The 288358-nt window shown below is 39.0% G+C and overlaps 1 protein-coding gene across 2 annotated transcripts; it reads left to right on the top strand.

The window, feature by feature from the left end:
• The first annotated feature begins 52530 nt into the window (after positions 1-52530).
• PARP8 (poly(ADP-ribose) polymerase family member 8) lies at positions 52531-242359 on the top strand. Of its 2 annotated transcripts, XM_083355534.1 has the most exons (26): positions 52531-53301; positions 54183-54237; positions 144287-144324; positions 148242-148331; positions 151829-151899; positions 158097-158174; positions 167102-167196; positions 172040-172100; positions 173432-173522; positions 188174-188240; positions 189339-189464; positions 193922-194486; positions 197523-197576; positions 197679-197774; positions 215202-215294; positions 223176-223301; positions 225231-225296; positions 228708-228775; positions 231278-231326; positions 233442-233554; positions 233755-233827; positions 234828-234897; positions 236280-236356; positions 238147-238216; positions 240379-240463; positions 242112-242359. In XM_083355534.1, the coding sequence occupies exons 1-26, from the start codon at positions 53211-53213 to the stop codon at positions 242212-242214; spliced, it is 2571 nt and encodes an 856-aa protein (XP_083211660.1). In that variant the 5' UTR covers positions 52531-53210; the 3' UTR covers positions 242215-242359. The 2 variants fall into 2 exon arrangements, with proteins under 2 accessions (XP_083211660.1, XP_083211661.1); XM_083355535.1 differs by lacking the exon at positions 223176-223301.
• The last annotated feature ends 45999 nt before the right edge of the window (positions 242360-288358 follow it).

Here is a 288358-nt window from a genome sequence, read left to right as displayed (position 1 = left end):
ACAGGACTTTCTTTCCTTACAGCTACTGTTTTGTGTCTTTGCCAGTCAATCTCCCTGGTCACTTCACTTTAAAGTAAATTGCTTTGGCCATGTGAGGGAAAGAAGCTGGAGTTGCTGTCTGCAGCTGCACCCAGGCAGAAGAGATCACCATCCTCAAGGATGGGCTAAGCTCAGGCTTTCTTTCAAAGAGCCATAGAGGTTTACAGCCACAGAAACTAGAAACCTGAGAGAGTAAACTGTAAAAGGTGTGTGTGGGGAGGGGAAATGAAAGAACGAATGAGCTCATTCATTCAATTATTCATCCCACCCCCACCCCTTTACTCAAAGCGATGACCCTGGCAAGTTCCAAGCATCCTGCTAATTGAGCCACACATCTTTAGGAAGATGCCAATTCCATAGGAAGCTTCACCACATCCAGGTCTTTAGCCTACAAAGGTGTGAGTGTGTAGAACAGAGGTGAGGAACCTTGGCCCTTTTATGAATTGTGGACTTCAACTCCCAGAATTCCTGAGCCAGCCATGCTCACTTGTAAAAGGGCCAAGGTTCCCCACCCCTGGTGTAGAAGAAGGAGATAAGAAGACAACATGAAGAGGAGGAGATGATATCTGGGAATGTATAACTTACAGGCAAACAATAGAGCTATCAGTCAATTGCCAGGACCACAAGTTAAGGTAAGCAGCCCATTGTGATGTTTTTCCTGCCTGGATCTCGACTTAGAGCTTGGCCTGGCTTGAGCAACTCCACTACCAACACAAGAAGTTTTGGAGGCAGACAAAGATTATAGGCTACTTTACAGACTCTGAGACTTTTGTTTAAGTACTGAGTATTAAAGGTGCATTTACATACATCAACTTGTAAAGCCTAAAAGGTGGAGTTAACCAGAGCAACAGCCTATTGTTTGGGGAAGGTGTGTGCCACAATAAAGCACACTCTTCCCATCCAAAAACATGAAGCCTCCTGACTACTGCACGGTACAAGAAAGGAGCAAAAGAATAGAATCCTCCCTCTATTATAAATAGGGCTTGCAGCTTCACATTTGGCAGCTGCTGGCATTCTTTGTAATAGCTTCCTTAATTTGTTTAATAATCACACTTATCAGAGAACTGCAGCCTTCAAATATTGTCTGTAAGGTTTGTAGTGTTCACATAGGCTGGGAGAAACCTGACACTAAATGTGATTAAGTAAAAATGTAAATGAAATTAAAATACACAGTGTTAATGTTATTTCCCATGTATTTAATGGGGCTATGCAATTGGCATCACCACAAAGCAGCTGCCTTTCTTCTCATGAATACCTGACTGACTTCTGAACTGCTAAACTACAGTCTTGGAAAAAGATTTAGCTGCTTCAAGTTATGGCAGACCAGCAGTAAGTTTATGCTTCTGTTCTTGCTAAAATACTTTTGGAGATTGAATCAAAAGCATTGCAAAGCCCTAATATTTAATAATTTTTGACGGGTCTCTATGACCCATCCAGAATCCTCCAGGTTTGGGGACAGATTAATACAGCTTGCCTTCAGATGTTGTGGGTGCTTCATCACTCGAGGTTTTAGAAGAGACTGGACAGCCACTTGTCTGGAATGGTATAGGACTGTGGTGGCGAACCTATGGCATGCATGCCACAGGTGGCATGCAGAGCCCTCTCTGTGAGCACACTAGCCATTGCCCCAGTCCTAGCTGTTCAGCTGAGTTTTATAAAACCTTTTCACTTTACGCCTCACTGCGGTGTGCAAAAAAAAGGTTAATCAATCAATTTCAACTTTTCACTGGGGAAAAAAAAGATCTCGCAAAGTTGGAATGGATTGATTGAACTTTTTAGTCCCACCCAGTCTGCCGTTACCACTGCAGCCACACCCACCCAATGGGCCACGTCCACCCATTTGGTCACACCCACCCAATTGGCCACATCCACCCGGCACCCGAAGATACATAAGTGGGTTTTGGGTTGCAGTTTGAGCACTCGGTCTCCAAAAGGTTCGCCATCACTGGTATAGGAACTCCTGCTTGAGCAGAAGGCTGGACTAGAAGACCTCCAAGATCCCTTCCAGCTCTATTCTGATTATTACATGTACCTACAGACCCACCCTCTCATTCAGTTCCTCTTGCAACTGATGTCAAACATTATTCTTACTTCCAAGATGGAAAACTCTTCCATCCAATTCCAGAACAGCAACCTCCTTGTAATGGCACAGGAACAGCAGAACAAATCAATTTCCTTCTTGTCAGTTGGCAATACGACCGCAAAGCCACATTCAATATGCATACAGACATATATCCTTTTTGGCTATTAATTATTAAAGATGGGCTATACAACTCTCTGGATACTCTGATTGAAGAAAAGACCTTTAGTTATTTTTTTTTGCAGGCTAGTAATCACGTTATGTTATTAATCCTGTTATTATAAATCCGAAAAGCACCTCTCTCTGTTGTTTTTTTAGCACAACTTTCTAAATTAAACAACTCTTTTTAGGGACCAAAGAAGGGCCACATATTCACTACATATAAGAAACCATCTTGTACATTTATTTATAATAATTTAGAATTTTGTAAGCTTTCTCTTTTTATGTAATGTGCCCAATCTGATCAGATATTACTATTAATAGCATATAATACCTAGAGATACAGATATTAATTTTATCATTATTAAATACTTGAATGTTATACCTAATGTGGGAAATTTGACATATTATGTTCTCTAAGATAAAACAGTGGCCGTATAATTGTGTATGCTGTATATCAGAGCGAGCAATGTATAGTCCTCCCCCACAACAAAACTTGTGAGGTTAGGATGGGGCGCAGAAGACAGCCGGATCATGCTACTGAAGTTCAAAATAAATCCCTTTCTTTCCAAACTTATGGAGAAAAAGAAACAAAATAGAAAGTGAGATTTCATTATTCTTTAACCCCAAGCAATAAAACTGTTGACTGCCCATGGTAGCCTTTGGATCTCAAAAAAGAAGGATCCTTTAAATATAACACGTGTATTTGTGCTAGATCTAAAACTTCTTTCTTGCTTTGAATCTGTATCATATACCCTTCTGATCTGAACTTGTAGGTTGCAACAAAAATGTTTTTGTTTATAAGGTCACTGCTTAATTCCTGTCCTTTTTCCCGTTTCCATGTTTCGGGACCCACCAAAATTACAACCCTGCATATGGTAATGCTGCTGCTGCTGGGGTTCCATAAATCTGCAGAATAATGCATTGGATAGTGAATCATTTTATTTCAGTTAATTCTCTGCTCTTCTGATAACTGTAGATTCCACAGGAGGTTTTTGCGCTCTCAGTATCATGAAGTAGATGGGTATTTGAACAGATGCTTTAGAATCCCCACTCCCATCCCTTTTGCATATGTATTGGAGGTGATAAAAATTTGTCTGGAAAGGTCAGATTCTTAAACTGGCAGCCAGTGTATCAAACAGCACTGGAAATCAAGTAGGTTCTCAGGCATTGTCTTTATGCTAACTGCGTAGCATTTCTGATTCAGCTCATGAAAACAACATTTCCCCTGTTATGTTGGAGTACAGAGGTTCATATCTCTAGTCTACAGAATCATCATTCTACAAGGAAAGGCAGAGAGTGATTCACCAATCTGCATTCTGAATTATTTTTATATAATTAGATGAAGCTGCTACACATAAAGACAATTTGTCTCTTTAGAGCAACATTGTTTGCCCTAAAAGCAGTAGCTTATACAGTCAGGTATTTTCCCATATTTTATTTATTTATTTATTTATTTAGTTATATTTATATACCGCCCTATTCCCTGAGGACTCAGGGCGGTTTACAGGGAATTAAAAATCCAAAATACAAAAATTAAGAACAAATTAAAAAGTATTAAATTAACCCTGTAGTCAGTTAAAAAGAACCCCAAATTAAAAATTCTTCCTCAGTCTGGGCCCAAGAGCTGAAAAAGCCAGGTCTTCAGGCCCCGGCGGAATGATCGGAGGTCGGGGGCAGTCCTCAGCTCCACCGGCAGCTGGTTCCAGAGGGCAGGCGCTCCCACTGAGAAGGCCCTATCCCTGGGTGTCACCCGCCGGCAATCTCTCACCGGCGGAACCCTGAGCAGACCCTCCCTGTGGGAGCGCACTGGGCGAAGGGCGTTTGATGCCGGCAGCAGGTGTTCCCTCAAATATCCCGGACCCAGGCCATGTAGGGCTTTATAGGTGATAACCAGCACCTTGAATTTCACCCGGAGGGCAACCGGAAGCCAATGCAGCTCGCGGAGTAGAGGTGTTACATGGGAGTATCGGGAAACCCCCATTACAACTCGCGCGGCCGCATTCTGCACCAGTTGAAGCCTCCGAGTGGTCTTCAAGGGCAGCCCCATGTAGAGAGCATTACAGTAGTCCAAACGGGAGGTCACAAGCGCATGAGTGACTGTGCGTAGGGTGTCTCGGTCCAGATAGGGACGCAACTGGTGCACCAGGCGAACCTGTGCAAAAGCCCCCCTGGTCACGGCTCCTATGTGATCTTCAAAATTGAGCCGTGAATCCAGGAGGACGCCCAAGTTGCGAGCCCTATCAACGGGGGGTAACACCTCACCCCCCATCATTAGAGGTGGAATAACATGGTTAACCCGAGACGCCGATATGCACAGCCACTCGGTCTTGGCGGGATTGAGACGAAGCCTGTTTCTCCCCATCCAGACCCTCACCGCCTCCAGGCACCGGGACATCACGGAGAGGGCATCACTGGGTTGGTTCGGGGTGGAAAGAAAAAGTTGGGTATCATCAGCATACTGGTGATACCCCACCCCAAAACCACGAATGATCTCGCCCAGCGGCTTCATGTAGATGTTGAACAGGAGAGGTGAGAGAACCGACCCCTGAGGAACTCCACAAATGAGAGACCTCGGGGCGGATCTCTGCCCTCCTGTCAACACCGACTGCGAGCGGCCCCGGAGGTAGGAGGAGAACCACCGTAGAACGGTGCCTCCCACTCCCAACCCCCTGAGACGCCGCAGCAGGATACCATGGTCGATGGTATCAAAAGCCGCTGAGAGATCTAATAGGACCAGGACAGAGGAGCAACCCCTGTCCCTAGCCCTCCAGAGATCATTCACCAGTGCGACCAATGCCGTCTCCGTGCTGTGTCCGGGCCTGAAGCCCGATTGGTACGGGTCCAGATAATCAGTTTCCTCCAGGAACAGAGGGAGCTGATGCGCCACCACACTCTCAACAACCTTCGCCAGAAAGCGAAGGTTGGAGACTGGACGATAGTTTTTTAAAACAGCCGGGTCCAAAGCAGGCTTCTTGAGGAGGGGTCTCACCACCGCCTCCTTCAGGGCGGCAGGGAAGACACCCTCCTTCAAAGAAGCAGTTATTACTGCATGGAACCAGCCTCGTGTTCCCTCCCGAGCCGCATAAGCTAGCCAGGAGGGGCACGGATCCAACAAACAGGTGGTGGAGCTCAGTCTCCCCATGATCCTGTCCACATCATCAGGGGAAACAGGGTTGAACTCAGTCCAGATAACATGCTCAAGACCGCCTGATTCCTCCACATCAGACTCTGCCCAGTCAGAGTCCAGGCCGGTCCGGATCCGAGCGATTTTGTCCGCCAGATGATAACTAAACTCCTCGGCTCGTCCCTGGTTAAGGAGGGAGCGAGTCACCCTAAACAGGGCGGCCGGGCGATTATCTGCGGATGCGACAAGGGCGGCAAAGTAGTTAGACTTCGCCGTCCTTATCGCCGCAAGATAAGACCTTATAAAGGTTCTTAACTGCAATCGGTCGGATTCGGATCGGCTGGATCTCCAACCGCTCTCTAGACCTCGTCTCCGACGCTTCATCTCCCGGAGCTCCACAGAGAACCATGGGGCCCAACGGGATCTGCGCCGAGTCAGAGGTTGCATGGGTACAACGCAGTCGAGTGCCCTGGTGGCAGCCGTTTCCCAGGCCTCCACCAGAGCATCGACTGGGCTGTGGGTAAGGGTGATAGGTATCGGCCCAAGTGCCCTCTGGAACCGGTCCGGGTCCATTAGGCGCCTGGGGCGGAACCACCTGGTCGGTTCCGCCGCCCAGCGGCGGGGGATGGCATGACGGAAAACCAGCCTCAGGAGGTAATGATCTGACCATGACAGAGGGGTGATGGATGGAGAACCCCCTCCCAGATCATCCAACCACTGTCTAGACAGGAACACCAGGTCGAGAGTATGATCCCCCTCGTGAGTAGGGCCCTCAATAACCTGGGTCAGGCCCATGGCTGTCATGGAAGCCATGAACTCCCGAGCTAACTCCGACGACCCCCCCAGTGATGGGAGGTTGAAGTCACCCAGGACTATAAGCCTGGGGAACTCCACCGCCAACCCTGAGAGGGTGTCGAGCAGCTTAGGCAGGGCTGTTGCCACACAGCTGGGTGCCAGGTATGTGAGCAACAAGCCCAACTGAACCTGAGGACCACATCTCAAGAGGAGGGATTCACTCCCGGCCATCTGGACAATGGTGGCCTCCCGAGGACACAAGGTCTCCCGAATAACCACTGCCACCCCACCACCCCTGCCCTGAGCCCGTGGCTGGTGCAGCACCCGGAAACCTGGCGGGCATAACTCGGTGAGAGGCACCCCTCCCTCCGAACCCAACCAAGTTTCCGTGATGCACGCCAGATCCGCATATTCCTCCTCGATCAGATCCCGGATGAGGGGAGCTTTATTAACTACGGATCTAGCGTTAAAATAGACCAACCTGAGCTCAGGGGCCTGATCACCCTCATCCCCGGGTAAGAGGGTGCTAACCGGAGGGTCGGAGCGCGCCACCGCTCGGAGATAGCGGGGGCGCGATCCCAGATGTTGATATGGCCCTCCGCGCAAACACCTGCTGCCATTCCCTATCGCCGTGGGGATTTGAAGCCCCACCCCCACATTCCCAGAACCAGCAGCCACCTCCCCAGACCCCGTCCCGTCAGGACCTCTAACAGGACCCGACTGAGTGCCAGTTAAAGATTCCCTCCCTACCCCCCCCACCCTCCCCCTCCCTAACTTCTTAAAATAACCGGCTAAAAATTTTATCAGGGGCCTCTTAGCATGTCTTAACTCGAGGCCCCTATCTAAGCCCAGCCACCTCTCGGAATCCCAAAGCTTGGGATCGTCATTAAGGGGAGTATGGAAACAGGCGACAGGTCGCGCCCATGAGGCAGGAACTGCCCTAAGGGCATACAAGTCCGCTCCGGAATAATGATAAATCATACTGCGCTGGGATAGTCTTTTAGGGCAGATGTTATGAAAATGTCCAAGGATCGCTCAGTGATGGTGTATAGATGGTAAAAAGTCCAGTAGGCATATCTCCTAATCTGCAAAGCCATCTCAGCTCTCACCTGAGATGGAAATCCAAGGGACTGATTGTTCATTTGTCTATCTATGTTGCTCTATCAATATTATTATTAGTGGATGATCACTTGACTATGAGCCAGCAGTGTGCAGCAGCAGCCAAAAAAGCTAATGTGATCCTGGTTTGTATAAACAAAGGCATAGACTAACGATCATGCGAAGTATTAGTGCCGCTTTATAAAAACCCTAGTAAGACCACACCTGGAATACTGCAGCCAATTTTGGTCACAATATCACAAAAAAAATGTTGAGGGCTTGGAAAAAATTCAGAGAAGAGCAACTAAGATGATTGAAGGCCTGGAGACTAAAACACATGAGGAAGAGCTGTGGGACTTGGGTTTGGCTAGTTTAAATAAAAGAAGAAATAGGGGAGACATGATAGCAGTATTCCAGTATCTGAGGGGCTGCCTCAAGGAAGAAGGGGTCACTTTGTTCGCCAGAGCACCAGAGGGAAGGATGAGAAACAATGGTTGGAAACTGATCAAAGAGAGAAGCAACCTGGTATTAAGGAGAAACTTCCTGACAGTGAGGACAATCAATCAGTGGAACAGCTTGCCTTGAGAAATTGTGGACGCTCCATCACTGGAGATTTTTAAGAAGAGACTAGACCAGCGGTAGACAACCTTGGCTCTTTTATGACTCATGGATTTCAATTCCCAGAATTCCTGAGCCAGCATGGTTGTCTACCTCTGGACTAGACAATCATCTGTCTGAGATGGTATAGGTTCTCCTGCTTAAGCAGGGGGCTGGACTGGAAGATCTCCCTTCCAGATTCTATTCTATTCTATTCTATTCTATTCTATTCTATTCTATTCTATTCTATTCTATTCTATTCTATTCTATTCTATTCTATTCTATTCTATTCTATTCTATTCTATTCTACTCTATTCTATTCTATTCTATTCTATTCAAGTCCCTGGATCATTGTTGTTGTTAGCTGCAAAGTCATGTCCGACCCATCGTGACCCTATGGACAACATTCCTCCAGGCCTTCCTGTCCTCTACCATCTTCTGGAGTCCATTTAAGCTTACGCCTACTGCTTCTGTGACTCCATCCAGCCACCTCATTCTCTGTCATCCCCTTCTTCTATTGCCCTCAATCTTTCCCAGTATTAGGCTCTTCTCCAGTGAGTCCTTCCTTCTCATTAGGTGGCCAAAGTATTTGAGTTTCAGGATCTGGCCTTCTAAAGAGCAGTCAGGGTTGATCTCCTCTAGGACTGACCGGTTTGATCGCCTTGCAGTCCAAGGGATTCGCAGGAGTCTTCTCCAGCACCATAGTTCAAAGGCTTCAATTCTTTGGTGCTCAGCCTTTTTTATGGTCCAAATTTCACTGCCATACATTGCAACTGGGAAGACCATAGCCTTGACTATACGCACTTTTGTTGACAGGGTGATATATCTGCTTTTTAGTGTGCTGTCTAGATTTGCCATCCAGAGGAGCAAGCGTCTTTTAATTTCTTGGCTACAGTCGCCATCTGCAGTGAGCTTGGAGCCCAGGAAAATAAAATCTGTCACTACCTCCATTTCTTCCCCATCTATTTGCCAGGAATTGAGAGGGCCGGATGCCATGATCTTGGTTTTCTTAATGTTGAGTTTCAACCCAAGTTTTGCACTCTCCTTCTTCACCTGCAACAAGAGGCTCTTCAGTTCTTCTTCACTTTCTGCCATTAGAGTGGTATCATCTGCATATCTTAGGTTGTTGATATTTCTTCCGGCAATCTTAATTCCAGTTTTTGATTCATCTAGCCCTGTCTTTCTCATGATGTGCTCTGCATATAAGTTAAATAGGCAAGGCGACAGTATACAGCCTTGCCAGACTCCTTTCCCAATTTTGAACCAATCAGTGGTTCCGTGTCCAGTTCTCACTGTTGCTTCTTGGCCCGCATATAGGTTTCTCAAGAGAGAAATAAGATGGTCTGGTACTCCCATCTCTTTAAGAACTTGCCACAGTTTGTTATGATCCACACAATCAAAGGCTTTAGCATAGTCAATGAAGCAGAAGTACATATTTTTCTGGAACTCTCTAGCCTTCTCCATGATCCAGCGTGTGTTAGCAATTTGATCTCTAGTTCCTCTGCCTCTTCGAAATCCTGCCTGTACTTCTGGTAGTTCTCGATCCACATACTGCTGGAGTCTAGCTTGTAGGATTTTAAGCATAACTTTACTAGCATGAGAAATGAGTGCAATGGTGGATATGAGACAATAATAGGCAAGATGATCTTTATCCTTTCCCTTTCCCTTCCACCTATTTCTTCCCTCTAATTTCCTTGGCAACAGGTTGCTATGGGAGAATAGATCACTCTTTACAAAACTCTGAATTGTTATTTTACAGAGTTAGAAAAGTAAGTCAAAGGTAACCTGAGATTCTAAAATAGGGGTGGATATTACTAAACCTCAACTCCCAATATTTCTCATAATTGGCAGTGCTAACTGGATTTGCACAGTGTTGTAAGTTGTCCATACCTGTGCTAAGACCTATTTTTAGTGTATAAAGGCTTTTGCATCCATTACTTTGGAAAAACTCAAGTGACCTGCAATAACCCAAAACTGAGACAACAGAGGAAAGACAGGAATTAAAAACATGAACAACTTTTATTCTGGCATAAATCTCTGTCAATTTGAAAATGGTTGGAAGGCCTTTCACTAAATCTGTATCTGTGAAAAGCAGTATTTGTAACAAAACAGCCCTTGTCAAGATGATGCAGAGAATAAATCCAGCATGAAATAAAGCCATCTAAGCATGACATTGTGTTACAGCAAGATCTAAAATGTTGCTTTCTCTTCTATTGACATTCATGCTGTACATAAGTATAAAATGAATATGTAACACATACCTGTAGTGCTATGAGAGCAGTAAGGAAGGGCCAGTGATGGAACAAGTTTTATAAATGGATGTGACAATCAGGAGCCAAAAAGGAGACAAGTCATAAAAAAGGCTCAGACCCACATTTGAAAAAGGATGTTGCCTTTGGTAGTGCTAAAAGTCTTGAGTCAAGATGTGAAAGTTAGAATGCTTGATTGCAGGAGGATGCAGTCATTATAACTGGTTCCAAACATTACTTAGAATGAGGGCTATCATCCACCTGATTAAAAGGTTGAAATCAGAGAAGTATGCAAAGAAGTTGTAACAATAGGGGAGTTCAGATGCCGTCTCATGAGGCAGATCTGCACTTTCTGCCACGCAAATGTACACCTCCCAAATGTACACATTCAATTCAAAACTGTCCTTTAGAGCAGATGGTTCCCAGTGCTTATTCCATTTTAATAACAGCTCCAAATTACAATTAGCTGCAGTGTCTCCTCTCCTCCAGTATTTGGTTGCTACCCAAAATATAGCCATTTAATCCTGGGTTGCTGGTTGGGTATGATTTGGTTCCCTTGCTTTCCCCAACTCTTGCTTCCGGAACTGGGAAGATTTTTTTTCCTTTACTTTTTAAAAACATCTTTAAGGTGCACTGTAGAAACCTTGCTACTTTGTTTCTATGAAGTTCTTCCTTCAAAGAAAGAAAGCTGTAGATAAAATTTCCATGCATTTACACAGGAGCATACACAGGGCTTTTTTTCTCATAGAACGCTCAGAACGGAGTTCCGGCACCTTTTTTGGATGGAACCTTGTAGGGTAAGCAAGGCGGGTTGTATGACATGTGTGAGTTCCGGCACCTTTTTCTTTTACAAAAAAAGCACTGAGCATACAAATGAAAATATAAGCTGTCCCCATTTGCTTTCATTATTGCAGCATTAGACATGCAACCTTATAAGGAGAAAAAGGAAGAAGAAAAATAACATCTGTGTAAATTTCAATAATGTGTGAGAAGTGTGTGTGTGTGTGTACATTAGTGTGTGCATCTGTGCATTTGTGTGTTGTGTGCATTTATGTGCGTGTGTGTGTGTGATGCATGCACGCATCAAGGCATAAGTGTGCAAACATTGGGGAAAGCAAAGAAAAAGGCTGCAGGCTTATGAGAAAAGAGCAATTCCTAAAACAAAAAGATAGGCAAAGCTTTGTCTATGCCAGCTGGCTGAGGAATTCTGGGAGTTGAAGTCCACAAGTCTTAAAAGTTGCCGAGTTTGAAGACTATGCAGAGACCTGCTGGTGAAGCTGGCTTTCCTTGCACATAGAAAAAGGGGAAGGAGCAGGGAACCAGTGTTGTTGTTGTTGTTGTTTTGTAAAAGAAAAAGGTGCTGGAACTCACACATGTCATACAACCTGCCTTGCCTACCCTACAAGGTTCCATCCAAAAAAGGTGCCGGAACTCCATTCTGAGCATTCTATGACAAAAAAAGACTTGCAGGGAACCATCAGTCAGACTTTGTGGTCCTAGTCAAGAAGGAGCACCAGCCTGGTCCTTTTGCCAATCCATTTCAATCTGGATTGGAATTTTTGAAGCTAGTTTAAGAAAGAGGCAGGGCTTTGAGCATGGTGTGAAATTGTCCACAGACAGGATACATTCATGTCCGAGTCATGAGGAAGAAACTCTACATAATGAAAATGTGCCTAAGAGCAGCTAGAAATCAATCAGAAGGGAAGCAGTCTTAAATTTAATTTAAGACTGGGCTGGCGGTTGAGTTCCCCAGACTTATGGTTCTGAGGGACTTCAACCTGCCGTCCCTGGGAGGTTCGTCGGGGTTGGCTCGGGAGTTCATGTCCTCCATGACGGCCATGGACCTGACCCAAGTAATTCAGGGCCCGACTCATGAGGGGGGGGTCACACACTCAATCTTATCTTTCTATCTGGACAGTGGCTTGATGATCTGGGAGGGGGATCTCCAGTTATTACACCCTTGTCATGGACCGATCATCACCTCCTGTGGCTGGCCTTCCGTTTCACTACCCCCCATCGCTGGGTTGTGGAACCGACCAGGTGGTTCCGCCCCAGGCACCTAATGGATCCTGAACGGTTCCAGGTGGCGCTTGGACCTGTGCCTGCCATCTTCGCTCACAGCCCGGTCGATGCCTTAGTGGATCTGCGGCCCCTGTCCCGGTGCAGATCCCAGCTGGCTCCATGGTTTTCCATGGAACTCCAGGAGATAAAGCGTCGGAGATGGAGCCTAGAGAGCTGTTGGAGATCCAGCCAGTCTGAATCTGACCAATTGAGGTTAAGAACTTTTACGAGGTCTTATCTTGCAGCGATGGAGGCAGCAAAGTCCAACTACTTTGCTGCCCTCATCGCGTCCGCAGATAATTGCCTGGCTGCCCTGTTTAGGGTGACTCGCTCCCTCCTTAATCAGGAGGTGAGGGAGGAGCCCTTGCAGGGTCGTGCCGAGGAGTTTAGTCAACATTTGGCAGACAAAATCGCTCAGATTTGGGCCGGTCTGGACTCCGACTGGGTGGAGTCTGATGGGGGGGGGAAGACAAGCAGTCTTGGGAACGTTATCTAGGAAGAATTCGACCCTGTGACTCCAGAAGAGGTAGACAGGATCATGGGGAGGCTAAGTTCCACCACATGTTTATTGGACCCGTGCCCCTCCTGGCTGGTATATGCAGCTCGGGAGGGGACATGAGGCTGGCTCCAGGCAGTAATTACTGCTTCTTTGAGAGAGGGTAGCTTCCCTGCTGCCTTAAAGGAGGCGGTGGTGAGGCCCCTCCTCAAGAAGCCTGCCCTGGACCAGGCTATTTTGAACAACTATCATCCGGTCTCCAACCTTCGCTTTCTAGCAAAGGTTGTTGAGAGTGTGGTGGCACATCAGTTCCCTCTGTTCCTGGAGGAAACTGATTATCTGGACCCCTACCAATCGGGTTTTAGGCCCAGGTACAGCACAGAGACAGCATTGGTCGTGCTGGTGAATGATCTCTGGCGGGCTCGGGACAGGGGTGTTCCTCTGTTCTAGCCCTATTAGACCTCTCAGCGGCTTTTGATACCATTGACCATGGTATCTTACTGCGGCGCCTCAGGGGGTTGGGAGTGGGTGGCACTGTTTTACAGTGGTTCTCCTCCTACCTCCTGGGTCGTTCGCAGTCGGTGTTGGCAGAGGGGCAGAGGTCGGCCTCAAGACCTCTCGTTTGTGGAGTCCCTCAGGGGTCGGTCCTCTTGCCCCGCCTGTTCAACATCTGTATGAAGCTGCTTGGTGAGATCATTCATGGTTTTGGGGTGGGGTATCTTCAGTATGCTGATGATACCCAACTTTTTATTTCCACCCCAAATCAACCCAGTGATGCCCTCGATGTGATGTCCCGGTGCCTGGAGGCGGTGAGGGTCTGGATGGGGAAGAACAGGCTTTGTCTTAATCCCAACAAGACCGAGTGGCTATACATAGCGGCATCTCGGGTTACCCAGTTTATTCCATCTTTAACTATGGGGGGTGAGGTGTTACCCCCCGTAGATAGGGCTCGCAACTTGGATGTCCTCCTTGAATCATAGCTCAGCTTAGAAGATCATATAGGAGCTGTGACCAGGGGGGCTTTTGCCCAGGTTCGCCTGGTGCACCAGTTGCGGCCCTATTTGGACCGAGATGCCCTACGTACAGTCACTCATGTGCTCGTGACCTCTCGGATTGACTACTGCAATGCTCTCTACATGGGGCTGCCCTTGAGGACCACTCGGAGGCTCCAACTGGTGCAGAATGCGGCCGCGCGAGTGGTGATGGGGGTCTCCCGATACTCCCATATAACACCTCTGCTCTACGAGCTGCATTGGCTTCCAGTTGCCCTCTGGGCGAGATTCAAGGTGCTGGTGATTACCTATAAAGCCCTAAATGGCATGGGTCCGGATTATTTATAGGAGCACCTTTTGCCGACATTAACTTCCCATCGTCCTGTGCGCTCCCACAGAGAGGGCCTCCTCAGGGTGCCGTCGGCCAGGGAATGCCGACTGGCGGCCCCCAGGGGGAGAGCATTTTCTGTGGACGCGCCTGCCCTCTGGAACCAGCTCCCTGTTGAGCTCCGGATGGCTCCCGACCTTCGTTCCTTTCACTGCGACCTGAAAACTTGGTTATTTGAGCTTGCCAGCCTGGACTGAGGGATTGGAATTTTAAAATTTTAGAATGTGATTTATTTGTTGGGGCTAATTTAATTTAATTTATTTTTAACTTTGTATATTGTGTTTTAACTGCCCTGTACACCACCCCGAGTCCTTCGGGAGAAGGGCGGTATATAAATCCAATAAAATAAATAAATAAATAAATAAATGAAAATAAATTCAAATGATTGAATTAAATGTTGTGGAATCAATAGCACATTTTACATACATCCAGGTAGAATGATCCAATATATTCAGGTTTTACTGTGGCATGAGACATGATGCCCTTTGTGCTACATTGGTTGTTTTCTTTCTGATGTTTCATTCCCAGCTAAGTAATATTTTCCATGCATTACTAGTTGGACAGTGAAACAATCTGCAAGAAAACCACCAAGTTTAAAGAGTACCAAAGACTCCACAGTCCAAATAGCTACAAATATTCTCTTCTATTGGTAGACTGATGAGAAATAAGGCAACTGATGAAATATAGAACTGTCTGGAAAAGTGAAGATCTTCAGATCTTTCCATAGTGCCTAATTGACTCTCAATAAAATTATATTCCATAATACAAGAAATGGGAAACAAAGTCAAGGAATTGCCCAAAATATCTGTTTAGTAGTGTCCAGGAAGGTGTAAATAGCCTTCCTTAAGGACATGGAAATCACGTCCTAATACGGAGAACAAAAGCTTTGATAGAAAAAGCATAAGCTTATGATAAGAAATCTGCAATAAGAACTTTATATTTAAAAGCAGAAAACTGGGAAGATTGTCTAGACCACTGGTCAGAAAAATGAAAGAGATGCTCAAAAAAGATGAGATAGCAAATAGATGAAATGAATGATGTGCATCTCCTTTTTCTACAGACAGTGCAGGACAGATATTTGACATTTTGAGGGAGGGAAGTGGAGCAGCAAACTCTTCAAGAGATGATAGTATAGAATATTTGGGGTGACTTAAGTTGCATCAAATCCCTGGGTCCTGGTAGCATTCTACTGACAGTTCTTTAATTCAATTTCAAACATGAAATTGCTGACCTCCTACAGAACTATGTAGCTTGTCCTTCAAAACAGGCTTAGTGCCAGAGAACCAGAAAGTAATCAATGTGACACCACATTTTTAAAACAAAAAAATCCCACCCTTTTATTTATTAAATTGAATAGGACAACAATAGAAAAAAAGGAAAAATGGGTAAAACAAAGACAGCTATTCTTCTTCTTCCTGTTACTACACACAAACACACACACACACACACACACACACAATATATACATGTAACAATAAAGGATGCCTAATCACCTGAACTTTGAATCAAGGTCATAAGTCCCTCTTTTCAGGTCCATCGTAACTTTGAATGGTTGCTAAGTTACTGGTCATAAATCGAGGATTATCTGTAATACACAACTATGTATCTACTTATATAGTAAGTCCAGTTAGAGGGGCTTTCTTTCAGGGAAGTATTTATACTTGCAGTTGGTAATGTAGTACCTTTCAGATGACTACAGCTACTATTATTTACATCCTTTTTGCCACAATGGCTGGTTTTCTTGGATGACAAAACAGATGTCTCTTGGAATCGCAATGTCAAGTTAGTGCCGGGCAACAAAATTTGAATTGAGTAGAAGTGAAACTGTAAAATGTTTCTTCTTTCTTTTCCCTCTTTTGTAGATAATTCTTAACACTTTTTTTTCTCCTTGCATTTTCCCATTGTCTAGAAAGAGATGTCTTCTCCTTTCCCTGAAGCAGCAAAATATCTTGAGTAGACTTGGCAAAATTGTTGATCTTGCCATCTTTTGACTTTTTCCTCTCCTTGGTCATATCTTGCCATACCAGCTCACTGGTCCTGCTTCTCTTACTCATAGGAATAATTAAGCACTTTGCTAGAGTATCTTAACAATTATTGAAAGAAACAATATACCTAACTTCTCTTAAAAATAACACTTGTTTTCTTGACAAAATCCATCACTTCAATAAAATAAGAGATGGCTAAATTCTATTTTCTTTTTACTCCAGAAGAAGAAGGAGGAAGAGGAAGATGGGGGAGAGGCAGGGGGTCATGAGATTAGTTCCCAGGTTACCTTTTAAGATTTCCAGAATTAACAGACTAATTTTTGAACTTTCTTTGACAATTTTAGCTTTGCTTCATGACATTTCAATGGAGTATTGACAGGAGATGTAAGGAAATCATATCCTGGGAGTTCGAAATGTAATAGTACAATAGTTATTTAGGTAAGATAACAGCTGCATCTAAAATTCTGCTCACTGCCTCTTTTTAAGCTTCACTAAAAATTGCTGAAGTGGTTCTATTGTCAGCAGTTTGCCTCAAATTTTTATGTATGTAATTTATCATTGGTTTGTTTCTCTTTTAGGTTTGGCAATGATTGTTAAAATATTCTTTCCCTAGCAGTAACAATCATTTGAAATTCACTTATATTTTTAACACTATGGCTAGCAGAATAAATATGGAGTGATGGTGGAGTTAATATAAACTAGGACATCTGGTATTCCAGATGCCATTTATAAAATGAAGTTGCATTCAATGTAGCAGTGTGAAACTGCCCTTGTTATCTATTATGCTTGCTCTACACAGAAGAGCTGTCAGCCTTTTCAAGGAGAACAGGTGAGTGTGTTTTTCCCCCCCAAAACAGAGTGAAACAATTAAACTGAAGCAATCTATAAAGATGCTCTATTTAATCAACATGCTAGTTCATCTGCCAACTTCCACACTCCCCCTCAACCAACAAGATTCCAGTCAGAGCAGATGAGACTATATTAAACCAGTAGTGCTAAGAAAGTAATGTGGTGAAAGATGCATATTTTTTTTTAAAAAATGATTCTTTGTCCTTGAATTTCATTAAATATTTTGTTATTAATTTAGTCATAATTGATTATGTCCCATCAAGTCTAGCTATCTATCTGAAACAAAGAGGTGCAATCTCTGGAGAGGTTGAAGACCATATAGATTCTTGGAATATTACTTTAGAGAATTGTACTCTCCTAGGAGGGCATGTCCAGAACCAAAATGTTTCTTGCCCAGATGGGAAAACATAAATTAGTATGAGTTAATTTTATCTTTTGGTGTGGTACATTAAAAATGAAAAATTAGTGGCAACTTTGGAAGACCCCTTCAGGCTGTGTCTGACTTGTTTGATTTAAAACATACTTTGTGCAAGATGGGATAAATTTTGTTCTCAAAGGAGCTATGAATACTAGTGTGAGCAAGTTTGAAGTTGAGATCTTTGAAATGAAAGGGGTACTTCAGTCATGAACTTATAAGAGCATGTATTTATCTAGTTATTTATTTACTGTACATAGCCAGGCTCCAGAAACTGCTCTCAGTAATTTATATAACAACAAAATATAAAAAGCATAAAATTAGAAAAAGAAACAAGGAAAAACACACAATTGCATGCAGAAGTTTAAGTAGCCCTAGTCAGATTTTATATTTCATTGAATTCTTAAGTAGAAACTGGCAGAACCTCCATATGATAAAAATTAGACACGACATACTTCACTATACTGTCACATTTACTATTCATGTGCAGTTCTTAACTCCTTTTAAATGCTTCCTATAGCCAGGAATATTCCTGCTATTGCTTCTGGATTTTTAGCCTTCACTCTGCTTTGAACTCTTTTAGTTTGAGCATATTCTTGTGTCTCCTTGCCTTAACTGCATGCTTTAAATCTCTCCATGGTTTTTCAATATGATTTAAGTTTGATAGCTGTGAAGGTCATTTCCAAATCTTCATCCTTCTATTCTGTAAAATGTCTGATCTGAAGAGGTAGAGTCAATAAAGCTGAAAAAAGATTAGATATTTATGAATTATATCAGGTGAGTGATGATTAAACAGGGCTAGGGTATCTCACTCCATATAGGGTTATAAGTATTATATCAATCATATCTGGGTAAAGATATTTTGGCTAACACCTGCATGCCAAGTAGTAGCCTTAAGTCCAGGAGGAATTCCCCACGGAGACACACTCATACACACTACATATTGCTCTTTTCAGAGGGAGGTGACTTTGTCTAGCATTATCACAAAGCTGAAGAGCAATCACAATGTTCTTTGGATTTAACTACACCTTATTTTGTCCCATCCAGATTTCAGAAACCTATAACAATCAGTTCAAAAATTCTGTGATATCTTCAGCCCAGTCCAGAGTGGAAATATACATCTGATAACCATTAGCATATTGATAGTACCTATCAGGATTTTGAGAAAGGACAGATTAGAAAATAGACACCATAAGAAGTACTAGTACTTTATTTAACTGATGTAGGCTATAATAAGAAAATCTTGAAAGCTTGGCAACCTTTCTCCTTTTCTTCTTTTTATACCAAAGAGAATGAAGTCAGGGCAGCTTTCCTGTTTTCCTGGGCTGAGCTCATGATTTGTTAATTGGTCTCTATATATCTTATCTGAGGTGAGTTCTGGGCTTTTTCCATTATCTCATTTGAAATGGATCTCTCAGTGCTTCAGATGGAGGTTAACCAGAAAGAAGGAAGAACCAACCCCTGTAGAACTTCACAAGATTCTGTTAATTAGCCCTACAATAAAGTAGAATTAGATCTCATCTGGTCATGTTTCTTACCTGGTGTACTTGAAAGGGTAACATCAATCTTGAAGTCTGAAAGAACAAATCTCTGTCTACTTTACATCTAAGAACATTGGGGGTGTCCCTTCTGAGGTCTCTGCCCATTATGAAGCTGTGGGCTTTGCTCTCTCTTATCTGACTGTTCCCTAGGCAGGCAGCATCTCTCTCTCTCTCTCTCTCTCTCTCTCTCTCTCTCTCTCTCTCTCTCTCTCTCTCTCTCTCTCTCTCTCTCTCTCTCTCTCTCTCCATCTCCCAATGTCATTCCCACATACCATTACAGGAATCTACAATGCCAGTCTTAGGGTAAATACAGAATCTTGAAAACTGCAAAAGGAATTTCCAGCCCTGGTTTATAGTAAGTTCATGATGAAAGAATTACCTTAATAATTTGACATGCTTTCTTACACCTAAGCAGTCCTGCAATTTATAAGAAAAACTACTAAAAGATTCATCTAGCTCTTACTTTTTAATGTTTACTTTGCTTTCCATTACTTTCTGAGCCTCTTAACCATCTTGCACACCCTGGAGTTAAAGTTTGAAAGAACCAAAACCTACGAGGGCAAATTTCAGAGAGGCCCCGATTACCAACCAAGTTTTGATAATGGCTGCCAGATCTCATGGGTCATCTACAGCAGATTATCAGCTCTTATTGCAAAAGAACCTGGCATTCATCACTGATGGCTTGAAGTCAGAGTAACTAACAATCCAATCATCTAGACTCAGAATGGGACACTTCAGTTGGAAGAGGGAACCAGCTCTAAACTGCAAGTCTCCCTTCCCATTTAATGGTTTAACATCCGTATAGTTCTTATGAGCTGTCACAGTGAGAATGTATCACTCCCTTCTCCCTCCACACACTTGTCTTTAATCTTCCTACACCATGAATAGAGATAGGAGATTTGATCCACAATCTTCCTTTTAATCAATCATTCTACAACCTTTCCCTCTCTCAGCCAACCCAGATAAGAAGCTGGTATCTAGTGAATTAATGTTACCAGCCTCTATTCTAATTTTTTGCTTTCTTTTCTAAACCACTTTCCTTCTAGAAATTGCTCTCTAACTGGCTGGGATTCCTAGGGACTTCTCATGGGATCCGTGGTGTCCTGAAACCATCTATCCATCTCAGCAGTTCATACTCTAGTGTACTGACATCAGCTTTATTTCCTCTTTCAGTGGTCACATTAATGGCAGCACCTTCTTACAGCTCTTTGGAGACTAGTGGGAATATTATCAAACCCCACCATTGTCTTAGCCACTTAGCTTCTGATGCCATTTATTCCTTTCCCAGTCAGTGCTGTGTTTTGAAAGTTTGGAACTTAATTTAATTCCTTAGTTCTTCCTCTTTTTTGCATTCACTTTTAATGTTCTCTATCTATTTCTTCCTTCTGTTTCTGTCCTTTGAATATTTCCTTCTCTAGGGAGCTGACTTCCCTCAATCATCATCATCAACTGATTCTTCAGCAAAGTTTGGAGCAGATCAGCCAAATTCTGACATGGCTTGCAGCTCTGTGAGTGGTGGTTGGCTTTGATAGGCCAGAACAGCTCAGTCTTTACAGCAGCTTTCCATCCTTTAAATATGGAAAATTCTACGTAATGTTCCCAGATCCATCACAAAGTCATCACTTACCATCATCTATTACATTTACAGTCTTTGATGAGTGTTTAACCCCATGAGGGCAACATGATTTTTCTCTCAAAACAAGGAGGCAATTTGATTTTCTTTCTCAAAGAGTTTTGTATTTCCTGGAAGTCAGTGTTACAGCCAGTCCATGCTAGTCTTCCTTAGATGCCACATTAAGTACCAGCATACAACTCTATTGATTAAGCAGCTCTATTCCTTATCCTCCTTCTGGAAAATGATACTAAAAGCAACAAGGTCTATAGATGTTTACAAAGGATTGTTAAAATGATCAACATTCTCTCACATATATAACATAGTCACATAAAATTTAATGTACACCTAACATTTTACCTTTTATTTTAACCACTGACAGAACAATTTTGGACTGTGGGCTCCAAAATACGCTTTTTTGTTGATTATAGAAGAATTTTCTATGGTCACTGAAGAGGGGTTGGCAAAGAGGTTGCTATGAAGGGAGGTAATTGTTATGTATTGGGCTCAAGGGTAATACAACGTGGGGTGCTGGAGTAGCTAACGGCTCTCCAGCAACCCAGACTACAAGTCTCCAGTGCTGCTATTGGCTGTCCCTAGGCGGCAATGGTTGCTTCAAACCTATTGGCTGCCACCTAGGGACTAGACTATATATTGCGGCTAGTTACAGCCCAGTTCTCAGTTCAGATCTTGCAAGCAATAAACCATGAGTTTTCCTGAACTCACTTGCCTCGTCTTCATTCCTGCACCAAAGAACCCGCTACACAACAGTAATAAAACAGCAGAGATTTTGCATCTACTTGGGGCAGATTGCAGAGAGGGAGAAGAGAATCTGAAGGCTCAAGAGGAACATCTAAACTCTGCTAAGCATGAGAAATTGCCAGTTAAGTTGTTGCAGAAGTTTTTGATTACATCTATTGGGAACCTAATAATAACTATATGCTTAGCAATGGGCACACACTGACACTGTAGCAGAAACATTATTTTTGCAGGCAGGAAATTAATCTTAGCCTGGTACATCAAATTGAGCTATATGTAATTTGCTGCATTCTCTTTCCTTCTGAAGGTTGAGGGGGGGAGAATTTGTTTACCTGCTTCAACTGATTGCTTTCTTATGTCCAACTCAATTCCAGATGACTTCATGGATGTGTCCACTTTGTTTTCTCTGAAAATATGGAAACAGGCTCTCCCATCTAAGTACTAAGTAGGATTAGCTTTGCTTAGCTTCTGAGGCTTACTAAGGTTAGCTAAGCTGCCATTGTCTTTTACTACACTCAGAATATTAAACTACATCTATAGTCTTTTCTTAACATCAAGCTTTTTAGATATTCTAGATTTGATCAACTGGGTTAAGACTGATTTTAATGAATACGGGAACATTATTATATCTTATTATATCAGTGCTATTAAACCAGTTGTATACAAGGTTTTCACCCAGTATCCCATTCTGAGGAGTGGTAGGTTGGGCAAAAACAAAAGAAAAAAAAGAGTTGTATTTAGTTTAATTAGAGCCTTATTTAATTAGAGTGTTGTAGGTTTCAGTGTCTTGTGTCAGAGAAGGTTTGAGGAAAATTATGCTTTGAAGCCAAACTATGATCAACATAGTGTCCTTTCTCTAAACAGCAAAGTAGAAATATTTGGTGATTCACTTTTCTGGACAGCTGGTGTTTTGCAAATGGGCAACAAATTTCTAATGTGTAGCAGAATGCCCAAGGAAGATCAGGCATTGGGTGAAGCCCCTTATAAAGTCAGATTCTGTGCAAGAATTAATGTGATTATTCCGTCTACATTTCCATTTTTTGTTATGTCAGAAATTACAGTTTGGGTATAACTTTTAACAGAGATCTGAGAGTTTCATCAAAGACTTTTGAGAATTTACATATGAGTTTAAGGACTCAGGTTACATTCCTGTGGTATAAAGTAATAACCATTCTTTACTTAAGTTGCTGGCAATACTTTTTGCTCTACAAATAAAGATTTCTTTACTCTCATTTGTGTTGTGCAGGGTAATTGATCCTAAAGGCAAAACAACTGCTCAAATGAGGTTACTAACTTAACAAAAATTGCTACAAAATGTAACTCTCCTGATTAAGTGTAATCTAGAAGACTCATAATTAATTTAACACAAAAAAATACAAGAGTTTAGTAGTCATAAACACCAGCAACCTCATCTATATTTAAAGAACTGTATATTCTAATGGATATTTATGGGTGTCTTGATTATCTTTAGCTTGGTTAATTTGCTGTAGGAATGCTATAGATTGTTCAGCAGAGTATTGATTAGCATACAAACAGGAAAATATATGGCCTGAATATTCAGTTTCCTGTAAGCTTTGGTTAGTACTTAAAAAACAGTAGTATAGTTGCTTATGGTTCATGCATTCCAATCTGTTTGTAGCTCGGAGAGGGCCATTAAATATTTGATAATTTTCTTACAGCTTCACACATCTTATTTTAGTGGCAGCCTGTACCAGAATACATACTGTTGGGATCAAGGATAGGATGTTCTCAAAAATGATTTTTCCACATAGATGTAATCCAAGTAATATCCAATATGACAGTGAGAACAATCAACCGGTGGAACAGTTTGCTTTCAGATGGTGTGGGAGTTTCATCACTGGAAGCTTTCAAGAAGAGACTGGACTGCCAACTATCACAAATGGTGTAGGCAGTGATGGGATTCAAATATGCAAACAACCAGTTCTCTGTGTGGATGCTGCTTCTGGAAGTCTGTTCTGGGCCTGGGCAACAAAAAAAGTAGCTACTGGTTCTGCCAAACTGGTGCAAACCAGCTGAATCCCACCACTGGTATAGGGTCTCCTGCTTGGGTGGGGAATTGGACTAGATGACCTACAAGGTTTTTTCCAACTCTGTTATGTTATTTACATGGCTTGGAGCCAGAGGAAAATATAACTTAATTCTTCCCATAAGAGGAAGTAAAACAAAGACAAAATGTTCTCTCTTCTTTTTATAAGTCTAGCTGATGGCAAACTTTGCGCCTAATTAACTCTTTGGCATTTGACTTTCCCAGACTTCAATTGTCTTTGCCCACAATCTAGACTGGCAGGTTAAATTTGATTGATAAATCAGAATTAGGTTTCCCTGGAACGTTTTTGTGTCTGAATCTTTTGGGATAAGATATACTTCAATACCTACAACTACATTTACGTTTGATTTAAAATACATAAGTTTTTATCTCATCCCATCCAGTTCTTTGTCCTTTCCCACCTACTTTAGTTATGAAAATATTGTGCATACCTTCACAGAAAGTCTCATTTTTTTCACTTCTCCTATAATTAAGATTATATCACAACCACAATATATGCTACTTGGTTGTAACTATTTGTTTCTACATTTTATACCTCTTGTTTATTTGCTTCCTTTTTAATAAAGGGGTGCTTGAACATATTCTTCAGCAGAAAGTTGTGGAGTGGGTATATATACAGTTACATATACAATATATACATTTCTAGGTAAAGGTAAAGGTAAAGGTTCCCCCACACATGTGTGCTAGTCGTTTCCAACTCTAGGGACCGGTGCTCATCTCTGTTTCAAAGCCAAAGGACATCTCCGTGGTCATGTGGCTGGCATGACTAGATGCCAAAGGTGCACGGAACGCTGTTACCTTCCCACCATAGTGGTCCCTATTTTTCTACTTGCATTTTTATGTGCTTTCGAACTGCTAGGTTGGCAGAAGCTGGAACGAGTAACAGGCGCTCACTCTGTTATGCGGCACTCGGGATTCGACCTGCCAAACTGCCAACCTTCTGATCGACAAGCTCAGCATCCTAAGCCACTGAGCCACTGCATTTCTAATCATAACTAAATGCCTAAATCATATATTCTATCATCTGTCTATTTCTATTTCTATTTCTCTGTCTGTCTGTCTGTCTGTCTGTCTGTCTGTCTGTCTGTCTACTCAAATATCTAATACTCCATTCTCCATTTTTTGCCCCATAACAACTACATGACTTAATCTTAGCAGAAAGATGCTGACTTTTCTTTAAGACTAGAAAGTAAATTTTGGATATGTTCAATGAACCAAAAATACCTTAATATGATTTCCCATCATTTTCCCATTCTCAAGAGATTTCACTTTTCTTTCAAGTAGCTAAAAACTATAGCAGAGAATAATGATTAAAATATTTGATACACAGCAGAAGCTAACAGTTTAAACCAGTTATTACTTTGTCAATTGTCATTATTAAACTATTTCTGTATTTTTAAGAACCTCTTATAGGATATGTCCTCTGCAATCATAAATAAGATTTATCTTACTTAGGTTTTGGTGAATTTTAACATGCATCAAAACTGCAGTTGAGTACTTTGAACTCAGTTTTTACATAAAATTGTGTCTTAACATCTTTTCTGAAAGCAGAGACCACTTGGAATTGACAACTGACAATTGAGTTATGTCAGATGAAAAAGCGCTGTTAGGCTTCCAACCAAAATTTGAATCACACAGCCTAAGAATGATTTGCTATTGATGACCTGTCTTTCTTTTCTGGACTGAATTTTAATTTATTCTTCCTGTCTTATGTGACAAACTGCATAATGTGCAAATGTAGACATAAAATACTTAAATATACAGCAGAAACTCACACTTGATGATTTACATATCCTGTGCAGAAGTTGATTTTTTTTCTTATTTGCACAGACCTTGTAAACAGAAAGCCACACTACTGCTCTTATTTTTCTTGAAAACCACAGCTCCAAAGTGTTTAAAACCATATATGGTTTAAGAACTACTCATAAAAGCACTGCCTTTCATTTAATGAACCTTGATAAATATAGAGGCCTTCTTCAAAAGCACATTTCTAGGCATTTCTGTCATTTCATTACATTTCCTTTTTGCATCTCTCTCTAGATATTACATCACATCTAATATGATCATTGATCATGATTAGTATGGTTTAAGATGATTGATAACTTGAATTCCTTGTGCTTTAATGTAATGCAATGTTTGTTACTTACAACTGATATAATTTAACTAAATAATGAGGCTAGGCACATAGGTTTGCAAATAAATGAATGCAATTATTTATATATATACATACACACACACACACACACACACACACACACACACACACACACATATATATATATATATATATATATATATATATAGAGAGAGAGAGAGAGAGAGAGAGAGCGCTATGTTTTTGAAGTACACTCTGTGTTTGCCACTAGAACATAATATAACACATTAGAACGTGTCATTTATATAAAATTGAAAAATGGTGAACATCCACAGCACAATTCATAAAGAAACTCCGCTTGATTTGTTTTGCTAAAGATAGTACAAACTCAGGACACTTTCAGTATTTCAGTATTTTTCTTCCATAAAAAGATTTTATCTATGACTGTGAGGCTTTATTCCCCCCCCCCTTTTATGATTTGCATCTGTCAAAAACTAAAGAAATAGCAAGGAAAATCTTCAGCATGAACGTTGCTGCAGAGACAAAATTAAGGTATGCTTTCTCAGTGGAAATCATGCAGCAAGAAAATGTGAATGGGTGGAAATAAAGCTAGAATTGGTTCCTGAAAGAAATCACAGCTTTATTAAGTACAATTCCACCCAGACAAGCAAACACAGAGAATTTGACCACTTGATAGATGAACAAAAGAGTCCCAGATTCATCTATTGGAAAAGCTGGTTATTAAGAAAGCTGTCATGACACAAGTTGTAGCCTGTACACAGCGAGAGGGAGGAGTGAAGAGCAAAGGAGCTGACTTAGCCTTTCTGTGCTTCTCATTACTGCCATCAAGTGACTGTCTTTTGTTTTCCAAACTGCCTTGACTAAATCATCCATTATTCTCAGTCATTCTGTCATCTTCTTTGAACTTCCATAAAGTCCCAGTCAACTAACTGTATGGAGAGAATGGAAAAGCAATTACATGGGTGGTGGAAATCAGGATGTCAGATTTAGTTGTTACTAAAGGTTGAACACAAAGAACAATGTCAACGACATAAAGAATAATGAAGGCCATACTGGTCCATAGCATAATTAACCTGACACTGATCACTGTCTGAAGCATGTGTTCTACAGCCACTGCCTTGAAGGTGACTTTCAGTGGCAGGCCTGGTGACTAGCTTACTGTTTTGATTTTTTTGCTTTCCCCAGATTTATGCAACATCCTGACTGATAAAGAATATTTTTCTGTCATTTTGTTTGGTCATTAAAGTGATTATTCTGTTAGATATGTTGGCCCAAATAAAGTTAATTAATAACATTTATAGAGGTAATATATTTTAGTACAGTATAGGTGGTAACCATAATAGCATCTAAGGTTCAAAGTCAACAAGATAAATTTTTTATTTTATTTTATTTTAATTCCATTTATATCCCACCCTTCTCCGAAGACTCAGGGAGGCTTACAAGCTTAGCAGTAGCCTTCATTCTATGTATATGCCTGCTTATTAGGGCTTTCACACACACCCAAGCGGCATTATTACAAAGTCAGCTTAATTGCCCCCAACAATCTGGGTCCTCATTTTACCTACCTCGGAAGGATGGAAGGCTGAGTCAACCTTGAGCCTGGTGGGACGCGAACCTGCACTAATTGCAGGCAGCTGGTGTTACTTAAGCTGGTGTTACTGCTGGTGTTACTGCTCCACCAAGCATTAGCCCACTGCTCCACTAAATGAATTCATCTAGTGCTTGACTATATTATTTTACTTTCCCTTTCCTACTTGACTCAAGATTGAGTAATTTTTACACCTAATCTGTTGGCAGTGCAGTTTCCAGCTGTTTTGCTTTTAGCTCAGTTTCTTTTGTTGATGGTCACAGTCTCCATCCTAACATCATCTTCTTCTGATTTCTTAAATTCTGCTTCACCCACCTCAGCTTTTCCAAGATCTTCATAGTCAGAATGAAGTAGCGGTTTTCTCTAGAAAACTCTTCAAAAGGGCAGCCCAGTGGCGTAGCGTGGGGGGTGCAGGGGGGGCCGGCCGCACCGGGCGCAACATCTGGGGGGGCGTGCTCGCACTGAGCTGCTCAGGGAGCCCCAAGGGCTGCACAGAGTTGGCTTGGCTCGGCTCTCGAGCTGCTCTTTCTTGCAAAGCGAAATGAGTCCGGCAGGTGAGATGGGCGGCCACATAAACTGAATAAAATAAATAGAAGCGGCCAACTCTCCGCCCAGGCTCAGGCCAACCGCAAGCGCCCCGCAGGCGCCCTGGCAGGTTTGGCCGAGCGAAGACGGACCCGCTGGCCGGCCGGCCTAGCTTCGTGTGCATGCGTGGCTTTATTTAGCAGGGCTCACGTGCGAGCTTGAATGCAGCGGCTCTTGCAGGTCGGAGCCCCGCCCAGCCGCCCTCGAGAGGGACCCGGAAGCATCCCGCATGCGCGCGACTCTTCTTGGAAAGTCTACGCCGCTGCGGGGCGCGTCTTTTCAGCAGAGCCGTGACGTCACTGCCCGCCCGCCCCTCTATTTCCGCTTCCGGTTGCCTTGCCCCGGGTGCTGACAACCCACGCTACGCCACTGGGGCAGCCTTTGCACTTATACCATTCTTTTGCGACTAATCATAGTCACTAATAAATTACCAATATATCAGATTAGATCACGGGTGTCAAACTTGCCACATCACGTGATGTGTCGCGATATACCGTGACTCTTTTTGCATTGCCGGCAATGGGGTGGGTGCGGCTTTGATATGATGAAACCGGCCCATGGGCCAGCTGTTTGACACCCCTGGGTTAGATTATTTGACTTTCCCTGAACATTCTTCTACATTCTCTTTCTCTCTCCCTCTGATAGATAGATAGATAGATAGATAGATAGATAGATAGATAGATAGATAGATAGATATTGTGCCTTTGATTCATTGTTGACTCCTGGAAACTGTGGAATAAGCCATGTGTGTGTGTGTGTGTGTGTGTGTGTGTGTGTGTGTGTGTGTATACACATATACATTTATATATATATTATATATATATATATATATATATATATATATATATATATATATATATATATACATACATACATACATACATATACATATACACACACATACACATACACACACACATATATATATATACATACATATCTATATATACCTATATCTATATATACATATATCTATATCTATATCTATCTATATATCTATATATGTATATGTATATAATCAGCTCCCTGATGTGTATACGCTCACCAGGGGAGCGACCATGAATAAAAAAACAACTTCCGATCCTCCAAGCTGGTGAAGAAATGCGGGACATTTAGAAACACTATGGTCATTTGAAGTCAATAGACCGGTGACCTGTTCATTGAGCAGGGTGCAAAAGCAGCGGGCTATATAGGTAAACTCACAGATCTCCTATTCTTGCTCTGAAGACCTCAGCATTTTGGCTGACAAAAGCTAAGTGTTTTGCATATTAAACAGGTTATTTTTCTATCCTGGTGCTCGATTCTTTTCTTTCTAACATATATCTATATATACATATATCTATATCTATATATACATATACACACACATACACACATACACATACAAATTTCAGAAGAGATTTGCCATTGTCTTTTTCCTAGGATGAGAGTGTGAAAATGATCCAAGGTCACCCAGATGACTTCCTGCCTAAGGCACAGTTAGAACACATCACTCTCATGGTTTCTGGTACAGTGCCTTAATCATTACATCAAAGTGGCTCTCTAGTTGTATCTGTAGTGATCTGGCAGGACCCCACCTGCTAGATACCTTGCTTTTTACCCAGGCACTTGGATCAAATGAAGACACCTGGAATTGGTTGGCAAGTATCCCAAGAGGATGACTGAAGAATCGGACTTTTATTTTTACATTTTTAGGGTTTTATGGTTTCTGGTTTTATTGTTACTGGGTTTTATTGTTGTGAGCTACCCAGAATTCTGTTTAAGATGGGAGGCCATTCAAATCTTTTAAACAAATAAATTTGTACTTTAGTGTACTGTACTTGTATTTTAATCACAACCTGAAAAATAGATTTATGGAATAGATTTATGTTTAAATCTATTCCTAAATCCCAAAACTAAACTCCACATTTGGAAATAAACCTACATCATAACTATATGCTTTAAAAATACTTAGAGTTAATTAAGTTTTATTCTTGGGTATTTGGAAAGTATTTAAATAATTATTTCAAATATAAGACTGTCCTGTTTTCAGATTTTCTTCCACTAAGGTTTATTGATTATAAAAACTAAACTGAGGTGACTGATCTATGCTTAAATTTATTTATTTATATTTCACATTTCTAGACCACTCTTCTCCCTCAACTTGTGATATTTGCTAGAATATCACACCCACAGTTTCCAGACACCATAATATTGGGAAATATACATTTATCTCTGACTTTGGGAAAATTACATTCCTTAGCATCCTTTACATTTGGTAAGCTGCAATGGCAGTTTTCAAGTATTGGGAAAGAGAAGTGAGGAGATAGCCTGCCTTTGGAACAAGTAGAAGGAAGAGAATTCTTTCTCTTTGACAGAAACAGTATACTTGTTATAAAAGAAGGCACCTATATTCAAGGAAAGACTTCCCATAGAGAGCTTTGGGTCAGTTTTGTAAATTGTCAGCCTAATCGAAATGAAACTATAATTCTTTTCCTGAAGTAATAATAGCTTTCTTGTCTTGAGGAAATCTTCTGGAAGACTTGTAAGATAATTTCAGCTCTTGAAAGAAAAATAAAAGAACATATGAAAAGCACTGCTTAATTGAATCCAGTTTTATCTTTTTATGGCCTTTTGCTCCCCACATTCACTACGCAGAGGTTGCCCACTAGAGGTGAAATAAATGAAATAAATAAATATTTCAAGTGAGGCACCCCCTTACAATAGTTCTTTCTGAAAAGACCTTTCTCCAGGTAATCCCATTTATATATAAAAACAATTAGCAAAACAATTAGCAAAAATTAAAAGTCACTAGAAATGTGGGTTTAGCTCTGAAGTGATTTCTAATTTGCTCCTTAGATATAAAACTTTATAACTTTGTCTTTCACTGGCAAAACTGCAGTTGGTTTCCTCAAGAAACTGACTTCTACTTCAAGTGCTTGAAGAACGAAAAAAAGCAAAGAATAAAAAGATCAAGAAAGGGCTCCCTGTGAATATCCAAACACAAAGTCCAAACGATGTATCTCCGAACATTTTCACGGAAATTAACATAAGCTGAAATACAGGACTTTGTTCAAGGAATGAATAATAGTAATGCTCACACATTAAAGATCACACAGACTGATTATAAACAATGACATAATGCAATTGCCAAAATAATTCACTGGAACATCTGTAAAAATTACCATGTACCAGTAATTAAAGATTGGTGGGAACATATTGTCGAAAAAATGAGCATATTGTGAGGTTTTTGAATACAAGTTGATAAAGTCTCATAACATGTTGTTGTTGTTAGTTGCGAAGTCGTGTCCGACCCATCATGACCCTATGGACAATGTTCCTCCAGGCCTTCCTGTCCTCTACCATCTTCTGGAGTCCATTTAAGCTCACGCCTACTGCTTCAGTGACTCCATCCAGCCACCTCATTCTCTGTCGTCCCCTTCTTCTATTGCCCTCAATCTTTCCCAACATTAGGCTCTTCTCCAGTGAGTCCTTCCTTCTCATTAGGTGGCCAAAGTATTTGAGTTTTAGCTTCAGGATCTGGCCTTCTAAAGAGAAGTCAGGGTTGATCTCCTCTAGGACTGACTGGTTTGATCGCCTTGCAGTCCAAGGGACTCGCAGGAGTCTTCTCCAGCACCATAGTTCAAAGGCTTCAATTCTTTGGCGCTCAGCCTTTCTTATGGTCCAGCTTTCACTGCCATACATTGCAACTGGGAAGACCATAGCCTTGACTATACGCACTTTTGTTGACAGGGTGATGTCTCTGCTTTTTAGTGTGCTGTCTAGATTTGCCATGGCTTTCCTCCCCAGGAGCAAGCGTCTTTTAATTTCTTGGCTACAGTCTCCATCTGCAGTGATCTTGGAGCCCAGGAAAATAAAATCTGTCACTACCTCCATTTCTTCCCCATCTATTTGCCAGGAGGTGAGAGGGCCAGATGCCATGATCTTGGTTTTCTTAATGTTTAGTTTCAAGCCAACTTTTGCACTCTCCTTCTTCACTTGCAACAAGAGGCTCTTTAGTTCCTCTTCACTTTCTGCCATTAGAGTGGTATCATCTGCATATCTTAGGTTGTTGATGCAACATAACATACCTGATATGTAAAGAAACTTAACAATTGTTGATAAGAGCAAAAAAAAAATCTGGATAGGGGATGTAGCAGTACCTGGAGACAGAAGAACAGAAGACAAAGAACTGGAGAAAAACCGCAAAATGCAAAACCTGCAAATAGAAGTAGAATGAATGAGGCAAAAGAAAGCAAACATTTATTTATTTATTTATTTATTTATTTATTTATTTATTTATTTATTTATTTATTTATTTATTTATTAGTTGAATTTATATACCGCCCTATTCCCGAAGGACTCAGGGTGGTTCACAGGGCAAGTTAAAAACAATACAAAAGAGAGAATAAAATAAAATTACATTAATACAGCCCACAATTAAGATAACATTAAAAATTAAAAATTAAAATTAATGTAATTTAATTTAATTTAATTAATATAATTTAAAATCCCTCAGTCCAGGCCAGACAATTCAAACAACCAGGTTTTTAAGTCCCAGCGAAACGAGCGAAGGTACCAATAGTAATAGGCCCCTTGGGTGCAGTTTGAAATAGCAGCATTGAACACCATCAAAACACTAACAAAATCACTAGTAGTCAGTTGGAAAAGGCAGTTTTATTTGGAACAGCTTATATCCTGCAATGATACCTTTATTATTATTAAGCAACAACATCTGTCTATTCCAGGTCTTTGGGAATGAATTGATGGCTGGACAAAATGCCAAATTCAGTTTAAACAACTGGATCATTATGTAATCAACCATAATACTAAATGTTATTTGAATTTCTGTGTGTCAAAGTTATGGAGGAGCTCCTAAATAGAAAGGAATGACAATTGCATTCTGAAAGGCTGATCAGAATTTTCATTAATTGTGGAAAGTTCTCTGTAAAAATGCTTGAGACCAATCCTGCAACAAATAAGTCACTGCTCAGATTCAAACCCAAGCTTTGACAGATGCATCTGCTGACAAGGTTTTCATGGACTGAAAGCTATTTGCCACTCTGTGAATAATGTCAATATCTGTAGAAAATAAAACGTGGGAAAGTTATGAATGTTCTTAAAGTCTCTAACTTATGAAACCATGCTGTTGGGTTGCCTTGGACACAGAACACAAATAAATCCTTCATAATGTTTATGAGTGTAAAATACTTCGTTAAAGCCTGAATGGTCTCTTTTCCTTTCTTTCTTTAATTGTGCATTTTCAATAGCAATAAAAAGCATCCCCATTTCTTCATCTTTGGAAGCATTGCTTACTAAACTTTCCAGCGTTATGTTTTCCGAACAACAAGAAACGAAGACCAGTCTTGAAGGCTATATCTGCATCCAATGTACACCTGACTTCTGCTATTTATATAGTGCAACTATTTACTGGCTGTTTTCTAGTCCAACAGAAAATACGGTAAGTATGGAGTAAAAATGTAGTCAGTCGTGATAAATACCTTACATTATATTCACCTATCCATGTTATTCCAAAATAGAAAATGAACAATCAAAATAAAATAAGCCATAATGTAAAACTTCAGTTTAAAAACACAGCCATGTCTTTTAAAATTCTTAGCAAAATATCCATTTGGATGCCAAGAGTAGAAGCGGGTATCTGATAGTGGAAGCGGCTAGGTTGACTTCCTTTACTAGGTAGTTGGAAAACCTGGAAATACCCACAAAGGTGAGTCTTACTCAAATCTTTGAAGAATATACTCTGGTGAAAGAAGGATTGTTCCCCAAATATTTTAACAGCTGAGCAGACGTATATCAATAAATGTAGTTTTTTTTAACAGTCTGAAAGCTGGTGTGATGTTTAAAGTGTTGGGCTTAGCCCAGAGGTCCCCAACCTTTTGGAAACCAGGGACTGGTTCTGTAGAGAAAGGTTTTCCTGCAGACTGGAGGGTGTGTGGTTTTGTGTGGATGGGGCTTTGCTTGTTTGTGCAGACCGGTTGCTGGCATGCCACAGATCAGTACTGGTCTGCTGACCCGGTGTTGGGGACCCCTGTTCTATCCCACTGTTAGCTATGGAAACTATTGGATGAATATGTACCAGTCATCTTTCTCAACACAAACTTTCTCACTAAGTTGCTATTGTTGTGGAGACAGGAAAGAAGGTAGTGCAATGTAAATTGCCTTGGAGGAAAAGTGAATATAAAGAAAAATTGCTGGAATTGTGTATAGAAAAAAACAACATAACTCACTGAGGTCTGAAATAGATCAATAATCCAGTGACATTCTGCAGAGTGTAAGGAAGACTATCTTGATGGAAATATGCAAGAATTGTTACCTTAGGCAAAGAGAATTTCTTTTTAAGTTCAGTATGTAAAGTATGAATTTCTAACTAAAGCGAAGAAGTCATCACAGCACATAACAAACCATGATCTTTCTAGTTTAAAATTTGAAATATTTCATATATCTTGATTTGCAGCTGCTCCCTTTCTTTGGGTAGAAAATATTCTGCAAAAGTACAGTACATGCAAAACATCTCATTTTGAAATATTAAAGCAGACAAATCTATTTTTTCCAGACTCCTACAGCTGCTTCTGGCTATCTCTACATATATCATGGGAGCTGTCTGGGAAAAGACACCATAGGTTTAACAATTCAAAAAAATGGCTCTTCCTTTGTGATTCCAAAGCTTGCTTTCAAGGGATTTGCATACCCTTAAAATACTTTTTTTTTATTTTAATTCCATTTATATCCCGCCCTTCTCTGAAGACTCAGGGCGGCTTACAAGCTTAGCAGTAGCCTTCATTCTATGTATATGCCTGCTTATTAGGGCTTTCACACACACCCCCAAGCAGCATTATTACAAAGTCAGCTTAATTGCCACAAACAATCTGGGTCCTCAAACAGAGCAATGAATAACAACAGTCTTCAGCAACATTTAATTCTACAGGTTTGCCCTCTAATAATCTGACAAACCTTAAAATATATGTAATCTAATTCTGCAGACTCTCATCCAAGTAAAAGTTAAGCTACATCCTTACTACTTTAATTATTTATATATTTTTAAGTGCTTAGTCTTTGCTCCCCTGTGCTTCACATTAGCAATACATGATGAATATGGACTAGTCTAATGAAAAAGCACTGAGGCAATTGTACTCAGTGGTGAATAAAACATAGGAGGTGATTAGAAAAAGTGAATAGCATAATCAACAAATGTTCCCCTGAATTCTAAAACAAGTATTTCATGATATATTTTATTTGCAATTTCTAAAGCAACCACTTAGGCAAATAGTAATTGATTTTGCAGGTGTGAGAGTAAAAGGCTGCTTGAATTTTAAAGATTAACACTGAACTATTTACACAATACACTGGTGGCATCAGTGTGGATCTAAGGCACCAACCATTGAAAGCGAATCCCAAGCCATCTCCATTCATTCCAAATGAAAACAAGACTGACATGTTACTTCCCTTGTATCTGACATGGTAAAGGATTTGGGGTATATATCTGTCTCTGTTTGTGTGTATGTGTGTTTGTGTGTGTGTATACACATATATTTCTTTTTACAACCCTGTAATCTCTTGCTTGGAGGTGTTGGAAGAAAAGTCTTCATCATGGTTCCTCCAAGCGGAGAATAAACATGGCAACTGCTATGGGAAGAAGGTTGTAGTTTATTGCAGAGGAAAACCAGACAGAAAGATGGATCCAACAGAAAAAAGAGGCTGACCACATGTGGGTAGTGAGTTTTTATACCCCCTGGACTCTATTGTCTGGAGTTATTTCCTGTTTCAAGCTTTGTATTTCCTTTGTCACATATTCTGTCCTGAGTCTAGGTGTGCCCCTCTAGGATTCTTTCTGGTTGTATGTCCCAGCCTACCTCCCTGGGGCCAGGGTATGTAGATTTTAGATGTCTGAAGTCTTCTTAGCTTCAACCTACCTGAATGGTTTACATCTGCATTTCTATAGAGTTGGTTTCTGCTTGGGGGAGGGAGACTTGGGGCTATTAAGAAAAACTGGGCATGCTTTTCTGCCTCTTTAACTTCTTTTTAGGAAATGTATTTTCCTGCCCTTTTAATATTTCCTTCTCTGGGGAGCTGACTTCCCACAGAGGTGAGGTTGGGTGAGTCAGTGGAGCTGGGCATTTACTAAGCCATGGTAGTGCAGTGGTTAGATTGCAATTCTGCAGGGTAATTCACTGCTCAATCCAGTTCAATTTTCACCGGCTCAAGGTTGACTCAGCCTTCCATACTTCCGAGGTTGGTTAAATGAGGACCCAGATTGTTGGGGGGCAATATTCTGACTCTGTAAACTGCTTAGAGAGGGCTATAACACACTGTGAAGCGATATATAAGTCTAGGTGCTATTGCTATTGGCTGGATGCCCTTCCTGATTATCTATGTGGAATTTGCAGCAGGATATTTTATCTGCAGATAGAAACATTTGTTGCTGCCTGGGATTCAACTCTCAACCTTCTGAATGGAGGCGAGTGTCTACACCCTAGGCCAGGGGTCTGTGTCCTTGACAACTTTAAGACTCCTGGACTTCAGCTCCCAGAATTCCTCAGTCAGCAATGCTGGCTGAGGAATTCTGGGAGCTGAAGTCTACGAGTCTTAAAGTTGTCAAGGTTGCAAACCCCTGGCTTAGGCCATCATAGCACTCCTGGCAAAGAATAGAATAGTATGATCAATAACGAGACATTTCAGGAAAGGATACAGAGACAAAAATATGGAAAATGTCAAAAATTAAAAGTGGCACTTGAAGATGATTTTTTATGATTTATTTTAAATCTTATCTTTATTTTTTTTATAAACAACCCAAAATGGATGTCGTAAATTTATTTGGATTTATTCCAAAGTAGTACATGCAAAATGTCTTCGTGCTGCCTTTGTCCATTCAGTTACAATAATAAATTCTGAAGTTCAGGAGCAAACCATGAGTTTCTTTCCCCAAACTGAAAGAAATTCCCCCCAAAATGCTTACAGTTGTATTGATCCATCTTATTCTTTCTCTTATCTATTTCTCCCCTCCTTGCCCTTGTAAAGTATATTGAGGAGAGAGTCTAATTTTTTTTTATCCCATTTATATCCCGCCCTTCTCCGAAGACTCAGGGGGGCTTACAATCTAAGAAGCACAAACCAATGTGCTTAGCAATAGCATTCATTCTATGTATATGCCTGCTTATTAGGGCTTTCGGGGGGCCCCCAAGTGGCATTATTACAAAGTCAGCTTATTGCCCCCAACAATCTGGGTCCTCATTACACAACTCTCCATCAGGGAGAAAGAACAAGAGTAAACATTTTCATTTAGAATTAACTTTTTTTATTTCTTTTTACATTTTTGTGCATCATCTGCTGTTAGTTGATAGTATGGGTATCTTCTCCCATTTTTTTCCTTTTCCACTTTCTTCTTCTTTTTCTTTCATAATAAACTCACACAAATAGCAATCTATAATTCTGACACCAAATATTTGCAATCTGTCATACCTTACAATCCTTTCTAGGCCAGATCATAGGGTTCAAGTGCTTGTCCTTGATAACAAGGCATCTTCCCGATACGTGAAGTTGATTTTTTGTGTGTGTATGTGCACACGCGCATGCGTACAATTAAATTAACAATTCCTGGCAACTGCCTGGACAAATCCCTACACATTTCTTGGCAATCCTTCAGAAGTGGTCTTCTTTTTCTTCCTAGGGTTGAGAGAGAATGACTGGCTCAAGATCACTCCGATGGCTTTGTGTAAGGTGGGACTAAAACTTGCAGTTTTCTAAGCTGGTACCTGCAAGACACAACTACTTTTACAGACTGAGCTTGCACAAAACACAGAGATAAAATGTGATTGGGTAAATATTTGTGGCTCAGTCTATTGTGTGTAGAGGAAGTACGAGTGAAGCAGGAAGAAAATCTGGAAGAGAATGAGGAGTAGGAAGAAGAAGAAGAAGAAGAAGAAGAAGAAGAAGAAGAAGAAGAAGAAGAAGAAGAAGAAGAAGAAGAAGAAGAAGATCATCAAAAATTATGCCACATGTTTCAGCTACAAGGTCTTCAGTTCAAAGTTACTGTAGATATAGATAATTGCATTTTATCTTTCCTAGGGTTTTAGTCCTATTCTTTTTATTCAGTCTATCCATTCAGCTTCATTACTCATCATTCAGAGAGGCATCAGCATGGCAGTTTTCTTCAAGTGAATAGGTCTTAATTGCCCATTCAAGACCAAGCCATCTCAAATTGCTTTGCATTACAATAAGGCTAGCCTTGCTGGAAAAATTCTTCTTTTTCCAAAACTAGAGTGAGGATTTTCACTCTAAGATCAGGAAGTCAGGAAAACTTTGGTGGAGTAAATGATGACCCAGCAACATGAACAATACCCAGCATTTTGTCCTTAGCATCATTGCAACACTGATAAGCCAAATCTAACCACGGTATTATGGATGAAATGAACTTTCTTAAAATTATTTGAAGAGATGTCTAACAATGGGTTTGATCCTAGATAACAGCATTTATTTATTTATTTATTTATTTATTTATTACATATTTCTTAATCATAAATTAAAAAATAAGCTCTAGTCTTAATTAAAAGAATCTTGCATTGAATGGTTATGGCTCCATTGATGCCTGTGATATTGGCATACTGGGCCATTCTAAGTTGTTAGTTGCGAAGTCCTGTCCGACCAATTGTTACTGCACTTTAAAAGGACTAGGAGAAGGTGGAGCAGATTCAAAGAAAAACAAGTGGGATGATAATATGTTTTAAAAAAATCAAATCCTATGAAGTATGATGAAAATTGCTCGGCCTGTTTAACTTGCAAAAGGGAAGACTTGGGAGAGAGATGATTGTGTTCCATGAACATCTGAAAGGCAATCATGTGCAATCCCGAGTAATCCAGGGATAGGACTGGTTCACTAAAAACCAAATCAAAAATGAGCAGCAAAATGACTTTTAAAATATAAATATAAAATATTTTACATAAAATATTTTATAGTTTATATTAAAATATAAAAAAAGGCTACATACTAGGAGGATTTGCCAGACAACAAGAACTATTGAACAATACAAAAATCGTGGATCATTCTTCACTGGAAGCTTTCAAAAGGGGACTAGATTTGTTGGTAGGGACTCAATGGGTTTCTAACCTACTGGACTAGGCAGTTAATTTTCAGCAACAGTTCTCTGTTGCCATTGCATGCATCAACTTTCAGGAATAAATAGAACTGTTCTTTGGCTAAAAGCAGAAACACAGCTTTTAAAAGGAACCATAGAATGCTATTTGTACTATATAAATAAGAACCTTTGTGGGAAGGCATTGACCAATTCACATACAGTTCCACTCTTTGGTATGATTATATGGGCTGTTATGTTTCATTCCTGACAATATATATATATATATATATATATATATATATATATATATATATATATATATATATATATATATATATACATATATACATATATACAGTATATATATATATACAGTATATATATATATATATATATATATATATATATATATATATATATATATATATATATATATATATATATATATATATATTAATCCCAATAATAATTCAATAATTTTGAATCTTCTGATATACTTCTGTTTATTGTTCTCTTGGTGAAAAAACAGTGTAAAATAAATTTTAAAAACCACTGACTTGGGATTTTCTGAGAAAAATTGAGAAGGTTTAGTAGAAAATATTTTGATTCCAAGCTCTCAGATTCTGAAAGATTCTACACGTAAACAAACTTTTAAGTAATAAAGCACAGTTTTTCAAATAATTTTGAGACAAGTGTGTTTTTTGTAAAAGAGATAAGATAATAAATCACTTCATCATCAGGTTAGCGAATCCATTATTTATGGGCCTTGGGAGTGCTATACGTGCAATCTCCCAGGATCCTTCTTTATCCTTTCTAATAATCTGAATTTTTCAAAGCCCCAAATCACTTCATCTGACATTACACCCTATATAGCAAAACAGAAAGAGAATTCAACAAAACAGTGAGTTATTACATCAGGTGCCATACGAACACCATAAATCAAAATAGCAAAAAAAAAGGTTCATTAGGTAAACACAGCAGGGAAAGAAGAGTTTAAGTGGGAATAATTATATAGCCATATCTACTGAGTCATTGGTGCACAGCCATACCTTGGTAGGGTGATAAATTGATCAAAATTAATCTATGTTCTGCAGATAAAGATACAGAGAATCAATCACTGTTTATTTTTAGGGGTAAAATGGAATTATTTAAGCACTTGAAAAAGTTAATGACATCAGAAAATATTGACTAGACATCCTGCATAGCTTCTAATCAGTTCTTTGTTCTCCACCTCTTCATTTTACCCTGTAGTGATTTACCATCTTGCCTGGTGAAAAAGTAAATGAATTGCTTTTGTAGAGTTGGTTGAATGAACACATTGCCTTAACATGTTTTTGGCTGTTTACAATAGCTTCTTTGAGTGACCAAGCCAATGTTTTATGTGAATATTTAGATCTATGGATTGTTTGTAAAAAAAAAAAAACCTTATACTTTAATTATTGTTCTTGTCATTTTTTGAATCAATTTACGATGAGTGTTCCTTTAAAAAAACTCCTTCCATCAACCTTAAACATCATGATGAAAGCTGATGTTGATGAAAGCTGTAGCAGAATCATTAACTGTCACGTCATAATTAAAAGGGTAAAAAAAGTTTTAATTTGCATGACCTTTTCTAGATATTATGATAGATCACCAGACTAATGTAAGTGAATTATTCCAGCCCACGAACTATTTTAGTGGTAACCAACTGCTCCTTCATTGTGTCAGTTGTTGATGGCCAAGAAGAGAACTCTACCTTGATATGTTAAGTTTGACATCTTTTGGTCACCCAGTTAACCATAGGGATTTTGGAAAAAACAAGCCTTTTTAAAAATATCTCAGGATAAAAGCTATAGCAGGATTAGGCTATTTTTTTGTCCCAGTCTTATTTCAAATTTTCTGAACTTCTGGGAATACACCCACAAAATAGTATGGTTGCTACTGACCAGAAAGTGATCTAATCTTCAGGAATGCTGTCTACTGTACTCTCCTGGTTGGGTACATAAGAGCCCCAAAGCATTTTGACAAATAAGTGACTGTGTTTGTACATCACGTGAATCACGTGAAGTACTAATACCACTTTACAATGCCTTGGTAAGGCCACACCTGGAATACTGCATCCAGTTTTGGTCACCACAATGTAAAAAAGATGTCGAGACTCTAGAAAGGGTACAGAGAAGGGCAACAAAGATGATTAGGGGACTGGAGGCTAAAACATATAGGGAACAGTTGCTGGAATTGGGTATGTGTAGTTTAATGAAGAGAAGAGTGAGGGGTGACATGATAGCAGTGTTCCAATATCTCAGGGGCTGCCACAAAGAAGAGGGAGTCAAGCTATTCTTCAAAGCACCTGAAAGCAGGACAAGAAGCAACGGATGGAAACTAATCAAGGAGAGAAACAACCTAGAACTAAGGAGAAACTTCCTGACAGTTAGAACAATTAACCAGTGGAACAACCTGCCTCCAGAAGTGGTGAATGCTCCAACACTGGAAGTTTTTAAGAGGAGACTGGACAGCCATTTGCCTGAAATGGTATAGGGTTTCCTGCCTGAGCAGTGGGTTGGACTAGATGACCTCCAAGGTCCCTTCCAACTTACTTATTATTTATCACACTTAATTTAGTTATATTAACCTGTTTTACACAACATACTGCACTGTGCTAACATGCAACTTACATCCTTACTGCCACCAGCTGCTTTAGTTGAATTTTCAATGTCCTATGCATATATTCATTAGTAGCAGCCCAATTTGGATGACTGGAATATGACTCTCTTATGCCAGTGTTTATAGCACTACTATAATTTATATGATCTTTCTTAAACTTGCAGTCCAAGAACTTTGGTAATTATACATTCACTGGAGTATCCTAAAAGAGTTTTGACCCTTTTTTTTCCTGTTACATCCAACATAGTCACACCTTATGCTTCCTTCCTACTTTCCTAGATCTCCACAACTTCCTTTCAGCTTCCCTACTAAATTTTATCAGCCACTGGGAGCAGTGGCGTAGCGTGGGGGGTGCAGGGGGGGCCGGCCGCACCGGGCGCAACATCTGGGGGGGCGCTCACACTGAGCTGCTCAGGGAGCCCCAAGGGCTGCACAGAGTTGGCTTGGCGTGACAGCAACACCATATTAACACTAAAAGCACGCGCGCTGCCCAGCGTGCAATCGTATCTGTAACAGCCATTTTGTTCTCTTCCCCCTCTTCCAAACAATAACGAAACCACGCTAATACTACATTGTGTTAATAACAGGAATTACACCCCGCCCCTTTGTCCCGAGAGACACGTGGTCTTGATTGTGGCTTGCAGTAGACTCGCGGCGGGGGGCTGCAGCACACCTCATCGTTTACCAGCCCTCGGAACTGTTTGGCGGAGTGTCCAGCGCTGCTCGCCGTTTGTAATAAACGGGTCTTCAAACTTGGCCCTTTTATGACTTGTGGACTTCAGCTCCCAGAATTCCTCAGCCAGGCTGAGAGGAGCTGAAGTCCACAAGTCATAAAAGGGCCAAGCTTGAAGACCCCTGGTAATAATAAAGAATGAGGCCCGCAGACGGCGAGAAGGCTGAAAAGGGCGTCGCTCCTGGGTGTATCTTCTGCTCGGAATTGCGTCTCCCGAAGGCAAACTTAAATCTTCCTTGAGCTGGTTTTCGCTGCGCGCGGGCGCGCGCAAAAGAGAGACAGAGAAAAAAAGAGATCTCCGAAGGGAACCGGGGAGGGGGAGGGGCGGCCTGGCGGAATGCGCCTTGTTCTAATTGTGGAATATAGGGCAAGGCTTCCGTTCCGCCCCCGCCCCGCCCCGCCCCCCCCCCCAGCCTGAGCCTGCCTTGCGTGGCTGGTGGCTCTCCTGCGGTAATTGCAGCAGAATCCCAAGCAGACATTTCTTCCTCTAGGGCAGCGTTTCCCAACCTTAGGAACTTGAAGATGCGTGGACTTCAACTCCCAGAATTCCCCAGCCGGCTGGCTGGGGAATTCTGGGAGTTGAAGTCCACGCATCTTCAAGTTCCTAAGGTTGGGAAACACTGCTCTAGGGAATGTGGCGGAGTTTTCTAACCTCGCGGGGAAGGGGTAAATCGGACCTCCTTTGTCTGCTTGGTGTGTTAGGACCAGTGGCGTAGCGTGGATAAGCAGCGTCTGGGCAGAAAATAGGTTGGGCGCCGCAGCAAGTATGAATTCCTGGGGTTCAGCCTAAGCAGGCAAAGCTGCAGGGTGGGTTAGTTGGCTTTTCCGGCTTTGGAATAACCTTGGGAAGCTGAGGCATTGTAAGTTGGAAGTCATTGTTTGTCGCCTAACATGTTGGGTCAACCCCACGCCACATGCTAAGCCATAAACCGTGGTTGGTATCCAGGGTTTAGGACAAGATGGAGAAAACTAGCCAATTGTGGGATCATAAATCTTGATGAAGCCCATCATCGCTCCATGTGATGTATGCACTCAATCTACAAACGTAGTCCAAGCCTATTCACATCTGTTGTAAGGTCATTCTCTCGTGGGGTTTATCCTGACATCCACTAAGAGTGGAACAAACATGCCCCATTAACCATTTTCAACGCCATGTCCTCTCTTTGTCTCATCCTAAATCACAGCTGAGGCACCTTAAAGTTGCCTTGTTTCAGTTTTAAACTAGCATTTTCCCTCTTCTCCAGAGACCCTTTTTTGCCTTGAACCTAACTCAGGGGTAGGCAACCTTGGCTCTTTTATGACTCATGGACTTCAACTCCCAGAATTCCTGAGCTAGTGGAAGAGACTCGAGTGCTAAAATCCACAGGTTAGGGGGCGCAAATTACTTGCCTTGCCCCGGGTGCTGACAACCCATGCTACACCACTGACTGGGAGACTCCGAATTAGTAATACTTTTACTAAAACCTAAGCTGGGGTCAAAGACATCTTGGCTTGAAGCCAAGCATAGAGCAAGTATGGAGAGCTGTCTACATATGCAGTTATGCAGTAATAAAAACATTCTTGTGAATGCCAGACTGCTTAGTTGGATCAGATCACGGTCCTGTGCTAGATGAATTTATCTCCAGCCAGATGCCTAGGCAAAGTCCCAAACCAACCACAGCAAGAATAGCTGCATTTTCCTGACATTAGCACTTAGGAGTACAAAATTAGGACTGGCTGGGAAGCATTAGGTGAAAAAAATGTTATTCAAAATGCCTGGCTGTCACCTACGAGTTCTTTCAATTAATGCATTTCATTTCTTTCCACAATACCTAGACAACATTTCATATTTTATGCTTATTCCTAATTAAAATTCTTTGGACACCACTTCTCCATATTAGAATTTCCCTCAAATATTTTTGCAATACTATAGATCAGGGATAGGGAACCTTGGCTCTTTTATGACTTGTGGACTTCAATACCCAGAATTCCTGAACCAGCCATGTTGAAGTCCACAAGCCATAAAAGAGCCAAGGTTCCCTACCCCTGCTATAGATACTGGTGTTTGTATTTTAAAAGCCTAAGGTTTGCTTGGTGTTGGTGGTGACTGGTTAAAAAAAACCAAACAAAAGGAGAGGAGAGGGGCGGGGCGGGGGGGGGCAGGGAGAAGGACAACAGTGAGAGAGAGAGAGAGAGAGAGAGAGAGAGAGAGAGAGAGAGAGAGAGAGAGAGAGAGAGAGAAATTGGAAGAAAGATAGAGAATTCAATGAAAATATCAATAGAATATATAGCAATGGAAAAGGTGGCCAATTCCATGTTTGGAAATCTATATGAATTTTAAAAATTGCCAATTCCTTCATGCTGTTTTACTAATTTATGGTAAGATTACTCATTTATCATTAATTTAAAGAATATCAGATAAAGTTCTGATCAACTACACCTGAAAAGTATGTACATTTGTAAAAGTTGTAAAAAGGGGCAATCAAATGGTCAAAAAGTTCCTTGATGAAGCTCTTTTTAGCTTAAAGCAAAGGGGAAGATAAAAGCAATCATAGAAAGTGATAGCAAATTATGCGTAGGATCAATGAATTCACAGATTTTAGAGTTGAATGAGAACTTTAGCAATTAACATTGATTTTTGACCAAGTTTTTGAGTCATGGAAGTGTTTTTCAGGCCCTAGATAAGTTATCTTGAAAAGGGGAAAGGAAAAAAGAAAGAAAAGAAAGGACAATTAAAATGTTGTAGCCTAGAGCAATTCACCCACCAACAACCACAAAAGCAAGATGGTGCTGGGAAATGACAAAATGTGTGTCATAATGTAATCATGCAAATGCTGCAACTTAAATACTGCAATTGCATCTAACCTTGTGACATAAATACTACTGCAGCATTTACATGGGGTGTTGCCACATGTACAGCATCATTTGGACGTCATTGCAATTTACTGCTGCTGAACTTCCCAGTGAGAAAACTGGTGTTTGGTATCCTTTGGCTTGGAATAAAAGCAGGTGAGGGAAGACATGTGAAGATATAGAGTATGTAAACTCCTGCTTGTGCAGAAAATCTGCCTCTTATTTTCTCTTGCTCTCCCATAGATAAAATTTCAGCTGCTGAAGTTAAGGTTGTATTAGGTTTCTATCCATGGCCTGCACTGTTGTGACATGTGTTTTTTGATGTCTGTTACCAATTCCCATGGTATTTTAAAATGATTTGGCTCTCAGAGATGCTAGAGTTGATGCCATATGAAAGCCAGAACCCTTCTTACCTCCCGATTTATAGACAGCATTGCTTAAATATCACAAGCTGGGGAACAACTGTGGAAGAGGGGCATCACCATCCTGTCCACGTATTAAATGCACGATAAACTATTGTATGACATGGAAGGTTGATCTAGAACGGCATCAGGAATCAGCATCAGGAATTGGAAAGGAATTAAGGCAGAACAGTGTTTGTAAAACGAAAACTTTGCTATATAATATTACTAGAGTGTAGTATTGTAAAAGTAATTGAATAGTAATAGAGTATTGTAATTGTTATACAAATATGTGTAGTAAAATCGAAATAGTAATATAGGATAGGGACAATAGAAATCACATAGACATTTGATTGTACATCTTGTACATTTCATATTTTACTCCATTTAAAATAAAACATTTTCCCAACCCTATTTCTAGGGAGATATATATATATTAAAAAAAACATCTATCAGGGACTTTTGGGTGACTGTTTAGATTGGGTCAATCTAATTGGTATAATTTTAAAAAGATCCCATGACGGTGTATGATATTATTGCTGTGCTATTAATTGTACTTTTTTATACTTTTGTATTTTAAACGTAATTTTAGTAATTTAACATGTGGAGTACTTCAATTATTGCATGGACTATAAACAAACAAAATGTTTATATGAAATAGCAAAATAATTCATTAGTGCAAAGAAAAAAAAGTGTCCCTAGTGTTTTTATTAAACTTGTCTCTCATTTTTATTTCTACATTTTCCCCTTTTTGTTTCTCTAAGATCCAGCCATATCTATGCATTTGCTTATGTTCCTGGCAACACTGTTATGTACTGGAGAAACTGAAAGTTTACATTATAACCAGCTTCTTAGTTTTCTGAAGTACTATGATATTTTATTTGGTATAAACCAGGGGTGTCCAACGTTGGCAACTTTAGGACATGGCTAGCTGAGGAATGCTGGGAGTTGAAGTCCACAAGTCTTAAAAGTTGCCAAGATTGGACACACCTGGTATAAACTTTGGTAGTCTGAGTTTCTTTCCTCTGGGATTCTCAGCTATCATTCTCTATATATGGATTTAACAGGGAAAAGTAGGAGAGGAGAACAGTTAAATATCCATCGATGCTCTGCCTGAAATATTGTAGTTGAAATGATTGGAAAAATAATCTTACTAGATGTATTAGAAACAAAACAATAAAATAGATTTACATTTGTAGAGGGATAGGAAATTTATTTTTAATCAGACCCAGTCTATTTTAAAAAAAAAAATAGAATTGAACTTTCTAAAAATGCAACTAAGCATGTTAGACTTTACTTTCAGTTCCTTTGTTCTAGAGGGTTACATCAGGTCTACTATATTAATAATTAACAACCACAGATGAGTAAATTGTCTGTACAGTAGTCCTCCACTTACAACGGTAATTGGAACTGCCAAATACAGTGGTAAATTGTGAGAGTCGTAAAGCAGGTCATCACATGACCAGTCAGATTTTATCTTTTTTTGTAGTAGTCATTAAGTGAAGCAGTCATTGTTTGCTCTGGGGCATTTTTGCTAGAAACTGGAAGTAAATGCTGGTTTTCAGTAAAAAAAATTGTCAGTCACATAATGATGACACATTACTGGGCAGTTTACAAACATTAATACAATGTATTCATACATTTCTAATCCTCTATATTCCGTTTGCCACTGAGTGACTTTTTGACTAGAAATGAACATTCTAATTATATTATTATATTAATTTAATTTCTATACCGCCCTTCTCCCGAAGGACTTAGGGCGGTGAACAGGGCAATACATAAAAACAAGATACAAAAATTAAAAATTATTAAAAAGTAATTAAACAGTGCCCATAATAAATTAATACAGATTAACAGTTAAAATCCATTTATAAAATCCAACCCCATCCCATCAGGCCAGGCCAGCTTGTTCAAAGAGATGGGTTTTAAGATCGTGCCGGAAGGAGCGGAGATCGGGCGCCATCCGGAGCTCGACCGGAAGATGGTTCCAAAGATCCGGTGCACCCACAGAGAACGCCCTCCCCCTGGGGGCCACCAGTCGGCATTCTTTGACCGGTGGCACCCTGAGGAGGCCCTCTCTGTGGGAGCGTACTGGGTGGAGGGAAGTTGACGCCGGCCGCAGGTGCTCCCCAAGGTATTCCGGACCCATGCCATGTAGGGACTCCTATTTTATAGACAGAGCCAGTGTAGCATGGTGGTAGATGCACTGAACACGAATCTGACATACACAGCACCAAGGTTTCATTCAGAATTCACTGGTGAGCTTCAGATGTTTACTCTTTTAGCCCAGATAGCATCAGAAACTTATGGCAGAAAAATTGAGGGGAAACCTCCCTAAGTCAGTTACACTGACTTCTCAGAGGAAAGGTAAAATAAATGCTCTAAAACATGGGTGTCAAACCCAATCATGTCACGTGCCGTATTGTAATGTATTTCAACATTTTTTGCTTTTGCGGTGCTGGGATGGGCGTGGCCTGCGCATGACACATCCGGCCGCCAGTTTGAAACCCCTGCTCTACATTAAAAAACAAAAACAAAATGCTTGTAGAAATTGAATTTGAGCTGACCTGCCTGAAAGGGGAAAAATAGTTGGGAGATTCTAGGCAGTATATTTAGCCCAGCTAAGAAATGGAAAATGTGTCAGGTCACAACTGAAAACAAATCATTTAGAGTTCTGCAAAACTTGAATTTACTTCCTTAACTTGCACTTTGCTGGCCCAACGTTATTTTCATCTTTTCTGAGTATATTGTTCTTCCTCTTGTATTGTTTTACTTGCTGTGGGCCTCAGATTTCACTCTTTATACCTCTTTTGTATTAGTTTTGTATTTTTAAACACTATAGTGTGTTCAAAAATTATATATCAGTTACAAGTTGGAAAAAAAGAAACTTTCTTCCTGTTTCTCCTTGACTCTTAAAACTTTCTCACATGGTATCAATAGCCAGTAAGGTTTGCTGGACTTTCAGTTGTAGGTGAATGTCAGACATGTAAAGTTTAAAACACATCCATTCTTAAGCACTTTTATTATATAGAGAACATTTAATTCAGCGTTCTCCAACATTTCAGACTTGGTGGACCAGTGGAGATAGCGGTGGTGGTGGTGGGGGAAAAAGGGTATGGTTTCATGTGTACACATGAGCTGCTTTCACAAATGCAGCTGTGTGCGTGCATGCACACACACGGTTGTGCTGGCCCACTACTTCCATGGCCTGGTTCCGAATGGGCTGCAGCCCAGCACCAGGCCACAGACTGGGTGTTGGGGACCCCTGCTTTAGTTGATAAAATGTCATAATAAAAATACAACTACCACTGTTTTTTTGTGCATTTGTTTTATTACAGGTATTTCTATACTGGTCAGTTCAGCCTAAGTCTGGATAGCAAAGAATAAAAACTTCAATGGAAAGCTATGTAATTAAACAATAAATCATAGAAAGTCCCCAAATCTAACTAATTACCTAGCCATGAATGCCCAATAGATGATTATTCTCTGCCTTGCAGGGTGCCAAGTGCACATCTAGGGGTGCAGAGGAGTATAGAGATAAACCTTGCAGAAGGAATGCAAGGAAGAAAATTAAGCTGAGGGTCCTCCTAAACTTGCAGTTCCTGTTAGAACCACAGGTATAAACCATGGGGAGGGGATGCCAATTCAGCAACAAAATAATTCAGTTCTGGGAGAGAAGATGTGAGAAGGAAACTCAAATCTGCAGATTCTGTTTGGTGTAAGAGGAGAAGAGAATACCGAGGCAAGCTTCCAAGGGTTGTTTTTTAAAATAAAATAAAATAAAATAAAAAAACACCTGTTACTGTATTTTATAACCATAGAGTTTCATTCATCCTTATGTTGTCTGTGCTACTTAAAAGAGCTGACAGAAGGCCATAACCAAGAAGATCAGGCCATTCAACATCTCCAGTGCAAGCACACATAGGCCGGCCAGATCCACCTGGACAGAACAGTTCCCAAGGTACAAACAGACAAATAGGTCTTTATAAATCAAAAACAGAACTGTAAATTTTACTTGGAAACTTCCTGAAAAGCAATTGCAGTTTGAGTATCACTTGAGCAAAACAATTCGAGTATCACCTGCTAAACACCTAGCCATTGCATTTTGTCCTAATTGCGGTTTTTTTAATCATTTTCAAAGACAGACCATGTAGATCTCATTACAATAATTTAATCTCCTGGTGAAAGAGAATGAGTCACTGTTGCTAAGGCAACAGATAGGCCCACAATTGGCATCTCCTCCCCATGGTTCCCACCTGTGGTTCTAGCAGAAACTGCAAGTTCTGGAGGACCCTCAAGTTCCGGAGGACCCTCATGTTGCAGGCTTGTTCCTTCAGAGGGACAGTGACCCCTTCAAAACCAACATTGGTATAATTTTGAAGCCAGAAGGGCAAATAATAACTCTAGCTGGAATTTGGTCAGGGTGTGTTTTAACTCATGTTGTCAGGCTTAGTACAAGGATGATACAAACAAAGTTCCTGCCAAAGGTTAGTTCTTTATTTGCTTACAAAATATAGACAGAATCTTGCCAGGTTAAAACTGTGCTACCCTCAACTAGATACTCTGGGAAATTCTAGAGAGTGATGATCCTAAATCCCTTCCTCTTCTCATGATTCAGCTCCAGATCCTGCTGTCTCTTGTCTCACCCCTCTCCTTGGGATATGCTTCCTCTTTCCTGGGAACCTGCTGAGTTACAGCAGTCCATCATATCACCTCCCTCTTACTAGACACATTCCATCACAAATCCAGACTCTCACAGCCTCCAGACATTTGACAAGAACTTGCATAGCATCTCCAGTTTAGCCTAGGGTGGTAACACACAATTAATTCATCATGCTAAACTGACTGATAACGTCTTCCCACTTGGTATGTTTTAGCTTTTCCTGCACTGTGTGCATGTTGGTAATTGCAACAACAGCAATGCACAACTTATCTTTCCTTTTTCAGCCTAGAGTAATGTACTTAACGTACACAATGCAAATTACATAATAAGCAAGGTTGTAAAACAACAACTGGCCTAACCCAATGAGCTTCCTGGTTGAGCAGGAATTTGAAGCCTACTTTTCTTAGTCATAACCTAACATTCTTCCTTTTCTCTCCTCACATACATGCATAAAATTTTCTGATGAAAACCCATTCTGATTAGAATGTTTTTTTATGGTCCTATCTTTTCCTAGTAAACTTCCTAAGAACGAGGACAATTAACTAGTGAAATAACTCACCTTCAGAAGTTGTAGGTCAGACATGTCAAACACGCAACATCACGTGACATCGCGCAATGTATCGGGATGGTTTTGCCATTGCCGGCAATGCAGTGGGCGTGGCTTCCAGATGACAAGTCCGGCCCATGGGCTGGCAGTTTGACACCCCTATTATAGGTGCTTCATCACAGGAGGTTTTAAAGAAAATACTGGACAGCTTGTCTGAAATGGTATAGGGCAGGGGTCTTCAAACTTGGCCCTTTTATGACTTGTGGACTTCAACTCCCAGAATTCCTCAGCCAGGCACGCTGGCTGAGGAATTCTGGGAGTTGAAGTCCACAAGTCATAAAAGGGCCAAGTTTGAAGACCCCTGGTATAGGGTCTCCTACTTGAGCAGGAGGTTGGAGTAGAAGACCTCCAAGGTCCTTTCCAACTCTATTCTGATTTAAATAGTTAAATTTAGCAAGCCCCCCCCCCGAATTGGACCTAGAGGCAGAGTCCCACCTGCAGGTTCATAGTTTGCCAACTAGAAATCCAGAAATGAACATAACCCTGTATGAAAAATACATTGGGGAAAAAGGAAATGCAAATAGAAGAAATGTGTACTAAGATGTATAAAGTTTTGTGTGAATTGTTTCAAATCGTAAACTGATGCAAACATCAGAAGACAAGTTAAAGTAGAAAAATGAGAAATTGAGGAAACCAAAGCTGCTTCATTTGTGCATTCATAGTGATAGTCTGAAACAGATGTAACTTCAGCTGCCAACCATAGGTTTGCTACATTAACCCTGCAACATATGGAAACATAACACATTTGCCACCTGAGTTGGTTTAGCTGTTTGTAGAATTAGCAGAGCAATTAGTGACTCAGAGTGATGATTCTTACATGCAAACATGATGGGTGGGTGCATTTTATGGTCTTGAACTAGGGCTGGGAAGACCAAGGTTCAAATCCATGACTTCCGACCAGTCACTCTCAGTCCAACTTTCACAGCCATAGGGAAAAATCAGAGGAGTTCAAGGTGTGTTACCTTGAACAGCTGAAAGAAAGGCAGGTTACAAGGGGAATAAAGTAAATATACCAAAGGCAACACACACGGTAATCCTTCTATCTAAAATCCTATTAGTCACCGCAGAGGGCATTCACTCATTGGGTTTACTTGGCTGAGGCGCCCATTGTTATTTTAATTCTAAGATTCTGCTTACCTTGTGGTGTTTTGCAAATCTGTTTGCAGCATTCCCCTAAATTCCTTTCCCCTACACTATTAGTTTTCCACGTGGAGTTATTAAGATGTAAATGTTATCCTACCGAGATTCATTTGTAGCTTTATGTATTATACCGAAACACTCTCCATTTTATTAAAAGGTAATCCGATTTCTTTTGCTCATCAATCCTGCAAAGAAGGATTTTAGCCTTACGACAACCCTGCAGAGGTTGGACAGGCTGGGACCAAGGTAAGCCGAATGTTTTCCCGGCGGAGCTAAACTGCCCGCCTTCTCCTCACTCTCTGGCCTACAATTTGTCCCTAAGCAATCACGTTAACCTAACCTCTACGACTCGGTCGCTCTCAGCGACACCCACCGACGGCCGGCGTGCCAAGTCTACACGCAGAAGCAAGGGAAGAGGGCCAGCGTTGCCGCGAAGCGCCCGTCCACAACGTGGGGTAGCCGGCGGGAGGCAGAGGGCGCGCGGGGGCCGTGCGTGTGCGGCGCTTCCCCTGCAGCAGCTCGCGCCTCCAGTCCCCACGCAGGCCTAACCTCTCAGCCCGAAAGGGGCGCCAGCAGGGCAAGACCCGGCGCGTCTTTGGAAGGGGACTCGAGAATCCCTCCGCCCTTCGCGCCAGAGGCCACGCAGCCTTTAAGCCGTGACCCTTCGGGAGAAGCCGTGGACGGAGAAGCCGAAGGCTCCGCGAAGCAAGAGGGAAGCGCCGCCCGGGCGTCCGCCTCCAGCTCCGCTCCTCAGCCCTGAGCGGAAAGCAACAGTACGCGTAGCAGGCGGAGTGTCTGGGCTGGGAGCGGCGGCGGCGGCGGCTAGGGGAGGGGTTTGCGGCTTGGCGTCGCTGCAGAAGTGTCGGCCTCTCGGGGAGCTGCCCCTGTATCCGTGTGTGTGTGTGTGTGTGTCTGTGTGTGTGTGCGTGTGTGTTTGTGTGCGTGAGCGCGCGCGGCGGAGTGACTTGCTCGCTCGCTCGCTTTCTCTTTCTGCCGGGAGCTGCCGCTGTTGTGATACGCCGCCGCCGCCTCCTCTTCTCCTTTCTCCCCCCGTCACTCCAGCAGCCCAGCGGTGGCGGAGGGGGAGCAGGAGAGCCAAGAGTCGCTGGGCTCCATCTCAATCTCCGGGGTGCTCCCCTTCCCAAGCCAGCTAGCCAGCCAGCCAGCCCGCCAGCCAGCCAGCCAGCCAAGCCACTGCCGGCGCCGAAAGCACCCCGAACCCCTTCTCGGATCTACTGCCAAGCCCGAAGGGAAACTGTCAGCCACATCTGGGCGAGCATAATCTGGGCATGCAACGCCGATTTTTCCCGGATTCCGCGCGCACCCAGGAAGGAAAGCTTCTCCCCTTTCCTTGTTAAGCCCTCGGTCTTCCTGGAAGGGTTCCATTTTTGAACCGCTTTTTCACCGAAAAGGAAGCAAGGAAACGAGCTAGAGGGAGACAGCGGAGGAATCCCAAGGCGGTTTTTTCTTTTCTTTTCTTTTCTTTTTTTTTAATTTATTCCTTCCCCCCAGGGATTCAGTTCATGGGGATGTGTTCAAGGCAAGAGAGGATTCAGAAGGATATTGACATAGTGATCCAAAAGTGCAAGGCGGAAAAGGACTGCCTGTTTGCAGGTGAGTTTCCCAGCTTGGGTCTTTTTTCTTCCCATCCCGACTCAGTTGCTTTCGGACGGTTTTTCTCCACGGAGGGCAGTGGCTGGAGTTGGCTCCAAACGTGTTGATGGGAGGAGGGCGACCGAACTCATTTGGAGAGAATCCTTTGGCGTCTTCTTCTTGGGTCTTCTCAAAGCATGTGACGACCCCCCCCCCCCACTCATCATAGATAAAGTAGCTATTGTGGCACTTAATTTGGGGACAGTTGGATGCTTGCTCATTGATTTCCTAGTTAGATTGGATTTTGGTTTACCTGTAAAAAATAAGCCAGCATCCATCCCAGCCTTCTTTTTCATGCACCTACTTTCCCTCCATGTTTTTAAGCCATTGCCTGAACAATAAATTGGGGTCCATCCATCATATTTTTCATGCGTGGGAAGGTGATGATCAAAAGTATATCTTCCAGGGACATTTGTATACCATATCACTATCTTTATTACCTTTTATCTCCCTCCCTCCCTCCCTCTCTCGCTCCTTATTTCAAATCTTCAATATTTCAGGTTGTTACTGTCCTCGGATAATTTCTGATAATGTTCGATTTGCCTTGAGCAGTTTGCCTAGTTACTGCCTGTTGCCTCCACTGATAATGGAAATCTTTGTTGTTGCCATAGCACTGGAGCACTTGTTGCAGGGAGGGGTAGACTGGGGTGGTCCTCCTCCTCCTATATTATGATGATAATGGTTGCTATTTTTATTTCCAGCTTGAATTAATCTCTGATGCTATATGTGTGTACAGTACTGGGGAGAGAGCTGAGAGTGCTGGGAGGTCAACAGACTAGGCAAGACAGATGTGGCAAACAAGCAAGATTGACCCATAGCAATACATCTCTTTTGTATTTCAGATTTCAGATACGCAGATTCCACTTTTACCTTCACCTACATTGGAGGATCCAAAAGGTATGAATTCCCTTTAAAACAGATGGATTTCTTTTCACTGGCTGGTAATACAAAAGCTGTTAGTAAGCTGCTTGTGTGGAATAAGTTGAGACCTGTGCTCTCACTGTCCCTCCCTTGGAAGGTAGCCTATGTTTTGAAAAAGTGATGCCTTGGGGCGTTTTTTTCCAAAGATATATTGACCTGGAACAGGTGTTCTATAGGGTGATTATTAGTCATCAGAGATTCATTGATTCTTCACTTCCTCCTCTTTGTCTCCTTCCAGTCTGCAGACTTTAGGCATTATGTTTGATGTGTGCAAATGGTAAATGGTAGAGGAACAAGGGACATGAAAAAAAAAATTCCTATAGGCTAGGTGTGATACAAAGCAGAAGCAGGAAAGACAATATTTGAATGTTACCAGTCATGGAATTTGATATCTATGTCAACAGTACAGCACAGTGGAAAAAGGAAATTGCAATATATGAACTTGTTTGTTTATTCTTCTTCTTCAATAAAGCAACTGTTTGGCATTAAAAATAGAATCAGCAAAGTTTATAGCACATATACAGGAACCAAACACCAAAACAATGAAATTTCATAGTTGTTTTTTTTAAAAAAAATGGAAATGTTTTTGGAACTTTGCCCCATCATACAAATATTCATATGAGTTTATTCATTTTATAGTTGTTTTAAATGGCAATTTTAGAATTTTCTTTATTTAAATGGTTGTTCAAGTTTATGTTACTTTAAATTAATTACATGAAATATCAAGAGCAGTTTTGGAAATTAGTTTAGTATATTAGAGTCCCTACAGTCTGTATCCATTGTGTTGAATGTGACAGGTAGGGTCCTGGTAGGTTTAAGAGAAATATTCTAGAATAAGATTTTTGCAACCAAATAGCTGTCCTCAGCTGTTTTTCCAGCAAAAATATTCACAGGTCTTTTATCTTTTACAGTTGGGACAAGAGCAGAGGAAAGTATTTATTGTGACAGTGGTCTGGCTGGAAAAAAGTTTATGGTGTCTTTTGATATATACTACCTCTTTGTTAAAATTTGCAGCTCTTCTCCTATAACATAGTTACATTTAAGCAATCAAAGGTATATTATCTGTATATCTTGCCATCTCATTGAGGGAATTCTTTATTGAATCAGCAGCTTAGAATTGACCAGACAGTACCAGTAGATGAGTTTTGACTTGCTGATTATTTAAGACAATGGGTATTTCCCCCCCCCCCCCCAAATGCATCAACTTCAAAATTTGACTTCCTATCTGTTTCATTTATTTTGTAGGTGACATGGGAACAGCTGGGCTTCTATTAAGAACGTGTTTATGGAGCCATTGCATGAAGTATACTTAGCAATACTGGTGTAACTAATATTGCTTTTCTCTTTAACAGTTCAGTCACTGAGCTGTTGAACTCCTGGTAATTGAGGAGTTATCAGTTCACTGCATGGGGTAGCCTGACAGAAGATATTTCTGCAATTTTCCTAGAGGCTATCTTATCTTTCAGATAAGTGATGATAACTCTTGTAGCATTGGCATGGCTGATGCAAATGAGTTTCCAATATTTGTCCAAGGCCAGCACTCCTGTGTTTTCTCTTTGGCTAGGCTTTAAAAGTGCTTTAGAACAAAATAAAACATTAAATAATTTGCTTATAAAACTTGTATCTACATAGGCTTTTGTTCGAAGATTTCTTGGTATGCTATGCGTTTCATACTGCAAGGTAGTTCAAGTTGGACCTCAAGAGATCGCTTGACGGCTGCACCAAGAAATGAGAAATTGAGAAGACATAAAACATGAGATCTGTTTAGCTGCACTAGTCAAGAGGGATTGAAAATTACCCAGTTTCTCCTATTGAGCTTTAAGGAAGGCAATAAGCTTGAATTTTCTATATTATATACCTTCTATAGAAGGTATAGAATAGGTGTACCTTCTATACCTAATTTTCTATTATTGTAGGTAAACCCATCATCTCATTTTCCATAAGTGCTTGATTAATTTGGTTTATTGCTTTTGTGTATAAGATATTGAATGCTCTTTACTGTACCCATGAATATACCTGTGGTTGTGTGTATACACACACACACATCCTCAAACAGCAAAATAAAAATATCCAAAAAATTGTAGAGGAACTGCAGTGGGCAGCCTAATCAAAGCCATACAAAGCCGTACAAATTGGTAGAAAAACAATACTAAAGGCTCATCTGAATCAAATTTAACAAGAGAGGCACCTTAAGTCTCTTTTGGAATGAAAGTTTCACACTCTGGGGATACAAGGTTTTCTTTGTCCATGAATCATTATTTAAATAATGCTCTTTATTTCAGAGTTTCTCTCAGCAGCCTTATCTCCAGCTTTTCCTTTTTTGAAGTATAGCGGTTTGAACACAGAAAAATACAGTACTATATAAGAAATTGCTTTAGACATACCTGTTTGTCCATCTAGTTTATTCCTGACTGCTATTGAAATTGACTTCAGTTTTCCAGTCAGAATAATAGTTGTTATCAACTAGATAGGTAATGTCAGAGGACTCTTTTCCCTTTATTTCCTGCTACATGTTTGTTTAAACTTTAAATGCCGAATTTTGAATGCAAGGTGGCTGATTTACCACTGACATCTCGTTCTTTGGGCCAGTTATTGACCTGACTTCCATTAACATTTCCTTCAAAAAACATCTATGTTGTATGTCAAGAAGGAGCATCAGCACAGGTCTTGTTCATTTAGCTTTGCTGTAATATTGTCTTCCTCAGAAAATGGAACAATTCTTGAGTTAAATCAAATCCAGATACATAGTGGAGGCCCAAACCTCAATTAACTCTCTTCAATATGGATGGGTGTTTAAAAGCCCAAATCAAATTTTGACTGTAGCTAGTCAGTATGGACGTGGTATAAGACTTAAAATTTGCAAACTTAAGGTCTGGATTAGAAGATGTCTATTGAGGGCTTTTTTTCTCATAGAGCGCTCAGAACGGAGTTCCGGCACCTTTTTTGGATGGAACCTTGTAGGGTAGGCAAGGCGGGTTGTATGACGTGTGTGAGTTCCGGCACCTTTTTCTTTTACAAAAAAAGCACTGTGTCTATTCATTATGTTATGTCCGTATATGTAGCTGTGTCTGAGCTATGAGCTATATTTGGTGTTTGGGTAACACACTGATAGCCACATTTTAAAAACTGTTAGAGAAAAAAACAAGACACTTTTTGTTTTCCTTTCTTTTCACTTGCATTTATTTAAATAATCACTTGTTTGATTATTTTCTCCTTCAGCAACAGAAATAATACCATTTAATAACTTCACATGTTTTAGTGAAAGTTGGGAGACAGCAGATAGCCCAGTGTGATTTTGGGTTGTTAAGTATGCCTCTTGTATATTCATTTAGTAAATAAAACTGAAACATTAATTCAAACATGTTGCTGGCTCATGCCTTCATTCAGTATCAGAAAGGAGTAAGTAGTGAGTTAATATGCTTAATTCAGGTGAAGGACTATATATTAGCCTGTGTGTGTATATCCATAGATGAATGAAAATGCAATACAGGATTAAAAAGTGTTTATTCAGTGCAAAATAAATTAGCTTTGGTGTTAAAAAGCTCCCTTTGGAAGTTTGATGTAGTAGCTAAGGTATTGTAGCTCTAAACAAAAAAACCCAACAGAACCAATTTTAAGCCACACTTACAGCTAAATATTTTAAGTAGAGAAGTTAATTAATTTGCTTTCTCATCATTCATGCAAAGATGCTTCATAGAAATTCTCAAGACTAAGACTTAATGACCTTTTAATACTATATGATTATTAAAATCAAAAGTTTTCAAAAATTTCAATGGATCTATAGAATCTTCAGAATTTGGTTAGCTTTTTAGTGTTCTTTTTTTTACATATACAGAGTAATAGAATAACAAACAGTGTTGGAAGGGACCTTGGAGGTATTCTAGTCTAACCCCCTCTCAAGCAGGAAACCTTATACCATTTCAAGGGAAATGTTGGTTCTTAGCTATGATAGTTAGAAATCAGAATTTCATTCCTTGCATCTTTAATTTGCAGTGACACTTGTCTATCAAATCAAAGAATCTTCAGTGTTGGTTCACATAGATAAATATGATAATTTAATGTTTATATGTGCACTTTTGGAGAATTTATAGTACTCCGTCTTTATCTGTATATCTGTCTACCTACCTTGATTAATTTTTAGTTTTGTAAAATAGTTTAACCTCATGGTGGAGATAGGAAACTAAACCCAAGAGGTTCTAACTTGACTATGAGTATGTAATTAATTCTTGACTCTAATGAGACTTGAGCGGAGAACTTTTTTGCTTACATTCTTAGTCAATCACTATATTGCAATTGCATCACTTCTGTAATTTGCTCCCATGTGAGCAGTTTCCTAAGATGCGTTTGCATGGAGAATGATAATGTATGAACTGAATAAGTGCTGAGAATGCTGACAGTGGTTTATGATTGTAAAAACAGCATACCAGTAAGTTCTACAAGTCTCTTACTAATATATTAGTAGGTTAAGAGTTCAGTAGACCATACCAGGGCTGAAACGTAGATGGGGGAGTGACAAAAATTGTTTGGTTCAGGTAGACAATGACTCAGAGTGGTTCACAATGAAAAGAGTTTATTCAATACACATAAGTCAACTAACAACTGTCAAATGTTACAAGCTTTTATAGTAGAACTGTTTGAACTGTAACCAATCATCAATCGCTATTTTCCCACTTCTTTGCAACTTTAACCAATGGTTGCACTAGAATCTCCCGCTTCAAGAACCTACTTTTTGCAACCTGTTATTTACAAGTTTGCAACTATTTACAGACACAACACCCCTTACCCCCCAGTTGTTGTTATTTATTGACATAGTCTTTTAAGTATTTGGGTGGCCTATAGACCCTTGAAGGATATCTATTGCTTTGGACACCTAAGTCATTTCTATCAGATTGTCTGCTTGGCTGGCTTACACTGGTGGACCTGGACTCTTGACTAATTGGCTCAGATGCTTCTCTGCTAACACGTTGTGGTTGTTGTTGTGTTTGATGTTCCGCTATTGCTGGCCTGCTCACAGGGGGCAGCTCCCAGTCAAATTGACTGTGTTGTTGTTGGTTAGTTGTGGACGGACTGGTTTGCATTTCTGCTTCCCCACTAACAGGCAGGTTGTTATCAATAAGCCCTGATGCAATGTTCCCCCCTTGTATACTTTGATCCCCATCAGCTGGCATGCAACCAATAGTTCTCTTCCTTAGCTGATCTATATGTCTTTTGCTAACCCTATTCCCTTCCCCCTCAATAGTGTAAGACAAAGGTCCCAATATCTCAGTGACCACCCCTGGGACCCATTTGTCCCCTTGTGCATAATTCCTGGCCCAGACCAGGTCCCCAACTTTGAATGATCTGTTTGGAATGTCCGGTTCCGCACTTGGTGGTAGTCTGTCAGGATGTAACCTGTCCAGTTTGGTGGTTAATCTTTTTCCCCACCTCATTTCTGCTGGGCTTTTCCCGGTAGCCGTGCACGGGGTCGTATGTTGGGTCAGCAAGAATTCTGCCAGTCTATGATGCCAATCGCCACGGATGATTCTCTTTAATGCATCTTTAGTGGTCCTCACGTTCCGTTCAGCCAAGCCGTTGGTGGACGGGTGGAAGGGTGCTGATGTCGTGTGTTTAATCAAGTTGGCCTTGAGGAAATCCTGGAATTCAACAGAGGTGAATTGGGGCCCATTATCTGACACAATTACATCAGGTAACCCGTGAGTGGCAAAGAGGCCCCTTAAAACTTGTATTGTTTTACCAGAAGTCATTGAACTGACAGGTACTACCTCTAGCCATCTAGAGAAACTGTCCACTACTACTAGAAAGGTTAACCCTTGGAAAGGTCCAGCAAAATCAATATGAATCCTGGACCAAGGATTCCTGGCTAACTCCCACTTATGAGTACGTGTGGTCTAGAACGTTGACACAAATAGCAATTAGAAACACATTCTTCAATGTCCTTGTCAAGTCCTGGCCACCATAAGTGACTCCTAGCCAATGCCTTCATACGTACTATTCCAGGGTGACCCTCGTGTAGTTCTAATAAAATTGTAGGTCTGTGGATTTCAGGAATGACAACACGGTTTCCCCACAGAACGCATCCCAAATGGGATGACAGTTCATCCTTTCTTCTAAAATATGGAATGTACTTGGCATCCGGGTTAGTATTTGGCCACCCACCAAGGACCCAGGCCATAATTCTTTTTAGGATATGGTCATTATTTGTTGCTACAGCTATATCTTTAGCGGTTAAGGGGCAATCAGGAATGTCCTGTAAAGACATTATTTGTCCCACAGGGGCAGGGTCTTCCTCAGTGTTATTTAATGGCAGTCTACTAAGGGCGTCTGCATGTCCCATTTCCTTTCCCGGTCTGTGTTGGAGGGAGAATGAATATGCTGAGAGGAAAATTGACCACCTCAGCATTCTGGGCGACATTATTTGGGGTGTCTGTTTATCGGTAGTAAACAGTCCCAATAATGGTTTATGGTCAGTGAGTATGGTAAAGTTCCTACCATAAAGGTAATCGTGGAACTTTTTTACTCCTGCCACGATTGCTAATGCTTCCCTATCAATCTGTGCATAATTCCGCTCTGCTTTAGTAAGCGTCCTGGAATAATATGCGATTGGCTTTTGAACACCATGACTGTCCAAGTGGCTGATAACAGCCCCCACACCATAAGGTGAAGCATCGCAAGCTAAATAAATTGGTTTATTTTCAATAAAATGGGTTACTGTTGATTGGCTAGAAAGAATGTCTTTTAATGTTTGGAAACTAACTCGTATGTTTGTTAAGCCACTGCCACGGGGTTTTTTTATCTAAAAGTCTATGAAGAGGTTCTGCTATGGCAGCTTTGTGTGGCACAAATGTGTGGTAAAAATTAACTAAGCCAAGGAAGGCTTGTAATTCTGCCTTGTTCCTTGGTTCTGGTGCCAATTTAATTGCTTTGATTTTATCAGGGGTAGGATGAATTCCATTTTTGTCTATCCTAAATCCTAGAAATTCAGTGGACTTAACCCCAATGCAACATTTTTCCTTTTTTAATTTCAGTCCAGCCCTCCTAAACCTTTCCAATACCTGTTCCAGACGCTCTGCTAATATTTCTTCATTTCTTCCAGCTATCAGGACATCATCAAAATAAGGGCATACACCAGGTATGCCCTTTAAGGTCCTCTCCATCACTTCTTGAAAGATGCCTGGAGCTGCTGCAATACCAAATTGCAGTCTGTGGACTCGGAACGCCCCCTTGTGGGTAACTATCGTTTGAGCTTCTGCAGCCTCTTCAGAAACAGTTAATTGCAAGTACGCCTGCGCCAAGTCTAACTTGGCAAATATGGCGCCGTCCTGTATTGTGGCGAGGACCTGCTTCACCGTCGGGACCGGGTAAGCGTGTTTTTTCATTCCCAGGTTCAGGGTGGCTTTGTAGTCAGCGCAGATCCTCACATCCCCGTTAGGTTTAAGGGGTGTGACGATCGGCGTTTCCCACAAACCACCCTCGACTGGTTCTAAGACGCCTTGGCCTACAAGCTTATCGAGCTCGGCCTCGATTTTTTGCTTCAGGGCGAAAGGCACCCTTCGGGCCTTAAGCCTGATGGGTTTAACCGACGGGTCTAAATTAAATTTAATTGGGGGACCTTTGTATTTACCTAAAGACCCATCGAATACGTCTGTGAATTCATTGCAGACTGATTCGAGGGTCTTATTTTTACTAACTGTATTTATTCCCCCTATCCAAATGCCCAGGGCAGGGAACCAGTTAAGGCCTATTAGGCTAGTCCTATGGCCTTCAGTAACTATTAAATCTAAGGCTCCCTTAAACCCCTTAAATTTAACGCTAAGGGTAATTTTTCCCTTTATTTTTATTGGGGTTTTTTGGAAGTCGGTTAATTGGATTTTGGTTGAACTAAGTGGAATTTTTCTGCCACTTATCTGTTCAATCCTATCCAAGGTTTCACTAGATATTATGGACACTGAGGCCCCTGAATCTATTTCCATTTTGCAAGGAACCCCTTGCAATTGGACTATGATTTTTAATTTTCCTTCCGGAAAATTATTAATCTTTCCCTTCCTACTATGATTAACTCGCGCCACCTCCCCACGGTTCAGAAATTTAGCCCACAGTCTAGGGGTCTCTTTGCCACTATAGTAAGGGGTTACCTTACCTTCGGGCCAAACGTCGACTTCATGTAGGCGATTGTCGCGTGCACGACCCCTGCAGATGGCTTGGATGTGGCCGGTCTTCCCACACGATCTACATCTGGTGGTACGAAATCTGCAAGTTGCGCGGGGATGGTTGCCCCCGCAGCTACCACATCGGTTGTCGTTGTTGCGCGGTCTCGTTGCGGTGTCTTTCCATTGTCGTTGGGTTGCTGTTACTTGTCGTTGTGGTGTTGCGGTTTGGAATCGGCGGTTCGGTTCAGGCCTGTCGCTACGGGATGGTTTTGGCGGCATTTTTCCAAACCGTCTGGTGACTTCGGCGATGTCATCTTCCCATTGCTGGTCCACCTCCCCGCAGTCCACAAGGCCTTCTTGATTGATTTCGGCAGATGCAGCCATGCTACTACGGGGGGGGGGGTCGCGGTACCCGGTGGATTCATACGTTAATAGTTCATCCAGTACTTCTTGCAAATCGCCGGTGGGCTTGGCGATTATTCTATTTTGTAGATGCTCGTCTCGCAAGCCCAGTACCACTCGGTCCCGAATTCTGATTTCCAAGTTGTCATACTTGCATCGTACTGCAGCTTCTCTGACTGCAGCAACGAATTTTTGAATCGATTCGCCCGGCCTCTGGTTTCTTTTTTCGAAAATACGACGCCAAAAGAGTTCGGATCTCCTTGGCGTGAAATGTACTTTTAGTTTAGCTAACAGATCGGCGTACGGAACACTTGAGACCGGCTGTGGTTGACAAAGTCCTACAGCGATCCAATATACTGGTGTGCCGCAAATTGTCAGTAACGCTGCCGCCTTTTTTCGGTCATCCGTCATCCCGTTAACAAGCAGGAATCCTTCGACCTGTCCTACATATTCTTCCCAGTCCTCTGGGAAGCTTGGGTCGAATTCTTTTAAGGACCCGATTTGCGCCATTCGGAGAATTGTTGATTCCGCCGCGGCCGCTTGTGGTTGCCTGTGACTTCTTTTCAAATTTGCCGCCTTTGCGCAGCTGTTCTGCTGAACCTTCTCTGGTCTGCCGTCTATCCCACCTTCGTCGCCAGTTGTTTGGTTCAGGTAGACAATGACTCAGAGTGGTTCACAATGAAAAGAGTTTATTCAATACACATAAGTCAACTGACAACTGTCAAATGTTACAAGCTTTTATAGTAGAACTGTTTGAACTGTAACCAATCATCAATCGCTATTTTCCCGCTTCTTTGCAACTTTAACCAATGGTTGCACCAGAATCTCCCGCTTCAAGAACCTACTTTTTGCAACCTGCTATTTACAAGTTTGCAACTATTTACAGACGCAACAAAAATCACCATAAAAGAAAACAGTGGGAAACACTTTTGTATGGCTGCTGATAAAACTATGTGGCTGTCTCCATGAAGTTATCAGAAGTCAGGCTTGTCTTTTGTTAAAAAACGAAAAAAAGATATTTATAAAAGACTTAAAACCTTATATGGTTTTGTTGAAAGAAGAAAAAAATAGAACGGATGATTTATGGATTGGGATATTAAAAAGGATCAAAGAGAAAGAGGAAAGAATAAGATGGCAATAACTTGATAGAAAGAAGATGCATGCTTATCTTTTGGAGGGAAGGTCAGCATGTGTGCATAACCATCCAGTGATATTAAGAGTCATGGTTCATTCTACTGCATAGAATTAGGATTTTGTTATCATTCTTATGGTGTATCATTCCAGGAAAAAGAAAGGAATTATTTGAAAAATATGCATTTTTATTATTGCAGGGGTAAGAGGTTGAATTGTTGGTGTGACAGAGCAAAACTACAAGCATTGCTTTGCTTAGGTGCAGGGTTTTTTAACCTCAGCAGCTTTAAGTGGACTTCAGCTCCAAGAATTCCTCAGCTAGGGTTTGATGTCTAGACATCTTAAAGTTGCTGGGATTGAGAATCACTGGCCAATCAAATTAACACAAAAGTATAGGGAAGCTTTTTGGTCTTCTCAAAGTCTATTATATCAATAGACTTATATACCGCTTCAGAGTGCTTTACAGCCCTCTCTAAGCAGTTTACAGAGTCAGCATATTGCCCCCAGCAATCTAGGTCAGTGGTGGCGAACTTATGGCACGAGTTCCAGAGGCAGCACTCATAGCCCGCTCTGTTGGCATGTGTGCTGCCACCACCACCAGCAGGTCCATCAGGCCTCCACCGCTGCCCGGACAGGAGCCCCGCCCAGCACAAAGGAGGCGAAGCGGCCAACTAGCAAGCTCAAGTAGAGATGGTAGAGCAGAGGTCAGCAACCATTGTCGATTGGTGGACTGGAAGAAAAGGGAGGGGGAAGCATTTTACATGTGTGTGCGCATGCATGAGGCCGCAAGGATGCATGTGCTGCAAATGGGGCGGGGCTAGTGCCTGTGTGATACTCACTAGCTCTGCCCCGTTCTTGCGTGGTGCAGCGCCTTGCAGCACAGTGGCCCATTTTTGTGCCCCTGGTTTTTGCGTGCCAGAGGTGGCTCTGCGCCCTGCCCCCCGAGGCCACCATAATGCTGATGCACCCCTGGCACTTTGCAATAAATAAGTGGGTTTTGGGTTGTGGTTTGGGCACTCGGTCTCTAAAAGGTTCGCCATCACTGATCTAGGTTCTCATTTTACTGACCTGGGAAGGATGGAAGGCTAAGCCAACCTTTAGCTGGTGAGAATCGAACTGCTGGTAGTCAGCTGAATTAGCCTCCAATACTGCATTCTAACCACTGCACCACCACAGTTCTTACTATAACACTTTCTGAAATGTTATAAAACCAGAAAACCATAGAGAAAATTGACCTGAGAAATAGGATGGAAATTTGTAGTCTTTAGGAAGTATTAGGATTTGGGGAGCCCCACCAATTGTCATCTAGTCTCCAGTTTGGTATATAGTAGTGGTTAAAGCACTAGGCTATAAGCCATGAGTTCTAGTCCTGTTTTAGGCGTCAAGACAGCTGGGTGACTTTAGGCCAGTCAGTTTGTTTTGGCCCTAGGAAGAAGACTGGGCCAAATCATATCTAATAATTTTGCCTAGAAACATGACAGAGACTTGTACAGGCAGTCACCAGAGTCAATACTGACTTGAAGGCAGGCATGCATGTACACAATCACTAGTTTCCAGATAACCTTCTTAGAGTTAATCCAGACTTCTAACTTATTTTTCCCCCAATGTTAAAGTCTTTTTCTAGTCTTGCATTTGCCCCTCCAGGTTACATTAGAATGCAGTATGCTGTTAACAGTCCAGGTGGTCACTTTGTTTTTCTTTAATTATTTTGATGTTGGGATTCCTCAAAAGTGATTTGAATGTTAATGCCTATCAACCTCAGATAGTATGGACCATTGTGAGGGATTCTGGAGAAGCTGAAAGCCAAAATCAAACAGAAGGAACATTCCCTGACCTCAACCCCTCCCCCCTTTTAAAAAAAGTTACTATATTTTCAAAGTCTTTTTCCTAAGAGCTCCTCTTTTAGGTACATGAGGGGAGTTTAGAAGAAATCACTGTTTTGGAGGCCATCGTGAGATAGGAAAAGGAGTTACTTCCTTCTATGCAGGTTGGAATATAAATTGGCCTAGAGGTTAATACAACTGCCTAGTATGCCAGCTGCCTAGGTTTGAATCCCACAAAGCGTATGGCTAGCTGATGTGAGCAAAGGAAGCTCAAAATAGCTATCCTAGCCTCCCATTTAATTCTTTGTCAGCAAAAAGAATTTTGAATATATATAATATGTTTGTGTGTGTATACACACACAATCTACATTTATTTCTGACTATGTATTTCCAGTCAAAAATAAATGTAGATACTCTCTTTTCTCTTATCAGAGGTCAATTTATCCACCTCCTCAAATCCCATCATGTTCACCAACCATTTCCCCCATTGTGAATAGTGCCAGATCTCTCCATCTTTGTGCATACAATAATCTCACTACAGTTATCAAATACAAAAACAAATTGATATAACTTTGTTTTCAAGTCTTTGCCCAGCTATCCCAAAAGAAAAATCTCTTGTTCCAATTGTATATTAATCTTGAAAATCCTCTGAATCAGTGTATAAATTTGAATCTAGAATGTTCTAGGTTTTTTTACACATCCACCAACTTCATGTTCACATTTCCAAAATAAATTTGCCTTTATTTATTTTAGACAATTTGTCTTGTCACATATATCCACAGTGCTGTACATCATTTTATAAAAAATATTTTTAAGGTTATAAAAAAGTATAGATTTAAATTCTTTCAGCCACTGATTTTTCCATTGTTCCAACTGTATATTATAAGCCAAAAATTTTAAGTCCACTTTATCATGCATTCTATGACTTGTTCTTCATCCATTTCAAATTTCAATAAAAGTTTATACATTTTAGCCATTGCATGTTCATCGTTTGTACATAATTCTGTTTCAAGCTCAGCCTCATAATGTTCAGAACCATAAATTCTTTTGTCTACTTTAAATCTTTCTAATAACTGTAAATAAGTGAATAAATAAATAAGCTTACAGTATATTCCTCTGCCACCAATTTTTCTCTTGATTTTATTTTCTATTTCCCTTGATCAAATTCTGGTATTTCAAAATAAGTTAGCCAGTTCAGTTTTCATTTCTGACTATTTTCCAAGAGGCAATCTTGTCAGGTGTGTGAAGGGGAACTATGGGGGAAAAAAGCTGAAATTATGTAGATTCTATTCCTACATGTAAGAAAAAGTTTGTGAACTTTGTTTTACTTTCACCTTTAGATCATCACCTTCCCCTGAAGGCAAACCTGGTGGAAGGACCTGCTTTTCTTCTCTTTAGTAGCTGTAACACCTGCCAGGTCTTTGGAAAAACAAAAAACAAAAAGAAACTCTTGAAAATTAGTTAGGTTTTTTATGTCAAAAGGACGTTTGAGCCAATTAACAAATGATGTTTTTGCTATTTTAGATGATGTTGACTCTGTAAAGATATGTATCTCATGTTGCCAAAACAAACAGGCTGGGCTTTCTGGTGTGTGACTTTGATATGAATTCTTGGTTTGCAGTTAACTTTGGTTAGATTCATAGAAAGCAAGATGCTCAGCCTGACTAAATTTCTGTTCTCATCACAATTGATAGGAAAGTGGATTAATTCCTATTTACTGTCTTTTAGGTAGAAATCCATAACGTATCTGAAAAACAAAGGGCCAAAAAAACAAGGAGGTCAAGCTGCTGCATATAGATTTAAAAATATACGGTCTGGTGTCAAATGGATAAAAAGGATTTTTTCCCCCACAAGAACTTAATGGTATTTGCATTACCAGCACTTTTTTGAATCTCAGGAACAGTCACAAGAACATCTTTCATTGTGCACTGCAATTTGGTGAAAGCAGCATAGGCTTGGGGTTCTTCTGGAACCAGTTGCACCCTTACCTACAGCAGGAGGACTTGGCAGTTGTAACTCATGCTCTTGTCATCACCCTTTTGGATTACTGTAATGAACTCTAATTGGGGTTGCCATTAAGGAATTTTCATAAATTGCAGTTGGTTCAAGAAGCAGCAGCCCACGTACTTTTGGTCTCATCTGGGCTCACATAATACTGGTTTTACAGAATCTGCATTACATGTAGTCCTCGACATACAGCCATTCAATTTAGCAAAAAAAAAAAAAGATTTAGAACTCATCCTCACACTTACAACCAGCAGCATAACATGGTCATGTGATCAAAATTCTGGCTCTTGAAAACCAACATGTATTTATGACAGCTGCCAGTTTCCAGCAAACAAAGTCAATAGGGGAAGCCAAATTTGCATAACAATTTCATGATTCACTTACCCCCTGCAGTGATTTGCTTAACAATCATGGCAAAAAACAGTTGTAAAATTGGGTGTAACTCATTTAACAGCTGCCTTGCTTAGCATCAGAAATTCTGGTCCCGATTGTGGTTGTAAGTTGAAGACCACCTGTAGTTGTCAATTAGTTTCCAGCTCCAGTTTAAGATGTTAGTTGGGACCTATTAGAGTCTTCATAGCTTGGCACCAGGATACCTTCAGAACCATATTTGGCTTCAGCCTGATTGATTAGCTATATCAAGGGAGAATCCATTGCAAGTCCCACATTTTCAGGAAGTTGAGGGTCTGAGGCAAAAAGGCACTGCTTTCCCATTGCAGAATTGACGTGGTGGAACAGCCTTCCAAGTGAAGAGATGGCTTGTTCCTCCTCTTCACTTTGGTCTTTTTTCAGACAACCTTCCTTGATTGTATTTATTGTTAGTATATTTTATTTTCTAGGTGTTTTTGCTTTCTGTTGTATCTGTTGGCCCTTCCAAGAATAATGTCTATGTGTATGTATATTCTGCATGCGTTCCAGATAGATAGATAGATAGATAGATAGATAGATAGATAGATAGATAGATAGATAGATAGATAGATGTATTTTTATTTTTTGCGGGTTTTGTTTTCTATTGTACTTTTTTTCTGGGTGAGTCTTTAAGAAACACGTTGAAGCTAATTCTGCATACAAACAATTCTTGAAGCCTCTCACAGAAAAAAAAATACAGTAGAAAGCAAACCCTTAAGAAACCAAAAAATACAAGTCTCTCTTTCTCTGTCTACATGGTTGCATGTATAATAATGGACTTTTGAAATCCTAATATTCTGATCACATTCTAGTCAATAATATGACAAAATGCATACATTACGGGCACCAACTCCTATGTTCAATGTAGGGCAGTGTTTCTCAACCTTGGCAACTTTAAGAAATGTTGACTGCATCTCCCAGAATTCTGGCTAGGAAATTCTGGTAATTGAAGTCGACATATCTTAAAAGTGGCCAAGATTGAGAAACACTGTCCTAGGACACTTGCAGTTAAAAATGTAATCATGTATCAGGTGCTGGATAAGGTTTCTGCATTAGATTTTGCTGGTCAGAGTAGAAAATATTGGGAGAGGCAGAGAGCAGTCCAACCTGCAGATAATCATGCTCTATCTCTGTCAAGAGAGATATTTTCCTCTCTGGGAAGAAGAAATAGAGAAAAAGAGAATGGTTTAGCTTTTTCCATTTTTGGCTTTGCCATCATCCCAGTTGCTTTGATCCCATTCACTGTTATTGTAAGTTTAACATTACCCTGAAGAGAGTGCAAATTTTGAAAGAATTTTAATTCTTTTAATCCTGAATTATTTGGCCGGAATTTGCTTATGGAGTAATATATTCTGAAAAAATTTCAACCACAATTCAACCAAGAATTATACTTCTGAGGTTTCCCTGTTAGACCTCTTATAGTGAAATTTTGGCATCAGATCTCGGAATGCTCATTTCTTCTCAAATGATATTGAGTATAATGTTCTGAAAATTGTGGGACAATTACCTTTTGGCAGGATATCCATAGCAGAGTTTTCATTTTAGGTACTTAAATGCTCCAAAATCACAGGCAGTATAGTGGTTAAGGCACCTTTTGGGCACCAGGGAGCGTTTCTGTGGAGAGAGGTTTTTCCGTGGACTGGAGGGGGTATGGTTTCATGTGCTGCCTACATCCTGCAAATGGGGTTTCACTTGGCCCGGTTTCTGGCATGCCACGGACCACTGCCGGTCCATGGATTGGGAATTGAGGAAACCCTGGATTAAGGTGCTGGCCTAGAAACTAGAAGAATGTGAATTCTAGTCCTGCTTTAGGCATGCAAAAAGGGCTGTGTGACTTTGAGCTAGTCACATTCTTTCAGCCCACCCCACCCCACAGGTTGTTGTGGGGAAAATAGGAGAAAGAAGGTGTTTGGTATTAGATGTGTTTGCCACCTTGAGTATGAAAAAAGCAATAGAAAAAATTGGGATAAAGATATGAAAAAATAAATACAAAGTAGGGAAAATGAAAAATGTAATAAGTAGCTCAAGTGTGTGAATTGCATAGATTATATCATAAATAATACATGTGCTGTGAGGTTTGAAGGATCATTTTGAGTTGAGCTCATTGATCACTTTCATATTTTCCTTCTTGAAAATTATCTTTATATTTCTCAGAATTATTGGAACTCTTTGATTGCACTGCACTCTTTGTGGTTTAAGAAAACTAATTAAGAATGTACGGGTTAGGAATAACTATGGGTAAGTTGGGCACTAAACATGGAATAGATAGTATATAGGCATTTGAACCATTTTAATTAATTTAACCTTAGAAAATTGAGAGACATTTTTAAATAATGAGAAATGATACTGTTTATCTTCATTTTTTTACCTTTTTACCTCAGATATAAAAAGGGCATTAGAATATTAATAAGTACACACACACACACACACACACACACACATTACTATAAATTATTTTAAAATATGCTAGCTGTTCTTTTATGTACATCTGATTGTTCCAAAGTATGGTAGAGTACAAAGAATGCTGATATGGCACTTTTTTCCCAAGCTGCTACTTTATTCTTTAGAATCCCCAGATATTTGACTTGGTTTATATAAAACACAGACTTAGCTCTCTTTCTTTAAAGAAAAATGATCAAGCTTTCCTTTCACTTAACAAATTGATTTTTTTTTATCACTATATTGAAGTTTTTCCTTTGGTAGTATAAAATGTCCAAAGCACAACTTCAAAAATAATTCTATTGTTATTATCTATTACTATAATTGTGTACTGTATGTTGCTGTGTGAGTATACAGTGTTTTCCCCAAAATAAGAGTTTTATATATATTTTTGCCTCCAAAAGAGGCAGTAGGTCTTATTTTCGGGGGATGTCTTTTTCCCCCCCACACCTGCTTTATCTCGCGGCAGTGGCATCAACAGCCCCGTCCAGCAGGAGGCCATGTGGCCTGCCACGCTGTACCGCCACCATGAGGCAAGGCAGGTGGAGGAGGGGGTGGAGCTACCCCAAGTGCCCTATAAGCACTCAAGCACTTTTCACCTGAATGGAGATCTGATGGAGACTAGAAGCTCCATCTGCTTGCAAATGGGACACTTTGAAACAGAGTGATGAGCTCCATCTCCAAGCGCCCTGTTCGCAAGCAGATGGAGCTTTCAGTCTCCATTAGATCTCCGTTCAGGGGAAAAGTATTTGGGCACCTATGGCGCACTTGGAAACTGAACGAATCACTTGGTTTCCAAGCACCTCATAGGCACCAAACACTTCCCCCTGCCTCTGCCTCCACACGCAGACTTACCTGCTCTGCGCCAAGGGGCTGGCAGGCTGCAGCTGCTGCTGGACACTGTCATTTCCCATGCACTCACTGCCACTTGTGCTGGCCACCCCACACCCCTGGGCTTATTTTTGGGGTAGGGCTTATATTAGGCCCACCCCAAAAAAAATCAGGCTAGGGCTTATTTTGGGGGTTGGTCTTGTTTTCGGGGAAACACAGTTGTTGGCACTGTAATTCTTACCTATGTAGTTAGGCACAGTGATATACCGTTTGATGCAGAATTGTATTGTATTCTGAGTAATTTCTTAATAGGGAACTTGATCATGCTAGAGACTGTTTAGGTTGTAGGTGTCTGAACTGTATTTCTCCCTTCCTCAGAAACAGCATCGCACCTGCCCTTTTAATTACTTTTCTGGGAAAAGAAGTCTAGTACAAGTAGTTTTCTACTTACAACCACAGTAGGAACAAGAATTTTCATTGCTAAACAAAGGGTTTAAAATGAATTGCACTCAATTTTATGTCCCATTTTGCTATGATTGTTAAGCAAATAATTGCTTTTAGTGACTCATTCAGTCATTAATTGAATCCAGCTTCCCCCACTGACTTGTTGGAAGCTAGTTGGGAAGAGCCCACATGACCCAAATCCACTGTAGTTGTCATAAATACATGCTGGTTTGATCATGTGGTACAATGGCTTTAAGTGCTAAAATCATTGTAAGTCATTTTTTCAATGCTCATGTTACTTCAAATAGTCATTAAATGAATGGTTGTAAGTTGAGGACTACCTGCAAAGCAGCATCATAATTTTTGTGTGTGTGTTCCAGTAATCTGGACATAATCCTATCTAAACAACAATGAAAAGTCCTGTTTAAACTGGGTATCTTTCTCTTGTGGCTGTAAATCAGAACTTAGAGACTGTCTTCTTCTTCTTCTTCTTCTTCTTCTTCTTCTTCTTCTTCTTCTTCTTCTTCTTCTTCTTCTTCTTCTTCTTCTTCTTCTTCTTCTTCTCTTCCTCCTCCTCCTCCTCCTCCTCCGCTTCTGCTTTGTCAGCAATTTTTTTTGTAGTGTTCTCTACACAAGAAGAATGATAAGAACAGTGGAAGTTTCAAACATGCTTGGAAAGCTGGATATCAGTCTGTATCAGATTTTTTTCCTTAACTATCTCTCATGCTCTGAAGAGAGAGCATACAGGACACATTTGATTATAAGTCTTATTAGACTTTTATTAATTGTGGAGAATTCTGGGAGTTGAAGTCACATCTTAAAGTTACCAAGTTTGAGAAACATTGCCTTAGAATGTCAAATCTTTCAATACTTTCTGATCTGATACTAACTACTTTTAGCAAAATGGTGTTTGTGTTTTTCATGGTAAGCCTCAACCCACAGTGTAGGAACCTGCTTTTAGCAGTGGTTGCTTCTTGTGACTCTCAGTAACATGCTGCAAAATAATTTGCCCTGAAACCAACGTACTATGAGTTCTCTTCATCTCCACTATATGATCGGGTGAACAGGCAGTGTTATGAATACACTTGAACTTTTATCAGGACCCTGGACAGATCAATAACATCCATAGTCTCTTGGATGTCTTGGAGCAAGATTTTTTTGCCACAGCAACTTCAGCATAAGTGGATTCTCATCTGCTAATTTTCTTGTCATCGGTGAGATACTGAGAGAATTTTTAAGGATCATCCATTACAACAGCTTAATTGAATTTGCCATGTGATCTTACGTGCAGCAGATCAAGTGCACTGGAACAGAGAAACCTATCGCCTGTGCTGTGGTTACCATGGTAAATTAAATATTTTCAGAGGCCTCATTAGTCAGGAGAGCTTGTATACATTTTGCAGTATGTATAATAAATATACATGACATCAGGTTGTGTTATTGTGGGAAGAAAAAAAGTGTTTCAGTTCTTCAGGAAAAGGTGGATTGCCATTTCCTTATGGGTGATATGCACGTCATCAACAATAACAAATTGGTGTGGCTAGGAAGAAGGAAATTAAGTATTATCTGGGAAAAATACTTGGGCTTGATTCAAATACAAGACAGTTTTCATCTTTGCTGAACATCATGTAAAGAACTGAGTTCATCTTCATCATCAGAAATACATATATGTGCCTCTAAATAAGATCCAGGTCTTCTATTCCCTTTGCAAAAATTTGGAAACACATCATGGGGCTATGTGTCATTTACCTTTCAGCTCTTTATTTTTGTTAAGCATATCTGGAATGGATTTTTTTCTAAACTTTCGAGAGAACCAGACATTGTCACAATTGTTTGTGTTTTAGTAAAGTGAATGCTGAATTATTATGTTTTTGTGTGACACTGCCCATAAAAATATACAATGTTATAGTGGAAGGAAATCTAAATAAATCAAATACATATGCAGAGCGGAAAACAAGGCTGCATGAATCAGGAAGGATAACCTGTTGCTTTATTTTAGGAGTTTGCACAAAAATGTCTCAAATTTCATTCCAGGCTTCTCCAAGAAAAAGACCCAAGAAACATGGCTCACAGAAAAGTGGCCATTTAAGACTGAGCTTCTCATGTTCATATTCAGTAGTAGAGTCCAGCAGCCTTCCACAAACAAGTTTTTGTTTGGCACTGTATACTCCATTCATTTTAGACTTCAGTCCAGAAGTGATATGGCTGTGACCTAAATCCTAACCACAACTGGTAAGTTGGAGGGAGCTGCCATATCTTTTGTATACTCAGTTAAGTTGAAATGGCTTCTTCTATCTTTTTTTTTTAACTTGGAATTTAAAGGAAGTCTTCAGTGGGGCTTTTTTCCATAACAACAACCAAAAGAGTCTACTATTTGGTCAATAGCCAGCAAGAGACCAGTTGGTGGAGTATCTACTTCTGGTCACTGTTCCCATTGCATTCCAGATACTCATCAAGTATTTATCAAATATTGATACATTGAAATGGTGAAAGAAAGAATAAGAAACACACACACACAGAGAGAGAGATGCAAATTACAGAAATGGAGTTTAACTGCCTATATGATAAATGCTCATAATCAATTCTTATTTATAGCTTACAGTATAATACAAGTATGCAAAAAGTATTCTAGAGTCTCAACATCTCTTCTTGGCTGTTATCCTAGAAACTGAGGTACTAACTAAAGCAGTTACAAGAGCAAGACTTGTTTCAAAATGAAATTAAACAAATAAAACATTCAGGAAACTATAAAAGACCAAACGTGCATTTGTGAGGTGTTAGCATAATGTAATACAAATGATTTAAGCAAACTGAAAAAGAGCAAATGGAAAGAAAGTCAAGTTTTATCTGGAAAATGCAAGTATTTGCACACTGTACTCTTCATAGTTCTAGTGCTACTGCAAGGCTAATGTGTCATCTCTCTAGAATTTTCTTTCCTCCGTGACAACCCCACCCCCACCCCTGAATCAGCACATTTGCTAAATCCATTAAACTCAACTCCTGTGTTGTAACAGCCTTAAAATCAATTTGCCAGCTCTGATAATCTGTTACCTTAAAAAATGTTCTTTGGTTGAAGAAATTGGTTTTTGCCAATTAAATCTATACATACTTGCATAAAAGTAAACGAATAATTCAAGTTGAAGTCTACACATCTTAAAGTTGCTAAATTTGAGAAACACTGCTTTAGAAAATTATGTAGAAGAAAGTAGAAGAGTAAAATAGAAATTTCCCTCTGAAAGAGTTGCCTATCATGCAGTTTTTTAAAATATAAATACTATGACAAAATAATTTTCATAAAACCATTGCCATTTCCTCAATGACATAAAAACTACTGTCCATATTAGTAGGGGATGTCTTTCAGTTGATTTCCCAAAAGCTTTTAAATGAGTAAATAGATTCATTGATTAAATACTATAGACCTGGTAATAATATGGTCATTAAAAATAATTTGGTAGTAAATACATACAGCTTACTTAACATCAGCTCATTTTACCTTTAGTATGATGATATTGAATATCAGATCTGCTCAGAGCAGAAAAGCATCAATTCCAGTTGGAGTTAAAAAGGACAGGCTAGAATAGCTGGATAATTGAATTGATTCAGGGTAAGGAAGCTTCTCATGTTAATTTATTTTATTTAATTAAACAGTATAAAAATAAAAAAAACATAAGAAAGTCAAATGAGTTATTTTGTTATATCTGAATATTTGCATATAAGGCTTTACACAAGTTTCAATAAAGCCTGAGCATCCATTTCTTCTAGACTTGACTAGTAACTAGAAATAAGGAAAAAAAAATCAGAAACTTTTTGGGTGGAACATTATAAGAGTTAATATACATTTAATATACATTAGAATGGAAATTAAACAATCAAAAGGTCAAGAGAAGAAATTGTTACGTTTTGGTCTTAAACACCCCCCCCCCCCGAAATACACAGGTGAAGTGTTGGAGACTCACAGGATTGCTCCACAACTCAAGTCCTCAGGGAAAGGGCGGTATATAAATGTAATAAAATAAATAAATAAGTCTGAGCATAAATATATTGCAAGAACAAGCTTTTCATTTGAAATTTCCTTCATGTGTATTTTTAGTTACCCATTTCAAACCACTTTTGGAAATTTTGTTTAGTGAGTCTGCCCATCTGAAATAGAAAACTACTGTTTGAGAGGTTTTTTTAAAAAAAAATGCCAATGTTTTGTTTAGAAATCACATATTAAATTACCATTGGAATCTGGAACCTCATTCTTGCTTAAATTGAAATTATCAGTTTTTTGCTTAGCTACTCTAACGTGCAAGGTTGTTTTGTACCTCCCTTATTTGTGTTTTGGCATTATGTCACCTGTTAGTTATAGATGTAAAAAGGAAAGACTGAAAAGGAATAAAATTTGCTGCACATTTTTTTAGAACCTGCAATAGAAAAAAAGTATACCAAAAATACAGGTTTCCTGATTAAGGAAAAGAATTTCATGGATACTGTAAAATTGGAAGTATAATTTAGGCATGGATGTGGAGATAAAATTTCAGATAAGAAAATGGGGCTAAATATCATGGGGGAACTTGCAATGCCTCAGTTATTGTTGCACCCTATCACAAATTCCACTCTATCTGTAATGTATTGCTAGGTCCATCTTATCTCTTATTTGGACAAGGAGGGAAAGTGAACAGCTCATAAAATGGTGCCCACTGTTTCAAAAAGATATGAATAGTACAAAAGTATGCATTTTTGAATCCCACTCAGTTTCATTCTGTAACATGCATAAGATCTGGAAGCAAAAACTGAAGTTAAAATGCGTCAAAATGTCAACTGGACAATAGTCTCCATTATTTTCTATGCAGATTGCTTCATTACTATGAATATTACCAATTTCTAAAATGAGAGAGTACAAATATGTACATTTATACTTTATTACTGTCAATCCTATTTTTCCATTAAGAGATTTAAGATAATTTAGGAAAATAGTTCACCACCTACCGTTTTATTTCCTCAAAGAAGTTACAAAGCTAAATTCGCTGAGAAGGAGTGATTGTTTTATTATTTTTAAGGCAATCTATTTTATATAGAAGGCATTTATTTGAATTGAATATTTTTGATAAAAATTCATAGGTAATAAAGAATAAGCAAACTAACTTTCTCAAGTGGGACAGCAAAGTCAATTTTGAATGGAAGCATCTATTCATGATATACTTGTTAAAGAACAAGCCTCAATTAGCTCTGGGAACTTGGGAGGGCTGAACAATCTTTCAAGAAAGATGAAAGGCAGGGGAAAAAGAACGAGAAAAAGGCTTGAAAAGTTAGGTAGAAGCAATTTTTCCCCAAAAATGTTGACCACTTTGCTGCAGGATACATGTCTGCCTTATTTTGTAGTTTGGGCAGAAATCTAGCTCTCATCTTTGGTGGGATAAAACAGAAATGTCAATGCAATGTCAAAATTTAAATTTAGTAGTGCAATCTAGGGATATCTGAGAGGACAAAGTTTGGGCAATGTGTTTTGTTTACACAATTATCAAGAATTGCCTGATTAAGTTTAACCTATTGACTGTTCTTTTTAAGGGATGTGGTGGCTCAGTGGGTTAGGACACTGAGCTTGTCGATCAGATGGTCGACAGTTTGGCGGGTTGAATCCCGAGTGCCGCACAACAGAGTGAGTGCCTGTTACTCATCCCAGCTTCTGCCAACCTAGCAGTTCAAAAGCACGTAAAAATGCAAGTAGAAAAATAGGGACCACTATGGTGGGAAGATAACAGCGTTCCGTGCACCTTTGGCATCTAGTCATGCTGGCCACATGACCATGGAGTTGTCCTCGGACAAGTGCTGGCTCTTCGGCTTTGAAACAGATGAGCACCGGCCCCTAGACTTGGAAACGACTAGCACACATGTGCGGAGGAACCTTTACCTTTACCTATTGACTATTCTTAGTTTTATTTTGGAAATAAATGGATCAAGATTATTAACTGAGATTTTTGGATGATGATTTTTGTAGTTTTATGTGAAAGGTCTGCCAGGAAACTTTTGCTTGAATGTGAACTGATTGTAGCCCATGGGTTTTTTTCTAATAATAATTTTGTAAAGTTCATCTGGTCAAAAGCTTGTCTCTGAAAATTCAGACAATATATGGAGATTTATTATAACTAATTTTGTAGGCTAAATAGTTGGTATTTTGCTGTTATTTTTACAATGGCAATAACATTCCCCCTGAAGAAATAAGAATGCATCTTGGAAATTCTCTCGTGGAAGTCCAGGTCTTCTTAGTTACCAAGTTCATTTTAACAGACTTGGATGATTTGCCCACTGCATCCCTCAACAGAGGAAGCAGATCTTGTATAATCATAATTTTCAGATTATATCCCGGCAGAACTTGTATAGAGTTCTCTATAGAAGGCTAATTTTAAAGATGATTTAGAAGTTTAGCTGGTGCAAATTCCAGCCTCTCTCCACTTGCAGAGGAGATATATGGAGTTACAGTAGTTGCTAGCATATTATTAAGCCTAAATTAAAATGCTGGTAATAAATGCTGGTGTTTCACTGTGTTGAAACAGTTGGGACCATATGAACACCTGCTTTTGTGTGAATCTGCCTAGATCCTAAACTTAGTTTGGTAAACCTGGCAGAGAGAGGGCTTGGGAACTATGGCTTATTTGTGGTGTTTATGTCCTTGGTGATAATTATGCTGACTGGAAATTTTTGATAATTGTCATTCCAAGCCATTAAAGGAGCATCAATTTGGAAACAGCTGTATCCAACATTTTGATAAGATTATCAGTAACTAGGATCAGATATCTGAGTGTGTGTGATGCCTTCAAAAGAAACTTTGAAAAGAGCTTTAAAAGAGATGAACAGGAAATGAAGCATGGATTTCCTGTCCACTTAAACTCTTCTCTGATAGCTTCAGCTAGGGCAATACTTTATCTTCATTATCTTGTGTCAATGGCACTTTGTTATTACAATGTACATTTTGAAATGTGAATTAAAAACAAACAAACCAAGCAAATTATTTTGACCTAGTAGAAACTAAACCAATTCCTGTGAAATGTCTAGTGTGTTATTTTTGCAAGACTGACCTAATTATTTGCTTCTGAATAAGGATGTTTTCTCTGCAGTTTTATTTGGACTGCATTGAAGGCAAAATGGAGCTAATATAGGAAATACTTGCATGGAAGCCTGAAAACCCTCTGCTAGAAAAAAAAATGATAAAATCAATGGACAGTAATAATGCGGTTTGCAGTAGCTCTGTTTGGCATTATGTTTGTATATTCAGTCCGATATGGGAGAAACAATGAGCATTGTTCACCTTGTTGCGGTAAGTGAAAAGATTGTTACCATGCTTTTAGCACACTTGGTTTGCAGCAAGGAATCTAAATGTGTATGTACAATTTCTTCTGTGTAAGCTGGATTCAGAGTGGAGGTAGACAGCTAATATGAAAGCAATTATAGGTAGAGTTGGCTTCCCAGTAAAAATATCCATAGCAGAGCACCACACTGTTCCTATTGGTATAAACATACAAAGGCAACACTTTTTTCTTCCTATTTGGAAGGGAAGTTTGGAAGGGAAGTTCTACATCAGTTCTTCATCAGTTCTTCCCACCTCTTCCCCAGTTTTAAAAGTGCCCAATTCAGAGAGAGAGAAATCCTGTTTTGGGGAAGTCCCCAAATAAGAATTCCAGAACTGAGCCAAAGTGGGAAGCGTTGAATCTTCATCATCCCTTTTTCAACATCTCAGTCTTGAAGAAAATTTAGGTTTTTTGCTTTGTACTTCAAATCAGTGTGTTTTTTTTAACATTGGCAACTTTAAGATTATAGGGTTCAAGTCCCAGAATTTGCCAGCCAGTCAGATCTCTGAGATTGGGAAACAATGAACTTTTACTTTCCTATTAAAAATAAGTAATTTTCTATAAAAATGTGGGGAGACCACCAAGAAGTAGGTGTTGTTGTTAGTTGCGAAGTCGTGTCCGACCTATCGCGACCCTATGGACAATGTTCCTCCAGGCCTTCCTGTCCTCTACCATCCTCTGGAGTCCATTTAAGCTCACACCCACTGCCTCAGTGACTCCATCCAGCCACCTCATCCTCTGTCGTCCCCTTCCTCTAGTGCCCTCAATCTTTCCCAGCATTAGGCTCTTCTCCAGTGAGTCCTTCCTTCTCATTAGGTGGCCAAAGTATTTGAGTTTTAGCTTCAGGATCTGGCCTTCTAAAGAGCAGTCAGGGTTGATCTCCTCTAGGACTGACCGGTTTGATCGCCTTGCAGTCCAAGGGACTCTCAGGAGTCTTCTCCAGCACCAGAGTTCAAAGGCTTCAATTCTTTGGCGCTCAGCCTTTCTTATGGTCCAACTTTCACTGCCATACATTGCAACTGGGAAGACCATAGCCTTGACTATGTGCACTTTTGTTGACAGGGTGATGTCTCTGCTTTTTAGAAGAAGTAGGTAGACATTAACATTTTGATTTTTTTTCTTTGACTTTATTCCAGGAAAATATTTCTGTAAAAAAGGATTAAAAGAGAAACAGAAATTATTAGTCTCAGTACATTAATGTTATGTGGCTCTTTGGTTGCAGATATTTTGTTGTTGGTTGACTCAGATAACTTAAGGAATAGTTAAGGTATCCAGGATCATTGAGTTTTGTGGCAATGGAAAGATATTTGGCTTCCTCTTTCAGTTCTCATCTTTGTTCCTGCTTTCTGTCACATTGGTACTACGTGTGTGTTCATTTCAGTTGTTGTTGTTATTATTATTATTATTATTATTATTATTATTATTATTATTAAATTTTTATACCGCCCTTCTCCTGAAGGACTCAGGGTGGTGTACAGGGCAATAAATATCAGAATATAAATACAAAAGTTAAAAAAAGAGGTTAAAAAGAATTAAATAATTATGCCCAATATAATACAATAATTAAAACTATGTTAAAATTATCAATGTTATCAATGTCTTTATTCATCCATGAAAGTACAATGTTAATTGAAATTGCTTTTGTACCATATCACAAGAAGCAAACTCAGTCTTGACAATACTGTAAGCCTAATGAAAGGGAAATTATTCTTTGGTCTGAAATTCTGCTGTTTTATTATATGAGGTTGTAGAGATGTGATAGATTTATTCTGTTACAATGGAATGGTGTATTTGACTCCCTCTCAAAGCTCAGATAATTTTTCCCAGTGGTATAACCAATATGGCTCCTGTTCTTTTTTTTTTATAATTGCTGTATTTTGAGACAGGTTCTTATTTTTGAGTGCTTTCACAAAAACGAGAGACCTGTAATTTATCTAAGGAAACAGATTCCCTTTCATGCATTCTTAGCAACTTTCTTCTATTTCAAAGGACAGAGCTAGTGGAGACACTTGTGAGAATTATATTTTCCTTTTAATAAAATTTTCTGTCTCAGCGCTTAAGGAATAGGATATCATAAAATTATTTTTCAGGAAATCAATTAGGTAAATGATTAAAAGAAAGTCAAATCATCCACTTGTATTTATTTGTTGCTTAGTAAGTTACTTAGTAAGTTAGTCAGACCCATAGCAGGTACTGATTAATTTCTGTAAATGGATTCATGGTTCAAAATGAGTCTTAGAATTGGAAGAAGAATTTTTGTAGAAAATTTTATTTCATTTATCAAAATTTAAATTGCTGCCTATATTGCAAAACATGACTGGGCAACATACAAATATAATGGTAGTTTAAAAAAATATATAAAGCACTGAATCATAAATTAAAAAGTAAACATTAAATCCCACTATTGTGGGAGAAAAACAGTCACTTGACATCATGCAGATATCTTGCATACTCACCGTGAGATCCTCAAGGTTGATGGAAAAAGTGGTTTTTAAGGGCTTTCTGGAAGGCAAGCAGGGATGGAGGTCAAACTCGCCTCAGGGGAATGATTTTCCAGCGAGTGGGAGCCACAGCAGAAACGTACACTGTCTGGGTCCCAGCAGATAGAAGTCCTTATGCAAAAGATATGACTGGTTCTTTTGGCTATAGTTTGAAACAGAAGAGACGTCTGTTTTTATAAAATTTAATTTTGTTGAATAGAGCTTTATAAATAAAAATAAATAAAAAGTATCCTTATGATACATAGAAAGATTATCTCAGTCAAGGAGATACCTGAGAAGGACATTGACATAAATGCATAAATGCATTAAGCTTATAGCATATCTTGTTAAAGAGTTTGTTCTAAAATAAATGTCATCCATTCAAATGAGAGAATGTTGGTGAAACTTTTAAGGGGTGGTTGGTAATGAAAAACAAAAATACCAATACTTCAGGGATTGTTAAACTGGAAAATTCTTGTACTCTGTAGCCTAAGGGAAAATATTTCTTATATTAATCTGAAGTGTTATGGAATGGAGCCGAGTTAATGAAGCTCAGTTTAGCTGAAACAGCTTCAAGAGAGTTGACTGTGTAATATATTCAAAACTGCAGGATTATGTATTCACCTTGATGGATTTTTTTTTTCACCTTATCAGATCTGTTACATGGGAGAAATGGTTTTGCTTTTGTTAGTTATATTTCAAGTTGCTCATATAATATATTCAAAGCCATTGAAAGTAACATTTTGGTAAAATTTCTCTGCATTCTTGTCTAAATTTTTTAGGGGGTTAGGAAGGCGGGAGGGTTCTTTTGGTTGTTTGGACAAGGGGGGCAGTCCAACAACCTTTGTTCAGGCCAATGCCGATGTAGATCGCAGGGGGGAGGAGCGGGGGTCGGTTGCCTCCGGGGCTTCAGGGTTGGTCATGGGGTTACCTATTCCCACGACATCAGGGAATGGCAGCAGATGTAGGAGCAGAGGGCCGTATCGATCTCAGGGAAGGCCTCTCCGCTACTTACAAGCGGTGGGGCACTCCGACCCTCTGGCTCGGCCCCAAGGTCCCGGGAGTGAGGGTGTGCAGCCTCCTGAGCTCCGGCTGGTGTACTTGAATGCCAGGTCTGTCGCTAATAAGGCTCCTCTCGTCCACGACTTGGTCGAGGGTGAGCAGGCGGACCTGGCTTGCATCACGGAGACTTGGTTGGGCCCAGAGGGCGGGATTCCTCTGGTTGACCTTTGCCCACCAGGTTTCTGGGTGCTACACCGGCCTCGGGCTCAGGGTAGGGATGGGGGTGTGGCTGTTGTTATGAGGGAGACCTTGTGTCCGCGGGAGGCCACCGTTCCCCAGATAGTCGGGTGTGAGTCTCTCTTTCTGAGATGCGGCCCTGGTGCGCAGTTGGGCTTGCTGCTGGTGTACCTTTCACCTAGTCACGCAGCAGCAGCCCTGCCTGAGCTGCTCGATGTCCTCTCTGGGCTGGTGATTGAGTTCCCGAAACTTATAGTTTTGGGGGACTTCAATCTACCATCGCTGGGAGGATCATCTGAGTTGGCTCGGGAGTTCATGGCTTCCATGACGGCCATGGACCTGACGCAAGTAATTTTGGGACCGACTCATGAGGGAGGCCACACCCTTGACTTAGTTTTCTTATCTGGACGGTGGTTAGATGATCTTAGTGGGGGCTCTCCAATTATTATGCCCCTGTCATGGACCGATCATCATCTCCTGCGGCTGGTCTTCCATTTTGCCACCCCCCGCCGTGGGTGTTTGGAACCAATTAAATGGTACCGCCCCAGATGCTTAATGGATCCCCAGAGGTTCCAGGCAGCGCTGGGGTCCCCACCTGCCTCCCTTACTCACAGCTCGGCAGATGCCTTAGTGGAAGCCTGGGAAAGGACGGCCACTGAGGCTCTTGACCGAGTTGTACCCCTGCGGCCCCTGACCCAGTGCAGATCCCGTCGAGCTCCATGGTTCTCTGCGGAGCTCCGGGAGATGAAGTGTTGGAGACAGGGCCTAGAGAGCGGTTGGAGATCCAGCCGATCCGAATCCGACCGATTGTGACTAAGAGCCCACATTAGGTCTTATCTCGCTGCGATAAGGGAGGCGAGGTCTAACCACTTTGCCACCCTTATCGCGTCCGCAGATAATCGCCCGGCCACCCTGTTTAGGGTGACTCGCTCCCTCCTAAATCAGGAGGTGAGGGAGGATCCCTTGCAGGGTCGTGCCGAGGAGTTTAACCAGCATCTGTCGGACAAAATCGCTCGGATTCGGACCGGTCTGGACTCTGACTGGGCAGAGTCTGGCGATCAGGACACGGGCAGTCTTGTTGATACTACCTGGGATGAGTTTGATTCTGTGACTCTGGAGGAAGTGGACAGGATCATGGGGAGGCTGAGCACCACCACATGTTTATTGGACCCGTGCCCTTCCTGGCTGGTTTATGCAGCCCGGGAGAGGACACGCAGCTTGTTCCAGGCAGTTATATCGGCTTCTTTGAACGAGGGTAGCTTCCCCGCCGTCTTGAAAGAGGCAGTGGTGAGGCCCCTCCTCAAGAAGCCTGCCTTGGACCCAGCTGTATTGAATAACTTCTGTCCTGTCTCCAACCTTTGCTTTCTTGCGAAGGTTGTTGAGAGTGTGGTGGCACATCAGCTCCCTCTGGTCCTGGATGAAGCGGATTATCTAGACCCGTACCAATCGGGTTTCAGGCCCGGGCACAGCACGGAGACGGCATTGGTCGCGCTGGTGAATGATCTCTGGAGGGCTCGGGACAGGGGACATTCCTCTGTTCTAGTCCTATTAGACCTCTCAGCGGCTTTCGATACCATCGACCATGGTATCTTGCTGCGGCGTCTCATGGGATTGGGAGTGGGAGGCACGGTCTTACAGTGGTTCTCCTCCTATCTCCAGGGACGTTCGCAGTCGGTGTTGGCAGGAGGGCAGAGGTCGACCGCGAGGTCTCTCGTTTGTGGAGTTCCTCAGGGGTCGGTCCTCTCGCCTCTCCTGTTCAACTTCTACATGAAACCGCTGGGTGAGATCATTCGTGGTTTTGGAGTTGGGTATCATCAGTATGCTGATGATACCCAACTTTTCCTTTTGACCCCAAACCACCCCAGTGATGCCCTCAACGTGATGTCCCGTTGCCTGGAGGCGGTTCGGGTCTGGATGGGGAGGAACAGACTTCAACTCAACCCCGACAAGACTGAGTGGCTTTGCATACCTTCATCCCGGGTTTATTCGGACATTCCACCTCTTGCTATGGGGGGTGAACTATTACCCCCCCGTAGATAGGGCTCGCAACTTGGGAGTCCTCCTAGATTCACGGCTCACCTTGGAAGACCATATAGGAGCTGTGACTAGGGGGGCTTTCGCCCAGGTTCGCCTGGTGCGCCAGTTGCGGCCCTATCTAAGCCTGGATGATTTATGCACGGTCACTCATGCGCTCGTGGCCTCTCGTCTGGACTACTGCAACGCTCTCTACATGGGGCTGCCCTTGAGGACCACCCGGAAGCTCCAACTGGTACAGAATGCAGCCGCGAGAGTTGTGTTGGGAGTCTCCCGATACTCCCACGTTACACCTTTGCTCCGTGAGCTGCATTGGTTACCAGTTGCCTTCCGGGTGAGATTCAATGTACTGGTAATGGTGTTCAAAGCTCTCCATGGCATGGGGCCGGAGTACCTCAGGGAACATCTGCTGCCGGCATCAAGCTCCCTGCGCCCTGTGCGTTCCCACAGAGAGGGCCTCCTCAGGGTGCCACCGATCAGAGAATGTCGATTGGTGGCCCCCAGGGGGAGATCCTTCTCTGTGTGTGCTCCGGATCTGTGGAATCAGTTACCGGTAGAGCTCCGGATGGCGCCCGATCTTCGCTCCTTTCGTCGCGATCTCAAGACGTTTTTGTTTGTACAAGCCGGCCTAGCCTGATGGGGATTGGTGGGGTTTTTAATTTTTTGTATTCTTAATTTTATCTTTGGGGTTTTATAATTGAATAGTAAATGTTTTAAATTTGGGCAATTATTTAATTTCTTTTTAATGTTTGTATTTTGTATTCTACTTTTGCCCTGTGAACCGCCCTGAGTCCTCAGGGAGAAGGGCGGTATAGAAATATTATTAAATTAAATTAAATTAAATTAGATGGGACTTCAGAGTACTTGCCTGTATATGTAACATATCAAAGTAGAGGTAAATCATGTTGGGGAGACATTGAAACCTAATAATACTGTATGTACATACAAGTCCAGTTCTAGCATGAGAGTTGAAGATAAGGGTGGCACTTTGTCAAGAAATATTGCAGTTTCAAAAATCAGAAGTTAATATTTTTTGGTTGGATTGCAAATTTCACAGGGGCTCAAAGTAGTTCAAAGTAACATTGTCATTTAACTTGTATCCTCTATTCCAACTTAAAACTATGTAATAAATTAAGGTAAATAGCTTATTAGCCTATTTTTATTACTGTTCACCTTGGGACATCATGCAGATTTATGTACTTTATTTAACTCAGCTTGAATAAGATTTTGACCATTGCTTCTGAAACCTTAATTGTCTACTGTTCTCCAAATACTTTCCCTATCATACTGCTTGTTTGTTTGTTCCTAGTGAAGAGTGATTTATGATACTGCCAAAGGAAGAATTGTGAGAAATTAGGTTGCCTGAAGGGGTGCAAAATATGATAGACTTTGCAGTCATTAAGCTACAAGGTCTGTATTGTCAAAGCTGATGGCAGCAGATGAAGCTCAATGAAAAATTCATTAAGAAAAAAGACTTATGGCTAAAGCCATCCAAATCATAAAAATAAGCAAAACTGAAAATACTATTTATTTCCATTTGATATGCTTAGGACTCTGAAATGTACTGTATTTTGTAATATTAAGTATCATACTGCCTAACATTAGGAATTCCCATTTTGGATTCAAATGCGGTTCTAAGTCAAGGGCTACCTGAATTATTTCATGTAAGTTGGGAGCAAATGGCCATCCTTCAACCGACTAGAGGGGGATTTGAGACTTGAACATGTGTTTTCTTTGTCTTTGTCAATCAGTTGTCTGTCATCACTATCAAACTCATTCTGTATTTAAATTGTACAGTCTCTCTGGACAGGTACACTTCTTATTATAGAAGCTGAGCTTCGAGCTCTGGAAATCTAAGGAACAGATTATCAGGTGGGATGAAATCACAAATACAACAGGATTGTTTCGAATTTTGTATTTGTTGGATAGACAAATTGACATTAAGTAGAATGCAAAACTAAATGAGGTCTGGATTAGCTGCCGCATATGGTTCTAAACTCTAAACGTGACATTTTGACATCATTGTTCTGCCATCCTTCTCTAAATATTTGAATTTGAAGTTTTTCATGTCATTCTTACCTCTTTTGAATACTAAAAAGTTTGAGAATTTGTTGACAGAGGAACTCTTTTCACCTTTTGCGTTTGTCAGTATTCAGCATGTAGTCACACAGGTTAATTGCAAGGCGTAACCCTGGCTGTAGTTTTGCAAAACATTATTATTATGCCCATATTGGTAATAGGGAATTGAGATTAAAAGATAATGATGAGATTTGAACCAGCTGCTTGCAAATTCACAATTCTAGTTTCTCATCTTTTCTGTAACCCTATGCACAGTTCTAAACATGTTTCTCCAGCATTAAAAAGCAAAACCTTGTTTTGGGACAGGAAGAATGAGATATTGAAGCCAATAAAACTTATATGGAGAAGGCATACTGTTTCAGCATTAACCAACTGAGTGAGTTAAAAATAGCAAATAATTTACTTATTTATGCAAAATAAGGTAACAGTGTATGTGCTCGTGTCCCATGTCTTCATACCTTGCTTTGGTTCAAAATGGGAAAATGCCAAGAATGATTTGTGAGACATTTTAATATTTTATTTCTGTGTTGGCTTGATATGTTAGACAACCCCAACATTTCAGATCCATTTACTGCATTTCTAATTTTCTTATTTGATTAATGGATTTCACATAGTTCTAGGGTTACAATACCACTGACAACGATCAGCTATTGCCATAGCAACAACTGTACCAACTAGAAAACATCAAGCTTATTACAGCTGGTAGCAATTACAATGCACTTGTGATTAATTACCCAGGACACAAATCAGAAAAAAGTAAGCACTGCTTAGATCCCGATGATATCAGTAAAAGATTTAAGCACCGTCTTAACAATGCAACCTTGTATTTTTTGCAAACAGATCCCGCTCTGTTCAGTGGACTTAAAATTGTGAAATTCTGTGTTTATATAGTTGAAATACAGTCCAATAATTTGTGAATAAACATGCATAAAATTATGCTGTAAAACTTGTCTATTGAAAAAGCTTTCTGTAGGCAGTCTGAAAATAATTTTGCATTTTCCTTAGCTTTTCAGAAGATTTCAGAGTATATATAATCCCTTTCTTCTACAGAATACTTAACAATTTTTGACATTCTTGGACAGTCAAAATGCAAGAAGAAAAAGAGAATGAAAAATAGAAAGTGTGGAAAAGATAGAAAAATAGAAAAGGAAAAATAAGAATACGGTAAAGAAAAAGAAAAGAAATATATACAGAAATAACTTTTCTCTTTATAACAACATGCACAAACAATTTTAGTAATTTATTACTTTCTCTTAAAATATAACAAATGATCTCCTCTTCCCATAACTTGACTCTTATCTATAAATAATTCTTAAAATTGCAGCAAAAGTCCATTAAGGGTTACCAGAGATATCGTGATGTATTTTAACTTTAATCAAATAAACCAAGTATATTCTTTCCTTTTACTTTTAATAATCATGATTTTTATTCCTTCAAATACTATCTTAGAACTGGATTTCTTTACATTTTTATCTTTATCTTATCTTACAAATTCTTTTAAAACTTTATCGACTCTTTTCTAAATCCAATATATGAAGATTATCCAGGCCACAACTTGGTTTGTTATTTTTATATCCATTGAAATTATTAATACTGGTTTCATTATATATCTAATCAGAAAAGCATCTTTTTCCATTTCATTCTTGTAGCCTATCATTTGTAAAACACTTTCAAATCAGTCTCAGTTTTCTTTAGTAAAACTTGTTCTTTTCTGTAATGTCTTTTAACCACAACCTATTTATAATGACAGTCTTAATTTTAATTTTTGTTTTGTTTATAACTATTGCATTTTTGTATCAGTTTTATATATTTGAAATGGTCAAATATATAAAGTATGTCTAGAGTACAGGTGGGCAATTTCATGATTTCTCTTTTTTCTGGAGAAATTTTGCCAGGTAGAATTCACTATCTGTGCTATCTATGCTTTTTGGAGTTATCCAGTTTACAAAGAATCCCCTCCATAAATTCTAGAGTCTCTATTTTCAAGGTATTGGCAATAAATTATTTATTTTATATAACTTAATGTCTTGCAAATACGAGTCCAGATATAACTAAAATGATTGCAAAATTCTTTTATATTGCTATTAAAAACCCAGTAATTTTGATGAAACTAGGTAAAGGTAAAGGTTCTCCCGCACATGCGTGCTATTCGTTTCCGACTCTAGGGGCCGGTGCTCATCTCTGTTTCAAAGCCGAAGAGCCAGCGCTTGTCTGATGACGTCTCTGATGTCATGTGGCCGGCATGACTAGATGCCAAAGGCGCACGGAACGCTGTTACCTTCCCACCGTAGTGGTCCCTATTTTTCTACTTGCATTTTTACATGCTTTCGAACTGCTAGGTTGGCAGAAGCTGGGACGAGTAACAGGCGCTCACTTTGTTACACGGCACTCGGAATTCGACCCGCCAAACTGCCGACCTTCTGATCGACAAGCTCAGCATCCTAACCCACTGAGCCACTGCGTCCCTTGATGAAACTACACTATGTTAATTTCATGTATTGGAAATAAGATACTCCAGTTATTGTATCTGTTGGTTTATTCAAGATCAATTCATTCATTCATTCACTCACTCACTCATTCATTCTATTTATTTTTTACATTGGTTATATTCTGTATTTCCTCTAAGAAGCTCAAGGTGATGTACATGACCCATCTTCAATTTTATCCTCAGAATAACCTTGTGAGAAAGGGAATATGACAACTGATCCAACCAATCCAGTAAACTTCATAAGTAAATGAGAATCATACCCCAGCTATTTTAAAAAACCCTTTGTAAGCAACTAATTGGGGAATTGGGCAAGAGCTTGCAGGCAGTTAGGGTCAGGTAGTAAAAAGAGGGAAAGGAAAACATGTAGCGTTAACCTTTCTAAACTATTGGCCTTCACTGGCATCAGCCTTACCCATTGACCAGCACAAATTTCCTTAGAATACTTCTTTTGGGATAATGTACTTGATTTTTTTTAAAAAAAACACAAATGTGTTTCAGCCCTTGTTTTATCAGATTAAAGCTTTGGAAAAGTTCCAGTGTGGGAAAGCCACTTGCAATCAGTACAAATTATGTTGGAGTAGATAAAGCAATTGCACTCTGGAAAACATAAATGTGTATACATCACTTTCTGTGAAATGGGTGGCCATATAAATTTGATAAACAAACAAACATTCCTTGCTCATACCCATATACTATGCTGAAGATAATTATGTCAGAACTATTTTAAAAACAGTTTGTGTACAGGTTCAAGAACCAAGATGACATGTGAAGTAATTTCTTCATTGTTGGTCATCTGCAGACATAATCTTGCCCAGAGTAAAGCAATTTATCTGCATAACTAATAGATATACTCTGTGAACTGCTATGTGGAGGCCATATTACCTCTCTTCCTGCCTACCATTTCACATCCTGCTGTTTCTTTGCCCTGTGAGAGGCAGTCCTCCGTCCTGAGATTCCAGTCTATATTTCACCACAATACTGTTGAAGGTATTTGTTATTGAACCAGGCCTCTGTTATTGTTGCTGTTTCTTTCTCTCCTGTCCTCCCTCCTTTTCCTGTGACAATCCTGGTAGAAATTCCCAGTATTACATTTTAGGATACACAGACATACATTCATGAATAATTCTGTCCTTTTGCCCCTTGTTCTTCCATGTAAATATTTAGGAGTATATCTGCAAAATGTGTTTGGCAAAAATAGGATTTAGACGTGCTGAAAGTCTCATTCATAATGTCCCTGCCTGCTTCAGAGATTTTCATGGTAAACTAGAAAAATCTGAAAGGCATGCACTGCCTGAAATCAGAATGATAAGAATAGACCTGCTGGGAGGTTGGATCATGCCTAGATGATACCTTTGGGGACTATTGCATTGTAAAAAACCAGCTAGGCAATTTTGATAATTCCCAGGGCTCTAAGCTATTTCCATCTAAGGATATGTGTACCTAAATATATAAAATGTATTTAAATTTATTTTAATTATTATTTGACATAGTCAATAGGGATACATGAGCCACATTTCAGCTGAGTTCTGGGAGAAAATTAATGCATCGCTTCTGAGATTTATTTGCTTTTTAATTTAAACAAGTTTAATATATCAGAGAAGATGATTTGAATTTAACAGGCATAAATCTGTAGCATAAGTCATACCTTCTTTCTCTGGGTTTGAATATTTGGCTAATCAGAATGTCCTTGTGCAAGGACAAAAATCTCAGAACATCAGCCACATTTTATAAATTTGAAGATGATACATTCAAATAATTTTTATAAGCATGGAATTTCTACTTCCTACAATAACCTCTTGACTGTGATGCTTGCAATCTGCTGAATTAACTGAATGGGAGAATTCAGTTATTTTGATCAAGAATTCAGTATTTTGATCAAGAAATTCTTCTTATTCTTTCTTTGTACTTTATTGGCCAAGTGTGATTGGACACACAAGGACGTTGTCTCTGGTGCATAAGCTCTCAGCGTACATACAAGCAATAAGTGATAAATCATGATCATAATCATAAAATACAATAATCATAAATCATAAGATACAACACTCAGTAATAATGCTTCAATAATCAGTGAAAATGACTGTTTCTTAAGAGAGTGACATATGAAATGATATAATCATGTGCTAACATGGTTTCCCTTTAGATAAGAAATCCATACACTAATTTTGGTTTCAGAGATTTATTGGGCTTTTATAGCTGTCTGTGGTCTTTTGAAATATATACCAACACTCTAGAAATTAACAGGAGAATAATGGAACTCAATATTCCATGCCATTATAGTCATAAAGAGATTGATGCTACAAGGCTAGGAGATTTTCTTCAATTATAAAGTGGTCTGAAGAATTCAGGGACGCGGTGGCTCAGTAGGTTAGGACGCTGAGCTTGTCAATCAGAAGGTCAGCAGTTTGGCGGGTTGAATCCCGAGTGCTGCGTAACAGAGTGAGCACCTGTTACTCGTCCCAGCTTCTGCCAACCTAGCAGTTAGAAAGTACGGTACGTAAAAATGCAAGTAGAAAAATAGGGACCACTACAGTGGGAAGGTAACAGTGTTCCATGTGCCTTTGGCATCTAGTCATGCCGGCCACATGACAACAGAGACGTCGTCAGACAAGCGCTGGCTCTTCGGCTTTGAAACAGAGATGAGCACCGGCCCCTAGAGTTGGAAACGAATAGCACGCATGTGCGGGGGAACCTTTATCTTTACCTTTACCTGAAGAATTCATTTCTCTTTCTGTATTTGAGCAAGATTTTTCTTGTTTGAAGGGAAATTTAGACATGTGGATTGCATGTATTAGTATAATTTCTCTCTTACTCCTATTGCTAAGTGAGTGGACTTAAAACTTAAATAACTTAAAATGAATAATATACCCTATGGCAGGGGTCAGCAACCTGAAACAGTGAAAGAGCCACTCGGAACCGGTTCCCTCACAAAAGGAAAAACTGGGAGCCGCAAAAAATGTGTGCGCATGTGCGTACATGCACACATGCGCAGAACAGGGTTTGATTGAAGAGTGGAGCCAAGGCGAGATATGCACCTACCCTGCATATTTGAATTGATTGGTTGAAATTTTTTAGTCCCGCCTTTTTTTTTTTTTTGGACTGCACATGGCAGAGGACTGGGAGCCGCGGGAGACGGCTGAAAGAGCCGCATGCGGCTCCGGAGCCGTGGGTTGCAGACCTGTGCCCTATGGGATGGTGTCTGTGGGTACAATTTTGCATAGGTTGTTCTTCTTATTCCACTTTGCAACTCTTATGGAATCCAGCTGCTGATTTTCCAGTAGCCAAGAAACCTATCTTTAAGAAGATCATAGCAGAGAAAAGAAGGAGGAATGGCACAATCTTTCCCATGAAGTCAACTCAATTTTGTTCCTTTGCCTCAATATTTTTGCGATACTATTTCTACTGCTGCTAGCAATAGCCACTGGTAGATCATTCGTCCTGGATTTAATTGCCTGAATACTTTTGAAACCAGGAATTCTGTAGATACCATGTCATGTTATAAAGCTCACTATACCTCTGTGTTTTCTGCATTAAAACAATTTTTTTCCATTTTGCTGGACAAATCATTTAAAAATATAGGGGATTAAAAGTCACATTAACTTCATGAGCAATGACATCTTTTAAAGGATTGTGGAAAAACCTGAAAATGTTGAGCTGCTTGAATGAAGACAACAGAAGTGCTTTGATGACATGCAATCCAGAGCTGAATCAGGTTTGAAGCAGGCATAGTTAGATTGTGCATTTAGAAAGTGTTGTTTGCTTATTTAGTGTGTCTTCCTTTTATGGGACAAGGTGAGTGAGAAAGTGTATCATACTAAGGTTTGGTTGTAGAAAGCGTTCACATTCCTTTAACTACAAATAGTGTGAAATTTAAGTACAATCTAGGAAATTTGTAGACCATAGACTTATCAGTCTGTTTTAGTTGGCTAGGTGAATTACTTTTATGAGCAAATGACTATTATTACCTATAAGGCAACCTATTCAATAGGCTACAGTAAAAAAATACATTGTAAAAACAATAAAACAACCATCTGCAATCAGATTCATCTGCCTGCTTCTTCTTGATGGTTATTTAGCAACCCTTTAAACTCCAGAAACCTGGACATTGCTGCACTTTTGGATTTATTTTCCCTAATATTCCCAAATTGTTGAGGGATTTGGAGATTTTGAGGTTTGACATTTTTTGTAACTGCTCAACTAAGAGATTTTGATACATTTTTTAATCAGAACTCTTTGTTCATCCAACATGGGATTCTCCTTCAAGTACAGGTAGTCCTTGACTTACAACCTCGATAACCAATATGTTTGTTAAGTGAGTCAAGGCGACCATTGTAAATATATGCCTGCTACCATGGAATTTGATCATGTGTCTACAAGGATACTGCAAATGTCATAATTTTGAGGACCATTCCTAAGTCACATTTTTCAGTGCCTTCATAACTGAATGGTTGTTAAATGTTTAGGAGTATTTTGGAGTCATGATCTCATTTTGCTTAAATTCTAATTTTCAGGAAGGTACTTGCAGCGAGAGTAGTTAATGACAGCACCGATTATGATTTGGAAAACAGTTTTTTAATGCATAGAAATAACCCGCTAAAGCCTCTTGACAAGGAATTCAGAGTTTCTTTGTTTTGACCCTTGGAGGTTAATAAGATAGAAGGAAACAGCAAATCAGATTTAACTTCATTTCCATTTACTCTCATCTGATTGGAATATTATTGACAATTTTCTGCCTTGTCTCATAATATTTGTGCAAATTTTCTTTTATTATTAAGATTTTATGTAGTGTTCTTCTTCCTACTTCCCTGGTCTGAAAATTATATTCATTATTTCATTAACAGCAGCAAATTAAGTAAAACAAAAGCCAGTAACTCCCCCCTTCAGCTTAGCATGCTGTGTTAATGTTTCCTATATTCACACAAGCTTTAGGAGGTTAGGTATTTAGTTAAGATCACTTTCCTTAACAGATTATTCATTTAAACAGGTATATCTGCTATGGTAACTTAATTCAACTTTCACCTCTACCTTTGAACTGTATGACTGTCAGTAATTGAGGATTGCTGACATCTAATGCCAAGATTGTCCAGGTAGTGACTATTAAACTGTGCTCCATGGACAATGGTCCACTGCATCCTTTCTGTATATTATACCAATCAAGTGAGCAAAGCCTGCCTCAACTTTTGCCCTCCCTGCCTTCATCACCCATCAGTTTTTCCCCCCAAGTGTGTATGTGGTCAGTGTTGAAAACTGGCTTACTGAAGCATACATACAAGTAGTATTGTAAGTAGCAATATTAGTACTAATATTCAGAAAATTGACAGTCGTGAACTGGTTTCAAATGCACATAATAAAAAGTGATCTTTCATATTATAACTAGTCAGCTGCCTTCAAACACCATCCATATAAATGCAAAGAAACTTAATATCCACTCAGTTCCTTGGGAGGGAACATGATTCTATTCCTGGGTCCATTACCCCAGTTGTGAGGTCCTTTAGTCCGACCAAGGGTCCTCAATCCACTGTTTGTGATAGCCAACTTGTGCTATGGAAGCTGTTGCTAGATAAAAGTTTCTCTACTACACATGTGGTAGTTCCATTTTTTTTCTTTGATAATAAGCTAAGAGTCCATGACAGTTTTTCACAACCCTTCTTCAAACACTTTACCATTGGGCACAGCACATAAAGATTGGTGTTGCATTCACAGCAGGTACAGAAATGAAGTGCCTTGTAGATTTCTTGAAACCCTAGCCAAACATTTGGATTTTATGGGGTATCCTCTACAATTTACAAATATAAAGAACCTCAACCCTATTAGTAACATCACCATGTCTTCAGAAAAAGGGAGACCATGACTTACAACAGTTCATTTAGCGACCGTTCAAAGTTGCAATGCCACTGAAAAAAGGGACTTGTAACTGGTCTTCACAGTTATGATTGTTGCTGCATTCCCATGGTCATGTGATCAAAATTCAGGTGTTTGCAACTGATTCATATTTATGACAGTTGCAGTGTCTGGGATCATGTGTTCACCCTTTGCAACCTCCTGACAAGCAAAGTCAATGGGCAAGCCAGATTCACATAACAGCCATGTTACTAACTTTTAACAACTGCAGTGATTAACAACTGTGACAAGAAATGTTGTGAAATGGGGCAAAACTTGCTTAACAAATGTCTCACTTAACAACAGAAATTTTGGGCTCAACGGTGGTTGTAAGTTGAGGACTACCTGTATTAACTATGGAGTATTTGGTGCTTCCTGAGGTTGGTTGCTCACTTGCAGACATTTTGTTACCAGAGTTGGACATCTGTGTAGATAGTTATCAGACACAGTTATTAGACTAAGGATACCATGAAGACTAACATTTCAATTGCTTCACTGTCAGGTTTATTCAATCAACTAATTTGACCAGACACTATTATTACTATTTTTTTTAGTAAAGGACTATTGTAACTGTTGTGATATTCTGAGGGAGATATATTTCTAATCTTAAACTGTATCAAAATTAATACAACATATTGAAATCAAAAGATTTTCATAATATCATTGCTACTGTATTGTAATACACTACAATTAAATATTTAAAAGATGTCCAGATTTACTGGATAGCAGCTTTCTGATCAGTGACCATGATATTTTTTTTGATTTGCCTGAATAGCTGTTCTTCTCAAAATAAGATTATGACATTTTTTTTAAAAAAAATATCTTACTCCTTTCTGAGACAAATATGAATATTTATTTGAAGTTAATTCTATTATCATCTTGACATCTTAGAATAAGTAGAAGAGTAAATTAAACTAGCCTATTTCTTTATAAAGTGAAGGGAGGAAGCAGAGTTGAGTTTTGAAGATTTTTCTCAGTAAAATGATGGCATATAAGTCGCGTTTATAGACGTGTTGAAATATGGCAACTTATTATTTTTGAAGGATAGAGTAAAATACATTTGTGTTCCCTCCTCAATTCATTATTGCATATACCAATTCGCATTTTGTGTTGTATGAATTTAGAATGCTGGCAAATATATTACCTTTCATAAAATGAAAGGAATAGTGTTACAATATACAGTATACAACCTGAAATTTAGATTGTGCTGCCTGCTCCTTTAATAATACTACTTTATTCATAATATATTATGTTCCACATGCACTGACATTCTCATTACTGAAATTCAAATGCAGAAAGACATTTTTATATTACCTGCTAAGCTGTACATAAAAGTGTATGTAAAAATTTGAAATCTTGAAATTATATTTAAAAAATACTTATGCCCTTGTAATGTTCAGATGTGAACAGGGACTTTTAAGAAATGCTTTATAATGTTGTCCTGATCTGCTGTTTCTTCATTCTAAGGATGCTACTTAAGATTTTCCATATTATAAAGTTCAGATTTTGAAACAATATTTTAACAGTCCTAATTTGTATCTTTGTAGTGATACTATCATCATCTCATTTTTTTTGTCTCTGTGTTATGTGTGTATTACTTTATACATACTTATTAATGCTCATTTCCTCTATTATTGTTGTAGTGGTCAGCATGGTTTTAAATTAATTCAATGAAGACCTACAGGGATATTTAGACTTCTTTTGCTAAATCTCATAATATTAAAGCTTATATTAACTCAGGAGAGTCCCAACTAATGGGAACAGTTTAATTAAAATTATTCATTTTCTAGTTATTTAATCAGTTACTTCACTAGATTTTAAGAATACAATGGAGTCCTTGCATTTCCCAAGGAGCTACAGAGGAGTGCAACCCAATCAAAGCCAAAGATGAAGTCTCAATCCAGGCAATTGTCTATGGTCAGGGAAGATGATGCTTGGTGAATAGTTATATTCCTTGGAAAACAAAGACCCCTCACAGACCAGAATCTTTTCTTTCTCAGTACTGAAATTTTGCTTACTTTTCTATGCACTTTTCCACCACGCTCTCGACCTTTATTTGTTCTTCAGCCTAAAAACAGAAAACTATCTACCTTATTCCTTTACTGTTATTATTTGTAAGTTCACTATGCTGGTTAATTGAACAGCATAGTCTATATGTATATATGTATGTATATATGTACTCTACAAATTGCTCTACAAATTAAATTAATATGGGGACAGTATACATTCTCTAATTTTGGATCATTCTGTGCCTCCAAATTCAAGTTCCACAGTACCTTCTGATTTAATGTGAAAGTTCTTTAGAAAAATAATCATAATTAATAATAATTCTGCATAATCATTACCCTTTATATGTTCCACCTTGTGGCACCCCAAACCCACTTGTAGCAAATGAAGCATCATTATTGCTATCTTCAATAGCTATCTTATGTTAACTTTATGATCTCATGTCCCTTTGCCTTTTCTGAAACCTCATTTCTTTTTCCATGTATAGCTCAATAAAATTGTAAGCAATAAATGCAATGCTTTGGTCATTTGCATTATCATCCTTTCCAATATAGATATATGCACTGATCTTTCCACGCAGTCTTGTTCTATATTTGATGACCTAGAAGTGTTAGTTCTTTAATTGTTCTTCTCCTGCATCACTTCAGTGACTATTATATCAAGATCTGGTGCTGGCTTAATTGTTATACCTAACTTTCTAGTGGAGTCTATTCCTGAATGTTGGTTCTCTCTGCAAATGGTTCCATCAGCCTGAAATCCCATTTGTAAAAAAAGTGATATTTCTGTTTTCCATTCATTATAATAGCCTCTATTAGGTTAGGTTAGGTTAATCTTGCGTTTTCCTATCTCATTTCCCTATGAGATTTCTGATCTTCGTAAAAACATCTATTTTTAAATTCTTGTTATGTTCATCCATTTGAAATATGTTTTCTTGTCCTTTCTTGCATCATGTTGAAAGTCAGCATTCAATTTTCCAATGTTGCCTAAGGCTTTCATTGTCCATTTTTCTTCATGTCCGCCTTCTTTCATGTTGAAAGTCAGCATTCAATTTTCCTATGTCATTCTTGTTGCCCAAGGCTTTCATCCTCCATCTTTCCCTAGCTATCATGATAGCTTTTTTGAAAACCATTTGAAACTATTCCTTATTTAAATTTTGTACCCTCTGGAGGATATTAAAGACAGGACCTCAAAATTGTAGAACTTATCCTTAAAAGGTTCTCTTTTAAGAGTGACACTCTTGGTCTAATCTTTCAAAGAACAATCAAAAGAAGAATGCTTGGTCATGGATACAGTGGAAGTTGCATGGATATTTTTAAAAGAAAATTTGATAATACATTTCAGAGTACACATGCTTACTGGTTCATATGATTATTCATATTACGGTACTTGATTTCCTTGGATTCTGCTTATTTCTCCAAAATTTTATAAGCTTTCATTCAAATCACATTCTGTTCCTTTTGGATTTGAAACAAACAAAGGAGAACCATGTAAAATCCATCTGCCCATTCAAATTTCATTTAGTTCCATCTGTACTGATATTTGTTCTATGCCATCAGTTGTTTTGGGAAGATTCATGCTGTAGGTTTAGTTTCTGCTGTAGAAGTCACATTATTAGAAATCTCATAATACTACTACAGATATGCTACAATTCTCATATACAATTTGGGGAAAAATTAAGAAGTAGCAAGTATGCAAGTTATTTGATACAAACATGTTTAAACCTAAAGTGAATACTTATTTCATATCCTGATGTAAGCCTAGAAAGAATATATAAGATAAGAAGAATGCTTATGAATTCTCCAATACCTCCATATTTAATTTTGTAGCTATTTGATATGGCCTCTACAGTTTTTGAAGAAGAATTTCAATACCATTTCCATTGCTGCCTTCAGCCAGAAGTGAAGCTAAGTGGAAAAAATGTGTGCAAAGACAGTTTTAGAAAAGAACAAGGACAAAGTAAATGACATTGACAACTAGAGGAAGCATCTGGGGTGAGGGTTAATTCTTTGGATAGGTCAGAAGGAGCTTAAATGACTTGTGAGGAGTTGAGCAAAGAATAGGCTGTCTGAGTGGAGTGATTTATTTGCAGAAAAGGAAAGAACTCTTTAGAAGTCAATCATACCTTAGTAACATCTGTTACCAAGCGTTTGCAAAGAATGAAAGGCAATACTTTGGAATATTGCTTTGCTTCTTTCTGCTTCCATTCTGAAGTTCTATTGAGATATAAACATTCACCTTAAAATGTAGCTTCATCTATTAAACAAAATGCTTATTATCCTGTCCCTAGCCTAGCATATTCAGTGACCAGTGTAGAATATACCACAATAAAATTTGCCAGAATTAGCCTCCAAACGTTTTTAAATTTAAATTTATCTTTTTTCTCAGACATAACTCATAAATTGTTAGAAGTAAGCAGTAGAGTAAAAGATAAAGATTATATTTCACAGATGGACAACTGCATTAATTGAGTGGTGTAATTCGATCATGAATTTAGGGAACTCAAAAACATATGATACAAATGCAGTCACTTATGTTTAAGATCTGTGAATCATTCTGAGGATGTTGTTTATTTCTGGTGCACAATAAAATGTCATTGTATTGTATCAGCATGGACATCTGGGCCTCTCAACAGTGAATAGCATCATTTGATCATTTTCTGCTGCACATCTTTAAAACTCAATTTGGTTATGCAAATGTTGATATAATTTTCATTGCTCTCTGGTGTGTGGTGGAAATATACACAGTAACATTGCTAGATTTTAGAAGTAGCCTAACAACATCTTTTCAAACTTCTTGAAAATGTGATTTCAGATAATTTCTTCTAATTTTTGACAACCATAAACTACCATGGCTTTCCTCCTACATTGCTGTATCTGCCATTGCTATGGGTTTACAGTAAACCAACATTTCACTGCTGGGATGTCTTCTAGGAGCTAAATATAAACTGAAAACCAAATCTGGAACTACCTATAACTCTGGTCAAACACAAGAAATTGCAGTTTTGTATGTAGATGCTTGAACAGAACCAGTGCAAAAGAATGATGTGTGGAGTCTGCTAAATCAATTTTCACGTCTTACCCACCCCAGCCTTTCATATGGAAATAAAGGGAATATCTGTCTTCTTGAAAAATGCATGACACTTTTCAATATGAAAATACAATATTGGCCAGATTTGGAATTACTGCTTTGTTTGTAATAATCTTTTCCCTCTTCTATGTACCATATCCACATTGGGCTCCAGGAGGGAGGATAAATAAAGAGCAGCACAAGAAATAAGGGTGGGTAAGGCTACATAAGGGATGCGGTGGCTTAGTAGGTTAGGATGCTGAGCTTGTCAATCAGAAGGTCAGCAGTTTGGCGGGTTGAATCCCAAGTGCCGCGTAACAGAGTGAGCGCCTGTTACTCGTCCCAGCTTCTGCCAACCTAGCAGTTCGAAAGCACATAAAAATACAAGTAGAAAAATAGGGACCACTACTGTGGGAAGGTAACAGCGTTCTGTGCGCCTTTGGCATCTAGTCATGCCGGCCACATGACCACGTAGATGTCCTCGGACAGGCCTTGGCTCTTCGGCTTTGAAACGGAGATGAGCACCGGCCCCTAGAGTTGGAAACGACTAGCATGCATGTGCGGGGGAAGCTTTACCTTTACCTTTTTAAGGCTACATAAAAAGTGGACAACCTAGCATAATATATGCAAAACTCCCTGGTTATTTTACATTGAACAAAATATTTGGTACTAGGTAGCTATTATCTTTGAAGTCATTATGATAATGTTGCAATACAAAAAAATTTTTTTGATGAAGTTTCCAAGGAATCCAGGATTCTCTGGCCTACACTGTACTTACTGTCACTCTCCTAGAGGTAGATTACATGGTAGACTTTTCCAAATGTCAAAAAAGAGTGTTTAATTTTCTTTAGACAGCCTCCTTTGATTAATTGAATCACATTGATACATAAATCACTGCAGGAATTGGCTCCAGCTTTTTTATTTCTGTCCTACTGCAACTCTTGCAGTCAGTAGCGAATTCTAACAGGACAACCTGATTAAATCTTGGCAGCAGCTCAAAGCACTTTTATTTCAGGTAAAGAAATTAAAATCCGAACTTATTAAGAACTAGACTTGCAAATTTGAATTTGTTCTCATTCTTGGCTGATCAAACAGACTATCAGTCTATTGTCACTCCCATGATTGGCAATTAGTGAATATTAATTATGTGATTGAAAGAAGGAGTGGGAGGAACTGGCAGGTCTTATCCCATTGAACACTGTTAGAAAGCAAGGAAGAGATCACCAGCTCTGAGGCTTTGCAGACTCCTTCCTTGATCTCAAGAAAGATACTGTCACTTAGCATTTAGAAGAGTTCTAAAGTGCAAATAGATCACTGGGAGGTGAACTGATTGGAACCTAATGAACTAGGCTTATGAGCATAATCTCTGCCCACCCAGAAAAAGAATTATTAGATATATTCTGTGCTTATTATATATTGACAATCTAAGAATGAGGAAACAACTAGTACAGCAATAGGGTGCAGAACATCTCTGTCCATTCCTAATAGCATTCACTGTCTCTCGTCTAAATAAATGGTTAGTGGCTGAAATCTAGCAATTTATTGCACCTTCTTTGTTGCAGGCCTGGAAAATTGGACAGGTGCCAATCTATCTTCTTAGCTTTATTAACATTTTTGAACGTTAGAAAGTATTTCCCCCTTCCCTGATTAGTGTTCTGTCATTCATGTTGCCTTTTAGAGTTTTTGAATGCAATGCCATTATTTTCCTGGTTATACATATAGTTGGCAGAGTTGCCCAAATGCACTGTTTTGTCACAGTGATTGTTGTCGTCATGCTTCAGTTTAACAATCTGTGTTTCAGAAATTTTTTACATGGCTGTGTCTCTGAACTGATATTGCAAAGAAAAGAAGCTTTTGTCTAGCAATAATAGCCTGAGTAGAGATGCTGAAAACACTGGGAAAATTAGCTCAGCAGAGAAGACCTTGTCATTATTGCTTGACTGAGGTTTCAAATTATCTCAGACTCAGATCCTTACGCTTGACCATGAATATTAAACCAGTCTTTTGTAGTTCATTGTCATACAGAATGGAAGATGGATAAAATTTTTCAGTTGCATATTATGGAGATCCTTTTTTTTCCCCAAAACGAAAAGTAGCAGACAATGCATAGAATGTAATATTTTTGAAAGTCTGAATGGAAGGAGGTCACTATTAAGTCCAGTATATTGATTAATATATTTTAAGAATATTAACTGGAAATTTTGATAGTTAAGAGTCTTGGTGCCTGACTTCTGCAACTGGGCAAAAAAGAGGAAAGATGTTAAAGTATTTCACTAACATTTGTTTTGACTATGAGAACTTGAAATTCTGTCACTAGATTCAGTGCAAAGGCTCAGAAATTGGGGATATTGCGACTAATAAAATCCTTCCAGATCTATTGGTCTGCTACTTCCATATTCCTCAGCAGGTACAGTTGGCATGGGACTTCTTGACATTTGAACTACTGCAGAATTAGGAGTTGAACATTTACAGGATTATGTGTCATGAATACAGAAGTCAGGTGGGGGTCCTTTATTGGATCAGCTTTACTAGCTGTTGAGATTTCTCTCTTGGTTACCTTTAGTGTCCTGAATGACTTTTTGGATTATTTGAAGGATAATTCCCTTCCATCTGAATCTGGCCATCATTAGCGATCGGAATGCATCACCAAGGTTCCTCGGTCATATGGACCTCCAATTTCTTAGGTGTTGCCTCTTGAAAAGGTGCTACCAATGATACTTTTTATTGAAGTATCATTGCAAAGAGAAGGGGGCAGTTGCATGTAATGTGAAGAATAAAAATAATTCCAATTATTTTCAAATAATCAAATAAGATTATTTTTGCAACAATACCAGTCAGTATTTTGAGTTGTGGCAACTAATATGCTTTTTAAAGACCAATTGACCCTCATTCTGAAAAAAAGGATACACAACTCTGTTGCAAGATAAGATGATGGGGTTTCTCTTGTTTATTAAATTATATTCAGAGGCGTTGTTGATGGCAGTGCACAAGTAAAAAAGGTACCTGTCCTGACATAGATTACCTTCCTCTTTCTCTTTGTTTTGTTAATATTTTTATAGTTGATGTTGCTTCATTTTTTAAAAAGAATATTGGCTAATGCTTTACTATTTGTGTATTTATATTGCATAGACATTTGTGGGGGTGCTTGGACGAATGATGAAATATGTGTTGTGACACAGTTTCTGCCTAATTGGAAGGGCATAAGTATGATATAGTTTTTAGTTTACTAAATATGCTTTTGTTCTTTTTGTTTTATATTTCATAAGCTGCTTTTAGTGGCTTATTTTGAAACAAAAGGTTGGCCTAGGTTTTTCTTAAATATATTTACAGCTACAATAAATTAATAATTTCCCATCTTTCTAGCATAATGTCTAAAATAACTATTATATGTAAGCAGTTGCATTATTGATGGTAATATTGATAGTAACTTACTTGAAAGTAACTTGGGGAACTAGAGCTTTCCAAATGTTGCTGAACTACATTTCCCAACCATTGACACTGCTGCTGAGAGTTGTAATTCAGCAGCATCCCTGAAGAGAGAAACTGCTATAGTGACATGATAGCAGTGTTCCAATACTTAAGAAGAGTATAATGAAATTTCTTGACAGAACAATTAATCAGTGAAGTGACTTGCCTTCAGAAGTTTACGTTTACGTTTACGTTTTATTTAATTTGTATACCGCCCTTCTCCCTAGGGACTCAGGGCGGTTCACAGGGCATATAAATAACAATACAATACAATATAAAAGTTAAAAAAAAGATTAAATCAGTACCCAGTTAAAAACAATAATACTATTCTAAAACAACAATTTAAAACCCAACTCCCCCGTCAGGCCAGACCAGCTAATTCAAATAAATGGGTCTTCAGGCCACGACGGAAAGTTCGGAGGTCTGATGCCATCCGGAGCTCCACCGGCAGTTGGTTCCACAAAGCCGGGGCACCCACAGAGAAGGCTCTCCCCCTGTGGGCCGCCAGTCGGCATTCCCTGACCGGAGGCACCCTGAGGAGGCCCTCTCTGTGGGAACGCACAGGGCGGAGGGGAGTTGACGCCGGCAGCAGGTGGTCCCCGAGGTAACCCGGACCCATGCCATGTAGGGACTTAAAGATCATAACCAAGACCTTGAACCTCACCCGAAAGACAACTGGTAACCAATGCAGCTCGCGGAGCAAAGGTGTAACATGGGAGTACCGGGAAACTCCCAAGACAACTCTCGCGGCCGCATTCTGTACCAGTTGGAGCCTCCGCGTGGTCTTCAAGGGAAGCCCCATGTAGAGAGCATTACAGTAGTCAAGGTGAGAGGTCACGAGCGCATGAGTGACCGTGCACAGGGCATCCCGGTCCAGATAGGGCCGCAACTGGCACACCAGGCGAACCTGGGCGAAAGCCCCCCTAGTCACGGCCACCACATGATCTTCCAGGGTAAGCCGTGAATCTAGGAGGACTCCCAAGTTGCGAGCCCTATCCACGGGGGGTAACAGCTCACCCCCCACAGAAAGAGATGGAACATTTTGAATGTCCCGGGATGCCGGAATGCACAGCCACTCAGTCTTGTCAGGGTTGAGTTGAAGTCTGTTCCTCCCCATTCAGACCCGAACCGCCTCCAGGCAACGGGACATCACAGCGAGGGCATCACTGGGGTGGTTTGGGGTTGAAAAGAAAAGTTGGGTATCATCGGCATATTGATGATACCCAACTCCAAAACCACGAATGATCTCACCCAGCGGTTTCATATAGATGTTGAACAGGAGAGGCGAGAGAACCGACCCCTGAGGAACTCCACAAACGAGAGACCTAGGGGCCGATCTCTGCCCCCCTGCCAACACCGACTGCGAGCGTCCCAGGAGATAGGAGGAGAACCACCGAAGAACTGTGCCTCCCACTCCCAATCCCCTGAGACGCCGCAGCAAGATACCATGGTCGATGGTATCGAAAGCCGCCGAGAGGTCTAATAGGACTAGGACAGAGGAATATCCCCTGTCCCGAGCCCTCCAGAGATCATTCACCAGAGCGACCAATGCCGTCTCCGTGCTGTACCCGGGCCTGAAACCCGATTGGTAGGGGTCCAAATAATCCGCTTCATCCAGGACCAGAGGGAGCTGATGAGCCACCACACTCTCAACAACCTTCGCAAGAAAGCGAAGGTTGGAGACTGGACGAAAGTTGTTCAATACAGCTGGGTCCAAGGCAGGCTTCTTGAGGAGAGGTCTCACCACCGCCTCCTTCAAGATGGTGGGGAAATAACCCTCACTCAAAGAAGCAGATATAACCGCCTGGAGCCAGCCTCGTGTCCTCTCCCTAGCTGCATAAACCAGCCAGGAAGGGCACGGGTCCAACAAACATGTGGAGGAGCTCAGCCTCCCCATAATCCTGTCCACTTCATCAGGGGTCACAGAATCAAACTCTTCCCAGGTAACATTGACAAGACCGCTCGTGTCCTGATCGCCAGACTCTGCCCAGTTGGAGTCCAAACCGGTCCGAATCCGAGCGATTTTATCCGACAGATGTTGACTAAATTCCTCGGCACGACCCTGCAAGGGATCCTCCCTCACCTCCTGATTAAGAAGTGAGCGAGTCACCCTAAACAGGGCGGCCGGGCGATTATCTGTGGACGCGAAGAGGGTAGAGAAGTAGTTACACCTCGCCACCCTCATCGCTGCGAGATAAGACCTAATATAGGTTCTTAACCGCAACCGGTCGGGTTCAGATCGGCTCGACCTCCAACAGCTCTCTAGGCCCCGTTTCCGACGCTTCATCTCCCGGAGCTCCGCGGAAAACCATGGAGCTCGCTGGGATCTGCGCCGGGTCAGGGGCCGCAAGGGTACAACCCGGTCAAGTGCCTCAGTGGCTGCCCTTTCCCAGGCTTCCACTAAGGCATCCGCCGAGCTGTGAGCAATGGAGGCAGGTGGGGACCCCAGCGCCGCTTGGAATCTATCAGGATCCATTAAGCGTCTGGGGCGGTACCATCTGATTGGCTCCGTATCCTCACGGCGGGGGGTGGCAAAATGGAAGACCATCTGCAGGAGATGATGATCGGTCCATGACAGGGGCATAATAAATGGAGAGCCCCCACCAAGATCATCCAACCACCGTCTAGATAAAAAAATCAGGTCAAGGGTGTGACCTCCCTCATGAGTTGGTTCAGAAATTACTTGCGTCAGGTCCATGGCCGTCATGGAAGCCATGAACTCCCGAGCTAGCTCAGATGAGCCTCCCAGGGATGGTAGATTGAAGTCTCCCAAAACTATAAGTTTGGGAAACTCAACCACCAACCCTGAGAGGATATCGAGCAGCTCGGGCAGGGCTGCCGCTGTACGACTAGGCGAAATGTACACCAGCAGCAAGCCCAACTGCGCCCCAGAACCAAATCTCACAAAGAGAGACTCACACCCGACTATCTGAGAAACGGTGGTCTCCCGCGGACATAAGGTCTCCCTAATAGTAACCGCCACTCCCCCACCCCTACCTTGAGCTCGTGGCCGGTGTAGCACCCAGAAGCCTGGTGGGCAGAGGTCAACCAAAGGGACCCCACCCTCTGGGCCCAACCAGGTCTCCGTGATGCAGGCCAGGTCCGCATGCTCACCCTCAACTAAATCCCTAACGAGGGGAGCTTTGTTGACCACGGACCTGGCATTCAGATACACCAGCCGGAGCTCAGGAGGCTGCACATCCTCGCTCCCGGGACCTCGGGGAAGAAGCAGAGGGTCGGAGCGCCTCACCGCTTGCAAGTAGCGGAGATGGCCCTCCCGGTAGCGATACGGCCCCCTGTCTATCCGCCTGCTGCCATTCCCCGTCGTGGGAATTGGTAATCCCACGACCCGCTCGTGAGCTCCGGAGACAGCGACACCCCGTTCTCCCGCCGCGCGGTCGGACCCAAGTCTGGCCTGAGCCATGGTTGATTGGCCACCCCCCAAAGCCAGACAACCCTTATCACCCACCCCTCTCCCTAACCCTATAAAAAATTTAGATAAAAAATGATCAGAGGCCTTCTATTAACTTTATATTGACGGCCCCTGCCCCTGCCCAGCCATCTCTCAGGGTCCCAAAACTCGGGCCCGTCATCGAGGTTAAAAGTGTTTAAGGAGGCGGGTCGCACCCAGGAGAGGGGGGCTCCCCTGAGGGCATACAAGTCTGTGCTAGTATATTTTCGCATAAGTCTAGCAAGTCCAGGAAAGGCGTCCCATTAGTTGTATCCTTGGGAGGATCGAAGCATAAAGACAGATATCTAGGTCCCCACCCAACTTCACTGCCACTCAGTTGGGTGCCCCCAGAGACAGGCCACCCCCCGCCCTCTCACGACGGGTTGCAACTCTGTTCCTGGAGGTGGACCAGATATCCTCTGGGTAGGCAACCCCATAGAGCTCCCACCTCCATGGGGCCACAGATGGAAAAAGTCAAGCCACTCTCCCACCGTGGCCGATACCCAGGTATGTCCAAAATACTGTAGGTTTTTTTTTTAAAAAAGATAAGCAACCACTTTGCTGAAATAATATAGGGTCTCCTGCGTGAGCAGAAGGTTGGGCTAGAAGACCTCTAAAGTCTTATTCTGTTATGGTTTCCTACTCATATAAGAATGGAATTGTATGTATGTGTATAATGTATCTACTATATGTGGTGACACCACGTCAATTACTTTTATGTAAATGATATACAACATAAGGTGGAAAGTATTCATAGACCATTATTTTGAATTATTTATGAAAAAAATTATTCTGCATTTCACAATAAGAAGAGTACGGTATATTGCAGTATTAATGTAGTGATACATACTCTAATGAAACAGTGTGAATTGCTCAGTTACATTATTTGTTTTCTTCTCTGCAGTTCAGCCTCAATTTTTCCAGGCAGCCTGGGTATTTGTCCAATGAGTAAATATTCCTTTTTCATTTTTCTTGCTACTTTAAACCTCAAAATATTCAAGCAAATTCCCCACAAGTATCCATTAATGTGGTGGCTTATTGCTTGTTTGTTATATCCTTTCATGCCTGAGCATTTGCAGTTGGCTTCACATATTCAGTTACATGTTTGTGATTTGTTGATACATGGCATCTGTGGACAATTTTATTGATGGGATCATGCATAATTTAATTTGAGGGTTTAGAAAAAGTGAACAAATAGGTGACACAAAGTAAGTTGTATTAAATCATATTAATTGATAAGTTATATAAATGGAGCATGGTTTTCTTTTCCATCCCCTGAATTTTGAAGTCGAGCTTAGCAGTCATATTCAAGACTATGGGCCCCAAATATTGCAGGTGTCAAGTCCTACATTCAACCTGGGAACCTCAGTTTGTCCACTTCTGATTGACGGCCTAGCATGCCATTCAGCTAAACAGACCATATCTCAATATGAAGTATGAAATAGGTCATTCCTTTCTTACTAATGTTGAAAAGGCACCCACCAGCATACTGAGTGCTTGCTCAGGTACAAAATCTAATTTTTCCCACTCCCACACACTTTTGTAAACCTGTTGGGAGTCTTCTAAACCCCACTTGGAACACATTTTAAAGAAGTTGAAACCATAAAGAAAGTATTAGGGAGCCAAGCCACTTTAAATTTAAGAGTCATTTGTTTCTAAGCAAATATGCTTAAAATTAAAAACAATTTTTTTGTTTGTTCTTATTAGACACCAGTTGAAAGGAACTTTCCATTTTCTTTTTTATTGCTTGTTTATGCTGAAAGTTTCAACTACTCTTTCAACTCAGAGGCATTCAAGCCTTCTTTCATTAAGAGAAACATGGTACCAAAGAAACACATGGGATGCAGGAAAGAGGAATGCCAAGGACTACTCTTTGGTTTGAGGAATAGGATAGTTGCATCACTACACTAAGTAAATTCAGCTTTCAACCAAAGTTCTGGCTACTGTGAAAAGATAAGGTTGAAAGACATGAGAATAATTCTTGAGTACCATCAATATTTCCATTCCAAATCAGTATCTGATTTGATCCCAAGAGTCTGGTCCTACTTTTGAAGAAACAATTGGAAATGTGTAAATAATACATATTGCTATATTCAAAGCTCAATACAATTAAGATAAAAAAAATAAGATAAATCAATGCCCAGTCTACCCACTAGCAGCCTATTAGAAAAAGGGCCCTAAATTATGGGCAAGGGATGACTCAGTATTTACCTTTAGTTCATTATTCTTTGAATGTCCCCAGAAAGTCAAATTTCCAACTTTGGAATTTTCATTTCAGTATCCTATAATTCATCACAAATGATATCCATCATTATGACATTCCAAAATAGTATAGCAGTTGACTAAAATGTATTATTTATATTAAACACTCCCCAAATATCTCCAGAATTGCTGGTGTCATTTTAATATTGTGGGGAAGCAATAATCTGTCCTTGAATAATCTTTTCTGCTTGATCAAAGGAATGAGTAGCTTTCCAGAAAGAAAGTACTTATCAGGTGAAGAAATTTAAGTTCGCCAACTTGTCCCTGGTGCCCAAAAGTTTGGAAACCTGTGAAGTATGGTATCCCACCCCCATCTCCCCCCCACACACATTCCTTGCTCATGTCCAATATTCTCTTCATCTTGCTAATTTTTACCTATGTTACATGTTCTCAAGATCCTTTGGAACTTTGATACTGTGATATAATTGTTTTGCCATCTTTCTGCAAATTGAGCAATCATGTTTTATAATGGCAAATCCAAATAATTATAAATATATTAAATAATGCAAGGCCTAGAATTGAGCCCCCTTCACCTACTCAGATTAGCATTACCTATTAGTTTGGCTTCAAGTATATTGGTACCTTGGTACTTGATTGCTTCAAAATTCATTGAATTTGGTACTCGATGCATTGCCCTGGTACTCGTTGTTTGTTTGCTATTCAATGTGCTACCATAGGAAAAGGGGGACATACATGGACAATGGACAGAAACTCCTTTATTCTGGAAAGACCAAATATTTAGCTCCTTCCCCCTCTGTAGATAACAATGCTTCACCTCTATATTTCTGTTTCAGAAAATACAGTATGGATTCTGCCTAAGAAAAGTCCTACTTCAAATTCATTCCATTTTGTGGTACTCAGAACTAGACAAATATTCTAGATGATGCCTGACTAAATGGGGGGAGGGGGTACTCTTGCAATCTAGCCACTTTCTGATGCAATAACTAAAACTGAATGAATAAATCAAGAGTTCTTAATCTTTAATATGGAGCTGAAGATGATAAGGTTGGAATGACAGCTATTGCAACCATAAAAATGTTATGTTGGTAGATGGTCTGATATTGACATGATGAATTGCTTCTAATCTAGACTTGTTCAATTGATTTTCAAATGACCTCCAGGGATGTGTAAAAAAAGCCACTATAGTAGCCCTGATGGTGGCCTGTGGGTACCTCTGTCTTCTCCCTCTGTTCCCCCTCCTTCTTTGCAAGCTTGAATTGCCTAAACTGCATAAAATAGCTGGCATAAACTTAGCTTCTTTCTAAACTGTAGATTGTAAGCAAAACTTCTCAACTGCTCTTATAGCTACCTCTTAGCCACTCTGTAACCACCTTAGGTTTGCTGACATTTTAGGATTTTCAGTCAATACCAGTCTGTCTGCCCTAAACTGCTGCAAACACGTTAGTCTTTCAGTTTTTGCAAGTAGGAGAAAAAATTGTTACCAGCTGGTGGCTGACTAGCAATTTTGGAAGAGTTAGTGTGGATGCTTCTTCATCTGAATCTCACAAACATTTTGCCCACATTGCTGGTGACTGGTTTTGACCTGTCCTCCTGTCTGATCTGCAATCTCTTTTTCTCCTCTCCCATACAACTACATCTCTTTCCTCCACCCCCAGCCCACTAACCATAACCCTCCTTAGGCTGGGGCAGGGAAGAAGGGCTGTCCACTGTATGTCTCTTCTTCCACAGAAACCAAAGTAGGCTACCTCTTTTATTCTCCCCACAAATAAGGTAATAATATTTCATTGTATAGATACATCAATTCAATTTTACCTTACCTCTAACTTCAAAGTTTTTTTGAAGACATCTGGCTGTCTGCAGGGTCAAACAGGTTGGTGGGCTAGCTAGATCCGTGGAGAGATTTAGGAGGAGTCTGTTGTTCTTATGTTTGTATCATATCAGACCCAATGTGAGATGAAAGCAACCATTGTTATCAAAAGCATTGTATACAGAGGGTCCTTGCCCCTCACAAAATACCGTATTTTCCGGCGTATAAGACGACTGGGCGTATAAGACGACCCCCTACATTTCCTGTTAAATTATAGGGTTTGGGCTATACTCGCCGTATAAGGCTACCCCTCTTCCAACGCACACTAAATAAAAATTAAAAAACATCAGATTTGATTTTAATATGGTAATTTTAATTCAAATGCTTATGACATGCAGGTGCTTAGTAGGAAAACTGTCACTTATAAACATAAGGCTGTTTGTCATCAAACATGTAAACATAAAACAGTGCAAGTGGATTAAATAATAATAATAATAATAATAATAATAATAATAATAATAATAATAATAATAATAATAAGAAATAGAAGAAGAAGAAGAAGAAGAAGAAGAAGAAGAAGAAGAAGAAGAAGAAGAAGAAGAAGAAGAAGAAGAAGAAGAAGAAGAAGAAGAAGTTGGAGGGGACCTTGGAGGTCATCTAGTCCACCCCCTGCTAAGGCAGGAAACCCTATAAACCCTGTAAAAAATCACAGGCTGCAGCTTCTTCTCCAATTGGTCCCGCTTTCCCTGCGCAGACTAAATGGGAGATCCGCTCCAGGTTTTCCAGCCAGCCCTGTCCCTAAAGTTTCAGCACCCGGCGTATAAGACGACCCCTGAGTTTTGAGAAGATTTTCATGGGTTAAAAAGTAGTCTTATATGCCAGAAAATACAGTACATCATTCTCTGCAAAGGATATATTGTTAGGAAACAGGAAGCCTCATATTCTACTTCAAGCAAGCTTGTGTACAGTGACCCTGTGAACATCTAGTTGGCAGTACGTGGGTTACTGTGTTGGCTTGAAGTAGCAATTCATGCCTCAACAAGCAAATTTGCCTCTGAGCTGCAACAAGAACATTTTGTTTCTCTCTCTTTTTAATTGCTATATACTAGAGTCTAATAAGGGTTCCCTTTGTAATCTGGCTTTCTGAGATAATGCATCCGCAGTATGTATTTACATTTCTGCATAGTACCAGCATTTCTGAAGTGGTAATTAGCAAGCTGTCATAATTTTTCATGACTGGTCAGACCCAGAGATTACCAAAGGTATAATATTTATTTAATAAATAAGTGGGGATATTTTAGTTTTGTACTGATAAATTCTTGGAAGTATAGCTACTGGTGGATAAAAACTGCACCTATGAGCTTGTTTGTTTGTATTCGTATTCTCTTCATTGTCCTCAGTGTTAATATGTTTAAGTGAATTTTGGATGATATGTACATTGAAGATATATATGTTGGAAATTTGACACAGTTTGATGTGGAAAAGGTTGTCACACTTCAAGTTTGTTTTACTCGCTTACACAAACATCTCATTTTATTACAGAAGATCATATATTTTTAGTTACTTTGTTCATCTGGCAGTTTTGTCACCATTAAAGGTAGACAAAGCTTTCTTCTTCTTTTGCATCAAGTGTTATATTTGTGGTTATAAAAACTTTTGGAATTTGCCCAACTATAAGTAAGTGCAGGAATAGGTGATAGATAAAGTAAATGAGGTTGCTAGGGGATTCGTGCACTCCTAAAAACTGCAAAAAAGTCACCTATGATCTTAAGTGTTGGATTTTCAGGTCTCCCAGGGAATTAAAAACTTGGAATCTTTATTATAAAAAAGTATATTTTTATTCCAATGAATTTGGTCTTTTCCCATTTTCTCTACATATGCAGATAAAATATTATACAGTACTTCAGATTTTTACAATGTACCTATTTTTTTTTCTAGTTTGATTCATGTGGCATTTGTATTTTGGGTGAACATAATGTTTAAAGTTATTATTGGAGTTGGAGCATTGGTTTTAATTTCCTTCAGTTTATTTGCATGTTTAGTTCTGTGCTGCTGATATATGCACCTGCATTTATAACTTAGTAAATAAAGCCAACAAATACATATAGCAGTCTTGCTGTGAACATCATTATAACTGTATCAGGGTTATGTAGATTTTTTTCTCTGCAATATTTTACTGATACAGCTTTCTTTGGATTCTTACAAACAATTTTGTTGAGTTTCAAAAGAAAAATAAAATACAAAATAACACAAACGTAAAAATTTAGACAGGATAAAAAGGGGGAAATTTAAAAGGTGACAAATGATATAAAACAAATATATAAAAAGAGTAATTTCCAGTACAGATACCAATGTACTGTACATCATAAGAACTTCTTACTCTAAATTTAAGTAAATACATAAAAATCTATACTGAACTGTCATTTTATATTTAAATCAATATATAAAAGACTGTAATTAAATAAAAATAAAACATACACATTACAATAGTAACACTTCACAGTATTTCAATATTTCATGATCAGAGCAAATCTGATCATGCAATCCCAAAATCAAATTTTCATTTTTAACTTTCTCTAAACCTTCTGTTTGATAAAAAGACAGCGCTGAAAAGAATCTAAATATTGCAGTGTGCCCAGGCTTGGCTCTTCTCTCCTTTCCTCTCCTGTTCTGGGTTTCTCTCTCAAAAAGTGCTCCATAAGTAGTCGAATTGCACACCTGTATTAGTAAAGCAGGAGCCCTACTTGGGTGTATCTTATGCATCCTGTCAAAACAAGATGGATGACTTTTAGTCACCTTCTCCACTGATGGGAACCTGCAGTTCATGTATAGTTCATATGTCTCCAGGAGACAAGTTGTACTTGTTGTGCTTTGAATCTGGGAGACAGTTTTACCTATATAGCAAAATAATTGAAGCTTCCTTCTCTGTTGACAGCTTAATGTTTTATGGTTATGGAACAAATCAATCCAGAATTCTCACTCAAGACACAAATGACCAGGCTCAGATTATCTATCATATTTGGAAGCATTATGTGAGGACCTAGCTTTCTAGAGAAGTCAGTAATACTGGGAAAAGTGAAAATAGGAAGAAAAAGAGGATGACCATCAGCAAGATGGGTGGGTCCAGTGGAAGATATGAAGGATCCAGTTGAGAGATTCCATTAAGTGGAATGGCACTGATCCCAAGGAATAGCTGAATTTCACATTAATGTTTAAAAGTATGTCTTTTTAACTGGTGTTGGGCTTCCATAAATGCCATTGTAGAGGTGTTAAAGTCACAGTGGCATCTGCAGATGCGAGGGTGATGATCCCTGCCATGTGATTTTGGTAGATTTTTGGAACATTCATTTAGTGAATACAAAACAAAACAAAAATGTTGTATTCTATTGCAGAGAAAAAAAATTAAAGACATTCAGGTGCAACCCATTGCTTGCTGCTCTGGTTTTCTAACAGTTTCAGGAATACCTGCAATTTGAAGTGGACCAGTTTATAACTAGCAGTTCAGGAAGAATTTTGCAATAATATTCTGAGGGCTGACTTAAAGTGGCCAAAGTTTATTAAGAGATAAGAATATTTCTAAGGAATTGGAATAGGGGTAAAGAGATGGAGAGGAAGAATAAAGTACCGCCTTGCAAATACATCTTTCCCTAGGGCTGTTATGCAGCATACCAGGTTTGACAAAATCAGCCATTGAAAATCTGCAGTTTACCTTTGCTGAGTATTTGCAACATGAAAAAATAAAATCCATATCATATTGGGTGCAAAGTTGCATAGATTTTCTAATAAATCAACATGTTTTTTTACCCCCATCATCATGTAGACTGGTTTATGATTTGCAAGTCATCAATGGATGTTTTGATGGCTGCAAATAGGCAGAAACTTTTGGGTGACCTCACCTGAACTTATTCTGAGGTTGCAAAAATGTCTTCAGTTATAATGTTGCCTCATTGTGCAAGCAGGATTGTGCAAGCAGGATGAATTCATCATTTATTAAATGTTTGTCTGTGTTTGTGAACAATAACGGATAATTATAAATTGGAATTCATTTATGTAGTAGTAGCAATAGCACTTACAGCTTTACAGCCCTCTCTAAGCGGTTTACAGAGTCAGCATATTGCCCCCAATAATTTGGGTCCTCAGTTTACCGACCTGGAAAGGATGGAAAGCTGAGTCAACCTTGAGCCATTGTGAATCGAACCCCTGCAGAATTAACCTGTATTCTATCCATTGCGCCACCACAGCTCCTATAGTTATATGAAGTTGTAGAACAGATCTGGAGGAGAGCCAATTGTACCTTAAGATACAACATTTATTACAACCAGGGTCACATGAGACATCTTTCATTGGACTTTTATAATTTCAGATTCCAGATTGGATCAGTAATCTTAAGAAAAGATAATAAGTAGAAGGAAAATAGCTTTTTTGAATACCCAGAAAGTTAGTACAGTTTGGAGCAGATGTTGCTGAGCTATATTGCAATAATCTAATATGGTTAGGAAGGCAATTTCTACTACTCAGGTAGGGATAGTTTTTATAAGGTTTTTATAAGATCACTTATTGAAGGAGTTATTGTGGTGCTGGGGATTTAAACATTCTGTGTTCTGCCCATGGACTGAAGAGGTATAGACAGCATAGTGAAGACTGAGATAGATCTCTTTTCCCTTGGGGACTGTATAAATGTCCGTTTGTCATTAGAAAATTTCAATATTTTATTTTTACAACTCTTTGAACAAAGTTTTGTGTGTGACTTCCTTCTCTACCCTCCCTTCCCTTCCCTGGGGGAATAACTAAATTGTACAGCTGACACAGAGGAGTATAGCTATTATATACTTTTTATGGCAATGCCAAATTTTTAATTCATAGAGGTCAAGAGTATTTCTTTCAGGATAATAATTCAGCCCTCTCTAGCTCTTTAGGAGCTTTGCACAATGATTAATGTGCCCACAATCCTTTCAGATGTAAGTGAACTCTCCTAGTCCTCCAGTCTTTTGTTTTATCTATTGCATGATAGAAGGGCAAAGCAATTTAGGCAAATTGTTACCCTCCCTCCCCTCACTGTCACATTATTTCTGTAAAAAGGTTGTCATAAATCCTCAAAGTTGATTATTTTTGTCTTAATATCTCAGCAGTAAAGGCAATGCTGAGTCCAAACCATAATAATGTTTGCAAATATCTGTGCTGTCTTATTCATAAGTGAGACTATTTGTAGTTATGATGTTTCTGAAAACTAGTATTGTAGATACCTGATACCCAATTCAACTTCCTGGTAGTCTGAGCTTTCTTTAAAAAAGAAAGTGGAAGATTCTAAATTTTACTAGATGGGACTACAGGTAGTTCTCAACTTATGACGACAATGGAGCCCAAAATTTATGTTGCTAAGTGAGAAATTCGTTAAGGGAGTTTTATCCCATTTTATGACTTTTCTTGTTTGTTAAGTGAATCATTTCAGTTGTTAAATTAGTAACACGGTTGTTAAGTGAATCGGTTTGTCGGAAGGTCACAAAAGGGGATCACATTATCCTGGGACACTGCAGTTGTCATAAATATAAATCATTTGTCAAGCATCCAAATGTAAATCACGTGGCCATGGGGATGCTGCAACGATCATAAATGTGAAAAATGGTCATAAGTCACTTTTTTCAGTGCCATTGTAGCTTTGAACAGTCACTAAACGAACTGTTGTAAGTTGAGGACTACCTCTATTAGACACTACAGAGATAGGTGGGTAAGATTTCCAGTATTTAAATGTACAGGTAACTTAATTTATTTAACTTAGAACTAATCATTTATCATTAAAAAACTGATAGTGCAAAAAACAAAATAATGCATGAAAATATTGTATCATAGAGTTGAATGAGATTTTAATAGACATCTCTTCATCACTGTAGTTGAAGGCAGGGATTTTCAACCTTTGCACTGATTGTACCACTTTTAGGATATGGCAACATCCGAGCACCACCAGTTGCCTAGCAAGGTGTCAAAAACTTGATGACCAAAAAAAGAAGAAAAAAAAGAAAAAAGAGATGAAGTACAGGTAGTCCTCAACTTACAACAGTTCGCTTAATGACTGTTTGAAGTTACAATGGCACTGAAAAAAGTGCCCCCAAAGCCATAGCCGAGCAAGACGCCTGCCGGCCCAGCGGCGCTCTTCCTCCTGTCCGAGGTTTTCATTGGCATGAGCATTTCTGTGGAGGATTGGCAGCGGGGGTGGGGTGGGTGGGTGTTTGGTTTTTATTCCCCCCATCTGCTGGGTGGTTGCAGCAGGTTTTGGTTACTTCACATGACCCTGGGGCACTGTGACCGTCATAAATATGAATCAGTTGCCAAGCATCTAAATGTAAATCACAAGACCCTGGAGATGCTGCAACATTCCAGCTGATCAGCGCTTCTTCTGGGCTCAGCAGAAGCGCCAGGATCAGCACCGAGCTCTAGCTGGTGCCTGGCGCTGATCCTGGCTCTTCCACTGAGCCCTGACAGCCCTGCAGCTCCAGCCATTTCTCGCTCAGGCTTGTGCGGTGCTGCCACCGGTTCAGCTCATTCCCCTCCCCCCGCTACCACTTTTCTAGGATGGTTGTGTACCACCTGCCAGGTGCCAACGTACCACAGGTGGTAACCGCACCACTGGTTGAAAAGCCCTGGTTAAGGGTATGCTTTATTACAAAATTTCTTATATGTAATTCTTCACTGTTTGTTTAGGCCATTTTAATGATAGAGAGTCCCCAGTTTTGAGTTAAATCAAGCATCATGAAAAACTGTTTGCTAAATTTTTGTATAATTTGAACAGAATGGTCCCAGACCTATTGCCACAGAAACTACTGGAAAGGAAGCTACATCATCTGTGTGATATCAGCTGTGTTTTGATCCTTCAAAAAGTTTTACAGGCTAGTCCTATCCAGTTTTTCATCTTTAGTACTTCATAAACTTTTTTCATTCTCCTCTAGGCATAGGCAAACACATGCATTTGTATAAATTGGTCTGAGTTTGCAGTGTTGTGCCTTAATCCTTTTATCTGTATTCAAGATACATTACATGTGTTTCTTATCTGTCTGAATGTTTACCCTTCCATCCCCCTAATCTTCTGTATAATACCTAAATGCTGTTCTTTTCCTTCAAATGACTCTTCTCTATCTTTATCAGTTTACTATAGACTTAATACTGCCTCCCAGAGTAACTGAGTTATGCCATCTTTTATGTTTTTCAAAACTCCTATGGCATGCTATACAATAATTTTCTAATTATTATAGTTTTTTGAATTTCAGTCTTCCCCAATTTACCTTCCTCCTGTAATGTTGAACTACAGCTTTCAAAATTTTTACCAAACGTGGGTTCTTAAAAGATGTAGTCCTAGCATATCTGGAAGATATCAACTGGTAAAAAGTAACCTAACTCATTCTACATCTCAGCATAACCACAGGGTCACTTCCTTCCTCTTTCTGTATGTTGAATTTTTAGATCTGTCTTTCTTCACTCTACATGTGATTGGTACAATATAAATAAAAAGAACAACTCAACCATAGGTATGATAGTGAACTTCACTTTTAACATTTGTTTAAAGAACCAAGCTTTTTAATGTTATTTCAAATCAAATGGCTATGATTTTTAGGTGTCATAGACAGTTCTGTATAGTAATAGTGTGTAACAATGTTAGATAGTAGTATCAAACTTACGAATACTATCTTGGATTTTTAAATTGACATTCTTGTTAAAAAGTTGAAGTACATTACCTTTTGTCACGCATAGGATACTGTACAAAATGTATACTTTGCTATATATTTAAATTATGTTAGTGTTTTGTGTTCAGAAGTTGCAGGTGCATAATTTAGTAGAAAGTACAACAGGATTTTTGGAGACATTAGAAAATGTTTCTGTGATTCTAAATTGCTTTGCAAAGTGTTGCTGATGTGAATAAATTGTATTGCCTTTCTACATTTGCATTTTTGCTGGTGCAGACATTTTGGTACATCCAAATAAATATTTAGATTGTGTACAGACTATTAATTTCAATTGTTTACCAATTGCTGGATAAGAAAGTGTTGGTGTTTTCCTCTCTTTTGCATGTCAAAACAACAATCAGTATCTTTAATGTCCTCTTTATTTATACACATACTGCTTTTGAATGAGGACCTACTTAAATTGCTGATCAGGTCCACAGTTGCTCAGTTTAAATATTGTCAAACTTCTTCATGTTTCCCAATCATCCACTAGATTTCCGTCAACATTTATAAACTTATAATTTATTATAGTGACTCAGATATTGAAAAACATCCTGAAGAAAGGAGTGGCAAACCACTTCCTTATTGTTGCTAGGCTCTCTGCCCAGACATGTTTATTAAGACATCAAAAGTCAAGCTAACTAGAGTATTTACTTTTCACCTTAATCAAACAATGGTCCCGTTAATATAGGAAGGCATTCTTGTTTACCTTAATTTCTACCTGTTAGTTTGAAAGTACAGGCAAGAATAGTAGTCCTGTTTTAAAATGTAGGATGCTGCCAAAAGAGGATTCTTCCTCTTTTAATGTTAATGTTAATTCAGGGAAATATTTAGTGGTATCCATTCAGGAAGGACCTTTTCCTAGGGCAGGGCAGAGCACACTTAATGGGTCCTGCGGTACCTGAAGATTTTGCGGTACAGTGAAATTTGATATACAACTGAATTCCAGGAGAAAGATATGGGGCTATAATTTGTGAAAATAATATGGAAATATATCTGCAATTTAATTTTGTGAAGTAATATATAGTAGTTCCCTTCATAAGGTCAAAAGCAGTCCTGCTCAATTCATCAAGCAATTCTACATTTTCTGGAAATCTCCTTTGGCACTTTTATATGTCCAGAAGCCACTTATAGCAATTCTAGTAGTTCATTTAGCAATACAAGAAAATGTTTCTGCACATACATTGTAAAAGCCGTTTTTATGCTAAGTACTGGAGAAGGCCTTGCAATGTGAAACTTTATAGTGAATTTGCTGTACTCTTTAAAAGGTGGGAGGAAGACATATCTCAGGAACATGAAATTTTCATACTCCCATCCATAAGCATTCCGATTCTCTACCCCACCCCACCCCCAAATTTAATCCCAGGCCTTCAGAAAAACAGAAGGCTATCAATGGTCTGGCTCAGAGGAAACCAAGTTGCAACACTCATGCTGATTTTTTTTTATCACAAGCCAGACTTCAGGTTATGAGATGTAGGTTTTTTAAAAATTTATAAAAGAAAGGAGAAAAAAAGAACCTTTCTTATAGTGAATTAGGAGATTAGCTTGCTCTTCTAGCTGGAATGGGTGCAGAAAGGACCATATAATTGGGAATCTTGCTTTTGGGGGGCTGATCATACAAAGGGTTCTTTTTTACATTTAGATCAGTAGAACAACCTGCCTCCAGAAGCGGTGAATGCTCCAACACTGGAAGTTTTTAAGAGACTGGACAGCCATTTGTCTGAAATGGTATAGAGTTTCCTGCCTGGGGTTGGACTAGATGACCTCCAAGGTCCCTTCCAACTTTTATGATGATGATGATACTTCCCCATTCAACAGAGGAAGAAGGTCAGGAGCCATTCGGAGCTCAACCGGTAATTGATTCCAAAGGGCTGGCGCGCCCACAGAGAATGCTCTCTCCCTGGGGGCTACCAGCCGGCACTCTCTGACCGGCGGCACTCTGAGGAGGCCCTCTCTGTGGGAGCGCACGAGGCGATGGGAAGTTGACGCCGGCAGCAGGTGCTCCCGTAAGTAATCCGGACCCATGCCTATGTGGCCTTTGAAGGATGTACAGAAGTGAGAGTTAACCTTTTTGGGCTCAGAGTGTCAAAACTTTAGAAAATGCCTAGCTTGACTATGCTGGTATCTTACACCTGCCACCCTGAACAAACAAAAAAAAAGAAACATTTCTCTATCTCTCCCACCCCAATCTAGGCCATCCTGAACAGTGGCACTTGGCAGTGCCAAGACTGGGCTCAACTCCAGTTCCTGGTTACTTGTGTTTGACACAACTCCTTCTTTCCTTGTTTTGTGTATTTTTTCTTTTCTTTTGTACAGTATAGCAACATTGTTATGCTGAAAAGTGGGAGTTAGCCCATAATAACCCAAAAAGATTTCCATGGCTTGGGTTGGACTTAAAACCTGATTCTCTAAGGTTCTAGAAGTTTAACAAAGTAGTCATGTTTGTCCTGTACACAACAGATCAATGGATATTAATTTTATGAAGTGATTCTGAACTTTTTATGGATTAGCAACTGTTTATAGTCTGTCTGATTAACTTCAATCACATTCAGTGAAGCACTGAGCTATCACAGTATATGTTAACCATAATAAATATTGAGAGCATGAAGCATAATTGAGAATATGTGGACTATTGCATTTGATGTAGAAAAAGTATTTGATGAATATGTAAGTAAATAATGAATCATACTTTAAGTTGAAAAAAGTATCAATCCTTCTGAAATCTAGCTGTTTGGATTCTGGCTAAGCAATCATTATGTATTTGAGTAGAAAATGTCACTATCAGATTTTTTTTAAGAAAGCAAAATACTTTTTTTGTCTTTTGTAGCCATAAGATTGCACGGAAAAGGTGTATTTCTCACCTTAATTTTCCCTGTGCAAACACTGAGTACTATTTTACTGTTTCATTTTACCCTGGGCAGCAATTCCAGGCACTTTATTTCTATCTCTCCTGAGTTTAATGATACTATTGGATGATGAGAGGTTAGTGACCTTTTGAAAGCAGAGTGCCAAAGAGGGAGCTTTGATTTTTCTCCAGTCAGAATGAAAAGCCAACCCTGAGATAATCCCAAATGTTAACTGGACAAGAAAAAAATTATCGAGCAATTCAATAATGTTTTGGAAAGTTTTAACTCCAAAATCACCCCATTGTTGTAATCTTTAAAGTGTCACTTCAGTTTTAATAGTGTTTTTCCAATAGGTTATCATACCCAGGGCTTTTTTTTGTCATAGAACGCTCAGAACGGAGTTCCGGCACCTTTTTTGGATGGAACCTTGTAGGGTAGGGCAAGACGGGTTGTATGACATGTGTGAGTTCCGGCACCTTTTTCTTTTACAAAAAAAGCACTGATCATACCCAATGTACAGTATTATAAAGCAGCAGCAGCTGTATTCCTCTTTTCTTCAGTGTTGGTTAAGCAGGGTAGATAATCCAATGCTCAAAGGCCCAATTCAGCCCCTATTTTATTCTCTAGAATTCATCCACCTGCAGTTATTCATCAGAAATCTGCCTTACTAGAAGTGGGAAACAAATGAAACCTACTATCTATTATTTAAATTTTAAAATAAACTGCAGTAATTTAAACTAAGCAATCCAAGGTTCTAAAGTAGGAACCCTTCTCCAGGAAAAAAAATATCACAATTCTTTGATCCCAATATTCTTTTATTTTTCCTAGATCTGCTTGTGAATTCCCCTTGTATTGATGCTGGATCGATTACTGAAAACCATTGAACCATTCTTTCACTTTCTTTATTAACTCCATGGATAGCAATAAAATACCTTTGTATGTAACATATGCCTCTCCTATGTATATATGGGATTTGAGACATAGTTTTGGATCCTGTATTTTGCTTCTTAACTTTTTAATCCTTGACACTGTTGTCAGATATTTGCCACCTCAAAGAAATGTTCCTGGATTTGGATATACTAAAGAGGTGTGGTTTTCTCAAATGCAAAAAAAGGTAGTTGCTTTCACATTTAGCCCCATCCAGAATCTTCCTTAGATAAGTAACAAACATCTGGGTAAAAAATTCGTTCCCAGCCTTCAGAATAATGACTTACAGTTATCCTCCTTTTATCCCATTACCCATATGCCAATCAACAAATGCTAAGCTATAAAATTTTCATTGATATAAATTTGTTATGTCAAGTTCCTATCAGACATGCTAGATTGAAAAAGAAACAGTTACAATTGTTTTGGGAATACATCTTATCAGAACAAAACTTGAGGCTGAATGCCAACAAATACTCAGTGCTTTTCTATCATCCCCCCATGTAGCCCTGTTTCGTGTTGTGCAATTAGGATGACTAAAAAGAATCAATACAGCATTTCTGGGACAGATTCTGCATGTTTTCCAGTGCAAACTTGACATTAGCTGTCCAAACTATTGACACTTGTATAAAGAACCATTTCCTGTAAGTACGGGTAGCATCACCATTAGAATTGGAGGCTTTAGACCTCTATATTACCCCCCCCCACACACACACACTCCCTTCCTCTCAAAAGTTGCCCACCCAGTCAGCAAGTAGCCAGAGATGTTAGCAGAATATTGTTTTGTTTTTTTTAAAGTGAAGATTGAACCACAATGTGTGATGGAACCTACACCTATTTTTCATGTGCATTAAAATGGGTCTGGCTTCAGTTGCTCTCTTACAGCCACCCTCTTGCCCAATTTTTAAGCCATACACGGAGAACAGACTGGGAAATGAGGCTGGAGGTTCGTTCTCTGAGCTTGTGGGTTGGTTTCTGAAGGTTTCGTTAGGTAACGTCTTCAACAGAGTTTAGGGGATATCAGTGTTGGCGTTCTCCTCATAAGGGCTTCATGTGATCAGTAGGTCTTGTGATGGGAAAGTCACATCAGCCAAGGGTCTTGTGATGGGTCTGGGAAATTATGAAAATGATTGGGAGCAAAGAATATATGTGGAAAACTTTGGGGGAAAGCCCCAGTTCTCCAGTGAGCAAAATGCTTAGTCATTTGATGCTGATTGTGTTATGGATACGTGTGACCTTAATGGAAATGCAGCTGGGAAACCAATTTAAAAGCTGCATTCCTTCAAGTGAACTGCTACAATGGCAATGCTGTTATTTGATCCAGCAAATGGATTGTTTATGGTGTAGGTGTGTATGTATTTGTATAAGTGTGTAATGATATTTATACAGAGTTCTGATAGCTAGATCCCTGTTTAAAACCAATATCATGAAATACCTTCTCCCATTAATTCCACACATATGCATATTTACACATATCCAACTCAGATTTCTGGCCAAGCTTCATTTCAGGTTCACAAAGGTTTGAGTAGAAAGCATCAACCAAAATTGGGTATTTTTTTCTTTCAAGTGGAAGTAGAAAGGTAAAGAAAAAAGAAACAGAAAGCTCCAAACACTGAAAATCCATATATTTTATGACCAAGTAAAACACATGTATTCTCAAGTATAATGCAGTCTTAGCTGTATCACTGCTCAGAAGCCAAAATGCCGGATGCTACTTTAGGACTAGAGGGGGATAGGCAGAAATTCTACTAGAACAATCAATGCAGCAAAGGAATCTCTTAGCCAGCCAGGGTCATTTTTCAAAAAGAAAATGCAGGTTTCCCTGCTGAGAAAATGAAAACGCTCAACAATAGTAATAGCACTTAGACTTATATACTGGGTTTCCAGTGCTTTACAGCCCTCTCTAAGTGGTTTATAGAGGCAGCATATTGCCTCCCAACAATCTGGGTCCTCATTTTACTGACCACAGAAGAATGGAAAGCAGAGTCAACTTTGAGCCTGGCAGTGGGCAGAGGTTAGCACACAATATTGCATTCTAACTATTGTGCCACCACAGCTCAATCAAAGAACATGGTTTTAGGACTCCTGTTTTGTTTAACTTTTTCTAATATTTCTTTGTCCAAAATGAGATTGATACATGAGACAACAAATAACCTCCACTGGTTTATGTCATTGTTTATTTCCCTTTATTTCTGAACTATAATTTTTCACTAGACTGTTTGGTCCATCTAAGGCAAGAATTAAAGTTTTATTTGTATGGGGGGAAAGCTTGAAAAATCAGATTTGGAGCTTATGTTTCTGTGGTTTCTTGTCTTTATTTCTTTACTTAGAAATAAAATTTAGTTTTTATTTAGAATATTTTATGTATCCTTTTTAGGGAAGAATAGTTGACAAACAATAACACCAAGAACAACAAATTGCAACTCAACCTCTAGCAATAAAAGGAGTGTAAATATTACAGAACCAGAACAACAACTAATCAACAGGAATGAATGATCATGCAAATGATCATTATACATTGTAGGATAAAGGTTGAAATTTTTCCACCTGGTTTTTATCATTTTAAAGAATGATGGAATTGTTAGTTTGTTCATGCAGGCTTCTTGTGTCCTTAACATCTACATAATGAGCAAAAGCTAAATAAATAAACTTTGGTACTGAGATATAGTGATTACAGAAAGAATGGGATTTTTAAAAAAACAAAAAAACAAAAACCCAGGTGCCATAAATCAAGTGCTGTACTCCTTTTGAAAGCTTGGTAATATGGCTTTTTGTAGTATAGGGATGGTAACAGTAATTGGTGGGCAGGATCTGAGCTGGTATTGAATAGAGTCAGCTTTAAATGTGACTATAATTATTTGCCATCACAATTGACTGTTAGCAATCACCCAGATATTCTGCAGATGTGTCCCTAACCTGATTCTTCAGGTCTTCCAATATACAGTATATTGGGTGGGTATGATATTCTCTGGTGTTTTCTCCAACATCAGAGTTGATAAGCATCAATAGTCTTTCTAACCTGCTTCTTCAAAGTCCAAGTTTTGCTTTTGTAATCTGAAAGTGAGAATGTAGTTACCACTATTATGGGATAAAAATATGTGAATTCCACTTCTTAAATGAAATAAAATAGAATTGGAGAGCATCCCATGAATAAGCAAGCATCTTAATTTATGTTTTTAATCATTTCTTGAGTCTGAGGTGTGGTAATCAAGAACAGTGTATAATGGATAGAGAGTTATAGGTTAAGCTACACTCTACTACTTTCAATCTCAGAAAACCTAAGCTATATAATCTATTTATTACCTGTATATCTTACAGAGCTAAAAGCTTGTAAACCTGGAAGGTCTTTACCCTAGCTCTTTGTACTTCAGAAGGAAACTGTAGAAAGATCCTCTTCCCAGAATGTGCTGATGCAATACTATGTAAATTAAAACTATTGAGTATGTCTTCTTTGAGTTCTTCCTGAAGAGACACTGCAATAGTCATGTTCTCTAAATAATTTACCAAACAACCAGGCCATAGGGACTATAGGTGATCCTTATCTAATGATAATTGGAACCAGAAACTTAATTGTTAAGCAACATGGTCATGGGTTTGTTTGTTTTTTAAATCATATGACCATGCCGCTTAGTAATGACAGTTCCAGCAGTCCCAATTGTTGTCATTAAAGCAAGGATCTCAATGTGACCACAATCTCCCACTTGCTGCAACTTCCCCATTGACTTTGCTTATAAGAAGCCAGCAGGGGAGATCATAAATGCTGTGATGGCCTTAAGTGTGAGGTCCAGTTGTACCTCTCACTCATTGAATGCCATCATAAATTCAAGCAATTGTTGAATGAATGGTCATTAACTGAGAACCACCTGTAATTTTTCTTCTCCTGCCACTCACTCTCTATATCTACCAGCATCCATACCATATAATGGTGCTAGGTTCTGAGCAGCAGCATGCAAAATCTTCTGGTTACTGACTGCCAGCAAGAGCCAATGAGGTTTAACCCAATTCATGCCTGTTACACTCTTATTATTAACCTCCATTTATTTAACTTTTCAATTTTTATTGCTGTAGCTGGTTCTTTTAATTTTTTAGATTGACACAGTACAAATCTCAGTTTTATAGCAGTCTGATGGCCTTTACTTCTCCATATTTTAGCTTTATAGCTTTATAGTCCTTAACATCTTTCAGGCACAGGCTGTTTTTATGTTATAGTTGTTCATTTCATTGCCTTTTTTTTACTTTCTGTTGGTCAAATATTGAAATAAAGATATATTGCAAATGGTACTGGATGAGAAGGATCTACTTTCCCCACTTCTCCCCTTTGTTTTGCCCCAATTGATTAGAAAGTAAAAGATCCTTGAAACAACATGTATGACAAGATTGAAGAATATAATCATTTAGATTATCGCATATGGGCCTCCATCACCATCCCTGAAGCTTTTGAAGTCTTTTAAGAAAAAGTATGCTACCAAAACCTGGCATTATTGTCAGTTCCCTCCCTTCCATCCAGGACAAAGCATATAAGTGTTGCCCGAGCAGGGTCCACAAGATTGTCTGGGACACTACACATCCTCTTCATGACCTGTTTTCCTTGTTACCTTCTGGGAGGAGGAGGCTTCGTGGTATCCAAAGCAGAACATCCAGAGTCAGTCACTGCTTTGTTCCATACAGTATTAACCTTGCGAACTCTAAAGCTTCCTCCTTCCCTTATGTATTCAAGATGGACAGTGGTTAATATTTATATGTTAATATATATAGGTGTAGGTTTATACATATGTTTTATATATAGCATGTTTAAATGTGTATTGTGTATGTTTACACTTAGAAAGCAAACAACTACATTTGGTTTTTAATGTGTGCCATTGTGCCCACAGTAAAAAATGACAATAAAGGTGTTTCTCAATCTCTCTCTCCCTCTCTCTCTCTCTCTCTCTCCTCTCTCCTCTCTCCCCTCTCCCCTCTCTCTCTCATCTTTAAAAAATATAAAACAAATAGCCATCTCTAAAAGGTTATTAATATGCTTATATTGAGGCGATCAAATTCTGTAAAGGGTGAATTTATGCTTTTGTCACTGCATAACCCCCATTTTTTTTTGCAATGTTCAAAGGCTAAAAATTTTCTTTGAAAACTGTTTACCTCCTGCTGTATTCCTGCTCCCTTAGCTCTTATGTATAAAGCACGAAAGACCAGGACCATGTTCCAATTACACTGATTTATCATTTCTCATGCTTATACACAGGAATATACACAACTAACAGTTAGCACTATTTTGGTGCTAGATAAGGGTCAATGGACTCAAAAGCGTTTGGACCTAGTCCATTTGTGGCTATGCAGTGATTCTAGGCTCATTCCTTCTTTGACTCTGCCTCCAGGTTCTGCCACTCATCCTCCTATATCTGCCAAGTATTATTAATAATATTATCAGTGCCCCAGTGATTATCTGTTTCTGAGGTATTGCTGAAAGGTCTGCTTTCATTCTCCTTTTAAGATTTTTGATCCGGAAGAATTAAGTTGGCACTTTTTGTCTCTTAATTTCCTGCTATGTTTCCAAAAGAAACATCCTAAGAATTAGTGATGGGGATCATCCTGGTTCATGGACTCTTACTTGTGCTGAGTTGGTTCACTAATTATACTGAAGAGCAATTTTCATTTGTAGTTTTAATGTGATTGAACGATGCCACTTCTACCTTTTCTCTTGAGAAGACTTATTTTCCATCCCGATTGCTCCCATCAGATCTATTATCCTTATCTTTAATATATCCTTTGGGACATCTGGTAAATATGCTTAGTCTTTCCTGATATTCATATCAAGGTTGGCAAATTTGTTCATCACTTAATCTCACATAACAAATAGACCATAAGCCAAACAGCTGTAATTGATTTGCTTATTTCATTAGCAAGTTTTATACCAGGAGATGCCAAAGTATCAGGTGTACATATAGTTATTGTAAAATGCTTACTCTTAGGAAGAATAGGGAAATAATTATCACTTGCTTCCCCCTCCACCTTTAATTATTGTATGCATGCCAAATGAAGTAGGGAGCAGGATTCTTGAACTGTACTCTTCAGATTGTGGTAACAAGTCTGAATTTTGAATGTTCCTTTAACAATAAATTAGTAATAGGCAGGGCTTTTTTTCTCATAGAACGCCCAGAACAGAGTTCTGGCACCTTTTTTGGATGGTACCTTGTAGGGTAGGCAAGGTGGGTTGTATGACATGTGTGAGTTCCGGCACCTTTTTCTTTTACAAAAAAAGCACTGGTAATAGGAGATAACAGCAATTGATATGTACACAGACATATACATCTCCCTGTTTCATACATATATAATCTATGAATTTATCTTACACAGGTAGATTTTATATGGGGAAGCATTTGAAATTAGTTCATGTATGTTATGTAATTATTTATTTCCCTCCTTTATTATTTTGATAAATAACTCAAAACAGTGAACATACCTAATATTTTTCCTTCTCTTAATTTTCCCCCACAACAACAACCTTGTGAGGTGGGTTGGGCTGAGAAAGAGTGACTGGCTCAAACTCGACCAACCCACTTTCACGTCTAAGCAGGAGTAGAGCTCAAACACTCCTGGTTTCTAGCCTGGTGCTTTAACCACTACACCAAACCGTCTCTCTCTGAACACCTATATATAATTATACCTAGAATATGGGCACATATCAATACCCAGTTTGCAAGAGAAAGAATTATACAATTTTATGTAGAAATTTATGTAAAATGATTTTAACAAAGACCATCAAACAAAATGATCAGCTAAGGCAATATTTGCAGCCCAGTTCTCTCCAGAGTTGTTGGACTATAATCTCCATCACTCCCACAGGCATGCCCATTTTGGACAAAGCATTTTTCTCTGCAAAAGGAAGTAAGCTTGAAATAAATATTCTCAAAGTAACTCCCTAAGATTGGGTGGAATGATTTCAGTTTAAACCTATCAATCCACATGGGGTCAAATTTCAGGGTGAATACAAAATAGTGTAGCAGAACTGCTCTAAAGAACACTAACTGTGTAGCACGCACTCCCCCCACCCTCTCCAAGCCACGGAATGACAATGCCTTGATACCACATATGCACACCACATTTTCAGAGGGCAAAAAGAGAAAAGTTAGATTTCTATTATTGTGAGCATCTCTGTTTTCATCTCAGCATAGTCAACCACTGCCCACAGGACCCATATTTGTCTTCTAGATTTATTTCCTTCTACACCTAATTATTTCTCTCCTTCTCTGATGTTCCCATTGTCCATCCTATAGTCTGATAAACATTTCCCTTTCTTCTTTCTGAATCTTGTGTCAATGTCTTTGTCACATTGTGTTTGTTAGTGGGGTATCTGGAATTTCCTACAAACTTTTTAGACAATATATTTCTTTATTCTTGGACCTGGATTGTCTTTATAATTTTGTTGTTGTTGTTAGCTGTGAAGTTGTGTCCGACCCATTGTGATCCTCAGGACAATGTTCCTCCAGGCCTTCCTGTCCTCTACCATCTTCTGGAGTCCATTTAAAGCTCATGTCTACTGCTTCAGTGACTCCATCCAGCCACCTCATTCTCTGTCGTCCCATTCTTCTCTTGCCCTCAATCTTTCCCAGCATTAGGCTCTTCTCCAGTGGCAGTGAGTCCTTCCTTCTCATTAGGTGGCCAAAGTATTTGAGTTTTAGCTTCAGGATCTGGCCTTCTAAAGAGCAGTCAGGGTTGATCTCCTCTAGAACTGACTGGTTTGATCACCTTGTAGTCCAAGGGACTCGCAGGAGTCTTCTCCAGCACCATAGTTCAAAGGCCTCAATTCTTTGGCGCTCAGCCTTTATTAAGGTCCAATTTTCACAGCCATACTTTGCAACTGGGAAGACCATAGCCTTGACTATACGCACTTTTGTTGACAGGGTGATGTCTCTGCTTTTTAGTGTGCTGTCTAGATTTGCCATGGCTTTCCTCCCGAGGAGCAAGCGTCTTTTAATTTCTTGGCTACAGTCCCCATCTGCAGTGATCTTGGAGCCCAGGAAAATAAAATCTGTCACTACCTCCATTTCTTCCCCATCTATTTGCCAGGAATTGAGAGGGCCAGATGCCATGATCTTGGTTTTCTTAATGTTAAGTTTCTTAATGTTAAGATAATTTAGCTAACAATATAAGGCAGAGTTCCAGTTTAAATACTGCTGCTGGGCCTTTTGATTGTAGCATAAAAATAATGCCACTCCTATTTCTTCCTGAAGTGAAAAACTTGGAGACTTTGTGCTGCAGCCAGAATCTTTAAATAGAGACTTCAAAAGTAGTTTGCCATTGCCTGCTCCTTAGGGATGAGGGAGAGTAACTGGTCCAAGGTCACCCAGCTGGCTTTGTGTTTGAGATAGTAGAACTCACGGTCTCCTAATTTCTAGCTCAATGCGTTAACCACTACACCAAACAGGCTTTCTTATTTCACTTCCCTTTATATATTTTTGTTGGTGGATAGTAAAAGTTTCTTCTTCTTCTAGTGAGGCTAATGGGCTGGACTGATTCAGGGTGAAGCAGGCGGTCCTGTAGGTGGTATTCAGGTACCAACAAAAGGACTTTATAAGTCAAGATCAGAACTTTAAATCTGCAACCAGAAGCTAATTAATAGCCACTGCAGGAACCACACTATAAATGTAATAGGTTCCCAACAATAGGAACTAGTTAGCGCACAGGCACTAACTGCAGCTTTCAAGTCATTTTTAAAGGCAGTTTACATAAAGGGCATTGCAGAAGAGTAAATTGAGTGGTAATATAAGTATCTGTTATTGTAGTAAAAGCCTCCTGCTCCAGGTAAGGCTGCAGCTGGTGCACCAGCTGAAGTTGGACAACTGCTGGTCTAGTTAGAGTTTTTGCCAGCTGAACCAGCAACAGTTGTTGACTCCAAACCCAAACTTGAACACAACTATAGAACCAAGTTTGTTAACCTGAGGTTTAGAAAAAATATTTTTCTATAAATAAAGTTCATCTCTCGACTTGTACAACTTATTTATAGTTTGTCATAATAAGAGAATAGTATCATTTGGAACAATAGCTCTATCCTGTCACTACAGGAAGTTATTTTATCCAATGACCTCCATTATGCCATTTATGTCCACCCTAATCTGCATTAGTCTAATGCAGAAGTACTCCTTCCTTTCTTCCCCGAGTGATTTTTTTTCTTGCCTTAGAGTGGTAGGCTTGAAATTATTATGCAGGAAATTATGTACAACAGTATTACAATATTATCCCTTTTGACACGAGCAACACTATGCAGAGTGCCATATAGGAGTGAGAAATACTAAGCAAAAGAAAATAAAACTATAATTTAACTTCTCACCTTTTTTTACTTTTCCAACAATCTAACCCTGGCTTTTTCAGTCTACCATGTTCTTCTCAACTCACTTCCCATTTTTGTCCTAGGATTTGATCCTCATTCTTGATAGATGCCCAAACCACACTAGCATAACTTATTTTGTGCTGGATACCCACTTTTGTCTTCTATCCATATATTTTCAGTGCTTATACATTCTTGATTCAAATACTTCTAACTTTATCATATACATGTCTTTAATAACACATTTCTGCTGCATTCAAATTTTATCTTGGGTACCCAGCTCTCATTTTCATATAACAAAGCGGCAGAAACAAGTTCTTGTGTGTAGGACTTTTGCTTCTTTTGACTAATGTTTGTTTATTCCTAATAATGTATTATTGTGTATCTATCAACATTTTTATGTGAAGCTTGAGTTCCTTAATATTTAGTAAATTAATTTTTATATCCCTACTTTGCTGCATGACACAATCTGCATTTCCCAAATTTTACTAATATCTGCCTCATTTATTTTTTTCAGTTAGAATTCTGCCAAACATCCTCCCAGGCACACATACAGGTGAAACTCAAAAAATTAGAATATTGTGCAAAAGTTCATTTATTTCAGTAATGCAACTTAAAAGGGGAAACTAATATATGAGATAGACTCATTACATGCAAAGCAAGATAGTTCAAGCCATGATTTGTCATAATTGTGATGATTATGGCTTACAGTTCATGAAAACCCCAAATCCACAATCTCAGAAAATTAGAATATTACATGCAATCAATAAAACAAGGTGTGTACATAGAACAATATCGGACCTCTGAAAAGTATAAGCATGCATATGTACTCAGTACTTGCCTTGGGTCCCTTTTGCAACAATTACTTCCTCAATGCAGCGTGGCATGGAAGCTATCAGCCTGTGGCACTGCTGAGGTGTTATGGAAGACCAGGATGCTTCAATAGTGGCCTTCAGCTCTTCTGCATTGTTCAGTCTCATGTCTCTTATCTTTCTCTTGGCAATGCCCCATAGATTCTCTATGGGGTTCAGGTCAGGTGAGTTTGCTGGCCAATCAAGCACAGTAATCCCACGGTCACTGAACCAGGTTTTGGTGCTTTGGGCAGTGTGGGCAGGTGCCAAGTCCTGCTGGAAAATGAAGTCAGCATCCCCATAAAGCTCGTCTGCAGAAGGAAGCATGAAGTGCTCCAAAATCTCCTGGTAGACGTCTGCGTTGACCCAGGACTTAATGAAGCACAGTGGACCAACACCAGCAGATGACATGGCTCCCCAAATCAACACAGACTGTGGAAACTTCACACCGGACTTCAAGCATCTTGCAGTGTGTGGCTCTCCATTCTTCCTCCAGACTCTGGGTCCTTGGTTTCCAAATGAGATGCAAAAGTTGCTCTCATCAGAAAAGAGGACTTTGGACCACTGAGCAAACAGACCAGATCTGTTTTTCTTTAGCCCAGGTAAGACACTTCTGACGTTGTTTGTTGTTCAGGAGCGGCTTGACAAGAGGAATATGACATTTGAAGCCCATGTCCAGGATCCGTCTGTGTGTGGTGGCTCTTAATGCACTGACTCCAGCCTCAGTCCACTCCTTGTGAAAGTCCCCAACACTTTTGAATGGCCTTTTCCTGACAATCCTCTCCAGGCTGTGGTCATCCCTGCTGCTTGTGCACCTCTTTCTTCCACACTTTCCCCTTCCACATAACTTTCTATTAATGTGCTTTGATACAGCACTTTGGGAACATCCAACTTCTTTTACAATTATCTTTTGAGGCTTTCCCTCCTTATGGAGGGTGTCAGTGATGGTTTTCTGCACAATTGTCAGGTCAGCAGTCTTCCCCATGATTGTGATTCCTACTGAACCAGACTGAGAGACCATTTAAAGGCTCAGGAACCCTTTGCAGTTGTTATGGCTTAATTAGCTGATTAGAGTGGGACACTTTGAGCCTAGAATATTGCACCTTTTCACAATATTCTAATTTTCTGAGATTGTGGATTTGGGGTTTTCATGAGCTCTATGTCATAATCATCACAATTATGACAAATCACAGCTTGAACTATCTTGCTTTGCATGTAATGAGTCTATCTCATATATTACTTTCCCCTTTTAAGTTGCATTACTGAAATAAATGAACTTTTGCACAATATTCTAATTTTTTGAGTTTCACCTGTACTAGACTGTGATTTTGCTTTCTTTGGTTTTGCTTTTATTCTTATTAACTTTCTCATTATATAAGGAAACAGTGATATTTCAATCATCAGTCTTCACACATGCATTGAAAAAAAAATGCAGACACTCTACAACAGGGTTGTCAAACTGGCAGCCCGCAGGCTGGATGCGTCACGTGCAGGCCATGCCCACCCCAGCAAAAAACATTGTGATACATCACGATATGTCGCATGACGTGATCAAATTTGACACCTGTGCTTAACAAGCAAGCCATACCCACATTATATTATTTTACAGTTACTCCAGCTACACAAGTAGTCTGACCTTTTATCAACAACACACCTGTATTTATTGCTTTTTAAACCAACATATGGATAGTCTTTGTTTAGTGACCACATTTAGCACTGACAACTCATTTGTTAAATGAAACAATCACTAAGTGAATCTATTTCTGTGTTTATAATTTTACTTGATCTTTTCTTTGCTTTACAGATCTGCAAAGGTAATAATGCAAAGATGGTTGCAAAATTACTTTTTTCATCCCGTTTGTAATTGCAAATGATCACTAAGAGAATTACTAAAAAAGGACTACCTGTTCTGTTGTTTATATCCTACCAGATACAGCAAGAATTATATTCATCATAATTACACAATGCTCAAAATATATGAAAGGAATAATATAGTACTAAATATCTGATCATATTCAATATGTATGTGCATAAGCATATAGGTTCTGGTTATTTCTGCATGTGCAAAATGTTTTCTGAATAATAGAACTGTAAAGTCTCTATATGTTCATACTAGCATTTTTAAGCCCTTCTGGGTACATTTTCATAGAAACCCTCATTAGCACTGCTCATTAGTGTGAAGAAGATCCTGCATAATTGTCCTTGTGCTTTTGTGTATTAAGTTTTAATGGATCAAAGTTTGGGCAAACTAGGGCAATTCCATTTTCAAAAGATCCAACTGGTTTTCTTGTCCATGGCATTTTGAAAGCCTATCTTTAGAACCAAGTGCTAAATAATTCTGAGATTCTTAAGTTGCTTCCTTTTGTACAGTGTTGTTTGTATTGTACAATTCTGTGCCGCAGTTGCGGAATTCATATGCTCCTGCTGCAGATTGACCTATTTATGCTTTAACTGTTAGCTGTGATTATATATATATATATATATATATATATATATATATATATATATATATATATATATATATGTGTGTGTGTGTGTGTGTGTGTGTGTGTGTGTGTGTGTGTGTGTGCGCGTGTGCAGGGGTAAGATACATGACCTTCCAAGAGAATTAGTTTAATATGCCTCTCAAAGGCTCTAACGGTGGTTGTGTCACAGCTTTAGGAAGTTAATCATTCCAGAGTGGTGATCCTCAGACTGAGTTTATTCAAGTGTATAAAAATTATTAAAGAGACATATCAGGATTCTTTTCACACTAGCCCCACCCATGCTTAGTATGAGAAATTCTTTGATTCTGGCTCTATAGTGTAGTGAATTGGGCTCTCAAATGATTTATCTCAGATTGGCAACCACATATAGTCCTAACATCAATATATGAAGAAAATGGATATATTGGGCCCAACAATATTGACCTTGTGAAATAAAATGTAGAAAAAAATTTGGGAGACAGAAGACAGTGGCCTTATAAAAGAAATTAGAATCCGAAGGAGGGGAGAAAGAAAAAGTGTGTCAGAAGGGACACTTCCTAGTTTTCAGGAGAGTAAAAGTAAGGGATGGAAAAAGATACTTTCACACTTGCAAAACTGTTAGCTCTTCAAGATAATCCAGAATAGAAGTAGGAAAAATGAATGCTAGTCCTACCTCTCTTGTAAGGTTATATTAACAGAATCTTGCAAGTATTTAAGTATATACATTTAAAGATGATTACCAATCATTTTTATGTTGTAGCAGTAGTCCAACATGGGTAAATCCATAACTACCTGGGCTGGCTGCTTGCTGAACTAATGAAGCTTATGAACTTCCAAGCTGATCTCTACGTAGAATACATTGCAGTAATCCAGAGGCAAATTGACAGGACATGAGTGATCTCTTATTGGAGAAATACTTGCAGCTGGATCACAAAATGTAATTGCACAAACACTCCTCTGGCCACAATCTCTGTTCGATAGGAGCCGCAGCTCCACATTGTTAAAGTTGAAATATTTTCAGAAACAATTGGCTTTCAAGTCCACACTGAGATTGTCAGAGCCTCACATCAGCCATGTATTAGGTCTGTGTTAAGTATATATGAGCTAGCAGGAGATCTCAGTTTTAATTCTTCGCTTTTCTACAAAAGACTAATACTTTGGAGAACTGATGTCTGTCAGGGTAGACTTCTGAACTAAGATAACAAATGATCTAAGTAGGAAACTGCTTTCTATTTTCCAATGATGCCACTATGGTTGTTCCCTTTCTTCTTCCCCCTCCCCTTCTGTTTTAATGTCTTTTTTTTAGTATTGGCATTTAGTAGTGGCAGCCTTTTAGATTCAAAGGGGAAAAGTTGCAACAAATCCTTAGGAGAGCACTCCCATAACAAGGGTCTGCAATTCTTTAAAACAGCAGTGTGTTTTCCTCAGATTACATAGTTCCATGTGATCCTGGGAAAGTATGCATTTAGTTTAAGGAGTTGCAACAGCTGCTGTATGAATATTACAAAGTACCTTTTCCCTTTAAAGACACAGGATTGCATAAACTATATTAAAGTTGGTTACACAGTCATCCAGATGTTTAGACTGGATTTGGCATTTTTACCCAGCAGTCTAGTCATTCCCAAAACCTGGGTTAGGCAGATGATGTTGTTTGATTGTGTTAAGGTATTATTGCATAATGTTCCAAGTAAAGCTACCTTTTTGAAATTGACTGATGGTGATTTTGTCAATGCTGATGCTTTTCAAGTGGTGCTCTAGTTGTTTTGGGATTGCATGCAAGGCTTCTAATACTATTGGCATTACCTTTACTCTCTTTTGCCACAGTCATTCTATTACTATTTCTAAGTCTTTGTATTTTGTGATTTATCTCCAGTTCTTTCTCTTCTCTTTTTTGCTGTCTCCAGGCACTGCCACATCCATTTATCCAGACTTTTTTTTTGTCCTTCTTATTGACAGTTGTTAAGTTTGTAGTGTTGTGTGGCAGGTTCCTGTCTGTTTGAATTCTAAAGTCCTAGAGCACTTTAGCATCTTCATTTTTTATTACTTACTTTGTGTTCTCACCAGTTCTTGCTTGCAAGTAAATGGTATTTCTTGCAGAAATTCCAATGCACCATTGCTGCTCTTTTGTCATGACATCATTTGTAGATAGCTACTGCAAGAAGCTTGCACAGACTAATTAAGTGGTCCACTAGTTAGGACTGCCTTCAGTTTCTTTGCACAGAAAGCATTTGCAGTCTGTTGCTGTGTTCTAACTTCAGTGCATCTTCTTAAGTGTCCTTCAAATATTTTTTCTTCTTTAACTGTTTGGTACACTTGCAGCATTCCATGCCCAACTATTTGTCTTGGTAAGTAGACTCTATCAACATTGCTGTGTGGATAAAGGGCATGATTCATTGTCATTGTTTTTCTGGTTTTCCTATTCAGGACTTTTAGTTCTGTTTAAGTCCAGTCCATTATTCCAGCTGCATATTCAATGACTGGAATTGCCCAGGTGTTAGTTGCCAGTGTATTCCTTCCATTTAGTTTGGACTTTTAGTTCTTTACTCACATAATGTATACACTTCTAAGCTTGGAAGTTGTCAGCTTGAAGGATATTGAGGGATTTGTAGTGATTTTCTCCCATCTAGACTGTTGATGTTATTTCCACAGGGCACCTTGATTCATTCAATTTTCAGTCTTTTTCCTCTGTTCATGCTAAGGGTGATGTGTTTGACCAATACAAATTCCATTGCAATATTTTGCTTTTATATATGGACAGTGTTAAGCATGGATTATATTTCATATGGTGTTTTTCCACATAGCTTCAGAGTCCATGAAAAGGAGGTACAGAAGCCTGGCAGATGTTTTTGATGTTTGATAACAATGACCTAAGCCGTTCAGGATTGTTGACAGAGGACTCTGCAATGACAAATAGTAGTGGTGATAATGAGTCTTCTGGAAAGATTCCTCTTTTGATATTAATCTCTCCCAGTTTACTACCATTAACCAGCAACTCTGTCTTCCATTGTGCCATTGAGCTTTGCACAAAGCTCCTGATGTTTCTACTAACTCCTGTTGTTTCTGGGCACTTGATTATCCAATCATATGACCAGAGTTGATACTCAACAAAGTGAATTCACAGCTACCAGTTATTTAGCCCATATTTGCCTTTGAGCTCTTCCCAAGAACCTAGGATGTTTTAAGGTCTTGTACTATATGTATGGATCCAAGCAGTGTGGCCTTTTGTAATTGACAATTGGAAATTTTGCCAATGCACAGATTGCAATGCACAGAATGTCCAATATTTTTTTAGTATGACACCAAGTGTGCCAGTAAACACTGGGACCACTACGTCTGATTTATGCCATAATCTTTCAATTTTGATTTTCAGATTTTCTGGTATTGTATCTCAATTAGTCATACTTTCTTCTGTTCAATCATATATACTTTTATCAGTCTGTATTTGGAAATCCCACCATATTTTAACCTACTCATTTTTCAATTATATATTCCTACCACTTTTTTTTATTACAGTTCTAGCACAGGATAATTTTTACAGATGTTAAGTGAATCATTTTGGAGGCTATGTTATGTCATTTGTAAACCAGTTTGCACAAACTAAACATATGATCTGTTTCTTCTGCTTCTTTTTACAATCTGTATTTTGAATCATTTGATTTTTTTTCCCCCCAGTTCTGGCTTTGATTGCATTAATTCAAATAGTTTGCTCTTGAGCCGCAAAACCAAGCTTTCATTTTCTTTGTTCCATTGTAAGCCATTGCCAGGTTTTATCTTTATCTATTTTGTCCTGGATCTTTTGTAGAAATTGACCATGTAATGCTTTTCCTTGTCAGCATTTTGTTCATGTTTTTATTTCATCATTTCAATATTCATGCTTCGTTTCCAATACATTCAGTAAGTCCAATTTTGCGTCAGTGCTTCTTCTTAGCTGACTTTGACATAAACATACAAGGCACGATTTCCTTCTTTTGACAGTTTGACTTGAAGTAAACCTCTGCTTCCATTTCTGTGGGGCAGGTATCAATATCACTACTGGGATGTAATGTCTAGTGAATAGCCATCAGCTTTCTTCTTTTTTGGTCCAAATTGTCCAGTTGAACTTGACTCTTGTATCAGCAGTGTGTCTTGTCACAGGAATAGTCCAGGCGCTGGTGACTTCAGTGGCATTTCCACCATTCTATTTTGTCTTTCTTATTTATTTCTAGAACTTTCTTCTTGTTAATTGTATTGTGGTTATACTGTAACACACAGTATAAATACAGCTAAGAGAAAAGCAAGTTACAAATGACACTTAAATATTTTACTGATGAAGTATATATTTAGGTTTAGAGCCATCCAACCATATCTGACCTGCCACTAACTTCTGAATGATTTTTTTTGAAGATCACTTGCAGGGTAGGATATCCTTTTCTACCACTGTAGCCAACTCTTTCAAGTGCATTCATAAGGCTTTTTGATTTAATTCAAGATACAAATATCCTGAACATGTGGCTTAGGAATATGGTGTAATATGTACATTAGGATGGTAAAAGAAAATCTACTATGAGAGAGTTTTGAAATGGAAACTTTGCAAAGCCATAGGTGATAGTATTGCAAAGTCTTGCCACCACTTTGTTTGCATAGCAAGCTAATTCAAGCATCAATTTACAAATGATATTTTCTACTTAGCTCATTTGTGGTCAAGTCACATGGATGAGCTAGCTGTGAGAATTATTCTTGCTGAAAAAAATGCAAATATTTATTGCCTTTGATTCAGCACTCAAGCATCCCTCAGAAATCTGTAAGAAAGATGAAGACGTGCAATCTTCAGTCCATGACTGATTGCTCATATATTTTATACCATCTTTCTTCAGTTCATCATTCAATCAGTCAAGCCAAAGTATTTCTTCCGAATAGCATAATATGCTATATTTTCCACTCTGTGCCATCTCAAAATAAGGACTTAATCAACTCTTTGTACTAGAGCTGTGACGTCAGATTTGCGAGACCTCATGCTGTTGATATGCTTTCACTATGAAGTAAGTTGAACTATAAATAAACTGTACGGTATCTCAGGAGACATTCTACTGACTCAACCAGTAACTGTAGATAATACTAGTTACAAAGATTTTTTTTTATGATTAGGAAAATTTCCATACAGCAAATGTTTACTGATGCTGATTTCTTTATCAAGGAAAGAAATACAAGTAGCCCTCAACTTACATCAGTTCATTTAATGAATATTCAGTTACAATAGCCCTGAAAAAAGTAACTCATGACCATTTTTCACACTTATGACTGCTGCAGCATCCCCATGGTCATGTGATCAAAATCCAGACACTTAGCAACCAACTCATATTTATGATGGTTGCAGTGTCCCGCGGTCATGTGGTTCTCACCTTTTGCTAATTTCTGATGTAAAATGTTGTAAAATGGGGCAAAGTTCACTTAACAAATGTCTCACTTTGCAACAGAGTTTTGGGGCTCAATTGTGGTCATAAGTCGAGGACTACCTGTAGAATCATCCCATATAAAGCCTGATCATCTAGTCTGGCTCTTTGCACTAAATTGGAATCCTTTGCAAGCAACATAGCTTATCTGTTTAGCTGATGTCCAAGTCAAAAGTGTCTAAAAGTATTTTGAAAATTGTTTCAAGCATTATTCACATAGGGCAGAATAAGCACTGAATTACTTTCTAGAAAATGAAGGGATTTCCCAAAATTATATCTGAATGAATTGGTTAGATGGACTGATGGAAAATAAAACGACCAGTGCTTTCTAGTCCTGATGGCTTTATATTACTTTTAATATTTGAGGCAATATGACTTTCGCTGGACAACCCAGCCAGAAAGATGCTTATGTTCTGCTTTGATGCTTCTGTATTTCATTATTGAATCAGAATATTATTAATAGAATAAGAAGAAAAACCCATCCTTTTTAAAAGTGATTAATGCATGTAAGTTTCATTTTTGTAAGCATAGGTGAGATTAAGGTACTGAAATAGCAAAGATAACTTGATGAGAAGGGGAACACAAATGCACTTTCTTGATACTTAACATAGAGAATTCTGAGGGATTTCTATAAGCAGACACAGTGTTCCAATTAAGCAATTAAAAGTTTGAACAACAGCAAAAACAGGAAACAGTGGCACCCAGCAGCTGTATAAGTACCCATGCAGAAAGAGTCAGCAGTTTTAAGCCAAACACAGTGGGTATCATCAGTTTTACAGTCCATATAATTTGTATTATTTAGAAAAGCTGTTGCAAATTTTAGCAGATTTTTGCAATTCTTGATTTAACATAGTAAGTATCTTTGAAAATTCTCCCTGAGCAAAATACATTTTAATAAATCAGGAATATCTATTTTTAACTACTGTTACTAATGAATTCTTCTGGAGTGTCAACTAGGGAGTAAATGTTTTTTTTTTACATAAGCTATTTGCAATGCACCTCTTTTCACTGTTACACTCTTGAAACTAAGACCTATGAATGGAGATCAGGAGAACTAGATTGTCTATTTGCTCTTGAGAAAAGAGGATGAATGTGAGATATAGTCTTCTTACCTAAAGTTATGTCACATTAAAGAGAGCCAGGCCCTATTTCTACCATCTTAGAGTGCAGAAGGAGAATTTTTAAGAAACAGGAAAGCAAATGCTAGTTAAATCTATGGGAAAATGGCCTAACTGTAAGAATACTTTGATAGCATACTACAGTAATTACCTAGCAAATTGATGGGCTCCCTTTCACTAACTATCTTCAAACAAAAGCTGGATAAACATTGGCTGTGAAGGCTTTAAATGGGATTCCTGCAGGAGTGTAATGACCTCAATGGCCTTTTCCAACTTTTTAATAAGGCTGCACTGAACATACTGATTTAGATCAAGACTATGTAGTCTGTGAACTCTGTGGTCATTTTGACAAAATTTGGCTACCAAATAATCAGTTTTCAAAACCACCATTTAAAAATAAATTATAAGTGGCAATGGAACCAAGTGTTCTGGTAAGTAAATAACCTCCATTCCCATCCATATAAGTCCCATCCCCTCGCACCTGATTTGTGGTTATTGTTTGAGTGCAGGGAAGAAGGGTTATGGTTATCAGTGGATAGTGGTTTGCATCCCAGAGGCCTCCCACTTCCATTACCACCTTAGCCTCACTAAATACAAAAAGAAGCTGGAAGAAAGTAGAATTGGCCCTTCAGGAACACTGTTGTCCAACCTTCTTTTAAATCATAAAGGTATTTGGAACAGCTACAACCTTCTAGTTGTCTTAAAGAAGTCTGGAAGTATCTATTTATACATTCAGAAATTTGATTGTGCTGGGTGAAACAGGAATAGATTGATAGGCCCTGCTTATTTCTTTATGCATCTTCATTTTCTTCTCTTTGATAGCTTAAAAAGAAAAAAAAGAGTAGTTTTTTTCTAGGATTTGGGCCTAGCTTGGCCACTGGCTGGTTCTCTTAAGGATGGGTATCAGTGTAGTCACATTGACTGCTAACCTGAACACTTATAGGCACCATAAAGAGTACTTTGCCACAGACAGGAGAGTATTGTTACCCATGGGCAGGGGGAACAGCGTAATATTAGTTTCCCAAATCAACCTACACATAAGAATTCTTAATGGAAAGTTCATTTATGGCATTGAGAAAGTTAAGGAATGAAAGCCTGATAAATATAGACACAAAAGTATACAGTTTATACTTTTGCAAATACTAATAGTCCTTGACTTAACTACCATAATTAAGCCTGGAATTTTGGTTGTTAAGTCATGATAGTCATAAATCCAGGTACTGATGTGACTGCACCAGATTTTATTACAGTTTTTTATGGTGGTCATTAAGTGAATCACATGCTTATAAAATCCTGAATGGATTTTTTTGTGTGTGTGCAAACTAGCAAAAAACATCACAGATCATGGTCCCCAGACTGTAGGCTGTTGCAGCCAATCGTAAATATGAGCCAGTTGGCAAATGTCTGAAATGTGATCATGTGACCATGAGGACATAACATCTGGATGAGTGGTAAAGCACCCTTTCCAAGACTGTTGTAACTGGTCCAAAGTTGAGGAGGTTCTTTGTTTTTTCTCTAATCCTGAAATGATTAGAGAAGGCTAAGATCATAGACAAACTCTTTTTACATAAAGAACTGGTGTGAATCTTTTTTTTTTAAAAAAAGTGATCCCATGAACATTTCAAAATAGCTACTTCATTTGGTCAAAATAATAATAATAATAATACCCTGAAGGTGCTAGGCAACTGATATTAGAACAAATTATTCTCGCATAAAATAGATTGCAGTCTTTCTACCAAAGTCTGCAATAGGCAAACCCCATCTTCTAAATTGCAGCAGTGTAACCCTAAAGGACTTCTTAAAAATAAGCTTAGAGAAAATTTGGTAAGTGATGTGTACATTGCAGATGTATTATGTTTTCATTTCAGAATAGAAATCGGGACAGATAATGGGAAGCAATGCTAAAGAAATTAGACATTTGAGCAGTGTTCATTCTCATTTTTCCCGTTTCTCTCCAAAATGCAATTTTTTTAATTGCAGAAGCATATCTTTGAGGAGGAGGAGAAATCTGGAAAAGCTTTCCTGCTATGCTGGGTTATTTATTTTTTTGTACTAGACCCTTTGAAATCTGGTAAAGTAACTGCTTTGTTGGATTGTCAAAAATCTATAAATAAATGTGGGCAGTGCAATTATTCTTCTGCTTCTCTTATGTTATTCTTTATCCTTTTCTTCTTTTTAACAGCATATCCTATTCGGTGCACGTGTCTGAGGATTACCCAGGTAAAGTGTGACTTTCTATGCTGCTGACAGTAAAAGACTTTTCATGTTCCATTACTGTGCCCTAGGATCACCTTCATGATAATCACATTTCATTAGCCACCTCATTTGCACCCTTTATTTTCTCTTTTTCAGCCTTCCTTTTTTTTTAAGTAGGGCGAGAATGTAAGAATTCAGTGCATCTGGGAAAGAATGTGGTTTGCCTGTTGTGTTTTTTTTTAAAAAAGCTTTTATATAAATAGCTGATGGGAATCAGGATTTTATATGTATATATAAAACCACACAGAGGCGAAAGGGGGAAGGTGGAAAACCAAACCCAAAAGATGTTTTTGGCTTTCAGCTTTTGCTGATGGTATAATGTGCTAACTGTAACTAAAGCATGTGGTCTTTGAAGAAAAGGGAATTTCTTGTCTTCATGGATTGTTAAAACTAAAACTGCCTTGTAATTTCTTAGTCGTTTTCTTGCCTTTCAAAAGAGGCATCTGTTTTTCTGCCTTCTATCTCAGAGTGATCCCTTAACCCCCATTTGCTTTTGTTTTTGAGATTCCTTCCTTGCCGGAGATGGTAAAACATGCTCTTCCTTGCAACACTTTTTGTTGTTGTTGTTGTTGGAGACGTTTCCCTCACTCTGTCCCATGTTTTCTGGGCTGAAATAGCTCAGTGGGAGAAATTTCCTTGAAATAATTTTCCTTGAGATTGAATGGGTGAATGGGTTATCCAGGGGAGTCTAGGACAACTCCCCACAGCCAACTCGTCATGGGACAATTGATCACAGCCAACTCCCCATGGTACAACTTGGCGTGTGACAGAAGTTACATACTATTGAAGAAATGATGGAAGTAAAGAAAGGATGCAAAAGAAGGGATGAAATGTGAATGACAGAAACTAACATAATTTAGTTATTTTTAAAGAATTAAACAATCCTATTCTGTCTCCAAGGAAAAATAAAGGACTTAATGTAGTTGAGGACTTAACCTGGGCTTCGGTAAAAAAAACACAAGAACATCAGATTCTTCCCATCAGAATATTATTCAAAGTCTTTTTGGAGAGAGAGGGGGGGGAGAGAAATGTATGTAGCAATTTCCATCTAATTGAATGAGAATGGGTGGGGAAACAATGCAGGAGAATTGTTCTGCCCAGCACTATCTGAAGGTTCATGGGCCAAAGGCTTGACATCAAGAAAGGAAGCCTTTGCATGTCAAGTCTTTTGTGCAGATCCCTCCCTCCATGGATACATATGTGTTTGTGTTATTGTCACTAGGATATTAGCCCTAAATATATCAGTTTCATCATAATCAGCTCTCTCTTCCATACTGATTGGAAAACACCTCTAAAGTTAGAGGAGATAGGCCCACCTGGAGATAGGATAATTGTAACCAGTAATTAAATATAGCCATCCCTGGTTTCGTTTCTACTTTTACCATAAAAATTTCAAAATACAAGAAAGCATTTCTAATACTGCATGGAACCTAGAATCTCCTCTTAAAAATGTGGCCTAGTTCTACTAGATGAAAATCAACAACAGGATCTAATTTATAGGCTGCTGTAATTGCTAATGGTTATTGTGTTGCGCTGCTTTTCTTTTTCTTTTCAATCTTCTTACTGAAAGAGGAAACTATAAACCCTTCAAAGTCCTTCTGTATTAGAGCAGCATATACACACCAGCAAAACAACTTCATATCCAAACAAACAAGCACATAACTTGGCGAGTATATGGGAATTTTTCTACATGAAAAATCTGTAATTACAATCTTTGGTTCATAAAAATCATGAGATCAGAGAAGGTGGTGGGCATTATGAACACAGTATATAGTATACATTGACTTGCTGCCAGATGACTGAAATATTTATTTTTCATCCTTCCTCCCTTTAGGAAAGAGAAAGTTCAGATTGTTTAAGTAGTTTACCAAATTGTTGAAGTGATGATTAAATAACAGTGGGACTAACAGGTTATTGTGTTTGGTTTTCTTTTGATGGGTACAGGAAAAAGTATAGTTAAATAGAGATTAAATGTCAGATATTATGGCACCAAGAACAGATCTGTGGTAATGTGAGCCTTCCTACATACAACATCCTCTGCCAAATGATTCTCCTGTTCAATCTAGTCCCTCAATAAATATTTAGTCAAAAGCTAACTGATCGTATTAAACAGGTCAATAGATGAATAATTCTTCCCAAAATGACATCTTTACTAGAGTAGGGGTACTGATTTATCAAGAATAGGCTTTAGAAAACATGTGAAACAGAGAAAGATGAGGTATTTAGAGTTATCCCAAGTATCCCAAATCAGCTGAAAATTATACCTAGGAAGAATAAATGAGTGAACAACAAGCAAATGCATTAAATTAATAGGCACCAAATTTGGATTTTCTTAATGCTGCAGATGGGCAAATGATAACCAATAATTTTGTGATGGACAGCTCTATAAATCATTCAAATAAGCATACAGCTAAAATAACCATACCCTCAGAGCACATACCATCTATATCAGGGGTGTCAAACTGCTGGCCTGTGGGCCGGAGCATCACGGAGAAACCGTGCCCATCCCATTTTCGGCAATGGAAAAAAGTTCTGATACGTCGTGCGACGTCATGTGACATCACGAGTTTGACATGCCTGATCTATATCATTATCACTGCAAGTAAAAATAGGGGGACACACATGTGTTTCTATACATGTATGTAAAATGCACATGTGTTGTATATTGTCCTGTGAATATAGTCAGGGTAGATTGCAAAATGATGGTGCTCTCTGCCTCTGCTAAAAACTGAGGCACAGTGATTCCATATCACTGTTTGATGAGAGTGAGTTCTGCAGAATGGTGGTCACTTTGCTTTACCCCCATTGAAGGGATTTCTGGCAAAGCTTGCATGGAAATGGCCTTTCAGTCATTTCCTTTCAGTCTTCCAACACACTGCAGGCATATTCTAGAATTCTTATTGCATCTCTTGCCTGAATATATGCTTGATAAAGAAGCCAATGTTCAAAACAAAATTTAAAAAGCTTTCCAATACACAGTGCAAGGATTCAATACAATATACAACACAATGAATCCTTTAGGAGACATTATAGTTTAAGGAGTATGTTCCAATGAGTAACAGCATGAAGTAATGGCTAGCCAATGAATAGTCTGTGTGAGCTTACTGAATTACAAAGAAGAGTTCAGTACTTCTCAAATTTGAGAACTTTAAGATGTGTGTACTTCAATTCCCAGAATTCCCCAGCCAGCATTCTGAGAATTGAAGTACACCCATATTAAAAGTTGCCAAGTTTGAGACACTGAGCTATAACAAAGCCTACTCAGCTTTCTACCTCCCACAATGTAGCCCTGATTGATTGGTCCCTGGTTGGGGTGGAAGTGGATACAACTTTCTTCTTTAACAACCAGGTTCAAATGACTAATAATGGCCACTTGCCCACCACTGGTCATGACCTCATGGAGATGAGATAAAGTTAAAAAAGGTAATCAGCATCTATCTATCTATCTATCTATCTATCTATCTATCTATCTATCTATCTATCTATCTATCTATCTATCCAGCCTGCTGAAGGGTTAAGCAAATTAATGGTTGCCAACTGAAAGAGAAATAGGCTAGGAAAAAGCATGTTCAGGTTTCTAAATGGGACTGAAAATCAATGAGCAGTTAAAAAAATAGTTTAAGGCCTTGACTAAATGGGTTATGGATTACAGCCTAGACCCATAAAACAGACTATTGAGTACATTTTTATCATTAATTCATCAGAGGCAAGGCAACACTTGCCCTTTTGACTCTGGCTTATTAATGCTGTGCCTCGGTCTGGTCTCCATGAAACCTGTGAATATTGATATTTTTTTGTTGCTTGCATTTTGCATCTTGTCACTCCAAGATTTAGAGGCTTCTGTGTAAGTTAAATATAGTGTTTTCTTTGTCTTATTGCAGATAACACCTATGTGTCCAGCTCAGATAATGATGAAGATGTACTAGTTACAACAGAGCCAATTCCAGTAATTTTCCACCGAATTTCCACAGGTGATATCTTATATCATCTAATTTATTACACTGGGCAGAATGTGGCATGTTTCTCCTACACCTGGCCTACACCCGACTTTACCAGCAGACGTTTCTAAAGCCAAGGAAATTATGTTCAATATTTCTTAAGGCCAATCAAGGCAGAAGAGATAACACCTAATGCCACAGTAAAAATGAATTGTTAAACTACAAAACTATCAACAATCTTTTATTTCCCTTGCATATCAGCTCTCAGTCAATGCTAAGAGACCTCAGAGTTGTAATCTTAATAGATCTGGAGGACACCAGCCTGGGGAAAGCATGTTAACTATTCTTTGTGCCCATTGTTTTGTATGATTTACAAAAAGACTAAATTTATGTATTCCTATGCTGTAGCAAGGCACATGCTAGCTATTGGCAGAGGTGGCTTAGAAAAAGTTTAAGAATAAATAGAAGAACTGGAAACAGTGAGTTATTACTCCCCCCTAGATAGGGCTCGCAACTTGAAAGTCCTCCTAGATTCACAGCTTTCTTTAGAAGACCATATAGCAAATGTGACTAGGGGGGCCTTCGCCCAGGTTCGCCTGGTGCGCCAGTTGCGGCCCTATCTAGACCAGGAGGCCTTGTGCATGGTCACTCATGCGCTCGTGATCTCTCGTTTGGACTACTGCAACGCTCTCTACATGGGGCTGCCCATGAGGACCACTCGGAGGCTCCAACTGGTACAGAATGCAGCCGCGAGAGTTGTGTTGGGAGTTTCCTGATATTCCCATGTTACACCCTTGCTCCGTGAGCTGCATTGGCTCCCAGTTGTCTTCCATGTGAGATTCAAGGTGCTGGTAATGACCTACAAAGCCCTTCATGGCATGGGTCCAGAATACCTCAGGGAGCACCTGCGGCCGGCATCAACTTCCCTCCGCCCAGTGCGCTCCCACAGAGAGGGCCTCCTCAGGGTGCCACCAGTCAAAGAATGTTGACTGGTGGCCCCCAGGGGGAGGGCATTCTCTGTGGGCGCACCGGATTTATGGAACCATCTTTCGGTTGAGCTCCGGATGGCACCCAACCTTCGCTCCTTCCGGTGCAATCTAAAGACCTACCTGTTTGAACAAGCCGGCCTGGCCTGATGGGTGATGGGTTTGGGTTTTATTGCTTTTTATGTATTTTAACTTATTGTTATAGTTTTTGGGCATCTTGTTTAATCTCTTTTAATTTTTGTATTCTTGTCTTTTTACATGTATTGCCCTGTTCACCGCCCTGAGTCCTTCGGGAGAAGGGCGGTATACAAATAAAATTATTATTATTATTATTATTATTATTATTATTATTATTATTATTATTATTATTATTATTATTATTATTATTATCTCACATTCTGCTAAATTCTTAGAACATTTTATGATCTGCATGGAATGGACTACCTGAAAAGATGACTAATATATTGATGGCTAAAATCACTTATCTTAAATTTTTACAGGCAACGACATTAAGTATGTTACCAAACATGGTTGGATTGAGGATGGAAATGTGGGCTAATTTTTCATCCTCAATCTGACCATGTTTGGTAACATATTTAATGATGTAGCCTGTAAAAATTTAAAATATGTAACTTTAGCCATCAAAATATTAGTGATCTATCTACTTTGCCAGGATGTAGGCATAGCTTTTCACTTTTTTTCTTTTCTAAGGTTGCCTAACTTAGCACTTAGGTTTTTTTGTTGTTGTTGTTGGGGTGTTGTTTTTGTTGTTCCCCCCTTCCCTTTTAAAGTACCACTGTTATTTGGTAATTTCCAAGGGGTGGCTCTATGGGCTGTAATCAGAGGCAGCAGCAATATGCAGTAGAAGCAGAGACCTCAGAGGCTCTGAAGGTTTCCCCAGAGACTATAGCTGGACACTCTTTTTGTCTTTTCACATCTTCCTTTTAGCTTGTGGAGGAATGAGGGGTCAAGAAGAGGCACATCATACCCAAGCTGAAAAGTCCAGATGATTATTATATGAGCTAGAGTTGTTTTTTCCTTCTTCTGCTGCTAAGAACCTGGACTTTTTCTGAGGAAGGTGGATGGGTGCAGAAGCTCAAACTGGAGTGGGAAAGAAGGAGAGGAGGGGGACACCTTCATAGGATGTAGGACTGCCGCAGTGGGGAAAACAAATGATGGCATGATTCTCCTCATTTTCTCTGCCCTCAACTAAGCCATACTTATGTCCCTGCCTCCTCCCTCCAAAAATATAGCAAATTTAATAATGTAAGTCACTAAAACATAAAAACTTGACTGGATTGTTGAGGAGTACCTTTTTTGGTTATCCATATATAAGCATATATTTAGACTTGATCTTCCTCTTTCAAGTTAATGGCTTCAGAGAAATGCAGCATGCTTATAATAGAGCAGTGCTTTGATCACTTACTTACAGATGCTAAATGATGCTAGGTAAAGGTTCCCCCGCACATGCGTGCTAGTCGTTTCCAACTCTAGGGGCTCATCTCCATTTCAAAGCCGAAGAGCCAGAGCTTGTCTGAGGACTTCTCCCTGGTCATGTGGCTGGCATGACTAGACGCCAAAGGCACACGGAACGCTGTTACCTTCCCACTGTAGTGGTCCCTATTTTTCTACTTGCATTTTTACGTGCTTTCGAACTGCTAGGTTGGCAGAAGCTGGGACGAGTAACAGGCGCTCACTCTGTTACGCGGCACTCGGGATTCGACCTGCCAAACTGCCGACCTTCTGATCGACAAGCTCAGCGTTCTAACCAACTTATTTCAGACAACTCAGTCTATCCCCAGTAAACATAGACTGTGCTCTTTATACATACAAGCTTATTTATTTTATTTGGACTTCTTATCAAGGATAATCTAGCATTATGCTAGAAAACAAGAGTTGATGAGTTCAAGACCAGCTTTGGCATGAAAGCCAGCTGGGTGACTTTACGTCATTCACTTTGTCTCAGCCCAGCTCATCTTACAAGGTTATTGTGGGGAAAATAGGAGGAGGAAGGTGTGTTCAATATGTTCTCTGCCTTGAGATATTTGTAAAAATAATGGGATACAAGTAAATAAATAACCAGTATTTTGCTCATAAATAAAAGGTCATGTTGCATTTCTTTAATTTAACTCTTACGTGAATGGGAGATAAAATATGCATCTCAGATGAGATTGCAACTTTTCTTAGAAGTATTATTTTTTTAATAGCACTGTTAAGCAGAAACTGGTGGGCAAACAAAAGGAGAGATTTGCAAAAATACAAGATGAAAATTTTTGTTAGGACAGCTGACATGCACTTCTAATGAAAATGCTTCTGAAAACGTTATCTAGCTAGATCATTGGAACCTTCTTTGTTGTTACATTTTGAATACGCTGTCACACAGATCATCATTAGACCCAATATGTATCTAATGTCCCAAATCTCTGACAGCTCCAGGGCAAGAATGTAAGGCTGCTCATGAATAACAACTATCTAATAACAAGTATATGTTTAAAAAATGTTTTAAGCTGCCAATTTTAATCAGTTTTTCATCCTTTTCTTTAGAATTGCGAAAAACCAATGATGTCAACTGTTGTTTATTTATAAAGTCAAAGTTACAAAGAGAAAATGGAGAGGTACAGTATATTCTTAAAAAAATGATAACACTTGTTTCCAAGTGCCAGGCCAAAAAAGAAAATAACTCTGGGGAAATGTTCTTCCAAGATACAGGTGGTCCTCAATTTACGATCAGTCACTTAGTGACCATTTAAAGTTCTGGCAAACCCCCACCCACAAAAGATACTTCCTTAAAGGAACTTAGATCTGCTTCCAAAGCTCCAGTGTCTGCCCCCTCCATGCCCCCGTAGTCACATGACCACAACCATCCTGCATTTAGGACTGTTTGCATCATGCCACGGTCATGTGACCACAATTTACAATGTTTTTTTTGCTGAAAACTGTCAGTTAAATCTGATTTTTGATAACCCCCCAATTGCAAACAATGGGTTTGTTTATAAAGCATGTATTCATTTAATGACGATGGTGAATTGCTTAATGACTGCCACAAAATAAAGGTAGTAAAATCAGTTTGGTCACATGAGTGATCCACTTTATGACAATCATGACTTAAGGCAAGCTCTATTACCTTCATCAGTCAGGGACTATATGTATGTCCTACTTTAATCATATTAAAGCTACTTCCATGATGTGAACAGTCTACTTTTATGCTCATTGGAATCTGTATGTGCCCTAATACATATGACTAAGAAATCCTGGTAGTGTCATTTGTAGTAAGCTACAATGATCCCATAATTCCAGTATGAGTTTTTTATGTAATGATGGACAGACATCTCCTACATAAGTCACATCATTTGCATGATGATGTGATGCCACATAAGTCATCATTTAACTCTTTCTAAGTATGTCCATACTTCTAATGATTTAAGTTGCCAATCATTCCCTTGCAATCTAAGTAATTCCTTGTAGGAAACCATATCCATACTCACTCCCATAGATACGCCCTCTATCGCGTGTCCAGGAATTCCCCAAATCGGTATTTTATAATTTAACTTATAATAATACTTTTTCCAGACATGCAATAAAGCACTTCTAAGAATGTGGGATTTAAAAGCCCTGTCCACCTTCTTATTGTAAAGCAAATATGCATGCCATCCATATACCAAATCCCATCCCTCAAGATGAAGTATTCTCTTGTTGGTTAAATTAAGCCAATCACTAATCCAGGTCAAGGCAACCGCATCATAGTACAATTTCAAATTCGGCGCCTTGAGTCCCCCTCTTTCCCTGGCATCTTGTAAAATCTTAAATTTAACTCTTGGTTTTTTCCCCGCCCAGATAAATTTGTTAATACCCTTCTGCCATTGATCAAGGTTGGCATCCTTTTTCAATATAGGTATCATTTGAAACAAAAAGAGAAACTTTGGTAGAACATTCATTTTAACAACTGCAATTCTTCCCAGTAATGATAATTGTAATTTTTTCCAATTATTTAAGTCCCTTTGTACCTTCAACCATAGTGTTTCATAATAATTCTTATACAATTTTACATTTGAGGCCGCAATATATACTCCTAAATATTTAACCTTCTTCACTATTTCAAAACCTGTTAATTTAGATAACATATCCCTTTCACTCATAGATAAGTTCTTGGATAATATCTTAGTCTTATTACTATTCACCTTAAACCCAGAAACCTTTCCATACTGAGTTATAATTTCCATCAAGTCTATAACCGACTGTAACGGTTGGGATACTGTCACAACCAAGTCATCAGCAAAAGCTCTCAGTCTATAATCATTCTGTTTTATTTTGATTCCCTTTATCATAGAGGACTCTCGAATTTTAATTAATAAAATCTCTAGTGTTAGAACAAACAATAATGGTGATAGGGGGCAACCCTGTCTTGTACCTTTTTCAATTTTGAAAGTCTCTGTTAATCCCCCATTAACTATAATTTGTGCAGTTTGTTGTATATATATAGCTTTAATAGCATGTAGAAAACCTTCTCCAAAATTCATCTCCTCAACAACTCTTAATAAAAATTGCCAATTCAATTGGTCAAAGGCTTTCTCTGCATCCAAAAATATCAATGCTGCAGAGACTTGGTTGTTCTTATCCAAATATTCAAGCAAGTTAACAATTTGTCTTACATTATATTTCATATACCTCCCAGATATAAATCCCGATTGATCACTATGAATCATTTGTTTCAAAACTTGCATTAATCTACTAGCCAATACTTTAGCAAAAATCTTGTAATCTGTATTTAAAAGCGATATAGGTCTATAATTTTTAGGTTGAGTAAGGTCTTGATCCTCCTTTGGAATCAACGATACAAACTTAAATCATTAGAGGAGTTAAGACAAGAAAATATAAGTTACTCTTGGTTTCAATATACCCAATTGAAAGCTAGGTGGAAGTTAGATCAAAAGGTTGGCATCACAATTACAGATCAAAATTTAGTAAAACAAATTAGAGATTTAAATTGTGCACATATAAAGAGGATATATAATGCTTTAATTGAATTGGATTCGGAAACGGAATTGGTTAAAGACTGTATGATAAAGTGGGCACAAAATATTCAGGAACCAATCTTGTTGGACACCTGGGAGATAATTTGGGTCAGAAATGTTAAATTTACTCAGGCTCAAAACTTAAGAGAAAATTTTTATAAAATGTTTTATAGATGGCATCTGGATCCCAAGAAGTTGTCCAACATGTATCCTAATTTACAGTCTAAATGTTGGAGATGTGGTAGTTCAGAAGCTACCTATTTTCACATGTGGTGGACTTGTAAAAACATAAAAGCTTTTTGGATCAAAATTTGGTGGAACATTCAAAAGATTTTTAAGAGAAAGATAAAGTTTTCTCCGCAATTATTTTTATTGGGTATTGTTGTAGATTGTGATGTTAAAGAAACTAATTTGATGTTGAATATGATAACAGCAGCACGGTTCCTGGTGGGACAATATTGGAAGAAGGATAGTTTGCCCACTATAGAAGAATGGGTGTTTAAAGTTTCAAATCTTGCAGAAATGTCTAAGATTTCTGCTTATTTGAAAGATCATTCACAGGAAAGATATATTTCAGTTTGGAGGAGATAGATAAATTATATTCAGAACAAATATGGGACTAAAAAGTTCCATTTAGCTTATGAGTAGATTTTAGTGGGATATTGTTATTGGTACTTTGTTTGTAGTTGTTAAAGGGGAGTTAAAGCACATTATGAATTTGGTTAATTGTATATTATGCATATTTTTTATTTAGAATATGATTATTGTAACTATAATCCTGTATTTAGCTCTGGGAAGTGGGGGGGAAGTGGGTGGGTTTGGGGTGGGAGGGATTTGGGGATATATTGTAAAATTTTGTTTTTGAAAAACTCTTTAATAAAAAAAAAGTATGTCCACACTTGACAGTTTTGTTGTAAGTAAGGCTGCATGATCCAAAAATAGATGAAAATGGTGTTACGAAATCACTGAAATTGTACATCAAAGACCTAGACTCAAGTAGGTGCCTGTAAAAGATCTGTCAGCTAGAGACAAGTTCATATTTCTTGTTCCCTATCAACTGGTAATGAAAGGCATCTGTGATCTTGAGTGAAAAAAAAGTCCTTGTGACCAACAGTCGTTTTTTGCTTAAATCTTTCTGCACAAATTCATAAATTTATTTCTGATAGTGGTGGCCATCACCAACCTCTGCCAACAAATTTCATTGCCTTACGTATTATTTGGTAAGATGTAACAGTCATTTTATCTGGAAGTATCTAAAACATGTTAATTAGTAATATTTCAATAGAAATGAATAGAAACATATTTTCCTTCCAAGATTTTACCATTAAGTATGCAAAATATGTTACTTGGCTATTTTAATTTTATAAGTTTTAATTTATTAAAATTAAGCCATCTTTTCTGGTGGAAAAAAAGCCTTCAAAAGATAAAAACTCTGCAAATAGGGCCTCCTCAGTGTGCCTCCGATCAAAGAATGTCGATTGGTGGCCCCCAGGGGGAGAGCGTTCTCTGTGGGTGCGCCAGACCTATGGAACCGCTTGCCGGTTGAGCTCCGGATAGCCCCCGACCTTCGCTCCTTCTGGCGTGATCTAAAAACGTATCTATTTGAGCAATCTGACCTGGTCTGATGGGTTAGGGTTGGGGTTTTAATACGTCTTAATTATTGTTTTAACCTTGGACATTTATTTAATAGCTTTTAACTTTTGTATCCTGTTTTGTATTTATTGCCCTGTGCACCGCCCTGAGTCCTTCGGGAGAAGGGCAGTATAAAAATATAATAATAATAAAAAAATAATAATATGAAGATTAGAGTTAATAAAAATACACATGTAACAAGAAAACAAACTTTTCATGCCTAAAATATTTTAAGAATCCAAAATGTTGCAGTCACAATCATTAACAATTCTATAAAAAGCACAACTCAGCAGAAGGCCATGGAAAATAAATGAGCCTTAAAGCTTTTCTTCCTGTGGTTACAGTCATTGTATTTTATTCTTACCGAAGAATTTCAGAAGAAATGAGACTGCTCATATTTTTGCAATTCAATCTTTTTATACCTGTCTCATGTTAGTTGTGTTAGTTGTGTTAGTTGTGGACACCAGCCAATAAGCACTCCCTTTACATATTCAGTAATGGAAGGAACATTGTAGACCCAGAAAATGTTCTTTCTAATTTAATAGCTAGTAGTATAAAGAATGTTTTCCTAAAACCTTTGAATAGGTTGCTAATGTTCCTTTCTGGAAAAAGAAGTGTGCAAACAGGATAATTAAATTTAAATTTAATTAAAGGCAAATATAGTTAAAATCAAGGGTGTTTACCTTGATGAAACTTCTACAAGGAAACAACCAAGCTTGGAGTACAGTAAGGACTCCACAGTTCAACCCTGACCTACAGATTTTTTTTCATCTATCTTGGTAAAAAAATTACTTGGGAGCCTTTAGTCTTTGTGTAGCAGGCTGATCACAGTATTCAAGAAAGTTGGCAGAGTCTGGACAAATATTAAATTAATTCAAATTGAATTGTATGACTTTATATATTTAATGATCTTATGCTTCTTAACATTAAAATGTACAATTTGGGAACAACTTTTGAAAGGGATCCAGGAACTACAGCAAAATGTTTTATATGACTGTGTTCCTTAGTACATTCAGACAATTCCTGCAAGTCAAACTCTTTAGTTTGTAAGAAGTATTAGTTTATTCTGGATTTCATAGCCATTCATTTTAGTCTTTGGATCCAAACTACCCTATCAAGTCATGGCTATGAAGATATTTGATTTTATTCAACATAAATGTTTCTCCTTAGTTCTCCTACATTAAAATACAATTTGTGTTGTTGTGGAGTGGTAATCCAGACAAGTTTTTGATAGGACATACTGCTTAATCTCAACTGCTTAACAGGTGGGATCATTTAAACAAGGGGTGGGTAATCCACAGGACATATACTGTATAGCTGCAAGCACCACTCAAATTATCCTAAGATTGCTTCGTTAAAAGTGGCAAATGACCAATTTTGGCAGCATAACTGGTCCAAATGAATGTGTTGGCCTTACAGTATCTATTATTACTTTTATAAAGTGCAGCCCCTCAATTCTGTACCTGATAAGCTTCTTATTCAATGACATCATCTCATAACCGAGCCACTGCTCAATTGTTCTTGCATTAAACAGTTTACAACTCCTGATCTAAACAGTTCAAAGAATTGACACATAAGTAACAACAGGTAAAGCAGCCCTCCAGGTAAAGCAGATAAGAAACACAAGCAGATGAGGCAATTCTGCTTTGATGTAGGACTACATTAAAAGAATCTTGCAAGTCATCTCCTTTTACAGCCTGATTAAATAGGGTGGGTCCTTCTTATGTTTTTTTTTCTGTGACCATTGAGCAACTGCAGACTCTTCCCCTTCTTGTCTGTTTGATCCCTAGGAAGTATCTTCTTCCCCTCATTCCTCAAAGACATTCCTACATACTATCACACATTGTCATCTGAATGGCTGGATTATTGCTGATCAAGTATAGCTCATGAACAAACTTTGATTAGAGTTATGTACCTCTGTCTTTGTTTTTGATTCTGTCTCTACCTACCTCTTAGATTATAGAATGTGAAAATTACTAGAAAAATGGAAGTAATTTATAGATAGAGCAGCTGCCATGCAATTCTGGAAGAAAATATGATTGATTTAAGGGCTACAGCTATAGTGCTGCATACTTTGAATTTTATTTTATTTTTTTGAATCTGGAGTATTGTGTAGATCTTTTCAAACAGAAAAATCCTCTGAGTTCTTCTTTTTTTTCTCTAATCAGGAATCAAGACACAGTAATGTGGTTGAAGAAGATTCAGAAGGAGACAATGATTCAGAAGAGTTTTACTATGGAGGGCAGGTAAACGGGTCATCAGTCACCCAGATGGAATTTAAATACAATATCAAATCTATACATTATAAGATAGATAGTCTTCATATCCTACTCTGCAGTTCTCTTTTTTTCCTCTTACTATTACACAATAACAGATAATCTTTCCAATGAAGGTGGACTCTAACTTCCATAATAGCTCACGTTATTCTGCCACTTCAGAACTGTTAGATTTGTAGTCCAAATGAATGTACATTGCTTATTCTTGCTTTAGGAAAATACATTTATATTAGAAAGTGTTTCTGAAAACAGCTAGCAATTTAGTAGAATTTCCAGCTGTTAGAAATTGTCTTCAAATACTAAAAGCAACAGTAGTTCTGTGGCCATAAGAAAAATTCCCAGAATCTGCTATATGGTAAAGATGAACTTAAGAGGGAATCCAAACTGGATTTCAATTATCATTTAAAATTAATTGCATCACTGCCATACTCAGATTGTCATTGTTCATGACTAATGAGGCTTATGCAGTTTGTGCAAAAACCTGTAGTCTTGGTTTTGTTCTGAACTAGCTTCTTAATTCCTATTTATATTTTTATTCTGTATTACAGAATTGCACTTTTGTGTTTGTTTGCTTATAGTGGTGAAAGAAAATCTATTTCCAACCAAAGATTTTATACTACAACTTCAGCCAGCTACCATCCCAGACGCTTGCTGGTCCTCATGTTGCTTTCTAAAGGGTAGAGCAGACATGTCAAACTTGACGTCGTGCAACATATTGGAACTTTCCCCCCATTGCCGGCAATGGGGTGGGCGTGGTTTTCTTGTGACGCATCCAGCCTACAGGCTGGCAGTTTGACACCCCTGGGGTAGAGTGTTGATAATGTGAATTGGATTACTGTTGTGATATTTACACTTTTGAGTGCTTTTGATTTTTACTGTTAAAATATGTGCATGTTAGGAATGTGATCAAAAATTAGGGAAGCCTACTTTCCATTTAAATAACATTTATTAATCAAAAATCAGCCAAAGGTGATTTTGAAGGTGATGTGAATCTTAAAATGTCAATATACATTTCTAATAATTCATATATTGACCATCACATTTCAGCTTAGGAACAAATTCCAAAACTTTTTGTAGATGTTAACAAGTGGCATACAAAGAACCACAGGATGACAAAATAATATTCAGAGAAGCATTATTCAGAGTCTCTTGTTCCATGATTGTAGGGATCTGGACATCATTAGGAGTACCCCCCCTACAAATTCCTGAATATATTTATTTTATTTTGTAGAAGAAAATCTGTTGTGTCTTGTACTTTGCACGTACATGTTTGTAAAGATACTTTTCAGTAGAGGCATCAGATAGTGAAGGCTTTGTCCATTTCAAGAGATTCAACATACCCCAAATCTTCAGAAGTCAATTGAAACAATATTTTTATAGATTTTTTTTCTTAGTAGGCTGCTGTTTGAGCCTACCTTTCTGCTATTTCTAAGAATTTCCTTTGGGGCTACTTACTTTTTGGAAAGTTGTGGTATACATAGTTTATTAATGAACTTACCCACCAAGGTTATTCAATGCTTAAAAAATAAGATTAAAAGAACAAAACAATTGCCAAAAGAAAGAAGGGAAATTAAATGTATGCTTATCTCCAACAATGCTTGAGGAATTTTTTATGAATTAATTGGGTTTAATTCTATCAGGATTGTATGTAAACGGAATATAATAAAATAAAAACATACATAATTGTCCTTTGGGCTCCTCAGCTTTCCCAAAATTTTGATGTCATGTGTGCATTTTATAGGCATGTAACTTAGAAGTGTCTATTTTAAAACAGTGTCTATCATAGAAATCATACCCCATTATATTATTAAATATTATAATATTATTAACAGACACTTACAGGATAGTAATATTTATTTATGTGGAAGTTAATTCCATTAAATTCAGTGAGATTCTTGATTAGACAGATACTTGCCTGCATATTCATGGTATTCTTTTTCAGGGTGAGCAATGTTATATAAAACTCAGAAAAACCATATGGAGTAATGAGCAAAATAAATTAAATATAAGAGATAAAAGGAAAGGAAATCTGATTAAATCTAGTTTATACCAACATCATTCATTATAGCACTCCTTATACCTTTCTATCCTTGAAAATCATCCTAAGATTTTCCTTATCCTTAAATTGCTCTCAGTACCACAACTTAATGAAACCACAATTTTCTTAGTCTTCTTATGTTATTTTCATGCCATTCAGTGTTTTAAAACCTGATCATAATTCATTTTGCCTATGTGACCAAACCACCTCAGAGTACTTCTTTCAAACTGATCACTTATTTTTGTATTCAATCCACCTTCATTTATCATCCTATTCATTCTTGACCCTACCTCTCCTCGCTCTCTCTCTCTCTCTCTCTCTCTCTCACACACACACACACACACACACACACTTCTTAAATAACCACTTCCTGCTGCATTTAAATTTCTCCTGGCACACCAAATTTCACTTCCATTTAATAAAGTACATTCTTACACATAGCTATCATTCTTCACAAGACAGTCTAGTAGCCTATTCTATTATCTATTTTCTCACCTTTGTAAATATTTTTTTACAACACATAAAACTTACCTACTTGATCTCATTTTCCTCCCATAACATTCACTCCATTTTCACTTGCAATCACAACTACCTTGCTATTTGATATATTCATTTTTAGATCCATATTGCTCATAGTGTCATGTAGTCTTAACACTCAGTACAAAACGTTCATATTTTCATGCAGCAACATGTCATGATTTGTATATAAAAGTACATGCTCAACCAACCAAAACTACAAGTCCCCAACCAACATATGTCCAACATCATTGTAAACATTCCTTGCACATTTACCCGATAATAAATGACTAAAGGGAGATCAGACAAAGAAATCAATCAGAAATCAATAGAATATAGCTTCAAGGGAACTTGGAGGTCTTCTAGTCCAGCCCTTTGTTCAAGCAGGAGACCCTATATCATAATCATATCATAATAGTAAAGTTGGAAGGGATCTTGGAGGTCATCTAGTCCAACCCCCTGCTCAGGCAGGAAACCCTATACCATTTCAAACAAATGGCTGTCCAGTCTCTTCTTAAAAACGTCCAGTGTTGGAGCATTCACAGCGTCTCAGGAAGTTTCTCCTTAGTTCTAGGTTGCTTCTTTCCTTGATTAGTTTCCATTCGTTGCTTCTTGTCCTGCCTTCGGGTGCTTTGGAGAATAGCTTGACTTCCTTTTCTTTGTGGCAGCCCCTGAGATATTGGAACACTGCTATCATGTCACCTCTAGTCCTTCTCTTCATTAAACTACACATACCCAATTCCAGCAACCGTTCCTTATATGTTTTAGCCTCCAGTCCCCTAATCATCTTTATTGCTCTTCTCTGTACTCTTTTCAGAGTCTCAACATCTTCTTTACATCGTGGTGACCAAAACTGGATGCAGTATTCCAAGTGTGGCCTTACCAAGGCATTGTAAAGTGGTATTAATACTTCACGTGATCTTGATTCTATCCCTCTGTTAATGCAGCCTAGCACTGTATTGGCTTTTTTGGCAGCTGCAGCACACTGCTGGCTCATATTTAAGTGATTGTCTACGAGGACAACTATTCAGTCTCTTCTTAAAAACCTCCAGTGATGAAGCACCCACAATTTCTGTTGGCAAACTATTCTACTGGTCCTCACTGTTAGGACGTTTCTCCTTAATTCCAGGTTGCTTCTTTCCTTGATTAGTTTCCATCTATTGTTTCTTGTCTTGCCCTCTGGTGCTTTGGAAAATAGGTTGACCCCCTCCTCCTTGTGGCAGCCTCTTAAATACTGGAATACTACTATCATGCCTCCCCTAGTTCTTAGTTTCTCTAGACTAGCCAATCCTAAATCCTGTAGCTGTTTTTCATATGTTTTAGTCTCCAGGCCTTTAGTCATCTTAGTTAATAGCTTTGGTTTATTTTATGTTCTGTGTGAAACATTTGCTAAGCATTTAATTTGTAAACACACACCCTCTATTGTTCTTATTGAATTCAGCATTGAACTTTCAATTCTTTATTCACACCAAGCATTCAATACTCCAAGGCGTTTACCATGCATTTTTTTCCCTATTCAGCAAATGTTCAGTATATTTTTTCATAGTCATACATTTTCTCCGTGACCCACTAAAATGCAAAAATGCAAAAGTTTTGTCTGCATCTCACAATATGAAGCCTGATCATGTTTCCAATATTCTGCTATCACTATTTTACTCTTGTGCCCTGTCACTCAGAATTCTGCCAAAATAACTTTCCAGGCCCACTTTTCAAATTAATTCCTGTAATATAATTTTTATCATCATTTATACCTTTATAACTGCTATAGTATTGCATCCTGTGAAATGAATAGAATTGTCAGAATAGAAGGGACCTTGGAAGGTCTTCTAGTCCAGCCCCCTGCTCAAGCAGGACAACCTATACCATTTCAGGCAAGAAGTCTCTTCTTAAAAACCTCAAGTGATTTCTGAAGGCAAGCTATTCCACTGGTTAATTGTCCTCATTGTTAGGAAGTTTCCCCTTAATTCTAGGTTGCTTCTCTCTTTGATCAGTTTCCAACCATTGTTTCTTGTCCTGCCCTCTGGTGCTTTGGAGAATAATTTGACCTACTCTTCTTTGTGGCAGCCCCTCAAATACTAGAATACTGCTATTATGTCACGCCTATTTCTTTTCTTTAGACTAGCCAAATCCAGGTCCTGCAGCCGTTCTTCGTATGTTTTAGTTTCATGCCTTTGATCATCTTAGTTACTTTTCTCTGATTTTATTTCAAAGTCTCAACATCTTTTTTTGTAGTATGATGACCAAAATTGGTTGCAGTATTCCAGATGTGGTCTCACTAGCATTTTATAAAGCGGTACTAATACTTGGCGTGATCTTGATTCTATGCTTCTGTTTATACAACCCAGGATTGTATTAGCTTTTTTGGCTGCTGCTGCACACTGCTGGCTCATAGTCAAGTGATCATCCACTAGGACTCCAAGGTTCCTCTCACAGTTACTGTTTTTGAGTCAGGTCTCACCTAATCTGTACTTAAACTTCTGATTTTTCCTGCCTAAATGTAAAACTTTTGCTTTTCTTCACATTAAAATTCATTTTGTTGGATAGGGCCCATTGTTCAAGTTCTTTTTGGATTCTGAGCTTGTCTTCTGGGGTGTTGGCTATTTCTGCCAGTTTAGTGTAATCTGTAAAAATGTATTGACCAATGGACATAAATAATCATCAATTTAAATGTATACTAAAAATTATAATTAATGCAGAAATGGCTTTGAATGGATCTAAGAACAAAGCCAAATAAAAGTGATAAGGAATAGAAATAGATGGATCCATTAATCTTTCTCACTAAATAAGTGTTGTGCTTTTAGTTAATGGAACTGGATAATCAGAGATGAATGGTTGCGATCAGTTCAAAGATTAGAAGGTAGAGATGGTGAGAAAGAAAACAGCTTTGAGCTTTGATAGTTTTGTTTCTTCTGCTAGACACCTGTACAGCTTTACAGAGAAAAATGCTTTGTTCTTCACAAACGAGAACCAGAAATCTATATCACGTCTCAATTTAATGGCTCATTACTTTTAAGTACAATCTTTTCAGCCATATCTTTTATCTTTCTGAGTACTTCACTTTTCATTGTGATAATGTTTCTGGAAATGAAAGCAAAACTGCATTTGCCCAGACCCCCCCCCCCAAAAAAATGTTAACATTATTGTTGTGCCTCTCTTTAGATCTACCTAAGAATACATGTAGGAATCCATCATTCAAAGTTGCTGCTACTGTATTCCCTATGTCTCCGTACACATGGAGAGAGACTGTATTTGTTTCTTTTTTTGCATTTGCCACCATTGAACTGGTCCTGCTGTACTTTTACACAATTGAATTGTTATGTCAGAAAGTCTCTGACATGGCTTTCATATGAAACCATGCATTTTTCTTCATGTTTTGAATGCTCAACTGGGCATTCTTAAATGCAACAGATCTTTTCTTTCAGTTCCACACTACAGAGATGTGCAGTAGGTAAGGTGTGGAATTAGAACCAGGGAGACCCAGATTCAGTTTCATTTTAGCCATAGCAATCTATTAGATGTCTTTGGGACTGTCAGAATCCATTCATATCACATTCATAAATGTATGTTTAAAACATTATCCCCCCCCCATTTGGATTCTGCCATCTCCCGAGGAAGGAGGAGCATATGTGGATTCAGCCTGCCTTAGGTTATTTCAAAGACCAAGGAAACCTTTTGAACTGGGGGGATCAAAAGGGAGGGTTAGAGAAGAAGGCATCTGGCTTGTGTTTTCTTTTAATTCTGGAGAGGAAGAAGGCAATAACCATAAAGATTCAAAGTTCCTTTTTTTCCCCACGAAAGGGATGACACGAAGCAGAAGGATGAGGGCTGACCAAATGGGGTTGAGGGAAGCGGGGTTGAACCGGGTACCCTTTATAAAATTTCAATTTGTAAAACAATACTAAGTCCTGTCTTGTATTCCCACAACCAAGCATGTCCTAGTAAAGATTCCTTTTGGACTAGAAATGACTCCAAGAGTTTTTGTCTTCCTAAGACGTGGTTTGGGGTGGGTCCTGACAGGGACAGTTTTCCCTAAGGTGCTTTTCCATAAGGCAACTGGAGATTTTTAGTTTTTTTTTTTCCTTTGAAAATGTTTCACTTCTCATCCAAGAAGCTTCAGCTGACAATGTTTGGGACAACCATAACCAAGAATCTCCATAGACACTTTGGGCTAATTGTTTTTTCTCAGCCCCACCTACTCTCATGGTTATTACTGTTGCGGAGGGCAGAGGTAACGTGCAGGTTGTTAGATATAGCATCTTGAACCCCTGGAGAGGCAAGATATAAAGATTAGAAACACTCAACAGAAACAAGGATTCAAGCATGCATACGGAGGAAAATATATTAAAAGCTGGTAATGTATCCTTCTGTGTAGGTGTCCTTGGGAATCAAAATTCAGTGTGAATAAAACCAGATACACTATACTTATAGAGAAATCTTTTACTTGGACAGATGCATTCTATTGAGTTCCATGGCCGACAGTAAATCAAGTCGCTTTGTAAAATAGGATACTGCAGAGTTGTTGACAGCTGTCAGTTGTTCACAACTGTTTAATTCTTCAAATAACTTGCTAGTCCCCCCCCCCCCCATTGCAGTCTGGAGTTTTGCAATTTACCATTCAACTGTATAGATCTTTCATTATACCTAGTGCTTCAACAAAGCCTAAAGGAATGTGCAAATGAATCTAAAAGGTAAACATTCAGACTCCAATAAAATCAATGCACATTTTTAATGTTGCTATAGAGCAGGGGTGTCAAACTCAATTTCATGGAGGGCCGCATCAGCATTGCGGTTGCCCTCAGGGGGCCGGGTGGGTGTGGCCTGGGTGGGCGTGGCCTACTGGGTGGGCGTGGCTAGAGTGCATATGGCCTACTGGGTGGGCGTGGCCAGCTCTACATCGTTCGCATCAAGGGTGCCTATGGGGTCCTGGGCAGGAGTGGGACAGATCTGAGGGTCTCTGGCAGAAGGAGGGTCTCTGGGCCAGGGCCAAGGCAGCGGGGGCCGTTCCCTCACTGTTTACAGGATGGCTTCGCGGGCCACATGAAAGCACTTCGGGGGCCGGATCCGGCCCCCGGGCCTTGTGTTTGACATGTCTGCTATAGAGTAAGTGCGAAGAAATGGTCTCTAGCTAAGGAAAAAGTGCACCAGCACAGTGATAATGCTTAATTCTATCATTAGATAACAACTTCAGCATTTGATAGTCTTTGCCTTCAGTCAGAACTATTTATACCATATAAGTCTCCTACTCAGATGCCAATAGCTTGGTATTTAAAGAAATCTTATTCAAGGTTTTCTTGGCATACATTCATCCTGAACATCAACTATAAGATGAAATCATGAATGGTAATTTGGCACTGGCTAACAGCATATTTATGAAATAAATTTATTAGGTATAAGTAATATTACACAAAGTAGAAGTATGAACGACTGCCTGGGATATTGTTGATGTATGACAGTTAGTTGTAGATTATGCAATTATGCAATTTGTTAACACTAAGCATTTTCTAAATATAAGTTTTATTAAGAATTTTGATGCTAATAGTAAAAATTAATACAAACTAAACTTAAGAGACAAAAAGAGAAAAAAAGAAAAAGTGCAGAAAAAAGAAAAAGAGAATATAATAAAGAAATGCATAAAGAAGTGATTCTTCACAAGTATAAACAAATTTAGTAACATAGATGTAGTAATTTAATAAATACAAATTAAAAGAAACTGGAATCCATGTGGTATACTGTGCTGTAACTGAACAACAAATTATATCAATGTTATGCATTCTCAGTACTAATCTTTTCTGTTCTGGCCTTTTAATGAAGAAATACAATAATTTTTGAAACATTTATATAACATCTCCATGTAGGATTATTTTTTTTAACAATGAGTACTTAAATGCTATCTTGGTTTATACCTATTACATGAAGATAGTCAAAGATTAGATGTCCTTGTTTGTTATGAGAACTAAATGCAATTACCATGTTGACAGATTGCATAAGTCTGAATAACAATTTTGCCAGGAGCAGCAATAGTAAAGATATGTTTTTTTATACTCTTCCTGCTGAGTGCTGATGGAAACAGAATTAACATTTTGGCTTCATCTACTAAGAAATCCAGTGGGGGTTTCTCAGGGCAGGACTTAAATTCTAAGACACCATATAGCAAAAATGAGTTCTCAATGGGAAAAGCACATTCAGCAGAATTAGGTGTCTTCCCTTTTTACCAGGAGGCAATTTTATGTTTGGACAAGGCCCTGAAAAGGAAAGTGAGACATTGGGGAAGAAAAACCTCCCTTTGGTACTCAATTTGTGATACCTTAAAAGAAAATCTTTCTTACTCCCCATTCCTCTGCAGGTTAGTTATGATGGAGAACTTCACAAACACCCACAGCTGGAAGCTGACTTGGCAGCAGTAAGAGAAATCTATGGGCCAAATGCAGTATCTCTCAGGTTGGTGTGTCTATTTCTCTATTCAATTACCTATCCATTGAATTACCCACATTCCTATCAGGGGTGTCCAAATTGGTTTGTTCAAATTGATTCAAAAGAATTCCCAATTTTTTTCTGACTCAGAAATCTGAATCAATTCTGTCTGAGTCTCCAAACCTGATTCAATTTGAGCTAGTTTAAATCATTAATATATTGATACATGCATTGTGTTGTCCCAATAAATCACAATACATTCAAGTATGATTAGTTTGACTAATGAGTCCACTCAAACCCTTGGTTTCCTTTATTAAATGACTTCATCCTTTCAATTAGTTCAGATGTTAAGTGTTAGCTCTTTTTCATTTTTTTCTTTCAATATTAAGAATATCTATGTAAGAAAGGAAAAGTATGGATAAACACTTATATTTTGACAAAAAAAGAGAAAGTATGTCATCATAAATCTGATAAAAACTAAAGAATGAACATACAAATCTAGCTATGAGATGGACAGCCATTTGCATTAAACAAGTAAAAAAGAAAAATGTAATTATAATTAAATAGCAATGTAATTCTCTTTTCTTCGTAAGGAAAATTCTAACTAGGTGATGTAGATGTTATCTTAAAACACATTGCAAAGCCCTGATTTTCTTTTAAGTTACACTGAAATTGAACCAGGCAGTCATTCAAACAGAATGTTTTCTATTTGGCCATTCTAATGGAAAATAGTCAAATCAATATAGGCAGAACTGGTTGCAGGCCTGGAGAAATTCTGGGCAAAAGTCAGAACTTTTCTAAAATCCATTTAAATGTCCCACAATGCCTCAAACTGTTTGTGCATCAAAGCATTATGGGAAGCAGTTATAGTAACAAGATTTAGATATTCATTGCTGCTTAGAACATTGGTATTTTTCTTCATTTTTTTTAAAAAAATAGGTGATTAAATTTGAAAGTAACTACACAAAAGTCCTAATTGCTGGCTCTAGGCTTCTATGATAAATCTTTTTTTCAGAGGCATACCTTGGATTATTTACTGGAATAATGAGATTATTTAAAGAGCAAAAGTTGAATTAGGTGATGAGTGTTATAAACGCTTTTAATTCTTATTTTTAACAATTAAACATACTTAAAACGTTCTTTTTAACTTCACTGCCAACTTAGGTGAGTCAGTTCATTATTTCTAAACATATTAATCGCAGTTAAATTATTTTCTTAAAGCCACAATCCTAAATAGATTTAGATAGAAAGGGAAATTGTGTTCCTGTAAGTGATGCTGACTAACATTTCATGAAATTGGCAGTACTTCCTGAACCTATTAGAGGCTGTAGTTCAACTGTCATGAATGTAAAGTTTAACAGTGATTTTTTTTCCTCCCTGTAATATGCATCCCTAGGATTGTACCTTCAGTTCCAATTCCTGCCTAACATCTTCAGCATACTGTCATAGGCTGATATATTACTGGCTTTCTTCCTTTAACCAAGTGTTATTTCATATGATTGCAGCAACTGGTAACTCTTATGTATAGACTGGCCCAGAATCTTGATAGTACAGTACATTCATTTATTCATGAACTGAATTGCATACTTGTATTCCACAGGAATCAATCAAAATAAATCATTGCCAGGGAAAAAGTGGTCATTGTAATTGCCAAAACTCCCTTGAATAATGACCATCCGACTTTTTGCACTTGCTTTATGTGGCATTTAATCTTTATGGATCAGTTTATAGTTTATGGACCAGTCTTCACTAGGATTCTAGGTATAATGTTATTGCAGATTACAGCCTTGTCTTTCTCTTAATTTGAATGCTTTGTCAGTTTTTGAATATAACCTTCTGGGGCTATTTCATTTGCACTCTCTACAGTTATCCAGACCCACAGTGAAGCAAAAGATACTTTAACATTCATTTGTTTCATTTGCTCAGTGACATGTAAATTGAATTGCGAGTGTACATTCCAGTTCCTTTGACAATATGTACAGGGAAAAATATTTTCCTTAAATGCTGTTTGAATTAAGTGGAAATTCATTGAGTATGCAGAATGTTGGAGATTAAAGTCCAAGGAGGAAATGAATAAGATAATCATTTAATTGCATATCCGGATAACAGCTATGGTTGAAAAGCTCTACATAGCTTCATAATAAGCTCCCTTTGGGTTTGCAGTTATGAAAGTAAATTTAACTATCATCTATCTATCTATCTATCTATCTATCTATCTATCTATCTATCTATCATCTATTCATTAGAAAGATGGCTGCTTCTGGCTTGGAACAAATAAATGAGGAAGCATTACTTTCTTTTTTAAAAAAAGAAAAACCCTCTCTTGTGTGCAAACTGTTGAGTGTGTTTTAACTTCCTTGGTGGACAAAAAAATGCTCCCTTGAATACTGATTGATTTTTACTCTCAGCTTTATGGCTAGTCTCCAACTTCCATAACCTAGTCTGGCAACTGGGACATCACTGTAAATTAAACCAGGGTCACCTTCATAGGAGTCCTCATTCCCACTTTCCATTCCAACTCATCAATCAATAACATGCAGTGCTTTTTCAACTGCCATAACATAGCCCCATAACATAATATATTTATATTTTGACAAGAGATGGGCAAGGAACTGCTTTTTCTTGGGGCTTATCAGACTCTCTGCACTACTGGGCTTTTTTATTATTACAAGAAATAAATGAGAAGCTGAAATGTTGCAAAATAAAAGGCCAGTTTCTAGCCACATCTGTATTTACAAGAATGAGTCTGGACTCTACATGGCCTATACACGTCTTTTTTGACAGCCAGTGATTGATTTGGAAGCATGTTTAGAAAACCAAAGTAATCTGGAGTAATAAAACAAAATTCTGGGGAGGAGAAGATAGTCTATACTCTCTGCTTAATCAGTTTTGGTTCACGAGTGTTTTACAACTAGGGCAGATATTTGGGAATAGGCGAGCCATTTTTTTATTGGAAATTTTTTTGGATATTCCTAAATTAAGAAGATTCAAAATTAATGCTGTGCCAAAAACTGCCCTGCAACTACTCAAAATTTTATGAAGGAGGTGTTTTTCTACCTTATTTGGGGGGAGTTTGAGAATTTCTTTTGAATATTCCCTATCTATCAACATATCATAATTTCCCTTCACACACACACACACACACACACACACACACACACACACACACACACAGAGTCAGAATCAGAGTCTGCTTATGGTGTCTTCTCTTGGCTATGAGTGAACAAGAGGAAACCAGGAACGCTGCAGCTTGCCAGAGGGATCATTGCACAAAGATGAACTGGATACTTACACACACACACACACACACACACACACACACAAACACACACACACACACACACATACACGGACAAACTTTGGCCTTCTATTTATAATAAGTGCAAGAAGACCATCCATGAAATTTTTATCAACGTTCCTTCTTTAAATGAAATTTCAAAAGCATTGTCTTTTTCATAAGATGTAGATGGAAAAGGAATGTGTTTGCTGCACATTGTTATTCTAAATGAATTTAGCAATTTAAGAAGTTTGCAGCCTAGTTAAGAGAAAGCCTGTGCTTTCTCTTACATATAAAAGAAAGGTATTATAGCAATTGTCGAATACTGGACAGTGTCCATGGGAGAATATAGGTAAAGGTTCCCTCGCACGTGTGTGCTAGTCGTTTCCGACTCTAGGGGCTGGTGCTCATCTCCGTTTCAAAGCCGAAGAGCCAGTGCTTGTCCGAGGACGTCTCCGTGGTCATGTGGCCGGCATGACTAGACGCCAAAGGCGCACAGAACGCTGTTACCTTCCCACCGTAGTGGTCCCTATTTTTCTACTTGCATTTTTACGTGCTTTCGAACTGCTAGGTTGGCAGGAGCTGGGACGAGTAACAGGCGCTCACTCTGTTACGCAGCACTCAGGATTCGACCCACCAAACTGCCGACCTGATCGACAAGCTCAGCGTCCTAACCCACTGAGCCACTGTGTCTCTTATGGGAGAACAACTTTATAGAAAATCATAGATAAAATTGTTGTCAGGGAAGTTAGAAAACCTAATCTTTCTTTCTTTTGACAGAATAACAAAACTGTTGGTTCCACCCAGATTCATTTTAGAGGATAAATTCTTTGCCATCATTAAGCATGCATTAGAACCAAAATATTTTTATTCTTTTTTTCTGTAAGATTTCTCATAATTTCTGAAGTACAGTTTTCTTATATATGAAAAGTCTGTGGGAATACAACGTTGGTTCTTCAAATGAGCTTAAACAATATTTATAATTGATGACCTTGAAAAAGTAATTACATTTGCTTGATATCTATTAACCTTTCATTACCAAACTAGATAACATCATAACTGCACTAATGATGTCACCTAGTTTGATAATGAAATGTCTGTAGGAAAACAACTAAGCTTACAGAGCACCAAGGACCCTACAGTTCACCCTGAACTACAAATATTCTCTTATATCATTTTATTATTAAGCAAATATTGAATTCAATGAAATCACATTTCCATATACTATACATTCACTATAATTTTTTCAAAGCTTCTTTATTGGGAGAGAAGCTTGACTGTGCTATTTGCTTATTTATTCTTTGTGTACTTTAGGGTCGACTGTTTGTTTATCTAGTCAAATCCTGTCTATTTTCACTAGCATGCACTCTTCAAGGTTTTGCTAAACTGAATAGGGAATCTGTAGCATACTTAACATTCATTCTATCACTAAAAAAATATTTATCCTAATCTATTGGCAAATCAAAATTCTTTCACTATTATAAGAGCAGTTTCTTCTGCTCAAACTGCTCTTCAGATAGCCAATTAGCTTGGGAAGGATGATTAAAAGTATCAAGATTTAGATATAATGTAAGTTTTTTTTTTTCCTTTCAGGGAATATGGAGCCATTGATGATGTAGATATTGATCTGCATATTGATGTTAGCTTTCTTGATGTAAGTAAACTAATAACAAGGCTTATAATGAAGGTTGATAAGCAACTGTCTCTGTCTTTCAGCAGGATATGAAGTCAACTGTTTACAGGCAGTTACCCCTTTTTTAACTTCATAATTTTTTCTTGCATTGGGAAGAATGTCTTTCTGTTTTCAGTGGAAATATTTGCAGACTGATTTCCAAAGGTAAATTCCTATAAAAGCAATATGCCCTAGATTTCTTTGGAAACACATTTGTGAGATCTGCCTCAACTAAGCCCAATGCGACACACCTTGAATTACGATCAGCTAATTTCATTGGATAAAAACATTTTCCCAGTTGTGCCTGAAAAAGAAAGCATCTCTGAAGGTTTGTAAAAGTTCTGTACAAAAACAGGATAGTTGTGTTCTTGAGAATAAAAGATTACATGGAGAATGTATGTAATAAAGAATAATAGTTCTGCATTATCCTTATTAAGAAGGTGTAGTAGAGAATTGATTTTAAAAATACTACTTTATGAAAACGTGGATTGCAAAATAGATTGGATTTATACTGATTTACACATTCCTGATGAAAGTTATTTTATCTATTATCACCTGCTTATACCTCAGATGACCAATCTCTAGTGCAGCTCCTGAGCCCATATTTTGTGGCCCTCAGACCCACCTCTGAAGGTGATGAGTAAAAATCTGTGATAGGATCCTGTACTGTCAACATAGCCAGGTGGAAATTATACACAAAGTGTATCAAAGCCTTCAGATAGACTAAACATAACATTTTTTTAAAAAAAAATCTTTTCTCAGAGGAAAATGGAATCCCTGCCAACAAGTGTGGTTGTATCTTTCTCCTATTTACCTGCCAAGCATTAAGTTACCTGTTCAAGAAGGTTGCACACTGTCACTTTTCAGTGATTTCTAATGTCACAAGCATGGTTTTTTTTCAATCCAATTTGGGGATGCCTAAAAAAAGAACTTGGAACCTATTACATACAAAGGATGTATGTACCAATGAATATATGTACAGATGGTGTAAAAGATGGTGGTTGAATTTTGGTTTCATTTCTGGAAGCTTAGAAAACCAAATCTTCCAGAACAAAGTTTATATGTTATTATGACCATGCAAATTTGGCATTTCTTTCCACTTGCAGAGCTAATTCTTGTTCAAGTCCCAATTTAGTTCTACTACTGACCTTTTGTATATTAGATAACAGCTGATATCAAACATGGCTTAGCCAATCAGTTTAGAAAGGAACTTAGGTGAACACTTTCATTTCCTTTGCCAACTGCCAAAAAAACTATGTCCAGTGTAAATTTGCTGATAATGGCTAACAGGTTCTGTTGTGCTCTTCATTCAGGAAGAGATTGCAGTGGCCTGGGATGTAATCCGCACAGAGCCTATAATTGTGCGTTTGCACTGTTCACTCACACAATACTTAAATGGACCTGGTAAGTTACATTTGTCTTTCTCCTGTATAATATCTTCATAAGGACATCTATGTATTTAGAATGATCTTTCATAGGTGGTACATAATTCTTCTCTTTGAAAACCAAACAGGTTGGGTTGTTAACGATAAGAATAGATTGTTAATAAAGAAAACTGGGAACTTCATTATTTTGTGTGGTCTTCTAGTTAAATTTCAATAGTCGTCTCTTTGTTATTTGAAGTCCCTTGTAGAGAAGGAAGTCTGGAGCTGGCTTGTTAGTGAAAGAAAACAAACAGAGGACTCTACAAAGATGTAGAAAACCTGCTATAGTTTATTCTCCCGAGAGCCTTAAGAATTCAGTGTTGGGATTGAAAACAAGACAGACTCTTTGGAGTGTCAGCAGTCCTAACCAAGAACTCAAAAATAAACTCACTTTTTTTAAAAAAAAGAAAGAAAGCAAAGCAGAAGAAAATGTGTCAGGCTGCAGCAGTTTGAGGCTTGTTATCCTCCTTTTATGCCAACAGACTTAACGGGCATTCAGACTTTGGCATAAAGGCATTTCTCTTCCTTGGGAGTCTCTGGTCCAGGGCTTCTCAACCAGGATTCCATAGATCCATCCTGGGTTTCTGTGAGAGGTCACTAATAGTTCCCTGGAAGAAGATGATTTATTTTTAAAAAGTAGAAGCCAAACAAAACCCCTCCAGCTTCCAACACTGGGATGGCCCGCCAAAATGTGCATGAGCTAAGGAGTGAGACAAGAGGGAAGGAGGGTTGAGTAGCAGGTGGTGAGAGACCACAATGCAAGAGAGACACCACCAGGGCCTCCATGCTGGAGCTCTCCTTAACAGTGTATGCCTACCTTTCTGCAGGCGCAGCAGCTTAGGCGCTTCATTTATATTATGAGCACAGGAAATACGGGGCTTGCCAGCTTGGGCACCAGTGGTGGCTGGAGCCACCACAAAGGCCAGGGAGCAGGGTGTAAGGAGTGAGGGAAAGGAAAAAGTTATTCTTTACTTTTACTTTAAGAACTCTGTTAATGCCTATATATGAGCCTACACATGAAATTAATATAATGATGTATAATTCTTCCCCTGGAGATGAAGCACGCCTCCACTGTCCTGGACTTCTGAAAAGAAGTTAAAACATGGCTCTGCAGCTTTGAGGGGGGAGCCCAGAGGAGCATGCAGCCAAGGGGCTGTTTAGTCCCCTGAAAGCCCTCCCCTCATCTTTTAACTAATTTTAATAGTATTCAATCTCTCTTGCCTCCTCCTAAATTTTCAACATTTATAGGTACTGTTTCAAATTTTAACATTTTTTATACCGCTCTTTTAGAGAGATAGGCCAGTCATAAATGTGAAAAATAAGTAAATAATTTTGTAATTCCTGGCCTATATTTGAGCCTGAAGCTACAGGGGTTCCTTGAGGCCTAAAAAATATTTCAGTAGTTCCTCCAGCCTCAAAAACCCATCTGGCTCCTTCCTCTTAACGCTTTCCAATATGAGGAACCAGTTCTATTTTGTGCCCGCGAAATGAGCTGGATCTCAGCCAGACAGCATAGAAATGTAGGCGAGTCTGTTTATACAGGCCTTGATAGCTATAATTCCAGCTGGTGCTTCCTCCACAGGCTTCTCCTTGTTGTGGTGGTTGTTGTTTTCCGGTATCTGCTGTTTCTTCTACCTTTTTCTCCAACCCACACACATGCCCTTTTTACAGAGCAGCCTTTGCACTTACTGTAGCTATCCATGAATCTGCAGGGACTTAGACTCAGGAGTTGAAGCTTACTTACAGGAAGCTGGCATTTTCCCTTCATCACACTCTCTTCCTATAAAATAATGAGACAAACAATTTCTAACTTCTGACCCTCCAGAAGGCCTTTTCTATTTTAATTTGTCTTCTTGGGAATGGTTGAATCACGCAGGGGACTTTTAAGAACTTAGCGTATATTCTAACACTGCTGTTGGTTGCATATATATCTCAGAATAACAGAGTTGGAAGGGACATTGCCCCCTGTTTGGCTTTCTGCCTGACAAGAGTGGTTAATAAAAGCTTAAAAGCTCCACTGGTGTTTGTTTGTTTTGCTTCAAACATTACAAGCTAGCGTGTTTTTCTAAGGCCAGTGGAGCCACAAATTGTGGACAATAGCATGTTCCCCATTCGCAGTAAGAATTCTAAATTGATATTCCAAATTTTAGAATTTTCGTCTCCCAGAGTCACCCAGGCTGAGATGGGTGGCTAGAGAAATGAACTAAATAAGAATCAGGAAAGGGTTTTCTTCATTATTGTCCCTCAAGATGGTCTAACAGCTCTAGGGATCCTGGGAATATTATTTATTTTTTTAATTCCATTTATATCCCGCCCTTCTCCGAAGACTCAGGGCGGCTTACAAGCTTAGCAGTAGCCTTCATTCTATGTATATGCCAGCTTATTAGGGCTTTCACACACACACACCCCAAGCGGCATTATTACAAAGTCAGCTTAATTGCCCCCAACAATCTGGGTCCTCATTTTACCTACCTCGGAAGGATGGAAGGCTGAGTCAACCTTGAGCCTGGTGGGATGCGAACCTGCACTAATTGCAGGCAGCTGGTGTTACTTAAGGAGGCATTAGCCCACTGCTCCACCAAGGCTCTTATTTGAATGTTTTTGTGTAATGCTATCACATAGAAAATAAGTAGGTCCTGGAGCTGAAGAGCTTTTGGAAAAACGTTAATGCATTTATTTGCCTTGATGATATCAGCTGTCTAAATTATTGTTTCTTTGTTTAAAAAAAACTTTCAGCTTTTCTCTTTTTTGAGCATTACAAGTCCTTGACTTACAACCACAATTGACCCCAAAATTTCTGTTGCTAAACAACACAGTTGTTAAATGAGTTTTGCCTCATTTTATCACCTTTCTTGCCACAGTTTTTAAGTGAATCACTCTAGTTGCTAAGTTAGAAAAACAGTTGTTAAATTAATCTGGCTTCCCCATTGACTTTCTTTATCAGAAGGTCGCAAAAGGTGATCATGTGACCCGGGGACATTGCAATTGTCATAAATATGAATCAGTTTCCAAGTGTCTGAATTTTGATCACATGGCCATGGAGATGCTGCAGTGGTCGTAAGTGTGAAAAACAGCCATAAGTCCCTTTTTTCAGTGCCATAAGTTTGAATGGTTACTAAACCAACGGTTGTAAGTAGAGGACTATCTTATTTGATGCAGGAGTGCCTTCCTGATCTTTACAGTTTTGCTTGCTTTTACAGTGAATATTGGTATGAATGTATAGCCAGTACACAAATATTTTATTGATATCCCTCCATTCCAATAAGAGCTTAAGGAGATTTCCATAGGTTCTCTCCATATATTAACCCCACAATGATAGCCTGTGAAATAGGTTGGCTAAGAGAGAAAGTGGTCCAGGAGTCACATAAATCAAACCTATGTCTCTCTCCCACCCATGTCCTTTTCTTTAAACTTTACACCATCCTAGAAGAGAAGATGAAAAAATAATAATCAGGGTGCTGATGTGAATGCAAGCTGTACTTTCCATTATACATAACTTTAGCTTGTTGTTAAATAGCGGGTTCTTTAGCGCAGGAATGAAGACGAGGTAGCTGAGTACAGGGAAACTCATATTTTATTTCGTGCAGAATCTGTACTGAGCAAATGGCTGCAACTAGCCCCAATATATAGTCTAGCCCCTAGGCGGCAGCCAATAGGTTTGAAACAACCATTGCCACCTAGGGATAGCCAATTGTAGCTCTGGAGACTTGTAGTCTGGGTTGCTGGAGAGCCGTTAGCTGCTCCAGCAACCCATGTGGTATTACTTTGAGCCCAGTACATAACACCCCTCCCCTCTTAGATCAAACAATATTAACATAAGTTAGTCTCAATGCAATTATCAAGAGCCATACACTAAAATAAAAGTAATAGAACAAAAAAAAAACCATGTAGGTTACAACGTGATTAAACAATATCTGAATGAATAGGCTTCATGGATAGCATACTTACACAGTTAAAACATAGCACTAGTTTCTGTAGTATAGTGGCATACAGCAATACACAATATTAGAGTTCTTTATTTTACAACATAGTCAGCAAGATATGAAGGAGGCTTGTGTGCCCTAGGGGAATGACTCGGAGTCCCAATGACTTTGTAGTCTACCAGCTTACCCAGTGGGCTGGGTAGACTTGTGTCCCTTTGTGCTCCTAAGTCAAGGGGATTAGATGCTCTCTGGCTGGCCTGTCCTTGTTGGTCCACCTGAGTCAGACTGATCAACAGAGTAGGCGCAGCAGTTGCTGAAGTTCAGATTAGATGCTCTCTGGCTGACCTCTCCAGATTTGCCCACCCCAGAGTCAGACTGATCAGCCGAGTAGGCGCAGCGGTTACTGAAGTTCGGATGGCTTGCTCCATCAGGGGATCCATGTTGCATTCCAGGACTCCCCACTTCTCCCTCTGGTTCCACCTCAGTTATGAAGGAAAAGTCCTGAGAGTCCATGTGAGGACTGGCTTGGCTGCAAGTTTGAGGCCCTTGGGAAGGACCTAGGATACAGTCCTCAATTAGTGGCTGTTCTGGAAACCATTTCCTGAGCTGATCAATGTGTCGTCTGACAACTCACCCTCCCTCCAACCCTACTTCATAAGACAGGGGTCTGGATGCCTTGGTAATTTGAGCAGGAACCCACAGATTCCCATGACCATAGTTCCTGGCCCAAACCCAATCGCCCATTTGCAGCCCCCTTGGGGGTTTTGGTTGAGAGGCTTCTGCTGCCACTCTGTCTGAATGCAACCTGTCCAGTTTAGTGATCAAACGCCTCCCCCAACATAGTTCTGCAGGTGTTGTGGCCCCGACCCCCGAGCCTGGCCTACCTGAGGAAGAGGACTCTGAGGATGATGGGGAGGAACTGGCAAGGCCTCCCTCTCCAGGACCCTCCCCTCTGGCAAGGCCTCCTTCTCCGGGGCCTTCCTCTCTGGCAAGGCCTCCTTCTCCGGGGCCCTCCTCTCTGGCAAGGCCTCCTTCTCCGGGGCCCTCCTCTCTGGCAAGACCTCCATCTCTATCTGAAGGCCAACAGGAGCAGCCCTGCAGTAGCCAGGCTGGGACGGAGCTTGAGCAGCTGCAGCAGATACAGTCTAGCGAAGATGACTCATGTCTAGACCCCCCCCGAGAAAGACGCAGGGCCAAGTGTTTACAGCAGTGTAGGAAGAATAGGAGGGCCAGGGATTAGCTGAGTCATTGAGCCACACCCCACTGGGTACAAAAGGGGGTGTGGCTGCTCTCAGAACTTTGTGACAAACAATAGTTTAAACAACTTCTGGTGACATCTTCGGAACTCTGCTTCTTGTTTGAAACCCTGGTCTGAATTCTTGGCAACGCTTCTGTACATCTGCTGCTGAACTCTTTGTTTGGACATTATCTCATTCCAGTGGACACTTGAGGTAACGAGCCTATTTTGCTGCCAAGGCCTTATCTGAAGGCAATTAACTACAGCCTGTAGAATTAACTCTTGCTAGTCGTGCCTGCTTGTCTGTTTGTTTGTACTCCGGAGGGGGGAACAGAACAGCAGGACTTTTGCCTATAGCAGTGCAGGGCGTAGAATGCTGGCAGAGTAGAAAATCTGCCAATCTGTGATGCCAGTCACCTGTGACAATGCACTTGAGTGATTCCTTCATTGTCCTCACCATGCGTTCAGCTTGACCATTAGAAGATGGATGAAAAGGTGCAGACATTGCATGTCTGATGAGATTAGCTCTAAGGAAGGCCTGAAATTCAGCAGCAGTGAATTGGGCCCCATTGTCTCAAACTAAGACATCTGGCAACCCATGTGTGGCAAAGAGTTTTCTCAGCACCTGGATGGTCCTAGCAGTAGTCATGTTAGGAACTGGAATTACTTCCAGCCATTTGGAGTGGCTATCCACTACTATAAGGAAGAGCTGTCCCTGAAAGGGCCCAGCGTAGTCTATGTGAATCCTAGACCATGGAGTGTGCATTTCCTCCCACCTGTGAATTGGAGCCTGTGGCATTTCAGGCCTAGACTGCTGGCATGTATAACAACCATGGACTTGTGCCTCAATGTCCTTATCAAGACCAGGCCACCAAAGGTAGCTTCTAGCTAACGCTTTCATTCTGACAATGCCTGGATGGCCTTCATGTAATGACTGTAAGACCCTGTCCCTTAGGGAAGTGGGACTCTATTTCCCCATAAAATGCACCCCTTGTGGGCAGATAACTCATGCCTTCTGACAAAATATTTTTGAAATTCAGAACCTGGGATTTTATCCAACCAGCCCATGTATACCCATGACAATACTCTACTAAGTATTTTATCTGTTGCAGTTTCAGCAGCAATGTCCCCCTGCATGGAGGAGAAATTCAGTTATGTCCTGTATGGACAGAATTCTAGCAGCTGGAGTGGATCTGGTTCCATTAGTGGCAGTGGTAGTCTGCTGAGGCCATCAGCATGGCCCATTTCTTTGCCCGGTTTGTGAATCATTTTAAAAGTGTATGCAGATAGAAAAATAGACCATCTCAGCATTCTTGGAGAAAGTATGTGGGGGTTTTTTTTGTCTGTTGTGAAAAGTCCCAACAGGGGTTTGTGATCTGTAAAGACCGTGAAGTCCCTGCCATGTAAATACTCATGGAATTTTTTTATTCCAGCAACGATTGCTAGGGCCTCTTTGTCAATCTCAGCATAGTTGCGCTCAGCAGAGGACAATGTCCTTGAGTAAAATGCTATAGGAACCTGTGTTCCATTTTTTTCTATGTGGCTTAAAACTGTCCCCACCCCATAGGGAGATGCATCACATGCAAGACATACTGGTTTAGACTCTTTGTAGTGAGTTACAGTGGACTTTTCTGACAATAGTGCTTTTAATTCCTAGAAACTTTTGTCATGTAAGTTAGTCCATTTCCATGGAGCTTTCTTATCTAGAAGCCTGTGGAGGGGCCCTGCTAGTGTGGCCTTATGAGGTAGAAATGTGTGGTAGAATTTTAGGAGGCCCAAGAATGCCTGTAGCTCTCCTTTGGATTTGGGCCTAGGGGCCATTTTAATGGCCTTCACTTTAGAATCAGCAGGGTGAATGCCATTAGCATCAATTCGGAAACCCAGGAATTATGTTGAAGAAACCCCAATACTACACTTGCTTTTTTTTAATTTGAGCCCTACTTTGCGAAGCCTCTGCAAAACATCCCTGAGCCTACTGGCTAACACTTCTGGGGATTCCCCTGCAATGAGAACATCATCAAAATAAGGGCAGACGCCCTGAATACCCTTAAGTATATGCTCCATGATTCCCTGGAAAATGCCTGGTGCAACACTGACTCCAAACTGTAAGCGTTTAACTTTGAAAGCCCCCCTGTGAGTCACAATTGTCTGAGCTGCCACTGTGGCCTCATCAACTGGCAAATGCTGATAGGCCTGTGCTAAATCAAGTTTAGCAAATATAGTACCCCCTTGCAAGGAGGCTAAAATGTGGTTGACCACTGGGACTGGGTAAGCGTGTTGCTTGAGGGCTTTATTTAGAGTGCATTTATAGTCAGCACAAATGTGAATTTCCCCATTGGCTTTAAATAGAGTGATGATAGGAGTTTCCCACTACCCACCATCAACAGGCTGTAATACGCCCTGTTCTGCAAGCTTATCAATTTCTGAATCAATTTTATGTTTTAAGGCAAAGGGGACCCTACAAGGCTTAACCATGATTGGAACTACGTTGGGATCTAGCTTAAATGAGATAGGCGGGCCTGTGTATGTTCCTAGGGTTGAATAAAAAACATCTGCATAGTCCTCGCATACTGATGCGAGATCTGCAGTTTGTGTCCAGTTTATACCAGTAATCTGAATACCTAAGGCATCAAACCAATGAAGTCCAATGAGACTCGTTCTCTGGCCCCCTACTACTATTACATCCAGGTGCCACAAAAACCCTTTAAATTTTACCATCAAAGTGGCTTCTCCCTTAACTTTACCGTAAGCATTTTGAAAATCAGTTAGGATTATATCTGAAGGTCTTAGTTTGGTCCAAATATTACTGTGCCTACACACAAAGTTAAAAGTATCTTGAGACATAATTGAGACTGCAGAGCCAGAGTCCAATTCCATCTTACATGAAACTCCTTGTAGCAATACCATGAGCTTAAGTTTGGGTTTGAGGGGGCGTTGAGCCCCGGTGTGGCACACACCTCTATGGCTTCTGAAAAACCCCACACTAACTGGACCCTGGGCCCCAGTACCTCTAGTTGGTTCTTCCGACTGGTGTTTGGGTGGCCGGTCCCTCTGTCGGGCTCTGCAAACCACTGCAATGTGGCCTGTACTTCCACAAGCTCTGCACGTGGCTGATCAGAATCTGCAATTGGTGCGAAAATGGTTGCCCCCGCACCCCTTACATCTCGGTAAGAGAAGTGCCTTGTAACTGTCCTCTTGCTGCTGGCTGTTGCAGTGTTGCACGTTGGGTTGCTTCTGGAGTCTGTTGATTTCAGGTTCTTCTTCCTCGGAAGATTCCTTGGTGTGTTTGGCATCCTCAAGGTGGACCGTTTCTACAAACTTTGTCGTTTTGGTGTGCTGTACTGTTTGAACTGTGCCCCTGGTGGCTTTGTCGGCCATCACTTCATCTTGTGCTTCAGAAAACGTTAAGTTTGGTCTAGCAAAGAGTCTCTGCTGAAGCGTTTGGTCCCGTAGGCCGCTGATGAGCCGGTCTCATAGTCGCTCTTCTAAATTTGAAAATTTACAAAGGCATGTAGCCTGCCTCAGGCCTGCTATGAATTCCGAAGCCAATTCACCCGGTTGCTGCACACTTTGGTCGAACTTGAACCACCAAGCCATTTCAGGCATCTTGGGCTGGAAATGTCCGTTTAGCCTCTTTTTGAGGTGTACGTAGGAGACCGCTTCAATCGGTGTTGGCGCAAAAAGGTTCTCGGCCAAATCAAAGGTTGCTGGGCCACATGCACAGAGTAGAGTTGCGTCCTTCAGCCCTTCTTCTGTGATCTGATTTGCCCTAAAGTAGTTCTCTACTTGGGACAAATAGGATGTCCATTCTTCTGGGTGCTTAACATTGAATTCTCAAAGTTTCCCAACCTTCGGCATTCTTTCTTCGCTGGTTTCTGCGTTTCTTTCTGAATCCTGCTTTCTAGGCTCAGGGAATGAGTCCACTGAACATGAGGTCGCTAGCATAGCTTGCTAGCCGACCTTGAGAGAGGGGGGGGGAGAAAATGCCTTTTCCCTCCGGTGTGCACTGCCTTCCCCTCGTAGACTTCAACTCTTTTTTAGTGAAGCAGGATCCCAACTTCGTCGCCAGTGTTAAATAGCGGGTTCTTTGGCGCAGGAATGAAGAAGAGGTAGCTGAGTACAGGGAAACTCTTATTTTGTGTAGAATCTGTCTGAGCAAATGGCTGCAACTAGCCCCAATATATAGTCTAGCCCCTAGGTGGCAGCCAATAGGTTTGAAACAACCATTGCCACCTAAGGATAGCCAATTGTAGTGCTGGAGACTTGTAGTCTTGTTGCTGGAGAGCCGTTAGCTGCTCCAGCAACCCACGTGGTATTACTTTGAGCCCAGTACATAACACTTGTGATGTCCAATATTTCTTACAAATCAGTAATACAATGATGTTGAAATATAGTGGGTACCTAAAAGTAAAATATTCTTTGAGCTCAATCGTAAGGAGCGTTGGAAGAGGAAGCTAGACAAAAACAGAATAGTGAAAATTATTGAAAGGGAAATATTGAAAGTGCAGTAAAAGTTACTGGATAACACTGGATGCAATTGGAAATGAAGACAATATAACATAGGGATTTTTGCGGGCTTGGTATATTGGATGGCAGAAGAAGAGAAGAGAAGAGAAGAGAAGAGAAGAGAAGAGAAGAGAAGAGAAGAGAAGAGAAGAGAAGAGAGAAAAGAGGAGAAGATTGAGATCTAGGCCATGTGAAGTGTGGAAAATGCTTGAAGCCATGGACTTGATGGGTGATGGTGTCAGGTGTTCCTGAGAGAAGATGTTGTTCAGAGTTTGGGCAACATGAGAAGCAGCCTGAGTTAGCAGCAGGGCCTGGGCCATCTAGCTTAGATGAAGGCTTTCCAGGAACCAGCAACAGAGGTTTGCAAGAGATTTGCAGCAGTCAGAGAACATTAGAGATTTGCAAAAATGGACAGGGTGGCTTTATGCCAGATGGTATCAGGTCTTAGAATATCTTTGGCAGCAGGTTATACCCAAGAGATTTAGGTTTCCCAGTTTGTCTGAGCCCTGCTGCTGCCACCATTAGATATATCTGTCGGCACACGTGCTATTTTAGAGGCTAGAGATTTTGAAATTGGGAGCTGGGCAAACTGCTACATGGGAACATTAACATACAAGGCTAAAGAGTTTGTTTGATGCTTGGTCCATTGGTACAGTTCCAAGTTTCAAATGTAAATTGCTTTGTTTGTTTACTCTGATTTTTGGCCTTCTTATTGTAAGAGGGAAATGTATACCATTCAGAGTCCTTTTGGATTTTAGTGGCCTATAAATCAAAGTAAGTAAATAAACTAAGTAACTAAGTTCTGGAGATTTCAAGGCATGCACACATAGTTTTCCCAACAAAACATGGCTGCCTTTTTCCAAGACATATTCAGTTTCTCAGTCTAATCTGATATTCTCTGGTAGTCCATCTAAGTAAGATCTTTATAGACCTTCACTGAACTTGGAAGTTAATAAAGATTGACCCTGGTTAGTGCTTGGATGAAAATTCTATTGCAGTGAACTAGATCTGAAAACTAAAACAAGAATAAACTGTCCCTGAAGACAGCAACAGCAAATGGATGCTGTCAAGAAAACTACATGGATACAGTAATTAGAGAAGTCAAGCTTTTTCCAAGGATGTCTATTAGTGTATTGCCATGAGTCAGTTTGGAAATTGGTGATATAGATTTGACTAATCATTTTCATTTTTACTAAATAATTCACTTATGATGGTATATATTAAATTACTGCAAGTTAATGTATAACATTAGATCATCTGAGGCTGCAAGTAATTTGTGCAATTAGTACAGTATGATTACTTGAGGCAGAAATTAGGGTTAATCACTAGATATTCCAGCAAAAATTACTGTGTTCTTTGATACTGCTCCTTAACAACAACAAAACTTCAAAAAGGCTGCATATTATCATCTAGTATTTTCTTCTTATATGATTATTCCAGTTGCTGTTGTGGTGATTTGGATTGTAGCCAAGCAATTAAGAATGCAAATAATGCTTGTATACAAATATATTTATAAATATTAATACTGCAAGGGGGAAAAAGAATAGAGAAAGTTATAGTTCTCTATTAATAGCAACACATGACATTAGAGATTCAGTAAACTGGGTCCAATTAAGGAACACTTTAAATATTTGCTGAGATAAAAGTCATTATAAGCCTTTTATAGGGGACTGTTCTTCACTCAGTTTTACATTTTGATAGGCTATTATTTTAATTTTAATAAACCAAATTTCAGTATCATAATTGGTTCTGTCACTTGATAAAATGATTCCTTCTGCTTTTAATAATTGTCATGCTTTAAAATTTTCTAAACCAGCTGTTGTAATTTACAGTAGCTAATTATACTAATACAAGTATTTTGAAATGTAACCCTGAAGGTTGTTTTTGTTTACATCAAGTGCTGCTTCAATGCTGAGCTTCTCTAAAAGTATCTAGCTATGATTTCCAAACAAAACCCCCTTGTATTAAAGACATCAGCTGTGTTATTTTGATAAATCCAACCTGTCTCTTGTTTTCATAATTTGGTGACTTTTTTTCAAGGGATAAGAGTTCATTGTATTCACCATGGGCATGCATGTAGTTATATAAGATATATATGCCATCATTATATAACATTACTGCACAAAGATAGAAATTTGAAAAATACAATACTAGCCTTAAAAGTATTCAATGAGAGGTCTTCCATAACACCAGCTCTTTTAACCTTTTTCCTTTTAGAAACTTTATACTTTTCTAAAACTTTATACTTTCCTAAGTCTCTTTTCAGCCCATTTTTTTAATTTTCCCTAGCAGTATTAATCATCACTACCAAAGGAAGACTCTTTTTTTTCCCTTAAAAACAAACCAGGGGCTCTTTTTTTTCTTACAGGCACACACCATAAATAGGGAATGAAATACTCATAAATGGGTAGCAAAATGTTCCTGCTTCAGATGGCCTGTTTTAAAAATTATGCATTGCCTTTATGCATTGTTATCTCTCTTTCTGTATTCTCTGTTCTCTTTGCATTCATTTCTCCAACAGCTACATTAACTTTTCAGGCAATGTCCCTGCAAGTCAAACTCATTTATTGCCAAGTAAGGCTTGAATAAAATTCTACAAGGTCCATTGTCAGATATATCGGCTAGGCAGAAAAAGTGCAAACCTGCCAACTACTAAAAATGGCAGTCACCACATGTACCACCTTCCTGGTTTTTTTATTCAGTGAAAGAACATGAAATTGTTCCATTGTATAGAACCTGCATAATTTACATAACTAGCAGATGTTTTCATTTACCCCATAACTGTGGATTTTGGATTTTATCCAGTAACAAGGTTGAAATACAAAATTGTAAGATGTATAGATTATCCAGTCTGAGTTGGTCACCAGGCCTAGTGGTTTAGTCTTCTGAATGATGCATTCTGGTGAGAGGAGAGGTTCCCTGAGGGTGGGCTCCAGCATGAACCCAAAAGCTCAGAAGATTAAACCTCTGGTCCCGACGACTGACCCAGATTGGTTCCTACAACACTGTCCTAGGATACGTACATTTGCCCTCATTTGTACAAATCATTCCTGCCTAACTTGCCTTCACTGAATAGGCTGATTCACCTATCAAGCTGCTTTCTTTTTCTCAGTTGGTATTATATCATTTTTATCTCCAAGGGAATAAATACCCCTACCTCTCTTCCAAGCCCTATGATTCCCTGAAAACATGAAATAGTTTCTATCTTACAGAAATGTTCAGAGGATGGCAAGAAAAACGCAAAAAGGCCTAACCATTTCTTTCCTTCTCCACATCTTGCCAGGTCCAAAAAGCAAATTCCCTGTCCCCAGTTCCATGTTGGTAAAAAAGGAATTGTCTTGAAAAGGACTTTGGAGAAATACAAGCAGAAGTCTGCTTTATTCTGTATCAAACAAGATGCAGAATAAATAAGGGTTTTGTCCAAGTATGACGAGAATGGTATAATCAGCAAGACAAATAAAACTGTTTAGTGAAAAGAGGATCTGATACCAGTGAGAGAAGACAACAGCCAGTAAGGTGAATTGACAAATGAGCAGATTGGACAGTCCCATATTGAAGTTCAGGTTAAAACATTACTGAAAAGCTTCTGTGCTTAATAGTGTTAGCAGCCATTAAAATCAGATAGAGGTAACAAGTTCTTCTACGTCATCATTTCTGCCTCTATTGAGCAAGACTTCCATAATTGGCTTCTGACAAGCAAAAACAAGAGGAAAAGTTGGATTTGCTTAATGGTTATGCAAAAAAAAAAAAAGAATGTAAAATTTGGCACAGCTTACTTCATGATTGTGTCACTTAACGACAGAAGTACTGGCAGTTGTACTCCAGTTGTAAAGAGAGCATTACGTGTAGAGCAATTTCTAACAGGAGAACCATGGACCAGATTGGCTTCTGGTCCATGTCGGATAAATGTATCAGGACATTTCTATGGGCCATTCTTTCTTGTCCTTTGAACATATAAGCTTGCCCTACCAAGATGGGAATCTGAACCTGGGTTAATGACATAATTAAGGAATTCAGTATTGTGATACGACCAGTAATTCTCCTCCACAATAATGTAGTCAGATTTGAGGATATTGTGGACCACAAATTTCCTATTCATCTGAATTCCAGTTATGACTACAGTTTCAAACTACAACAATTTGCTTGGTTTGAATTGGACATATCATTGCAAATTATTCTCATCACTTGTTCTTAAGCTTATCCTACTTATAGAAACAGTGGTAAGAAGAGGAGGTATTGTTTTGTGAGCACTAAGATTGTGGGAATTGTAGTTTTCTCATGTAATTGAAATAGGTATGAAATTCAGCACCTGTCTGAATGGAGTCCAATTAAGCAACTCTATTCCAAATCAGTTCCAGAGTTTATTCATAGCCATCTAGAAGTATTGTGTTTATCACTGGAAAACATTGCTAGCATGGATGCTACAGATCTTTTTTATCCATTGTTACGACAGTTCAAAGTGTTTTTTCCAATACATGATTTACCTTAATTGTAACGAGTACTTCATTCTGCTCATATAACAGCAGTGGGATAAGTTTAGAGGGCTTTAGGGTTTTTTTTGTTTTTTCAACAGCTTCTGGGAGCAATGAGGGAATGTCTCTAATGATATAGCAATATCATCAGAAGGGGAAGTAGAAAGGTTTTCAGTATTTGGAGATGGCTCAGCAGGAGTTTAGAGTGGAAAAAGAATGTTTTGCCTTGCAGAGACTTAATTTATACTTCCTCTTTTCTCTCTTTCTCCCCCCCCCCCCAAAAGAGCAAAGAGTGCCACTGAAAATATATAATTTTTCTCCCAAAGTTAAAACTATAATTGTGGAGTGTTCTGGGTATCTTTGAATGAGAAATGAAGCACTTTATGTTTCTTAGAGCCATGGATTGCCCAACTGTACCATACAATACAATTAATAATGACTTTTAAACAATATGTTTGCCCCTGTTTTTTCAACAATATCTTTTATTCTACAGTGCCCACCATTGATGTATTTCAGATCTCTACAAAGGAAAGATTTGGACTGGGGCATCAGCTAAAGAAGTAAGTTTTCCCAAAGAGAGACATAAATGTGTTATGCATAAGTATTTGTTTCTCGTTGTGAGGTATTGTTTTTGGCTCCAGTATTTTATAGTGAATGCACTTTGAATTATTAACAACTCTAGCAATGTTTCTGATGACCCCAAAATGCATCAAAATTTACCATTTCATTTTATAATGTATGTAAAAACGTTAACATTTTTTTGCAGTTTCCTCACTTAAACAATAATTATATTTGAATATTACAATGCCTTGCATGACTGTAACAAATTGGAATAATTTGCTTTTTTATTTTCTCAGAATTTATGAATGAATATTTAAGGTCAATCTTATATATAAATGTTTTGGACATGAACAAACCCAAAAGCTAAATCAGCAATTCCTGAATTGCACAGTTGTATTTTTTAGAGTTGGTCTCTTGAAAAATTCAAGAAGCCAAGACTTTTAGGCCACTTTGAGATAAATTTATGAATTTTATGCTTTTGACAGAAAAAGAAAATCTGATGAATCCTGCCTTATTTATATATCTAAAACAGGAACCCTGTTGCTTTTTGGAATGGAGATTTCAGATATTGTAACTGGGAGGATTTGAATAGAAATTTCTAGGGAATATCAGTATACTGATATTCTGCAGAATAGATGAGAAAGTGAAAAATCCATTCCTTATCATTTGTAAGAATGCTACCCATAGATTGTATTTAACAGCATGGAGGGTAAATTAAGGGTGATTAAATGGACTAAAATGCATGTTGCATCTTCCTTTCTGTATTTTTTTTTTCAACTGCTGAGAGTTGCAGACAGTTTTGAGCATATAGTGCATGTGTTAAAAGACATTCTGATATACTAGATGTTTATACTTGCTTCTATTATAAAAGCTAAAGATAGCGGTTACTAGGAAAGTATGAGTGAGAGCATTTCAGTTCAATCAACCAAATCCAGTTTGAAACAGAACATAGATTTCCAGGACTTGCGTTGTCATTTTAGACTTAAATTTTCATTCTGGGTAAAGTATGCATGCACTAGATTGATTGATTGATTGATTGATTGATTGTTCTGCACTGCCAGACTTCCCAGAGTAGTTGTTTGTTTCATATTTTGCAGAATTATGCAAACGTTTGTTACACAGCAATGGAAAAATGGCAAAGAAAAATCAAACAGTACGCACAACAAAAAATTCTCAGAAAAGAAAGTGAAATCTCCCCTGCACATCTTTTCTACATTGCGCAGGTAGGAGGAAGTGATAAAATACATACCTTATTGCTTTGATAAAAAAAAGAGAGAGAGAGAGTTTTGCTATAGGTTTTTGGTCAAATCTTGTCACATACTTTCAGCACAGGCTTCATGACTAACTTTTTTTCCCCAACAAATGTGGAATTTAAAAAAATGGCCATGGGTCCTGCTAGTAATTAATTTTTTGTTTTTGTTTTTGTTTTGCTCCCAAGGCATCCCTGGTGAAGAAAAGGAATATAGTCCAGTTAGTCTATTGAATTTCTTGGGGGGAAAAAAAACCATAACAGGAGTGATTGGTAGTTGTGTTCATTTCTGAACAGTTTTGATGATTGCCAAAAGGTCTTTTCTTTATATATGATAAAGGCAATGCCAGTCTCTTTACAAAATAGAGGTTCATTCCTTGATGTATTCTGAAATTGCTATATGAAAATGTGACAGTTTATGTCCGTATGATCAACCTGGAAAGTGCCTCCAGAACGAAGAAGACTAGTATATTTGGGGTGGATGGGAAATGAGAAGCACTTCCATTTACTCTTCTCTGATTTGGTGAATATTTCTTTGGCCTCTAATACTGCTAAATATTAGCAGTATTAGAAAAATATGCCTGACGTAATCTCACCCATGCATCCCAAATCGGAGTGGTCCTCTCATCTATTGATAGGTTGGCATAATTTGGAGGGGATCCCATTCTTCTTGGTATTTTGCCACTTCCTAGTGGCAGATCATTCATATCCAAAAGCTGAATTGATGCCACATAGAGAATAATCATTTGTCCATTCCTTTTTCACTCTGAGGAGGTTGCAGGGTTTTTTTATATCTATCAGCCATCTCCTACCCATAAACCTGCCAACCAAAGAAATGGATTTGTAGCTGATTTCATTTGGATTCTAACTCTTTGATTTTAAGTATACATGTACAGGAGTTCCCTATGCTATTAGAAATTCTAGGCCAATTAAAATAGCCTTTAGTATTCATTACATTCACAGATCTCAAAAGGTATGCAACTTTCTGTGTCCAAAATATCTCAGTAGTTCCCTTTATTTTAAATATGTGTTCGTTTATGTCTGTGTGTCCCTGAATAGTTCACACTATCTAGAGATGTGACACATCAACTAAGGAGAAACATAGGTTTTATCAGTTTATTTTTCATGGAATAAGTTCTGCAGATCCACATCATGCAATTTCCTTTTCTGGCCTTCAACCCGCTGCCTTGCAGAGATCTATTAGTAGCACAATAAATATAGTAGACACTTCAAAAAATACACTTGTAATTTTTCAGTTACATCTTGTAAGATCTCACTGCTAGGGAGGTTGCTGATCTGCTTCGTTTCTTGATGGAGAAAATTCACAGAACCATGAAATAACTATTAAGCTGTGTTCCTGACATAGATTATTTGCATAATTGGTGAAGTACCTTGTCTTTGCTCTTTTGTTTGTTCTATTTAACAAATTATCATTTTAAAAAAAGACAGCTGTGTAATTTAATTGTTTAATGAACGGAATACCATCCAACTGAAATGCTGTTTTCAATTAATCAGGCAACCTATTCTTTTTTTTTAAAAAAAGATTTTTTTTATAAAAAAAGATAAACATTACTGCAGATAGAAAGTGTTCTTTTTAGAAGTTGCATCACTTCTGTTTTACAGAATTGAGAAAATTCTTTTCTGAGATCCTGCCTGCTACAAAGTAAATGTGTTTTTAGAACTACTATATTATCCATATGCTAATTTATAAGCATTTTTCCACTCATAAATTGATAGTCAGACAATGGTAATGTTATTTGGAATCCTCAGTGACTCTTCTTCCCACAACAGAATCACTAAAATGGTCAAATTAACCTATCAGTGGTTCTACAACACACAGACATACTGATGCAGTTTAAAAAGGCTTACTACTTTGAGACTATAGAGCCCTACATACTTTCTCTAGGACTTTGATTTCCTATGAGTCTTTGTGTTACCAAATTATTGACAAAAAATCACACTATCATTAGCTTCTTCTCTGCTGGCTAGAAAAGCAGCCACTGCAGTCAATCACTATTTGAGAGATATGTTCAGTGGTAGCAATCCCTGACAGCAAGAATGTGTCAATCTCCCAACTGCAATATATAACCCATAAAAGTAGAGTTTCATAGTCTTATAGAGCCAATGTTTCAATAGCAATTTTAGAAAACAGGCATTGAACAAAATAATCAATATAACTTAAAAAAAGAGATTTGAGCAGATAGAACTTTTTTTCTGTTGTTTGTTCTACTATCATTGATTTAAAAAAGAGATGAGTTATTGGTTTGACTTAGGAGGACTACATCATTTCTATTATTTAATAAATTAGTTTAAGTAATAAATTGTAGTTGGAGACTTGGCAAGTACTCACTATCAAATATTTGAGAGCTAATTTGGTGTAGTGGTTAAGGTACTAAACTAGAAACTGGGAGACCATGAATTCTAATCATACCTTTGGTTTGAAGTCAACTGAGTGACTTCGGGCCAGTTACTGTCTTCTCAGCTCAAGGAATAAGGTAATGACAAACCACTTCCAAAAATCTTGCCAAGAAAACTGCAGGGAATATTCCAGGTGGCCGTTGAAAGTTAACACTGACTTGAAGACTCATACACATGTGTATGCACACACGCGTGCACACAAAGACACACACAAATATTTAAACAATTGCAAGTTATATACCGTATTTTTCGGACCATAAGTGGGGGGGGGGAAACGAGGGTGAGTCTAATGGTCCAAAGGTGATCTGTATGGCCAGCCCCAACCTCCGCAAGTGGAAAGCAAGGGAGATTGCCAGGAGCACGAATCGGCATGTGCTGAGAAACGCCGATCTCGCGCTCCTGCAATCTCCCTCACTCTGTTTCAGCTTGCTTTCTGCAAGAGAAAGCCAGGTCGCAGGGCCGCCTCCGCGGGTACTGCTCTAACGCGGAGAGGGAGAGGCCAGTCCCCAAGTATCATTGATAGATCTTCTCCAACTTCCCTCCGGTGCTTCATGAAGAGTTAAGTGGGCGTCAGGTTTCTTGGTAAAAATGGATTTGGAAGGAAGGAAGGAAAGAAATGACAATGGGAAGGAGGGAAGGAGGAAAGAACAAAGAGGGAGGGAAGGAAGAAAGGAAGGAAAGAAGGAAGGAACAATGGGAGAGGGAGGGAGGGAGAGAAATAGAGAGGGAGAGAGAGAAATAGAGAGAGAGAGAGGGAGAGAGAGAGAAGGAGAAAGAAAGGGAGGGAGGGAGGGAGAGAAAGGGAGAGAGAGAGAAGGAGAAAGAAAGGGAGGGAAATAGAGGGAGAGGGAGAAAGAGGGAGAAATAGAGGGAAAGAGAAAAATAGGGAGAGGGAGAGAAAGGGAGAGAGAGAAAGAGGGAGAGAGAGGAGAGAGAAAGAAAGAGGGAGGGGGAGAGAGGGAGAGAAAGAGAAGGAGAGAGAGAAATTAAATTAGTAACATGATTGTTAAGTGAATCTGGTTTCCCCACTAACTTTGCTTGTCAGAAGGTTGCAAAAGGTGATCCCATGACCCTGGAAAAGTGTGACCATCATAAATATGAATCGATTGCCAAGCATCCAAATGTAAATCACATGACCCTGGGGATGCTGCAACGGTCATAAGTGTGAAAAATGGTCATAAGTCACTTTTTTCAGTGCCGTTGTAACTTTGAGCAGTCACTAAGTGAATCGTAAGTCGAGGACTACCTGTACTTTATCATTTTTTTCCTTTTTTTGGGGGGGTCAAGTTTTTGACACCTTGCTGGGCGACTGGTGGTACTCGGACATTGCCTTGTCCTAAAAGTGGTACAATGGATGAAAAGGTTGAAAAGCCCTGTTTTAGTATACCGATACTATTTGGTTCAGAATATTTTTTTTCTTGTTTTCCTGCTCTAAAAACTGGGTGCGTCTTATGGTCAGGTGCGTCTTATGGTCTGAAAAATATGGTAGTTAGTCTGCTGCCTGGCTTTCTTCAGTTTGGCACCTATTATATTTTCGGGACTGCCAACTTATTTGCTGTTCATAGAATGATTTTAATTGATTTCATTGTCATTGCAACCAATCATAAGCCAATTGGAAGACCTTCCATCTACTTTACATGCAGCAAGTTACAACCTCAATCTCTTCAAATAATTCAAGAAAGACTCCTATCTTAAATTTGGGAGAATATTTTCCCTTCAGTGCAAGAAACTGAATGAATTACAGGTTCTGATGTTCCTACATTTGTATTCTTGCCAAATCTGATAACAGAAAGTTCCATGCATTTGTCAAAAATAAAGGATGTGTGGGTGTATATGTGTGCATTGCTGTTTCTGTTATACCACACATATATTGAAAACCAGCAAAACATTTACTGGTTATATGGAAGATCTACAATTTGAAGCTGAAGAAAAACTTGTTCATGTTGATGTGTCTCATACTAATCTAGGGTCTACATGTACTCTAATTAATTCTTCTCTCTGATTGTCTTTAAGGTCGCCGAGTTATCCTCCACCAGGCTGTGGAAAAAACAAATCAAAACTGAAACCTGAACAAGATGGTATCTCAAAAACCCACAAGTTATTGAGGAGGACTTGTTCTAGCACAGTTAAAGCTGAGGACTCGTGTGTGGCAAAATCTCACAGAACCTTTGGTCGCTCGCTGTCCAGCGATCCTAGGGCTGAACATGCAATGACCATTAAGTCACACAAAATGTTGAACCACTCTTGCTCTGCAACCATTAAGCAGGATGAAGGCATCACGTTAAAGTCCCACAAACTGCTAAATAGACCGTGCTCTGGGGATATGCGATGTGAGCACAACAGTACTTTGAAGCCCCACAAACTTTTAAGCAGGTCTTATTCCAGTAATCTTAGGATGGATGAATTAGATGGGTTGAAGAACCACAAGTTACTCAGCAAGAGTTATTCCAGTGCCCCCAAATCATCTAAAATGGAACTTTTCAAAGAACCCACAATAACAGAGGGCAGGAGACTCTCTCTTACCTCAGGGCTTATTGGTATCCTAACACCATCCACATCTTCGCCATCGCCATCTGCTGTGCGTAAACTGTTTTCTTCTGTGAGCTTTTTTCCTTCCCACATACTTTTAGAATGGTTAAATGAACAGGCATCTTAGGAAGCCAGAATATCTTTGTTTATAAATTTGGAACCACATTAAAAAAAGTTGAAACTTTAGGGGGAAAAAATATTCCTTCTACATATCCAAACTTGGTACACATTGCAAGCCTTAAGCATCACTGTGCAATTCAGTATGATGGCCCAGTTACCTTTGTCAATGAATGACCTGAGATTTTATGGCTGGTTTATGAGTTTTGTGCACATTTTATATTAATTTTATTTGAAATTATTTGAATATTATTTTCAGAATTGGCAGGTAACTTGATCTGAATTACCAGTTCTTGATCTATACTGCTAAATGTTGCTGAATTAAACTATAATTCTTAGGAAATATTGGCTAAGAAGCAAATGCTAGAGGGTTTAGAGGAGATAAAATGAAAGGATATGCTACTATACAGGTTAGACATTTATTGCTTTACTGTGTATCAATTCTGGATGGATGGATTTTTTTCAGCAAGTTGTGTTTGTATGCTGTGGGTGGGTGCACATGTCTGTATCTAATGTCTGTAAGTTATGATTGTCGTACACTAATTCATACATCCAGAAGATTTTTGGCATTTTCTCATTATAGCGATATTTAATGGAGTTATTATAACCAATCTTCCTTCAGACATTACATTGTTTCATACACAATGTACTCTAGGAAGTAGCTCTCACAGATATACTAAATAATGCCACAAGGTATAATGGGAAATTCTTAGTACTAAGAATAGAATGGTCCACCTTCTTTCCTACAGTAAAAGCAGAAATGATTACTGAATAACCTGTATCATGTCTTACACTAAACAATCCAATTTTATTTTCTCATGCTATGAACTATTATGTCTTTGTGGCAGTTAGTATGTACAGGATATAATATGTGAATGGAAACACACACACACACACACGTGTGTGTGTGTGTGTGTGTGTGTGTGTGGATGATATTAGCATACATAAAGCAATATAATCCCTATCTGTAACAATTGAGGAAAAAGATGGCCTGCAGTTTCCAGCACTGCCAGACAGCATAACCTTGGTCATATTGACTGGGATTCATAGTCCCAGTGCTTCTGGAGCAATGCTTCTCAACCATGGCAACTTTAAGACATCTGGACTTCAACTCCCAGGATTCTGGGAACTGAAATCAAGACCTCTTAAAGTTGCTAAGGTTGAGAAATAATGCTCCGCAGGAGAGAAAGTGATTTAGCCTGGAGGGAACTTCAGTAGTGTGCATTCAAGTATGATGGAAGGATCTCTCTAGAGGTACACTATTGCTGGGTGATCCATACTAGAATTACTACTAATTACTCCTAAGATGCTGATGCATCGTGAATAGTTGTCTTTGCATCACTACTATAATCTTTGCAGCTTCTAACCAACTGTGACCCAAGAATATATATGTATTGTTTATTATTCCATGAAGTCAGAATAATAATGTAAGGGCAAGCTTGAGATAGTTCATTAGTTTGAAGAGCTGAAATAAGAGAATACCACAAGAAAGTGTTCCACTTCCTAATAGGAATTTTCTTATCCCATAATGTTTTCCATAAACTATTTTGTGGTTCCCCACCCTACTCCCAAGTGATTGTATAGACCATGTTCAGGTGATTGGGATACACCTCCTGATATTTCATCTTTTCTGCATTTGAAAATATTGATATTTCCTTCTTTTTCTCAGCTTTGGCTACTTATATGTCGACACTCCCTAACTGAGTTATTGTAGGGAGCAATGATGCATATCGATAGTATTTTTAAAAAGGTTTCTATAGTATGTATTTATTTATATTTATAAATCCAAGTTATTATTTTTCTTACACGAGAAGGTTTTTCAGCAAACCCTCCACTTTCAAGGAAGAAAACATTTTTTTGGACAAACAGTTAAGGAAGACACACAAAAATATATAGTCTTCTTTCTCTTCCACCTGCTGCTTCTTTTTTGTCTGAGACCTCTACTGCTCACAGCTCACACAGAGCTATGCAAAACTACTCCGGAGCTTTTACTTCCAGAATTAATCCACAGATCAAAGCTAAGGGTGCTTCTGTCCTTTGGGAGCAGAGGAACAGGCTTCATAAAGTTTCCTAGTCTCATTTGATAAAGTCTCTTTCAGAAGTCTTTGGAAATCTGTTTCAGACAAATAAATGAATATAACTTGTGCAAGATTTTGAACTTCCTTGCGCACTAGGGCTGACTTTGGTTTCAGGCTTTCTGGATCTGGACTCACCTCTGCTGAAGAAATAAGCTTCTTTGGGCCAAGGTGACACTTTGTTAAGCAAATCTTAGACAAAATCAAATTTGTGCTTTAACTTCCTAAGTTAATTGAATTACATGCAGTTAATAGAATTACTTTTCAAATATTTAACTTTATACCCCTTCCATCATGTTAAAATTAGAAATAAAGAACTAAAGGATTTTTTTTTCAGCCATAGGTAACCAACCTGACATTTCAGGTTGTGTTCTTCCAGTATAAAAAAAAAGAAAGAAGGAGGGAGGGAGGGAGGGAGGAAGGAAGGAACTTATTACATATTAGAACACTAGTTCTTGTCACCAAATATGGTCTGGATCGGAGGAACAAACTCCAAACTCTCAATAATTAACAGTGATGGTAATGGAATGGGATCTTATGTATTCAAAGCATGTGCCTAACCAGTATTGGTCTTAAGTTTCTCTTGGGGTTTTATTATTGATGTATATTGAAATAGCATTTTGAAAAGGACAGATTGTTTTCACTTTTTTTGCCCCTTGGAAATGAATTATTTTCAACTTTTTCCCCTAGTGCATTGATAAATGAATGCACTGGGCACAGAACTACTTAGAAAGATCCAACTAAATTCCAGAGAAATAGCAAATGGTTCTGGATGCCCTCTGGGAACTGAATACTGTTTGCATGGTTATATTATAAGTAATACTAAATTATATCAAGGCTTATACATATTCAAACTTACAGCATGATGTTACTTTTTCTTTGTTTTTAAACAGCCAAATTATGGTGCAAAATCTGTTCCTATAAGAGACCACGGCTTTCTTGTGCAGGTAGGTGAGAATGCCTGATGAGTTTCCCAAACTTGGAGGAGGCTGAGCTGCTTATTAATTATTTTAAGCAGATTGTATTATTCTCTTTTCTGTTGTTCTCAGACAATTGAGTTTGCTGAGCAGAGGATACCTGTACTAAATGAATATTGTGTAGTTTGTGATGAACCACATGTATTCCAGAACGGACCCATGCTCAGGGTAAGCTCAATAAACTTCACAATAAACTATGTAATATGGTTTGATATGGGTGCTTGTGCTTCTTTAAGAAATTTGCAGGGGAGGATAGAGTAGAATTATAATTCACATCATCTGCCACAGATTTAAAGATTGATTTATCAAGCTTGTCATGTTCTTCATTTGGATTCTGTGATTCTTAATTTGAGGCAATGGAGATAATGCATATTTGAAACTGAAATAAAATTATGGTTTGAACAGATAAGATCAGTTCTTTTGTACCAGTGTAATATTAGATACAGGAGCATAGGACAGTGAAGTAAGCAGATACACATGCCCCTACGTGCAGGCTATAGTCTTTTTTATTGTGGATTTGATGGAATAAGCCTGGAACTTTTATGTGTGAGATTAATGGTCACTTCTAATTCTCAACTAGTTGGTTCATTCTATTGTGGTAGTAATTCATTATAAGTTGAGAATCTAGGTTGATAGTTTAGCAACTTTGCAGATCAGTGTGTGTGGGGACAGACAGAATTAAGCATGGTTCTATTCAGTTAATACTTGGATTGAAGACCCAATGGACAGTTCACATCATTCCCAGGATCTTCTCATAGTAGTGCGGATAAGAGAGCCTATGCATATTAGGTGGCTGTTTTGTATGATGGACTGTTTGGCATTTGTCTTAGTCCATCCTTTAAGGTGACTGCTTCACTGAATCTCAGTATATGGCCCATCTTCCTGAAACGTAGTTTCATGCGCATACACCATAGGTAGACAGCCTTGGATCAGCCTTGATAAATGCTGCAAAGTTCCCCCTTCTCAAATTGTATCTTTGGTGCATGTTATGAAGAAGAAGAATGATGCATTTCTATGTGCATTTGAAAAAAACTGAGAGGACAAAAAGTCCTGCCCATTGGTTCACGTCCTTGAAGAATATTAAGTGATGAGAAGGAAAAAATAATGATGGACAGGGCTAGCTACATTATGTCAGAATTCTCACATGTAGTCAGTGAATACATTATGAATGAATGTCTCAAAATCTTATATTAGTAGCATAATATTAATATTACAATATTTCAGCACTAACGCTTTGTTGAAAATGTATTCTGCCATTTTTCTTCTTTCACTTAAATGGGGGAAAATGCTTTCAAGTTTTCTTCCAGAGGAAAAGAAAGATTTGGTGAAATCATAAGGCATCATAAGGTCTTCTTAAATACCCTGCCACAAATCTGACTTCTATTCCAAAGAAAAGCTATCTAGACTTACAACAGTTGGGTTCTCAACTTTCTCTTGCCATTTTCCATCTCTGTTCAAGCATACCTTTCTGAGCTATAGTCATTTCATTTCTGCCTATTGGGAATAGTTTTTTGAGTGAAACCTGAGGGAGACCAGAGCCTCATTTCAGCTTCTTAGCACATCACAGAAAGAGTGAGCTAGCTGTTGCCTTCTCTTACGATAAATAGCTTCAAAAGAATCTCAGAATAACAATGAAGGCGATTAGGAATTGAAGAACTGAGAGTTTACAGCTGGACCTAAGCAAGGAAACAAACAAACAAACAAGGATTATTGGGGGGAATAGTGTTCTTATTCCCACCTCTTACATTATTGGAAATAATGGAAATAATAGGACAGTTTTTCTGTAATACATGGTGTAATTTGGAATCCAGCATTGATGCCTTGCATAATTTCATTGAAGTGTAGGGTTGCAAGATTCCCCTCTCTATTCTGCACAAAGTAAAATAACCCTTAAAGGAGAATATCTGTAACTCAGGGTTGAAATCGGGGTTCAAATTCTCTTATGTTTGTAGGATTACTTTACATGGGGTCCTTGGTGCTCTCTAAGTTTATTTTTTTTTTTGCAGATGTTTCATTACCAAAACTAGGTAACATCATCAGTGCAATGATGATGTCTAATTTGGGCAATGAAACGTCTGCAAGAAAACTACCAAGCTTAGAGAGCACCAAGGATCCCTCGTAAAATAATCCTACAAGCATAAGAGAATTTGAAGATTAGACCTTAATTGTAAATACTTGACTATTTGCAATAAATCTATATTAAATAAAAATGAATCCATTTATTATTTTCCACTGTCCTTATGGATTAAACAAATGCATACCCTTAATTCCCATCTGCTGAATTGCTGTATCCCAAAGAGAAGCTTGGCAAGATTTGGCTTCTGGATGCTTGTGGGACCAACCATATCAATGATGATGATAATGATAATAGACATATGATTTGATGATCAAGTAGCTAGAAATAACAGGAGTCAGTAGAAACATGAACAGTTTTGTGCAAAGATCAATGGCACAATGGAAAATGGTGTTCCTGGTGAATGGTGATAGACTAGGAGAGGTTGATATAAAGAAAGGAATCTTTCAGGGAGACTCATTATCACCACTACTGTTTATTATTGCACTAAGTCCTTTGACAACCATACTGAACAAGTCAGGCCATGACTATCAAACATCAAAAACATTGCCAGGCAATCCCACTTCCTTTATATGGGTGTTCTGAAGCTATTTGGGAAATATAATTGCTGGTCAACACTGTCCATAAATGCAGCCAAGATATTGCAATGGAATTTGGACTGGACAAATGTGCCACCCTTATTAACGGGAAAAGTAGTGAAAACTGAAGGAAACAAAATGCCCTAAGGAAATAATAATATCAAGAGTTTTGATGAAAAAGATCTATAGAAATCCCTAGGCCTCCTTCTAGCTGACATCAAGCCCACTGAAGTCAAGAAGGAAATTAGAAGTGAATGTATTCTGAGAGTAAAGAAGATCTAAAAGTCCAAATTCAGTGGAGGCTATGCCATCAAGCCAATTAATACTTGAGCAATTCCAGTCATTAGATACACAACTGGAGTAGTAGACTAGGCTCAAGCAGAATTAAAAGCTGTGGATATGTAGACTAGAAAAATAATGACAATGAATCTTGCCTTTCATTGATGAAAAAATGTTGACAGACTTCTTAACAAAGAGCACAGGTTAGTGTGGAATTTTGCAAGTACACCAGACAATTGAAGAAAAGAAAAGGTCATTGGAAGAGTACCTGAAGGAATTGAATAATTGTACAGTACTACTATTGAAACTAGTATATCTTTTAACATCAAATACAACAAACATCTATCTATTCCAAGTCCTTGGGAAGGGCTTGAGAGCTAGATAAAAATGTCAAATCCAGTCTAAACATCTGACTCACCATGCAGTGAATCATAATAATATTCAGATTGTACAAGTAGATCACACAGACTGATTATAAACAATGATATAAGACAGCTGCCCAAATGATTTACTGGAACATCTGTAAAGATTATCAAGTGCTAGCAATGAAAAAAAAAATAGTGGGAACATAATAGAAATTGTTCTAGTTTAGCATTAAACTCTCTAAGTAAAATAATTATAATTTGGGTATGCAAAGTAATTATTTCTAAACATACCTAATAGAATTATAATAAAATGATATATTTAGTGAAATAAAAACTTTTACCAGTCCAAGTTCAAAATCTTTGTATCTGAATTTCATGGCCAGTATACAAGTAGTTCATGATTTATGACCATAATCGGACTGGAGTTTCTGTTGTAAGTCATTATGATGGTAAATTGAGTTCGATGTGATTTTATGACAATTTTTATGGTGGTTGTTCCAAGAGAATCACAACAGTCATTAAGTAAATCCAGTTTTCCCAGTAGTCTTTTTTTTTTGCCTTTTTTACTGGAAATTTGGAAAAAGAAATCAGTAGAAAGAGTCACAAATCGTGATCACAAGATGCAGCAACTGGTTGTAAATGCAAGCCAATTTACAAGTGCCAGAATTGCAGTCACATAATTACGGGAATGGAGCAACAATCATAAGTGCAAGTACAGGCCATAAGTCATTTTTTTCTGTTATAACTTTGAACCATTGTTAAACTAACAGTCATAAGTCAGGGACTACCAGTATGAGGAAGATTATCCCCAATATATAATTTCTCACCTTGCGATTACAGTTCTTCCTTAGTAAGATTGCTCACTCTTTATTCTTTAACTTTAGGGTAGAGATATACCATCATTGAAAATGAGAGAGAATAGAATAGAATAGAATAGAATAGAATAGAATAGAATAGAATAGAATAGAATAGAATAGAATAGAATAGAATAGAATAGAATAGAATAGAATAGAATAGAATAGAATAACAAGAGTTGGAAGGGACCTCAGAGAACTTCTAGTGCAGGGATGTCAAACTCAATTTCATTGTGGGCCGCATCAGCATTGTGGTTGCCCTCAAGGGGCCGGGTGAGTGTGACCTGGGTGGGTGTGGCCTACTGGGTGGGCGTGGCTAGAGTGCGTATGGCCTACTGGGTGGGCATGGCCAGCTCTACATCGTTCGCATCAAGAGTGCCTATGGGGGCCTGGGCAGGAGTGGGACAGATCTGAGGGTCTCTGGCAGAAGGAGGGTCTCTGGGCCAGGGCCAAGGCAGTGGGGGCCGTTCCCTCACTGTTTCCAGGATGGCTTCGCGGGCCACATGAAACCACTTCGCAGGCCAGATCCGGCCCCCGGGCCTTGTGTTTAACATGTCTGTTCTAGTGTAATCCCCTGCTCAGGCAGGAAACCCTATAACATTTCAGACCAATGATTGTCCAATCTCTTCTTAAAAACTTCCATGGTTGGTCCATTCACAACTCCTGGAGGCAAGTTATTCCACTGATTAATTGTGCTGTCAGGAAACTTCTTAGTTCTAGATGGCTCCTCTCCTTGTTTATTTTAGACAGTTTAGAGACAGTTTGTTTTTTGAATTGGAACCACATTGTCAATGCTTCCAATATAGACAGCTATTATAAAATTCTTCTTTCCTCTGTTTAAATAGTGACTGTTGCTCTTCTTAATTTAAAAAATAGTGTTTCACAAACTCCAATCTGGTACTGGAGAGTCTATACATGGATGCCAGGCAGCTAAACTCAGTCCCTCCCTCTCATTTTCTAATTGCTGGGCTTGAGAAAAAATAGGGTTAAGTTGAGGGCTGATAAAAGAAAATTGCCCCAATTCAAGGTTCCTGAGGGTAGAAATAACTTGTGATAATGAATGGCAAGTTGTGGGTAGAATATGGAGTGGAGCCAGGGTTAGGGTCTATGCTGGGGACAGCTGATGAAAATGTTTCTTTAGCTTGTTCAGACTGATCCTAGGAAGCCAACTGTAATAAATCATCTTATTCTCTTAAATAAATCTTATTCTCCAACTAATTATATGACATCTGCACTACATTGACCAGTTGGACATTTTTTAAATTTATATTTTTTGTATGGTTTGGACTAGAAGACTTTTGTATTTATTTATTTATTTATTTATGGGAAATGTTGTGGTCTCAGAGATTGGTTTTAGCAACATTTCCATGGAGGAACAACTAGGGGGAAGAGGTTAAGAGACTCCATTGCAGCAGTGGCTGACTGCAAGATAGATTTATCTGTTTCAAGCTTGTTTTAAGATCAATTGTCATTCCTTGGGGAGAAGTGTCAAAACAACTGAGATAAATCTTCCTCAGCTTCCAAAAACTCATTTGAAGCCTGTATCTTTTCTTTAATTGCATAAGATATTTTTTCCCTGTATTCTTCCTATTCTGACCTTGAAGTTGAAGAAGTTCTCCCTTTTTACAGATAGTGGCTAGTTATGTTTAGGAGCTCTAGAGCTTGTAGCATCCTCCGTGGCTTGGCTGTCCTCCCAGAAATTAGCAAGGACTGGATGCAGCTGTTGTTAAATTACACATATTGGCAGAATGTAAAGCCTCCTTAGAAAGTTAGCATTATCCTTTTAGATAGATGGCTGCTAGGAAGCTGGGAGATTTCTTTAAGCTCATTAGAGTATACTTGCAAAACAAAGAAGCTTTTTCAGAGAATTTTTGTACAGTCTGTACATTTTATGGCTTAGAGGTAGTTTTGGAAACATATGAATCGCTATTTAGTTCCATAACCGATTGGGAAATGTAGTTTTCCATTGAAGACTTTTAATACATCTCTTTTTTTATTGGCACTCAGAAATTGATCAAATGTTAGCAACCAATTCTTAACAACCAAATCCAAGTCTCCCATTTAAATTACTCCTAATATAAATGGCATCCTCTCTTGCCTATTAGATCCTCACCTTCAGAGACAGGGCAATCATCCCAGTCTAATGATGGATAATAATTATTAACCAAGGTTACAAGGAGAGAAGGAAAAGGAGGGAGAGACTTTCATGTAGCATGCTTAAAACTGGAATTAGTCTTTTATCTTTGGTTGCCTAAAAGTCATTGCAACCTTATATTGTTTGGAATTTTCTCTCTGTTGCATCCCAGACTTGCTTTTTCCTTTTTGATCTTTTCATCTTATTTCTTACTCCTGCTTTAAATTTTTATCATCTTCTGTTAGCAATTGAAATTGTGTACAAAACTCTACTATATCCTCAGATTTTAAATCTACTTGATTAAAACTAAGATTTGCCCGAGTCCCTCTCTATTCCATCTCTTAATCTTTGGAATGAAGAAAAAAAATGAAAGAAGTCAAAAAGCAGTTTCATAATTTCCCTTCCCATTTCTCTTTCAAAATCTCTGCCATGTATCTGCTTTTCCTTAATTAGGAACGTGCGTATACATTTTCCTTCATGGGCAGAGATGAAGACGAAACAAGAAATTTTGAAATCAGAATCCAACCCAATGAGTTAATTGCCCCTTTCCCGTGTTTCTGTTATGTCAGTTCACTTTTTTTAAGAAAAAGAGAGATGAAAAGAAAGAATGGGTGCAAGTAGTTAATATTTAATCCAACTTCGTTCAAAATAAACAAGTGCTTGGTAATGTGAAGTCTGGAATTATGACATGCTAAATAGGAATTGGGGAAAAAAGAGGAAGAGACATTTAGGTGTTGTGTTCCTTAACTTGTAGCCTTTTTGTGGCTCTTTTGGAGGTGAAGCTAGGCAATTGAGTTGTGTTCCTTCTCTTTTAGTTATGGATATTCTCAATACATAAAGCTATGTTTACGTAATAAATCATACTGTGGTCAGTTATGAGTCAACACTATCCTGATTCACACAACCTGTTTAGATAACAGTTGTGGAATGTAGTCCAGACTTCCAGGAGGCAGGGAGTGCATTCTACAGAATCAAAAGGCCGCAAAATTTGTGTGGGAAGAAGAGAGTCAAAACAGCCCATCCTAGGAGTACTCAGAGTATATTTTTAATGGTTTAAGTAGTCTGCTTTAATTTGGCATGATTTCTGCCTGTAAGTGAGGAACAATGAAAGAAACTGCTTAGAAGAACCTCATCATGTCCTTCTTGGTTTTAGAGCCTGACATCAGTACACAGTGCAGTATATTCTTACCACACAGTGATTCACAAACATTCCTATTAGCCTAGCATAGTAGATTGTATGAATGCAGCCATAGAGAGGAGGGTTTATAGTCCATTGAATCCATGGTGACAGTGCTCTGGTGAAATGCCTTTTTCTTTGCCAATCTCTCTTTATGATCCCTTAAAGGTAAAGGTAAAGGTAAAGGTTCCCCCGCACATGCGTGCTAGTCGTTTCCGACTCTAGGGGCCGGTGCTCATCTCCGTTTCAAAGCCGAAGAGCCAGCGCTTGTCCGAGGACGTCTCCGTGGTCATGTGGCCGGCATGACTAGACGCCAAAGGCGCACGGAACGCTGTTACCTTCCCACCGGAGTGGTCCCTATTTTTCTACTTGCATTTTTACGTGCTTTCAAACTGCTAGGTTGACAGAAGCTGGGACGAGTAACAGGCGCTCACTCTGTTATGCGGCACTCGGGATTCGACCCGCCAAACTGCCGACCTTCTGATCGACAAGCTCAGCGTCCTAACCCACTGAGCCACCGCGTCCCTTTCCTATGATCCCTTAGGATCATCCAAATCCTACATCAAGATAAAATCTTGACCGCTACATTTTCTTTCTTTCTTTTTCCTATTCTTCTCCCCTTCTGGCTATTGGCATTTGCAAGCCAATTGGTTTGTTTGTTTATACTATTTACATGGCTGCCTGTCTCGATACAGTGACCGCCGAAAACATAAATACTAGACCTATCAGTGGCATTTGTGGAGATTGGGAAAGAGATGATTGGGAAAGAGATGATCAAAATAAGCAAGAAGGCAGTTAACTTAAATGCCCATTCAGAACCACATTTAACCAATGATTCAGACTAACTCAGTTCAGTTGATATATCTAAACCATTTCGATAATCCAAATCAAGTTAAATCAGTCTGGATGCATTCATAAACATTAAAAACACTTGTGCCTGTGAATGAAATGTATTCAGACTTGTCCAAACTAAATCATTTGACAAAGTCAAATATTCACATAAGCCAGAACTCATTTTCAGTCATTTATGTAGCGGAATAAGATTCCTTTAAAATGATTGATTCCTGAATCTGTGAAGCCTGCCACAATTATTTTTCTTCCATTTGTGACATGACCTCTACAGTGCCATCTTGTGTTGAAATGTCAGGACACTTTTCTTCTTTCATGTTAAAATAGATTAACAGCGAAACTCACAAAAATGCCACAGAGCCAAGTAGTTCTGAGATAAGGATATGTCTGATAAAGGGTCAGATATAATTAATTGTCTAATTAAAACATGGTCTATAAGGTAGAAGGGGTAAAGCGGTAGCTCAGCAGTTAAGACATTGGCTTGTTGACTGCAAAGCCAGCAGCCCAGGTTCAAGACCCAAGTGCCATGCTCCTGTGCTCTTGCCAACCTAGCAGTTCGAAAGCATGTAAATGCAAGTAGATAAATAGGTACAATTACGCTGGGAAGGTAATAGCATGATGTCACGCTGGCCACATGACCATGGAAATGTCTTCAGACAGCTCTGGCTCAACAGCCCTTGAAACGGAGATGAACATCGCCCCCTTGAGTCAGAAATGAGTAGCAGAGTAAAGTCCACAGGCAATGCTTTACCTTTTTTATTACAAGATCAAAGACTTCTGATTAAAACTACAGGTCATACTAGCTCTAAATTACTGTTTCATTAAGTGTTGTTGCCTCTGACAAAAAATATGATTTATTTTGCTGACAGTAATCACTGTTTTCAATTGGCACAAACTGTTGTTTGGTTTTCCAAATGGTGGTTGTCTCTTTCTTTATACTTTTTTTCATACTTCAGGACTTTTTTTTAATTATTTCTCCAGTCATCTTTGCTGCTCTCCACTGAACTAGTACTATTTTAGCCATATCCTTCTTAAAGGCTCGGTTTTTCCAACTCTTCCTCAACAAGAGTTAATTGGGTCTGATCTTTTTACCCTTAAAAATTCTGCTTACTGCAGACAGCACCTCTGGGGGACAAATAGCACTCATGGGCAGGGAGACTTGAGAAGGATATTTACCAAATAATAGATGCAGAAGAACCAATCTTATTCTTATTTGGTCCCACGGCTCTCTTTTCTCAAGATGCGTGACTTGCTTTTTTAAACTGTGTAATACAAAAGCATGCAGCTTCACTGATCCTTTGCACAGTCTTTCATGGGATGAAATATAATACATACAAAGAGAAGACTAATGTAAAGCGTTTCAGAGCTGAGTTAACTCTCTTTTGCTTCAGTTTCCTACTTCCCAAATATGTATCTGGGCTGTGTTCTGTTTTGCTTTAAACTGTCCCCATTCCTAAGGGTTCTTTGAAGGCCAAAGAGAAGGTAAATTTCAGTGTTCATGCTTTTATGCACTCAGGTTGTTTTATGGTGTTTTCGGCATAATGTTAGTATAGATTGGAACTGTAGCTTTCTTATAGGATTCCTATGTGCCTTACCCTTCTGTATCACAGCAATTTGTCCAGACAGACATAGGGTATAATTTTCATTTTGTTTTATTTGGCTTTCTGCTTTTATTTAAAGGGCACTAAGATGCACAGCATCTCTCTGGGATCTGTTTAACTTTGTCTGAATCTCCTAGAAGGAAGAACTTTCAAAATTCTAGACTATCGTAAATATTAAATTTATCGCCTGCCTTTAAAAATATACATATATAAATCCAAAGCACAGTGCTTTAGTGATGCAGTTTTCAGACAGAGAGATAAATTATTATCTCCTAAATAAGGCATGCTGAATTGTAACTTCCATTGTCTCTGGGTATGGTTGATCTGTAAAGGGTCCACCGAGTAAGTCAAATTCCTTTCTGACAGCCTGTCCCAGGAAAAGACAAAATAAAAGTAGCTAAAATATTGTTTCATTAACAGAATCCTTACATAAACATTTCTATCCAACTAAGAAAAACTGAAAAGGAAAAATAACTCAGAAGAGACATTCTAGTTTGGTAGTAGAGCAGGCAAAATGAATTACTTTTTATACAAACTATTGCATTATTTAGTTATGGACATATCTTGTGGTATAGTATATGTAATGTTTACCATGCAAATACTCTTATATACATATATATGTCTGTGTCGCCCATCTCTGCCACTTTCTCTTCAACCTTTGGTCATTCACTGGCATAAATGCCTGAAATAAGATTTCAAGTTTGTTCACCTGAATGTACTTAGAAAATTCCTTACAATCGGGAACTTTCATTATTAGGATTTCCAATTGCAGAAAGATTTCTAACCAAATTCAGCTGAACACATGTCACATGTCAAAACTCTCTTCAAACATTCATATTTTATCCTTAAATGTCACCAGGGAGAATTGAGATGCTTCATATTTTTCACATCTTTACAACAAATGTGTTAAAAATGCAGTACCTGAGAGATGCAGAACATCAAACCAATGTGCTCCTCCTACCAGTGACCTATTTACAGCCACACAAATGAAGGGGGCTGAATATTATAATTGCTATTGCTTTCCTTTTCCATACTGAATATTTGGAGTTGTTAAGTCAACATTTTTTATCCTTAAACACCCTCTCTAAATCGCGTCTCCAAAAGGGGTTGGGGGAGGCAAAAATGTAATTCTTGATGATTTTATAGCAATCTATTTACAGCCCCCAGCTAGAGTTTGATTCCACAGTGCAGGCTCCAGTTTGCTCACCTTTGAGAGCAATAATATCAGCCATCACTAAAAATAAACCTTCCCTGCTTCATCGTGTGAAATTGTAGTCCTGTATTTTAACTATTTTCCTGGTCACCAAAAATAATAAGGACTTTAAGGCAGGTAAAACTGCATACTGAGGAAAGTACAGAGTAGTGGAAAAGAAACCTGCTTCCTGCCTTGGCAAGATAGGTAGCAAATAAACTTAATAAATAATCAAACATGGCTGTTTCGGTAGTGTTCTTTTCCAGCCTACGACCTGCCCTGTTGGAATGTCAGGGACAACCCCTTTTTATATTCAGTAGGCTGGAACTAATCCAACCAAATTTATTTACAAAAGCTAAACAAAAAAGTTCAAACGAAAGTTAAACAAATACAGACCAAGACTTTATCAGAAGCTCTTCAAATGGTTGCCTTCAGCAACCAGCATCTCCCACACATTCCCCTTTTAAACAGCAGTCTGAAGGCGTGGCTTCTCATTGCCTTTTCCCGAGTTTCCTCATTGCTTTCCTTTGCTCAGTTCTGCTAGATTGCCTCCTGCTCCTAGCGTCCCTGAACAAAGCCAGCTGTGCATCATCTTTTTCCAATCTTTCAGGCTCACACAGTTGAGTCTGAGGAGGAACAAGATGGGAGGGGCCTGGCTGAGAGTTCTGCAGTGTATCAGAACCTTCCTCTGACACCAAAGGCTCTCCACACCCCTCCTCCTCCTCCTCTTCCGAATTGTCCGACTCAGCTGCCGAAACCACAGGCTGACGCTGAATCACAACAGGTAGTCTCTGATAGGATCTTGGGTTGCCATGTGGCAGTCAACCAATAAAAAGAGATTATCAGTCATAACTGCCTACTTGCCTGTCTTCCTTAGTGTTCAAGTTCATATATTTTACAAAATATATGTAGAAGATATATATGCTTTCTACTCTTGAAGTGAAGTCCTGAAGAGCTTAGGGATAGAACTGAAATATGAAGAACAACCAAATGGCCTAAATTGGGATTTCTTTCACATAAGCCAGAAATAGACCAGAGAACCATATTTGTGTAGTGTTCAAGGCATCAGACTAAAAAAATGGGAGACTGTGAGTATCTTTCTTAGGTAAATCAAACTTGTATTAGTTTGTCCAACTATGTGGTAGTCCACATAGGAGCATAAGAATTTGGTTAATGAAAAAAATAATTTGGAGTAGTGGCTTGTGTACACACAGTATCTGTCTTAAAGGAAAGTCTCCATAGGTATGTCCCACAGGCTGCAGGCTAATTGCAGGTGGTATTGTCCCTTGGACTGAAAGGCGATCAAACTGGTCAGTCCTAGAGGAGATCAAACCTGACTGCTCTTTAGAAGGCCAGATCCTGAAGCTAAAACTCAAATACTTTGGCCACCTAATGAGAAGGAAGGACTCACTGGAGAAGAGCCTCATGCTGGGAAAGATTGAGGGCAAGAGAAGAAGGGGACGACAGAGAATGAGGTGGCTGGATGGAGTCACTGAAGCAGTAGGCGTGAGCCTAAGTGGACTCCAGAAGATGGTAGACAGGAAGGCCTGGAGGAAGATTGTCCATAGGGTCGCGATGGGTCGGACATGACTTCGCAACTAACAACAACAACAACAACAATTGTCCTATGAGAACCAGTTCTGCCTATCTAGCAAGGCAGCTATCTATAACTGTTCTTTAGTATGTTGTGCAAAATTGGTCCTAGAATTGGGAATAGGATCTTCAGTTTGCAAATAATATGTTCTACATCTCATTGTAACCTTTCCCTAAAATGTTGTGAATCTCAGTGCCTGTTTTGTCTTCCATGTTTGTAAAACATACTGGATTCATTTCCCTATTAAGCAGACAGTTCTCTAGATGACAACTTCAAGACTGAGCCACTGAAGGTGAAAAGATGGCCAACTGACGACATGCAGAGGGAAGGATCTCTGAACGGATTTTCCCTGGACTGTAGATTTTTCAACCAACAGAAGGAACCAGCATTCCTTCAGTTTATATGAGTCTCCTGGGTTAGAAAGAGTCCTAGAATGATCCCACAAGATCTTCTGATACAGAAAAGGTCTGCAAGTAGCTTTGAAGCAGCCTATATGCCGAAAGCTGCGGGGCAGGGATGCAATCAGTTCATTGTTAAAGTATCAGCCATTTTGGAATTTATTTTTCAAATGGACAATAAGTTGTGCCTTTCATTTCTTAATCATTTTTAAGGACTATTAATCTTTATTAAGCTAAAAGAAGCTCTTTTTAGTCACAGTCTGTTATTCCTTTTTGAAGATCTGCACCATTTGGGGGATTTCTTCATTGTTAAACAACAAGGAAGAAGGCTGATGAATGCAAGTTAAATAAGAAAATGTGGAGTATCTTTTTAAAAAATGATGGAGAAATATACGGGCAGAAAGTTGTAATTCTAGTTTATTATTTTTAGTAATTTGTAGCTTGGTTTGCTTTGCTGCGGGTGGCTAAAACGTTCCGATTTTTATGATTCCTGATTGGCCAGCAATTCTTAAGTGACTTACAAAAAAGCTATTCTTTGACTAAAGAGGGAATTAAGAAGATGGAGGAGCAAATTATTAGAGATGTATTTGAAAAATCTTTAAAGAAAATCCATCAGTTCATATATCAGGTATGCTCCAACGATGTTAAAAACTACTCAAACTCCTTCAGAAATGCAGATGTGTGTAGAAAGTTACCAAACCACCGAGGCAATTTCACAAGTTACTGACATTGCAGAGGACTCAATTGCAATTTTGGAATATAAACCTGACACCAATTGTTATTATAATGGTTTAAATATAAACCTCCCGACACAATTGAAAAAAGAGCTCCAAGCAAATCTGCAACTTTTAAAGAACAAGTTTGGAATTTTTTTTCCTCATGGACATTAACAAGGTTTAGAAATGCTTGAGAAAAAAAGCTTATAACTACTTGACAAACATTCCAGAGAAGAAAAAGATGGAAGGAGAAGACAGAAAACAAGCTGAAGGAGTGGCTTAGACTTAATGAGTCAATGGGAATTAGGATCGATTTTTATTGGTCTGATATTTGTAATTGAAAGTCAAAGTTTTAAAATGTATTTTTTTCTTTTATATATAATGCTTAAGTAATTCCTAAAGTTTGCAAAATATTATTGAAAGTGTATTTGAAAGTATCTATGCTAAGAGAAAGTTAAAGAAAAACATGCATTGGCTTAAAGAAAAGTTTAGAGTTTTAAAAAGGATGTATACAACAAGAAAAAAATTATTCTATGAGGGGGTAACTTGGAGGGAGTGTTGTACATTTAATGAGTTAATTGGAGTTGAAATTTTATGGGCCTGAAAGTCAACTTTAAAGTATGTTAAGAAGTTAAAAAAGATGCATTATAACGTTTTATGTTAAAAATATTTTTTTAAAAAAAATGTTTTAAAATGGATGGAAAAAAAGTATTTTCCCTTTAAGGTTAAAGAATATAATCTTAATCTTAATATAAATATAAATGATGATAGTTTATAAATATTATTAAATACAAATAGAAATACATATTATTTCCACACCAGGGAAGGTAAAGCAGAAATGGTTAAATTGATTGTTTTATTCAAAGAAGAGAATATATTTATTTATGTTTTTTTATTTGGATATCACTTCTGGATTTTGTGCTTCTGATGAAAAAATGAAAATTTTACTCTGATTTTGCTGATTAGATAGATTTGTTGTTATAGAAGTGGCTAGTTGTATACTAATGCAGAGTTCTCCAACATTTCCGGCTTTGCAGACTGGTGGGGGAAAGGGGGATGGTTCACACAAGTAGCCAGCAAGCACACGCAACTCCATTTGCAACTCCATTTTCATGGCCCAGTTGCAAACCTCTTATAGCCCACAGGTTGGGGACCTCTGTACTAATGTGTAAAAGTAAAAAGTTGAGGCTGTAATCTTGTTATTTTGTACTAACATAACTAAAATGCTAAAAAGAGTTGGAAGTCAACACTTTTTTCTTTGTTCCCTTACACCTCATATCTCTTTTTCCTTCTCTTAATTTCCTGTATTTTATACATCGATAAAACAATAAAAGTCACGAGATAAAAAAAGACTGAGCCACTGAAGTGCATCAGTCAAACTTTCCTAAAATGTGCCCCAAAGACAGCCAGTGAAGTTAATATAGATTATTTCATTTGGTCTAGACTGCCATGGTACAGTGAGTTAGATGGTGTTAGGCTTCATCTGCTGCCTAATTCAATGTAACATAGCAGATGAGATATATCAAATGAGCAATGCTGTATTGGACTTGAAAGATAATGGATCTTCTAAAACCATCACTGCAAAAATATTTCAAGACTTGAAATATTTTCAAGTGATCATATAATCACTGGGACTGCAAGTAGAGGAAGAGGAGGAGGAGGATAATGTTTTAAACAAAATTGATGGAAAAGTTATTGATGCAAGTACATGCCCAGTGAAGCATTTATTTTAAGAAAAAAAGCAAATTCATTTTGTATTTTTTGTATTTCTGATGGTGCTAAACACAATCTGTTGTTTAGCTTCATTTCTTTGCAAAAATGACTCAAAGAGCAAAGTAAGATTAATTTCACTGGTTATCTTTGTAACGTGAAAAACAGAAAACATCGTGATGATAGACTATTCAGTAGTTCACTGTAAGATATAGTCCTTTTTTAAAAAAAAATGGCAGATAAATGATATCAGTAGCAGTAATCCATCTTGAGCTCAGCAGGATTATCTATGTCCCTGTTTTACTTTGCAGATAAAGCAAAGTGCAAGAACGAAATACTTATTTTGTGTGTGTGTGTGTGTGTGTGTGTGTGTGTGTGTGTGTAAGTTTCTTAAAATGGCATCTTTTTGAAAATCACACAGGCTTACCTGAAATTCATTTTGATTTGAAAAATATTGGTACAAATGATGGGCAATGCTCTTCCAGTATCACAAGGAACGTCTTCCAACTCAAAATGGGAGGACTATCTGTTACTGACAGTACTTTCATATGCAAACTGTAGAATTGTGTCCTGCTTAGACTTTATTTTATTGGATACTAGCAGTCTTTCTTGCTGTGATCATGTCTTTTTGACTAGTTTTATGCAGCAACAACAATGAAAGTTGTAGATGTAGTCTACATTTATTCTAAACTTCAGCTGAAGGTGGTCTTTGCTAACAAAAGGAACCCTGACCAGGTTCTGCATTTCCCAATGTTTCTGATGCCAAGAATATATTGCTCAAAAAAGTATTTGTGCCTGTTGGAGTCTTATATATTCACAGTGTTCTTCATTTCAGCATGAGCTTGGAAGCAAATAATCTGAGAAGTAGTAACTTCATTTATTTATAAGATTACACTTCCATTTCTTTTGTCATTAGTCTTTACTAATGAGTCAAAGAAGATAGACGTGTGTGTTTAATCTTTCCCATAATTATTTGCCATCCTAATCACAGTTTTCTTCTCCCCATAATTATGGCAGAAAAATGAGATCTCCCCAATAATTATGGGGAGAAGGAAACTGTGGTTAGGATGGCAAATATCTAAAACAGAGAGCCTGCACTATATATTTAGGGTTCCTAGACATTAATTTAAATGTTACCAGAAGCACCAACTGAAATAATAAACTGCTTACTCAGTCTTCCATCCTCTAGGTTTTAGAAAACATCAATGAGATCCCAAGAAAGCAAGGTATGGGTAAGGCCATCTGATGCAAGCCTTTATCCCTTACTCACATGAATGAAATAAAGAGGGAGAAGCACAAAGAGAGATAGAGATTTAGTTTATTAATACTCGACTGAGATCTGCCTTACAATTTTGCAAACATTTTTGCAAGCCTATTTGAAAAAAACGGCTTTGAATTTTATATATCTTATTCTCAAAAGTTTTCTTGAAAGTCTTTTTGAGTTTACCTTGTTGCTGATGTAGGAGTAGGGATAGTATTCCTAGTAGTTGCAGAGGGAAGAATTACACATTTTCCCAACATTTTGGGGCTGCCTTGACTGTCCATATTTCCCATTTCTAACAGCCTCACTGGAAGACATACCCTCATGATTTCTTCTCTTGGGATTGGATTGAAATAGAGAGAACCAGGGAACTTGCCGACCACTGCAAAGATGATTATCCAATAAGCGATGGGACATTCAGAAACAGCTCTTAGCTATCTAATCTGCAAATAAATGCCAAAATACAAGAATAACACCAAACTTTTATTCACCTTTGAAATATATGATGAAAGCTAATTTTCTTGAATGAACCTGAATGAGAATTCATAGGCAAAAAAACCACCCTGAATACTTTTTTCACATGAAATTAGTACACACACACACACACACACACACACACACACAAGGCAATTCTACACACGTACAATATATCAGTCCCTTGGGTGGAATTACATCTCCCAGAGTCCCAACTAGACTTTGGACAAGTCACATACAGTAGATGTTCTAGGAACTCTACTCTCTGCATGTGTAGAATGTTAGGTTGATAAAAATTGTTAAATATAAGAATAACCATTTTCTTCCCTTCGCTTTTAGCCAACGGTCTGTGAACGGGAACTGTGTGTATTTGCTTTCCAAACGTTAGGCGTGATGAATGAAGCCGCAGATGAAATTGCAACAGGGGCTCAGGTAAAATTCAGATAATTTATTTGTACAAAAATGAATTGCTTTTATGTAGCAAATTTAGTTGTTTATCTTTGTATATCATTTTGCTTCATTTTATTGTCTCTTGATTAGTAGAAAATATTCATTGTACTTTGGTTTTATAAGATAGTGGATTTTATGATGTAGTGGATGAAAATTAGAGTAAAGCAACTTTTCATGTTTTTATTATGGAACTGTATTTTGTCAATATTAGGTAATCCGTATTAGATTCATGATTACAGGTTGTACGTTGTGATGATCATAAAGCAGGTCATCAAGTAATTGGACCCTATTTTACAATCCGATTTTGTGAATGTTGTTAAGCAATCACCATAGTTGTTAAGTGAACCCATTGTCTGTAATGGGGCATTTTGCTGAAAAACAGAAGTAAATGCCAGTTTTCTGCAAAAATGGCATAAATCACGGTCATGTGACCAAGGGATGCTGCCAATGGTTGTAAATGTGGAGCAGTTGAGTGCATTATAGGGAAGTCCTGGCTATCAGGACTTTGGAACTGGGTTGAAAGTACCTTTTGCAGGGGCCTTTGTCTGATGTAACTTTGACTGGTTGTAATACAACATACAAATACATTAGGACTGTGCAGCAATTCAACCTCCAAAAGATGCTTCAAAGGGCATATAGCAATGAACATAGCACTTACCTGCACTGCCTTAAAGTAGCTGTGCTTTTCCTGAACTGCTGAATGATCCTGGGAAATGACCCAGCTACTATAAGGTGTCACAACCAGGCTTTCCGTTCATATTCCTGCTGCTCGGCAAAGCGTTTTCTGGAGATCAAAATACTGCACACTATTAGTATGTCGGAACTATGTTCCAAAACTGTCCCATACAAGCTTCCTTTTACAACACCACACAGAAACTTCTTCATTCCTCCCTGTGCTAGTTCTGCCATATCTTTATTCTCCAAAATCAATTGTGTCAAGGAATCAAAAGTATATAGATAGGTAGCCTTCAGATAAATAAGTTTTACGACAACCTTAACCTATGCTGATAGCAGGAATGAGTAGTCAGTTTCTTTCTGGGGCTGCTTTACCATAAGCCCCACCAATGGGAATTAGACCCTGGCAAGGGCTACAGTTCCACTCCGCTACCTTCTAGCAATGATATTATGGCTAGGCAGATACTTGTGTATCCTTACCTTGTGGGTAGGAGGAGCAATTAATGCAATATTCATTCATGCCAAGTGTGAGAAAAGGAGAGAAGGGAAGACAGCCTAAATATATTTTGCTCTCTGATGTTTCTTTCTCACTGCACTTTTTGAAAGAATCCTCTTTTTTATTTCCCTCCAGAGGACTGAATATAAAGATTTCAGAACTAACCTTGGTATGAGTCAGAGCCCATCTGGGGCTGTAGGAGGAATCAGAGGGTTGCATTAATCAAATCCCTTTTTTAAATATTCTCCCTGAATGAATCATTTTTAAATCAAATAAGTGTTTATCAGAAAGATGGAAGGGCTGTTCATTTCATAGCACTCCATTAAGTAAAAATATGTTTACTTCTTCAAGTGTTTGAATAGTTGTTGAATGGTCCTTTTAAGTATTTCTGCGCTACAGTAAATATCATGATGAAGTCAAATAATTTTTAAATATAATCTTGGTTCGTGGATTGTTGCTAGTTTTCTTAATTATTTCAGAAATAAATAACTTTCAATTGCACTCTGAAATATTCAAAGTTGTTTGTTCAGCATTTTATCATAGACTCCAGCAAGAAGGACTATTAATAATAATTGGAATACTTTTACATTGTTCTTTTAAAAGACAGTGTGAATATCAGAAACATGGCTATAGTCTGAACATTTGTAAAGTAAATCAGATGCTTTTTCAGTGGAATGTTGTTGTTTTTCCCAATCCATTATCAAATGATGCATTAGGTGTTCTTCTCATAGGCAGTTGACAGATGTGAAGCTGAAGGTCAGGCACTAGTTTGTTTCATGAAATGAAATCAGATGAATAACAAAAACACCAGAAAATTGTCAATCAGGCAAAACAAAGGCAGCCTACTACTAATAAGGGGTTAGAAACCAGGAGAGCAGCCAATACTTTTGAAGATCAGGAGTTTGGAGAACAGAAACAAAGACGTGGTTTTCTACCGCACTGTTCTTCACAGGACTAATCCAGTTCTATCAGGCTCCTTATGTCCAATCATCATGGGGAAAATCCATGTGTTTCTGGGTCATGCTTTTTCTAGAAGTGGTTTGTTCAGAACTAGAAATGATTAGTATTCTTGTTACATTCTGGCCCCCATTTTGAACACACAACATATTTAGAACTGCTCAGTTAACTTGCACTAAAAGAAATTAGAAAAGCTCAAACCAACTCCTAAACCCCCAATCCAGTTCACCCACTCTATAGTATAGGAAAAGTGTCATATCACAATATATGGCATGTGGTTTGTTGCTTCAACCCTTTTCAAGTAAAGACTAACACTGCAACCTTGCTTAGAGCTTTTACCCACATCCCAGGTAATGTGGTTTCATCCTCTTCATCCTTTGGTGATCCAGCAATGGTTTGCCATTGTCTTTTGAAAACCCATCTGAATGCTTGGGAGAAAAGTCATAACTTATTTTAAACTCTATGTACTGTAGCTCTTAAATCTTAATTAGTATTATCATTTTTTAATGAAAAGGGAAGGCATAAGAACAAGCCTCCCCTTATGAAAATATCAAAGCCTCCCCTTATAAAAATGTCAAAAAAGCAATCTTCAGTGGATAACTATGAGAACTTATATGTACTAATGTCATCTTTTCATCAGGAAAGACCTATGTCTTTCCTGATGAAAAGATGACATTTAGTACATATAAGTTCTCATAGTTATCCATTGAAGATTGCTTTTTTGACTTTTATAAGGGAAGGCTTTCACATAGGTCTTTCCTGATGAAAAGATGACATTAGTACATATAAGTTCTCATAGTTATCCATTGAAGATTGCTTATTTGACATTTTTTAAATTTGCCTTTCCCAACAGGGCACCTTTCAGCTTAGGGCCTTCAAGCTCCTATTGTTCTCTAATTTACATTTTCATTGCTGGAAGTTCTGGGAGTTGAAATCAAAATATTTCGGGAATGCTGAGCAACAATACTTTAAGTGTTTTAACTCTTTCCAGCTTCTCATGCAGGAAGTTTTACTGTGATCCTGGGGGAGGGGAGGGGGGAAGAATCACTTATTACATTTTATGATGCACACCTTGTTGTGTAGGAAAAAGCAAAGTCACCTGAACTGCAAGATGGGTAGTGAATAAATTTGATAAACAAACAAACAAAAAATCATATTGCAAAATTAACTGTGGACCAAATCTGTTATTACACCCTCTCAAGATTACAGATATACGTACATTTTTATGAGCTTCAGATTTCCTCGCTAAGCAATCTATGACAAAAAGTGAAGTTGAAAGAGAATAATATTAGGAAAAATGCAACCTTTTTATCTCTAAAACCCAAAGGTTGAAATTGCCAGATTTATTTTAGAGTTTTCTGTGTTTCCGTGGAACTAAAAACCCCATTTTACCCTTTAACACTCTTCCCCACCAAAGCCTGCTAAGAACAAAAGGGGGAAAATCCCTTGTTTAAAACACTTTGAGGGACACATGTAGAAAGCAGGGGAGAAGATAAAAAGCCCTCCGGTCACAGATTACCCATTCTTGCCCAGGCTATCTGGAAACCACCCAACTGAAGATGGTTGATTAGTTAATTTTGTTAATACCTGCATCATAGAAACAGCTAGCATCACTGCTTTCTGGAAATCATTCATTCCATCAATAAGCATGCATCTGGGAGGCCAGTATCCTCTACCATTTTCACATGAAAATGTTTGTTGAATGTATAATGGTGCATATCAGATAACATCTAAACCTACATGACGATGTGAGCCTTTCTTCTCTTAGCCTTTACGAAGCTGAAGGACTTATCTGTTTCTCTAAAAGCACAGCAGCCAGAGAGAGAATTAAAACAGTCTTTACATAAAATACCAGGTTGTGAGGATAGATAGTTCTTGTCTCCAATCAGTATTATTATTTATCAGCCCAGTCAGAATGGCCTGGGTAAAGAATGATGGCATCTGAATAAGAGGAAAGAGATGGATCATTTAGTCATTTGTTTCATCTCATTGCTCAGTCTCTTACCCTGAACAATTGTATGATTGGGCTTTGCAAGATGCCTTGGCAGCTGACCTGGTATAGCAAATTAATTTCTTATGGCTGTAGTTTATCCACTAAATAAATTCCATTAATATGTACAGCAAAATTTATTATAATGAAAGGGAAAAGACAGATTCATCTTTTCTCTCCTTTATTTCTGTTGGCTTTAGAAATATTACCAAAAAAAAGATGAGAATAAAATTGGCAAATCAAAAATAAAACATAAATTATATGCTGATGGTATTGTTTGTAAGAGTTAACCATCCAAATATTCTTTAAAATCAATAATGGAGCATATACAGAAATATGGATTGATATTGGGACATCGACAAAAACAAGGGATAAATTGTAACATGGAGTTAACTGACGAAGAAAAACAACATCTGCAGAAAATAACAAGATTCACTATCTTTGTTAAACAATTAAATACCTGGGAAATTATTTAACAAAATAGTGATAACTAATTCAAGAAAAAATATTAACAGACTTGGAAAAATATAATGGCAGATATTTTAAGACAGAAGTTAAAACTAGAAAGAATATGATTAGTGAAAATGAATATTTTTTCAAAGATCAAGTTCCAGAAGATTTCAGTAAAAATTGAAAAAAAAGATGTTAAATGAATGGCAAGGACAACTAACTTTATTTGATGAAACTGAAGACTAAGGATTAAATTTAAGGTTTTGCAAGATGTGAAAGTACCGTATTTTCCGGCGTATAAGACGACTGGGCGTATAAGACGACCCCTGACTTTTGAGAGGATTTTCAAGATTTTTCGTCTTATACGCCGGAAAATGCTTACATGCCAGTTGCCAAGTGTCCGACACAAGCCCGATTCAGACCTGTCTGATGCAGATGGTGCAAAGCCCTGCCGGTTCCCACCGGACGGCTTTGCCGATGCCGCCTTCAGAGGGAAGGGCGTGAGGCGCCTGCCATGGCTCCCCAAGGACTCCTTAGCAGCCAGGGAGCACGCGCGTGCGTAGGACTGCCCTGCCGGCTCCCGCCCAACGCCAGACGGCTCCGCTGGTGCTGCCTCAAAAGGGAAGGGCGTGAGGTGCCTGCCACGGCTCCCCGAGCAATCCTTAGCAGTCGGGGAGCATGCGCGTGTGCAGGACTGCCCTGCCGGCTCCCGCCCGATGCCGGACAGCTCCGCCGGTGCCACCTCGAGAGGGAAGGGCGTGAGGCGCCTGCCACGGCTCCCCGAGGACTCCTTAGCAGCCGGGGAGCACGCGCGTGCGCAGAACTGCCCTACCGGCTCCCGCCTGATGCCAGCCCGCCCTGCTTCCTCCACAGTGAGAGGGGAGGGCGTGCCTTCCCGGGCTCGTCGACTTGCAGCCACGCCAGAGCCGAAAGGGGCTTTTCCTTCCACCCACCCTTTGGAATAAACGCAAGAGCTCCCGGGGTCTGGCGTTTGCAAGGGGGAGGGGAAGGGGCTTAGAGGCTCTTGGGGATGGGAAGGGAGAGTCACGTTGGAGGGGGGACTGGACTAAGGAGTCTTGAAGTTGCTTTGCAAGAACGGGTGCGCTCGATTGATTTATGTACTATTTTCCGGCGTATAAGACGACTGGGCGTATAAGACCACCCCTCAACTTTTGAGAAGACTTTCATGGGTTAAAAGGTCGTCTTATACACCGGAAAATACGGTACAAGGTGAACTAGCTGTATCACACATTTCAAATTATATTATATTATATTATATATATATATATATATAAGCCAGTTTAATTTGGAATACATATTGGATTGGATTGAATTGCTATAAAGCTAGTTTACCATTGTTGAAGGAGCATGCAGGTTGCAAAATAATTTTGGTGGGATATAAACAAAAGTGTTTAATATATAAGAGATGACTTCATCATAAATAATATAGCAAAAGTATGTGATAAAAGTAAAAGATTAAGTCCAATTTATGGCCCCTTGCTTAAATGCTGTAGAATTTGATCAGTGAAGTGATAATAATTTGTATAGAGAGCAAGATTGAAGCTAAGGTGAAATATTTAAAGACATTTTCTGTAGGACATTCAGAAATGGCTCATTGGTTTCAGTATCTTCAAATAAGTAGTGTAGTTTTAAAAAAATCACAGAAACAAGGTGAAATGCTCAGGAAGTTGGCTAAATTTGAAAAACATGTAACACAAAATTCTAAGCATCTGTTGTGACTTATTTTAAGTTGTTTTGAAATATGATTCAGAAACTGATCAAATCAAAGACTAAATTATTAAATTGATGCAGAATGATTAAATTGATGCAGAATGTAAACAGAGCAATTGATATGCAACAGTGGGAATACCAATGGAAAATAAATACCAAATTCACAGTGATATTACAATCAGAAGAAAACTGGCACAAACTGTTTTGATTTGGCATATTAATCTTTCGGTGATTCTAAAAATAAATAACTCTATTAAAAAATGCAATTATTTTTTCACACATGTGACTACTTGTAGTAGACGGGAACTGCTATAGAGAACATCCAATATTAGCCCCTCTCCTATCATACCTCCTTGTATGAGAGAATGCTAAGCAAGTGCTCCCTGGTCATCTGAATAGGATGGGCAAAATACACTGGGAAAGGTGGCCCCCAAGATTTCAGGGCTCCAGCCACAGGGGACTTAGCAACTAGCAAGCAGCATCTTGAATTGCACTTGGAAACGTACTACTAATCTGTACAGTTCATGCAGCAGAGGTTTAACCTAGTAGTACTATAACTGACCTCTGAGTGCACATGCATTGCATTCCAAACCAGCTGAAATTTGCAGATAATCTTCAAAGGCAACCTCATGTAGTCTGAGATTGCAAATGTATTAGCATCTGTTAAGATTAAAAAAAATAGAAATTTTTGTTAAGGTCTGGAACAATGACTTTATGAGAAGTTTTTTTAAAAAAAATCTGCATTATAAAAAAGCATATCTCTTTCACTTATACCTATTAATTTTATCCTAATTAATTTTTCACACATTATGGATTTCATGAAGTTTCCCTCCATTTTGACTGGAGAAAAATATTTTAGTCATCTACATATTTCCTATGCTTGACTATGGGAGAACTGAACATTTTTCTCAATCTCACTTCAGTTCTGGGTATTGAGCTGGAATATTTCTGGTGGACTCAGTCAGTCCATTTCTGGGCTCCAAATCCTGCCTCAGATCAGGTGGCCTTTCAACATTCACAGAGACTTTGTATCCAATGCCATTCTCTGAGTCACAATTTCATAAATAGAGGCTCCCATACTTTTAACCATATACATGTGGACTCCACCAAAACTTGTCATATGTGTACATGGAAGGAAGGAAAACCTCTTAGTATATACCTTGTACGTTTATGGAATGAATAATCTGAATCCTTGAATGAATGTTCTGAACCATGTCTTTAATAATTTAAAGAAGTAAATATGGTGCTCCCAGAAGATAATTTGCTCAAATAATAGAGCCAAAGCAAATTCTACAAAATCAGATACTGTCCTGTTGCCCCTGTACATCATTTGACACTCCTATTAAATTACTGTCAAAGTGGGGACATTGCAGCACAATGGAGAACAGACCCAGAGCTTCTTTCTTATATAAATTCTTTCAGTCTTGTTGGTACAATTGTATCTGAAATCCTGTTAAATCTTAACAAGGTTCTGGTCCAGATCTGTTGGGGATCATGTATGAATTTATTTGGGAGGAGGGGAAAGTCTTTTTTTTAACTTTCTTTTGCCTTTTCTTTTTTCTAGGTTGTAGACTTACTAGTATCTATGTGCCGTTCTGCATTAGAATCCCCAAGAAAAGTTGTCATTTTTGAGCCATATCCTTCAGTAGTAGATCCTAATGACTCTCAGATGCTAGCCTTTAATCCCAGGGTATGTATCATTTGCATTTGGAGGGGAAGGTTGTCAATATGGGTGTTATGATTCAGGGTCAGCCTGTGGGTTCGGCAGTTGGGTCGGACGATTCAGAGGAGGAGGAGGAGGAGGGGTTTGGAGAGCCTGCAGAGGACAGTTCTGAGGCTTCGCAGAACTCTCAGCCAGGCCCCTCCCATCTGGTTACTACTCAGACCCAGCTGTGTGAGCCTGACAGTGTGGATGAAGATGACCCACAGCTGGCCCTGTCCAAGGATGCCCGACGCAGGAGGCAGTCAATCAGGAGTAAACAGAGGAAGGCAATGGGGCACCTCGGAAGGAGGCAGATAGAAGCCACGCCTTGAACTGTTTAAAAGGGGAATGTGTGGGAGGGCTGGTTGCTGAAGGCAACCATTTGAGCAGCTTCTGTTTTAATGGTTCATATTTTGTTTTGCTCAGTATTGCTCTGTTTTGGATCTGTTTTGTGTAAATAAATTTGGTGGGCGTACTTCCAGCCTGTTGCCTTTTGTAAAGGGGTTGTCCCTGGCTTTTATGCAGGGCCGGTAGTAGGCTGGAACAGAACAATGGGCAAAAACCACTGCTTCCTTCCTTTTCCACATTCTTGGAAGATGACTGAGATCAAGGCTCAGATAAAAATATGTACTGTGTGGTTACTTATAATAGCATAACTTATGAAAACCAGTAGATTTAGGTGGTATCAAAACCCTCCTTATGAAAACCAGTAGATTTAGGTGGTATCAATTTATTAATCAAATTACATAAACATTCGGTTCACACATTGTGGCAAAGCTATAAAGTGGTTTGTTGCTTAAACTAGATATTTTCTGATTCGTATTAAGCCATAGTTTACAGAACTGGGTTCATACAATACAGTAAACCAAACCCAAGCAAACCACACATTATGGCTTGCTTCATTCTTACATCTACTCTTTAAAATATCAAGCAAAAGCATAGCATCTTTCTAACTAAAATTTCAGAGCAAAAATGTGCCTTATGTCTGAGATTTGGTTGTTTTCAAACATATGCCTATGGTAATCTAGTTCTGAATAACTACAGTAATTAATTACTGAAATAATTACCTTAAGATACAGTTGGATACAGGAAAAAATGACTTTATATATACTCACATTCATTTTTATTTCTAAAAACAAACGTGTTATTAGTTGCCACTCGTTTTAGTACTCAACTGCTTTTTTCAGTCTGGTTTTAGATGTTTCACCCTAGGATTTCCATCAGTCCAAGTTCACAATACCAATTGTTAGGGATAGTGTGAGATTCAGTTCAAAACATCTGAATATTATCTGTTTGGGAGAGGAAGATAATTTCCAGATGTTTTGGGCAACAACAATTGGTTGATAGGCACACTGTGTGGATAACAATTTCAGCTAGGTTTTTGATATACAATCTGTAATGGATTTTAAAGCATTAGAAAGTAACAGTATCTCCGCATGTGGTTTCAAACTGTATCTTACTATTTGTAGGGAGAGCAAGGGTGGGGAAATGTATCATCATTTGTCTTTGTGTAAATGACGCAATTGATGTTCTTGTTTCAGATATCGTGACAACAGTTGACACGAGTATGTCAGTTGCATCATTTGCATGATGATGTCATGTGTACAACATTTTGATATAATTAGGGCTTGTAATGATGTAGGGATTGTAAATTTCATATTCTGTATAAAATTATAGGAAATGGTTATGATAGCTATAATAACAGTGAAATCCTTTCACAAGATATATTCAAGCAGGAGGTTTTGATAGCCGTCTGCTATGGATTTCTTTATTTGAATGCCTGCATACAGCAGAGTCTTGGATTCAGGAACTAAATGGATCTTTTCAATTCTATGATTATATGAGATACATCTGAAAGTTAATATACTTTTGAAACATACAATGCTGAAAAGTAATCTTTCATTTCTTTCACCATAGAAGAAGAATTATGACCGGGTCATGAAAGCACTGGATAGCATTACTTCCATAAGAGAAATGACGCAGGTAGACAAATTAAATAAATAAATGAATTGTTGTGCTCTAAATTGTTATTATATGATACATGTGTTATGAGTTTTAGTACTGTGTGGTACCATTGCTGTTTTATTAGATCCATGTAAGGAAAGCCTATCAAAATAATCTTAGTGTAGATAACAAGTTGCAAGATAAAATCAATGAACCAGAACATTGACAGATCAAGCTTGAATGTTACCATTGATATCATATGCCATTACAAGGAACTTTTCATTCAGTCCTAGGGGCAGGCCTGCCTGCAAGTAAATAGATTGTTTCAATATCCTAGAAATACAGCACTGAACTGCAGCCCCTTGCTGCATTTTTGTGTGTTTATTTCTTTATTCATGTGCATTCTTAGGAACAAGCCAAGCAAATTGCCGAGGGAAAAATACAGATTTGTGACAATCTGCTGCAATGACACTGATGGTTTTGCAAGCAAAAGCTTGTTCGCTTAAGTGAAACAGGAGAGCATTTGGAGATGGAAGAGGGTTCTATTGTGACTGTGCTGAAAGTTCTGCCGAAGCTAAATTTGATGTGTCTCTTCAGATTGGAGAGTCAAAATGATGTACTAAAATGTGGTGACATTCACTCAAGGTTTAAAATTGGGTCACAGTACTTATCTGTGAATGTGCAGATTTATCGGCCCTTCTTGCCATGGTAAACCCCAATTCCCTAAAAATGCACCCTTCTGAATACAGTAGCTTATATCTCAGGAGCTGCAAGGAGATGGACAATATTTTGAAAATTAGGAAGAGGCACATTCTTTGAACAGAATATATGAGTTGGAACAAGAAGAAAGAAGTGTTGATATTACAGAAGCTATGCAGAAAATTGTTCTTCTCAGTGTGATAGAAATTTCTCTCACTGTTTCCTCATTCCCCAGTTTACCCTTTTCAGGGACACTCTAGTCTAAATAGCATTTTAGAGGATTTTGAGATAGCATTATAGAAAGATGTATAGAACCTACCATATTTCGTTCGTCCTTGTGTTTTGGCACCAGTTTTTAAGAAGTCTATATTAGATGCCTGGAAAGCATTCCAAATAAAATTGCTCTGAATAATCTCCATAGTGCACCAATTTATCTTAAAGTTAGTTCATGGTTTTAGTTCATGAGCAACATCAGGTATCTCTTTCTAGTTTCAGCACAGATAGGACAAAGAGATAATCAACTTTTGATCTTAAACTAACCAAGGGTTTTCATCATCTGAGGATATTTTGTCAGATTTTATCTGAGGAATAAGGATACTACTTTGCAAACAAGCAAGAATCAGACAAGCTACATTAACCATTGCTTACACAAACAGTTATTCTTCTCAGTTTGTATCTAACAAGTCTTTTTACTACAAAATAGAAAGCAAAAAGCTCTGATCTCATGGCCACCTAGGAGGAAGAGCAGACTTGAGGACATGCAACGTTGTGTTCATGAAAACATTATAAGGCAGTGGTCCTCAACCTTTGTGGCTTTGTGACCCATTGGGGGAAAGAGGGGAACCGGGCTGCACAAGTGTTGGGCTGGCACTCATGCATGTGCATGCAGCTCCACTCATGCAAGAAAGAAGACTTTGGGGTACGCATTCTTTCAGGCTTGTCCACGCCAAAAGGGACAGAGGGTCTGAAGCAGCATGAGATCACTCCCCCAAAGTCTTTTGGCCATTTGCAAAAGCTTTTGGCACAGAGAAGAAAAGCCTTTGGTGTGTGGTCTCGTGTTCCTTCAGACTCACCAAGGCTGCCCAATGCTCTAAAAGTGGATCAGGTGTTTTGTGCAAGCAGCCTTGGTGAGTCAGCCAAGTTGAGCAGGGAACACCCATCCCACTCAGCCTATACTCTCACCACTCCATTTTTGGAGCATTGGGAGCAGGCGGCTTGGTGGAGGAGAGAGGAGAACGGCTGCATGAGCGATGGACCGGCATACATGCATATGCGTGCAGCTCCACTGACACAAGATAAAAGAGAAGCCTTTGGGGTGTCACTGAGTGAATCACTATGATGGGCTTCTCAAGGAAGGTTTCCAATAATTATTACATTCAATAATGTAATTTTTAAAATGAAGTAATATTTCACTAACTGTTGTGGGTAAGTGTGAATTATATTTATAAGAAGCACAGTGAAGATCAAATTTTAATTCAAAAGGTAGTGAAGATATGTATTAGTGCTGTTCCGCTCCTAATAGGAAATGTAGAAAGGATGGATGGATGGATGGATGGATGGATGGATGGATGGATGGATGGATGGACGGATGGATGGACGGACGGATGGATGGACAAGTGGACAAACAGAGACAGATGAATATGGGATTACTTCAGGGGAATTAGTGAGCTGCCAAAATTCTACATAGAATTTTGTAAGTAGAATGCTACTTATAAAATAGAATGTCAAAACCTTACATAGGCAAACTACATACAGATTTAGAGATTAATTTCTTTTACAAAATCTATACTGATTTAGAAATGGAATGACTGAGAAAAAAAAGATGGCCAGAAGTCCCCAACCTTTTTATTTTGGCAGCCTGGCCAGGGGAGTGGGCATATGAGGGACAGGCGCTCAAACAAAGTTTACTCGCACAAGTGGAGGGCAGTTGTGCTCATGCAGGTGGAGGTTGTGCTTGCCTGAGCAGAAGGCACTAGCACACAAAGATCCACTTGTGCAAGCCGCAGGTACTTGCGATCATGCGAGCAGAGGCCCCTTAAGCAGAAGGCGCTTGTGCGTGAAACTCCACTCATGCGAGTGGAGGGTGCTAGCACATGAAGCTCCATTCTGGTAAATGAAGCTTCATGCATGAGCACAAATGAAGCTTTGTGTATGAGTGCAAAGTGTAGTGGACCGCAGTCCAGGAGTTGGTGACCCCTGGCTTAGGGGAGCACTGGAAAATAAGGATAGCATAAGCAGTTTCAAGGAAATTTCTTAAAAAACCTACAGAGAACTAGCCACACTGTGTGGCAAATATCTTTTAAGAGATAATTGGGAAAAAATCCCAGAAACTAGTGATAGGATGCAGTTTTATAAGAATACATGTTACTATTGCTAATTTTAAACTATAGTTCATCCAAAGCCTATCAATCACAAAAAGTTCAGTTGAATCAGACCTACTTAGTATTTGAGTGGGAAATTACCAGAAAATCCCTAAGAAGCCAGAAGAAATCCATGAAGGTGACAGTGACAATCCATTCTTTTTGTTGTTATTGTTGTTACCAAAGAAACTACATAAATATGCCCATGGGGTCACTAGAAACTAAGCTTGACCCAAAGGAGACTTTACTTAAAGTGATAGCTTTTTCTTTAGGTGACTTGCTAAACTGATCCACAGTTTCTTGGATTAGTAGAATTACCAGAATCAACACTAGCTTGTATCTAGTTCCAACATATCTCTTAATTGATAATTATACTGTTATTATTTCATAGGCACCTTATTTAGAAATAAAGAAGCAGATGGACAAACAAGACTCACTTGCGCATCCTCTACTACAGTGGTAAGGCTCTTACATAGATTTATATGCTGTTTAATTCAAAGAATTTTGAAATATTATGATAAGCCCCTAGTTATCTTATATCTTGTTAACGTGATGTGCAATTTCCTTAAAATTTATTTATTTATTTATTTAATAATATTTCTATACCGCCCTTCTCCCGCAGGACTCAGGGCGGTGAACAGGGCAAGAATAAAAATACAGATTACAAAAGTTAAAACTAAATTAAATAAATGCCCACATACTAAAATACATATTTAAAACCTAATAAATAGCAATAGCAAACCCACCCCCCGATCCCCTCATCAGGCCAGGCCAGCTTGTTCAAAAAAGTATGTTTTTAGCTCACGGCGAAAGGAGCGGAGGTCGGGCGCCATCTGGAGCTCAACCGGGAGCTGATTCCATAGCTCCGGGGCGCCCACAGAGAAGGATCTCCCCCTGGGGGCCACCAGTTGACATTCTCTGACCGGAGGCACCCTGAGGAGGCCCTCTCTGTGGGAACGCACAGGGCGGAGGGAAGTCGATGCCGGCAGCAGGTGTTCCCTCAGGTACTCCGGACCCCTGCCATGTAGGGCTTTGAATACCATTACCAGCACCTTGAATCTCACCCGGAAGGCAACTGGCAACCAATGCAGCTCACGGAGCAGAGGTGTAACGTGGGAGTATCGGGAGACTCCCAACACAACTCTCGCGGCTGCATTCTGCACCAGTTGGAGCTTCCGGGTGGTCCTCAAAGGCAGCCCCATGTAGAGAGCGTTGCAGAAGTCAAGTCGAGAGGTCACGAGCGCATGAGTGACCGTGCATAGATCATCCCGGCTTAGATAGGGCCGCAACTGGCGCACCAGGCGAACCTGGGCGAAAGCCCCCCTAGTCACAGCTCCTATATGGTCTTCCAGGGTGAGCCGTGAATCTAGGAGGACTCCCAAGTTGCAAGCCCTATCTACGGGGGGTAATAATTCACCCCCCATAGTGAGAGGTGGAATGTCCGAATAAACCTGAGATGAAGGTATGCAAAGCCACTCGGTCTTGTCGGGGTTGAGTTGAAGTCTGTTCCTCCCCATCCAGACCCGAACCACCTCCAGGCAACGGGACATCACGTTGAGGGCATCACTGGGGTGGTTTGGGGTCGAAAGGAAAAGCTGGGTGTCATCAGCATACTGATGATACCCAACTCCAAAACCACGAATGATCTCACCCAGCGGTTTCATATAGATGTTGAACAGGAGAGGCGAGAGAACCGACCCCTGAGGAACTCTGCAAATGAGAGACCTCGCGGTCGACCTCTGCCCCCCTGCCAACACCGACTGTGAACGTCCCTGGAGATAGGAGGAGAACCACTGTAAAACCGTGCCTCCCACTCCCAATCCCCTGAGACGCCGCAGCAAGATACCATGGTCGATGGTATCGAAAGCCGCTGAGAGGTCTTACAGGACCAGAACAGAGGAATGCCCCCTGTCCCGAGCCCTCCAGAGATCATTCACCAGCATGACCAATGCCATCTCCGTGCTGTACCCGGGCCTGAAACCCGATTGGTACAGGTCTAAATAATCCGCTTCATCCAGGACCAGAGGGAGCTGATGTGCCACCACACTCTCAACAACCTTCGCAAGAAAGCGAAGGTTGGAGACAGGACGAAAGTTGTTCAATACAGCTGGGTCCAAGGCAGGCTTCTTGAGGAGAGGCCTCACCACCGCCTCTTTCAAGACGGCGGGGAAGCTACCCTCACTCAGAGAAGCTGATATAACTGCCTGGAACCAGCTGCGTGTCCTCTCCCGGGCTGCATACACCAGCCAGGAAGGGCACGGGTCCAATAAACATGTGGTGGTGCTCAGCCTCCCCATGATCCTGTCCACTTCCTCCGGAGTCACAGAATCAAACTCCTCCCAGGTGATATCGACAAGACCGCCCAAATTTGTTCTTCCTATGTAAGATAGTAAGTAACAGTCCAGTGCATTATGGCATTATCTAGTGTAATAGGGAAATCATGTACAACTTCTAAAAACTCATTTAACATTCTTGCCTGCATGAGGGACTGGGGCATTAAATGGTCACGTGGGCATTGTAACACAAAATAAAGTTTCAGAATTCATAACATTATATCTTGGAGGGGGATGGGCAAAAAGGATCAAATTTACACTGAGCTAATTGAAGATGGTTTGTGCTCTTCCTTTGTAAATATTGATTAAAAAAATAAAATGACATAGATTCCTTGAATTCAACAGAGTACAGAGTATATTTTCTTTTGAACTGAAAGATTGATTCCTTGAATTCAACAGGATACATTTTATTTTGTGACTTACTAGTTTTGGTAAACTGTCCATTTTTACTTGATTGATACAAATGATCAGGCTTACCATGGGAGACAAAATATACCTTGCAATAGTTGAGCTTCTCTATATAATATGCAAGGAAAATGGAATACAGATTCCCAACAGTACTTTTTTGGCATTCAGGGCTAGCATGAAAAACTGTGATTTATTTTGTTTCCCATAATCTCTATTTCAGGGTTATTTCCAGTAATAGATCACATATTGTGAAGCTACCTGTGAACAGGGTAAGTTTAATGTTAAGAGCAAGTTGGATTTTGGAAGAAAATGAGTTTCAGTTTACCAACCAGTAGATTTTGCTTTTCTGTGCCTTTACCTTTGAAAAATTGCAACGATTCAGTGGTGGTTCTGTTCATAAGCTGGAGGTAATGGGTGTATATGGAGATCATCATCACGCTGTGAAAGATCATCAAAATTAGGATAGTATTCTTTTTCAAAGGAAGCAGAGTGCAATAATGACAAATTTCTCTACAAACAATTATAAGGATTTACATTCTTAACTTTTTCTGTGTTTTAGTTCTGCTGGATTATCTAACATATGATTGGCCAGTCTTTAATTATATATAAAATAATATTGGCTGAATATATAGATCAAGGGTGTCAAACTGCCGGCCCACAGGCCGGATGCGTCACAAGGAGACCACGCCCACCCCATTGCCGGCAATGGAGAAAAAGTTCTGATACGTTGCGCAACATCACATGACATTGCGAGTTTGACATGTCTGATATAGATGATAACAGTTTTTAAGAATGAACTGTTTGGCATAGGAAATCCTTTAAGTCTAGAAAAATATGCCTTATCATCCCAACCCGAATGAGTTTTGCCATTACAGTCTTCTATGTCACATCCTCAGATCTTCCAGAAAAATCTTGCTTTTACAAAGGTACTAACACTGGAAAAAGTTCTAATAGCCAAATAGAAATATCCAAAGTTATTACTAGAAAACAATGAGAAAAGTTTAGAAAACTATGGAATACTTGATAAGTTCCAAGGAAGTCCTTTATGTACCTTATCAGCCATAATCATTTTATTATTTGTCAACAATCTTTCAGTATGATTTACAACACAGGATATATCCAGATGGTACAAAGTAATAAAACCAGTATAAAGTATACATTGTAAACTAAGACAAAAAAAAGCATAATTATTGACCATCAATGAAACTGTGACTATTAATTTTTCTCAATGTTGAAGCATTTATTTCCCCCAATATGCATCTAAACTGCAATAGTATTAGTGCTGATTTTTTTCTGGAGAGACATTATTCCAGAGAAAAGGAGATAGCAACAGGAAAGTCTCTTCTCTGGTGGATTCCTCAAAAACATCCTTAAATTTTAGGTCAACCAGTTGGATTCATTGTTCTTTAAGCTTGTGGTTTTCTTGTGGATGTTTTGTCACCAGATTCTGTACCGTTATTCATTCATGCATGCATACATGCATTCTCTACTTTTGGAACACTCAGGTTAGAATGATCACATATAGGAAAAAAACTTTCTCTGATTTTTAATTGCAGTCTTTTTTTTGGAAACATTAGCATCTCTTATTGGTTTGAAAACAATTTCCATTTTTAATCCCATACTTAAAATATGCATTTTAATAGTATGTATAAATTTGATCCTTTGGAGGAAACAATATCTGTACAGAGTAAGAGTTCAGTCTAGATAAATGTGTGGACTGGAAAGGATTAACTACTTTTTCAAGATCAATTTCAGATTGTGTAGTTTTCAAAAATAATTTTTACAGAGTTTGGCCTTGGCATATCAAAGTCTGTGGCTAATGGCAAAGTCTGTAGCTATCATAGATTTAGAGTTGGAAGGAGCTACTTAAGCAAAAGGGACGCAGTGGCTCAGTGGGTTAGGATGCTGAGCTTGTCGATCAGAAGGTCGGCAGTTTGGCGGGTCGAATCCCGACTGCCGTGTAACAGAGTGAGCGCCTGTCACTCGTCCCAGCTTCTGCCAACCTAGCAGCGCTGGCTGTTTGGCTTTGAAACAGAGATGAGCACCGGCCCCTAGAGTTGGAAACAACTAGCACGCATGTGCGGGGGAACCTTTACCTTACCTAAGCAAAGCCTCCTTGTCTCAGTGTAGGATTCAAATTAAATGTTCAAGAGAGATGCCTTTTTTGAACATGCTTAGGGAAAGGGAGTTTATAACCTGTTTCTCTGTGATTGGTTCCAATGTCAAAGTTTTTCTAAAAACTGAAATGCAATCTGCCTACCTTTGATCTAAATCCATTATTCTGCATCCTGAACCACAGAAGAACGGGAAAAATAACAAATTCATGAGAATGTCAAACTGTTATAGATATAATATTCTCCTCTTCTGCTTTTGTTCTTGTACAGCAATTGAAATTTATGCACACCCCACACCAGTTTCTTCTGCTCAGCAGCCCACCAGCCAAAGAGTCCAATTTCAGAGCTGCTAAAACTCTTTATGGAAGTACCTTTGCATTTCAGTAAGTATTAAAAAATAGAAATAAAGATATCACTGAATCCTTGTCTCACCAAATAACAGAGATAGCAATACATACACATTCTAATTTCATTGGTAGTGCTTTTTGATTATATTTGCTTTCCTTACTTTATTTTATTTATTTTTATTTTTATTTTTTTATTTTTATTTATTTTTGATTTCTGCTTGTCTTTTGTATTTAAGTGGATCGCACATTGAAAACTGGCACTCGATCCTGAGGAATGGCTTAGTGGTTGCTTCCAATACAAGGCTGCAGGTAAAGAAGTGAGAAGTAGCAGAGAAATGTGAATATTATTTTGAAAGCCATAGAGGCCTAGCCTGTCAAGCTCCAGGAAAATCAGGAAATCCAGGCCGTTCAAATGGGTTTAAAGATTTATTGTAAACTTAAGCTCTCTACAAGAATCTGAACTACTTGTGTAGATAAGAGTAGAAGGAATTCAAGTTGAGCTGGACTTAGATCTCTTGTGAGCACAACGAAACTCATGACTGATGACACATTTGATCCCTCCTTTGTGCTCAGCCTGATCATCTCCTACATAATCTACAATTTCATAGAATATCATAGAATGAAAAGATGACTATCAAGTTGGCATAATCATCACTGTTATTATTACCTGGAATCCTTGAATTTGCTTATTCTACAAGGAGCTGAATTTGCTTATACTACGAGGAGCAGAACTTGCCAGGAACCAAAATGATACCCTTTTCACCCTCTTGAGTTTTGTTATGGATTAGAGAACCATCTGGAAAAGTTACAGAAGATGAAGTAAAAATTGCCTCCCCATTCCTCTATTATTTATTTATTATTTCTTCAGTATTTATAGGCAATTCAGTGTAATCAAATAAAAGTACACAGTCACTAAAACATAAAATCTTAACATGTCAGCATAATAATCCTAAAGTAAAAACATGTTCAACAAGTAACATATAGAGTAGCCATCATTTCCAGCAATTTGTGCTGTAAAAGTTGAGGAGATAAAGAGTCTTTCTGTGTGTGTGTGTGTGTGTGTGTGTGTGTGTGTGTGCATGTGTGTGTGTGTGAGAGAGATAGAGAGAAACAACTCATCATGCTTGCTTTCTGATAAATGGAGGCTTTGTGATTGGCTGTAGCCACCACAGCAAGCCTTTTGTAAATTCAAATATATCCACTAGCCAAAACTGGCTTAGATTAGCATAAGAAAAACATTCCAAGTTTATCTTTGATAAAATGCCACAAATGAAGAATTTACTAGTTTTTTGTTTATTTCAACTTTCAGCTCCATGGTGCAATGTTTGGAAGTGGTATTTACCTTAGTCCATTGTCAAGCATATCTTTTGGTTACTCAGGTGATGTATATTAATCCCTTTGTCCATGTGGGGGGGGGATACCAAAAAGAGTGGAAAAATAAATAATAGTCACCCCTAGGAAAGATGGGAGGCATATAAATTTAGTAAATAAAAATTAATTTTAAAAGCATCTACAGTTCTAAATTTTATCTGTTGAATAAGGCCAGCTTTATTCTACATATGCAACATGATAGACTTCAGAAGGAAAACATCCATAGGGAAGAAGAAAGATGGTCAAGTAGCTCAGTGTCTTCTCAGCTTCAGCAACTTTAAATGTGGACTTCAATTCCCAGAATTTAGCATATTGCTGGCTGGAGAATTCTGGAAGTTGATGTCTACTCATCTTAAAGTTGCTGAGATTGAGAAAAACTAAAGTAGTTGAATTCCAAAGTGGAATACAGAAACTACTTTTTTTGAGTCGGAGGTACCTTGTACTGAAATAAATACACTAGGTAAAATATAAACTGATATAAGGCTGTTCTTTATTAATCTAACAGGAGTCTGAAGCTAACAGAAGGCAGTAGCTAAACTCTCAGTTTTCATGAACCATGTCATTTATCTACTTGCACCATTTGTTATTCTGCTTGCCCTCTATATCCCCATGAGCTGCTTGGATAAATTAAGATCAAGATTCCTCAAGGGATCTGCTCATACAAGTTTTACTTCCTTACTAATTACATTTAACCTTCCAGATCTAACTAAGAAATATCAAATTGCTTTCTACTCTCCCAAGAATGCCAATAGAAATGAAGTATTTTTGACATTCCCAATGTTTGCTGGACTACAATTCCCAGCATCCCTCATTATGGACCATTTTAGCTAGAAACTGTAGTTCTCAACTGTAACTCCCGAGAATCCTGACACATCTGCCACAAAAGACAAGATACAGAAATACCCCCCTCTCTAAAAGTTATATATTTAGCTCCAACAGAAGATCCAGCCAGGTGCCAAATCTTGGGAGGGAGGGGTGCTGGGCTTTCTGATGCAGTGGGCAGTAATAGTATTTGTCCTTTAAGGTCTAGGTAGTAAATTTCATCCAGGTTCCAACAAAAAATATTAGCTAGGCTAACATTGTATGGTATTTTGCAGTTTATACATAAACTTAAGATTGGCTCAGCTGATGTGAAACCCAGTTTTGACTGGTTTTTAACCTGAGCTTAGCATGCAACTTCCCATTATTTATGAGAAACAGAAGTGGGTTTTAGAATACTGTATGATTGGGTCATCATTGTTGCCTGCGTAAATATACTTAACTACTAAACTATAGGCTGCTGGAAATGAGAATCAGCAATGGCATTAATACTTGTCTGGAGTCTCTATGTGAAGTGGAACATACAGGATTTTATGCACCACTAGGTCTGATGTAAATCCAATGTCTTTAGGGATGAACAAGAAACAGCAGAAGGTATCAGCTAAGGACGAGCCTGCTTCAAGCAGTAAAAGCAGCAGTGTATTACAGGTAAAGAGATATATGAAACACTTCAAAAAAGCACTTTCTTTTTTTATGGTTCTCCTTGCTCAAGGCAGGTGCCAGATGCAGTGGTAATCTACCCCCAGAGCATCTTTGTTCACATTGGGTGACTCACACAGGGAAGGACAGATCCAGAAAGCTAATGCATTAATATTTGACAAGGACATATAATAATTTTCATGTGTGTGCTGTCCTTCTATTCTTATTCTACCTGTTAATATATTTTGATTTAGAAAGACATTTGGAAGCTAGTGTTGCAGCTGACACATCCATTCATACAATTCCATAGATAATTAGAGTTCACTTATCCTGTGTTTGGGTGACAGGAGATAAATAGATAGATAGATAGATAGATAGATAGATAGATAGATAGATAGATAGATAGATAGACAGACAGACAGACAGACAGACAAGGGAGAGAGGGAGGAAGAGAGAGAATAGATCTTGAAGAGCTAGCTCAATGGGAAGAACAGAATCCATACCATCAAATATATGCCCTCCCAATCATCAGATTTCCTGTTGCTGTAGTGAGAGATGGCCAAAGGAGGACATGGAAGCTGTCTTGCCACACACATAGGTTCCCACCCCAACTCCAATACCCAAAGAGGGTAGCTGGTGCAGTCTGCTAAGTATCACAACCAGTGTCCTGGAGAAAACCCAGAGCATCCTGGAGTCTCACATCAGTGAGACAGCACCCAAAGATGAGAATATCCCTGAGGTAGCAGCAGACATGGGACGAAGATCAGGCAAAAGTAGTACAATGGCAAGACAAGATCCTTCGTGGAATGAACCATCAATAGATAGCTAAGGAGGCAGACATTGGGGAATCTAATCAGTGGCTGGAAAGGGCTGGTCAAAAAGGACTGAAAGGGCTAAAAGGAACACTGAGGCTCTGATTGTAGCAGCACAAGAACAGGCATTAAGCACCAAATCCACAGAAGCAGGGGTCTTCTGTGGATTTGGTGCTTAGGCAGGACTAAGCTGCAGGCAGGCCTTGGAGACATTGGGGCAGGGTGCAAGATAAAGGCACTGAACAGCACAACCAAGCAACTGGCATTGTGTATAGGAACATCTGAATAGTGTACGGGCTAGATCCTCTTAAGTCCAGAAAGTCACGGAGGATAACAAATTCAGACAGACAGGCAGGTATTGACCAGTCACCCAGACATTGTGGTAGTAGACGAACCAAAAGACAACAGTGGTGATAGATGTAGTGGTGCCAAGTGGCAGCAACATAGGAGGAAGGGAGTATGAGAAGCTAGAGAAGTACCAGGTTCTAAAGGAGGAACTGGAGTGGATGTAGAAAGTAAAGGCCAAAATGGGCCCTGTGGTGGTATGAATTCTCAGGGCTTTGACTCCTAAACAGATCCCAGAAATAACACCAAGGCATCCAGAAAAATGCAGCACTAGAAAGAGCTAAGATACCGTGCAGAACCCCCAAATTCCCAGGCCTCTGGTAGAGGACAGGAGAAGGGAATTTTATTTACATATTTATAAAAGCTCCTAACAGATAAAATCTCATTTCAGAAGCTTTCACTGGCCCATCAAATGAAAAAAAAACATTCTTTAAAGGAAAATATTCGGACTTTATAATGTCTGCAGAAATTATCTGTATTATTAGAGAAAGGTCTTGAATGGACAGTTATGACTAATATAAAAAAATGATTGTGGTTTTGACTGCAGAGATTATATCAGTAATACCAGCAAGAATAATTCATGAACAAAAGCATTTTTAAAATATTTGATATTATACTTCCAATATTTCTTTTCTTTCACAGTTACAAAAAAAGGGGCAGCAGTCCCAATTTTTGCAAAGCCGAAACCTAAAATGCATAGCCTTATGTGAAGGTAAGCACTTCTAAAATATCTAATAATAAATAGCTGAATTATATTTGATTTCCTTGCAGTTATTTTGTGTTACATAAAAAGTAATCTGCTGATTATGCTGATTTAAACTGACTTGTTTTAAAAACATAGATATTTTTATTTTATTTTAGTTGACTGTGTTTTTATGTGTAACTATTCTAGGTTTACCAATCTTTTATTTATTTTTGTATTTCTGTATATCTGCTACATCCTACATACCATGAAAAGAAGAAGGGGAAATGCAGGACAGAAAGTAGAGGTGGAATCAGGGAAATGTTTACAGCAATGTTTGATGTAAACCAGGATCGTATCAAAGAGGTGCTCCTAAGCACATTATTAATGTACTTTTTAACAAGTTGTTCCTTTCTTTTAATACAGTGCCTCAATATTCTGTCCAGTTCTGAGCACCACACTTTTAAGGATTCGTAGAAATTGATAATACAGATAGTTCTCATGTCACAACTGCAATTGAGCCCAGAATCACGGTCATCAGTTGTTGCAGTCATTAAACAGGTCCCTGTGGATCTGACTGCTGCCTCGTATTTAAGTGATTGTCCAGTAAGACTCCCAAGATCCCTCTCACAGTTATTACTATTGAGCAAGGTACCACCTATACTGTACCTGTGCATTTGGATTTTCTTGCCTAAATGTAGAACCTTATGTGGCCGTTGAATTTCATTTTGTCAAAACTCGATGTCAAAATACTAAACTCATTCCAGAAGGCATTCAATTCCAGAATGCAGGACATGGAATAAAGTATTTAAATACAAGAAAGCAGATGCTAATTGAAAATCTTTTTTTAAAAAAAGAAAAAAAACTTCATAGCAACAAGTTGTGGAATTTTTTCCTGAGTCTTGACTCAATTTGTTCAAGCAGAATTCTGGGAAGCTTTGATTTCAGTTCTTGCACTGAGCTGATGATTGGACTCTGTGGCCCTTGCAGCTCTCATTCTACAGCCGATCCTTCCAGATCTATGATTTTGTAGCAGATTAATTTTAATGACTTTCTTTGTGCTATTTAAATCATTAGCTAAGCCTTACATTAAAGGTTTTATTATTTCACAGGAAGTACTGTGTTCAGTAACTTATCTAGTTGTTACTTTTGAGGTCTCCAGCATGGTACATCTGAACATTAATGGAAACATTAATCCTTGATTTCTTCCATACCATCTGCTTGTCCTCATTTGTTGCAGTTTATTTAATTAAAAATAATAACCGGATGGCTGGCATTCTGCAAAATATCTTTCCAGTTTTTAATTCCAATGATTTTCTTTGAACCTATGTAGACCCACTGATATTCAGACACAATAAAAATAGCAGCCATTTAGAATTAGGTCCTTTTTGTCATCTGAATATTTTCATTCTGATATGTAGCATTAAAAATAACAAAAGAAACTTCCTCAAATCAACTCCTATGGATTATCTAAATATTTCTTTATAGTTGTTTTTAATCAATAGTGGTTTATCACTCACTTCTTTTTTCAACTTCTAAGCCTAGCCTTTTGCTGTGGCATTTCCTAGTGCAGGGGTAGGCAACCTTGGCTCTTTTATGACTCATGGACTTCAACTCCCAGAATTCCTGAGCCAGCATAGGAGTTGAAGTCCCATGAGTCATAAAAGAGCAAGGTTGCCTATCCCTGTCCTAGTGGCTTCTTAACTGAGCAATAACCAATTCTGATCCTGTTTAGATTTTTTTGACATTAATTCAGGTCCACTAGGTGTTGCCATATGGTATACATTGTTGCTATTATTATTATTATTACTATTGAATCAGTGTAGAGTCCTTGCAACTGCCTGGACAATACCCTGCAAGATTTTGGCAAGATTTCATAAGTGGTTTGTGACCTAGCTAGCTTTGTTCCTCAAATGGGCTTAGAATGTATTGTGTTCTAGTTTTTAGTCTGGTGCCTTAACATAAGGCAGGCTTTTTACATGATGTAATTAAGCTAGTGACAAATTACATTGGCCTTTAATGTTGATGTTTACAAAGTTGACATTCACCCATAAGAGTCTTGGCTGCAATTAATAATGTCAATGAATGTCAGATTCTGATAATCAGCCCATTTATTAGAATTTAAAATATATTTTATTTTAAGGGCATCAGATCATCAAATATTAACCGTTCCCCAAATCTCTTTCTTTTAGTGATAACTTCACCGGATCTGCACAAACATGGGGAGATATGGGTAGTTCCCAACACGGATCATGTGTGTACGAGATTCTTCTTTGTGTACGTACTGTGGTCTTTCAGTTGAATTATTTTTACTATACTGAACTTTATTTTTTATGCTAAAATATACAAAATGCTATCTGCTTTTCAGCCTAAAATCTAGCCACAGTGCCTTCCATTTAAAAACTTTTTGCCTATGAAAAAAACCACTAGCCAATTTTTCATTGAACCAATTGTGTATCTAGAAAAATTAACCTAAAGAGATGCTCCTGATCTGAATGAGCAAAAGTCCAATCTGAAATTTGAGGTCCCCCCCCCGCACCCGGGAAAACACCAAATAACTATAACTACAAAATAAGATAAATTTCCATGTATTGAACTGAAATCCAATTGAATGGGAAATGGTACAAAAATGTTAGTTAAGTTTTCCTTTATATTTTGATTCTTTAAAAGGATGAAACCATTCATAACTTTTACTGATTAAAATACTAAGTTGGATCATGGGGTTCCCTGTTCAGATTCTCATTTAAATATGAACCTCAGTTGCTCTGTCATTCTGTCTCTCTCTGCTAACATATTTTACAAGGTTACTGTGCTGAGTATATGCTTGTGCAAGCTGCTTTGAGCTCTCAGATTTATGGTAGGATAAAAAAGTTAATGGTGATACAAGATCTCCAGAGTGCATCTAAATTTGATGTATACCTCCACTAGGAATCTTCCCAAAAGTTAAAATCCATATATATACAATATGTACAATAATGTCAGTTAGTAGTGATTAGTCCAGTCGTTTGCTTGTGTTCATTCCAGAAGCAACTAAGGTGCTTCCTGGTTTAAAGGATTAGCCAGCAACATCACTATTGTCTGGGGAATGCCCAGTTGGGGGCTCCTTTCATGTCCCCATTAATGTGGCCACAGAAGAGGTACCTATCAATCTACTTTCAATTCCACACTTTCAAACTGCTAGATCAGCAGAGGCTGGAATGAATGATGGAAGCTCACCCCACTATACAACAGCACTTGGGTCTTGAACGCAGCCTTGCTGATTGTCAACCCAGTATCCTAACCTACCCCTATTAGTCCAGTAATTCACATTTGATTAAAATATCAAGCAGATAGATTAATATTTTTCTTTAAGGAGATGAAACACTGTTCCTCTAATCTTCTATCTTCCTGGTTAAGACCAAGGGCAATCAGAAATCTCAGAGGCAAGCAAATTATAGTAGAATCATACTGGCCAAGAAGCACAGACAGAAACATGGGAAATATCCCCAGTAACATTGACCAGAATGACAGAAAACTTAAGGGTATAAAGGTACTCCATTCATACTAGAATTGTTACTTCAGCATTGCTTCATTGTCAAGCAAGAATAATTGGAACAGTCTTTGGGATAACTGCTGTTAGTTTTTCTCTCTAATCAGCGTCTTCATGGTATCCTGATAAAACCCACAGACACTATTTTAATATTCTTTAGCAAAGTGATGAGTGAAGGCATTTGTGATGTAATAACACTTCACTTCTCTGTTTTCTAGTTTTATCAATAGTTAAAGTAGAAAAATATTACATCTTCTCTTTTCTTCCCTAATAATATAAGATAACAAAAATAAAAGCTACATACAGAAAGGATGAAATTTGAAATTGTCTATAATAATACAGAAGTGTTCAAAATATTAAACAATTTTTTTCTGTACACTTTCTGTTTTTGTTTAGCTATGAAGATGGCCAAGTAGGCGATACAAGTATAAACACTCAAGAGCCAAACATCCATAAAGAGATCCTCCGAGTCATTGGTAATCAAACTGCTACTGGTTGAAAGGACCTCTGAAATAGTTCTTGTGTTTTGGGAGCCTTTTTCAGTCTCAAAGCTGGATTTTGAACTGAAGAAGACATAGTGTAAAATATATTTCTTTTTTTTCCTGAACAAGTTAACCCTTTGAATACTTTTTTCTTACTTAGTATTTCTTATCACAAAAGTTTATGAATATATATATATATATATATATATATATATATATATATATATATATATATATATATATATAATGTACAACAGTAGGGAGACATGTTGATACAATGCAGGTGATAATTGAACAAAATTTTTGATTATTCACAATAAACATACTTTGAACAGGAGTTTTGTGCTGCTATTTTTATATTAAAGATTTGAATTGGATTATTTTACTATTGTATATCTATATTTTTAAATGTATGATAACTACAGAAAGGCATCTACTTCTTTTTAAAAAGTGGAATCCTATATAAATGGATTACTGAGATATTCACATTTTAATACAGCATAGGAATTAGTTGCTTGAAATTTAATAAATAAGATGGAAAGGCTAGTTGTAATATATTTCCTCTTTATGCAAAAGATGTATGGGATCCAAAATAGAACCTTTCTGTTCTATTAACATAATATATATGTATCCTAGCTTAAAATTATTTTATTAATTATCAGTATAACAGCAAGTATTTATTCCATTAGATGAAGGAGCTTTTAGAGAAAACATTCCTGGTGGATTCAATCAATACATCTCTGTTAAATTCTTGGAAAGACGTTTTTTGCACCCTGTAAGTGCATAAGAGTTTAGTTAATGTCTGATTGTGTCCATGCTGCCTTTATGAAAATGTCAAATTATTATAGGCAAAGCACTGAGTTTTTTACAGCTCAAAAAATTATGTTTTCTTTGAATTTATACAATAAGCATATAGCAATATTCATGTGACCAAAAAAACCCACAAAAGAAACCACGAGCAGAAGTTCTAGAAACATAATTGTGAAACTTTTTCCATTTTCCCCCCCAATGAAAACATGCTTTTGGATGTACAATCTTTTCCATTTCACTGTGCACACATAAATGGTAAAAATCACATTAATCCTATTTGCAGAGCTGTTTCACATGGAACATGTAATTTGTGCATATATTTGCATAGTGGGATTTATTTATTTATTTATTTATTTTATTGGATTTGTATACCGCCCTATTCCCATAGGACTCAGGGCGGTTTACAGGGCAGTTAAAACCATGAATACAAAAAATAAAAACAATAAAACAAATTAAATTCAAGCCCCAAGAGTAAATCTAAAACCCAGTTAAATTAACAACCCCACAGTCTGGACCAAATAGATCGAAGAGCCAAGTTTTCAGGTCCCAGAGAAATGAGCGAAGGTCGGGGGCAGTCCTAAGTTCTGTGGGTAGTTGGTTCCATAGGGCAGGCGCACCCACAGAGAACGCCCTTCCCTGGGAATAACCCGCTGGCATTCATTAACCGGCGGTACCCTGAGAAGGCCCTCCCTGTGGGGGCACACAGGACGATGGGAAGAAGATGCCGGCAGCAGGTGTTCCCTTAGATATTCCGGACCCAAGCCATTTAGGGCTTTATAGGTCATTACCAGCACCTTGAATCTCACCCGGAGGGCAACCGGAAGTCAATGCAGCTCACAGAGAAGAGGTGTTACATGGGAGTATCGGGAAGCTCCCATCAAAACTCGCGCGGATGAATTCTGCACCAGTTGAATCCTTCGGGTGGTCCTCAAGGGCAGCCCCATGTAGAGAGCATTGCAGTAGTCTAACCGGGAGGTCACGAGCGCATGAGTGACTGTACGTAGAGCATCTCGGTCCAGATAGGGACGCAACTGGTGCACCAGGCGAATCTGGGCAAAAGCCCCCCTGGTCACAGCTCCTATATGATCTTCCAAACTCATTAGATAGCTAATGAGCCTTGGATATGTGCCCCCCTTTTCACCATTTTTTAAATCTCTGTGAACTAGACTCACACATATACAGAGTAGTTTGTACTGATTCATTGTTTTCCTCAGGATACAAAACATTTTTGGCTACTTACAATTATCTTGATATACAAAGAAGAATCTATGCCCAAGAAAGGCCTAAGGCTACCACTCATTACATGTACTGGAGATTGTGAGAAACAGTAAACAACTTCTATCACATTAGGAGCTGAGTTTGCTGTCTTGTTGTCACTGAAATGGGTAAAACAATCACACCTTAAAGGGAAACCAAACAAGATGGTAAGCATCTTCCTCCTGAGGGTTGTTCTTATTATTATCTATTTTGTTTTGACACCCAGGAAACCTTCAGTGATTCTTGTCTACAATTTTAGCTTAATGGGAAACAAAATGAAAGTTTTCCTAACGCAAATAGCAAACCCAGTGGCTGATAGCAGTATTGATGTTGCCTAATGAAACAGTTCTTGCCTAATCAAGCATCTTTCATCTGATAAGTCCTGTAATAATTAGTTGGGAAATCTGTAATGAGAAATTCTCTTTGAAGTGTTATTGCAATTCATCTTCTTCTTCTTTTTTTTTAAAAAAAGGTTAATTTAACATATTTAAACATTAAGTAACTTCATTCAGGCAGGAAAATAGCAAGTTTGCTGATTGGTTGATGTTTACAGTAATTGTTGAAGAAACAAGATGAATGTAACTATTGCAGCAGAAACTATCCAAGTACAGGCAGTCCTTGTTTAACATCCATTCCCTCAGTGAGCATCCAAACTTGTGATGTTACTGAACAAATTGGTACTTATGACAAGTCCTCAAAGTTTCAGCTGTTGCAACACCCCTATGAGCACATGATTATGATCTAGGTGCTTGGCCACAATTTCTGACCATTTCAGGGTCCCACAATCACATGATCTGTGATTTTCCCTGCAAGCTCCCCAGAAACAGTCAGTGGAGAAGCCAACAAAGACTCTGAAGTAACAATTGTGAGGTCCTTGCTTAATGACCTATGGTTATTTGCTTAGTGATATAGAACAGATATAAAATATTATTTATAGGCTAAATGTGATTTGACACATAAGGAATTTGTCTCTGGTGCACAAGCTCTCAGTGTAACATACAAACAACAAAATGATATAATAATCATGAAATACTAATGAGAAAAGATAATAGAAAAGATGAGAAGGATAATATGGTAACTGGGACTGGCATTTTAAGTGGTGCTGTCACACAATGTATAAAGCAATGGAAATTCTGATCCCAATGGCCATCAATAAGTAAGGACTACTTGTAGAAACAATTGGTCGCAATTGGTCACAATATGTATGTGTACAGTGTAGACATATTCAGCTAAAATGGCTTATAGTTGTATCTGGGTTGCAAATATGGCCATAGCATATTAGGACACACTTCAAATTCTACACATTCAGTGCTAAAGTATCTTTATAAGCAGTTGAGATTCATGAATAGGTCTATATGTCCATCGATGACCGTCATCCTAATTTAGTTCTGTTTTAGCAAACATCTGTATAACCTTTTAAGCATAATTAATAAACTCTAATCATGCCATCTGAATTAGAAATTGCAGGAGTGAATAAAGGGAAAATCTATATTAGGTAATGAACAAGCAGGTTTTCATTCTAGGCACACTGCCATTGCTTATGTGCTGGCTTTATGACATTTAACCAAGAAATACATCCATAGAGGAAAGATCTCATATGCAGCTTTGTAGATTTTAAATCAGCATTTGATTCCATTTCAAGAGCAAATATTGTGGAGAAAGAAGGAAAACACTGATATAGACAGATGCTTACTTTTTCTCATTCAGTGCTTGTATGAAAATTCTACCAAGGACTTACCCAGAGTCCTTTTTACTTGTAGTCTTAGCATTCTCCCTCTGGTATAGTCTAATGTCCAAACATTATACAGTATATAAGAGACACAACCATACCTGGCATAATCTCATAGACTACAGATATGATGGAAGAAATTAGCAGGGCAACACATTATTTATTTAATTGTTTAGCCATTATTACTTTCAATAGTGGTGGACTATTGGCAAAAGTTTCATAACAGAGATTATTTTTTTATTTTTTATTTTAATTCCATTTATATCCCGCCCTTCTCCGAAGACTCAGGGCGGCTTACAAGCTTAGCAGTAGCCTTCATTCTATGTATATGCCTGCTTATTAGGGCTTTCACACACACACACACCCAAGTGGCATTATTTCAAAGTCAGCTTAATTGCCCCCAACAATCTGGGTCCTCATTTTACCTACCTCGGAAGGATGGAAGGCTGAGTCAACCTTGAGCCTGGTGGGATGCGAACTTGCACTAATTGCAGGCAGCTGGTGTTACTTAAGGAGGCATTAGCCCACTGTTCCACCAAGGCTTTGTGGATTAAAACAATACAAAATATAAATAGTAATACATATTGATGCACCACATTAACTATCAGTCATATAAACACTGAAGGGGAGCCATCTTCCTTCAATCTGCAAGGACTTTCTGGAACATACAAATCTTGATGGCATTTCAAAAGTGAGAACCTTACTCAGTTGTGTACTGTACATCATCTCAGTTGATCTGTCTAAGACGCCATTCTAGTTTATTGTTAAAATGTGCCTTCTATACATAACTTGTCCCTCCAGGTCAAACATAATATGCCTCTTTATGCCTGTGCTATACATTTTATACCATCATAATACTTTTATGCTGTGGACCAAGAATCAGACAAGATTCCAGCCTGCATTCTATTTATGGACACCCCCAAAGCATTTGCTTTGTGGTAGGAAAAAGATGGCCAGTAGATTTGATGATCCAGCAGGACTCTGCTTCTGTTCCTATCACCAGGAGCTAAAATTTTCTTTGACCTGTGCCAATGCTGTATTACATTTTGCAGCTTGAGTGTCCCAGTTTCCAGTTTTGTACAACATGGCCAAGTTTGAAAACTAATAGAAAAACTGCAATTATTCTTTCCCATAGTTACACATACACAAATATTATATATGTATGTATATAAGACAAATAGAAATTGAAATCTGGAGCAAATTTGCAAAGGGATTTTAAAATATCCAGGGAATTTTTTGCTGGAGATAAGAAGGATTGCAAGTATCCTTCAGGCTTAAATGCTTTCTGCAATTTCATGTCAGGCATAAATTCAAGACAGGCAGTACCTCCACTGGGAAGGAAATTTTATTGAATTTGCACTTGTCATTCAGCATATTTAAACTACAGAAGCCATGGAAATTATGACAAATATGGCATTTTAGAATGTTATAGAGCTTTTATCATTTACCATACATTAATGTTTCTCAACCGTGGGAACTTTAAGCTGGTGAATTCTGAGAGTTGAAGTTTGTATAGCTTAAAATTGGTAAGGCTGAGAAACACTGCTATAGATTCTATCTCAAAATGTCCGGCTTAAGAGAAATTCAGTACTTGGAGGACCATTATAAGGTTTTTGATGCTTCTATGTTGTCAGTAGCCAAGTAAACTCAGCATTTAATTGTAAATTATTCCTCATTTGGAATTCTTATTACTGGATTTGCTATGCTTATATACAAAAATGTAAACATTTTTCTTCCTCCCATTCTAACTCAACTGCCACTTGTTTCAATAAAGATTACAACTGAGAAGTCCTTCAAACATTTGTTTGACCATTCCATAATCTGCTGGTGCATTTATTGATCTAATACACTTCTCTTTCCATATCTGTAAAAATATCACTTCATAATGCACAATATGAAATTGCTTTTTCTGCATGTGGAAAATTATTCTTTACTAACAAGGCCATGCTCAGTCAGCTGTGTCCCTGCTGAGATGATACACTCTCATGAGATGACTGAAATACATATAGTATATTACAAATGGATTGAAGCATTCTTCTAGCAGCTTTGTCTGGCCTTCAGGTGCTTTCGAAAATAGGTTGTGCCCCTCGTCTCTGTGAAAGGAAAACTGCTATATGTCTCCCGGTCCTTCTCTTCACTAGACTAGTCATGGCCAGTTCTTTAAACCGTTCTTCATATGTTCTAGCCTCCAAGCCCCTAATCATCTTTGTTGCTCTTCTTTGCACTCTTTCTAGAGTCTCAACATCTTTTTATAGGTGGTGACCAGAATTGGATGCAGTATTCTAGGTGTGACCTTATAAAGGCTTTATAAAGTGGTATTAATATCTCATGTGATCTTGATTGAATCCCTCTGTTAATGCAGTTTAAGATTAAATTGGCTTTTTTGGCTGCTGCTGGATATACAAACAGCTCAAGTGACCATTTGAACTTACAATGCAATCCTATGCAATCTGGAACATACCAGAGGAAACAAAAGTCAGATTTTTGCTTCCCTTGTTCTAGATGAAAAACAGCCTGATCTTTGGACTGCCATCCTGCACTTGGTACAACTTACCAGTGAAGCGATCTAGGCCCAAATCTAAGCAGACAGAGAAAGTTGCTTAGATCTGAAGAATACACAGTTGGAGGGGTAGGTTGCCTTACAATGATCTGTAAACAAATAGTCTAGTAGTCCTAGTTGAATGTTTTTAACAGGCCTTTTAAACAGTGTATTTGAATTGACTTTCTGGTCATGAAGTACTTGCAGAGACATCTGAAAATAGTACTGAATTATATAGTGCTATTTTTGGACATTTATCCTTTCTTAGCTGGTATCTCTGACCTTTCTTGAATTAGGAGTTATTCCAGTGCTTATTGCTATGAAATAAACTAGACCTCCTGAATTTGTATTGCAAAAATCTGAAGAGCCACTACATGAAAGCAAATAATTAAGAGAGTTTTCCACATTCTTTTGCTGCCAGGTCATTGTGAATTTCAGATTTTCTTCAGCCTAGATTTGGTAGACCTAATTTCAGAAGTAAGCATTTTTATTCATCACTTTTCAAAAAGTCTGTAATGTAATTTTTACAATAAATGGCAAGTAACTATATCAGTAGTATTTCACTAACTATATTAAAACCAAGTTTGTCTTCAGTTTACATTTGGAGTGCAGTTTTCAACATGTAATTTTAAGGTCAATTGCGGCCTTTAGCAAGGCAAAAATGTCAGTCTCTGCTCTAAATAGATTTGCTTAAAATAATATATTAATTGCAGAACTTTTCCAAGGTTGGTGGTTTCTGCACATTGAAATGGTTTGTAAACATTCTAGATTAGGACTGCAATACCTGCAGAGTTTACACTGGCTAGACTCAATAATTAAGAGCCATAAAATAGATTTGACTTACAGTGGCTTACAGTGGAGATTGTAGCTAATTTCTGCTACAATTCCTTTCTGTGTATTTCCTAAAAAAGAAAAAGAAACAATAAGAAACTTGTATTGAATTTTGTGCTTAAAATATATTCCAGTTTCCAATTTTAGCCTATGGTGCCTTCAAATTATTACAGATATTTAACAGTTTATACAAACTATAACTATTTCCAAAGAAAGGAAATAGGCCAAATATTTTCTATATTCACTTTCTGCTGCCCTAGCTTTCTATAACTATTTAAGCTCTTTTATTCAGCTATCTAGCAGTTATAGTGTTGTAGTCAAGGCAGATTTCACTTTCAATAAATCATGACTTCGTTCTAATGTGCTGTTTATCTGGTGCTACTGTATATGATAAACATAGTAGCCAAGCCTGATTTTAGACCATCATTTCTCATCCTTGCCAACTTTAAGATGAGATGAACTTCAACTCCCAGAATACTTCAGCTAGCAAGTAAAATCCACACATCTTAAATTTGCCAAGGTTGAGAAACTGTTTTAGACATTCTAAAGAAGAACATCAAAATAGTTTCACTCACAGCAAGAAAAAGAAATTGAAGGAATTAAATGAGTTGTGCTATGTCAAACTGGATCTCTGGATTAGGAACAGGTTCAAATTATTCTCATGGACCTTTCAGGATTATTTTGAGACAGTTGCTCACCCCAACCAATTCCCACTCCAATATATGCCAGCTCCTGAGAAAACACACACATAAACGGGCTGGATACTCAAAGCACGTGGTCCACAGCATGCTATGCTAGGTTAATTTTAACCTTAATTAGTTTGAGTGTGCATGCATGCATTAGCATACTGTAGAACACAACCCATTTCATTAGCTTAACTTCTACCCTGCTGGTCCCAAATGTTTTATTTTTATGCTTGAGATATCAGTCTCAAGCCTTGAAACATCACTCAACTAAAGTTCTGAATGTATGTACCATTATTTCCTAATTTTTATACCTTTGTATTACTACTGCCATTATTCTTAATATAGGAAGTTGCCTCATTTCAAAGGAAATGGTTAGTCTGTCTGGCTCAGTATAATCTCAAAGGAGTAAATGTCTCTTCAGGTTTTCATAAAGAGATCTTTTCCCCATCCCACTAAGACGGAAGTAGGGAACTATGGACCCTTTCAACTCCCAGAATTGGAATTCTGGGAGATGAAGTCCACAAGTCATAAAAAGGCCATAGTTCCTCACCCCTGCTGTCATGGTTCCGATGAATGAGACAAATCAAACAAGTTGCAGGCATATTATTTATCTAAAAGTCTTCGTAATGAAACGGAACATCGGCACTCATGGAGGGATGCCAGAATCTGAAATCTCCCCCCAAACCCATCGTAACACACACACAATCCCCACCCTTATCTACACATCATAAATCACATTATCCAATTAGTTTTACATATGAGGTGTCTCCTCCCATTCTGTACACGGGCTTTCCCTATCTTCTCAAAATAGTTGTTAGAAAATTCCCTCCCTTCAAGATTCAAAGTGAAGCAGTTTTAACAAAAGGCTGTCTCTTACATTGTCAGTGCAAAAACATGTCAATGTTTGCAGCATTGACATCTGCGCTATGAGATATTTCAACATTAAAAACTACATGGTTTATTAGATGCGAGGATGAAAGGAATGTTTTGGCCCCTTTTTACATTTTAGGATACTTTAGACACTTCAGTCTAAAAAGCTAAATAATTTTTTTCTAGGAAAGGAAAAATTCATGGGACAATATGAATATTCATAGATAAACTTATTGCCAATCAATTTTAAAAGAAAATTGAATTATTGCCAGAGGAACTTGGATTGTCTCTAAGTGTAATATGATAATATATCTAATAACACATCTTTTGATTCTGTTAGATCTAGAAATATTAGCAGCACCTAAAACTCCTAATAGCTTTACAGAAATTTACTTTGTGTGTGTGTGTGTGTGTGTGTGTGTGTGTGTGTGTGTGTGTATTTTCAGTGTGTAGAGTCTATAAGCTCACATGCATATGGACACACAAAACAAAAGGGAATTATTAAGGTGGATATTGGTTATATATAAGAATTGTGGAATAAAGAATTAGAATACCTCATATTACCTCATAATAGTCTTAAAAGACTATATTTTTAATGTTTTTAGGACAAAATCATTTTTTTTTCATACTGAACACTATAGAGAATGTTTAGAAAGGGTTAGTTATAAGCTGCTTGGAGGAAGTGTGAAATCATGGAGGAAATAGTTAATCATGTGATATGGGCTTATCTCACTATTGATGCATTTTGCTTTAATATCCATGTGTTTGTTAACACAGTTTTGATGAAAGTAGAATGAATGTAAATGTGATTCTCTACCAATGTAATGAAAAAACTGATCAGTATTACTCCATGTGATCAAAGATGAATGTTCTGCTTTTCCCTTCCTTTTTGTTCCTTTTTTAAAAAATCATTTTAAAGACACTCCTACTGGGAGAAGTTGGAGATAGAACTTAGGATATTTTTCATACAAGCTGTGTGCTTTGCTGCTGCAATACAGTGCAGCTCAATTCCTATTAAACAGCCAATTAATCTGTTCCCATGACATACCTGAAGATTTGAATGCATGGTGCGTGAGATTGAATCTTCTGGTGTTCTGCTTCTAGTGGGATTGAATCTCCTGGCCATCATCAAACTCTATGAATATATTCTGCAAAGGTAGACTCACCATGCACAGTTGGGGAGAAGCCAATATCTATTGTAATAACTATGTTGATCATTTTACTTACTCATTTATCTGAAAACGTCTTTATACACCATTGACAGCAGAAAAAGGTGGTAAAAATAGTTTCCTTGAGCCAACTTGAAATGGTCAGACTGAAAGGTACTTAATCTAGCACTTTTGCAATCGCGCTAGAAAATATAATCCTAGAGCCACTGATAGGAGAAATATTTCATAATTGGCAGGAATAGCACAAAAAGCGCTTAAATGCATTTAAATCTGTTTCTTCTCTAAAAAGCATATGTAAATTTTCATCATAAAATTGAAGTTTTATGATGTTCTTCTGAGGTCATCTAGTAAACGTCATGTCATTTAAATCTAGTCCTTCTAAATTGAATCAGTCCAGAATGGTGAACAGATATGCGATCATGTAACATTCACAAATTTGAAATCATTAAACACATTGTGTTTAAAAGGATGGAAAGGAAGTGGATAGCCAATGCTCTGAAACATTTTCATTATATACAGGTAGTCCTCAATTTATGACCATAACTGAGCACAAAATTTCTGTTGCTAAGCGAGACAACCGTTAAAAGATTTTTTCCCCATTTTATGACCTTTCTTGCTGCAGTTTTTAAGTGAACTACTGCAGTTGTTAAGTTAGTAACATGGTTGTTCAATGAATCTGGCTTCCCCATTGACTTTGCTTGCCAGAAGATCGTAAAAGGTTGATCACGTGACTCTGGGACATTGCAAGCATCGTAAAAGCATGCCAGTTGCCAAGTGTTCGCATTTTGATCATGTGACCACAGGGATGCTACAATGTTTGTAAGTTTGAAAAACAGTCACAAGTCACTTTTCTCAATGCCATTGTAAGTTCAAAGGGTCACTAAATGAACTATTACAAATTGAGGACTACCTGTACTTAAACAAGGCATATGTCTGAAACGGTATAAGGCAGGGGTAGGCAACCTTGGCTCTTTTATGTCTTCTGGACTTCAACTCCCAGAATTCCTGTGTCAGCATGGTTGGTTCAGGAATTCTGGGTATTGAAGTCCACAAGACATAAAAGAGCTAAGGTTGCCTAACCCTGGTATAGGGTTTCCTGTCTGAGCAGGGAGTTGGTCTAGATGACCTCCAAGATCCCTTCCAACATTATATTGTTCTTGTTGTTTTTGTTGTTGATGTCATTGTCTATGAAGAATTTTGGTCATTCAGGTAGAGTTGACTGGCAGTTGAATCACGGGAACTGGACCAAAAGTAAAAAAGTCCAGTTGCCATGACTCAATTTTGATACATGATATTAGAAACGATGCTCATCCAATTTTCAGACAACACAATTAAGCTGGGAAAGAGACAATATGAGGGCGGAGGAAAAGAGACTTCCAAAAAGAGACACGGTTAAGACAGATTTTGAAATATTTGAGCATTGGGAACTAGCCATCAATATGCAGATAAATAGTAACCAATGTAAGATTTTGCATTTAGGTAGAAACAGAAATTAGGGAAAATACTACTAGTAGAAATCTTATGCACAATTTATAGCTTGCACCACTGACTGCCTATTTGTCTGCAACATCTACCTGTATAAATTTGGATCAATTACAGTCCAATCTGGTTTTTCTTTTGCAGAGATAAAATATTTATTCCGTACACTGAAGTCCTTTATTGGACATATAGGTTAATTGCTGGAACACACTAATCATGTTAATTAAATTTAAGCCTTAGGAAGAAATTATGACTGAAAATAATATGTGCTTTACAACATCATAATTAATACTGTACAATGTGTCTAGTCGTTGTATTTAAAACTAACTGGGACCAAACAGTTATTTGCAGTGGCGTAGCGTGGGTTGTCAGCACCCGTGGCAAGGCAACCAGAAGCGGAAATAGAGGGGCGGGCGGGCAGTGATGTCACGGCACCGCTGAAAAGACACGCCCCGCAGCGGCGTAGACTTTCCAAGAAGAGTTGCGCGCATGCGGGATGCTTCCGGGTCCCTCTCGAGGGCGGCTGGGCGGGGCTCCGACCTGCAAGAGCCGCTGCATTCAAGCTCGCACGTGAGCCCCGCTAAATAAAGCCACGCATGCGGACGAAGCTAGGCCGGCCGGCCGGCGGGTCCATCTTCGCTCGGCCAAGCCTGCCGGGGCGCCTGCGAGGCGCTTGCGGTTGGCCTGAGCCTGGGCGGAGAGTTGGCCGCTTCTATTTATTTTATTCAGTTTATGTGGCTGCCCATCTCACCTGCCGGACTCATTTCGCTTTGCAAGAAAGAGCAGCTCAAGAGCGGAGCCAAGCCAACTCTGTGCAGCCCTTGGGGCTCCCTGAGCAGCTCAGTGCGAGCGCGCCCCCCAGATGTTGCGCCCAGTGCGGCCGGCCCCCCCTGCACCCCCCACGCTACGCCACTGGTTATTTGTGCTCTTGACAGGAGATGGGGCCCTAGGGAATTCTAAACATTCCCTTTCCCAAGTTTTATTTTTATTTATTTATTTATTTTAAAAATCAGCCTTCCGCAGACTAGTATATTATGATCAGATGTCTTGTAAGGTCCAGCTCTCAGGAATTTAAATTTCTGTCCATGAGTATCCTTTAACTTTACTGCTTATCCTGGATATACCTTTCCCAGTCAGTAGAAACCACTTCCCTTAGAATCCACTTTGTTACCATTCTGTGTGACGTTTTTAGTCGACTAAGGCATCTCAAGTTTGTTTCTACAAGCTTCCTTTTTTATTGAGCTGTTCATTTTATCATGTCACTAAGACTTATTTTTCTGCTTCAGAAGCTCTCATTTATTTTTTAACATATTGAGCTTTTATGTTCTGTGGCTTTTTGAAGTTCCATTACACTTTCAGTTTTCACTTTTTTCATTTACTGGAGAAAATAGGCAAATTCCCAAAGATTAGAGATATATCTATGAGATACACCTGCTATGAGCTTCTTCCAGTCTATTTCTAATAGTCTCTTGTGATTCCCATACTGTATCTTCTGCTCTAATTTTTTTTAAGTTCCTTTGCAATGTCAGTTTTTTCTGTGGATAAAGGACTATGACAACTAAATTACAGTAGCAAAAAAGAGAAGTATTTCTATATGCAATGTATTGTAATAATAATAATAATAATAATAATAATAATAATAATAATAATAATAATAATAATAAGAAGAAGAAGAAGAAGAAGAAGAAGAAGAAGAAGAAGAAGAAGAAGAAGAAAGAAGAAGAAGAAGAGGAAGAAGAAGAAGAAGAAGAAGAAGAAGAAGAAGAAGAAGGAGGAGGAGGAGGAGGAGGAGGAGGAGGAGGAGGAGGAGGAGGAGGAGGAGGAGGAGGAGGAAGAAGAAGTTGGAAGGGACCTTGGAGGTCATCTAGTCCAACCCCCTGCTCAGGCAATAAACCCTATACCATTTCAGGCAAATGGCTGTCCAGTCTCTTCTTAAAAACTTCCAGTGTTGGAGCATTCACCACTTCTGGAGGCAGGTTGTTCCACTGGTTAGTTGTTCTAACTGTCAGGAAGTTTCTCCTTAGTTCTAGGTTGCTTCTCTCCTTGACTAGTTTCCATCCATTGCTTCTTGTCCTGCTTTAAGGTGCTTTGGAGAATAGCTTGACTCCCTCTTCTTTGTGGCAGCCCCTGAGATATTGGAACACTGCTATCATGTCACCCCTCACTCTTCTCTTCGTTAAATTACACATACCCAATTCCAGCAACCGTTCCCTATATGTTTTAGCCTCCAGTCCCCCAATCATCTTTGTTGCTCTTCTCTGTACCCTTTCTAGAGTCTCAACATCTTTTTTACATCGTGGTGACCAAAACTGGATGCAGTATTCCAGGTGTGGCCTTACCAAAGCATTGTAAAGTGGTACTAGTACATCAGTTGATCTTGATTCTATCCCTCTGTTAATGCAGCCTAGCACTGTGTTGGCTTTTTTGGCAGCTGCAGCACACTGCTGGCTCATATTGAAGTGATTGTCTACTAGGACTCCGAGATCCCTCTCACAGTTACTACTATTGAGCAAGGTACCACCTATACTATACCTGTGCATTTGATTTTTCCTGCCTAAATGTAGAACCTTACTTTTTTCACAATTGCATTTCATTTTGTTAGATAGTGCCCAGTGTTCGAGTCTGTCCAGATCCTCCTGTATCTTAAGCCTATCTTCTGGAGTATTGGCTATTCCTGCCAGCTTGGTGTCATCTGCAAATTTGATGAGTTCCCCATCTATCCCCTCATCCAAATCGTTGATGAAGATGTTGAAGAGCACTGGGCCCAGAACAGAGCCCTGGGGCACCCCACTACACACTTCCTTCCATGTAGATGCAGTTCCATTGAGGACTACACACTGAGTACGGCCTGTCAGCCAGCTATGAATCCATCTGGTGGTGATGCTATCTAACCCACATTTTTCTATCTTATCAAGTAGTAGGTTGTGATCTACTTTATCAATACCTTACTGAAGTCCAGGTAAATTATATCTACAGCATTCCTCTGGTCCACTAATTTTTTCACTTGGTCAAAGAATGTAATAAGATTTGTCTGGCATGATCTGTTTTTGACAAGTTTATCTGACTAGTTTTCCTGATTTTTCCACTTATTCAATTACTGCTGCTTCCTCGTTTGTTTGATTTTAATTTTGACATCTAGTTATATTACTTGAATCTCTTGTAAGCCAGATTTTGCTTGTATTTTATTATTAAGGGGGCCAATATACAAGGGATGAGAAGCACCAAATTCTATTACAACCATGTGTTTTGCTGGATGCAAGATCACTGAAGAATTTAGGGGAATTTTAATATTGGTTCTATATGGACATCTACAAACAGAATGTAAAGAAAAACAAAGATCCTTTTTATCCTTTGCAAAATAAAAAATATTGGCATAAGGTGTAGTCACAAGTTAAACTTTTAATGGCTTTGAAATAAGACCAAAGATATTCATGGAGGATGCATTAAAACTACTACCAGTAATTAGGGATTCATTAAAACTCCATAGTTACGTTTGGGTGGATTCCCATATTTAGTCCCTTCACAACCATTGGAAGCTGAATATGTTCAGCAACAAGCAGTGACATCCCCAAGACAGGTAAAAAAAAACTCAAGATGGCAGCTTCAGTCATACAGTCATGGTTGTCAACTTGATGTTTTGGACCACCCTCACCCCGCCCCACTCACCCAGCAAATATTCAGAGAACAAGCAAAATCCACAAACTATGGGCTGACTTTACATGACATATTTACTAGTCACACAGACTGAATTATAACCAAACAAATTTGCACAGTTGGCTAAAACACAAACTGATTAGCTAAATACTGTGCAAAAGCAGCATAATGGTGATTTTTCATTCTGGAAGTTTTCAGCTGTCATACTCATACAATAAATTACACAACCTTAGAGTGGTTTCAGCTCATTAAATGTATGTTTTGTTCTTATAAGAGTACAGAGAAGAGCAACAAAGATGATCAGGGGTTGTTGTTGTTGTTGTTAGCTGCGAAGTCGTGTCCGACCCATCGCGACCCTATGGACAACATTCCTCCAGGCCTTCCTGTCCTCTACCATCTTCTGGAGTCCATTTAAACTCACGCCTACTGCTTCAATGATCAGGGGACTGGAGTCTAAAACATATAAGGAACGGTTGCTGGAATTGGGTATGTCTAGTTTAATGAAGAGAAGGGTGAGGGGTGACATGATAGCAGTGTTCCAATATCTCAAGGGCTGCCACAAAGAAGAGGGAGCCAAGCTATTCTCCAAAGCACCTGAAGGCAAGACAAGAAGCAACAGATGGAAAACTAATCAAGGAAAGAAGCAACCTAGAACTAAGGGGAAACTTCCTGACAGTTAGAACAATTAATCAGTGGAACAACTTGCCTCCAGAAGCTGTGAATGCTCCAACACTGGAAGTTTTTTTAAAAAAGACTGGACAGCCATTTGTCTGAAATGGTATAGGGTTTCCTGCCTGAGCAGGAAATAGAGGTGGTTAGTATAGGGTTGGACTAGAAGACCTGCAAGGTCCATTCCAACTCTGTTATTCTATTCTATTTTATCAGTAAGCCATATCTTTGCCCTGATTTTTACCCAAGCCTCACATTCCTCATCCTCCTCCCCGCAGTTCATGGCAGTCTGTCACCGTATAAGAGCAAAGTACAGCAAGCATAAGGTGACAGCTAACATACTGTTACTTTTTAGGTATTTTATGAACCCAGACGAATGATGGGAAGAAGTTATAGAGGGGAAGGATCCATCCATCAACATAATCCTTTGTTACAGTTTTTACTCAGATTGTTACCCAAAGTGAACAGACCATGACCATGTTTGGTGTGATGAAGCCAGAAAAAAAAGGGGGGGGAATGCCACGAAAGCAAAATCTTTGTGGGAGATTTTTTCCAAGAGTTTGGTCCTGAAAAGGCTTCTCTTTGGTTCAAGGTATAACTTTGCCAAAAATGCAGTCATTCTGATCTCATAGTACTCCAACTACAGCAGGTGTTTCAAACTGTCGGGCGGCTGGTTGCATTATGCGGAGGCCACGCCCAGCCCAGCTCCGGCATTGCAAAAAAAAAGTTGTGATACATCGCGACACATCATGTGACACGGCGAATTTGACACCCGTGAACTACAGCAACAACAAAGCTGAGGAACCGTTATCCAGTGACCTTCCTACAGTGATACAACTGTAACTCCATGCTAGCACACCAGTAACTGCATAATGTAATGCAACTTTGAGCGTGCAAACTGCATCTTGCAGAATTCCCCAGCAGCATGATGGATAGCTGAGGAATTTTAGGAATTGAAGTCTACACATTTTAAAGTTGCCTAAATTAAGAACTAATGAAGTAATGCTTGGGGCTGTAATGCAATTCATCTAAAAACAACCCCAACAGACTGGTGAAAATTGAGTGGTGGATTGTACTATGAACGATTCTGGAATTGCCTCCAAAATTATTATATATTCCAGAAATGCAATGAAAGGCATCCTGCTTGTTCTATATTCTCCATTCACTCACAAAACTAAATTGAAACCAAACAAAAATTAGTTATTTAAGTATTCAACAAATAAACATTTCACAGCTGTACACACGTCAGAATTATTCATAAGCAATGTTTTGGATCCTGTACATGCAAAGTATCTCTCAGATAGTTATTACATGAGACATCTCTTTTTTCAAGAAAATTAATTTGTTTCCAGAGTTGGTGATTGTTTAAGAGCCACTTTAAGGAGCAACTTCTTAAAGTAGCAACATCTCTTTCTTTTTCCAGAATCACCCAGAAGCCTGAAAAAAAACATAGTTGATTTAAACATCAGCAAAGTGAGAGTGTGCTTATGTGTGTCCAAAGTATTTTTTCTATACAATTTTCAAACTTTGCTCCAGTTATTTGTAAGAAATACCTAGTTTCATTCAATTAAATGTCCACAAGAGGTCACTATAGTCCACACATTTCTTATTTTTTGACCAAACTAAATCTGACTTTATATTAACAATCTCAAAAACAGTACAGTAATATGTACACATAACTCTATCTCTTTGCTGCCATTTACTGGCTGTGCAATTTTTGAGGCCCACATACCTTTAAATTACAAAGAAATATAATCAAGGTCAGACACATCTGCAAAGAAGGAAAAACACAGAAGCAGCCGTTAGGAGAACATCAAGAGCCCTATAGACTTGTAATCTGCTCTGGGCAGGAATTACAGGTGTAGGGTGTAAGAAATGGCCATATAGCCACCAACAATAAAGGCAGAAAATATCACTTCCCAGAGTGGATTCTTCTGTTGCTGAATGACTTTTACCATCAATAAGTTTTTTCCTAATTCTTAATTTAAGCTTGATCTGTTATTTCCCAACTTGATTCTTGTCGTGACTTTTGGAAGAACAAGGTCATCTACTATGTTGCTTATGACTTTTCTTTCTTAAGTCCCTAAATCCAGAAAATATTTCTGCAGAACAATTTGCTTCAAATAATTGCTTATTAAAATTTGAGTTTAATATGTGTTAAAAATACATGACTACAGAGAAATAAACTAAGCAGAGTAAAATAGCGTGCCTGAAATTGCTTGATTGAATATATGCTGTCAAGTTGGCATCAACTTGTATCAACTACATAGATTTTAACCTAACCTGGTCCTTCAGCAATTCCATCTGGGCACCCATCGCCATTGTAACTCAGTCCATCCACCGTTTTGCTGGCCATCCTCTTCTTCCCTTTCCTTCTCCCTTTCCCGGCACTAAAGTCTTCTTCAGAGAACTGAGTTTGAACATGTGTCCAAAGTAAGATAATTACAGCCTGGTCCTTTGTGCCTCGAGTGAGAACTCTGATTTGTTTGATGATCCATCGGTTTGTCTTCTTGGATGCCCACAGCATTTTCAAGAGTCTATTGCAATACCAACATTTATGGGCACCGATATTCTTTCTATCCTGATTCCCCAAACCCCAGCTTTTGGTTTCACAAGAGTCACTGGGAATACTGTTATTCTAATTTTTTTGTAAATATGGACACATCACAGAATCTGAATTTCAAGGCCTTCACAACTTTTCCAAATGCTAACCTGTGGCATATTTCTTGGCAGCTTATTTGCTTATTGTTAATGTTTGATCCTAAAAGGCAGAACCTATATAGCATATCTTCAATATCTTCATTGTTAATTCTAAGAATGGTTGTTGTTCTTAGTTTGATCTTTATATATAATTTTAGTCCCATTCTTTTCACTGTGCTCCTTCAATTTTATTGCTGAAGCTGAAGTATTGTAGCCTCTTCTACACTTCTTGGAAGTACAGGAGTGTCCTGACTGATTGATTTATTCTTACTTAATAATGTAAATGTGCACTGCTCCCACTGAAACATATTTTGGATCAGTTGATTATCATGTGGTGGCTGTTGACATAATTACAAATGTGACTTAATAGGTAGTAGTTTAATGGCAAAGGGAAAAGAACAGGAAAATCTGTTCTATTCCAGCCTACGACCGGCCCTGTTTGTGTGTCAGGGACAACCCCTTTTTCCTTTTTACAGTCAATAGGCTGGAAAAACCCAACCCAAATTTATTTACAGTTCAAACAAAAAAGCAACAGAATATTTCCTTCAATAAATGAATCAAAATATTAAACAACAGTCAACAAACAAGTTAAACAGGAGTATCAAGAACAGACCAGGATTCCCTTAGAATGTCTCCAAACGGTTGCCTTCAGCAACCAGCCCCGCCCACACCTTCCCGTTTTATTATCAGTCCCAAGGCGTGGCTTCTCACTGCCTTCTCCTCCTCTCACTGAGTTGCCTCATTGATTTTCTCTGCTCTGCTCTGCTGGATTGCCTTCTGCTTCTAGCATCTCTGAACAGATTCAGCTGTGACTCTTCTGAGTCTGACACCTCGTACTCACACAGCTGAGTCTCATGAGGAACATGACTGGAGGGGCCAGGGTGAGAGTCCTGTAGTGCATCAGAGCTTCCCTCTGACACCAAAGGCTCTCCAAACCCCTACTCTTCCTCCTCAGATTCATCGGACTCAGCTGCTGGGAGCACAGGCTGACACTGAATCACAACAAAATCCCAGGGGCAGAGGTCCGGAAGTTAAGATGGCAGTTTAAACCATTTGGTCAAAGTCTGCCCCTTTTTAAAGGTGTTAACAAGAGGTGGGCTTTTGATCACACAGTCACAATGCCATTTTTACTTCTTCTTTTTAACTTCCTGGCATGGACAACCCTGAATAAACAGAATTTAAATAAAATCATGGCAGAATAAGATACATTATGAATATATTAGTGTCAATGCTGCTAACATCGGATGTTTTTGCTTTGACAACTTATGGAGATGCAACCATTTTTCTTCTTATCTTTTACTCTTAGAATTCGAGTTAGAATTAGATGATACTGGGAGGGAAGGAGAGGAATGTGCATGGGAGTTTAGCTAGACATAACAATACTGAACCTAGTGTGTGAACCAAGGTTATTGAAATAAGAGAGGATAAGAACTGGTGGGTTGGAGAACTGGAGGGAAAGCCTGCATTTCCAACTAATTGGAGAATGTGATTTATGACTGTTAATCAGAGGAGGGAACTGTGCTTTGATACTATGTGCTCAGGGGACGGGAATTCAGATTTTGGCTTCGACTATGTAAGTGCCAATGCTATGCTATTCGAATAAAGATTCTTTAAGGTAAACAATGCCTCGAAGTTCTTTGAAGAGTTTCATCTGTCGGAACCATGACAATTAGTTAGCTGATAGTCCCTTGGCTTTACAAGTATTCCTTGACATATGACCATTCATTCTAATGACCATTCAAAGTTAAAATGACACTGAAAAAGGAGACTTATGATCAGTCCTCACGTTTATAACTGTCACAATGTCCCTGTAATCACATGTTCAGAATTTGGGTGTTTGGCAACCCAGATGTATTTACAATAGTTGGAGCTCCCTTAAGGTCATGTGACTGCCATTGATAACCTTCACAAGGGTCTTCTGACAAACAAAAATCATTAGGAGAATCCAGATTCATTTAACGACTGCATGATTCACTTAACAGCCATGGTGATTCAGTTAACTCTCATGGCAAAATAGCCGTACAATCAAGGACAACTCAGTTAATAAGTACATTGCTTGGCAATGGAAATTCCAATCACAATTGTGGTTGTCAGCCAAGAACTGCCTATATAGTCACTGAATGATAAAAGCATTCTAGTTAAAAATTCATCTATTTTAACTGATTAATCTATTGCAGTCATAAAATATCAAGTTCAATTGGTACAAACAACTGTGAAAATATTTCTACAAAAGCCCGATGTGGTATATCTATTTATTTATGCATTTGTGTTAGTCAACACAAAATTACTTAAAGATTTTTGCATAGAAAATCATAATCAGGAAGCAACATCAATATTTTTTTTCACAAGGGAGTTATACAAAGAATGTACCAAGTCCCACCCTCACTTCTGACCCTGGTACTTTAGAGAACATGTTGTTTTCCAAATTACAAAGCCTAATTTAACAGTAATTTCACAAACAAATACCTGAAAAGAATAGCCATACATCCCCAAATAATTATTTATTTCCCCCCATTGATTACATTGTTTCCATTAACTACAAAGGTTTTATGGGAAGGATCTGTTGGAAAAAAAACCTCCTTGAACAGAAGGGCAAGTTGAAAAGAGGGAATTATAAATAGTGTTGCGTTAACTCAGTTCATGGATGAATGAGCCTATGTTATTTTCCACAGTAGTTATAACTGTGATGGTTTTGCTCTCTCTCCCTCCCTCCCTTCCCACCTCCTTCTTTTATTTATCTAGGTGTCCAAGTGGGGGAAGGGGGACTTTGACAAGAATAGGGAGGTGATGAAGTTGAAAAGAACTGCTTAGTGATTGACCAGAGCAGTGGTCAAAATTCAGAGTGCCAAATCAACTAACTGTGGCGAGGATTAGCACCCTGCAAAACCGTTGATTGATGAGCACCCTCCTTATTCTTCAAATCCAACACAACATGACACTTTCTTCAGCTGGTGAATTTGAAACATGAGATTGTTGAATGATCTTGACCCGAAGCACAAGGGGCTCTTCTGAGGAAAAGGAAAAAAAATTAGAAACAAAAGAGCTTGATGATAAGCACCATGATTAGGGGTCATGAGAATGATAGCACCCAATGAAAGGTTAATCATTGGTTTTCTTTTCTACACAGCCATCATGGAGCACACTGTTACTTTATGATTTCTCTCTTTCTTCCTATTTTAATCCTTCCTTCCTTCCTCCCTCCCTCCCTCCCTTCCTTCCTTCCTTCCTTCCTTCCTATATTCATAGTTTGACACCATTTGGATTCTACCAATGTAAACTAAAGGTAGAGGAAAATAGTATATTTTGCTAAGTTGGATATCATTTAAATGTATCACTTAGATATTTATAGGGTTTTCTCAGCTGAAAACAAATCCCTCAGGGGAAATAAAATTGCAGTCAGAAGAGAATGATGAGGCCAAAAAAAGGTTCTTTCCATATATAGCAGTAATATAATAAAACATAAGGTCCCAGGTTTGACCTTTGGTGATTTCATAGACACACCATGCAGGCAGTCATATGGAAATGGTTTGCACTGTCTTATTCTGGGATGCGTTCTCATTTCTGACTCTAGCCTGCCATCTTGGTATTGTTTGTATTATCCTGGCCTGATCCTGCTTAGTTTTTCAACCCAGGCAAAGTTAGCCAGCTGCACGTAAGACCACAGAGTGATCTGATTGCAAATTAAGCCCCATCTTGAGCTGGTTGCTATGTGTGCCTTAAATTTATCCAGTTCCTGATTCCCGGCTGAATGAGAGCATCCCAGACTGAAAGTCCTTTCATATTGCCCATTTCTGTTTCCTTAAAAAGCAGTTTGAAAACAACTTGTGATCACATTCACTTTACTGAATTAAAATTCAACACACGGGAAGCATTTTCAAGCCCTTCTGGAAATTTAGCACATGGGTCCTGCTTCTCTAGTCTATTAGTCTCCCCCTCGCCCGCCCACCCATTTCTGGGTTGTCTTTCCAGAATAGTTTATTTTCTTGGCATTGTCAAGTTCTTTCACAAGTCACTTGCACGTATATCATGTAGTCACTTCTTACATATGGCAGATCACCAAGAAAAAACTCTGAGCTTGGCTCATAGAAGTTTGTCAAACACTGGAAATGTGGTCACCTGACAATGATGACCAGAGGAGCTTTGGAGAATATAGTAGAACACCTGTTCCAGACCTGACTTAATTTTGATAAGTTATTAAGCCACTCTCATAGGCTTAATAGACTTCCGGTCCAATTTGAGGCATCTGCTCTTACCTATAAAACTCTTAATGGCTGTTTCTTCATTACGTTCAGGACCATTTAAACCAGGCAAAATCACATATCTATTCTACATAGGCCAAGGAGGTAAGCTAAACATCTTTTACCCAAAGAAGGTCAAGGGAAAGGAAGCTTGCATGGTGATATCCCCATTTCTGTCCCCTTGTTGTTGTTGTTGTTAGCTGCGAAGTCGTGTCCGACCCATCGCAACCCTATGGACAACATTCCTCCAGGCCTTCCTGTCTTCTACCATCTTCTGGAGTCCATTTAAGCTCACACCTACTGCTTCAGTGACTCCATCCAGCCACCTCATTCTCTGTCGTCCCCTTCTTCTATTGCCCTCGATCTTTCCCAGCATTAGGCTCTTCTCCAGTGAGTCCTTCCTTCTCATTAGGTGGCCAAAGTATTTGAGTTTTAGCTTCAGGATCTGGCCTTCTAAAGAGCAGTTAGGATTGATCTCCTCTAGGACTGACCGGTTTGATCGCCTTGCAGTCCAAGGGACTCGCAGGAGTCTTCTCCAGCACCATAGTTCAAAGGCCTCAATTCTTTGGCGCTCAGCCTTTCTTATGGTCCAACTTTCACTGCCATACATTGCAACTGGGAAGACCATAGCCTTGACTATACGCACTTTTGTTGACAGGGTGATGTCTCTGCTTTTTAGTGTGCTGTCTAGATTTGCCATGGCTTTCCTCCCCAGGAGCAAGCGTCTTTTAATTTCTTGGCTACAGTCCCCATCTGCAGTGATCTTGGAGCCCAGGAAAATAAAATCTGTCACTACCTCCATTTCTTCCCCATCTATTTGCCAAGAATTGAGAGGGCCAGATGCCATGATCTTGGTTTTCTTAATGTTAAGTTTCAACCCAAGTTTTGCACTCTCCTTCTTCACCCGCAACAAGAGGCTCTTTAGTTCTTCTTCACTTTCTGCCATTAGAGTGGTATCATCTGCGTATCTTAGGTTGTTGATATTTCTTCCGGCAATCTTAATTCCAACTTTTGATTCATCTAGCCCTGCCTTTCTCATGATGTGCTCTGCATATAGGTTAAATAGGCAGGGCGACAGTATACAGCCTTGCCGGACTCCTTTCCCAATTTTGAACCAATCAGTGGTTCCGTGTCCAGTTCTCACTGTTGCTTCTTGACCCGCATATAGGTTTCTCAAGAGACAAATAAGATGGTCTGGTACTCCCATCTCTTTAAGAACTTGCCACAGTTTGTTATGATCCACACAATCAAAGGCTTTAGCATAGTCAATGAAGCAGAAGTAGATGTTTTTCTGGAACTCCCTAGCTTTTTCCATGATCCAGCGTATGTTGGCAATTTGATCTCTAGTTCCTCTGCCTCTTCGAAATCCTGCCTGTACTTCTGGTAGTTCTCGATCCACATACTGCTGAAGTCTAGCTTGTAGAATTTTAAGCATGACTTTACTAGCATGAGAAATGAGTGCAATGGTGCGATAGTTTGAACATTCTTTGGCACTGCCTTTCTTTGGAATTGGAATGTAAACTGATCTTTTCCAATCCTGTGGCCACTGTTGAGTTTTCCAAATTTGCTGGCAAATTGAGTGTAGCACTTTTACTGCACTGTCTTTTAAGATTTTGAATAGCTCAGCTGGAATACTGTCACCTCCACTAGCTTTGTTGTTGCTCAGCTTTTCTAAGGCCCACTTCACCTCACATTCTAGGATGTCTGGCTCGAGGTCAGTGACCACCTCATTGTGATTATCTGGGACATTAAGCTCATTCTTGTATAGTTCTTCTGTGTAATTTTGCCACCTCTTCTTAATCTCTTCTGCCTCTGTTAGGTCCCTGCCATTTTGGTCCTTTATCATGCCCATTTTTGCATGAAACGTTCCCTTCATCTCTCCAATTTTCTTGAAAAGATCTCTGGTCCTCCCTATTCTATTGTTTTCTTCTATTTCTTTGCACTGTTCATTTAAGAAGGCATTCTTATCTCTTCTAGCTATTCTCTGGAATTCTGCATTCAATTGGGCATATCTATGTTTTTCTCCCTTGCCTTTCGCTTCCCTCCTTTCCTCAGCTATTTGCAAAGCTTCCTCAGACAGCCATTTTGCTTTCTTGCATTTCTTTTTCTTTGGGATGGTTTTGGTTGCTACCTGTTGTACAATGTCGCGAACCTCTGTCCATAGTTCTTCAGGCACTCTGTCTATCAGATCTAATTCCTTAAATCTATTTGTCACCTCTACTGTATATTCAACAGGGATATGATTTAATTCATACCTGAGTGGCCTAGTGCTTTTCCCTACTTTCTTCAGTTTAAGCCTAAACTTTGCAAGGAGAAGCTCATGGTCTGAGCCACAGTCAGCTCCTGGTCTTGTTTTTACCGACTGTATAGAGCTTCTCCATCTTTGGCTGCAGAGCACATAGTCTATCTGATTTCTGTGTTGACCGTCTGGTGATGTCCATGTGTAGAGCCGTCTCTTGGGTTGTTGGAAAAGAGTGTTTGCTATGACCATCGTATTCTCTTGACAAAATTCTATCAGCCTGTGCCCTGCTTCATTTTGTACTCCAAGGCCAAACTTGCCTGTTATTCCAGTTATCTTTTGGCTTCCTACTTTAGTATTCCAATCCCCCATGATGATAAGGACATCATTTTTTGGTGTTACTTCTATAAGGTGCTGTAGGGCTTCATAGAACCGGTCAATTTCATCCTCTTCAGCACTGGTGGTTGGGGCATAGACCTGGACTACTGTGATATTGAATGGTTTGCCTTGGATTCGAACTGAGATCATTCTGTCATTTTGAGGATTGTATCCCAGTATTGATTTTCCTACTCTTTTATTGACTATGAAGGCTACTCCATTTCTTCTGAGGGATTCTTGCCCGCAGTAGTATACCTGATGGTCATCTGAATTAAATTCACCCATTCCTGTCCATTTTAGTTCGCTGATACCTAAGATGTCGATGTTCAGTCTTGTCATCTCTTGTTTGACCACGTCCAGCTTTCCTTGATTCATGGATCTTACATTCCAGGTTCCTATGGAGAAAAACTCTTTACAGCATCGGACTTTCCTTTCACCACCAGACATATCCACAGCTGAGCGTCCTTTCGGCTTTGGCCCAGTTGCTTCATTCTTTCTGGCGCTACTAGTGCTAGCCCTCTGCTCTTCCCCAGTAGCATATTGGACGCCTTCCGACCTGAGGGGCTCATCTTCCAGCGTCATATCGTTTTGCCTTTTGGTACTGTCCATAGGGTTTTCATGGCAAAGATACTGGAGTGGGTTGCCATTTCCTTCTCCAGTGGATCACGTTTTGTCAGAACTCTCAGCTATGACCTGTCCGTCTTGGGTGGCCCTGCACGGCATAGCTCATAGCTTCATTGAATTACGCAAGCCCCTTCGCCACGACAAGGCAGTAATCCATGAAGGGGTCTGTCCCCTTGGACACCTCCAAAATATAAAGTTAAATATAAAGAAGTTGTGGGTGCTCCAAGCACTGGAAGTTTTTAAGAGATTGGACAACCATTTGTCTGAAATGTTATGGGGTTTCCTGATAGAGCAGGTGGTTAGACTAGAAGACCTCCAAGGTCTCTTCCAATTATGTTACTCTGTTAAATGTAGCCTCTTGAATTAGGAAGATATCTCATTCCTTGTATATTGTATCAAGGCCTGGTGAAGTATGTAAAGGTAAAGGTTTCCCCGCACATGCGTGCTAGTCGTTTCCGACTAGGGGCCAGTGCTCATCTCCGTTTCAAAGCCGAAGAGCCAGCGCTGGTCCCTATTTTTCTTGCATTTTTTACGTGCTTTCAAACTGCTAGGTTGGCAGAAGCTGGGACGGGTAACAGACGCTCACTCTGTTACACGGCACTCGGGATTCGACCTGCCAAACTGCCAACCTTCTGATCGACAAGCTCAGTGTCCTAACCCACTGAGCCACCGTATGAGCAAGACTCAAATCATGGGACTTATGATTCACAGAGTCCAAGAGTCACAGTAGCTCCACCTGAAGCTTTATGGCCATCTTTAACCTCTCCAGTGAATTTCAGTTGCCAGTGTAAGGTTTCTTTGGTTTCTAGGGACTTGACACACCACAGCGTAGCAAATCTCTACAAAATGCTTTATTGCAGCACATGCCTTCTCAACAACAAGCTATTGCTCTGCGTCGACATCATCCTTCTAGGACTTGCAAGTTGCTTGTGCCACATAAATATACCTTTAATACTCAGTCCTTTGAAGTCAATATTTTAATACTCAATTTAGATAAAGTGTGAAAATTTATAAGGTAGCATATAACCTTTGCCCTTTTCAAAAAGTTCTTTCAATAGTTGTAATGAAGTACTACCTCCATCTGGTCTTTCCTTTTCTAGTTGCTACAGAAGTCCAAGTTAAGCAACAAGCTCTTCTCTTAAGTAGTGTTGGTTTCAGCCCCCCAGCTGAGCTCCCAAACCAAGTTCCAGGCAGGAATCCTACCACTTGACTGATAGTCCTCTTGCTTGCCTATAATACTTGTCAATATCCAAGTCTCATCCATTTCCTATCTCCTTTTATTCTACACGTTTTATTCTACACATATTCTGTCTTAGCTTTGCTTTGATCAGCTGGCTGGAGTGAGGCTGCCTCTGGACATCAGCATATCCTTGAAAACACCAAGGTGTGACTCAATTAGCCAGGCAGTTAGAACATCTGGCATGGATGTTTGTGGATGAAGTTGTGAGTGAATGACTGAAGGAAATAGAGTGGGAAGCATTTCTCCCTGAATGACTGCAGTTGCCATTCCCATGTGCAGACCACCAATTCACTTTACTTGCTCACAGCCACATAGTCTGAAAATACATGGCAATTATTGAATAACTCTAGGATAGAATTAATACAGTGAGATAGACAAACTAGACAAGAACCTCAAAAGAAATCCAGGGGGAAAAATCATAAACAAGCACAAACCAATATATTATTATGGTACAACTTCATACACACCTTCCACCCATTTTGGCCCTTGTTTGCAAATCTCTCTCTCTCTCTCTCTCTCTCTCTCTCTCTCTCTCTCTCTCTCTCTCTCTCTCTCATTTTCTAAAGTCTAGCAGACCTTGCAAATACAGAAGAGAAATTAGGATTGTTGTAGAAAAGATTTAGGGGTTGGAGTGGGGAGACAAGTGAGAGAAAGACTCAGGGTAATTCTGCTTTAATTTTGCTAGGTATAAGTTGATCTGTAAAATGGCTTTGGCAGATTTTCAAGATTTGGGGCATTACCTTATTCATAATAAAGATAATTCTGGAAATGGAAAGTAGCTTTTTGAGTCTGCCAACTTCTACAGCTTGAACTTTTTTAAAAAAAAATCATCCAAGAAATGCCCATCAATAAATAATTTAAGAGCTTCCATACCCTAAATTAAAATTTTTACAAGTCTGTCAGAAGAAAAAATATTGGTTCTCTGCTATAGGAGAGACAAGATTCCCAAGCCAGGAAACAGCCATCTACAACAGTTTGCTTTAAATCATTTTTGTATGTTTATTGACCACTACAAAAAAAAATCAACAAAATCTACACCTCAGCAGGTTTATCAGTGAGTGGTGGATAGCTGTGCCTGGCAATATAAAAATATATTTATTGATGGCATTATTACTTTGCTTGTTGGAGTAAATTTGTTTTATTGATTTTATTAGACTGTAAAATGATATGAAATGATATGAAATATAAATATTTAGAAATTAAAAGATTGAAAACTATAATTTAGTTTTCTGGGAAATAGTTCAAAGTCTGAAAATCAAAGGAAGGAAGAAATTCTTTGATTTCTTCTCTGGCATTTACTTGCAATGAGGGAGTCTAGAGGCTGCAAATTGCTAGATGAAAATGCCCAAATAAGCCTCCGCAAACTCCAGTAGGTTCCAAAATCCTGCATCCCAAACTCCACTAGTACATATTGGTAATTTTTCCCCCCACCTCTATTTACTTCCATCAGATGGATTTGGGGTTTTTCTTAAATATTAGCATTTCTTTATCACTGTACCCCCTTTTTTCCCTTTAGCTTCCCACATTCAACAAGAGGGGAGTAAAATCACAAATTTGTTCATTGATCAAATTTGTCTGCAAATCCTGTTTTGAAATGGCTAGCATTAGCAGACTCTTGAAAGATGGTCACCCAATTCTTGGTGTGCCATAATACTCAGCTCACTGTCTAGAAGACTTTTTTTTTTAACTTTAGGGAAGTTTCCCATTGCTAAATAGGTCATAGGGCTCTGTTTTAAGAATCTGCAACTACTAGGCCATCCATCAGCAACCACAATAGTGCTGTTTTCATATGTTTTAGATCAAAGTCTCATTAACAAGAAGGAGAACAAAGAGATAAAATAAGACAAAATGAAAAAGCAAACCACTTTAGGCAGAGGCATTTTCCATTATTTGAATACAAAATTGCAGCTTCTTGTTAACTTACTCAGATAACCTTCCTCCCTTTCAAAAAAAAAGGAAAGGAAATAAGAGAACAATTAGGTATATAGCTTTAAATTAATTCCTTTTGGAAAGAAAAAGGTCTAGAGCTAGATACCATTACAATCTTGGTTAGGACTCTTAAGTAAAACTGAACTGCTTTTTCGTTTATTTTCAATACAAAGCATAACTATGGTAAGGAATGGAACCTTGCTTCTGCATTTAGATAGAATTTGCAAAAAAGAATATTGCATTTTATTAAACAGCCTCTGTATAAGCTTGCATGTATGTATGTATGTATGTGTAAGTGTGTCTATGAGTGCATATATAAAATAATTTATATAAAGATATATAAATGTGCTTATGAGTGCAGAGAGGTACGCTGTTCAATAAATACTCATACAGGTAGTCCTTGACTTATGACCTCAATTGGGACTGTAAAATTCATGGTTAAGCAGTGTGATCATTATGCGAGACATCATGTGATGTAACTTGCAACTTTCTATGCCAGCTTCCCCCTTGTTAGAAGCTGGCTGGGAAGGTCACAAATGGTCATCATTTGACCCTGGGATGCTGCCACTGTCATTAATGCATGCTGGCTGCCAAATACCCAGACTGTGATTGTGTGACCATGGGATGCTGTGATGATCATAAATCCAAGGACTGGTTGTAAATTACTCTTCTCAGCGTAGCTGTAACTTTGATAAGTGATGAAACAAATACTCGTAAATCGAGAACTACCTGTATACAGTATAATAGCAATAGCACTTAGACTTATATTCCACTTTACAGTGCTTTATAGCTCTCTCTTAGCAGTTTCCAGAGTCAACAATCTGGCTCCTCATTTTACTGACCTTGGAAGGATGGAAGGCTGAGTCAACCTTGAACTGGTCAGGATCAAACTCCTGTAAGTCAACGGTGAATTAGCCCACAATGCTGTATTCTAACCACTGCGTCACCACCATGCCACTAGGCCATCACAGCACAGAGAGCAAGGAGAGAGAACATATGTAAAGATGTCCTCGAAGTGAACTGAAATCCATGTAATTGCATTCATACAGTTTCTTAGTCGTGCTATCTAAGTGATTGGCCATTGCCTATTTTCCAGGATTTTTTAGCCTCCACGTTTAAGTCAACAATGCTAGAATTCACAGGCAAGCTCCAAACTACTAACCACAGTTTGACCCTGCTTAACTCCTAGGATTTAATACAGGGGTCTTCAAGCTTGGCCCTTTTATGACAGTGTCTGGCTGAGGAATTCTGGGAGTTGAAGTCCACAAGTCATAAAAGGGCCAAGTTTGAAGACCCCAGGTTTAATACATGTGTTTTGAGTGGATGCAGGATGAATCCAATGCTTGTCATGGATGTAAGTCCTTCAAAGGCCTCATGGCTTCAGGGAATATCTCTTCCTGTTTTGACATGTGGCTGTATTACTATTCTCAGGATGTTCCTAACAGGCTTTTTAGTAGCCACTTTCACCCCAGGGCTAAAATAGCATTCCCCCAATCCCTTCTTTTGTAGCAGAACTAATTCTTTGCTATTTATCTGTACACATGAAAACACACACAATAAATAATTCTGCTAGCATGAAAACAAACTTCATATCATTATTTATATATTGAGTACACTCACTAAAGACAGCCACATTTCACATGTTGATTATTCCTGGGCAGTTTTGCAAATATTTATGAGTTAGTACAGATAATCATCAAAAGCCTAGTTTTTATGCCGGCACATGGCGAATTGCATACTCTCGAAATCAGATTGAAAATCTCACAAGTTTTCCATTTTCCTATCTCCTTTTCTGTCTAACATAACAAGTAACAAACGTAATTACAAGTACACATATGCTAGCAAATGTAACCAGAGGGAATTAAGTTGAACATAATCCCAGCCATATGGTCTACACTGACTTTGGCTCACACTTTTTAACATCTGCACCAATACCCACTTCATACAAATCTTTTCATTTTTCTTTTCACTAAATGAATCCTGGGGAAAAGCAATGCAATTGTCTTTTTCAGACACCAAATGTTGTTTGTTGGACATATGGAGAAGAAGGCAATATTGGGGCTTTTATAATTCATAACTGCCACCCATCCTCACCTGTTCTTATAAACCTCTGCTCAAAGATTCCATATGTACAAATAATATGTACACAAGTACTTTTCAAAAAAGGGATACTAACAGGAATGATGAGCACAAGTCATTGGGGCTCCTGTCTCTATTCAAGTATTAATTAAACCCATATTTTGGTCAACTGCCTAGATTTAATGCATACACAACGAAAATTAAAACTGGTGATCTCATTTTGCATTTCTTTTCCCAAGGATTGAAACAAACATCTGATCTGTGGACTCTTGACATTCATACTGCATATTATTGTTTTATTTTGATTCTGCTTTCTATTTTCAAAATTCAAATCTGAAAGACTGTGGCTTTTGAAACCAAACTGTATAGTCTCATTGACAAGAAGCAATCTTTAAAACCTCCAGAACTATCAAAATAAAATAAAACAAGACAAAATCTTTGAGGTTGTACTGCTAAAGAAAGGAACTTCTCAAAAAATAGCCCATTGAGGCATGTGTGTCTTCTGGAAGGGATCAAAAATGTTAATATGGCAGCTATGACCTCATGATCAAAGCCACACTTCTTTTGATAGACATTGCACATACAAAGAATGTAAAAAAAAGTTAGGCTTAATTATGCAATCATGATTAGCATCCTGATTTCTTGACCCTCCCACCTCAGCCAACGGATGCTCCTGCATTGAAGATTGAGTCTATTACAGGGGTCTTCAAACTTGGCCCTTTTATAACTCAGCATGCCTGGCTGAGGAATTCTGGAAGTTGAAGTCCACAAGTCATAAAAGGACCAAGTTTGAAGACCCCTGGTCTATAACATAACCATCCATTGATTGGATAGTTAAAATATATATCTAATGTAATAAATATCAAAGAGTTGGTTTTTAATCAGCAAATTAGCAATCACTCTCTTCTCAACAGTTATATATGCTTAGGTATTTGTGAGAACATCCAAGGTTAGATAGATACCGCTATCTGCTGTGACTTTAAAGGTCCAGAAAGCGGACTTAATCTGCCATGGCCAAACAGATAAACAAGTGATGATAACTGAGTTCAAGTGGAATAATAGCTGACAGACTGAAGCTAAAGGCGTTGTGTAAAGCACTGATGGGTGAACTTATAAACTAGCCTCCATTTTCCTCAATTTGTTTTTCAGCATGCAAAAATATATATCTCACAATGGGATTTTCAACTTTTATCTTAAAATCAATTAATTAGTAGTTCACTTGCTGAATCTTCTAATTAAGGCATTTATGGGAACACTTTTTCTTCTTAATTATTGCACAGTTGTTGCAACCATTCCTCTCTTTGATTTATAGAGTTATTTTAATGCTTTAGTTTTGCTTATAGGTCATCTTTGAAAATCATTCAGGAAAAAAAGTGACAAATAAGTTTTAGGATAAAGAAGCAAGTAAACGAACTGCCTTTCCAATGTCACAGAAGACCTCGCAGGAGGACACACCCTTCAGACTGCACATTACTTCCTTGGCAACAATGCAATTGTTGTGACAGCTTGAATTGTTTGTTCATTCAGTCTGGCCCTGGCAGGGTGCTTTAATTGCCACTCAGCACTGATGACAGAGACTATAGCAGGAGATGGTAATATATATGGTATCTTGTCCTTTTCAAGGTTTTATGTTGATTCAACAGGCTGCAAGGTGAACTTGAGCTGCTGTAGCTCTTGGTAACAGGAAAACTGCTGCAGTATTATTAGTTTTAAAAGCAGGAAGATTGATTGAATGTATTATGGACAGGAAATAATTCTAGACCCTACTTGTGTGCATTACTTACCGTCAGCTTCAGATCAGAGGTGGGTGACTTTTCTTGGAGTTGAAATTTTCATCCAGTCTTGGGTAGAATGCTAAAGGCTCCACTCACCCCCACAATGTTGACAGGGACCAATAGAAAAATGGGTGAGACAATTTGTGCAAATATTTTAATTTTTTTCCATGCACTATGTAACATTAGTCATTCTGAACTTATCTTCGTCGTTCAAAGGAGGTCCATAATACTAATCGCATATAAGATATGAGTCAAGGGATGGCATCCAGAACTCTTTTAATAAATCTCTTGGAATTCTAGATCATGTAGCATTACACATCTCAGCTCACACTAGCTGAGACAGTTTCCTCTGTTTGCTACACAGTTTGCTGCCAAAACCTGATAGCAAATGGTATGGTTGTCCAAAATAGCTAACAAATGAGCAAAGCTGAAGGAACCGATCCAAAGTTTCTGTCAGATTTGCCAACTACCCAGCAAGATTTCTTCTTTTGGATAGGACATTTATTTATTTGTTAAATTTATTGGCTGCCTCTCTCTCCATGGGGCTACTCTAGGCAGCTTATATCAATGACATGAGATCAATTAGAAGCCATCTTTAATTTGGACAGACTATTCATCTGGTTCAGCTAGTCTCCTCTAGCTAGCTATAGTTCTTCAGGGTCATTTTCACATCATATGATCTATTGATTTGGAATTGAAATGCCTCTGTTGCTCTGTACTACAGGCTTACACCCTTACATAAAGTTGCATAGAATGCCCGTCAGGCTCCAGTTCTTGAACACTCTCAAGCCAGATACTCAAGGCTCATCCATCCCATGTCCATATAAACCTGGGGAAAACCTACATGCATTTTGTGGGGACAGATGTCAATTCTTCCTCTTATGTACTAGGATATATGTAGCTGGAAGCTTGGCCTTTTGTCCTCTTGTAGATCTCAATCCTTTCCATCCATCATACATTCATATTTTGTGGCTGAAGCCCTTCTGCAAGAGGAGTGAATAATGCATGGCCTTCTCCCTGCCTGGCCATGTGACATTGACCCAATGCCAGCAATTTTGATGGATCAGTCTATTAATCAGGCTGCCCTCGGAGTGATTTCTGAAGGATAACGACCTAACTTCACAACAGGCAATCAGGGGAAGGCATCTCTTCCTTTGAGCATGTTACAATCTGGAGAATCAAAGATTTTCTTTAACTCTCAATCATAAAAAGACCCTTGAAAACACAATTGTGTTTGAGAAGTTCAAAAACCTTAATTTTAAAAAGTGTAGAGCTGCATATGTTACAATAAACTGAAATTTTCTTCAGATAAGTTCTGTCTTCCTTTCTTTCCTTTTCCTATTATTCTTATAGCCCTTCAGTTACAGTCCACAATGGTACAGTTCAAGAAGCTATTGTGACAGTCTATTGTGCCTCTAATAACACATAAGGCAGGCTGAAATTTAACAGGTAAGGTTTTTCTTCCATGGAGGACTTGTGAGTTCCATCTGTCTCTGGGGTACTAAGATATAAGAGCTTTGCCAGGAAAAACTAAGTTTTGGATTCTACCACTTCAATAAGTATCACACTTATTGGCTGTATTTACATAATATAGTTAGTTTGCTTACCAAAGCAACTCACTTCCAGAGTTTACACAATGCAGTGAATCCTGAACTAATTTCTTTGGATTCAACCACACACTAATCAAGATTAAAAGAAGCCAAGATTGACATTCTTTAAATGTAGCTAAGTTGTCTAACTGAGCTGATTATGTATTTTGTGTGCAACAAACCATATGCCATTCACTACCTTCCCACTAGCACCTTAAAATGTCTCCTTCTTTTGCCTATATGTAGTAGGCAAGGTACACAAATTTATGCACTTTTATGTTCTTTTAAGCATTTGTATATAACATGCAATCATTACATCAGTTTTTCCCATTGAACAAAATTTTGCTGCATTAATATCTATTGTATCAATTATTGCAGTATATAATCCATGTAAAACTGGTGGCATCATTTGGATGGTCAGCAAATAAGGTGTCACATCATTTGGATGGTCAGCAAATAAGGTGTCACATCTACAGAAGTGTTTATTCATGTACCCAACTGACAGATCACTAACATCACCATAAAGATTCCTTATGTGTTTGTCCATAAAGAAGAGGAAGGAGTATTAAGTATGTTCACCACTTTGAGTTACGTATAAAGCAAATACAGGTAGAGTTAAAAATTAAATAAATAAATAAATAAATAAATAAATAAATAAATAAATAAATAAATAAATAAATAAATAAATAAATAAATAAATAAATGGACCAAGAGGTCTTTATAGAGCCTCATTTTTCTCCTTGCTCAATGTTAACCATTTACAAAGCATTCTGTTTATTCTCACACATGCATGTTTTTATTATATACCAGTAGCAATCTTACAACATTCATCAAAAATTTCAGTAAGACATTTCTTACTGTACATTTCAGCTTCATATTTCTGCAAAACATTTCACAATTGAAGCCTTTTCATTTTATTATATGTTTCCACTAAATCAACCAGCATAATTATTTTTTCTTTATCTTTTTATCTTTAATAGTTTTTGACCTGAGGAATACCAAAAATTTAGTCTGAGCATCCTTTCTCTGCATAAAATGTATTGCTCTTTGCAAATTTTATTTCTTCTCCTTCCTGTACCCTTTCATTAAGAAGTCTGATAAGTATCTTCCCAAACACTCTTAACAAAGTTGTTCTTCTGTGTTTGTGCATTCACTTTGTTACCTTTCCTTTTGTTTGGTGGAGCAATATCAACAATTCTCCAGCCAAAAGCCTGAGATGCAGATTTTATTCACATATTAAGCAAGTCACAGTCATTCCTAATCAGCCAGATCTGTCTTTCAACATTTCCCCAGTCATATCAACTACCTCTCCAACCTTACTATTTTTCAATATTGTCATAACACTCATGGCTTACTTTTCCTCAACGTTTTTTCTTGGGGATTAACATTTGCGGCCTTTTAAAAATTTCCACTTTTTGACATATACCTCTCAAATCTTTTACACACTTTTAAAATACTCCTTCCAACATTCCATTTGATTTTCACCCCAAATAACTTGATTATTTTCCTTTTCAATCCCAGTTCCTCTCCTTGATTTGCCCTCTTCACTTCCAAAACTTTTCATTTTGATCAACCTGGCTTAGATTTTTCTCAGATCATTTAACTGTTGCTTGCTCTGTTGGACAATCTTTTTTACTTTTTTCTTTATATACATCATACAATCTATTCTCTTTTTTCCTCCACAATTATTTATTCCCAGCTTCTTTCACTTCATCATTCCACAATCAAACATTTGCATACTTCCCTAGTATGCTGAAACATAATTTAATAATAATAATAATTTGGAAGGGACCTTGGAGGTCATCTAGTCCAACCCCCTGCTAAGGCAGGAAACCCTATACCATTTCAGACAAATGGCTGTCCAGTCTCTTCTTAAAAACCTCCAGTGTTGGAGCATTCACCACTTCTGGAGGCAGGTTGTTCCACTGGTTAGTTGCTCTAACTGTCAGGAAGTTTCTCCTTAGTTCTAGGTTGATTTATTTTTTAAAAATATTTTTTAATTTCATATTTTGTTGTTGTTGAGTGGATTTTGCCCCATTTCGTCACCTTTCATGCCAATGTTGTTAAGGGAATCACTGCACTTGTTAAGTTAGTAACATAGTTGTTAAGTGTATCTGGGTTCCCCACTGACTTGGCTTCTCAGAAGATTGCAAAAGATGATCACATGATCCCAGCAGGCAAATTATTGTAAGTTGAGGACTATATCTGTGCAAGGGAGCTCTGTCCTTCTTGTTCTTTGAAACTGGAAAATGTGGATCACCAAGGATGGAAGCCCCAGTTTGATGGGGAAAGATATTTTCATCACTGAAATTGGAATCAGCAGCAGCAGAATTGCTTTCCCCCCCCCCAACAATCAAGTCAGCTAAAAAAATCCCATGAAGACTCTAAAAGAATCTAAAAGAAATTATCCAGCCATCAGAGAAGACAGAAAACCAGAACTTTCTTTTGATTGTCTCCAAGGCCCCTTCCAACCCTATTCTTTGAATCTGGACAAGCTCCAGTTTATCACTGCCTGTTCTAAAAGAATTGAATGCAGTAGAGATATTTTGACCAATGCAGAATAGAGAGGAACACTGACTACTATTGATCTTGATATTTTTGCAGCTGTATCAAATTACATCTTATGATCTGCCAAAGCACTCAAATCCTTTTCACACGCTTTGCTGACCAGTATGGTCCTACTGGATTTCGTCCCTGATTAAATTCCTCTTTCTGATTTTTGCCTATTGTTCCAGCTAATTGAGTTCCTCCTGAATCACAGTGCTGTCAGTTGAATCAATCCTATCTTTGTGATGTCAACAAATTTGTTAATTGGATAATTTCTTTTTTTATTGAACTTATTTGGGCAGTTTCCAAGATTATATTATATAAAATCTTCGAACTATCCTTCCAAGTCATTTATAAATATTTTGAACATTACAAGATCCAAACAGATAAATATCACCAGGCAACATTCTTCTTTGACTTCTCATTATTTATTTATTTATTTATTTAATAATATTTTTATACCGCCCTTCTCCCGAAGGACTCAGGGCGGTGAACAGGGCAAGAATAAAAATACAGAATTACAAAAATTAAAAAAGATTAAATACATGCCCACTAAAAACAATCAATACAATATTAAAAACCCCAATAAAATAACAATAAAAAACCCACAATCCCCCATCAGGCCAGGCCGGCTTGTTCGAATAAAAATGTTTTTAGATCGCGGCGAAAGGAGCGAAGATCGGGCGCCATCCGGAGCTCAACCGGTAACTGATTCCATAGCTCCGGGGCGCCCACAGAGAAGGATCTCCCCCTGGGGGCCACCAATCGACATTCTCTGATCGGTGGCACCCTGAGGAGGCCCTCTCTGTGGGAACGCACAGGGCGAAGGGAGGTTGATGCCGGCAGCAGGTGTTCCCTAAGGTACTGGTTGCTGGTTGAGCAACCATACCCAACCAATGGATATTGATTGCTTAATGGATATTAAGCAATCAATATCCATTGGTTAGGTATGGTTGCTCAACCAGCTTTGTATCCATCTAAAGCTAGCACAATTGAGCCCAGGTGTTTGCATTTTCTCTGTTGAAATCTCATGGAGGAGCCCGTTAGTGCTTTGCTGAAGACTATCCCATCCCATCTCATGACCAGCTGATAACTTTATCAGGTTATCAGTTTAATAGTTTACCAAGAAACAATGGATGGAAACTAATCTAGGAGAGAAGCAACCTGAAATTAAAAAGAAACTTCCTAACAGTGAGAAAAATGAACCAGTGGAACAGCTTGCCTCAGAAATTGTGAGTGCCCCATGACTGGAAGTTTTTTAAGAAACATTGGACAGCCATCTGTCTGAAATGGTATAGGGGGTTGAGCAGGGGGTTGGACTAAAAGACCTCCAAGGTCCTTTCAGCTCTATTCTAATTGATTTTTTTTTCTGTAAAACAAGATCAAATTGATTTAGTGTGATTTATTTGTGATAAACTCATGCTGATTCTTATGAAGCAATGCATATTAAATGCTCACAAGTTTCCCCTGAATTTTCAGCTCAGCTTCAGTCAGTCAGCTTCAGTCCAATCAGAAGAAACAGATGAACTCTTTGCCAACCAGTTAACAAGTGTAGGTAGGAAGCATACCACAGTAGTAATGGGAGACTTCAAATATCCAGATATCAACTGGGAGACAAACTCTGCAGCAAGTGAGAGATCAAACAGTTTCCTAACCAACCTAACTGATAACTTTGTCATCCAAAAGGTGGAAGAGGGAACTAGACATAAAGCCATAGTAGACTTAATTCTTACTAATAGAGAAGAAGTGATAGAGGGAGTTGAAGTTACCAGGACCTTGGATGAAAGTGACCATGTCATACTGGAATTTAACATAATGCAAACACTAGCAACAGAAAAACAAATCCAACCAGGGTCTTAAGCTTCAAAAGAGCTGACTTTAATTAATGCAGAGAGAACCTAGGAAAGATCCCATGAATGAAAATCCTAAAGGGAAAAACAACCCAAGAAGCATGGGAAACTCTGAAAAATGCTATCCTAACCCTAACCCTAACCCAGACCAGCACAATACCAGTGAAAAAGAAAAACAAGAAACTCAAGAAGAAACCAGCATGGCTGCATAAAGATCTCTCTGACAAATTAAAAGACAAAAAAGACAAATACAAAGAGGGTCACATAACTAAGATTGATTATCAGCAGACAGCCAGAACATGCAAAGATGAAGTCAGGAAAGCAAAGGCTCAGAACGAACAAAGACTTGCAACAAAATCCAGGATAATAGAAAAAAAAAGGTTTATTCCAATATATTAACTACAAGGAAAAAATCAAGGAAACTGCAGGTCCACTAAAGAGAAAAGATGGCAAGGTAATTACAGGCAAAAGGGAGAAAGCAGAGCTGCTTAACTCACACTTTACATCAGTCTTCACATAAAAAGAAACTATAGCCCAACATATAAAAAACCCACTGCAAAAGACAAACTAGAAACAAAAATTAAAATAAGCAAGAAAATAGTAAGAGAACACCTATCGGACCTTGATGAATATAAATCACCAGGACCCGACAGACTACATCCCAGAGTTCTGAAGAAGCTGGCAGATGTTATCTCAGAAACATTGCACCATATCTTTCAAAAATCCTGGAGCACTGGGGAAGTACCGGAGGATTGGAAAGGGGCTGATGTGGTTCCCATCTTCAAGAAAGGGAAAAAACCAGACCCAGGAAACTACAGACCAATCAGTCTAACATCAATACCTGGGAATATCCTCGAAAAGATAGTCAAAAAACAGATCTGAGAACAACTAGAAACAAACAAAGTTATAAATAATAGCCGGCATGGGTTTGTCAAAAACAGATCATGCCAAACCAATCTAATTTCATTCTTCATAAAGTGACTAAACTAATAGACCAGCAAAATATTGTGGACGTAGTATACTTAGACTTCAATAAGACAATTAATAAGGTAGACTACAACCTACTCCTTGGTAAGCTAGAAAAATGGTGGAATAGACAACATCACTACCAGATGGATTTGTAGTATCATACTCAATGAGTAGTCCTCAATGGCACTACATCCACATGGAGAGAAATAAGCAGTGGGGTACCACAAGGTTCCGTCTTAGGCCCAGTACTCTTCAATATCTTCATAAATGACTTAGATGAGGGAATTGAAGGGGAACTCATCAAATTTGCAGATGACACCAAACTGGCAGGAGTAGCCAACACTCCACGATCCAAAAAGATCTTGACAAACTTGAACAATGGGCCCTATCCAACAAAATGAGTTACAATGTGAAGAAAAGCAAAGTTTTACATTTAGGCATGGAAAATCAAAGGTACAAGTACAGACTGGGTGAGACCTGGCTTAAAAACAGTAACTGTGAGAGGGAACTTGGAGTCCTTGTGGATGAACAATTAACCATGAGCCAGCAGTGTGCAGCACCAGCCAAAAAAGCTAATGCAATCCTGAGTTGTAAAAACAAAGGCATAAAATCAAGATCACATGAAATATTAGTACCGCGTTATAAAACCCTAGTAAGACCACACCTGGAATACTGCAGCCAATTTTGGTCACCTTATCACAAAAAAGATGTTGAGAGTTTGGAATAAAAAAATCAGAGAAGAGCAACTAAGATGATCAAAGAACTGGAGATTAAAACATACAAAGAATGGCTGAAGGACCTGGGTCTGGCTAGTCTAAAGAAAAGAAGAAATAGGAGAGACATGATAGCAGTATTCCAGTATTTGAGGGGCTGCCACAAAGAAGAAGGGTCATGTTATTCACCAGAGCACCAGAGGGCAAGACAAGAAACAATGGTTGGAAACTGAACAAAGAGAAAAGCAACCTAGAATTAAGGAGAAACTTCCTGACAATGAGGACAATTAACCAGTGGAACAGCTTGCCTCCCAAAATCCTGCTCCATCACTGGAGATTTTTAAGGAGAGGCTTAAGAGAGGCTTATTAAAGAGCCTTGGTGGAGCAGTGGGCTAATGCCTCCTTAAGTAACACCAGCTGCCTGCAATTAGTGCAGGTTCGCATCCCACCAGGCTCAAGGTTGACTCAGCCTTCCATCCTTCCGAGGTAGGTAAAATGAAGGACCCAGATTGTTGGGGGCAATAAGCTGACTTTGTAATAATGCCACTTGGGTGTGTGTGTGAAAGCCCTAATAAGCAGGCATATACATAGAATAAAGGCTACTGCTAAGCTTGTAAGCCGCCCTGAGTCTTCAGAGAAGGGCGGGATATAAATGGAATTTTAAAAAAAAGTGGGGGGGCTGAACTAGAAGACCTCCAAGATTCTATTCTATTCTATTCTATTCTATTCTATTCTATTCTATTCTATTCTATTCTATTCTATTCTATTCTATTCTATTCTATTCTATTCTATTCTATTCTATTCTATTCTATTCTATTCTATTCCACAATCTGATTCCCCACATCTTCTCTTTGCCACAGAGAATGGTTCGTTTTCTTCTCTGTCCACTAAGGGGCAGCAGAGTCCCGCGCTAAGATTGCTTCTCCAAAGTATCCGCTGAATCTCTGAAATACCTATTCCAGCCGCTGAGGGGCACTGTCACACAAGTTTGTAACAACCACCAATACCCGTCTAATCTAAAACAAGGTTAAGACGTCCTGTGCCTGTTGGAGTGGGTGGGAGAAGGTCGCTTCTTTTAGTGCTAGAAGCCCATTTTAAACACCTGTCCCATAAAATGGCTCTTTTAATACGAACGTGAGAGCTATTATGGCAGAAAGAGTTCGTCCCTATCACCCTCATCTGGGGTTTTACAACTTGGGGTCGTTCTCCCATTCCTTCCCCCCCCCGCGCACACACACGCACGCACGCACATACACACCCACACAGAGAGCCATTTGGGAAAAAAATCCTAGAAATCCGTGGACTACAATAGTCCCATTGATCTTGCGCAATTAGCGTTATAACCCTTGGCAGCTCTACAGGCGCCCCAAAGACAAAGCTTTATGCAAATCAACCCTCTCGTCTTTTTTAAAGTTCCCCCCCCCTTCACTCCCCCTCTGTGTATTCCACCCACCTAACCCCCACACCCATCCCCTCTGCCTCCTCCTTGGGTCTCTGACTCTTGTTTTGCCAGCCCCGTTTTTAATGATACGGTACCTTGGCTAACTTAAAATTAATTGTGAGGTTCTTGACCAAAAGAAAGGAAGGAGGGGCGGGGGCGGGGGGGGGGAAGCAGGTGGAGCGGGGGGCCGGCTGGGCTTTTCAGCGGGCTGGGCATTCAGAGGCTGAGCCACCTGCATTTCGCGCGGCTGCTGCCTAGCCAAACGCAGGGGAACCGCTGGCTTTGTGCTGCCGCCGGGAAGGCTGGGGATGAAAGCGGGGTGTGTGTCTGTGTGTGTGTGTGTGTGTGTGACTGACGGCGCCCGCGTGGGGGTCCGGCTGCAGCCCCTCGCCTAGGCTCCACTCGTCTTCGCCTGCTGCTCCAGAAGAGCTGCGCATGGAGGCTGCCTAGAGCAGCGTTTCCCAACCTTAGGAACTTGAAGATGCGTGGACTTCAACTCCCAGAATTCCCCAGCCAGCTCTGCTGGCTGGGGAATTCTGGGAGTTGAAGTCCACGCATCTTCAAGTTCTTAAGGTTGGGAAACGCTGGCCTAGAGAACTGGCTCGGGTAGAGAGGGCGTTGGGGAGGGGAGAAGGGAGCAGAGACGTATTCCCTCCGCCACACCGGGCTTAACTTAACTACGGAGAATTGGCGGCGGAGCGGGGGGGGGGGGAGACAGAGAGTGGAGGTTGCTTTTTAAGCGGCTAGGATTGTTGGCGCTGTTGTAAGGGGATGGTGATCGGAGGCGGGGGTGGGTGGGAGAGAAGGGGGTGAGCTGGGGTCAGATTCCGAACCAGATCGGGCGGACCCCGTCCACAAAAGTGAGCAGGAAGAAGTCGGTGCCTTTTCGCCCCATCATCCGCGGCCTCACAAATCGGATGTAGACGCCGGACTGGGGTGGGGGGTGGGGGGTAGGGGGGGTGTGGACGGGAAGGGAGACGGAAGGCTACAAGAATGGGGAGAGGGGCGTCTAACGGAGAGAGTGGGGGTCTTGCTTCTTAAAGGAAAAGGGATCTGTCTGTCAAATGTAGTTTAAGGGAAAGCAGGATTGGGACGGAGAGGAGGCGAATTGTAAGAAGCAGGGACGACGCGACAAGCAGATTGAATCCTTTCCTTTCCCTTGTGCTTCCCATTGGTTTCCTGGTCCCCCCCCCCGCCCCCGATCCTACAAAATGCTTCTTCTCTCCCCTCTCCTTTCACGGTGATGTTTAGCCGCGCAACTGGTACAGGTATTCTTCGGCGGCGGCGACGATGATGGTAGTCTGATGGTGCGAATAAGGGCGGCTTTTCAGCTGGCGGTCCTTCATCCCTCAGAGAGAGAGAGAGAGAATCAGTAGTTCTCCCTTGGGGGGGGTGGTGTTGGAAAAGTGGGGAGGGCAAAGTGAGTTTGTAAATTTGGAGCAGGGCTTTTGATTCATTCTCTTTCTACCCGTTGATTAAGGCACCTTAATTAGCTAATCTCGAAACCCTTATTTACAACTGGTGCGGACAAAGAGAAACGCGGATGAACCAGCATTTAAGTCAATTTGACATTATTGGGGGAAAGGAGTCGAGCTGGAAGAGCTGGCGCTTGACTGTCGGCGAATGGGCATCTATTGTAGACTTTGTGCCACCTTCCCAAATGTCTCCCCCCCAAAAAAAAAAAAAATACAAAAAAATAAATCATCGCCAGGAGATCTCTGCCCCTTCCCCACCCCTCTCCGCAAAACACAATTCCCTTCTAGGGTTGCGGGCGGGAATTGGGCAGCCTTATCTGGATTTCTGTTAAAAGGGGAGGAGGGGGGGGGAAGCAAAATCTAAGGGAGACGGAGAATATTGCGAGTCCAGCTAGAGCCGCGGCGACCGTATTCCTCCTGATTCCCGGAAGGTGAAACCTTGAGAAAGCCGTTCGGGTTTCCTCCGGAACGAAAACGGCGTCTGACCGTTACTTCTCTGTGTTTTTTTGGAGTAAGTCCCTCTGGTTTCCAGATTGTTAACTTCGCGATTCACCAAACGTGGGGCTGCGTCTCAAAGGCTCAGTCAAGAGCGTGGGCGTTGGGGGGGGTGTTTCTTCCAGGCGCGGGGATTAACCAGAGGATGGGAGGCAAAGATTCCGGGTTAAAGTCATAACACAAAAGTCACAGACTAATGAAATTAGCTTAGGTCTCGCTGGGAGCTCCTTTCAGATCTTCTTTGCCAAAAGCCCCGGTTATCACGCTTTGTTACGGAGGCAGTCTGAAGGTAAAAGGCCCTTTGCGGGTCTAAGATTTTTCAGCTTGACCACGGCGTTTATTTCAATTTGCTCTCCTCCCCCCCCCCATTTTCCCCCCCTTTTTAACATACGACGATTTGTGTTAAAATTTTGTTCCAGGTTCTTCACGTTCGCCTCTATTGTTATTGTTGTTCTACTTAAAGGAAGACGGAATAGCGATGCAGGCCAACGGCGATCGCTCATTTCCATTGCCTTGTGCCGTCTTAATTCGGGGATTCAACCCTGCCAGAAAAGTCCAACTCTCGGACTCAACTCTCGGACTCCAATTGTGTCCTCCGTCTTGTATTCCCCTTCTCTCGGCGTCCCAAACCATCTGAATGGATTCTATTGAGGAAACGAAAGAGAGAAAAGTCGACATTTTATTTCGCTCAATCCAAGTCGAGCCGACTTCTCCTTAACAGGAGCCCACCTCAAGAAAGAAATCCCAGCCTTTAGTTATTGAAATAGCAGTGGCGATGGTGGCAACCACGAAAAATACTTGGGGAAGGGAAGTTGGTTAGAAAAAACGGCGACGACTCCCTAATATATTCTTTTATCTTTTTTTTTAATAAGACGTGAATTGAGAAGCAGGCTTCCTCCATCCCGCCTAAGTGTAGACACGCGTAGGCATGTACACACAGGTGGCTATATACATACAACAAATGACTGCGGGTCTTTTAACAAAAGAAGGAGAAAAAAAACCCAGTCATTTGAAAGGGAGAGTGGACGTTTTTGCCTGTTCCAAGTGAAAGGGATTCTTGGAGGCGGAGCGGGAGAGAGAGAAAAAGGGTTTTTCCGCAGGGAAAGGAGGCACTCCAATCTCCGAGCCACGAATTCTTGGCAGCCGGCAACCAGGCTTGGAGGCACGCTAAGGGACTCTCGGTCCTATGCCTAAAGCATCCTTTGCCGCCTCGGCTCCTTCTGTCCTGGGAAAGCCGGCGGCGTGGCAAAAACAACTTCAGGGCGACGAGACCGAAAGCGGGCGGACTCCACACTAGATAGCAAGAAGAAAGCCGTTTATTAAGTCAACCGACTCGGAGATGACGCTCCCAGACCGCTGGGACTGAATCTTCCATCCCACACACATCCCCAGGCGATGGGAGATGTAGTCCACGGATATAGACCGGTCGGAATAAACGGCTCTTGCCCAGTCGAGGTTTCCGTTCTCGCTCTTAGAATGATCTGGTGCTTCCAAGTCTAACATAGTAAAAATAGCTGAAGGGAACTGTCGATTTCCTTTTTTAAAATTTATTTTCCTTTACAAAACAATCTGCAGGGAGCGGCAAGGGGGTACGGAAAGGGCAGCTGTTTAAAGCGAAGCAATCTTTATTTTTTATTATTTTTTTAAAGAAAGGGAGGCTGCGGCAGAACAGGAGCCTTGTTTGAAGAGTATTAAAAAAAATTCCCCTCCAGGCTTAGTTTCCCTGGAAAAAAATGAGGGAGGGGGAGAAAGAAAATAGATTAAGGCTTGAACCAACCGAGATTGAGATGCAGACGGAGCCATACGTGGTAACTGGGAACAAAGGAGAAGCTTTTATTTCATTATTATTATTACTATAATTATTAAGGACTTGTTCAGAGGTATTTGTAAATAAGCAAGGCACGAGGTTGTACGTAGGATGCCGAAAAGAATCACACCCGAACTGGTTCCCATGGCTGATTTGTGTGTGTGTGCTGTGCAAGCACAACTAAAGCCATAGGCGCCCCCCCCCTTCCACAGAGATAAGAGAACAATTCGGAATTAAAAATTAAGAGGTGACCTCAAGAGTAGTCTCGCTCTTTCCAGTTCTCAAGCTTAAACCACATACCCCAATTTCTCGCTTGCGGTGGGAGGGCTGGATAGGCGTAGGAGGAGGAAGATCCATTGATCAATTAGTGACCTCCAAAC

The sequence above is a fragment of the Vipera ursinii genome (genome assembly GCF_947247035.1).
Source record: "Vipera ursinii genome assembly, chromosome: 2".
Lineage (NCBI taxonomy): Eukaryota > Metazoa > Chordata > Lepidosauria > Squamata > Viperidae > Vipera > Vipera ursinii.
The sequence above is the reverse complement of the archived record's forward strand: the minus strand, read 5'-3'. Positions and strand labels throughout refer to the sequence as shown.

Excerpts from the sequence above, each read along its gene's own strand:
- PARP8 (XM_083355534.1), top strand. The coding sequence starts at position 53,211 with ATGGGGATGTGTTCAAGGCAAGAGAGGATTCAGAAGGATATTGACATA. Across the intron at positions 228,776-231,277 it reads GCGCATCCTCTACTACAGTG|GGTTATTTCCAGTAATAGAT; the intron begins GTAAGGCTCTTA and ends TCTCTATTTCAG. Across the intron at positions 236,357-238,146 it reads AAAGCAGCAGTGTATTACAG|TTACAAAAAAAGGGGCAGCA; the intron begins GTAAAGAGATAT and ends TTTCTTTCACAG.